The sequence below is a fragment of the Puma concolor genome, chromosome A1 (assembly GCF_028749965.1).
Source record: "Puma concolor isolate L17-30 chromosome A1, mPumCon1.1.hap2, whole genome shotgun sequence".
NCBI classification, from domain to species: Eukaryota; Metazoa; Chordata; class Mammalia; order Carnivora; family Felidae; genus Puma; species Puma concolor.
The window spans coordinates 235,036,081-235,305,984 of record NC_141667.1 but is presented as its reverse complement, the minus strand read 5'-3'; the positions used below and the strand labels follow the sequence as shown (position 1 = coordinate 235,305,984).

Genomic DNA, 269,904 nt, shown 5'->3' with positions numbered 1-269,904 from the left:
GAAGGCGAAAACGGGCCGGTGGTGGTGAAGTGGTTCGTCCGGAGTTCGTGGGGCGGTCCCAAAACTCGGGTGCAGTCGGGTGCTCCCGGGTGTCACCTGTTTGTCCGCGAGGCTGCTCTGTGGGTGTCAATTTCCTGCCCTCTCACCTCGTCTTCGATCGGAAATTCCTCAGCGCCCAGTGGAAATCTGCCGTCGTGACTTAGTGAAGCTACATCGTTAGGGAATTTACCGTATTGCGAGCAAACCACGTTTAGAGGATGTTATAGCCCCGCCAACACATTGCTCTATTCTCGTTAAATGACTTCTTGAATCCGATTTTACCTGCTTTATTGCAGATCAAAACACTAGTTCAGCTTTAAGTAGCTCCTTGAGAGCAGAGGCCCAAGTTTCTGTCCCAGTGTCTGGCATCTTACGTGCTGACTATTTTGTTGAAATAGTGAAGTGGGAAACCCATAAACAGCGTGTAGGTGGCCCGAAGTCCACGGTTAGTATTTCCATGTTGGCCATTTCCAAGTTACACCAGGAGAGTTAGAGATTCATGTTACTCTACCAAAATTATTCCATAATACCAAGATATGAATTTGTTTAGTGTAGATACGGGGAAAGAGTGACTATAAGATACTGTGGGTAGGTGCTCAACAATTATGCACGTGCCCATTTATAGAATTTACCTGCCAGGCACCGTTCTAGGCATTTTACTTCTCTCAAATCACTTAATCCTCAGTACAAGCATCTCACCCTGTTCCACGGATGAGAGAACTGAAGCATAAAGAGGTTCAGCCAAGGTCATGTACCAGTAGCAGAGTCAAACGTCTGGCTCTTGACCTTGGCTCAGGTCGTGATCTCACGGTTGGTGGGTCTGAGCCCCACAGCGGCACAGAATCTGCTTGAAATTCTCTCCCACTTTCTCTGCCTCTCCCCTGCTCATGTGCTCTGTCTCCCTCTCAAAGTAAATAAAACTAAAAAAAAAAAAAAAGAATAAAGGAATGCAGGCAGCCTGAAGCCAGAGTTGGCAGTCTTAATACTAAATATTCCTTCCACTGCTAGACTGAACTAAGGAAGCAGGAGGGTTACAAGTCTGTGAAGGTATTTGTGAAATACATAAGATTAAAGGGTTTTAGTGCCCAAATGAAGGACTTGAAATTTGGTAAGTTTGCAATTTGAACGAAGTAATCGTTAGGTAACTGGAGCTACCTGCCAGGACCCCGTTGGTATCCCCTCTTTGAAGGCTATGTGTCCGGCGTAGATGATTCGAGAAGTTTCCTAGACTGTCATGATCAGATATCTCAAGGAGGAGGTGCTTTAGTGTTCCTGGAAGCTGATGAGCTGGAAAATACACACATTGCAGACATGCCCTCAGAGAGAAGCTTTTTTGTTTGTTTTGTTCTAAATCTCTTCTCTTGAACTCGGCCTTGACCTCCAGCTGAAATGAGATGCGGCAGCTTTTAAAAAGTCATTGGGAGTCTTGGATTCAGCTCCGTGGTGGCAGATTTTGGAGACCCTTGAATAAAGATAGTAAAGCAGGTAACTGGCTCGCTTGGGTCCCCTTCCTGTATTTATGGCCTCTAGGGCTCTCAGGAACTTACACACGTTTTCAGTTGCTATTGTTTCTACCCATAATTTACAAAAACCAAAACCAAAAACCCAAACGGAAGTAATAAAACTCAAATCCAGGGGACTCTAAAACGTTTGCATTTTCCTCCACAGAGTAATTTCCCCATTAATTCCCATGGTCCCCAAATGACACAGTTTCTCACACAATGTGTACATTGGTGTTTTGCTCTGAGAAAGGACTAAAGGGAAATTCTGCCCCTCGCCTTGAAAATCCCCTCTCTCCACAGGCATGGTGGGAATCTTTGGAACAGAGAAGCCCCTGGAGACAGTCTCGGCCTGAGGTCACTGAGGCGCAACGTACCCGCTCCACAAAGTAATTATTCTGTGGGCGATTTCTTCAAAAAGTGATTAACACTCGACTCTGTCGTGATGCCACAGTTACTACAGACAATAACTTTAAGAGGCTGATCTTCCACTAATGAAATCCTGTGTTTACTCTGAGGTCACATAGGTGACTCAGAGCCTGCACGGCTTCACACATTCAGCATATGCTTCAACACCTAGTTGTTAACGGATCACGGCTAGCTTGTGTATCCCCTCCAACATTACATCGTAAGCTCTCATCAGGACAGTTCGGTGAAAATAGGGGAATTGAAGTCCATCGTGTGTGAGATCCTACGTAGTCCCTACTAAATCTAGCTGACGGCAGTTGTCTTAAGTGGCGGCAACTTTCTCATTACTGTGCCTTCTTAACCGCTAAGAGGGTCCACGCTTTCCTTAATCTATGTTTACAAGCTTGTCAAGAGGGGCACGGAAAGCAAGGTGCGCGAGGGGGCGTGGCTGAGTGTGAGCTAACTCGTCAAAGACACCTTGAAGATACCCTCGGCCCAGTGCCATGTGCCCGTTATGACAACACACGAAAGCTGGAAACCTTCTCACCGGAGCTCTACTGGTGACCCCCAGGGGGAACTGTGATTCATCTATTCCAGGCGTGTAAACATTCACACACTTAGAAAACTCCGAGGCAGGGAGATTCAGCCTTCCGTAGGAGCTCATTTCACTGTTTTGAAAGACCGAGGGAATGAATCTCTTCCTTCAACCTAAATCCATCATGGGGCTGTGTGTGCCGATTCCCCAGAAGAGCCGGAGAACATCTGGTGACCGCATCTGTGTGAAAACCCTTTCCGTCCTCCCCAACTGTTGCTAGATTCAGAATACGTTGGACTCCAGACCCATCATTCCTCTTGTCAGAAAATGATGGCACCAATTATTAAAACATGATGGCGGTTGCGAGCAAGGGAGATAAATTCATCTACAATGAATGACCTGTTGTAATAAAGTTTTGGAAAGCTTTCAGGTCTGCCGAATAAAAGAGAGGTCTATCGGGAAGATCCATCTATCTTCTGTGAAAAGTCTTGTGCCACTGAACGAAGCAGAAAATAGCCTCGAGAGACCCCACTGGAAAAACGAGACCCTTCATGAACGTGATAGGACGTGATGCTAAAGTGCCAACAGCTGGCATGGGAAACTTTGCAGAAGGTTCAATGCCTGCTGGGTAAATCCAAGCACAACAGGACCAAGTTCTTAGCATTTTACATTTTAAATAACACCCACTAATGTTTGCCGACACGTGAGATTTTCTAGCTAGGCTCTTTAAAGAAGGCAGGACTGCCGGCAACTACAATGTTAGTAACGAGATTTGTCCTCTCGCTTTGAGAAGCTCGTCAGATGTGAAGTTTGAACATGCTCACCGGGTCGGGAAGATTTCCACTGTACGTTTCATTGTTTGCCTGCCCCCCCCCCACCCCCTCCCTTAAAGTTGCTAGGTTCTGCTGCAAAGATTTTCGGGGCTGTTTTGTTGGCAGCTTAGGACGCATCCGTGACCTTACCAAAGTGGAAGTGAAAGCTCTCAGTATTTCTTCTTTCTTTCTTTCTTTCTTTTTTGCAACAGTAAATCTATTAATTTTACAGTCAGTTGAACAGCAATAGGTTAATTTGTTTAAAGTCTGCGTTCACAAAGAAAACCTGAACCGCAGTGGCTTGAATGCCTGAAACTGCAGCGTAGTGGCTGAAGGGTAGACACTCTCACAGCGCGCTCGGGACGGACGCTGGCGGTCCACTGTCACCTGCTTCTCCGCACAGGTGCTGACCCCTCGGTTGATCCGGGGCCTCCTGGCGGGGTAGCGGGAAGGCTGGGCCTTTTGTGTGCTACAGAGAACGCTTTTCCAAGGACTGGGCCCGTTGTCTCCAGCAGCCACAGGAAGCAGAAGAAAGAAGAGGTTAAGGGCCACCGTGAGGGTCAGGATGGGTTAAATTTAGTTAACATCGGAGGTTATAGCTTTTAACAAGAGCTTCAAGAAAACTTATTCGAAGATGCAATTTGTCTCTTCTTTGTCAACGGTTATTATTATTTTTTTTTTTGCCCTATTGATAGTGACAGCCTAACAAAGTTTTTATATGCTGGAGGTTTTCATCCTTTATAGAGAAGAAAGGACTGTGTTCCTAAAGAGAGGTGCAGGTGGGGGACTTTTTTATAAAGCTTCCGTGATTTTCAAATTGGGAGCCTTTAGAATAGGCTCCCTGCTTGGCTAAGTCAAAAATAATCTGTGAGGGATGTTGAAAAAAAAATCCCCATTAGAAATGGAGGAATGCTTCAGCAGTCAGATGCAGGGGCTCAAGTTTCTAGAAGCTTCTTTGTGTGTGTTTACTTTCAACCATCCCAGCCTAGTTTTCCCAGTTGTTTTTTTCAAAGTTACCAAAGAGGCCCCCTCTTAAGTTTCCACATGTGTGTTTCTTTCCATTTCGAGCATAACACCGGGCATCACTAGTTGTGTGTTATTTCTCCGTGCAAGCAAAGGAGGTACCCATAGTTTTCTGCATATGTCCTTCATGCCGTTTTCATTCTAGCACTCCATATTTTCTCTGCACGGACTGAAATCTTTCGGAAATTGATCTTTGGGAAGAGAGTCCTGTCAACTCTAGCCTTTCAATTGGAAACACACACCTTTCAATAGGTATGATTTACCTAGAACTGATGTTGAGGGTCTTGCGACACGTGAAGGCTTCAGGTATTATTTAACTGCATTTCTACGATAAGAGACTCGACTTCTTTTTAGTGAGTTTTGTACATTCATAGGGCTGAGGTTTTAGAATACTGAACCTGGGTTGCCAGAGCCACGGTTTTGCTCTGATGGTCGGAAGGGTAAGTGTAATCAAACAATCTAAGTGATGTACTGTAATATGCATTTGACAACATGTTTGCCTTAGGTACAGTGAGGACTCATTTAATTATTATTCGGGAAATACGATGTTTTGCATGAGAGAATCTTCCAGGTACCTAAGCATACCTTCCAGAAACACACAGAACTTCTACCACTTTGAATAAAAGCGTCTTATATAACGTATTACAGCGTTTTGCATCCTGAAACATGGTATGATGAGTTTCTTAAAGAACAAGGGCACCGTTATGACCATCCATTGTTACATGGTGCTGTATAATATAGTCGTGCCTATATCAAGTGCCACTGTACCAAACTGCAGTCGTTTTGAACTTGAAACTTTTGCTTGTCATAGGTTTTCTCACTCCTCTCTTGCCATAATACTGTCAGTGTCCCCTTATTGTTGGTACCCTGCTACCTAGCTTTATAGTTCTCCCCACCTTCTCACGTTCCGCTCAAAAGACAAGTTCCGTCTCACCTGGCCTGATGCAGGGGTTGTTTAAGGAGACTGCTGCTCTCCAAATGTCCTTGTTCCAAATCAGCCCTCACACTGCAGCCGGGCTAACCTTGTTTGAGTAAAGCTTCAGCATGCCCCCCCATTTCCTTCTGGCGGGTTCCCTCGTCCACTTGCTGAATTGGATTGTGAGCGTCTGCTCTAGCATTTACCACCCTCTTCGATATATCTGTAACCTACTGGAGTTGACAGGTCAGTCAGTTTGCCCGCTTTGCCCAGGCCCCTTCCTCCGCCCCTGAAAGGGGAGCCATCCAGACCCAAATTCCTGCCCTCGTTCCGTCTTCCTGTCCACACCTGGTTGCACTAGGGGAGAAGACTGACCTACAAGAATCTAGTCCGCAGACTGTGACAACTTACACATTCCAACCAGGAAATTTGCTGGGTGTCAAAGGGTACTTCTGGCAGAGACAGATACTGATTGGATATTCATCCTGCCTTTTCCCGGGTTCCAGCGGGCACATGGCTGCACGGGGTAAGGAGGGTATGTGCAGCCTCCCTGACAGCTGTGGCCACGTGACCAAGTTCTGGCCAGTGGAATCTGTGTATACCTGCTCATATGTAACTTCTTCCCCGTAGTTGCAGGGGGGGTCCTAGTTTATGCCTGCCATCCCAGCATAAACCTCTTTCACTCTGACCTGGCACATCCCATGGTCATCCTAAATAAGCAGCTGTGGTACGTGCCATTTCCAGAAAGTGTCCTCAGAAGGAGAGTGTGCTCTCCTCCCCTTCTTCCTTTCTGTCGGCTGAAAGGTGGACATGATGGCTGGAGCTTGGATGGCATCTGGAGCAGGGGAGGGCTCGTTGCAATGGAAACCACGCCTGGCAGAGCAATGAGATAGGACGAGCCTGGGCCCCGACACCCCAGCACGCCGTGCCTCTGGATTTACTGACCGTGCGAGAGACACAAGCTTTTATATTGCTCCTGACAACACATGACTGGGACAAAAAGTCTTACAAAGTTGTTTGTTTCACAAGTCAGGCTCAGGCCACGCGCATGCTGGCGTTCTGCATGCAGATGGGCTGGTCTGCAGAGAGAGGCAGGAGGGTGAAACAGACATGCAGGAAGAACCACTCAGAAAAGCAGGAGGGAGTGGGGCTCCGTGGAAAATGGGGTAGGAGCCTTCATTTCTAACTTCCCAATTCCAGTCCCCGTGGAGTCCACCGGTCTGCATTTCCCGTCTGCAGATACCTCTTAGGTGGATTTTCTTACAATAACGTTCCGTTCAGTGCAAGCAGACATGTTTGTAGCTTGACCCTCCCTACTCCACCACCACCGCCGACTTGCTGGTCCCGAACCGCATTTTGTGCTGTCCTGCCTCTGTGCCTGTTCGTGCCCTACTTTCTGCCTGGAGTACAGAGCCACGTTTCCAGCCCTAGCCCAAATGCTCCCTCTTCCATGAAGCCTTCCCTTAGCCCAACTGGGGGACCCCTGTCATCTTATGTATGTTTATTCTGTAGCATTCATTTTTCTCTGCCTCCGCATACAGTTGCTTGAATACTTGGCATTTCCTGCCCTTGACATTGTCAGCCCCTAAGAGGCAGGGACACACCCTTGCCGAGGTTGTTCTAGCGGGAGCCTAAGGCCCGCATCCCTTTAGTGTGCATTAAATATTTGCTGACTAGTTACGGGCTGTCAAATACACAACGGAGCCTTTTCAAACGGTCTCTGGAATCAGAGAAAGCAGACTCTCTTGGATAAGGTGTGTGAGCTTTGGTGCAGGACTTCGTGTCTCGTAGCGGCTTCCCTTCCCTTTTTCTCTGGCTCCGAGGTGAGAGTACTTAATGAGAGACGGCTAGGTATTTTATTATGGTTGTAGGAGGAGCCTTTCTAAACCACTATGGGAAGCACAAAAGAAGGAGGCATCTTTTGTTGAAACAAACTTCCATGCTTGCTACTGTAGTGATTTACCGTTCCTGAATTAGAAGCGGAGAAAGTCTGGGGGCGCCTGGGTGGCTTAGTAGGTTAAGCGCCTGACTCTTGATTACGGCTCAGGTCATGATCTCATGGTTTGTGGGTTCGTGCCCCGCGTCGGGCTCTGCGCTGGCACGGCAGAGCCTGCTTGGGATTCTCTCCCTCTCCCTCTTTCTCTCTGCCCTCCCCAACTTGTGCTCCGTCTCTTTCTAAATAAATAAACAAGCAAACAAACAAGCTTAAAAAAAGAAGCATAGAAAGTCTAAACAACCTGTGAAAAATATCATAAAAGGATAGTAACCACTGTCTTAAAGAGGAGTAACAACTGGGGCTTTGAGTTTCCTTGTATTAATTACTACATTAGGGGCTCTATCATTATAGCCTACACCCCATATAATCATCATCATTATTTTCAAAAGGATTATTAAATGATCACACATGTGTAACGTTGGGTTCCCCTTGCTACCTCTAAGGCAGAAAGTTCACAGCACAGTAGAAAACCCAGTCTAACGATTTCTTTAATTTTCTGTACGTAATTGATGCGTTTTATGACTGACTTGGTCAAAGGTTTTGGTAGTAACGCTCACGGTGAAAAAAACCAAACCTGACATCATAAAATGGACCCATGTGTAATTATAACTGCAACTTTATTATAGTCTAGAAGTGATGCATCATAAATATGAGGCATGCAACAGAATAATGTGGGATAATGGAGATAAAGGTATGTGTGCCTCACATTTCTGATATGTCACTTAGTGACTATAATTGATAGCCTTTGGCATTCATAGTATCCCTTTCACACTCAACCATCATGTCATGCTGGGTGCATGTCAGTTTATATTAATAATAGCGTAAGTCGTAGAAGTTGGCACTGATGTCACTTATTTAATATTTTTTACAAATTAACATGGATTCGAAGTTACTCTTCTTATAATTGGCTTCTGGCTCACTTGCTTTCTTTTTTAATTTTTTCAATTTTTTTTTAATGTTTATTAAGTTTTGAGACAGAGCATCAGCAGGGGGAGGGGCAGAGAGAGGGAGACACAGAATCTGAAGCAGGGTCCAGGCCCCGAGCCATCAGCACAGAGCCCAACGCGGGGCTCGAACTCACGGACTGGGAAATCGTGACCTGCGCCGAAGTTGGATGCCCAGCCGACTGAACCACCCAGGCACCCCGTCACTTGCTTTCTTGAATGGGGGAGAGCTGCTGAGTTACAGGTGGTGTAACAGCAGCTGCATCATAGCCCCAATCTGGGGAGGCCAGGCCCTCCTTGCTCCCTGGACACCCCGAGTGTGGCCAGAAGGCTTACACACGAGCCTCAGGCAAGAGTGATGGCCAGAAGGAACGGCTCTAACGGGCTAAGTGACACATTCATGCTGTTAATGCAACAAAGCCAGAGAAAGAAACACAGGGCAACGAAGAATTTGACGTGTGTAAGGACGTGTGAAGAGTCACACGGCCACCCATCGGTTGCCAAAAAAGCTGAGCAGCACGAGTGCAAACCCGGACCAGTGACTTAACGTTCTGCTAGTTTGGCCACCGTGTGCCTTTGCTCAAGTTATGTACCCTGTACAGTTGTGTTTCGTCGTCAGCCACATAGGGATAGCAAAAGCATTTTCCATGTGGGCTTGCTAACATTCAAAAAATACCCACGGCACGCGTGCAGACACGCTCGGTTCCTGGCACTTAGGAGTGCTTGGCAAATGTTAGCTAGTAAAGTCATACACAGAAAACATACCTATGAAAAGTGTGTTATTCGCAGAAAAGACACAGACAAGCCTTTTAGGAACAGCAGTCGGTGAGATTGTGTTGGCTGAATTTTCCCCGATCCCAAACCAATCTTTTTCTATCACCTTTTAATTTTTTTAGTTTTTTAAAATGAAAAAAAATTTTTTTACCCTCTTATTTTTTTACTCATAATGTGATATAACACTGGATGATAAAAGCAATCTTCCTTATTTTCTTTCATTTTAATCCATTCTTCTTAATACCTATAGCATTGTGTAATTTTTTTAGGCTTTCTCTGATTGAGTGAATCTTGATTACAAGTAGTCTATGGATTTGTATACCTTTTGTATTTCATACCATTTCAGGGAAACAGAGTTGATGACTTCAAAATGGAAGTGTGATCCCCCCCCCCCAAAAAAAAAGCATTCATAAAGTCTTAAATGTTGACCTTGGATGAATTTAAGGATTCAAAAATTCAGGGAGAAATACAAATCGAAACCACAATGAGCTCCCTTTTTCTTACCCCCTGGAATGGCTAGAATCAAAAAGAAAACGATATCAAGTGTTGGCAAGGATATGGAGAAACTGGTACCCTTCTAAGTTGCCGCTGGGAATGCAAAATGGTGCGACTACTTTGGAAAACAGTTTAAAAGTTCCTTTAGAAGTTAAACATAGACTTACAGCAGGATCCAAAAATTCCATTGGTTAGGTGTCTAACCAGGAAAAATTAAAACACACGTCCGCACAAAGACTTGTACGTGAGTGTTTGTAGCGTCATTATCCACGATACTCCAAATGTGGAAATAACCCGAATACCCATCAACTAAAGAATGGTTAAACAGAACGTGGCATATCCATACAATGGAATAGTATTGAGCCGTTAAAAGGAACGAAGGACTGGCCTGTGCTACAACATGGATGAACCTCAGACACGTTATGGTCAGTGAAAGAAGCCAGACAAAGAAAAACACTTACCATTTTCGTATTTATATGAATTACCCCCAAACAGCAAATATTCAGAGACCAAAAGTCGAGTAATGGTTGCCTAGGGCAGGGAGTGAGGATAGGGAATAATTATCGCTAGAAAAGGGTTTTGATTTTTTTTAGGGTGATGGAAATGGTCTAACCTTAGATTGTGGTGCCGGTTGCCTAACTCTGTACATTTGCTAAAGCTCATTGAATTGTACACTTAAAATAGGTCAGTTGGATGGTATGTAAGTATTATGGTATGTATCAGTACTATATATCAATAAAGGTATTTTAAAAAAAAAAACAAAAGAGGGGCGCCTGGGTGGCGCAGTCGGTTAAGCGTCCGACTTCAGCCAGGTCACGATCTCGCGGTCCGTGAGTTCGAGCCCCGCGTCAGGCTCTGGGCTGATGGCTCAGAGCCTGGAGCCTGTTTCCGATTCTGTGTCTCCCTCTCTCTCTGCCCCTCCCCCGTTCATGCTCTGTCTCTCTCTGTCCCAAAAATAAATAAACGTTGAAAAAAAAAAAAAAAATTAAAAAAAAAAAAAAACAAAAAAAAAAAAACAAAAGAAAATACTGATTTAATAATAAAGTAACACAAAGACTTCTAGGAAAGTCTTATGTAATAAGATTGTCATTTTACCAAATCTCTATTCTCAGTATGGCATTTACTTTGTCTCGATCAACTGTGAATACTTCCTGCAGAATTCAATATGAACGGCATTTCTATTTTCTAAAATCACTCCTGTGCAGAAGCACTGCTTATATTTGTTTCAATTTCTGTGTAGGTAGGTAGGTAGAGATGTATTTTCCCCAGTGTGTCAGTATCTCGCGGGATTGAGGGCGCTCAGATTTTATACTTGGCCTTAGTAATTAAAAAAATACAATCATAACGGTAAAGTATCGTTTCGGCCACGGCTGATAGACTATTATGTAAAATGAAGACCGAAACACAGCTAAATTTCGCGTTAGGCTGTCTATGAATCGATTTCGGTGACTGATATGTTGTAATTTCAGCCCGTGTGTAAATGGAATTTCTTTTACAAATTAACCAGTATGAACTTACCAGTATATATATAACCGGTGTAAAGCTTACCAGTCCATTACTCCAAACAGGAAAGCTTATTAGTCCATTATTCTAATAAGAATAGAGGTTTCTTATTTTTACCAATGGTCTGAAATATTCTCATGAGAGGAGGCCGGGTCAAAGCTGACCCTTCATGTCCAAAGTGCTTGAGTGTCTGAGATGTCCTGTAGAAGCTGGAGGTGGAGAATAGGCTTCTAGAGTCCAGGATTTCAATTCTGTCGTTCAACTCTTTAAGGAAAGTCTTGTCTTGCCGGTTTAAGGGTTTCAGTCACAAAATAGTGTTACTATCGAATTATTGTTATACGCCCTGAAGATACGATACTGAACAGGAGTCGGGCTCCTGCGGAAAGGACCCCAACGGGGTGGTGCATTCTGTCCTTCATTCTGTGACAGGGGACCCCTGGGTTTCCTGAGGGGGGCAGCACACACAACCATTAGGAAAGCTGCAGAGCAGAAATCTGTGCGGAGTTTGCAGCACCAAAGGCGGTGGAAAGGATTTGCCGGTCAAGCACTAACAGTGAGAAAAAGGTCCAGGGGCCAAGTGAGGACAGGACGGGCTGGAATCGAGCCCGGGAAGTGGCTTCCCAGAGCCGGGTACCTGGAGCTGGTGTACAGATGGCTGAGACCAGTGGCACGCCCTCGGAGGCAGCCTGGCGCTGTGTGGAGTTCTCGGGCTGCCTAATTTTCAGCCTCAGTGCCTTCTTGGGAGTGATGCTGTAACAGTCAGTAACCTGGCTGACCGGCCAAGGGCTGGTATCACGGCAGGGGGCCGGGCGTGGGGGGTGGGGAGAGACAGTGAGGTGCTCAGCCAGCAAGAAGTGGCTGTCATCTCCCGTCCTGCTCCTCTGGCTGTCCCAGCTGCGCTCTCCCCAGGGACCCTTGGGCTCTTGACCTGCCTCCACGACAAGGGCTGGGTCAGAGATGCTTTGCAAATTCTCCCTTAATCATCCTTTTCAAGAATGACTCCTCTCTGGTCTTACGGACGGAGGGATTCTATCTTGGTTTTGAGAAGGACAATTCTGGGTCAGAAAACTGAGCCTCAACACCCAGGAGTCCTAGCTTGAATGAAGGCTCCCACAGCTCCCACTTGGCCCCAGCCTGAGGGCTGAATGCCTTCAGGTCACGTGTCAGCAATAATGGCATAATATGTACCAAAACGCACACATATGTACTCACATCTGCAGCTTGTCAAGCGGTAGCTAAAATCAAATTGTGGTATGCTATTTATTAATAGTGCTTTAATGGTAATTTATTACTAGTATTAAACTGATTTTACGACTAAATCTTGCTTAAAGTGAATTATAATCTCAGAACTTCCTTCCCCTCTCACAAACACTGCCGGGAAGGCCATACTGCAAAGCAGTCAGCACGAGGTAATCTTTATATCACTACTTACTTTATGCTGAAAATTCCCCGTGTTCAGTGCGGAGGACTTCCAGCGAGGGTCAGGGGGCCTGGATGTGTTTCCTAACTCCGTATTTTATCTGCTGTGCTTCCTAGAGCAATTGATTGTGATCCTTTGGACCCTTGCTTCTTCATCTGTAAAATGGGCTCATGATGTCACAGACTTGCAAGGATCCAATAAGACCTATCAAGATATGTTTGAAACGAGAAAGCAATCCACAAAGGTGAGCTATTATTAATCTCCTGATCCAGGTGTTTGTTCCCAGGAAATACTTCGCTCTGAGTCTTTTCTCACTTCTGGGTGTGACAGCAAGAGGAGAGCCACTGTATAAACCAGTCCTACTCAAAGTACGGCCTGTGGACCAGCAGCCTCTGGGATGTTAGAAATGGGATTTCAGGGCCCCTTCTTAATCTACTGATTCAGAAACTGTGGGCCTGGGGACCAACAGCCTTGACTTGACGAAACAAGTTCTCCAGGTGATTTTGGCATGCGCTGAAGTTTGAGAAGCACCAATGTGGACAGTTTTTCCTTCCTTCACTCATGCATTCATTCATTTGTTCATTCAAATACTTAGGGAATATCTTGAGAAAGGATCAGTCGCCATCTTGGGAGGATAAGCCACAATCACCATCCTTAAAGAGAGAATATTTTTCTTTTCTTTTTTTTTTTTTTTAACGTTTTATTTATTTTTGAGACAGGGAGAGACAGAGCATGAACGGGGGAGGGGCGGAGAGAGAGGGAGACACAGAATCTGAAACAGGCTCCAGGCTCTGAGCTGTCAGCACAGAACCCGATGTGGGGCTCGATCTCACGGACCCGTGAGATCATGACCTGAGCCAAAGTGGCGCACCTACTTTGCAGTGCCTGCTACTGTCTGCCCCCCGGGACACGGACAAGCTCAGATGAGAGGCTCCGATTCCCGCTTTCTTAGAAGGGGGACCCCCGAGCAGTTCTCCTGGCTCGGCGTGTCCCCACCAAAGCGGAAAAGAGCCTGGGCTTCAAGCCTGGCCAGCTGTCAGCTGTCACGTTGGCCAGCGTGTTGAACTCGTCTGTCTCTGCTCGCTCCTCTGCCCGGTGGACATAAAGAAGTTTAACGCGTAGCTGCAACGTTGCATAAGTATTAGATGTCCGCCCGAGAAGGAAGCCTGAAGCAGGACGGCAACCGAGGTGGCAGTGGCTGGGGCCGGGAGAGGGGCGCAGCCACGTGTGGTGGTCCCTGATGTGGCCTCGCCACCGGGGCCACGGATCCTCTCCCTGTCGTCCCGCCGTCTTTCCCCCGTAACGTGTCTCACCTTCTCTCTGCCCTTGTACATCCCGGGAGAATTTCAGATCAGCATGGGGGAGGGGGATTGGTTAATCATGGGAACTCTTCTTTTTTTGTTTCAAGTTTATTTATTTATTTTGAGAGAGAGAGGGAGGGAGGGAGGGAGGGAGGTCACATGTACGCATGCGTGTGTACATGGAGGGGGGCAGAGGGAGAGGGAGACAGAATCCCCAGCAGGCTCTGCGCCGTCAGTGTGGGCTGATGTGGGGCTCCCATTCACAAACTGTGAGATCACGACCTGAGCCAAAACCTGAGATCACGACCTGTGAGATCACGACCTGAGGAAGCTTCACTCGCTGAGCCACCCAGGCACCTGCTTCTCATGACATCCTTAAGCCTCTGCTGACTTCCTAAAAGTAGGGCTGACACCAGAGCTCTCTGCGAAGTCCCCCCATTCCTTCCCGAAGTTCTCACCGGAGAGCCCGGGACAGTGGCCTGCTGCTGGAGACCCTCTGGAATTGTAGTTGAGCTTTTCCTCCTCCCGCTCTTTTGTTTGGAGGTGGGAGGTGGGAGGAAGCTGGCGAAAAGGAGGTGTGAAATGTGGAGGGAACAGCGCAGCAGAGGGCGGGGACGGGGCCCGGCTGATGAGACAGAATTATGTTTCCAGAAGCACCGAGCCTCATTTGAAATAGGGATTCCTCCCTGGAGGTCACAGCCCAGCCTTTGTTGTGCTTTCAGAGGGGCTATTTATACATTTTTGGTCTCCGTTTCAGAGTTGCCTCCTCTGTTGGTGACACTCCAGCTTTGCTGAAGTGGTGTTTAAAAAAGGAAGTAATTACTAACTGCACACCCAGATGTGGGGATCAGAACGAATTCGGAACAAAAGCTTTCACATGAGCTTTCTACTCCCACTGCTTCAGGGGGAAGCTGGGATCCTTTTCATTTCTAGCTAAAGCAAGGTTCTTGGAATAAATTACATAAGGACTTCTGCGCCCTGGGAATCCGTCCATGTCTTGGGGTTTGGGTCCACACTCTGACTCTTGTCTGTGATGCTTTATCCCTCATCCCTCCCACATAACTGGGGGTGGGGGGGGAGCTGAGGGGAAAGGTGTAGATGGAAATGTTTGAGCTTAAAAGCAATCTTTAGGGGCGCCTTGTGTGGCTCAGTCGGTTGAACGTCCGACTTCGGCTCAGGTCATGATCTCGTGGTCCGTGAGTTCGAGCCCCGCGTCCAGCTCTGTGCCGACAGCTCAGAGCCTGGAGCCTGCTTCGGATTCTGTGTCTCCCTCTCTCTCTGCCCCTGCCCCGCTCATGCTCTCTCTCTCTCAAAAATAAATAAAGATAAAAAAATTAATATTTAAAAGCAATCTTTCCTGCTCACACGTCTGAGTTCTCCGCCTTCCTCCCCATGCCTCGCTCAACAGTTTATTTGCCAGAAGCCTGGAGATTTCACACCAAGTTCTCAGGACATGCCCAGGTGCTTGCTGACTGCGGCTGAATGGAAGGCCCCAAACGAGACCAGCAGAAGAACCATCCAGCTGAGCCCTGGTCAGCCCTCAGAACCACGAGAAATAATGACATGCTGGTCATTTTAAGCCACTAAGTTATGCGGGTTAGATTAATATTAAGGAAGTGGAGGGCCGCCTGGGTGGCTGTCGGTTAAGCATCCGACTTCCGCTCAGGTCATGATCTCACGGTTTGTGAGTTCGAGCCCCGTGTTGAGCTCTGTGCTGACGGCTCAGAGCCTGGATCCTGCTTCAGATTGTGTGTCTCCCTTTCTCTCTGCCCCTCCCTGCTCACGCTCTGTCTCTGTCTCAATAATAAATAAACGTTAAAAAAAATTTTTTTTTAAAAAAGGAGCAAAAAACTGTATGCCTGAAAAGTGTTCATTGTCGCATGATTTTTGGAAAACTTACAAATAACGTAACGGGGCAAGAATTAATGACTGGAAAGAGCTTTCGATCTCATCTGAAGAAGGATCCTCTACGTAAGATCACTACTACTGGTGATATCTGCTCCTTTCGGGTCAGTTTCCTACGCCCCAGTTTTGCGACGCAGAGCTCTGTAGTGCATTGTGATTTAGGACGACGGTCCTCAAAACCCACTTGAACACAAGAAGCCCCTCTTAACCTGTACGTAAAGCTAGAGTCCCTCCCCCAATAATGGCAAATGATAATAATATTAATCACAATTCTTATTCTTCTAATTCTTATGTCGAGCCATCACGCTCGAAGTCCACTGTGTACGGGTGCCGGGTCCCTTCCACGACATTTCTCATCCTTATGAGGGGCCTGCCAGATGCTCTTTGGTCTCCGTTTTCCAGACGAGGAATCGGGGTTCAGACGTCACAACACCAAAAGCAATGGCTTCAGAATTCTAAGCCCACCTCCGTCCAGTTCCCAAGCCAGCCACTACCCCACACCCCACACCCCACACCCTCTCCTGGCAAAGTCAGCATCCGTGTGGAGACAGGAATTCGCCTGGAACATGGAGGAAGCAAAGTCCTTCCGGAGACGCTCAGGATGTCCCAGCTGGGGGAAGTGACTCAGTTGAGGGTTTTCCAGCGTCGGGGTGTAGGGACAACCAGCTGGCTTGGGGCGGGGAGCGCAGGACCCCTGGCCACAGATGAGAAACCGCAGCCCCCAATGTGACTTGACCTGCGCGTGGTCACAGAACGGGGTGGTGAGGGACTCAGGCCCCCAGACTCCTCTCTCTCCTCAGCAAAATCGCTCACTCACTCCCCCGGTGCGCGGAAAACTGCCTCTGATTGCTCACTTTTCTGCTAAATCTGGTGATGAAGCCCTGCATTCTTCATGACCTTGGCCCTTGAGACACACATGCTTTGGTTTCTGAAATGCAAAGGCAGGCACGGACTCCTGGAGGCTGTGCGTTTCTGCTGGTTCATCCACCCCTGAAACAAAGAGAGCCTTGTGGCTTTGTTTGAATGGGGAGGGGTGCAGTTCTAAAAGGAATATGCTTGTTTGTGAGTCCGAACATTATTCTTCTATAAGGACAGGCCTCATAGATGTACTCACCCCCCTTTTCCCCTTACATAACTGCCTCACTGCGCGGAGGCCAGCCTCAGTGCTCCCCACTGGAAGAGCCTGGGGAAGGGGCCACCATCAGGACATGCCCCAGACCTTGATCTGGTAAAGTCAGGGGGAGGGCCCTGGGGCGCGTCTTCCTCCTGGAAGGAGACCCAAGAAGGCCTGGTGAAGGGTGGGGAAGCCAAATCTCCCCACGCCCACCGTGCACTGGGTCCTGCCCAGCATCCTTCGGCCATTTTTCACATTTACGTCGGCAAAGCTCGACCCCTGCAGAGAGGACGTGCCCCAGGTGACTCGTGGGGGATGGCGGCCACAGGCTTGATTCCATCCTCGAAGGTTTCTGACTCACATGTCGCACGACTGTGGGCTTCACATTGCAGGCAGCACCCCCTCCTCCCCACCGCCCCCCCCCCCCCCCCCGGTGGATCTGTACAGAAGCCCACCACAGTCCTCATCAAGACAAACACGAGGCAGACATTCTGGAAAACTCCCCTGGTGAGTTTTAGGCGGAGAGGTTTCCGGCCAGGGGGATCCCTGAAGTAGCACCTGTGACCTGAACGACTGAAAAGCTGCGTAGCTGTCCCATCGTCCTTCTAATCTGCTCTCCCTTGGGCACTTGGAATGTTCTTTTGTTTGTGGTAAAGTCCACAGTACCCGAAACTTCCCATTTAGCCACATTAAACGCACAGTTCAGTGGTGTTAGACACGTTCACACACGTGGCCACCACGCATCTCCAGCACTGTTTTGTCTGCCCAAACTGAAACTCTGTTCCCATGAAACAAGGACTCCCCAGCCCCTTCCCTCCCCAGCCCCTGGCTGGCAACATCTTCCTTTCTGTGTCTACGAATTGACTGCTTTGGGTATCTCAGATACGTATTTGTCCCTTTGTGACGGATTTATTTCCCTTAGCGTCACGTCCCCAAGGTTCACCCAGGTGGCAGATGTCAGATTTTCTTTCCTCTTTACGACTGAGAAACACGCCACTGTGTGGATGTACCACGTTTTGCGGACCTGCTCGTCCGTCAGTGGACATTTGGGTGGTGTTAGAAAGTTCTTCCTGAAGTGCTAATCTGCTTACATTCCTGAAAGGTGGGACAACCTCCCAAATCTTTAACAAGCTGGCGAGGCTGTGCTCCCTCTCCAGAACTGTCTCACTGACCCTGCGTCCCTGGGACATCATCCCTGGGGCCCGCTGCTGAGCTCACTTCCTCCAGGTACTGGCGGGGTCTCTGTCTGGGTGGCCGTTCCCGCCCTCCTCTCCTGGGCCACTCAGCCTGCAGTCTCTGCCATAAAGTCACCGCCCCTGGGGTCCCATCCAAACCAGGAGGGCAGCTCTCCTCTCGCAGGGCACCTTCCGGTTTCCCCTTGGCGCCATTTGCACCTGTCATCACGCATCTGGATCCGTGTGAGACTGGTTTCCGCTGCTAGACTGCAAGGTAGGCTTTTGTTTACCTCTGTCTTCTGGGCGCCTTGTGGCACGCCCGGCAGGCGGTAGGTACTCAGCACGTGAGAACGGAATGAAGGAAGGACCCTGGGAGGGAGCCCTGAGGCACGCGGGCTGACGCAGACCTGACCGGTAGCTTGGATGACCTTGAGCTTTGACCTTTGGATGACCTTTGAGCTTTGAGCTTTAGCTTCCTCCCCTGCAGCAGCATGAATGTGGCAGCTGTGTTGGGAGAATCAAGGCCACAAAGCGCCCGCCAACTGCCCCCGTAGGAGGCGCCCGGCCGTGGCATTGCCCTTCTTGTGTCTTACCAGAAACCCAGTCTAAGGGCCCGGACACGTTTGCTTCTATAAGCACCCCCAAATCATCCTAGCTCGCATGAGAGAGAGGATGGCGGGAAGGCTCTGAAACTCTGGGCACCTTAGGAGGTCCAGAGGCCCCCCTTTGCGAGTCCTGAACCCCGCCTGGTCTCCATCATCGATTCCGTTGCTGGACGCTATTCCCAGCCTTGGATGCTGATGTCAGCCGGGACGGGGGTAGAGAAGTAGAGGGTGGGAGGGAGGCTGGAAACCTCCCTGGAGTTTGGTACCTCGGCATTGAACTACTGCCGCCCTGAGGAAGGCTCCCCGTGACTGGGGGAGGCAGCCAGCGGTTGGCGACACCCTTCCCTGATCCCCCCTGCCCCGCGTTGGGCAGGCTGGGCCCGAGCCCAGAACTTCCCCGGGCTCCGCGGGCTCACCGGGCGTTACTAGAGCAAACATTAGTGCAAACACACAGATGACCGCGGAGCGATTGCACGGATCGCCCACGCTGGTGTGGGGCCTTGTGAGCGCTGGCTGGGGGACAGGAACAGCCAAGTCGTTTTTCTAGATTCAGACGCCCCCCCCCCCCCCCCCCCCCCCACCCTTTCGGGTGGACAAAGGAAGGCCCATTATGTGGGACATCTCCACTGGGACTTCCTCTCCAAGCATCGGCTGGGTCAGGTTCCTTCTATGCAAATCGTTTCGAGCATTTATCCTGCTTTTCATTAACATAATATCTCCCGGGTCATCCCCCTGGCCTCCCTCTGAAACATTTCGCGGAAAAGAAAAGCTCTCGGTGGGGGGAGGGGGATCCCCGCATCTTTGTCAAGGAGGTGGGATTTTTATTCACCTCTCCTCTGGCTGCTGTACATTGCTGTCTGCACTATCCACATCTAAGAGGCTTTTTTTTTTTTTTTTTTCAATTAAAAACAAAACCCACACGAGATGAAGCTGAGATTAACTCCAACTGGATTAAGAAGCCCCGGGATCCCAAGGGAGTTCTCTGGGCTCTGTCTGTAGCACACTGGGCGCACTGCTATGCTTACTACCGGGGAGATGGGCCAGGTACTAGGTAGAACACAAAAATAAATCGCGTAGAGGACGCGCTCGTGGCAAAAGACCCTTCTTACTGAGGACCCGTGCCTTCCAGATGGGGGGGATTCTGCTTGGGAGAGGCCAGAGGCACGGTTTCCACCCCTGCCTTCTCTTCTGGGACAGCATGCTTTATCTCTATGCCAGGTAAGAACGAGGCAGACGGGGGGGGGGGGGGGGGGGGCGCGCAGGGGCGGGCACCCCCATAGCGCTATTCCACTTCCCCCAAATGCCGTGCCTTCCGTTTGTCACTTGATCTGCACGCACACACGGGCCACTCTTGCGGATTCTGTATGTGCTGCCGGGCAGTCTGTCTCCAAACCCATTCTTTCGCTGTACCAGCACAATCCCAGCCCTTAGGAGGGAGCGAGCGCTCAATCGGTGTTCGTTACCTTGAGTAAATTTCACGCACTGGGGTGGGGATTTTCCGGCTTCGAGGAGTCTTTGTTTCCCAAGCGATAAAAGCGAGGGCACAGAACCGTATACAAGCGATAAGCACACATGCTTGTGCACACGGACCATCAAAGAAAAAAAGGCTACACATGGTCACCATAGTATTAAAGAGGTTCCCTCTGAATAGCTGGAATTATAATTGGTTCTTACTTTCCCTTTTACATTCTTTCAAAACACCTATAGGAGACCGTATTACTAAGCAGGAAAAAAAAAACAACCCATTTTATTTCCTCTATAAAAGTTCTGGAAACTGGCTAATTCTTAAGTAATCATCAGGCAACATTTTCAGAGGAATTAATGAAGAGCCAGCTCAGAACAAGGCCTCGGAGAAGTAGAACGTGACACCAGTATCTGAGGTTGGGAGGGAGGGGCAGTGGGGACAGGGAAGAAATGTCACAGCGCTCTTTCTGATGTCTTCCTGGGTCTCTCACGCACAGCCCTCTGCGGTGTCCTGGGTCTGCCTCTGAGAGCACCTGGAATGACTCCCCTCTTGGGCGCGAAGGCGACCATTTAGCTTTATTACCAGTCAGGCTCCAACTAGGAAAGGGGACACATCTCCAAGTGTTGAAAACAGAGGGAAATAAATAATAAGAAACTGGTGTCCCTGGTGAGGGGGTCAATGGCAAACTGTGGAGTCACTGAGAGGTTAGCACCAGCAAAAAGTCGTCCCCACCTCCAGGCTGCAGGGACAAAGGGAGCGGTGGAGGGGCGTGGAAGGCGAGGGAGGAGAGTCCTGGCTTCTCCCCTCCCTTCTCCAGTCCTCTGCCAAGGCCTCCCAAGCCAAACCCTACTGGAAGCAGGCGAACCTGATGCTGGCGGGATTCAGCCCCAGGGACACTGAGGGGAGCAGGGGAGGGGGGAGGAAAGGGCCTGAGGGCAGAGAGGCCACAGAGTGGCACCCTATCTGTCCTTGGGCCCAAGGAACCCCACCCACCCCCACCTCCCCACCTGTTAGCAGCATGTACCTGAATCAGGCCAGGTAAGTATTTCCTGGTGTACATAACCTACCAAGCTGCAAAGACGGAAACACCGAGTCAGCGTAAAAGGACCTTCTAGATGTTTTATAAATGAGGGCACGGTGGTTGTAGGATTCCCATCACTCGTTACCCTGGCTTCTACTGAGAATGGCTCCAGGGCCAGAGGGTCAGAGGATGGGCTTTAGAAGGATGACGCTGGCTTGGAAACTAGCCCACGCCCGGACAAAATGAGGGCTTTTCTCTCCTTTGCCAAAGTCCCAAACTGAATGTCCCCCCACTTAGCAGCAGCTGGAAGCGTTGGGGGAGCAGGCCCCCCGCTCAGGAGGGGGTACGTGGGGGCAGGAAACCAAGGCAGAGAGAACATTCCCCTGAGGGCAAACAGGTTCGAGGGACAAGAGAGGAAGCCTGGGGCCTGGTCTTGCTTGGAGGTCACAGTGACCTTCCCCGTACTGTCGATGATCAGATTATTTTTCACTCCCTCTAAGGGCGAAGCATCCCTTTGTAATACCTCCCTGAGAGGTAAAAATGTAGACAGAAGATCCTATCTTGGGTGCCGAGGCAAGAAGTAAAGGAAAGAAGGAGAAAGATGCCTCCTCTCACCCCTGCTGCAAACCGTGCGGACAACAGGGTGTTTGGGGGCCTCGGCCCTGAAGTTTTTGGGTGAAGAGGAGGCCAGTGTCACTGGCAGGACTATATTCAGCAGGAGAACATAAAACCACCCACATCGCTACAAGTGAGAGCTAATTTCTAATTAACTTCTTGCTTGTATTTATTTTCATTTCTTCGTATGATGTTACTTTTGATAGATAAATATAATAAAAGCGATCATACATATGGACCGTTTTATATTCTGCTTTTTAAAATTAACGTATATTTTTAATCTTTAAGTATTCTCTTAAAACATTGTATGAATAGGTTTATAGTAGTCCATTTAATGGTTGTTCAAAAATGCAGATGTAGATTGCAAGACTTACTCTACACAGAATAAAAATACGGTCACACCTCTTCTATATTCTTTTGGGGGGTGGGGGGTTAGAGAGAGAGGGAAAGACAGAATCTCAAGCAGGTTCTATGTCAGCGTGGAGCCTAATGGGGGGCTAGAACTCATTCGCCAACCGTGAGATGCTGACCTAAGCCCAAATCAAGAGTTGGGGTCTTAACTGCCTTAACTGACAGCCACCCAGACGCCCCTCTATCTTCTTTTTTAAGTTAATTGCTAGAACACCCTAGGCCCTTTAAGGAGACAGTCTTTTGCGTCCCTCTCAAGATTCCCTGCCTGTCCACCTCCCCCCCAAGTTCTGCAAGAACACTTGATCCTTCCCCACGCCAAGAGAGGAAAGGACTCCGGATACGCAGCCAACAGAACTGGGGACCCAGTTCGCCAGCTCTGCACTTCCTCGGGCCTGCCACAAGGTGTCGCTGTTGAAGGGTAGTCCTGTACCCTCCAGCCGGCGGTAACCTTCCGCCCAGGACCTCCTGGTCCAGGCCCTTAGAGTTCATATTGCCACTCTTCAGCCACTGTTCTGCGAGTCACAGCCACCGGGAAAGACGTACGGGTCTTGGGGCACCTCCTAGACGAGCCACATGCCGCCTGAAATCAGTTCCTCTGCCAATACTCAGGCTTCTGTTCCGAACTTGGAACATGAGCCTTGAGTCTCTTCCTTCAGGATAACTTTATTCCAGGGTCTTGTTCATTTTCTTGCCACGAGATTTGAGTCGCCCCCCTCCACCCCCACCGTCTTGTTATTGATAGGTACGCCAATGTCACATTTGGGGGAGCAGTGGCTGAGTCGTTGAACCCTGGGCTTCTTAGGCAAACAGACTGGCTTCCTCCCCAGCCAACAGCTCTGCAGCTCAAGGAGCGTGTCCGCTCTTGCTAAACCATTTGGGAAGGCAAAACCTTTCGTTTCCTCCTTTCTTCCGGGAACACGGGCGCCTCCTTGCCCTATGTCTATCGGAGACTGTTGCATTGTTGTTGCAGATTTCTGCAGTTTGAAGATCTGCTTCAGGGTGATTTTCTCTACCTGCCCTGAAATGTCTTTTTCCACATTAAAATCCCATCCTCCAGATGGCCGTGACCTAACTGTTGTCCTATGGCTGGACGCTCGGTTGTGGCCATATTTTAAAAACTACGATAAATAATGCTGATTTGAGGTTTAAAGATAGAAAATGGTCATGTGTTTATCTCCACTCTCTCTCACTACCTTATTGGAATAAATAACAGCACAAAAAAAGTAAACGATGGGGGGAAATGTGTGGCACAGGTAGATACTAGGAAAACACGCCGTAGGTAGAAATGTTGAGGAATTCTGATGTGATAATAAAGACACTAAGAGCTCTGTGGTCTTCCTACGTACCCAGTGCTGCGCAATGCCTGTCCACGCATCGTGTCATTTTATACGCAAAGCAAGCCTGCGAGACGGTCAGGGTGGAGGAGTGGAGTGGGAATCTATAAACTAGAAGGAACTGGGGTGACCGGAAGGTCAAGCCACACTCAGGCTTCTGTTTCACACGGGGAAACAAAAGCGGAGCTCTCCCAAGGAACCACTGGACCGTGTCCCCAACCAGCCCAAGCTTAGTCCAGTCATGGGACAGAGGTGAGGGTGGGAGGAGGGCTTGGAGGGCAAAGGTGTCAGGACCACTCCCAGCCCCTCCCCACTCCCCCCGCCACCAAAGGAGGCAGCCTTCTGTTGAGGGAGGTGCACTTGGAGGGCACAGTCAGGAAGTTGCGGCTGCCCCACAAAGACAGAGCTCAGCTCAGAAGGACTCCAAGGGCAGAGCCTCCCCAGGTCTCCTTCCCCAGGCCTCCCCAACCATGAGGGGGTTGTGGAAGCCTCCTCATCCAGGCCAGACTCCAGCAGGACAGGGGCTGGACTCGGGAGCTGTCTGGGAAGCACCGGGCCGTGTGTTTTCCACCCGGGTTTCTTGTAGGGGAGGAGGCGGCCACTTCTACAGCCCATTCCTCCCTCCAGCAGGTGCCTGCACCTACTGCCACACTATTTTACTTGCCCAGATCAGGGGAACTCCTCTTCCTGGCCTAGCCTTTTTCTTTATTCCCATGAGCCACGGGGTGAAGATTTCAGATTCCATAGGCCAGCAAGAGGCTCTTCCTGTTTTTGTTCTTATGCTTCTTTATTTTCAATCCAAAGCAATACTACGCAGCCGTCTGCCATCACCCACCCTGGCACTGCTCTCTGCTGGAGAGAGAGCCTCCACGATGCACAGATCCTGATCAGCTGCCTTTCAGGGGCGGAGCAAAGGCTTTGCTGGCAACCAAATGATGGCCTCCAAGTGGGGGAGATGCTTTTACCCCTTTTATAACCTGTCCCAGGGCATAAGTGATCATTAGTGGGGAGATCCAGCCCTAACACCACTGCCCAGTCGGGGCACCTGTAGTGGACATACCCCTTCCGTTCTTTGGTAGCAACATCACACAGCTGTCTGATGCGGCTTTTGAGCAGGAACTTTACAATCATGGCGTGTGCAATCTGAATAATATACACATAAGGCTGGGTGTAACGTGGTTGTTAGTTACTTTGTGTAAGTTTCTTCTTTCCTGCAAAATAGAAAGTTACTATTCTGAGTGGAGGGCTTTCAGGCTTGTTAGTTATATTTTGTAAGTTTCATCTCTTACGCGAAATAGAAAGTTGCTATTTTGAGCCGAGGGATTTCAGGCTTGCAAACAGGAGCTCTGCAAGCATATTAAGAACAAAAACCGGAGCAAAATCTGCCCTGTGCCACCTGCAGCTACGCGTGATATGAGTTGTTGGGGGAGCGAGGGGTCCCGTTGGGGAAGCGGACGGGTGCTGAGGCAGGTCTGGACACTTGCGTATCATGGCACGTGATCTATGGCAGCCGACAAAAACAACAACAACAAAAAGTCATTGGTTATTTGGGAACACTCAGCACCTTGAAGGAAGGGAAGCCTCCAAGCAATCAAAATAAAGGCCGGCCTCCATACCTAACACAGTTGATTGAGGAAGCAAGAGGTAAAAAACTTGAAGCTATTATTACATCCTCTGAATATTCAGGCAGATTTTCCTTCAGTAAAGCCAGAGCTTTATTGGCACAGCATCCTGGAAAAGAGCCATTCGATAATAAGACAGAAACACATTTTGGAAATTAAAACACTGAAATGGAAACACTGTGTGGTAGAGCCACACAAGGAAATACTGCTGAGCAATAAAAAGGAAGGAACTGTCGTGGGACTACAGTAGTGGTCCAAACATCCAGCATGGATGAATTTGAAAGGTATTAGGTTGAACTGACGAAGCTACACCCAAAGAGTTCACGTGGTATGGGTTCATGTATGTGAAAGTCTGAAATAGGGGCAATTAAGCTATGGTCGTAGAAATCATCAGTGGGCTTCTGGAGAGGGTCGTGAGAGGCGCGAGGAACTTTCTGGGGGGATGGAAGTGTTTTCTATAAATCTTTATTGAATGGTTCCACCGGTTGTATGCATGCACTTGTTGCAATTGACCTGTGCCCTTAAAAAGCGTGTGTTTTGTGGTATGAATATTACACAGCAGTTTAAAAAAGATGTGAAAACCAACATGAATGGACGCCATCTCAAAAACAAAAAAAAAATCTACTGAATGGACACATTGACCTCTAATTCAACTGAAAATTGAATCTGTGAATTAGAGAAAAGTGTTAGAAATCATACTCCTAGGAAGGAATAAAAAGATGAATCCAGAGTGACCAATACGTGAATAATAGGAATTTCGCGAGGAGAGAATAGAATGAATAGGAGAAAAAGAATCCGTGAAAATATATAATACCTTTTTTACCGAGTGCAGAGAAAGGGGTCATGGAGTGCCAAGTCGGAAAAAAGTAAAAAACAAACAAAAAACCACTGAGACATTGTCTGGTGAAATTTCTCAATTCCAAGGTCAAATGGATACATTTATAAGCTTCAAGACAGAAGAAGGAGCGCCTGAGTGGCTCTGTTGGTTGGGCACCTGACTCTTGATTTCAGTCCAGGTCATTATCCCAGGGTTGTGGGATTGAGCCCCGAGTTGGGCTCCATGCTGAGCATGCAGTCTGCTTGGGGTTCTCTCTCTCTCCCTCTGCTCCTCTCCCCTACTTGCTTTCTCTCTCTCTCTCTCTCTTTCTAAAAAAAAATAATAGAAAAAGACGAAGACAAAAAACAAACAAACAGAATAATTAAGAAGAGAACCAAAGAAAAGAGAACCGAACGTCTTGCCTACAACACCACATGCTGGAAGATCATGGAATGATGTTCCCGGACCCCGAGAAGAAAGAACTGCGAGCTGGAATCCCACATCTGCCCGACTCATCCTTCACGTGTGAGGGTAAAGGGTGGCGTGGTCACAATGTCACCGTCTCTCCTCCGTTAAAACAAAACATAGACATTAAAGAACCTCTGGGAAGTAGGAGACAATGGACCAGAATAAATACTTCAGAAAAGATGGAGAGAAGAAACAGTGAGAAACAATAGAGGCTGTAGATGAATTTAAACCATTAATGGTAACAAGATTATTAAGTGTAGTCGATTTTTAAAAGTGTTCTTAAAATATGCGGCGCCTGGGTTGAGCGTCTGACTTCAGCTCGGGTCATAGTCTCGCAGTTCATGGGTTCGAGCCCCGCATCGGGCGCTGTGCTGATGGCTCGGAGCCTGGAGCCTGCTTCGGATTCTGTGTCTCTCTTTCTCTCCCCCCCTCCCCTGCTCATGCTCTGCCTCTGTCTCTCAAAAATAATAATAATGTTTAAAAAAAAAAGTATTCTTAAAATAGAAGAGGCATAATGTAGAAATTAATGTTAGCATAAACTCAGACATTTAGATGATTTTGACCACAGCTGAAATCCTGGGGAAGGGAGGAAGAGAAAAAATGTAAAAGTGTACTAAATATTGCAGCTTTTTTGAAACCGGGGGAGCTACACATATTTTTAAATTCTTAATAGTGATGAAAATGCATATTCATATATGTTTGTTAGAAATAGGACTTAAAAAAAAAACCCTCTGGGGTGCCTGGGTGGCCCAGTTGGTTAAGCATCTCACTCTTGTTTGCAGCTCAGGTCACAATCTCAAGTGTTGTGAGTTTGAGCCCCATGTCGGGCTCTGTGCTGACAGCTCGGAGCCTGCTTGTGATTCTCTCTCTCTCTCTCTCTCTCTCTCTCTCCTTGCTCTCAGCCCCTCCCCCCACTTGCATGGTCTCTGTCTCTCTCAAAATAAAAGTAAATAAACATTAAAAAAAAAAAACCTTCCAGGGGCGCCTGGGTGGCGCAGTCGGTTAAGCGTCCGACTTCAGTCAGGTCACCATTTCGTGGTCCGTGAGTTCGAGCCCCGTGTCGGGCTCTGGGCTGATGGCTGGGGGCCTGGAGCCTGTTTCCGATTCTGTGTCTCCCTCTCTCTCTGCCCCTCCCCCGTTCATGCTCTGTCTCTCTCTGTCCCAAAAATAAAATAAAAAACGTTGAAAAAAAAAAATTAAAAAAAAAAACCTTCCAAAAACTACGGGATGGAGGGAAGGCTGCATTACACATTTTTCTATATTTAAATAATTATTTACAACGAGCCTGCATTATTTCTGCAAAAATAGTTTTGATTTGTTTTCTCTTATGATTCTTTTAAAGATTTTTAATGGGTTGTTAATTATAAAAATAACACATGCCCTCAGAAATACGTGAATTTCTTTTGTCTCAGGGAAGAGGCGTAAAGGTATTTTCATTAAAAATATTGTGAAAACCGGGGCGCCTGGGTGGCGCAGTCGGTTAAGCGTCCGACTTCAGCCAGGTCACGATCTCGCGGTCCGGGAGTTCGAGCCCCGCGTCGGGCTCTGGGCTGATGGCTCAGAGCCTAGAGCCTGTTTCCGATTCTGTGTCTCCCTCTGTCTGTGCCCCTCCCCCATTCATGCTCTGTCTCTCTCTGTCCCAAAAATAAAATAAACGTTGAAAAAAAAAGAAAAAAAAATTAAAAAAAAATATTGTGAAAACCACTCTTCAGGTGTATGCATCAAGTTTTGAATGCATCTCTGATTCTTTCATCAGGAGAAATTTCTTGAAGTTTTATTAATGAGGTCAAATGGCAGAAGCAGTTTTAAAGCTCTTGGACGGTCTTTCAGAGAAGTTGTGTCAACGTGTGTTTTCTTTTTTTAAATTTTTTTTTTCAACGTTTATTTATTTTTTTTGGGACAGAGAGAGACAGAGCATGAACGGGGGAGGGGCAGAGAGAGAGGGAGACACAGAATCGGAAACAGGCTCCAGGCTCTGAGCCATCAGCCCAGAGCCTGACGCAGGGCTCGAACTCACGGACCGCGAGATCGTGACCTGGCTGAAGTCGGACGCTTAACCGACTGTGCCACCCAGGCGCCCCGTGTCAATGTGTGTTTTCATCGGCAGTGTATAATAACCATCCCATCGTGTCTTCACCAATATTTGTATTTTAATTTAAAAAATGTAGCCAACTTGTAGAAAAGTATTTGAGGGCAGCATTTCATTAATGATGAACTGAAACGTTTTGCCTATATGCTCATTTTTGGCTATTAGTTCCATTTATTTAAAACAATAAAATGTATATAGAATGGGGTGTGGGTTTTTTTGGCTATTTACTCATTTTTCTAATGGAGACTTCATATTTTTCTTGTTGATTTTTATGAGCTCTTTATATGTGAAAGATAGTAATTCCTTCTCCTACTTAATTTAAGTATTTTCCCAGTTTCCAATTTGCTTTTTCAACTGTGATTTTTGGCCTGCGTTCAAAACCTTTTTAAAAATGCTTTACTTTATGCTTAAATAAGTTTTTTCCCCCAGCTTTATTGACATAAAATGTATGTAAGTTTAAGATGTACAACGTGATGATTTGACACACACATATACTATAAATGATAAAACCCCATAAGGTTAGTGAAATCTCCATCCTCCCACATAATTACCATTATTAAATTTTATGTGGTGATAATATTTAAGATCTACTCTCTTAAATTTCAAGTATATACTACCATATTGTTCATTACAGTCCCCATTAAATAAATTCTTACCCATTTAGAGATCAGGTATGTATATTTTCTCATGTTTGTTTATATTTTACTGTGTGTTCCATGTGAAATTTAGTCTACATTGTCAGGTGAGAATGTAACTTTCTGCCTCCAAATAACTATTAACTTGCAAGACACTGAGCTGAAATCCTGGCCCAGGCAGAAATTCCTGTATGACCTCAAGCCGTGATTAAATGACATAATATATGCAAAATTCCATACAAGCAGCCTGTTGTCAAGAACCGTGAAGAGTCTGAGAATTTACCCTGATTTCCAGCTAATAAGTTACCTGCCACACATTCAAGGATGCTGATAGAAGACACAAGACTCCTGTATCAGAGACAAAGGACTTGTTACTCAGCAGCAGGAGCAGCCCATATTTGCAGCAGTCCCCTGTTCCCAAGTCCCATGGCAGTGAATGGTAGGCACAGAAGGTTGCCTGTACACACAGTGGGTTGGATTCTAGAAAAGGAACCCTGAGCTTAGGGAATCCAAAGCTTCTGTAATGTTCAGGAAGCATGCCTGCCCTTTGCTTTAAGGGATCCCTCCGTCTTCCAAGGCTCTTTGCTATATGGTCATCCTTAAAAAGATGGTCTGGAAGAAAGGACAGTTAATGCCTCTTCTGCAAGACATTCAGAGAAGTCGGAGACCCAAGGAGAATTGTCTCCCAGCACCTGCATATAGAAAATGTGCAATAAAGACAATCAGGTTGCTATCACCTACTGATACATATTGTGTTTATTGTATATACTTTGGCCTGTCTCTGGGCTCTTTATTTTCTTTTATTCTTTTATCTGTAGCACCTCAATGTAGCTAATCTTACGTTCTATGAGAAAAACCAATGTCAATTTTAAGAATCACTTTGGTATAAATGCTGAACAAATCACTTAGATAAAATTGTGAATCGCACAGCTGTTTTGGTATCTGTCAAGGCAGAAAAATTGGTTCACACGGAAGCCATCCCCCACTTCCTTCTGTCCTCCAAACACATTCAAACGATAGAACAAAACATCTAAAAAAAATTCTGAAACATCTTAAAACAGTTGACGAATAACTGGCTCAAAAACAAGAGAGACACATCTTCAAATCCGACCCAGGATAGAAACATGAAGGTATCATCATGTAAAGTCACAGGTCTACTTGGCTCAGGGTCCAGAAACAGGCAGGCCATAGGACCGCCTGGTGACAGACTAGGGGGCAGCATTCACGTTGGTGTCTGTGTAAATGGCTTCCCAGGGGGCCAGGGGGCCAAAAGGGCTCCAGAAGAGAATCTTCTAGAAAACAGTGGGAAGAGGCTTAGAACACTGCTCAGGACTGTGGATGGCATTGAACTGCGTGTCTGCTGGAGTAAACACTTGTTATTTGTGGCTGCTTACTATTTTGACCACCCTCTCCGCATTGTGATGATTCTCTACATTAAGTCTTGCCTTTCCAAAGTGGAAGCCAGAAAAATCCACATTCCGGGAATTCCTTGAAACTAGGCTCCATGCATATGGCCTGGTCTCTGCCAATCAGGTGAGTCCCCATGAGGCCTGGACACAGTATTGAGCCAGGTGTTAGAGGATGAATTGTGTGCGTCCAAAATCCATAGGTTGAAAAACTAATCTAAACTAATGTGACTTGTTTGGAGATAAGGCCTTGGGGAGAGAATTAAGGTCAAATATGGTCATAATGGCGGGGCCCTGAGTCCTTATCAGAAGAGGAAGAGACACCAGGGACAGGAGACCGGAGAAGAAGCCATGTGAGGACACGAGGAGACGGTCATCCACAACCCAAGGGGAGAGACCTCAGGAGAAACCAATCCTGCCAACACCAGCATCTTGGACATCCAGCCTCCGGAACTGTGAGACATAAATTCCTGCTGTTTAAATGCCCCCAGCCTGTGGTGGTATTTTGTATGGTCACATAAGCTGACTTACAGGCAAAGTAAGGAGGCGTCTTGTACGTTGGCCGAGGCACCTATTTCTTTTGGAGATGGCAGCGGTGAGGGGGCTAGTCCCGAGAAGCCCCCGCTGTCTTTCTCCATCTGTCTCACTGCCAGCATTGGGCCACGTGGCCAACCTTAGCGAACACAAGGGCAAAGAGAAGAAGAGATTGGTAAGAGACCAATCACGAGTCAGCCCCCATGACTGAGCAGACCCCACTGACCAAACGGGGTTCTGTGATCAAGAAGGAGGAGGAATGGCTCCTGGGGCGGGTAGCCAACAACATCTGCCATTGTCCCCTCAGCCCTGAGTCCTTTTCCTCAATGCCCTTTCCTTACAGGTGGACCGGGCTTCCTGAAAGCAGCAGAGGTCTTTACTGTCCCCTTTTGCAGTCTGCTCAAGTGGTCTGTCCAAAGTGCTTTTTAAAAAAATATGAAGCCTTGTGGAAGATTATTCAGCCATAAAAGACACCGATAGGCGGAACAACACGGGTGACCGTCAGATGATGTTGAGTGAAGGAAGCCAGACACAAAGACCATACTGCACGATTCCACCCATACGAAGATCTAGAATGAGCAAAAATACTTTAAGTTGGAAAAGGTCAGGTCAGTGGTTACCTCTGAGGACGTGGGGATCACCCGCGAAAGGATACGAGGGAGCTCTCTGCGAGAAGGGCGATATTCTATTCTGTGACAAGGTGTGGGTTACAGGGTGTGTCGCTGGTCATAGTTATCCTGCCAAGCTGTGCGCAGTCCAAGGTGCACCCTCTACAGTGAGTAGGGGTAAGAGGGTGGACGCGCGGAGATGAAAGGAGAACCACAGAATGTGGCTCGTTGGAGCTGGTTGATGGGAACATGAGGTTCGTTGCCTTTATTCCGTTCAGTTTAATTAGTTTTTCAAAATGAGAAAAAAGACCATTTTCTCCTCTCTCCTTCACTCCAGCTGGGTCTTTAGTTTGTATCTCCCAGATAACGGCCTAGTCAGCTGCCCTTGGCTGCCTTCTGGAGCCCGGTGCTCTAGCTGGGAGCACCTGGGTTGCTGGGCAGCGGCCCAGGTGCAGACTCCGCCCCCACACTCCCTGAACTCTGTGTTGCAATTTGCCATCTTTGGACTCCTTAAAGCAGAGATGGCCACTCTCCCTGTGTGCCCAGCCCCTAGCACAGAGCCCTGCTCAGAGTGGGTGCTCCCCAAATGTCTGGTGAGCGAACAGATGAATAACAACTTCGCGGAACAGTTGAGCCAAATGGATGATCCTTGCAATAGGCTGTAACCCTTCCAAAAAATAAGTGTATTGGGGCGCCTGGGTGGCTCAGTCGGTTGAGCGTCCGGCTTCAGCTCAGGTCATGAGTTCGAGCCCCGCGTCGGGCTCTGTGCCGACAGCTCGGAGCCTGGAGCCGGCTTTGGATTCTGTGTCCCCCTCTCTCTCTGCCCCTCCCCTGCTCCTGTCCTGTCTCTCTGTGTTTCAAAAATAAGTAAAAACATTAAAAAAAAAATAAGTCTATGGTAGACAGAACCTAATCTATAAACGGCCCGGACTCCAAAGATTCAATTGTCAGCCGCTTGGATCTCTTGGCGAATTTCTCCCAGACCTGCCGCAAACGATGGTGACTTAACCTCTTCCGATCACAGCGCGGAGCGCTGTCTCCGTGCAAAAGTGGAAAAAGACCTTCCGAGATCCAGCCTGGAAAACCGGTCTTTAGCGGAAAGCTGCAAAGCGTGCGAATGTGAAATAGTCCGTTTTTACTGAGAGGCGACGACCCTGCGCGAGGCAGATGGAGGAAGGGCCACCTGGAAGCACCTCCTCTTCCAGCCTGGGTGGACGTTCGCTCCCTCCGTTCCCAGCACTTCCCATCGCTGACGGTGGCTGCAGAATTTCCACCCAGAAAGGGCTCTGAGGCCTGGTCCCAAAGCCGTATTTGCTTTCGCTTAGATTACAGGTATATTTGGGATCGCTCAGAGGGGTTGCGGAAGCGCCCCCCTTCCCCGCTTGCCTTGGGCTGTCACCACACGCACATGAGTAGTCATAATTGCTAATTTAACTAGTATTTCTCCTCCCCAGTGAAATGTCTGCCTGGTGGGGGCAAGCCTTGTGTCTGTTTTTCTTGCCATTAACCCCCCCAGCACCCGGCCAGCACTCAGTAGCTATTGCTGGATGTTGAACGAGAGCATCATGCCTGAGAGTCAGGCGGCTGGGTGTGGTGTGCACGTGGGGCCTGCAGGTGTTTCTAGACTCCCAGAAGAACATCCCCGACCTCTGCTGGCTGGCCAGCACCTGGCCTCCTGGGGATGGGGTGGGTGGAAAGGAGGCTTCTCCCTCGGGATACTGAAGGAGACGGTAGGATCTCTTCCCTACTGAATGTCTCCCATGTGCCGTGTGCTGGAGGTGTGATGTACGCAATCTCGTTTTACCCTCACGAGTTCCATAAATATCCCCACTTTACAGATGGGGAAACAGAGGCTCAGGGCAGGTTCTGCATGGAGATAATAAAGTGCACTAACTCCCTCAAGATACCTAATTCCCAGTGCCTCAGGGTCAAAGCCCCCAGCGCCGTGCAGGTAACTAAATGACTCCTGCGCCCAAGCTCAGGGACTGTTACGTTGCAGCTGCTGCTGCGGGTGCTAAAAACGCCACCTGTAGGCAGCCGGCCTGTGTGAGGCAAGGAGGTCTGAGCGTGTCATCGGGCTTCCACGCGTGCCGACGGGGCTGGCGCGGCTCCCTTGCCGGCCACTCGAGGAGACCCGTGTATTTGTTTCCTGCGGCTGCTGTAACTTACCAACCCAAACCAAGTGGCTCAGAACAACACACATTGACTCGGTTACAATTCCAGAGGCCAGAATTCAGACATCAGTTTCCCTGAGCTAAAACTCAAGGCGTGGGCAGGGCTGGTTCCTTCGGGGGCTCTAGAGGAGAATCCTTTTCCTTGCCTTTTCTGGCTCCGTCTGCCCGTCCCTCCAGCCTCTGCTTCTGTCATAGCATCCCCTCCGTGACTTTGACCTTCTTGCTTCCCTCTTCCAGGATACTTGTCTCTGAGCATATTTTGAACAAGCCAGAATAAGCTCCCCTATCTCCAGAGCTTCAGGGTAGTTACATCTGCGAAGTCCCTTTTGCCAGCGAAGGTGACCTTTGCACGTTCCTGGTTTTAGGCCACGAACATCTCGGGGGACCACGATTCAGCTGACCCCTACCCCGCGTCTCCGTAAGGATCTGGTGTGAGTGGGCCAAAGGGACAGGGCCAGCATGGCAAGCAGACAATTCACTCGAAAATGTAACCTTCAACGTATTATTTGTACAAGTACGGAAGAGAAAAACCACCCCACTACCTCTTGGGCAAGTCAACAACTATTATGTTTTCTGTTCTCCTTCCTGTCTTTGGCTAAATGCAGACATCCTATCACATAATTGCTGTCAAAGGCTTAATACAATTTCTCTTCTGCCCTTTTCACTTAATACACTATGTACTTTAAAGTGTTTGTGGGGCGCCCGGGTGGCTCGCTCGGTTAAGCATCCGAACCTTGATTTCAGCTCAGGTCATGATCTTGTGGTTCGTGGGGTCCGGTTCCGCGTCGGGCTGTGTGCTGACAGCACGGAGCCTGCTTGGGATTTTCTCTCTCTTCCCCTGCCTCTCTTCCTCACTTGTGCTCTCTCTCTCTCAAAATTAATGAATTAATGAATTTAAAAAATAAAGTATTCATAACTGTAACTGATAGCTTCTTTTAGGTTATTCTTCTGTGCAAAAGAGGGTGTGGTTACTAACAGACTTCTTTAAAATACCAGGGGGCCACTGAGATGAACAGGTGTTCCTGGCTTCAGTTTGCATCACGCGTCTTTCCTCAAAGTCAACATTAGGGGCAGAGGCCCGCTCCCTGGTCCCCTAATGCCTCGCCCCCCCAGAGCAGCTTAAGATGCTTTCAATTGACCTTAGAAATGTCTCTACCCACCCCCACCTTTTTATTTATTTATTTTTTAAATGTTTATTCCTGAGAGAGAGGGAGACAGAGCATGAGCAGGGGAGGGGCACAGAGAGGGAGACACAGAATCCAAAGCAGGCTCCAGGCTCTGAGCTGTTAGTCAGCACAGAGCCCGGCACGGGGCTCAAACTTATGAACCGTGAGATCATGACCTGAGCCGAAGTCGGACGCTTAACCAACTGAGTCTCCCAGGTGCCCCTATCCCCCATTTTAAAAAATTATTTGCCACCCCCTTGGTTTCTTCTGGAGGGAAAAGACACATGGGAACCACACGGGTGGTAGGGAAGAAGAGAAGAGAAAATGCATGGATGAGAGGCCCATCGAACAGACACTGACTTGTGTAGCATTCCAAATTTATTTCCTCACTCACCCCAGCCCAGCAGCTGGGCTCTTAGAAGACTGCCGTGTTGGCTAGACATGCGGGCCTCTCTTATTCTGGAAGGATTTCTTGCTGAAACGCAGCTGTGGATGCCTCCCACAGAGAAGGGAAAGACAGCCAGCATGAAAGTTTATTCAATTCCTGCGTCCAAAGGTTATTCTGATCCTGCCATCTTTTCTTTTTAAAGCCTATAAAGGTAAGGCAGGAGCAAATTTTACTGTAATAGAAAAAAAAAAAAACCCAACCAACCCTTGGGCCTGTGGTTTCAGTAATTAGCTCAATGCGCTAATGAGAGTCTTCAGGGAGAACAGCATTAATTAATGGGTGAATTTCACTTTAATAAATGTATAGGCAATTTTCTAAATGCAGATGGCAGAGGGTGCTCTGATGGCTCTACCTAGAGCCACTCAATATGGTAAGTGTCTGAGGAAAGTGGTTAATTTGTAAAATGCTTCATGATCCTGATTAGAAGAGAAATAATGCTTATGTTTGCTTTCCAATGTATTATTCATCCCTCCCAGGCTGACAACCCAACCTTCCCCCACATCCATGGTGTTCTTTTTGTTGATCCTATTGTCCTGAATGGGAAGATGCCTCCCTCCGTCCCCGACAGCCCCCTTCCCCGTCCTGAGGGCTTTCTCTCCCAAGGCCAGCCCGCCATCTCTTTATCTCCCCTACCTCTGAGTATCAGAAAGGGCCAGAACGTGGTCCAGGCAAGATCAACATCGCTGTCTCAAGGAAGGCATCTTCCGGGAAGTGTAACGTGCCAAAGTCATCGTTTCTTTAAGAAACAGTTAGCTGGTTAGTAGCTGGTTACGGACACTGAGAAACACCGAGTCATGACAGGGAGGTAAGAGGGGTGAATTCCTCTCCTCTTGTAATTAACCTTCTGGGTTTCGTGTATCTTCCTCCTTCACTGTCAAGTGAACCTGGGCTCCGATTTACAAACAGGCTTCCAGGCCTTCAGAACCGGCTCTTGGCCGCAGGATTCCTTAGGCACTTTCTTGGGCACTCCTATTGGGGAGTCAAAAGTACAACAGAATTAAACTGCTCTGGGTCAATAAGCTTGAAAAGCCACAAGAAGTCAAAATTCATTGCAACCATTATCTTGACAGTGAAATCTCAGTTTAACAAATTCGCTATGAGCTCGGATCGAACTAATTGGAAAGTCCAGTTAAATGGAAATGCCTTGTCCTGTGACTTAGCCTTTTAAGAATCAAAACGGGAGCCTGCTCCATGGTCATTGCTACTGCTTAGGAAAAAGAGAGAGATGACAAGATCACCCGCTGTACAGGATCAAACTCGTCTCTCACGGGGCGTTTCCCACCCTCATTGGAGACTCTGTCACGATCGTAGACCCCATAAAGCTGTGTCGACATTCGGGACGTGACTCTGAGGGACAGCAGGAGCCCCGGAACAGAGCCCACCCTGCACACCTTTGCATAGCACCCCCCGAGGGCGAGGGAAACCACCACACTCCAGGATTGCTTCCCCCTTGACCCCATGAGAAGTCATAAACTAGGTGAGTTGAATGTTATGTTCTCATAAATAGATTCTGAATCCAGCACAAAAATCCAGTACGATCACAGAATCTGTATGGTCCTGAAATCACGGGTGTTTTTCAGGAACCAGAATGGAACTGGGGATTATTGAGCGTTCACGGCGCAGATGAGAAGGGTTGGGGGGGGGGGGAATGTGCTCAAAGCCAGCCGGATGGAGTAGAACAAGGCACAGCCCCAGCTCCCAACCTATGGATGGAAGCACCAGCCTATGGATGAAATCCGGGCCCTGCCTGTGTGCTCTGTTCTTGCCAACCCCTCAGTATGCCCACTTTGACCCGGCCATTAATACGCTGGCATTGTCACCCTAGGCTTGGCTGGATTCTAGTCTTGGGAGTAAACAGGCTGCTAAATTTAGACAAGTGGAGCACATTTAGCAAAGTCAAGAAACCAGCATGGCCACATGAGGATACACGACAGCCTTAGCCGGATGTGACTGATGTATCTGCTGGAGATGCCCTCCTAATTCATGGACCTTGGGAAGGCAGGAAAACAGTGATCCATGAGCCATCATACAAGCGAGCTGGAAAGAGAAATGCATGCCTGAGTCCCTTCCATGATGTTGGTTATTGAGACTTGGACAGTTTAAAAAAAATTTTTTTTTACATTTATTCATTTTTGAGAGATAGAGCACAAGTGGGGGAGGGGCAGGGAGAGAAGGAGACACAGACTCCGAAGCAGGCTCCAGGCTCCCAGCTGTCAGCACAGAGCCCGACGCGGGGCTCGAACCCACGAACCGCGAGATCATGACCTGAGCGGAAGTCGGACGCTCAACCGACTGAGCCACCCAGGCGCCCCAAGACTTGGATGGTTTTTAAAAATGTGCTTGGAAAGTTCTTGCTTCGAGTTAGAAGAGTGCGTGAAGGGCCAGAGACATATGCACCCCTCCTCACTCCGGCTGGACCCTCTTCAGAGGCTCTGACTGCGACCGGGCGTGCGCCTTCCTCTCTGCTATGAGAAAGCAAGGATCATGGACAGTTGGCCTCCATGGCGGGGGCTGAGTCACTGCTCAATGGTCTATTCTGAAGAACCCACTGGCCCACGTGAGCCCTGAGAAGGAGACCATTTACTGATCCACTCTGAGGGCAAATGTTTGAAACTACCAGGGGAATTGCCTAGACCCCGTCCGTGACCGCAGTGGAGTGCCCAACTGGTGATTTTCATCTCTTAAGCAACTCATTCATTTATTCCACAAACCTTTCACCGACCGCCTCCTTTCTGCCAGGCCCTGCGTGGACCAGAGCAGTTCTTTCCTTACGGAGCATAGGGTTTACCGGCAGAGAGCCAGTGAAATAATAATCCCCACAGTAAATCGATTAAGTCACTAATGTCCCCCTTGCCCTGGCCAGTCGATATCCCCAGTGCTTTGTTATGGTGGCTCTTGGGTCATAACGGGCTAGATCAGGCTAGCTGAGGCCGGGACCAGGAGTCCAGCTAGGCCACAGGTTCTAAATGGCAGAGAAGTCAAGCATGCAACTTCTGAAGACAGACTGTCCAGACTCCAGTCCTGTCCCTGCCACTCACCCCTTGTGTGACCTTGGATAAGCAAGTCGAGCACATCCGAACCTGTTACCTCCGTTGCGCAACTGGGCGTTTTTGCCTGCCAGGCAGGGCCACCGTGGGCCTCCGAGGGAACGATGTTCCAAGGGCCTGGAACATGTAAAATGTTAGCTGTTGGCTTGTCAAGAGTTCTTGGCCAGAAATTCATATCGTTGAGAGCAATTCTGTTTCTTTGATTGACAACAACACCAACATAAGCAGCAAAGAGTGTCTGAGAGTTCAAAAAGCGAGGCCGATCTTGGGCAGAAAGGTGACGCAGGTCAATGGGCTGCAGCGAATTGAGCTGTGGCCGGTCGTGACCCTAGGGCTGACCTAAAGGCTCTTTCTTACATTTACTGTGGCAGTGACACAGGGTCTGCGGCAGGATCTAGGGTGCGCGGGGGATCCAGGGAGAACTACTGTGAGTCCTGGAGAAAGAAGCATTTCCTAAATTTTCCCTCTCACCTTCATGCAGAACCAGCTCAGGGAAGGTCACGTTCACTCCTGCTTGCGAGCCCGGCTCTTCGGAGGAACACAGGACCCCATGTCGTTTCCTGCCTTGAGTTTCACTGGAAGCACAAGAAGCGAGGACGCCTGTCCCGAGCCGTGTCTGCAGGAGAGTTTAAGTTCATAGTTTAGGTTTTAAAACTGCAATTTGAGCCCATTAGAGAGATTGGGCTGTGCTGAGACACGCGGGGACCAGTGCATTAGCCTACTTCCTTCCTGTAAAGACCTGTAAAAGCCAGTGTGATTTCTGCAGAATGAGGTCGCTGCCGCCAGTCATCGGCTCCAGCAGCCCCCGAAGCCCTGATACCCACCAGACACGGGGGCACCGAGGGCTGGGCTGGCCGGAGTGGGAGCAACACTCCCGGCCCGGTACATTAGGTGAACCAACTGATCTGAATGTCCGCGGTAACCAGACAGGGTCGCAATCAGACCAGTTTCACGGATAAGGAAGCTGCTGCTGTTCAAGGTCAAAGGGGGAGGAAGTAGGAGAGGCAGGATTCTGCTAACTCCCATCAGGGGTGGAGAAGCCTCAGAGGGAGAAAGCCCCGAGCCTCTCAAGCGGGACAGACTGACCTGGGTCACAACCCTGCCTCTGCAGCCACGAGCCACACAGTCTTGGGCGTGTTTCTTCACTTGTGTGACCTCGGTTTCCTCCTGTGCGTACACCTCCTTCACAGGGCAGTGGGGACGATGAAAACAGACGATATACAGGGTGCTTAACCCGGCCCCTGTGTCTCAGTCTGTTGAGGGGAAAAAGAACAAAGCATCTCAGAGCCTTCTCCCTGTCCCCCGGGACCTCGGTGAGAAGCTTCAGGCTGCACCTGTACCCCTCCAGCGGCTCAGCACGGCCCCACGTGTCTGTACCTCCGCGGCCAACAGCTCAGAGGGCAGCACCCTCCAGCCCGTTTCCCGGACTCTTGCCTTTTTGGGTCCCTCGGCTTCCTCAGCTAGAGGTAACGACGTGGGCCATCCTTTGGGGGAAACTTTGAGAATAATTAGCGTGATGATTGAGAGTGCTTTGAGTTCTTGGGGGTTAAAGTTTGTCACCATGATGATCGTCCCTGGGATAGTGCATATACTTCACTCATCGCGTGTCTTCCCCAAGAACCATGTCTTTGAGACGCAGTATTTGTAATCTGACGAACTGGATGGCCCCATCCTGGTCAGCAGCCAGCCAGGTGACTTTGGAAGTAAGCCCAGGAGGGTCCCGGGCTGGCATCCCCGGGCGTCCCAAGGGCAGAATGGGGACAAGCCACCTCCTTGGGGGGCCTTCGCTCCTGAGTCAGCGAATGCCACAGCAACACAGACTTCAGAACCCAAGAGGGATCCCGCGACAAGTAGGTCTTCCTAAGCTGTCGCTGCCAGATGGCTCGGCATCCGACGGAAGCCCGCTTCTCTCCTCCTTCCAGGTCCACGGAGCACCTGCATTCCCCTCCCCGCCCCCATGTCGCTGCGGTCAGAAACCCATCCTCGACGCTCTTTGAAAGAGCACTTACTCATGGAATGCTAGTTCTGTTCTAGGTGCTGTGGAAGATAAGGAAGTTAGACATTCTCTCTGCCTCTCCTAGCGCTGATTATGGCTGTGGTCGCAGAGGGGGAAGGGCGGCAGACCATTTGAGGTGGGAGATGGGGGCCCCGGGCGAGAAGGGAGGGAGACTGTGGGGGCTGCAGTGTGGATCTGAGGGCTGCTGAGGGCCCCCTTGCCTTTCTTTTAGGGTCTCGGTGGCCCCCTGAGGCACGAGTCATGCCTATTCTTCTAGGACTCCCAATTTCGCAGTCCTGAAGCTGAAGAGGTCCACCAATGGCTATGGTTTGCGATCAGTGAATGTAAGGGGCCAAGGGCTGCTCACGTGGGGGGGGGGGGGGCTGGGGCCACACGCATGCGCACATGCACATACAGGTGCATACAGGTGCACAGGCCCCTGCAGATCCCCGCCCTGTTGTGCAGGAGCCAAGTGGTCCTGTAGGAAGGATACGGGTGAGAGAATCGAGATACCAGTGATGGGTCCTCACCTCTGCCTCTCGGCTGGCCATTGGAAGACTTCCTGTCCAAGTTCCCTTCTGGCTGATTCTGTATCCGGCGCCCCCCCCCCCCCCCAGCAGACATCACGTTATGAAGCTGATACGAGCCAAAGCTCTTGTGTAAAGGGGTTTCTGAGATGCCTCCAGCATTGCTGTGCACGCTGCACCTGTTACCCTTCGGGCCCTCCTTTTGGTCTCTTCCTGGTAGTTCTGCTGTTGCCTGAACTTCTGTGCTCTGGGTTCCTTGGAGATCTGACACGTGTGTGCGTGTGTCTCACGTCTCCCGAGAACCCGCAGGCTTCCTAGGCGGAGCTGAATGTTGGCACCCTCCTCTCAGCTGGAAGAGGGGAAAGACAGCTGAGACCGGCCAACGGGCCATTTCTGAGTGGCATCCACAGAGCAGTCCGCTCACGTTCCCCCCAACGGGAGGCACCACGGCCCGGGAGCACCATGGGCTACCCTGAAGGGCTCGTGAATCCCGCCTCTTTATTAACTGGGCTGCTGCTGGACGCAAAGTTTACCACGCAACGAGGAGCTCACGAGAGCAGGATTACGTGACTATTTCTTCCTAAAAAATCACTCACTGCGTCGTCAGGGACAATGCTTTCCCACTGATGTCTGATTGAGGGACAGCAGACCACTGCTGTGGACAATCTCTGAGTCATTTGGTCCTGAGAGAGCGACCCAGGGGCAGCCAATGGTACAGCCCGGCTAAGGGAAACGGAGCCTTTCATGATGGGGCTTTGAACAACTCAGAAACCATGGGCCGAAGCAGTGGGAGAAGAATGTCCAGGGTCAGACCAACAAGGTGGTCCTAACACCTCTGGATGGCGCTGCTCGGGGGGGGGGGGGGCAAAAGGCACATGCCCGGAGGTCCTGCCCCGCGAGGCATCCCACCCCCCCGGGGAGGGACGGGAGTCCAGTTGGTGACTGTCCAGCTCGTCCGAGGGTGTTCTCTGCACAGTCACCTGTGTGGTTGATTATCCTGTTTGGAGCTCCTTTAAATTAAGACAATCCACGCCAGCGCGGTCCTATCATTCTTGCCTCTGGTCTGTTTACTCCCAGATCTCTGTAGGGAGGAAAAGGCTGGAAACTGCCTCCTAATGGCCCAATTAGTCCTAATGCTGCATAGTGTTGACTGTTTGGTTAACACCATATTGTGTACGGAACTAATTGTGGTGAAAGCAAATGAATGGTCAGGAAACAAACAGGCTACTAGAAAATAATTACTTGGAGTGTGTCTCTTTAGTACCTGTGCAGCGGATTTCATTATAGTCAACAGCCTCTAAGCTGCTCGAAATAGTGGTATTTGTCATTTTCATAGAAACTTGATAATGACATTAATTTATCTTAATGGCCCGTTCTATTGTTATAAATAGTAAAATTAGCTTAAATTGTCTTGCTTTTGCTGGTTTTGGATGGCTGCAGAGGGCCCCGCAGCAGCCGACGAGTAGATAATTTGGTGTGCTTGACAGATTTCCAATAATTTGTTATGTGGAGCATGAGTAATGCTAGTACCATTAATGTTCATTTTCCTCTAAATTCATTACTGCCCTTTTCCCTTTTATCTTTTTTAATGTCTGGGCCATTTTTCTATATTTCAAGTGGAGCCACAGAATCTATTCATATTCAGCCAGCTATTAACATTCTGCACATAGCGAACATCCTGCAGAAAACAACTCTTTATGAAATGATGAGCCTGGTCGCTCTTTACGACAGAAAAACAGACAAAACGGGGGGCTTGTTGCTATCAGGGCCTGGGCATAATTAAGTCAAATGTAATTTTAAAGAAATTTAAATGTTTTCATTTTATGGCAAAGGTAAAACATACTCAAGGGAGACTCTAAGACGGCGTAAATGCATTCATCATAATCCCACCTCCTTTTCACGCCGCTCGTGTTTCGACCTCACGTGGCGTTTTATCAGAGGTGCGTATGCAACGGTCCCTACGGATTCGATTCTAATTAATCCCTAAAAAAATGTTACGACTCATTTCATCTCGGCAGACAGGTTGGCCATAACATCTGGAACCAACGTAAAGGCTCTTTGTCGTGAGAAGAAATCGCTAGAATCTAGTTTATTTGCTCTCGGGTCCAAATCCTTGTCTGTATGGCCCCGGGGCTGGGGGCAGACCACAAAAATCCGCTGCTTCTGCCTCTCCGCCTCTCCTGAGTAAGTCTCCCCTTCTTCCACGTGATAAGAAGTCTCCCCAATAATGAAACGGCTGATGAGAGCTTCTCATAATTTTAGCGATGTACCCGTTTGGGCTAAGAAAGGCGAAAAAGCGTGCAACGCTTCTCCCGGACAAGGGAAAGAACGTGGCAACTCAAAGCCGCTCTCTCTTCCTCATCTCGGGCAGAACTCATTCTTAGCCTGAAAGCCACAGCCCCCCCCCCCCTCACCGGCACCGTGTGGGGCACAGCGAAAACATACGCAAGTTTGGTGAGAAATCGGCTTTTTGGGGGGGTAAAAGTTTTTATTGAAATTCCATTCAGTCAACACGCAGTGTTATGTCAGTTTCAAGGGTACCATCTAGCGATTCAATGCCTCCAAACATCACCCAGTGCTCGTCAAACAAAAGTATTTCTTTTTTCCACTGATACAAACAGATTTTAAAAGCAGCCTGTTCAATAAAATCACCCAAATGTACTCCTGAGTGTCTGCCCAGGCCCTTCAAACCTTGGGGAGGGATGGAGGATAATGTACTAATAATGTGATGTATCAGAGGGGCAATTCATAAAATATTTATCCTAAAGCAGAAAATGTGTCTGTCTGCCTTGTTCATTTATGAAATAATAGTTTGGGGGAATTAGGTACCAGCTAAATCCCTTAGTCAATGTGGTTGATTTCACCCAGAGTCCATTAGACTAGGTTATGTATCTGCTAAGGAAGACGCAGCCTGTCAGTGATGCATAATGGATCATGAAAGATAAATGGAATTAGGCAATTGAATAATTAGAGTAGTGCCCACTGGAGAGGCTCTAAGTAAAGGGCTGCCCGGATTTCCATTAGAAACCTCCATTTCCATGGTTAGAAATCCATCTGGGAAAATTTGGCTGGTGATGAAAGTTAGCGCCTGGTGGGGGAACGAAGGGGAAAGAATCTACCCCGGGGGGCATGCTGGCACCCAAGAGCCAATGTTGGGTGATTCAGGAAGGACTTGAGCCCTGCACCCTCCCCCGACTAAACTGAGTCTCCCAAGCGCCAGATTTGATGGAATTGAGCATTTCCCTGGACAGGTTGAGATCTGATCTGCTCCTCTGTCCTCAAGCTCGGAGCACTCAGCGATGCCTGCGGGGAAGGCTGCGCCGTGAAGGGTGTACCCTCAGATTGTGCGGTACATAACCTGCACAACTGCTCAGGCCACCTTTCAAGGGCCACATCTCTTAACACAGCACACAGCACCTGGCGATCGGAAGCTGCTTACCAGTGTCTGATAAGTGAACAAACGAACTACTGTGAACTTCACTGAATCCAATGAGAAGCAAGAGAAGGTAAATTGCAAACGAAGTTGGCCCCCGGCTCGACCGAGGGTGCAGCTTTCTACAGATGCATTAGGAGAAGAGAATCAAGCCTCTGGGCAGGTTTTAGGAAAGCCAGGATGCATTTCTTCACTCGGCAAGTATGCACTGAGCAGCTACCTTGTGCACAAGCATCGAAGCGCCTGTTTGAACTCCACAGGATCTAGCTCTGTCCTGAACACCACTGCTAGACAGAAAAAAGGTTTCTGTGAAAGGTGTCACTGCACGGAGTGGGAAAGGCAAAGTCGCCCGAGTCTGAGCGTGGCGTAACCTTGGGCAACGCTGAACGCCTTCAAGCCCGTGTTTTGTGGAACAAAGTCTGTGCGGCTTTCGTTCGTGGACGCGTATCTTACCGATCATCACACACATCTCAAGTCCTTCGCGTTGGCCCTATTTGACAGGGGAGGGGAGCGTGACTTCAGAGTGCTCGGGAGTTTGCTCTAATCCGATGGCTGGTGGCTAGTGACACGGGCAGGGCTCAAACTCCGGTCTGCCCAGCACACGGGCCCTGGGACAGAAGGCTTGGCTCGTCCTGCACAGGAGGGAGGGCTCGACACACCAGGAACACGCTGGCCACATGCACGTGGACACAGTCTCCCGTGCACGTCCCTGCCTTGTAGAGCTACCCCGGGGGACAGACACTCCTGAGGAGATTCTGCTGGGGCAGCTGTGTGACGAGGCATAGCTCCAAGGAGCGTGTCCTGCTCCCGGCTTCCTGGGAGGGCCGGATGCCCCCCGCCTGCTATCCCAGTATTTGCTTTATAGATATGTTTGCCCAGAGCCTGCTAGGCATGATTCAGTACCTCTCGGGGTCCTGTTCGGCAGAGACACGCTTCCGCTCCACGGTTTCTCCATCTCCATTGCTCTCCGCCCCTCTCCTCCTCCTCCTCCGGGAAGCCCTCCCGTCACCACGCTCCTCTTTCCCCTTGCTGCCTCCGTGTCCTGGCACCATCAGCCACTGGTCCCTTCTCCATCTCAACGGGCTCTTCCCCCAGCTTCTGAAGAGCAACTTACACGGGTACCCCATCCACCCATCCCCCAAAATGGGCTACTGGAAGGACCATCACTCAGCCATTCTGTTCTGTTGGTCCCTCAGCTACTGCCTTAACTTGCTCATCTCCCAAGGCTGTTGCTTTCCCGAGACAAAATGTGGTGTTGTTCTGTTCCCACCCGCTCCCTTTCTGTCCCCTTCGACCCCAAGCATGCCCAGTACTCGGCAGTACGCCCGGTATGCCCGGTACCACTTTTGCTGTGGTCGCTGACGACCTCCTGGTCCACATCCAAGGTCGTCAACCCATCTGCAACATGGCGGTGACTGCCGTTGTCCCCTTTCGCCCAAAGCTCTCTTCTTCCTCAGCCTCCCCCCAACGCCCCTCGGTTCTCTTCTACGTGCCTGTCTACATCTACGGTGATTCCTCTTATCCTCCAGCTGTCGAAGACGTGGTATCCCCAGGGCTTTGTGCCGCGTGCTCGTCATGGGCAACCTTGCCCTTCAAGTATCGTCTCTCTGCTGGTGACCTCCAGGTCTGTGAACAGAGGCCGCTGCCCTCAGGCTCTCCCTTCTAGCACTTCCTTGCCTCCTTCTTTCTTTCCCCTCCTAACATTTCTTCGGCGCCTGCCATATGTCTGGTCCTGTGTTTGGCTCTGGGTACAAAGAAGGGCTGGAGGATGGTCCGCTCTAGTTTCAGACCCGAATGTTCCTTCTGCGGGCCGCCCCCTCCGCCAGGAAACATGGGATCCCCCAGGCACCTCCCCGAACCTGTGGAAGCCTCCTCACTTCCCACCTGTCGCTCGCCCACCTCCTCTCCTCCACACCAAGCCCATTCGGCCTGATTTCGGAGGCTTGTGTTCCTCCCTCTGTCGTTGCCCTGGTGCCTCCCTCCCGTATCCCACCAATCCGGGGCTCCTGCAAAGTCTCCCCACCGGGGTCTCTGCCCCAGCTTCACCCTTCATTCTGTTTTCCACACTCCGTCCCCTCAAAAAAAACTTTCTCAAATGCAAAGCGCATGATTTGTTCTTTCGAACCTTTTTTTGCAAAGCACCTGCTCCCTGCCAGACATTGTGCTCGAGACGACGCAGTGGAGAAGCAGGCGGAGTGCCTGCCCTCCCGGTGCTTTCAGTCTGGGGGGAGAGGACAGACATCGTAGTGGTGGCGGATTTCACAAGCGAGAAGTGCCCTGAGCCACGCTCTTGTCCGGGAGCCGGGAGCCAGCTGCGGCTCTGCTCCGTTCGAGCCCGAACTGCTTCCATGACGGTCCAGAGGCTTCGCCATCCGGCTCCCGCCTACATTAGCGGGGCTCATGGGCTCCCATCCGTCACTTGTGTCCTTTGCACTCCCCCCACACCGCGTGTCACCATTCCCCGAAGACACCAGGCTCTTCCGAGTTTCTGAACTCAGGTATGCCCTTTGCCGCCAGGAAATTCACTACTCCTATTTCACCTGTCGCGAAATACACCTAACGTATAGTTGACCATCGTCAAGCTTTTTAAGCGTACAGTTCAAGAGTGCTAAATACACCCCCGTTGTTGTGCAGCCAAACTCCAGAAATCTTTTCGTCCCGCGAACCTGAAACTGTGTCCGTTAGACCACACCCCCACTCCCCTCTCCCCGCAGCCCCTGGCAGCCACCATTGGGCTTTCCGTCTCTGTGAACTTGACTCCTTGAGGTACCTCGTGTCAGTGGAAATCATACGGTATTTGTCATTTGACGCCTGGCTTATTTCTCTAAGTATGATGTCCTCATGGCTTATTCACGGTGTAGGCAGTGTTGGCATTTTCCTTCATTTTAAGACTGAATAATACTGCGTTGTACGGATATACCTTAGTTTGTTTATCCGTTCGTCTGTGGACCCTTGCGCTCCGTCTGCCTCTTGGTTATTGTGCATGATGTTGCTATGAATGTGGGTGTACAAATACCTCGTCAAGAACCTGCTTTCGATCCTTTTGGGTATATACCCAGAAGTAGCATTGCCGGATCTGGTTGTATTTCTATTTTCAATTTTTTGAAGAAATTCCACACTGCTTTCCTTACGGCTGCCCCATTTTACATTTCTACCAACAGTGCGCAATGGTTCCAATCTTTCCGCTTCCTTACCAATGCTTGCTATTTTCTGTTTGTTTGGGTTTTTCTTGATAGTAGCCATCCTAACGGGTAGACGGTTGTATCTCACTGTGTTTCTGCTCATCTTTTAAGAGCTAGCTTAAACCTCTTCTCTCCTGCCAAAATTTCTCTAATTTCTCCAGAGTTAGCATCCTGTGTGCATCGTGACACCTGTTCCCCACTCAGTCACGCTTTACGAGACTCGGTATTTATTTGCGTATCTGTGTCCCCTGCAGCATTTGAGTTCCTAGACGGTGGTCCTGTTCGGTCAGTGAGGTGTCCTCAGCTCCCAGTTCACAATAGGCACTTCACAAATGTTTGGTGAATTACAAGAAAGTTCTGTCATTCATATCTAGCTTAACATCGCTGTTGATTTACTAGCTTTACTTGTTATAGACCTGTGACTTACATAAATGGTGCAGGTCTGAAGCGTGCAGCTCAGTGAAATGCAAGTTTATACTCGCGTAACGACAATCCGGGTTAAGACAGAAGGTTTCCAGGACCCTACGAATTCCTTTGGGTCTCCTACCAAACACCCACTCCCCAAAGTGACTCTGTAGAATTTTTTTAACCACCAGTTGCCCGTTCTTGCACGTCATATAAATGCAATCACACAGTAGTTATTCTTCAGAGTCTTACTTCTTTCTTTTCACCAGGTATCCGGAGATGCACCCATGTCACTGCATACGTCCGTGATTCATTCCTTTTTCTTGCTGAGTGGTATCTCGTCGTCTGAATACGTTACAGTTCACTTAACCATTTCCCCGCTGAGGGACATATGCGTTGTTTCCAGCTTTTGGTTATCGTGATTAAAGCTGTTAAGAATATTCCTGGCCGCTGCAAATAAAGAGGCTGTGTCCCGTACATGTCTTTGGAGGGATAGAAGCCTTTCATTTTTTGCTGGGTCACGTTCTACGCGCCTGTGTGGCTTGAGCAGTTAGTACCAAACGGTTTTTCACGGCGGGTGAATGAATCTGCACCCTCACTGAACAATGTGTGAGAGTTCCAGGTGCTCCCTGGCCTCACCCACACTTGATATTGTCAGTCTTCTGATTTCAGGCGTTCGGGTGGTTGAGCAGAGTTTCTTCGTGATCTTTTACCTAATTTCAAATGTTTCCTCTGCAGCAAAATTTTATTTTTACACAGATATTTAAAAATGTATGCCTCACGGTTTTTTCCTTTTATTGTCAATGTATTTACTTCCTTCTGCATTTGAGATAGGTATTTAATTTTTTTTTTTTTTTTTTTTTTTTTTAAGCAGGGCTTTTCAAACATAAAGATTTGAGCAGTTAGGGTAAAGCTCAGTCTTTGTAATGTGAGGGGAGCAGCAGGGGGGGGGTCGGGAGGGCTGACCCAAGTCTGTGCCTTGACCCTGTGACCCCGTGAACCCGTGACCCCGGGTCTGCCACTTCAGCTGCTTTCCAGCTTTGGGCAAGTTCATACAGGCTCTTGGTAACTCAGTTTCTTCATCCATGCAATTGGAATAATAATAGAACATGCCTCATGACGTTGTTAAGTAAATTCTTGCTTAGAATAACCTCTGGCACAGAGTTAATACTCGTTAAATAGTAGAGGTAATTGTCACTCAGTTTCTTCAGTGACGCTTGTTAAAAGTTATTTCCTTTCCCATTTTTTCTTGTTCCAGGTTAATCCCGGGAATAGCTCTCATGAAATTTAGGATACACCTGGAAGCTATGCTTCATTTTCTTGACTATTTTTTCTTGTTCTTTTTTTTTTAACATATATTATTTATTTATTTATTTATTTTTAAGTTAAAAAAAATTTTTTTTTAATGTTTATTTATTTTTGAGAGAGACAGAGACAGAACGCGAGTGGGTTGGGGCAGAGAGAGAGGGAGGCACAGAATCTGAAGCAGGCTCCAGGCTCCGAGCTGTCAGCACAGAGCCCGATGCGGGGCTCGAACTCACAAGCTGTGAGATCATGACCTAAGCCGGAGTCGGACGCTCAACCGACGGAGCCACTCAGGCGCCCTGCTTTATTTATTTATTTTTGAGAGAGAGAGGGAGAGTGGAGGAGGGGCAGGGAGAGAGGGAGACAGAGAATCTGAAGCAGGCTCCAGGCTCTGAGCTGTCAGCACAGAGCCCAGCGAGGGCTCGAACTCAGGAACCGTGAGATCATGACCTGAGCTGAAGTCGGACACTTAACCGACTGAGCCACCCAGGTGCCCCTATTTTTCCCTGTTCTTAAGCCAATGTCAGACATCCCTATTGATTATCATTTGATAATATATTTTATAATGATCTGCGAAGTGAGTTCTCCTGATCTGTTTTATTCTCTTCCCCCAGTGCAGTACTCTAGCCTATTTATTTATCCGTCCAGGTGGATTATTAGCATCATTTTTGTGAAAATCTTAGTTTTCGAGCTCTATCTCTAATGAACTGAAGGAGTTTTCTGAGCTTTACCATTCCAAATCTTACTAGCCTGAAATAGAGCCCCAAATCCCAAATTTCGATTCTTCCTTTATTTCTCTGATAAGAATTTTATAATTTTCTTCAACAGATCTTACACCAGGTTGCTTCCCAAGCACATTTTTTACAGCTTCTGTGAATGGAATTTCTTCATTCACTCTGTTTTCTGTTTTGTCCCTCGTGCATTAGAAAGTGATGGATTTTGTGGATTCGTGTTATGCACATCCCTTTTGGGGACCCACTGATTATCCCCAGTAATTTTCTGTTTGGGGACAGAGATGGCAAATGACAGTGGGAAGAACGTGGGCTTGGAAGCAGATGGGCCACGCTGTAGGTACATCTTATCTCGTGATCTGTGTGGGACACTTTGGGCAAGCTGCCATCTTCCCGGAGCCCCAGAGCCTTCACTGGTGATAATACCATGCGGTAATAATCCTCGGGAGGGCTTGTGCTGGAATTCTAGAAACTTCTTTCTTTCTTAACAATCGTAGGAGCTGGGGCGCCTGGTGGCTCCATTGGTTAAGCGTCTGACTCTTGGTTTTGGCTTAGGTCGTGATCTCACTGTCTGTGAGAGCCAGTCCTGAAGGGGGCTCTGTGCTGACAGAGAGGAGTCTGGGATTCCTCTGCCCCTCCCCCGCTCTCTGCCCCTCCCCCGCTCATGCCTGCACCCCGCCCATCTCCTCTCTCTCAAAACCTCCTATGAGCCACTGGGTATATACTCAAAAGAATTGAAAGCAGGGTCATGAAGAGCTCTTTGTAAGCCCGCGTGCATAGCAGCCCTATTCACAACAGCCGAGAGGTGGAAACAACCCAAGTGTCCACAGATGAACGGAGAAGCAAACTGTTGCACATCCATTCAATGGAACGTCACTCAGACTTCGAAAGGAGTGAAGTTCTGACATGTTCTATAACATGGGTGAACCCGGAGGACATCATGCTAAGTGAACTGTTGTTGGATGGGGACAGAGTTGCAGTTTGGCAAGATGGAAAGTTCTGGATAGGGATGTTGGCCACGGTTGCACAACCATGTGAGTATACTTAATGCCAGTGAAAACTCTACACTTAGAGATGGTGAAGATGGTCAAATTCATCTATTTTATCACAATTTAAAAATAATTATATTTTAGGGGCACCTGGGGGGCTCAGTCGATGAAGCGTCTGACTCTTGATATCGGCTCAGGTCATGATCTCGTGGTAGTGGGACTGAGCCCTAGGTCAGGCTCTGTGCTGAGTGTGGAAACTGCTTGGGATGCTCTCTATCCCCCTCTCTCTACCTCTCCCTCTCAAAATAAATAAATAAACATCTGGGGTGTCTGGGTGGCTCAGTTTGTTAAGTGTCTGACTTCGGCTCAGGTGAGGATCTCACCGTTTGCGGGTTCGAACCCTGCGTCGGGCTCTGTGCTGACAGCTCAGAGCCTGGAGCCTGCTTTGGATCCTGTGTTTCCCTTTCTCTCTGCCCCTCCCCTGCTTGTGCTCTGTATGTTTCTCTCTCTCAAAAATAAACATTAAAAACTTTTAAAAAATAAACATTAAAAAAATAATTACATTTTCAAAACATTCAAGATGCAGTTGGCATTCTGGAAACACCCTTAGCAGGTGGGAATTATCGGTGCAAATGAAACAGACACTATGTGCCCAAAACCACTAGGGTTCAAAGGCACTGAGAAATGTTGAATTGTACGTGTTTTATATCTCCTGGCATGCAGTAAAGGGAATCGTATTTGCTCCTTTCTTTTTTTAAAATCTTTTAAAAATGTTTATTTAGTCTTGAGAGAGAGAGAGAGACAGAATGTGAGCCGGGGAAAGGCAGAGAGAGAGAGGGAGACACAGAATCCGAAGCAGGCTCCAGGCTCCGAGCTGTCAGCACAGAGCCCCCCCGTGGGCCTGAACTCAGGAACTGTGACATCATGACCTGAGCTGAAGTGAGACGCTCAACCGACTGAGCCACCCAGGCGTCCCTGATTTGCTCCTTTCTCCAGTTAGCATGTTGGAGGAAGAATGAGTCCTTCCACAATCTCCATGGGTGGTTGTGGGGGTAGGAATTGCACAGCTGCAAATGCAGAATAATCTTGCAAATCTAGCAAAATTGACAGGGAGGGTCTGGTGAGGCTTGGTGCTAATTCTGTAATCATTATTTTATTTAATACTCGTAGCAACCCATGAGGTAAGAATTATTCCAATTTTCCCAGCAGGAAAACTGAGGCTTAGGGAGGTCAGAGAAGAGAGAAGAAGCAGGAGATTTTGCCGTTCCTGCAGATAAGCTTCTTCACTCCCTAGGGGAGCCGGGGTTGTTATTTCTGGGTGAATTTTTGTATTTTTCCAATCAAAGAGGAGAGAATGGGTTCTTGTCTCCCAGGTTCGGGTGGACAGATGCCACTGAAGAGGCCGGGTAGACTTGGCGTGGGTCACATGTTTTCTCATGAAGCAACCACGAAGGTCAGTGGAGGTGAGGCAAGATTTGAGCTCCTTAAATCAAACACACACCTTGTCTTGTTCCTGATTTTAAGGGACATGTGTCTTTTCTGCCACCATTAAAAAGCATGAGTGACAAAAGAAAAAAAAAGATCAATTGAACTTCATCACGGTGAAAATCTTGTGCTTTACTATAAAAAAAAAAAAAAAGAAGGCAACCCATAGAATAGAGGACAGATAGTTGCAAATCATACATCTGATAAGGGACTTTTTTCCAGAATATATAAAGAACTCTCGGGGCGCCTGGGTGGCGCAGTCAGTTAAGCGTCCGACTTCAGCCAGGTCACGATCTCGCGGTCCGGGAGTTCGAGCCCCGCGTCGGGCTCTGGGCTGATGGCTCGGAGCCTGGAGCCTGTTTCCGATTCTGTGTCTCCCTCTCTCTCTGCCCCTCCCCCGTTCATGCTCTGTCTCTCTCTGTCCCAAAAAAAATAAATAAACGTTGAAAAAAAAATTAAAAAAAAAAACTCTCACAACTCAACAATGAAAAGACACACAACCCGATTTAAAAACGGGCAAAGGATTTGAATACACATTTGTCTGAAAAAGGTATACAAATGGCCAATAAACACATAAAAAGGTGTTCAGCACCTGGGTATAGCTCACTCTGTTGAGTCGGTTGACTCTTTTTTTTTCCTAATTTTTAAAAATGTTTATTTATTTTTGAGAAAGAAAGAGAGACACGGAGTGTGAGTGGGGGAGGGGCAGAGAGAGGGAGACAGAATCCGAAGCAGGTTCCAGGTTCTGAGCTGTCAGCACAGAGCCCGAGGCGGGGTTAGAACTTACCAACGGTGAGATCATGACCTGAGTCAAAGTCGGACACTCAACCAGACTGAGCCACCTAGGTACCCTGAGTCGGTTGACTCTTGATTTTGACTCAGGTGATGATCGCACGGTTGGTGGGTTCAAACCCTGCACGGGGCTCGGTGTTGATATCTCGGAGCCTGCTTGGGATTCTCTCTCCTGCTCTCTCTGCCCCTCCCCTGCTTGTGCTTTCTTTCTCTCTCTCTCAAAATAAATAAATAAACTTTATATATATAAGTTTATATATATGTGTGTTATATATTGTAAGTTTATGTATATAGAGTTTATATATAAGCTATATATATAACCTTATATATATATAAAACCATATATATATATATATATATATATATATAAACATTATATGTATATATAGAGAGAAAAACAGTTTGACAGTTTGTCTAAAAGTTAAACACGGAATTGCCATATGACCCAGCAATTATACTCCCGAGTATGCATCCAGAAGAATTGAACGCACATGTTTATACAAAAATTTGTGCATGAAGGTTCATAGCATTCTTCATAACAGCCAAAGTGGAAACCATCTAATGGCCATCAACTGATGACCAGATAAAGTACAGGATATCCCTACAGTGGAATGTTATTCAGCTATAAAAAGGAATGACGTAGTGATACGTGCTAAATGTAGATGAACCTTGAAAATGTAATGTTAAGTGCAAGGATCCAGACATAAGAGACTGCACGTTGCGTGATTCCAGTTATACGAAGTGTCCAGGATAGGCACATCCTTAGAGATAGAAAGTAAATTAGTTGTCTGGGGAAGGAGAATTAGGGATTGATTGTTCATAGGTACAGGGGCTCTCTTCGGGGTGATGAAAATGTTCTGGATTTAGTGGTGATGGTCGTACAACTTTGTGAACGCACTAAATGGTACACTTTAAAAGGACGACTTCTATAGGGGCGCGTGGGTGGCGCAGTCGGTTAAGCGTCCGACTTCAGCCAGGTCACGATCTCGCAGTCCGTGAGTTCGAGCCCCACGTTGGGCTCTGGGCTGATGGCTCAGAGCCTGGAGCCTGTTTCCGATTCTGTGTCTCCCTCTCTCTCTGCCCCTCCCCCGTTCATGCTCTCTCTCTGTCCCAAAAATAAATAAACGTTGAAAAAAAAATAAAAAAAAAATAAAAGGACGACTTCTACGATTTGTGAATTTTCTCAATGTAAAGAATTAAAAAAAAACCCAACGGGACGTCTGTGCAATAGCAATAAACTTAGAAAATGTAATATAAACATATATTATTTACGATAACAGCAAAAGCATCAAATGGGTAGGTATAAATCTAACAACATCAAATTTTTTTCTTTTTAGAGAAAAAATTAAAAGCCATTGAAACACTTATTTATTACAAAAAAGGAAGACTTAAAGCATATTTTACAAGACCAAAATCAATGTAGAGAACATGAAGTTCACGGATAGAAGATACTGACATTGTAAATGTAATATTGTGAAGACATCAGTTCTCTCTGAGTAATTTCAGTGCGATTCCAATCCAAATCCCAACAGGCTTATTTAAGGAAGAAGGATTATTCAAGGAATTTAGCAAGCTGAAGCTACAATTTTATGTAAGGGTAAAGAACCAAGAATAGACAAGGAATTCTTAAAGAAGAAAAAAGCGGAGGGACTTTCATATTAAATATAAAGTCTCGTTATGCAGCTATTATTATAGGAGGGAAAATGAAATTGGGTCTCCGTCTGACATGGTGCACAAAGACAGGTTCTGACAGAAGAAAGACTAATGTGAAAAGCAAAACCTAAATATAGAAGAAAGTCATCATGATGTAGACGCAAGGAAGAACTTCTTAAGCAAGTTCCCCAAAGTACCAATTATAAATGAAAAATGCAACTACATTACAATTAAGGATTCTATTCATCAAAAGACAAGGTAAAGGGAATTGAGATAACTTACATGAAATGCACAGTGGTATCCTGGATTGGCTCCTGAAACAGCAAAAAGATATTGCTGGAAAAACTGGTGAAATCTGAAGAAAGTCTAGAGGTTAGTTAATAGTAACAGATACCAATGTTGGTTTCTTGGTTATGACAAAGGCACCTTGGGGGTGTAAGATGTCAATACTGGGGAAAACTGAGTGATGAGTAGATGGTAATTCTCCGTACTATCTTTGCAACTCGTTTGTAAATCTATATTATTCCAAATTAAATGTTTATTTTGAGAGAGAGAGAGAGACAGCCCATGCGTGTGTGTGTGTGTGTATGTGTGTGTGTGCGCACAAGTGGGAGAGGGACAGAGAGAGGGAGAGAGAGAATCCCAAGCAGGCTCCGCATTCAGTGCAGAGCCTGACACGGGGCTCGATCCCATGAACCATGAGACCATGGACTGAACTGAAATCAAGAGTGGGACACTTAACTGAATGAGCCTCCCTGGTGCCCCCAAAATAGAGAGTTTATTCATAAGCTGGGAATTGGTTATTTAGAATATATGTAATCAATTAAGAATTATTTTTAAAGAACAATAAAAAGTCGATAAGAAATAGTCATACCAGGGCACCTGGGTGGCTCAGTTCGTCGAGCGTCCGGCTTCGGCTCAGGTCATGATCTCGCAGTTTGTGAGTTTGAGCCCTGCGTCAGGCTCTGTGCCGACAGCTCGGAGCCTGGAGCCTGCTTCGGAGCCTGGTGTCTCCTTCTCTCTCTGCCCCTCTCCCACTTGTGTTCTGTCTCTCTCTGTCTATCAAAAATAAATAAATGTAAAAAAAAAATTAAAAAAAAAAGAAGAGTATTCACAGTAGCACGGTTCAGGGTAGACAAAAACTAGTAACAATGGCAATGTCCATCGTGGGAGAGTGGGTAAGTATATCGTGATGAGATTACCCAGTGGAATATTATACAGCAGTGAAAATGGAAGGCTGTTAGCAACATGCAAAAGTAAGGATGAATCTTAAAAGACACGTGAATCAAAAGAAGTCTCAGAAAAGCCAACGTAGAGTGTAATACTTTATGAAGTTCAAATCAAGCAAAACGAAGCCTCATGTTATAAAACTACAGATAAAAAAGCAAGGAGTTGATAAAGAGAAAATTTCTAAAAGTGGTTATCCCAGGGTTGAGGGTGAGGCACGGAGGTGCATTTATGGAGGGACCTTCTTGTTCTGGTGACCTTGGTGACCTTCTTGGTGACCTTGGTGGCCTTCTCGTTCTCAGGCCAGGTGGTGGGTTCATGGTGTTCATTGTATTATGATGCCTCAATCTTATAGGTATTATTTTGTTTCTATTACATATTCTAGAATCTTTAAAAACTGAAAGATAGGTTAAAAAACAAGTCACAGGCAGAGTAAGCATGTTTGCAAAATTTATGAGAGCATTTAAAAAAATTTTTTTAATGTTTATTTAGTTTTGAGAGACGGGGGCGGGGGGAAGGGGCAGAGAGAGAGGGAGACGCAGAATCCAAAGCAGGTTCCAGACCCTGAGCTGTCGGCACAGAGCCCGATGTGGGACTCGAGCCCGCAAACCGTGAGATCGTGACCCGAGCCCAAGTCCGACGCTCAACCGACTGAGCCACCCAGGCGTCCTGAGAGCATGTTCTTTTTTTAAAGCTCTAGTCTTGCTGGAGGAAAATGGAACCTTTGAAGGTTTTCAAGAGAGAGTGGGAGCATCCACATGCCTTCTCAGCTGGAATTTACGCCAAAACTGGAGCAAAGGCTGCTGGCCTCAGCTTGTCCAGAGGGCATGGGGGGTGAATTACACGTGCGATGCTGCTCAGGTCCCCAGCAGACCTCCACTAAGCGTCCACAGGGCGGGGACCCCGTCCCGCCCACGAGGCGCTTACAGCAAGTGGGGGGGCCTTGCTGCGCTGAGAAGGGATCCGAGAGGGCCCAAAATGATCTGCTGGGAACACAAGCAGAGCCTGTCATGCCCTGCGCTTACTTGCTCCAAGGGCTGCCCCTGAGCCCGGGGGTGAAGCTCCACCTGGTTCCGGGCAGGAGCCTCCCTCCTCTGGTCCCAGCCCTTCGCAGCCGCAGGTGGCCGCACGGATCTCCCGGCCACTCTCTTACTGAGGTCCTTGCCTTCTGGAACATACCTGAGCTCTTCTTCCCCGGGGCTTTTCCGCACTCTCTCTGGACCGTCTCCAGCCGTTTGCTCTCACCCACCAAGGCCCACGGACGCACGCAGTCTCCTCAAAGAAGCGTCCTGCGGACCCTGGGCTCCAGTAACCCCTGGCTGCAGGCGTCTGTGGAGCCCCGTACCCCCTCAGCTCCGGGGTGACGGCGTCAGTCTCGTTCACCCCGGGAACAGCAGCCGAGCCCCTCGAGGTTTGCCGGATTGGCCGCGTGTATCATAAGCGTCCCGTGCAGATCACAGAGGAGGAAGAGACCCTTTGGGCGTGGAGGGAGGAGATAGAAGGCGTTCGGGATCCAGGGTCATGTCCGTGACTGGCATCAGCTCCCAGTTCCTGGGCTTTGGCTGCACCACCGGGTGTCCCCAGTGGGCGGGCTGAGTCTCCCTCAGGTGCTGGGGAGCCACGGGCTCAGTTCTCCAGCTCCCTGTCTGTGACGCTGGGAGGGGGGAGCCGTCGTGGGCTCCGTGCTTCCCTGGTTCCGGCACAAGGTCACCCCGCCCAAGATGGTCTTCTGGTCTGGAAGAGACTCTGCGTCAGCCTGGGAGGGCTACCGGCCACCTCGTGCCCAAATTGCAGGGCGCCGTCAACCCCACCCCAGGGCTGGAGTTTCTCCTCTTAGCCCAGTCAGGCCTGGCCTGTTCACAGTGGCAAGTCCCCGGCTGCAAAACCCATCTGGTGCAGAGATCTCCGTGCTCAGGAAGAAAAGGGACACAGGTGCGTGGGGAGTCCGCAAACTCCGTAGCTCAGCACCTGCAAATATGAGATAAAGACCAGTTGTGGCAATGCCTTTGGGCGTGGTCTTTCTGAAATTCATCAAGGGGCACATTCATGGTCTGTGCGTTTTTACTGTACGTACGTTATGTTTACATTTTTTTTTTTTTAAATTTTTTTTTTCAACGTTTATTTATTTTTTTGGGGACAGAGAAAGACAGAGCATGAACGGGGGAGGGGCAGAGAGAGAGGGAGACACAGAATCGGAAACAGGCTCCAGGCTCTGAGCCATCAGCCCAGAGCCCGACGCGGGGCTCGAACTCCCGGACCGCGAGATCGTGACCTGGCTGAAGTCAGAGGCTTAACCGACTGCGCCACCCAGGCGCCCCACATTTTTTGAAGTTTATTTTGTGTGTGAGAGAGAGGGTGTGAGCAGGGGAGGGGCAGAGAGAGAGGGAGAGAGAGAATCCCAAGCGGGCTCCTCAGGGTCAGCACGCAGCCCGACGTGGGGCTTGAACCCAGGAACCGTGAGATCACCACCTGAGCCGAAACCAAGAGTCGGACGCTTGACTGACCGAGCCACCCAGGTGCCCGGGTCATGTTTACATTTTTTGGACGTTAGAAAAACGTCATGGGCAATTGTCAATCCCCTTTCTAACTTAAAACACGTTTAAGAAGGTGGATCTGGGGACGGTCTGGCTGAAGGTCCTAGACTTCGCTGTTGCTGAGGGCTGATGGGCTCCCGTGGTTGAGCCACCGGCTGGCACCTTCCTTGCTCACGGCCAGGAGACATTCTCCCTCCGGGGAGGGGCCCACTCCCCAGTCAATGGCAAAAGCAAAGAAGCTTGACCTTTTTCTGTCAACCCCAGGCCAAGGAACGAAGTGTGAAGAGGGTCCCAAGGCCCTTCCGTGCGTGTCTTTGTCCAGCATCGAGTCTTTCAAGCTTTGGAAAACATTCGTTGTTGGGTAAAACGAGTAAGGAGGTTCCTGCATGTGGACCGCCTGTCCATCCACGCGCATTCTCTCTGAGGGCCCTCCGGTCCTTGGGACTGTTTTGTAGCGCCCAACTGAGCTGAATCACCGTGCTTTCGCTGCTTTAAAATCGGAGGATGAGCGAGTGCCAGAGCTGCGTGGTTTCCCGGAGAACATTCTGCCGGAGAAACTATCATGGACGTGAGTCTGAATCTCAAGCAGCGTTGAGTTGGAGCCGGGTCCTACCAGCCCCCAACAGCCACCGCTGCATTCAGGGACACCACGTTGATGGCCTGAAAGTGGCCGCAATGGGAGTATTCAGACCAGGGGGCAGCGGGAGACGCTCCCCATCAGGACTTCCCCTCGGCTCCCCCACCGGACGCAGTTTAGCGGCACAGCGCTGACAAGTCGAGTTCGATGCGTGAGTCAGAAATCAGTGAGCCTTGGTGGGTTGCCACTGGCTTGCTTTTAAAGCAAGCTGTGGCTCAGGAAGCTGTCGCACGGAGGCGTCCTCACCGGGCGCTCGGAAGGCGGTGTTCTCTGGGTGTCTGTTTCAGCGAAGTAACAGAAGACACGCTGGCCCAGAACTGGAGGACAGTTTGCAGGCTGTCACGAGAGACTCTTTGCTCAGTCACGCTGGCACAGTCTGCCGGCCACCCAGAGCCCCAGGTGAGGGAGGGGAGCATTGCTATGGGGAGACAGCCAGGCAGACTCCCCAAGACGACCCGGCATCCCCAGAGTGCCTGTGGGTGTCACTCGCCAACCTCCGTCAGGGGCAAACAGCAGTGACCTTCTACCAGGAGGAAATCCCATCATGCCTTTGGCCACAAAGCTTTCCACAATCCTTGTTTGGCTCGTGGGATTCCAACACCGGACCTTGAAGCAGGTGCCGTTACCGGGCAAGGAAACAGGCTGAGTGTAGAAAATGGCTGCCACGGTGTAGAAAATGGCTGCCACAGGTCACATCGGGCTCCAGATTCCCTTTTTCCAGCTCCACACCATGCCCAGCCTGTCTGGGGCTCTGCTCATGTTCCCCCCTGAGCAGCAGCAGTGCTTACAACGTGGGACCGACCGCAGTGCAGGGAAAGGAGGGCAGGTGACCAGCCCTGTGGCAAGGAGACAGAGATGGTCATGACCGAAATGGTGGCTGTTCCTCTGAACCCCCAACAAGGCTCCCCGCCCTGCAGGAGCCGGAATCAGGCTGGAGGAGAAGCCTCTTCACTAAGGAAGGAAGCACGCTTGATTTCCTTTCCTTTTTTAAAAATCATTAACTGCGATCTATCGCTTTCCCCTATGCCTTGCCACCCCACTTCTTGTCTGTCAGCCTGCGTGGTGGGCACAGTGAGAAGGCGGGGACAGCACTGGATTGGGGTTGGGCGATGGTCCTGGCTCTGCCCAAGTCTGGAAAGTCTTCACCCGCCACTTCCAGGACTTGGACACGTCCGTGATCCACAACTCCTCACCCTCTCCTATCCTCTGCCCAGTGTCCCTCGCTGGGGAGCAGACATGTGGCTCAACGCCCTGTCGCTATTAGCCAAGTTCCATTAATAAAGGCAACTCCGGCCCAGAAAGTGCAGAGGGACCCCACCGTAGGGACTGTCAGCACAGCAATGTGCTCTGTAGAATACGGCTATTCTCTATAGCCCTATTGTATTCCATTCCAGGGACGGTCCCTACAACCGTCCCCAGAATTGTGCTTTGAGCCGATTGTCAGAAGTACCCTACAACAGCTGCCTCGGTTCTCTGCATGCTTTTCTCAATCAGACCTACCCTCCTTCTAGAAAGAAAGGGGGCAGGAGGAAAAGACTTGACCCTTGTTGATATGACCTCCAACACCAATGGCGCTCCAACACTCTTTCCTCAAACATCCGACACCAGAGACTTCGCTGCAAGCCCCGGTGCTACCCCAAGGAGCATGGAAGACTTGATGGAGAGAACTTGGTCCCTGAAAACACCTCTCGGTCCCAGTGGCACCAGTCAGCATCTCAGAGTTGGAAGGGTCCTCAGATGTCACCTCATCCAGCTTCTCTCCCAGCACAGGACCCCTCCCTATATCCCCCTGGTCTGCAGACGAAACTTTCCCGAGATCCGGTTACATGCTGAAGCGCGTGGAATTGTAAGGAACTCCCCCTCCCTCACCCTGAGTCCCACCTCCCTGTGATTCCCAGTGGCAGCACCAGTTCGTCCCCCCGGAGACGCAGAACATGTCTGCTCGCTTCCAGACAGGCAGTCTTGCAAATTTAGGAAGACAGCAGGTGTGCGCCCTGGGTTATTCGCGGGTGAACATCTCCAGTTTCCTCAATCATACATCAGATGACACGGTTTTCAGAGCGGCCTTCTGGACACAGTCCAGATCCCACAAGGACTGGACGCCATGAGCCTAGGACAAAGGACCACGGGGGCCACTCCCTCCCTTTCTGTAGACACGTCTCCAAAGGGCTTACTACAGCTGGAAACTGCACAAGGAGCAAGTGACCTGTTAATTCATACGGGATCTGTGGCTGCCTAGAATTTCCAACCTCACCCCCATCTTGACGCAGTTCATTACTTGAAGTGAAATGAAGCATTTTACCTCTTAAAAGCTTATCTGTTCCCTATCAGCGCATCAGGATCTTTTTCTTGTCCTGATATTTGGTCATCTAACTTATAAGCCACCCCCCCCCCCAGATTTGTGCCGTTTTGAGGTAAAAAGTCACGTAGTCTTCCCCCAAAGATAGAACTCTGACTTGCGACGTGACAGTCTCTTCTCCCTTGACACTGAAGCGGTGAAAATTGGTTAATATCATTTTCCAACCACGTCTTAACAGCTCTGAGCGTAACAGCATGAATTCCACATCTCAGAAATCTTTTTTTTTTTCTTTTAAATCACTTTTGCCGTGGAGACTGTGCTGGCAGACCATTTCACCCTTAGTTCAGAGGGGCCGGGGAGTTCTTGCTAAGGTGTTTGTACTGGGCCGAACGCCCACTGCGTGTGCAATGTCCGTAACTGCCTCTGACTTTTCCAGAATCTTCTACTAGGTTCTAGGTGTAATGTTTCTATGTGGCTCATCCTCTTCATAGTGTTTCGTGGGTGAGTGACACAAGGAGTGATGGGAGTGTGAACACACGCAGCGTGCAACGTCACAAGGAGACACAACTGTGCCTTCCACAGTTGAATTTCTGAGTGAGGAGAGGCGGAGAGGGGTCTTTGCCTCTTGTGCGTCTTTCTTAGCAATTGTTTACGTTCTTTTCGTTCTTATCCCTCTTAGTTTTCTTGTAACCACCAGCGCCCTGACACGTCTAATTGTGAACTTTCTCCCTAGGCCTACATCTTATGAAGATCAGATCTGTGCCCCCCACCCCTGCCCTCCACCGAAGCAGGTCGGTTTGGATTTGGTGGAAAGGAGCCAAAATCAAGCGTCCGGAGCCAAAGCGTCCCTAAAGTCCCTTCTCAGCGACAGGACCAGGCATGGAGGTAGGAACAGAGGTGGATGGAGGGAGGGTGCAGACGCCGGCATCCTGAGCCTATAGCTCCACTGCAGGTGTCTCGAATGGGGAGGGACTGCCTGGCCGGAGGAGGTACACCAGGCAAGTTACTTTACTTAATCCTACATCTACAAAATGGGAACGAGAATACTCACTTTGCAGGGTTTGGTTTGCTCTGGGTCGGTCGGCCAGACTCCACTTCTCTCTCCTTTTCCAGCTCAGTGTCCGTGGAGGACGCTCAAGTTGGCTGAACATGTTTCTTCGTTGTCAAACAAGGGGACCCATCTTGGTGCAAGGTCTCTGGCGGGGCTAACTACCACGTGCTAGATTATTTACCTGAGTCCGGCTTTCAGGGGAGTAACACGCAGACTGAGGTGCGGTTAATCATTCGCTAAATAGCTTAGTTTTTATTTCAGAGAAACACCCACTGCTCAGAGTGCATATGAGAAAGGTTTGCATCGTATGAATTATTTTCCCATTTGAAACCCAGAATCTCGCTCAAATGGCTTTCCAACCCATATTGTACTGAAGTATCCTGTTTGTTCCATTAACTATTCACAGAGTCAACTGGGGAACCGTTGTTATTAATTTCAATGGAAAGCTAAAATGCAGTTCATTTTCTATAATTGCAGGCCCACGGTCTAAAGAGCCAGCAAAAGCTTTTAATCTGAGGCATTTTTAGAGGAGTATGATCAGAATTACATTGAACATCTTTTGAAGGTACATAATTATGAAAACCTCAATAACACTGACATTCAAAGAGCCCTATACCGTAGAGGCTCAACTCACATACGGTGCACGGGCAAGCTGGGTTCCTGTTGGTTACTCATGATGGAGAAACGCCCGTGGGAAGGTCGACGATGTCTGCGCACGTTGCTTTTCTGGTGTATTCGAGCTATGTGAGCTCCTCATACCACACGGGACGGGGAGGGGACGTACCCACCCCCCTTCTATCCGTAAGACGAAGTTCCTAGCTTCAGAGAGCCCGCTCTGGGCAGGGGGCTGCAAACACGGGGGAGGAAGTGAGGGTGGGCACTCCCTCCAGCCACCAGAGGGCGTGAGAAGGCGACACAGTTAATCCTGGGATGCTGATGCTCGGCGGCTTCAGAACCCTAAACCGGTTCCTCCACTTGCTGCTGTCCCCCAGACTACTCAGGAGTCACACGTTTGGTGAAGGCTGTTGGTCACAATTCCTGTTGGTCACAATTCCATCCTGTTGGTCATCCTGTTGGTCACAATTCCATGAGGATGGGGCCCCACACCTTCTCTTGCCCCTATCGAGAAGGACAGTAACGGAAAGAAGGGGAGGGACCCCGAGCAGCCACCGTGAGCCACCTCTGCCCCCAGGCAACTCAAACACCATCACCACCACGACGATGGGTGACCCAGAGGCTGTGGGAGACCAGGTGCAGGAGAGACATCGGCTTCCATTTGAAACTGAAAATCACTGTACAAACGCACCCGCCAGCCCTCGCTGCTGAGCGAGGGGAATACAGGGCTGAAAGAGGTGCATCAGCCCTGTTTCGGGTCAGCGCGGACACTTTAAAAAAATTTTGTTTAATGTTTATTTATTTTTGAGACAGAGAGACAGGGAGCACAAGCAGAGGAGGGACAGAGAGAGAGGGAGACACAGAATGGGAAGCAGGCTCCAGGCTCCGAGCTGTCAGCCCAGAGCCCGACACGGGGCTCGAACTCGTGAACCGCGAGACTATGACCTGAGTCCAAGTGGGACTGAGCCACCCAGGCGCCCCAGCCTTAGTCTGTGAATCAGACTAAGGAACCTGGGCTTTATTCAGAGGGCCACGGGGAGCCAGAGCGGTTCTAGAGCAGGAGGGTGACATGGTCAGATGCCCGATTGAGGAGGCCCGCCCCGGGCCCTTGTTGTCATCACAGCTGGGTGGGGCAGAGGGGACAGCTTAACCACCACGATGCTGGGAGTTCGTGAAACAAACACGCACGCCCCACGGGTGCCCCTTGCTCCCCGCCCTGGCCCTAGGGGGCCACCCTTGGCAGTCTCTTTCGATGGCGGGGAGGAAAAAATTAGAATTCTATCGTTTTTTCCTAAAACAAACAAACAAAAACTTTGCAAGTAGTTAAAACACTGATGGATGCTGGCACCCTCATCCACTCCTTATGGCAAGCTCACAGGTCGTGTGGTTGGCCAGAAAAGCCAGTAAAAAGAGAGGGTGGTCCTCCAAGAAGGGTGTCGGGGGGAACCCTCACAGCTCCACTCATTTTCAGTTGCGTTGTGACTCATCGCAGTTTGTGCGGGTCTGGTTAAGTGGACGTAGGATTCTATTCTTTGAGGTTAGCTGTACTGAACCTTGACGAAACGGACGAGTGGCTTTAAAGAGATCACTGCGAAGAAACTGCAGATTGACAACATCAGTACCGAAAGCAGACGTGGACACAAAGTGACAGCGGAGACCCCTGCTTCTCTGGGGCGAACCCTCATCATCCAGCCGGCAGGGAAGGCAGCCGGGCCCTCAGGCCACCTGGCGGTCCCAGGCCACCAGCATTTATTTTTGAAAAGCCAACAAACCCGTCATTTCAAGAGAAAGATGCTTTAATGATCAGTGGGAACAGAATTCTTTTTCTTTTAATGTTTACTTACTTATTTTGAGAGAGAAAGAGCGTGCCTGTGCACCTGTATGCGGGCGAGTGGGAGAGGGGCAGAGAGAGAGAGAGAGAGCGAGTGAGCGAGAGAATCCCAAGCAGGCTCCTGGCCGTCAGTGCAGGGTTCCATCTTGCAAACTGTGAGATCGTGACCTGAGCAGAAATCAAGAGTCGGACGCCTACCCGACTGAGCCACCCAGGCACCCCCAATTCTTTTTTTTTTCCCTAGAAGAAACGTATGCTACTGACACAGCCTTTTGAAAATGGGATGTTTGCAAATGTCTTCCTGTTAGGGCGTTTTTGTTGGCGAAAGAAAGGTTAGATTTACAGTTGTAAACTTCAAAAACTCTCACACTCTACTCTTTGAGTGGAAGCAGAATTTTCTAATTATGTGAAAATCAACCCCCTCTTCTTACGGTATTTTGAAACCACGTGTCAAAGATGTAAAATTGCAGGGCGCCTGGGTGGCTCAGTCGGTTAAGCGTCCGACTTCGGCTCAAGGTCATGATCTCGTGGTTTGTGAGTTCCAGCCCCGCGTCGGGCTCTGGGCTGACAGCTCGGAGCCCGGAGCCTCCTTCCGATTCTGTGTCTCCCTCTCTCTCTGCCCCTCCCCGATCGTGCTCTGTCTCTCTGTCTCTCAAAAATAAATAAATGTTAAAAAAAATGTTTTTAAACGTCAAATGGAAAGAGCTCTTAGCATGCAAAACTGGACCGACATCAGAAAAGGTGGAAATTTGCAGTTACATTGAAGCAACACCGTGTATCATTGGTGGATGGACACAGACGTGAGTATGGGGAGAAACCAGTCTCAGAGACGTATGATAGCCAAGAACCAACATAAGTGAAATTCCAGAACCAGTTCTTCTCGATACTGTATCACCAAATACAAAAGTAGGTTTGGGGGGGGGGGGAAGAATGATGTATATCCAGTCAGACTGCATTCACTAAAAATTATTAATAAATACTTTAGCTCAGTTGGTGGACTCCGTGACTCTTGATCTCGGGGTGGTGAGTTTGAGTCCCATATGGGGCATGAGGTTATTTTAAAAAATTAAAGTGAAAAATAAATGCTTCAGTGGGAGAAAACATTTTTTATACTTTTAATAAACTAAAGCCATTTAAGTGTTTCTTTCTTGTTTTTCTTCTATTTTCCCATTCTGTCTTACAAGTGTCTGTATTAGCTGAGTCATATCTATATTAATAGACGGATGTCCGTATATTGACGGGGTGAATCATCCTAACTCTTTCCTGGGGGGGGGGGGGTGCACCCTCTTAAAAGTCTGGAGAAACCTGCTCTGATGAGCAAGCACGGTTTGTGTCCCTTGTGGTCTCCCTCCCGCAGGCCTGCCTGACCCCAGGGCACAGCAGCCCCAGAGAAGTGTTATGCAGGATACCCCCTCTTCCCAACCTCTGCCCCCCTGCTCTCCTTTGCGTGGCAGGAAGAATCTTGGGTGCCTGTCTGGGATCAGCGAGGAGTACTCTCAGCTAGGGAGGAACTTGGACATTTTTGCATGGAGAAGGTTGTCCTGGACACAGATAGCCGGGAAGAGGCGTGAAGGCGAATGGGACACGCAGGGCCACGAGGGATGAGCCGTTGGTACAACCCCTCCATTCGGCACATCACAGGAAGACGAAGGGGGGAGGAGGGGGTCGGGGGTCAGTGGGAGCAGGTGTGGGAAGGGCAGGGAGGCCACGGCTGCAAAAGGGGACCTGGATGGCACGCCTCTCTCAGCAGGTGCATCACCTGCAAAGGCTGGGGCACCGATCTGTGCCTTTCCTGGGGCAGCCACCTTGGAGGACTGAGCAACAGCAGAGCCTTGGCCTAGCCTCAGTTTCTCCAAGTACTTTTGCCCAGGCGAGGCTTCCACAAGCGAGAACATATGATACAAGAAAGAAAGAGAGAGAGAGAAACAAAGAGAGAAAGAAAGAAGGAAAGAAAGAAAGAAAGAGAGAAAGAAAGAAAGAAAGAAGGAAGGAAAGAAAGAAAGAAAGGAAGGAAGAAAGAAAGAAAGAAAGAAGGAAAGAAGGAAAGAAAGAAATAAAGAAAGAAAGAAGGAAAGAAAGAAAGAAAGAGAGAAGGAAAGAAAGAAAGAAAGGAAGAAAGAAAGAAGGAAAGAAGGAAATAAAGAGAGAAAGAGAAAGAAAGAAAGAAGGAAAGAAATAAAGAGAGAAAGAAAGAAAGAAGGAAAGAAAGAAAGGAAGAAGGAAAGAAAGAAATAAAGAAAGAGAGAAAGAAAGAAGGAAAGAAAGAAAGAGAGAAGGAAAGAGAAAGAAAGGAAGAAAGAAAGAAGGAAATAAAGAGAGAAAGAGAAAGAAAGAAAGAAAGAAAGAAAGAAAGAAGGAAAGAAAGAAAGAAAGAAGGAAAGAAGGAAAGAAAGAAAGAAAGAAGGAAAGAAGGAAAGAAAGAAAGAAAGAAGGAAAGAAAGAAAGAAAGAAGGAAAGAAAGAAAGAAAGAGAGAAGGAAAGAGAAAGAAAGGAAGAAAGAAAGAAGGAAATAAAGAGAGAAAGAGAAAGAAAGAAAGAAAGAAGGAAAGAAGGAAAGAAAGAAAGAAAGAAAGAAGGAAAGAAGGAAAGAAAGAAAGAAAGAAAGAAAGAAGGAAAGAAAGAAAGAAGGAAAGAAAGAAAGAAGGAAAGAAAGAGAGAAGGAAAGAAAGAAAGAAAGGAAGAAAGAAAGAAGGAAAGAAGGAAATAAAGAGAAAGAGAAAGAAAGAAAGAAAGAAAGAGAAGGAAAGAAAGAAGGAAAGAAAGGAAGAAAGAAAGAAGGAAAGAAGGAAATAAAGAGAGAAAGAGAAAGAAAGAAAGAAAGAAGGAAAGAAAGAAAGAAGGAAAGAAAGAAAGAAGGAAAGAAAGAAAGAAAGAAAGAAGGAAAGAAAGAAAGAAGGAAAGAAAGAAAGAAGGAAAGAAAGAAAGGAAGAAAGAACGAAGGAAAGAAGGAAATAGAGAGAAAGAGAAAGAAAGAAAGAAAGAAAGAGAGAGAGAAAGAAAGAAAGAAGGAAAGAAGGAAATAGAGAGAAAGAGAAAGAAAGAAAGAAAGAGAGAAAGAAAGAAAGAAGGAAAGAAAGAAAGGAAGGAAGAAAGAAAGAAAGAAAGAAAGAAAGAAAGAAAGAAAGAAGGAAGGAAAGAAAGAAATAAAGAAAGAAAGAGAGAAGGAAAGAAAGAAAGGAAGAAAGAAAGAAGGAAAGAAGGAAATAGAGAGAAAGAGAAAGAAAGAAAGAAAGAAAGAGAGAAAGAAAGAAAGAAAGAAGGAAGGAAAGAAAGGAAGGAAGAAAGAAAGAAGGAAAGAAAGAAATAAAGAAAGAAAGAGAGAAAGAAAGAAGGAAAGAAAGAAGGAAGGAAAGAAAGGAAGGAAGAAAGAAAGAAGGAAAGAAAGAAATAAAGAAAGAAAGAGAGAAAGAAAGAAGGAAAGAAAGAAGGAAGGAAAGAAAGGAAGGAAGAAAGAAAGAAGGAAAGAAAGAAATAAAGAAAGAAAGAGAGAAAGAAAGAAGGAAAGAAAGAAGGAAGGAAAGAAAGGAAGGAAGAAAGAAAGAAGGAAAGAAAGAAATAAAGAAAGAAAGAGAGAAAGAAAGAAGGAAAGAAAGAAGGAAAGAAAGAAAGAAAGAAAGAAAGGAAGAAAGAAAGAAGGAAAGAAAGAAAGAAAGAAAGAAAGGAAGAAATAAAGAAGGAAAGAAGGAAATGAAGAGAGAAAGAGAAAGAAAGAAAGAAAGAAAGAAAGAAAGAAGATAAAGAGAGAAGCAAAGCCCAGGTGGGGCGCTAACGTGGGCCTTCCCTGGGGGCGGGGCCTGAGGAGCCTGAGAGCTGGCCGGAGCCCTGGGGGTGGTGTAAGAGGAGCACCTGGGGGAGGGGGGGAAGTGAGTGCCCCCCCCCCAGGGGTGGGGTGGGGGGATCCGATATGAGAGAGAAGAGAGAAGGATGGAAATCAAGGAACCAGGGGCTCCGCGTGTCCCGGGGTGGGGGTGGGGGGGAGCGGAAGTACACAGTCAGACCCTTGACATTCAGCCACACACGAAAACCCAGCCAAAGCGCAACAGAAAAGAGCTGTGGGAAAGAGCTCCAAGAGACAAAGAGGGTGTGGTTCAAAGCCGTGTGGTTTTCGGGCTGGGGAAGCAAACAAGAAACAGAAGGAGCAAAGAAAGCCAGGACGAGAGCGGAGGAAATGAGAATGGGCACAAGACAGAGACAGAGAGGAAGGGCTGGGGGGTGGGGGGCAGCGGGTGGGAAGGGCTGGAGGGTGGGGGGCAGCGGGTGGGAAACCCTGGCTGGGGATTGTCTCATTAGCTGGGGGCTTTGCTTAGACTGAGCTGTGTCAGTCTCTTCCTCGTGCATCCACAGACCTCCCCGTGCGAGGCCTTGTGGGGGTGCCAGCGGCCAAGACTGGCACTGACCCTGACCGCAGTGGGGTCTACACAGGTGGGCTAAGCAGGGGGTCTGCCCATTCCTGGCGGGATCACCCTGAACCTTCCCGGAGAAAGCCATGCTTCTTAGAGCCCCGGAGGCCCGGCGCCCAGGGTACCCAGACCTGCAGGAGGGCGGCCGGGCTGGTGGCACCTTTGGAGAACGGGCATTTTTGTCAACGATACGTCATGTTTCTAAGAAGTCCTTTCTTCTGAACGATAGGAAATCCCGTCCATTAGATTACATGAAAATAATCACGCGCCGAATACGGTTCTTATCGTCAAGTAACTGGGACAGATCGTACATTCTTCCCAGGGGAGCAGGAACCGGCCGGGGAGAAGCTGATTGATTCCACTCAGGGCCCGACCCCCCGGGTCTCCGGTTCAGTCTTCCCCTTGCCGCCCGGCCACGTCAGATGTCAGATGGTGACAAGGGCAACATGACCAACGGGGAGGCAACTGTCGGACAGGAAGACAAAGGCAAAGGCAGGGTCAGAAGAGACATTTCTGCTCCCTGGTGGGTGCTCGCACCCCAAATCCCAGGGGTCACCCCCTGCTCTGGGGTCCGGCGTGGCCCCTCTGCACCTCAGTTGTGGAACCGGCTGCGGTATTCACCTTGAAAGCCTGGGAGGAGTGAGCGGACACACATGTGAAAAATGCTCGGCATAGGCTCGGCTTTCCATAAATGTTAGTTGTAATTTCACTCAACCGCAGAAACCAAAGAAACCGTTTCGGGTTGAGACGCTGTAGTTACCGGAGTTCTCTGAATCCCTTACTGAATTTCAATGTCAAGTTCTCAGCCTACGGCCTCTGTGTCCTCAAGTGCACTTGAGAAATGCTGCCGAGATATGTCATGCCGGATCCAAGAGCAGGAACTGAGACGGCCCCTCCGATGCAGTTCCCTGTGTAGAAATTAAAATGGAAGCTTGAAAGTGAATAGCTCGGATGAGAGGATGGCTGGAATAAGCCGGTATGCCATTAGGAACCAAGAATGTCCGTCTTTTTCAAAGTCAAGGGTAAGGGTAAACCAGCACACAGATTGTAAACAGTCTGCAACCTTGCAGAGTGCCTACTCGGCAGGAATGTTAACTCCTGGTCCCTCCAAAGGCCCAACAGGAGACGGTGACGTTATTCCCTTTCATCGGAGTCGGACACCGTAAACCTCTCAAGGGACAGGGCTGGCCTGTTTCCGTTGTTCGTTGAGTGAAGATGGCCTGTTGCAAAGCACCCCTCCTGGGAACGGCAGCTTACGGAGGAGGAAGGCAGTCCTTTCCCCAGCTTCCCACACAAGCCGTGTGACCAGGGCACCGATGGAGCGTGTGAGGGCAGGGTCCCGGCGGAGGCGGCGGGTGGGGACGCTGGGCTGCGGGCTCTGGTTTCTGGTGCGTAGTTTGCCGTTTGCCAGTTACGTGCAAGCGGGTAAGTCCCTTAACCTCAGTTTTTCTTCATCTGTCAAACGGGAGCCGTCTACGTATACCTAATACGTCTCCTAAGGTTGTCATGAGGCTCGAATGACAAATTGCTACTCAGCGCCACACGTGGGAAAGTCAAGTGCTGCCGTCGGAACGTAGTTAGACGATCGCCCAGTGCTGTCGACGGTGGCCATCTGTCCCCTGCACAGAGAAAAGGTAGCAAATTTGCCTGAAAGGGCACCACGGTAGATAAGCGGCAATAAACAAACCACATTCTCGTGCCTCCTGTAAGAGGCTCATACCGACGTCAGGCCACGGAGGCCTGGCTCGTGATGGCCTTTTTTTCCCACTTCCGCACTATTTTGTTGGTTTCTCGTGATTTTACCCCCCTGCGGAATCCGTTGTCTTGTCTTTTTTTCTTTTTCTCTTTCTTTTTTTGAGACAGGGTGCCAGCAGGGGAGGGGCAGAGAGAGAGAGAGAGAGAGAGAGATTGGGAGAGAGGGACTCCGAAGCGGCCTCCGGGCTGGCAGCTCAGAGCCCGACGTGGGGCTAGAACCCACAGAACCGTGAGATGGTGACCTGGGCCGAAGTTGGCCGCTTCACCGACGGAGCCACCCGGGCGCCCCGGAATCCATGGTCTTCAGAGTCACCCACGGTGTGATCCAGGGGTCCTCCCCAGCCCTCCTCTGCGACTTCTGACACTGAGCTGCAACCGGCAAGCGTCGCACCGCACCTCGGGCCGCCAGGCGCGTGGGAGGCTGAACGGCCAGACCCCCAAGGAGCTCGCGGCCACCGAGGGGCACGGCAGGGGCAGGCTGCGGTTGGGGGTGGACGGCAGCGTCAGAAAAGCAAGCGCAGCAGAGGGGCAGACGGGGCCGGGAGTGGCGGGGGAGCGAAGGACTCGGAAGAGCGGGGTGGGGGAGCCCGGCCGCCGCTGGCACCGGGGCTGGGCCGGGAAGGACTAGCAGGGCTTAGCCTGGCCGGGGCCAGGCATTCCTGGAGGGGTGGCCCAGCATGAGCGGCAGCCCGGCCTCGGGAAAGCTGGGGACCGTGCCTGGGGAAACTGAGTCACTTACACGATTAAGGCGCGCGACCCAACCTGCCGACGGGTGCACCGTGTTGGGGAAAACACGCGCCATGTTGAGAGCACACAGAAGCTTGGGTGCAGAGGAGGCTCTGAAAGCAGGGAGCTCCCTCACTCTCGATAACCCCGGGCGGGTGTAGCCGGCATCTCTGTGTCCACACGGCACTACAGCTCATGGAGCACGATGGGTCAGCCGCTTTACGTGCACAGTCTCTACAGCGTGCAGCCCCCTAGCGAGGTAAGCATCTTCTCGTTTGCTAGATGAGAAAACTGAGGATCTGAGGTGCAATGCAGTGCTTCGGGTCTCTGACGCCAATAAGTGGCAAACGCAGACCCAGCCTGTTGGGTTCTATCCACTGTGACCCAGCAGGCCTCCCTCTAAATTAGTAGCATGTGTGCCCCGGGGTGCCGGGGGCTCAGTCGATTAAGCATCCCCGACTTCAGCTCAGGCCACGATCTCGCGGCCCGTGAGTTCGAGCCCTGCGTCGGGCTCCGGGCTGACGGCTCGGAGCCTGGAGCCTGCTTCGGATCCTGTGTCTCCCTCTCTCTCTGCCCCTCCCCTGCTCGTGCTCTGTCTCTCTGTCTCACAAATAAACGTTAAAAAAAATGAAAAAATAAATTCGTATCATGTGCGCCCCAGCAGGTATCAGTGCTTTTTGTCGCAGAGCCGCGGGAAGAGAGGGGCGGAGGTCCGGCCAGCACGCCCAGGGCCCATCACGCCGGCACAGCCGTCCTAGGTGAGTGATCACCACCACATGTGACCCGACGGTCTCTAAACAACCGACACGGAGCACCGAGCTGTGTGCCTCCTGTCACACCTCCCCGGAGAGGCCCTCCCTGACCCTCTATCCTTCAGCTCGTTTCTATCTTCCGATCACCTGGGTTTTTTTCTCTTCACAGCATTTATCGCCGTCTAACAGCATATCGTTTCTTCATTTTATTGTTCATTCTTCCCCTCCTTAGAATGTAAGCTGAGGGAGAGCCAACAAGTTTGTCTTGGTAACTGATGGATCCCGAGCACGGAAAACAGTGCCTGGCCTGTAGCACATGCTAAATAAACCTTCCCTGAGCAAGAGGGAAAAAAAAATATGAGTATTTCACGCATCGTGCCGGCCTGATATTCATTTAGATATTAGAGACAACAAACGAAGAGATCTTCCCCCTCTGTCAGGCTTCTGCAGTCCAGCTGGGAGGAAAGGCAGGGACAAAATGTCACCCAAAGTAATCGCTGACAATTACATTGTCAATTAATTGTCAATTACATTGACAATGACAAATGGAGTAGTGAGGTCCCAGTCGTGGAAGCATTCAAGCAGGGGCTGGAGAGGAGACAGAAGCGATCCCCATATCAGAAAAACCTGGATAAGGGCTTTCCGACTCTAAGGTTCCATGATTTGGGGTCGTTGGGGGAAAAGGCTCTAGGGTGTGGGTACTTGCGTGATACAAGGACATGGTGTCCTTTGGGATGACTTACAGGTGAGAGGAGATGAGAACTCACTTTCCTTAAACATTCACTAACTCCTCAGGGTGAGCTTTGCTGCTGTGGGCACCCACCTCTGTGCCCGGCCCTCACCCTACATCAGCGCGGGCTGGGACCCCCGGGGGCAGGAGGATAGCCCGCACTGTCAAGGGCCAGGCAAGACCCGGAGGGTTGCACGGAAGGGAGGGTGCAAATCTGCAAAACCGCTCTGGGGTGCCCTTCCCTGGGAGGTCTGGCGGTGGGAGGGTCGCCGTCCCGGGTTGTGACTCAACCCATCCCATGATCCTCCGTTCTTGCAGAGTTGTGGGTGAGACAAGATTTTCTCTCTTTGCTTTTTTTTTTTTTTTAATGTTTATTTATTTTGAGAGAGAGAGAGAGAGAGAGAGAGAGAGAGAGAGACAGAGAGAGTGCGAGCAGGGGAGGGGCAGAGAGAGAGAGAGAGGAAGAGAGAGAATCCCAAGCAGCCTCCTGACGGTCAGCACAGAGCCCAGCGGAGGTCACTATCTCCCAGCTCGTGAACTGACTCATGACCCGAGCCGAAATCATGAACCGACCGAGCCCCCCCGGGCGCCCCCGGACGTCCTTTATTTTTGACAGCTGCCTCCACTCTCAGAACCCCGACACCGACCGGACAGCTGTCGCGTCTCTACATGGCAGCCTCAGCGATAGACATTTCTCACCTGACCTCTCGAACCGGTGATCGCTTTTTGGGCAATTCAAGGAGGGGTTGCTACTGGATTCACCCTTAAAACTGCAGACTTTTGAGGAACAAGGTGAGGCCCCGTAGAAGTTTGCAAAACAGCCCCGCCTCAAAGCATCATGTGCAGGGGAGTCACCGGAGTGCAGATGGAAATCCTGCAGCACCCCGCACGCCACCACCCTTCCCCTGGTTGGAGGCCTGCCCTCTGCCGCATGTGGGGAGGGCTTGTCTTTTACTCCCGTGATATTACATTTTACCATTTCTATCCTTGGGCGTTTCACAGCCGGTGGGCGCTGGGTTCACACGTCCAACTTTACTTCTAAAGAGCTTTTGCGTGGCCAGAGAAATCAACTGCTCGCCTAGTTGAACGGAGTGGATTTGCGCTGTGCCGTGGCAAGAGCTTTCCAGCAAGGCCCCCCGGGGCGTTGAAACCTTTTCTTCTGCAGGCCGAGAAGAGAGACTTAAGAGAACAGGCGCTCACTTCGTGACTCGTTCGCCTGGGCCTGGGTAGGAGTTCCCTCTGCTGTGCGACCTAACGCGGTCTTATCGCCAAAGACAGGTAAACGGAGGGAGGCCCGAAGGACGAAAAGGTGCAACCCGGTGTTGCAAAGAAGTGATCCGGAGCCTGTCTGTGCATCATGCACACGGTAGGTGCTGGGTGAATTCTCATGTCGATGGCTGCACGGGAGAGAGCCCCGTCGGGCCCTGGGATGTGCACCGGCGTTCTGCAGGTGCATAAGGCAACTCGGAAAGAGTACACCCCAGCATGCAGCGTGGCTACCCCACTTTCCCTTTTTAAATGTTGATGCAAGACGCTTAGTCTTTATAGAAAGTGCCACGTTCACTGCAGCTCGGAGCTTTCACATTCCCAACTGGTTCCCTCGGAATCGATGGGACTCTGCTGTCCTGAAACGCGGGGGGCGGGGCTTCGGGCGTGATGCACGAGCCAAGTACCGTTAGGAGCTGAAAGTCAGGTTTGTTGACTTCAGATTTAAACCAGCCACTTATCGCAGGCTTCAACCATTTGAGGAGTCCTAAAGCAACGGCCCGCTTTCCTGTACAAGGGACCAGAAACCCGGTTCGGAAGCAAGAGCGAACAGAATTTGCACACCGCGTTGTCTTTCCGCGAGGAAATGCGCCGGCTCGTTTGGAGCACGCGGCCCCCCCCCGCTGTTTGAAAGTCTGCTCATATCGTGCGGTATCCTGAGGGAACAACCCTTCTCGATCTTCGACATTCCCTTCTTCCCACCCCAGATGGCCTCCCTAAGCAGCACCAGAGACCCCTCATTTCCCCGACCAGCTCAAAAATAATTGGAGGATGGAATTCCCCACACCTTAAATGTGGGCCGTGCACAGTGACTTCTGTCCAACGACTGCGGTATAGACAGAAGGGCAAGCAACTTTCCTGGAGAAGAACCTGACGAACACTGCTCTTAGGCCAGGTGGGCAAGGTCAACACCAACAGCCACAAGTCACGCTGACAGTATGCAGCGTCGCTAGGCCATGAGAGAATGGCCCTTGACCTTGGCCATCTTCCTCCCGCAGACGCACAGCCCCTGTCTAATCACGAGAAAGCGAAGCAGGCACGTTCCAACGGGGGGCGTCTTACAGTGTCCCTGGCGGGTGCGCGACACCGTCCAGATCCTCAGAAGCAAGGAAAGTCTGAGAAAACGGCACAGCCGGGGGGAGCCCCAGGAGGCATAACTAGATGTCGTGTGGCGTCCTGGAAGGGATCCTGGGACAGAGAAAGGACACGAGGCCTACACGCTCCGTCTAGAGAACCCTGGGCTCTCTGGAAGGTATAGAATCTCTGATTTCTAGTGTCTAATTTTAAAGGTTGCTACAGGCAGGGGTAATCGAGCACCTACCTGGCAAGTTTTTCTTCTTCCTCGTACATATCCGTGGCCACGAAAGTATAATTTAACAAAACCTTTCAGAGGAGTAAAAAGTGTCTGCCCTGGAGGTTGGTAAGGATTTCCCACAAGGAGGTGATGCCACGAGAGCCAGGTCAGCCTGCGGAGGCACGGGCGTGGTGGTGATGGTGTACAAAGGAGGCAAGGAGTGGGGGAAGCGAGGTGAGCGGCGGGCAGGGGGCGGGGCGGGAAGGGGCTTTCCTGCCGCGCCAAGCTGCTGTGACCTTTCCCTGCAGATCCCTAACCAGGGCAGTGACCAAAATTAGGGTCTAGAACAGCTACCGGTAAGAGTTCAGACCGGAGAGAGCAGGGGGGTAGGGAAGCGCACGAGAAAACGGATGTCCGTGTTGCAGAAGTGACGTTAGGGGCCCTCAGTCCCCAGACAGCGCGGGCTGCAGACCCGGGGTGTGGGCGCACTCAGAACTGCAAGGTGGCTCTCGCAACTGTGAGGGTGGTTAGGTCAGAGCCACAACAGAAGCAAACACGGAGGCCTGCTGAGAGGCACCCTCACGAGGAGGGTAATTCTCTTGAAAGCGGGGAGGAGGAGCCAGAGAAAGCTAGAGATAGCAGCATCCAAGCGACGCCTCCCGATATGGGACACCCGACATGGGACGCCGCGGCCACGCACAGAAGGGATCGCATCACAGGGCTGCAATAGGGAGCCCTCAGAAGCAGGACCTGGGGGCGTGGGGAGCCCGCCGGAGTCACAGAGGGTAAATGGGACCACAGAGCCATCCAGAAAACCCGATTAGGGGTCAGACCGCACGGCCCTTGATCTGAACTTAATTTACCGGGAAATCGGGAGCAGTTTTCTTTGATTACATTTTTTTCTTCTTTAATGCAGGTAATGAGCAAAGCCCTCGGAAGGCCAGGAAGCAGGTCAGGCCCGCCTGGTCCGGGAAGTGCTGTGATAGAGGCGACAGGCACAGCCACGTAGTAATCTCCAATTTTCTGATAACCACGTTAAAGCAAAGTAAAAAGGGGTGCCTGGGTGGATCAGTCGGGTGAGCGTCCAACTCTGGATCTCAGCTCAGATCATGATCTCAGGGTTCCTGGGATCAAGCCCCGTGTGGGGACTCTGTGCTGATGGTGTGGAGTTGGCTCGGGATTCTCTCCCCCCCCTCTCTGCCCCTCCCCTGCTTGTGTTTGCACATGCTCATGCTCTCTCTCCAAATAAATTTCAAAAAAGCAAAAATAAACTGGTGAAATCAATTTTAGTAAGATATTTTAGGGTAAGGGGAGGGGGACTTGGAGGAAGGCAGTCGAAAGGTACAAACTTCCAGTTACGAGATAAAGAAGTCCTAAGGGGTGCTTGGGTGGCTCAGTGGGTTTAGCGGTGACGTGTGTCACTTAGGCTCAGGTCATGATCTCGAGGCTCGCGAACTCGAGCCCCACGCCGGGCTCTGTGCTGACAGCTCAGAGTCTGCTTCAGATTCCGTGTCTCCCTCTCCCTGTCTCTCTCTCAAAAATAAACAAACATTTTAAAAAAGTCCCAGGGATGTTATGTGCACCACGACAACTACAGCTAACGCTGCTGTGTGATATACAAGAAAACGGTCAAGAAAGTAGATCCTGAGAGTTCTCATCCTGAGGGGAAATTTCTGTCTTTTCTTTTTATGGTGTCGGTGAGAGAAGACGGAGGTTAGCTGAACCTCTTGCGGTGACCCCCTCACAGTGTATGTAAACCCAAACCATCATGCCGTATGCCTTCAACGTACACAGAGATGTATGTTCTTTCTCAATAAGACCGGAAAAAATGCATAGAAAAAGATGGGCAGGAAACCCACCAAAAATAAAAGTTAAAAAAAATACTATATTTTCTATCAGCCTGTATATCCAAGGTATCATCATTTTGATACATGGCCCAGTCGCTGTTCAGGGATTCAGTAGCCACACGTATTGGGCAACACAGATCTGGAGCTACCGTGTGGGCAAAATGTCCAACGATCAACAGGGATCAACGTGTTGTGCCTACAGGAGTAAGAATCAGAAGGTGGACTTGTAACTCTGAGGTTCGAAGCTCGGGGTGCGGTGACGGCAACAGGGGTGCCGTGAACACATAAAAGGATGGCATACGGAGTCACTATCTGCTGCTCCAGAAAAGAGACAATGTCACTGTCATGGAAAGGATGACTTTTATTTCCATCCTGGATGATTATCACACCATTAAACACGTTTGAGAAATCCTGAACGAATTTAAACCGAAGGCACAGAACAAATCAAAATATTTGAACTATTTATGCTTAAAATGAGAAAGTTCAAATATCTCAACAGTAACGATAAATTACGAACAAGTTTCCAGCGCCAAATATCATTCTGACCAAAAGCCGTCGCGTTTTGTAATCAAACCAAACTGGCTTCAGCCGAGGCCGAGATTTTCCGTGATAAAAATAACGTTGAAAAAAAGTGCCTTCTTCCAAAATATTCATCATACCCCCAGGTTCAAGGTAAGTATTGTATGTGTAACAAAGTAGCCACTAGGGTATTTGTTGATGGATGGTCGCTCCCCAAGAAATGATGCATTCTTACAAAATGTTTAAAAAAATAGCCAAGTAGGATATAAAATTCTATCTGGGGAGCAGGAAAAAAAAAACCCAACAGACAGACCTGTTCCATGCCGATTAGAATATCAAAGCACGTCAATACCAAATTGCTTCAAAAGCCAATCATCACATAACAGTAATATACTGTATGGGGCATTCCACTGTATCTTGGTTATATGGTGACCATACACAGTGTAGCTAAGGGGCTGAACGAATCGGTAGCAATTATTGTTGCCATTTCTTATTTATCCAAAAGAGATCGGTTTAAAAAAAATCACTAAAAAGCTACCAGGAATAACCAGGGACATGCTACAGCCACAATAAAGCCCTAGCAATGCAACTGCTAGCTTGAAAATCAAGTGGTCATGCTCATAATATACTGTAGTATTTTCGAAATACATTCTCTGATAAACAATACCATTTATTACAGAGGTCACTTGTAAATGAGCTCAGATTCTGAACTAGGTTCCTAAGTGAAACTTTTTTCAAGTATGCATAATATTAGCAAGGTAAAGATATTTCTTATCTTACTCGCTTCTTTATGGGTTCTTCCAAAGGACAACCACGTGGAGTGAAGGACGAACAAAACGGGCTGGTCGTAGTTTTCAGAAACGTTTAGGAAAAACAAGAGATAGCCTAGTGATCAAGGACTCACTGAAAGATAATAAGCATCTAAGACCTACTATTTTCGATAAAAATCCAGGACTTTTCAGGCTTTTTCTTGAAATGGTTAAGTTCACGAGAAACAATGGAGGGAAAAAATAAGGGTTTCTAAAACACTCAAGGCTCGTCTCAGAATGAAATAAAGCTAGGGTACCTTCTACACTGAGTTGTGATATATATGAATGCGTATTGAATAGCAATACGGTTTTATCTTTATCTACTTTAACTGCATCAATCACAGAAAGCATGTCCGGTCAAGACTGCTGACAAGTACAATACAAACGCTAGAAAATGAATTTCAGCAAAAAAACGCTCCAAAATTTTCCTGCATAACAAAACATTCCTTTGGAGATGAATCTTGAATGCCTTTGGACTTCTTTAAGTAAGTGCTGGTTTTACTGTCTCCAGCACGGAACTGTAATTAACCTCCCAACCTCCTGTGTCCCTGGAAAACGTGATCTTTTATTATCTAGCATTCTAATTATTGGTACATTATCTTGTAGAAAGCTCTTCAGTAGCGTCAGACTTCTGTCTTCGTCATCTATGAGTACTAAGAGATTAAAGTAGAAGTAAAATACGTCAGAAAAATCACTTTATAAACGGTAGGAAGTTTTGAAATGTTGGCACCGAAGGGAAAAAAATGGGGGAGGGGTACCATCTCCAGGGATCCGTTTGTGGCACCGTGGCTACAGCCCAGCAAATGCTACTGCCACTGGCTTCCCTGATCCCAGTCTTGGGGCGCGTGGACCCAAGGAACTACCACCGGTCCTCCGATGCAGCTGGCCCGGTCACAGTTTGGGAAGACTTCATCGGTCATGTTAGGTCACATTCTGACGACGGAGGGTCTGAATTCTAAGCACAGGAACTTGTTACAAGGGCTAGTGAACAAAGCCCAAACAAGGAAGGGGCCTGACTCGGAACCGATTTCGGAACCTACACCAGGCTGCCAGGCCAGCAGATAACTGTCAGAGTGACTTTGTTCCTCTGCTCCTTCAACATGGGAACTAGCGCAGAATGGCTCATGCCCACAGTCGACAGGCCGTTGACCGCCACGATCATATCTCCACATCTGGGCAAAGAGAAACAGAAACGGACCGTTAACTATTTTCATGGGATCAGACAACGTTAGCCTGAGATTTCTTAAGCGTGAAATTCACGGCTTCGCGTAACCATTCGCTGTCAACGGTGAGCGCATATGATCTACCTTGCAAAACACCCGGGGCCGTTTTTCAGCCTAGATTGGCCTGCCCCTGCCAATCAAGGGCACTTGTACGCCCACCGCTCCTGTAGCCGCCGAGTGGCTTTGAGGACGAGCAGAGTAATTTTCGCCTAAGCTTAAGCCAAATGTAATTCGGAGAATAAACGTGCTGCCCTGTTAAGAAATACTAACTAATGCACCCGAGGGGATTGCTTATTATTTTAACCGTCCTCTTTCCTCATTCTTAGAGTGCCTACGTCCCAGGGTTGAATCGCGTCGAGAATAAGACGGACACCTCCTTTTCTTTCGGCTGCCGTCAGCTGCGGACGCTTACTGTGCTCTGACAGGATCATCACAAATGGACGACAAATCTGAAGGCCTCTGTATCCTTTATGATTTTTCCTCTTTAGTCTGTAGCACCAACAGGCCAGCTTATTGTGAGCTACCTCAGTAGCAGGTGGAAAGTAAACTTCTGAGACCCAGGCTGGTGGGGTAACCTAGCGAAGAGGATGGTTAATTCACGTTGCCCCTACTGCTTCCGCCTAAAATACGGATGTTCCCCCATCTCTGTCGACACAAGCCTGATCAAGAGCATCCTGACCCTGACAACTTTTCGCCAGATCACGTGAATGGCACTTTCTCTCTGTGAGCGGTATACGCTCTCCATGTGTGTGGCACCCTGTCTGGTACGTCAACACTTACTTTTTAAGAACCGGCCCTCCCCTCAAAAACTAAGCACTAAGAGCTTCGTTACCCGTCTCCTCTCAGTCCGTAGGATCTCTTGACGTGACCCCTCCTTCTTCTCCCTGCACCTGAGCTTTGAAAAAGGAAAGAGGCTGCACGAGGTCGGCTGAGGACTTCCAGAGGGTTCCCAGCCAAGGCCCTGGAGACACAGTCCTGGGTGCGAACCGCAGTCGACCGTTTCTAGCTGCTTGACTGTGGGCAAGTTTCTTTCTCCTTCCAGCACTTAAGTTACCTCGTTTATCAAACGGAAATAGCAACAACAACACTGACCTCCCAGGGCTGTTAAGAAGGAAGGTTCCATAACACGATCGCAAGCACTCAGCACTGTGCCTGGCACACGGTAAGCTATCATACGTTCATTCATCAAATATTTACCGAGACCCTACTGTATATACAAGGCACTGTTGTCGCGGCCAGGAATATAACAATAGAGGCAACCAAGTCCCTCCCACCCCCCCGTCACGGAGCTTGCATAAATATAATGTTAGGTGGACATAAGTGCTGTGGAGAAAAACAGAGCAGAGTCATCTAATGACAGGACTGGACCTAAGGGGGAATGTGTGGAATGACTGTTCATTGCTAGCTGTCCTACCACAGTGTGTCTCATCAGATGACTCAGGTTTGGCTCCTGTCATTAGATTCGCATCACAGAGCTATCGGAGGCAAGACGGTAAAGTGATGCTTCAGTCTAGATCTGGTCTGGCCAACGGCTGCCGTAAAGGGCCAGTTAGTAAACAAATATTTTAGTCTTTGTGAACCACACGGTCTCTGTCCCAGTGACTCATCGCCGCCGCTGTGGCTCAGGGGCAACCACGGAGGACGCGCGAACCCGCGAACGCAGCCACGTCCCGCTAAAACTTTATTTACAACAGCCCACGGGCTGGGTTGGGAGTTGACCCCTGGTCACGATGGCGCCCATCACAGTAAAGCTGAATCACATGATCAGACATAATGAAGACTCACTTTAATCTTCCATCATAATAAGCAGGAGTTCCCAAGACAATGGTTTTAATGAAGAAAGGCTGGTTGGTGTGGTTCTCTTCATATCCACCAACGATACTAAAGCCCCAGCTTCCCAAGTAGCTTCTTCGTAAAACTATGTCATGGCAGCTGTGAAGGGCGCTGTAATAAACAGAAAGATCAGGAAAAAATTAACGTGGAGGCTTTTATACCCTGCTCTCCTCTGCTGTAACTAACTCCACAGCATGTTATGCTGTCACTGCCTGGGAAGTAAGACGGGCTGCTTTATTTCCTTCCCGATACGTTATGCCGACAACCCGTTCTCTAGCGAGTCCTAGGTGGACTGGAGTTTCTCCCACTTTTTTCGCTCTTCTTTTCCCAGGTGAAGATACCAGACCTGCCCACACACACAAGCACGCAGGCACGCACGCACAAACACACCTGGTTACGAGTGGCACCGTAGACATTTGTATAAAATGGTTCTGTGCCTATATTTGCTCACTGCACTGTCAACAACGTCCTCGGTGCTGACATCCATTTGTATCCACACAATCTGTGTCTAGAAAAAAGTGGTACAGAAGCGGTCTGGTACCCCTGATCTCGGCACTCAAACGAAAGAAGTGAGCATTGTGTGAGTTCCCCAAAAAGACAGAAAACATTCTTTTTAATCTCTGTGAAGAGTTATTTGTTGTTCTTTCCTCCTTCACTTAAAATGCATTTTAAGGGAGGCTCTGAAAAAATAGGGAACTCAAAATAGGGAAAAAAAACAACAAAAAACATCTCCCGCCACCCCCCACCTTTTTTTTTTTTTTTTTTTTTAAACCAGGGACCCTGAGATGCTCCAGACCGTCTGTCTGGAGGATAGGGCACTTCAGAGTTCTATGGATCTGGGAACAAGCAGTGAATAAAAATGTAAAAGTAGAAAAAAACTCCACCTAAGTGACACAGAAAAAAAATCTCTCTTTAAGAAACAAGTATCTTGGGGCGCCTGGGCAGCTCAGTCGGTAAAGCGTCCGACTTCAGCTCAGGTCACGATCTCCCGGTTTGAGTTTGAGTCCCGCATCGGGCTCAGAACCTGGGGCCTGCTTCGGATTCTGTGTCTCCCTCTCTCTCTCTGTCCCTCCCCCGCTCACACTCTGTCTCTCGCTCCCTCTCAGAAATAAATGAACGTTAAAAAAAAATTAAACAACAAAAAAAGTATCTTTCCTTTTTAGATAAAATTGAATATAAAGTCCTCTAAGGCAAGGCTTCCTGTTTGTAATCTATTAAAAACAGTTCTTAATAAAGCCAATTCTGCATGTGATCTATGAAATGCCAGAACTTTTAATCTGGTCTAGTTTCTTAGCTCACCAATAAGAAAGGGCTTTTAAAAAGACTTCGAAGATACAGCAGGGTCCCCATGCATTGGCCTGGTAACCTAAGGGGAACGTAGGTTACTTTCGTTATTCCGAATCTCCTGCAAAAAAATGATGACAGCAACACAAAACAAATCGTTGTTCTGTCCGGTGTGCAGATGTCCGGGGCACTCCTAGCACATTGCGGTGGGGGAGCCTCCCTTGTCAGAAGCAGAGCTGCTTAAAGGGGCCGCCCGCACCCAGAGTAGTGGCCCTTCTGCCACGTGCTTGCGAATACAGGTTTGCGCACAACAGAGACCCCCCCCCCAAGACTCTGCAGAATAGTGACCTCCTCCTGACAGATAACTCTTTTGATACAGGTGGACCCCAAAACAGACTTTATCGTGTTGCGTATTTTTCACCTGAAATTTTCATTACTCTTCGTGGTACCCCGGAAGATGCTCGGAATGCAACGGGGGAAGCGCGGACCCCAGAACTAGGCCGGGGAAGCAGGTAAGGAAAACGGAGAGGAGGACCAGGGCAGTGCGAGTGGCTCTCCGGCGCAGTGCGGGTCTCCGCCTGTCCACCCGCAGTGGTGTGGACCAGCTCGGCCACCGCACAGCAGGAGAAGACACCTGCTCACCCACTGGTGCGTGAAGGGGCCTTCCTGACTTGCTAGGTCCAGAGTGACAGGGCTGAGTATTTAGCAAGATAAACGAGCTTCCCCTCTGATGGCTGAAACCTCACAATTTAGACAGCGTGTCTTCGGCAACCATTCCAACTGACCCCTACAGGCCCCTGAGACGTGAATTCTATTGATTGTAGGCCTTTTTAGTCTTTTTCAACCAAGAGGACAAGTCGGGAAGTTAGATTACCGATGAATTCCAACCATCCTTGTGCTTTGTGGTGTTATGTGAAAGTACTTTTTTTTAAATAAATCACACAGCACTATACAAATGCTAGTTATTAAAAATTAAATCCAGGGGCGCCTGGGTGGCGCAGTCGGTTAAGCGTCCGACTTCAGCCAGGTCACGATCTCGTGGTCCGGGAGTTCGAGCCCCGCGTCGGGCTCTGGGCTGATGGCTCAGAGCCTGGAGCCTGTTTCCGATTCTGTGTCTCCCTCTCTCTCTGCCCCTCCCCCGTTCATGCTCTGTCTCTCTCTGTCCCAAAAATAAATAAACGTTGAAAAAAAAAATTAAAAAAAAACAAAAACAAAAAACAAAATTAAATCCACATGGTGCTAGATGGCTCAGAAACTGGCGTTCTTATTGTTTATTTTTATTGTAAAAAAGCAGTCATTTTCATACTTGGCTCAGAGTCCAAATATGTCATCACAGTTCAGTTTTAGGATTCTTCTATATATTACGACTCTAAAGCGATCTGGAAACAAAAACAGTAATACACATTCTCCCTATCTCAGTATCATCATCATTAAACGAGCATCATCAGGGGGCTGCAAATGCTTTCGTGACCAGACACGGACCCCCTGCAGCATGCCCTGATGGCGACAATCAGGAAGCAGTGAACTCTTCACTGAGGTGGCGAGGCACGCCTACTCTCGAACCCCAACAGTGTGGCTTAAAGACTCTCACGTCTAGCAAAAACGGAGTTCTACACCTTGCCTTTTTAGGGAGCTAAAAGGATTAAGAAAGGGATTTCAGAAAAGCTTCTGGAATAGGGAAAGGCCCCACACTTTGACCTGGTTTTTCTGGTGAAAAATGCATGTGAAGTCTAAGCATGTATCAGAACGCATGGTGGGAAATGACCGCTTTTCTAAAGCAAGAGGCTGAACATCCAAATCTCATGGCTGGTCCACTTACGAACCTTAATAGGAATGGTCAGATGGCTTTATTCATTTTTTTAAAAAATGTTTATTTACTTTGAGAGAAAGAAAGAGAAAGAGGGAGAGCATGTGCATAAGCAGGGGAGGGGCAGAGAGAGGGAGAGAGAGAATCCCAAGCAGGCTCCATGCTGTCCGTGCACAGCCTGACATGGGGCTTGATCCCATGAAGCACGAGATCATGACCTGGGCTGACATCAAGAGTCAGACACTCAGCCAACTGAGCCACCCAGGTGCCCCTATTCATTTTTATATGTATGAATGAATGTATGTATATATGTATGTATTTATGTTTGTTTATTTTTGAGAAAGAAAGAGACAGAGGACAAGGGGGAGGGGCAGAGAGAGAGGGAATACACAGAATCCCAAGCAGGCTCCAGGCTCTGAGTTGTCAGCACAGAGCCCAAGGCATGGCTCAAACTCACGAACCGTGAGATCATGACCTGAGCCGAAACCAAGAGTCAGACTCATAACCAACTGAGCCACCCAGATGCCCCTATTATTTTTATAAATAGGTACATTAAGTCTTTTTAGCCTAGTTCTTATTATTAAATTTACCTTTTAGAATATAATAACCTGAGAAAAATTACCATTTTCTGTTGTAACTTGATTTGCTATTGCAAATCAGACTAAAACCTTTTCGTTCCCTGGATTAGTGAATTTATGGTGTTACACACTGACAGTGGCTGTAAGTATGATTACTCCGTAAGGGTCAAAAGCGGTCAGTACCTTGGAAGCCCAAGCCACATGACCCATGACGGGGACCAATTGGCATCATACTCATTCTCGCTGAAGGTGCTCAGCTGCTCTTCCGTGGTCTGGGTTGCCTCCTCAACAACCTGGACCTCAAGCGCTTTCAGGACAACAGCAGAGGACGCGGCACTGGCTTTCAGCATGGCCACAGCCTCACTGTGACTTAGATTGGTCAGATCAATGCCATTGATATTCAGCAATATATCACCTGTTCAGATGAAGACACAAGAAAAATGAGACAAGCCAGTGAGTGACTATCTCCCTGTACATCTGTTATTTGTAAATTAATCAACAAAGGTTGGTTCCAATAACTCACATGAGGTAAAAGACCATTTTCTTACTTCTCTGTAATTTTTATGATCCTGAGGAAAAATCCAATTCATGGAGAGCATTCCAGAACAACTCAAAACTTTAAGATAGTGCCATAATACGTAGGAAAAGGTATGGCTCGAGGCACTGTGATTCAACTGGAAGTCCACATCATTAGACTTAGTTTTGCTAGGTACAGGCCCTGGGCACATTTATTTCTCTTCTTTGAGCTTTAGTGACTTCTATAGTTCTTTTCTATTAGAAAATTATTTGATCCTTTGCTCTTAGAAATGAATTTTTAATACATTCTATTTTACAGTTACACTGTTTTATACATAAAGATAGCCCTACAAAGTTTGTTTAGTGTGCACATATCAGAATACGTAAAGAGAAGATATCCTTGGGCCTACACAAAGAAATGAAACTTGTGATTTGAACATCTTCTCTTGCTTGAGGAATAAAAAAAAAAAGTGTCTGTTGCCTTGCCATAATATAAGAAAAAAAGGGTAATGAGGATTACATAAGAAGGTTAGGAAGGAAAAGATTAGTTTTGTAGGTACCAAGAAAGCCTATGGAGAATCCTCCTCTCCCAATTCACCATTTATTTTTCAGATTATTAAAGCAAACATTCTTACTGTAGAAAACTTAGAAAACCTGAAATAACCAGAAGGAAATAAAATTACCTCAAATTCCACAATTGGGCAAATAACATTTTTTAAAAAACAATAGCAGCCTTATTAACGTGTAATTCACATACCACTCATGTCACTCATTTTCAAGTATGCAATTTTAGGATTCTTAGCATAATCACATTGTTGTGTAACCAGCACACATTATTTTTGGACCCCTCCCCTGAGAACCCTGTATTCATGAGCAATCATTTCCCTCTCCAGTTCTGAGCAACCACTAATCTATTTTGTGTCTCTATAGATTTGCCTGTTCTGGAAATTTCCTATAAATGCAACCACACGTGGTCTTTTGTGACTGGCTTCTTTCACTTAGCATAACGTTTTCAAGGTTCATCCATACAGTAGCTTGTGTCAATACTACATTCCTTTTTATGGACAAAATAACATCCATTGCATGGACGTACCACATTCTGTTGATCCATCCATCAGCTGGTGTTCACTTGGGTGTTTCTACTTTTTGACCATTATGAAAAATCCTGCTACGAACCTTTATGTACAAATTTCCGTGGGGGACGTATGTTTTCATCTCTCCAGGAATGGAACTGCTGGGTCAGGAGGTACCCCTGTTTTTAACTTTGAGGAGCTGCTAAACTGTTTTCCAAAACATTCCCACTGGCAACGTCTGAGAGTTTCAATTTCTCCACATCTTGGCCAATATTTGTTACTGTCTTTTTTATTCTATTCATCCTACTGGGTAGGGAGTGGTTTTGATGTGCATTTTCCTAACATCAACTGACATGGAGTATCCTTTCATGGGATTTTTGGCTGTTTGTGTACCTTCTTTGGAGAAATGTCTATTCAGATCCTTTGCTCATTTAAAAACGGGGTTGTCTTTTTTATTATTGAATTGTAAGAGTTCTTTATGTCCTCCAGATAGGAGTCTGTGGTCACATACATGATTTGCAAATATATTCTTCCATCCTGTGCATTTCACCTTCACTATCTTTTTGCTTTCTTGGCGGCGTCCTTGGCAGCATAAAAAATTGTAATTTTGATGAAATCCAGTTATCTATTTTTTGGGGGGGGGATTTAAAAAAAATTTTTTTTATGTTTATTTATTTTTGAGAGACAGAGAGATAGACTGTGAGTGGGGGAGGGCCAGAGAGAGAGGGAGACACAGAATCCAAAGCAGGCTCCAGGCTCTGAACTGTCAGCACAGAGCCTGACACGGGGCTTGAATTCACGAACCACGAGGTCATGACCTGAGCCAAAGCTGGATGTTTAACCGATTGAGCCACCGGGCGCCCCCCAGTTTATCTATTTTTATTATGTTGCTTGTGTTTTGGTGTCCTATCTGAGACAACCACCGACTAATCCACTACTTAATCCAAGGTCATGAAGATTCATGCTTGTGTTTTCTTCTAAAAAGTCTTAGTTCTTACTTTTAGGTTTTGGATCCACTATAAGTTAATTTTCATGTATGGTGTGAGGTAGGGATCCAACTTCATTCTTGGAAAAATAGCTATTAAGACTCACTTTCCCAAATGAAAAAACCAAGTGTATGAAGAATGCTATTTTTACCACCACCATCCCTACCTCTATAAATTATATGGTACTGATGGAAGGTGGGGTACGGAGTGTGAAATTATAAATGAATTAATCCCTAAAACTATGCCTTTTTATTAAGAATGTCTTCCACTTCACCTCTTCTGTGAGACCCCTCCCACATGGGTACTTTACTACGTAAGCAATATTTGTTATTTTAGTGAGACAGTCCTTCAGAGGATCCAATCTGCCATCATGTGAGAAGTGTTAAATCTTTCAGAGGGTCTTTTCCAACATAAAATAATCCAACCGAGTAACTGTTGGAAAATAATGGAAACATCATCAAACTTCAGCAATTTTCCTTCACATTAGGCATTTTCTAACCTTATAATAAGAGAGGCTTTATATGGAAGGGACATTTTAAAGGATTCAGAGAAGTCATGTTTAATGGAAAATATCGTAGACATGTGTTATTTTTTAAAACACGCGTTGAATTCAGGGAGAAGATGTAATGTAACTGTTCAGACCCTCTCTCACCTCTCTTGATTCGGCCATCACGTGCAAGGCAGCCATGAGGTGGCACACTGGTCACAAAGATGGGCAGTTCACCACTCTTACTTCCTCTGCCTCCAGCTACCGTCATCCCAAGGGACTCGTGGGGTTCCTTCTTTACAGTGATGTGTTTTTCTTGGCATGTAACACACTGGGCAAGATCCTAAAACACGAGAGAAAAATTTACTGGATAATAAAATAATATATAGTTGAAGAAAAGACAGCGTAAACTAAAGGAAAAAATACTGTGGCAATTATAAAGTCTTTTTTTAAAATCACCTGCTATAGAAGTAACACACAGTTCTTCATGGTACAAACACTACAGTGAACACTGGGGATCACAAGGTCAAACTTTGGACTGCTGTATTTTCATCCGACTATTTATGGGACAGAAAACACTCAGGACTGTGACATACGGAAGTCAAAGTAAAATAAACACATCATTTGTATAATGATCTTGGCCTCCAAGATATGATCAATTCCATAAAAGTAAATAATGCGTTGGAGTTTTAAGATTCTGAAGACAAGCCAATGAATTTTATTTCCATCTCTCTCCCGTATTCTTTGAAGGAAAAGTAGAGTAGTACAAAAGTAAAGTGTGGGCTTCATTAATTGCCAGAAATAAGCCACAGACCTATCTTCTGATTCTTACTCATAGGATTATGAAAATGCTCAATCAGGAAGCAGGTGCAAATGGATGTTCAAAACCTTCATGAAAAGCTAAAAGGATATGAAATAACTGAATTTTCTGAAAAAGTTAATAGAGAGAAATAAATTCCCAGCAAACTGTGTTCTCAGGAAAAAGCAATTTTTACTGACATTTATTACTGCTACTTATGATTGAGTCACTCCTAGAAGAAAGGGAGAATTTAAAACATGACTTTTCTTTTGAATTAGAACTCAATCAAAAACAAGGTGTACGTATGCAACATTAGTATTAAAATAGCAATAGTAACCAACACCTATTGAAGATTTACTGTGGGTAAAGCTAATGGCATTACACGCATTATTGTATTTTAATCCTCACAATGATCTTGAACATGAATACTATTGTTGGCCCCATTTTACAGAGGAGGGAACAACCTTAGAGAGGTCAGGTCACTTGCCCCAAATTATACAGCTGTAAGTGGCCGCACTGGGATTTGAACTGATGCAAGCACATATATATTGATTATATGCACCCACACTACAAGGGTACTATACTATCAAGTGTAATAATGGAAACTAATGTTTCAAAAGATTCCTAACACTTATCAACTATAGGAGAAACTGTAATAATAAGATAAGTGTTAACATGACTAACAATATCAATGAGAGAACGGTATGAATTATATTTATAGAACTGTAATGTTTCTGTAGAGCTGACAGGTGTGTATTTGTTAATCAAGCCCTGGGTTCCGGGTCCATCTGTTCTTCTCTGGTCCTGGAATCCACGCTCGAAATTTCAAAAAAAATTTTTTTTTAAATCTTTATTCACTGTTGAGAGAGACAGAGCATGAGCAGGGGAGGGGCAGAGAGGGAGGCACAGAATCCGAAGCAGGCTCCAGGTTCCAAGCTGTCGGCACAGAGCCCGATGTGGGGCTCGAACCCACGAGCCGCAAGATCATGACCTGAGCCGAAGTTGGATGCTCAACCAACTGAGCCACCCAGGCGCCCCTTGAAATTTTATTAAGGGAACTACTTGAAGTAACAGCCAAGCGTTCCTAGAAAATTTTGACCTTGTGGGAAACCTGTAAATGCCTCATGGCGGTATCCTACCATATGAAATCTATGTCAACATCTTCAAAACTGGGCAAGAGCCAGTTTATTAGGAAGACAACCCAGATAAAGTCAGCCTTGAGTACATTTATGTGAGAAGTTCCGGCCGTCAGATATTTAACCAATTAAAGGTGGTTGTTTTATTCCTCTATGTGGCTGAGATGTATGCATTTTAGGCAAACTTCCCAGATTATATTGGTATGCTTCATGAAACTTCGAAGGGCTTGGCACCACATGAATGTTTATTCAAGCAGCTATGTGGACTAGTGTGCACTTTAATTTTTCACAACAATTATTCTCTGAACAGGTTGTTCTGGTGAATTTCCGTTTGTGTCCCTAGGACACCTTTATTTTTCTAAATCAGGATTTGACATCACAAATGCTGTGCATTAGTAGTAAATTGTTAAATTGATGCTTAAAAGTATATTTCATGTGGTTGTTCCCACCAATCAGGTTTGTGGAGGACCTAGAATAATAACTAATTCAGCATTACTATGAAAAACACAGCCACATAAAATTAAAGAATAAGAATTAGTAGAGTTAAGAGGGGAAAAAAATATATATATAATTTGTAAAGCAAGCATCGGCTATATGAACACTTCCTTTTCAAATTCCTATTTGAAACAGTGACTCCTTTTCATAGCCATCATTGTGAAAACAAAACTGTAGGTTTCCTGCACACATTTCATTTTCTGTTCAGAAATGAGAACAAGTCTGTGGTTATAATTTCTTATAGGTATTAACTGAACCAAAGACCAGGGACAAGTCTGTACTTCGGCTCAGAGAACCAGATAAACCTGATGGGCCAAAAATACTCGTGCCTTTAAGCGATGCTTTCTTGGGGCACCTGTGACATTCCAGAGGTACTCTCTCAAGTTGTACTTACATTAAGAAGCCACTTTAAGCTAACTCTGAGCTTCCAAGGTCACTCGCCTTAAGTAAAGTTAAACTGCTTCGCTAAATAAAAACTTACTTATGGGTCTGCTTAAAAACTATAGGAAGTTTCCTATATGCTATTTCGCACAGTTGCAAAACATCATTGTTTTAAAAATCCTGGCCTACTGGAAGTTGGGTTCAAATGAAAGATCAAACGAGGTAAATAAAACTGAGAATGCGGTAAAGTACCACTGTTTTATGCCTACAACTAAGGTGGGACAGTCTCCAAATTCTTCAGCACAGATAAATGACCTAGGAGTATTATAAATCCAGTGAAATATTAAAGAAGAAGCAAAAAGCTCAACATATGGGAATTTAAAATGATTTAGGGAAGTATTCCTATAAGCTATAACATAAAAAGAAATGTACTATGCACGTGGCTATCAGAATGTACGATTTACGTTTAATATTCACATACCCAATTCTGTTGTAGACAACCTGCCCAATGGCTAAGTATAGACTTGTCAATCATTGTCTTCATTATGCTTTTTCAATCACATAACCGACTGTTACATTTAAATGAGCAAACCAAGACGAGTCCCACTTTCAAGCAGGACCAAACAAATACAGGTTTTTCTAGAAGATCAAACACTTTTCATCAGTCACCTGGCAGAAGGACCTTCTTACTAACAAACCATCCCTACTGGCTGAGGAACTCAGAGTACAGAGTGACTCTCAAGGTAGCCAAACACACATTTCACATCCCAAACATCTGTATTCGCCGTTCCCAACAGAATAACAGCCCTCATTTAGAGCTTACCAGATGGCAACCATGATCTCTGAGGGGAGGTGAATGAAAACACACAAACACAACGCCTCACCTTATGTGAGCTGGGTCTGTTGTGGTACAGCGGCTGTGCATGATGCTGGCTGCTACTCTGAGCTCCTGCGTCTCGGACAGGATTACCAGGCTGGGATTTCCCTGGTCTAGCAATTGTTAAATCCACCCTCTCTCCACTAGCCTGGAGAAAACACACATACACAACCACCAGTCATTAATGATGCTTCTCATTTAAAAAATTGAAGGCAGTGTCATTTTCTTAAATTTTTTTTTTTTTTCAACGTTTATTTATTTTTGGGACAGAGAGAGACAGAGCATGAACAGGGGAGGGGCAGAGAGAGAGGGAGACACAGAATCGGAAACAGGCTCCAGGCTCCGAGCCATCAGCCCAGAGCCCGACGCGGGGCTCGAACTCACAGACCGTGAGATCGTGACCTGGCTGAAGTCGGACGCTTAACCGACTGCGCCACCCAGGCGCCCCAAGCAGTGTCATTTTCAATACACTCATCATCACTGTGCCGGAGCCTCGCCTGAGTGGTGACGGCAGGCACCTGCTGGTGGGGAGGAAGGGAATTCATCTCAGGAACCAGTATTTTAAGCCTTCTGCAGTTAAAACACCCACATGCAGACCTCTTGGGCAGGGCCTCCCCGACCCTGGAAATACCAAGGAAATAAGCAAGGCAAAGCAGTCAAGCTGCCCATGTTCTGATCTCCCCATGATTTCTTGGAGGGTAACCCCTTCAAGATTGGCCTTGGCATTGAGAGGGAGAGCGCAAAGGAAAGAAAAGAAAAGAAAAGTAAGAGCTGATTCAAAACTGAATCAGAAGGCAGGTGACTTTTGAAATAAATTCCAGGGTGGCTACTTTGAGAGTAATAACCAATGGAACTATGCACAGCTTTGTCTCTGCTTGCTACAGATTTGAGTCAAAAATAGGACATCAGCTCAAACAGTTCTGAAAAGAATAACAAAGGTCCTGTAAAACAAGATTAGTATTTACATACACTGTATACTGTATTATTCATAGTATTTATAGTATTTATATACATCGTATACTGTGTCACACAGATATGCCACACAGATATATATGTCACACACATACACACACACACATACATTTAAATGTTACATTCAATTACTTTAGAGGTTCATGACTATCACCTTGAATTTAGAGGTCCATTATTTATATTTATATATGTATATTTCAAACACAGATTCACATCTATTGTATTTGTTAAAGCTAATGTTATCTTTGCTTTTAAATGTACAGGCCTGAGCTATGTGATGCTGATTCTTGGTCATGACCACAAGTTCCCAAGTTCACTATTATTCCCATGGGGAAATCTGACAGCCTGCTTTCAAGGGGCTGCGGTGGAAAGCAGGGCCCTCCCCCATCATTATAGTCAGCAATGTTAACAAGTCACTCCATTTTCAGTTACTAAATTGGGAAAGTGAGTGATAACCAATTTTAAGGCCCTACTACAAATCATTTGCTTATTCAAGCATCTCAGTAAACTACATAGTTTCAGAGGAGTTCTTCAAAAGAACCGAAAGAACAACACTTCACAGGGGGCCAGAGTCTGGGGGCTTGATCTAAAGGATAAATGCCAAAGTAGAATGTTTAGAATCCTGATATTTAAGATTCTGACACTTCAGGTGTGACGAGTGAAAGCCCCTTTGTGATTTCATTTCAATGTACAGAATTGTTTTCTTTACTGTGTAACACTTGCAACCACCGAACACAATCGGTATTTCACCTTTACTGGAAAATGCAAACCCACTAACAGAAACAAATCCTTGATCTTTCTTGATTGCTTGAAAGACAAAGTTCTGGGCTTGTGATGGAAATGGACATACAGGCTTTAAACGATGGACCAACATCTAGGTTTAGGCTAGTTTTAAATAGACTGCACACCTAATACCTCAGGGTTTCAAACACAGCAAAAGAATTCTGTTAAAGTCAAGATTTTTTTTTTTTTATTTAAAAAAAAATTTTTTTTTTCAACGTTTATTTATTTTTGGGACAGAGAGAAACAGAGCATGAACGGGGGAGGGGCAGAGAAAGAGGGAGACACAGAATCGGAAACAGGCTCCAGGCTCTGAGCCATCAGCCCAGAGCCTGACGCGGGGCTCGAACTCACGGACCGCGAGATCGTGACCTGGCTGAAGTCGGACGCTTAACCGACTGCGCCACCCAGGCGCCCCTAAAGTCAAGATTTTTAAAAATGCAGGATCTCAAAATGACAATACCTATAATTCACAAATTAGTGGCATGCCTTGTGGCTAGGAATATGTATTGCGGAAGTTTAGCAAAATCTCTTAAACTTGAAAACAAAAAAAGTCAAAGTCTTTCAACGGGAATGATTAAATACGTTTTAGTATGACATGCCTACTACACAGCTATGTGATGATGAGTCTATTTTCAGGGTAAGAAGTCTACAACCTACTGTGGACATCAAGGGTGGCAAACTCAGAATTTGCAAGATGAGCACACAGGTTAAGTATCTATGTAAAATGTCCCTATTGATCCGTGGACGCATACATAAAAATGTTTGGAATGATCTTCTCTAAAATATTAATGTTGCTATCTTGGGGTCTTCGGATTGAATGTGATTTTAACTTCCTTCTTTATTTTCTGTATTTTGTCTTCATTAGTCTCCTTCTTAGACATGGAGCACATGCTATTTTCATAATCGAAAACAGTAAGATTTATCAGTTTTTCATAAAGAAACAACTTGAGCAACTTCAGTTTTCTACGGTTTGAGGAGAATTATGGCGCAAAATACGACACAACTATCTATGTGGATTATAAAACTCCAGATATCATATGTTACCAGGAAAAATTTCAAATGTATTTTCTACCCGTGCACCTATTTTTCTCACGTTTTGGTTAGAAATTTCATGAGGCCCACCTACTTAGGCATTAGGATATTTGCCTGAAATATACAGTCGACCCAGCTCCTTCCATCTTATGGACCTGACTTCTCACTTCATAAAAGCCCACGCGATTCTCCTGTTTCCTTTAACAAGCCCCATGAGTGTGTGAACCTTCTTCTTCTTCTCCCCTCTCCCTGCCAGCAGTCCCTCCTCTGCCCCCCCAGACAACTCGTGCTCACCGGTGCACCAGCTGGATGGCACCCACAGGGGAAGGTACCACTGCTGCCTCTGATTGGATGACATTTTAAGGGATCCAATTTGTTTAAACTTCAAGTCTGTGACGGAAGACCCATTCCCAAATCTCCCTCCTACTGCAGTATTTTGGTTCCTGTGCGTGTGTGTTCTTGACGTGACACTGAACCAAACATTTGTGAAAAGGAGTAAATTATATGGGATTGAAACTTGGGTGTTCTTACCCAGGAGCTTAAATTGTCATTGTTACTTGCTTCTGTGTACTGTACGCATTTCTCAGTGACTATCAACCCGCTTTAATTCCTGATGCCCGATCATATTTAATGCTTGGCTTCCTGTATCTAAGAGGGTTTTCTGGTGCTCACTTAAAAAAAATAAATAACAACAACACATTTTTGTGTCACCCTTATCGCTGCAGGGGAGACCCACATCGTCAGATGCCATGGCAGCTTGTAGAACCGGAAGATCTGCTCCTCTGGATGACTTTCTACTTTATATGTCTTAATGCTCTTATTGAAAATGTGTTTTTTCTCTAATAATAACTATCTTTATTTACTTCACAGAGATACTGTGAGAACACAAGTGATGATGTGTTTGAAATGCTTTGAATTCCTTTAAAAAAGGGCACTATAGAGATGAGTTATTCTTTTTTTTTTTTTAATGTTTATGTATTTTTGAGGCGGGGGGGGGAGGGAGGCGAGGAGGGGCTGAGAGAGAGGGGGACACAGAATCTGAAGCAGGCTCCAGGCTCCGAGCTGTCAGCACAGAGATTACCCTGAGATTACTACCTGAGCCAAAATCGGATGCTTAACTGACTGAGCCACCCCGACGCCCCTGGATTAGAGTTACTCTTAATAAAAAAAGTATTTTCCCCCCATTTGTATGGAGCCTGAAGCACAGAGGCGGAGTGAGGAGAGCGTGTAAGTCACACTTGGAATCACAGCTCCTTCCAGCTTTACTTTTCTCACCTGTTAAATGTGGACACGTTCATCTGTTGTCTGGGACTGGGGGGAGCCCAGGGAGCAAATGAGAAACCCATGTGAAACTGTAGAGCCTTCACTCTATAAAGAGCCAGGCTACATGTTCGCAGGGATACAGTTTTCTAGCAAGGACTCTATCGGTAAGGAAGTTAAACTAGTGTGCGTTTTACATTTTGAAGGATTTAGGGAGCCGTGCTTGATTTCCCCATGAAGCATCAAATATCCCCTGGATTCTCATGCTATGAAAACAAACACTGACATAAGGTAATCAGGGCCCAACAACCGGGATGACCGTCCGGCGTGTACCTGAATGATCTGGGCGGCAAGCTCGGGGGTCCCGTGCTTCAGGTCATGTCCGTTGATGGCAAGCACTCGGTCGCTGCTGCTCAGCCTTCCGTCCTGCGCGGCCAGCCCCCCCTCCAACAGGTCAAGAATAAACACGCCTGGCTCATCCGTCCTTCGTACGAGTTTAATGCCGAGCTGCTCACCAGAGTCCCGTTTGTGAAGGACCACGGGGAAGACCTCTTCCCGCGGAGAGCTACCGTCGGAGTGGCTGTGTGTTCGGTTCCCGAAGCGCCTCTCTCGCAGCACGGTGAGTTGCAGGGTGCTGCAGGGCTGGGAGAGGACGGCTCTGGCATAGTTGTGGGATACATTGCTGATGTTACAGTTGTTGACCTGGAAGAAAGAATTGGGACCAAAGCGTGACGATCTTTTCTCAACTTGTAGGAATGTTCACATACTGCTTCCCAAAGAAACTAACATTGTGAAAATGATATACAGTCACTGTTCACAAAGAAAGGCACCCCCAAGATGTTTTAAAATACAGTTCCTGGGGCGTGTGGGTGGCTCAGTCAGGTAAGCGTCCGACTCTTGATTGGCTCAGGTCACGATCTCACGGTGTGTGAGTGCCAGCCCCTCGTCGGGCTCTGTGCTGATAGCCTGGAGCCTGCTTGGGATTCTCTGTCTCCCCCTCTCTCAAAAATACATAAACATTAAAAAAATATACACAGTTCCTAAACTTAACTTACAATGACTAGCACCAAGTAGAGAAGAGTAGTTGGGAACACGGGCTTCAATGACAGTCTTGAATTAGAGTCCTTGGTCCTGTCATGTACAAGCCGAATGTCACCAGGCAAATTACAGAACTTCTGTGAGTGTGTTTCCTCTCCAGTGAGATGTGCTCACTATCTCCTTCACACTTCAGAGATCAGGAGGGCAATGTGCAGACAGCAGCAGCATAAGGCAAGTGCTAATGAAATAATACTAGCTCTAATGGGACAGAAATTGAAGTTTTACTGGATTGAATTTGCTTTTCCAAATGAAACACACGTAAGCTACAAAAACGAAACCGAGCGTTATTTTAAGGAAAGTGACACATTCCAGGGTCACAATCCTATTCCAGATCAGTGATTTCTATCTTATTTTTTTAAAAGCTTTTTATTTATTTTTGAGAGAGAAAGAGCATTAGTGTGGGAGGGCAGAGAGAGAGGGAGACACAGAACTGGAAGCAGGCTCCAGGCTCTGAGCCATCAGCACAGAGCCCGACGCGGGGCTCGAACTCACAAACCGCGAGACCATGACCTGAGCCAAAGTCGGAAGCTCAACTGACTGAACCACCCAGGCGCCCCCCTCCTCTTTTTAAAAAAATTTTTTTCCTAATGTTTATTTAGAGACAGAGAGAGACAGAGCATGAGCAGGGGAGGGGCAGAGAGGGAGGGGCAGAGAGAGAGGGAGACACGGAATCCGAAGCAGGCTCCAGGCTCCGAGCTGTCAGCACAGAGCCCGACGCAGGGCTCGAACTCACAAGCTGTGAGATCATGACCTGAGCTGGAGTTGGACGCTCAACCGACTGAGCCACCCAGGGGCCCCAGTGATTTCTATTTTAAGGAAGAGCAGGTCAATTATAGTTTCACTCTAAGTCTTTAGCTTAGCCCACAAGTGTAACATCTAATACAACAAGCATAACTCAGTACTCACAGAACATTTATTAAACTTTAATCTTGAAATGAGGATAGTGAATCATTGGACATGTAGCCTTACAGAGAAAATATACTCAGCTTCAATTATTCACCAGAATATTGTCAGAGGAAGGGGTTGGCACCATTCTTGACACTTATCACAGTCAGAATTCCTCTCTTCATCTGTCTGAAACAACCACGAGGGGGAAATCAACACCTATGAGCCTCGGTCACGTGGCAGGCTCCGGGTTAGGTGTTTGTGATCACCCAAACCCTTCAATCTTTTCCACGTGAATCTATGTCACAAAAGGCCCTCCCCCCTCCTATCCACCTAGGGTTTACAGTTTTGAGCACTAGTAACTTGAATTTTGTTGATTTGGGCCTACTGATACCTTTTAAAATGCAGGCATTAAAGATCGTACATGTCACACAGACTTGCTATTCTCCCAAGTTTGCAACATTTGTGCATTTGGTAGCCATGCAAAGCCTTGATTAAAAGGTTGAATAATAGAGGGTCAAGAACAGAACTTCAAGGCAGCTTCTAAAAAGCCAGCCTGAAGTGATTTGCTAGTCAAATGTAGTTTGTAACAATGTGGTCAACACACGACTATAATCATTTTTCTTCAAAACCAGAAGTGAATAAATTGCTGACAATTCAGATCATACTGAAAACACCTACTCTTAATAATGTTCTAAAATATATATTATTTTTAATAGTGATATTGATATCATTTATAACAGTATTTTTTCTCCAAACTGCTCAAAATTCTGCACAGCAAATGGCCCTAAAGGTATATGGTTCTCCTTTTCAAAGAAGCTATTTAAGAGAATAACGTGTGTGTATGTGTGTGTGTGTGTGTGTGTGTGTGTGTGTGTGCGTGTGCACGCGTGTGCTGGAAAACCAAAGCCACACACTGTTACTGCATATGGTTTGCGGAACTAAAAGCGTAGGCCAGCTAGCTCTTTGGTCTGGAAACAGACCATTGTATCGATTCTAAGGTATTTTCAAATTGGCTCATACTGTACTATTTATGCAGCTTGTACAAAGTGTAAGACGACCAGGTAGTAAAAAAAATACCAAGTAGCCTTCTTTCCAAGTGTTCACTTTTGAACGATCATAAATACTTCTCCATATTTGGGCAGGGGTGTGGTTTTACTCAGTGAGTATGACAAGCCAGTTAAAGGCCAATGAGAAGTCAGGGCCCACAGCAGAAGAGACTCTTTGTGAATTCACTAATCAGGTTATTTGCTCATGCTTTTCATTTCTTTTCTTTTCTTTCTTTCTTTCTTTCTTTCTTTCTTTCTTTCTTTCTTTCTTTCTCTTTCTCTCTCTCTTTCTTCTTTCTTTCTTTCCTTTCTTTCTTTTAAATATAATTTATTGTCAAATTGGCTAACATACAGCGCATACAGTGTGCTCTTGGTTTTGGGGGAAGATTCCCGTGCTTCATCACTTACATACGTGTATCAATTTGAAATCACTAAACTGGATTTAAGATTGCCATTATTAGAGTTGTTGGTACGTATGCCTCCATAAACAACAATAACGCACTGGAATGTCTACAATGTGGATTTACAGCCTTGAGTTACTTCCCAAAATTACAGCCAATAATTTCAGAGAATTAGATTGTTATTGGAGGTATACAGACTCGGTTGTGTTATTAAACGAATCTCCAGAGCAGAACGGTAAAAAGCCTTACAGATGAAATATATTAGCGAGCAAAACCTGAAAGCTATTTAACCTCAATTACATTCCAAGAAATGCAAATACGAACAAAGCATTTGTTTTTACCTTTAAAATATAGAGAAAGGATGAGAAATGTATAAAAAGGTTAATACCGGCACATTGCTGGCAGCAAAGAACAACATACAAAAATACATGTACACTTAATTATAGCTAGAAAGGCCAGAAGAGGGGAAAAAGAAAGAACACTATGTAAGCTGCAGGAAAGGGCAGTCTGGCTCTCCTGGTCTTGACCGCCAAGGTATCAGAATGCCAGGGGCGATGCACCTGGGGAATCGGCCACAAGATTTCCTCCGTGGAGCAGCGGACCAGGAGCTGGGAAGGAAGGAAGGCAGGTAAGGTGTCCACAGAGCTGTGCCAACCTCATGCCACCAGAGCACTGACATCATAAAATGACAGCAAATACAGTAAGACAGTAAGTAGCTGGCTATGGCAGGATCAGAAAATGGATTTTACATAAGCTGGATTAGTTATGCTTCCTGTATTCTCCTATTCCCTCTTAGGATTTGGTAAAAAACAAAACGCGAGAAGTTCAGTCTGTGTCAGCCAGGCGAACGGCAAAGAAGGGGGGGTGTGGGGCCCGACTGGTAAAGTGTCAATGATATATTGTAAGACGCAGCATCCAGACGGGAGTGGAAACCGAAGCCAGGAACCCCCAGGAAAGGTTAATCCTCGCTGCTCTGGGAGCCCATTTTGTCTTTTTCCCCATCTGGACGTTTCTTTTCAAGAGCTAAAAATCCTAGCCTTTCTAAGTTTTGCTTTAATAAAGCAGACAGCTATTCCTGATAGGATATTATATCTAAATCCACACTTTTATTGATTCAGCAAGCATTTCCTGGGCACTTATTTTTTATTTTATTTTTTATTTATATATATATATTTTTAATGTTTATTTATTTTTGAGAGAGAGAGAGAGAGAGAGAGAGAGAGCGCGCGCACGAGCAGGGGAGGAGCAGAGAGAGAGGGAGACACAGAATCTGAAACAGGCTCCAGGATCTGAGCTGTCGGCACAGAGCCCGACACGGGGCTCGAACTCACAAACTGTGAGATCATGACCTGAGCCGAAGCCGGATGCAAAACTGACTAAGCCACCCAGGCGCCCCTCCTGGGCCCTTATTACATGCACAGCATTATGGGTACATATCCACAGATCTGTACCATGTGTACAATCAAGGTGGCTGCAGTCACCAGAGAAAGACAGTACACTGAAATAATTTTCTGTGATTGGTTATGTGTTAAGCGGTGAAGAGAAAAGCAAGGAAATGTCAGCGCTTAAAGTAAAAAGAGGTCTGGGGTCGTGCCAGATTTCAGAGCAGACAGTGGGGAGGCCGGGGTGTTGATTCCACTAGAGTAGATGAGAAGCACTGAGGGGACAGACCGGAGAGGTGGCAGGGAAAATGGAAGTGAGGGGTGGAGACCCACAGACCACGGTGAAGGACTGAACGGTGACACTGAGGAGGCAAAAGTCCTTGAGCTTGGGTTCCCAAGAGGCACCTTTTCTCATTCATGACTACTTCTTCTCTCTCCTATATATCCATTCTTTTAGCTTCAAGTGTCATGGACACTTGTATGGGTCATATATCCAGGCCAATGTTCACAGAAACTCCAGTCCTGTGCAGTAGGATTCTGACCATCTCCACACCCTCAGTGTCAACAAACCCTCTACTACAAGAACGTCTCGTCCCAAGCCAGATCTTCTGCGGGAGTAGCTATTTCTCCTCAAAGAGAAGAGCGGAGAAGCGAGCATCGAGGCCTAGTGCGGAGTCAGGCTGTTTGTTGAGGAGAGCGCATTTGGGAGCCAACAAGAGACCGCCCTTTCTGAATTCTATCTTGAGTCCACGGTATAAATTCTAAGCAGCTAGTGTCGCACGGTCTGTCTTTTCTAGATCACAGTAATCAGCGTAGAGAAGGATAAATCAGACAAGGAAGGTAACTGATGGACGGTATAATGGACTAGGGATAAAGCCAATGGGACAAGAGAATTTCAGCAGTGAGGGTGGCCCTGAGATAGCCAAGCATGGAGTCCGAGCCAGGAAGAACCCAGCTGGCCCACAGAGGACAGGCACGGAGTCAACCGCGGGATCGAATTTAAGGTAGGGAGAAAAAAAAAAAAAAATACGTTCCACGCGTGCGGGGAAATAGGAAAAATTACAGATAAATTCCGGTCTGTTGTGCATGTAAGAGCAGTGAAACTTACCTTTGTAGATTTCAGGCTCCACAGTGTCAGTTTTCTAAGCTTGAAATTTATGAATAAGAGCGAAGCGATGCAGGTTCACAAAATAATTAAAATTGATACCTGAAGAATCTGGTCTCCAGCAAGGAGTCTCCCGTCTCTGGCGATTATCCCGTCCCGGTAGACTTCCTGGATGACAATGTTAATCAGCGGGGTTTCATTGCCACCCACAATGCTCATTCCTAACTGAATATAAGGATGAGATCGGTGAATTTCAATCGTGGTAATTTCGCCTTCCGGTAAACTAAGTGGTTGTTGTAAAGCTGCCAGGTTAAAAACGAGAAAGAGAAAAATAGATGGAAAGAAAAACGTTTTATATTTTGATTCTCTTCAGGTAAGTAAGTTATCATCTATCATAAGTGATCACCTTATGTTAATAGATGATTAATGGCGAGGCAGTATTACTGGATAAGAAAAAGAATGACAGAAAACGTCTACACGTTAAGAGGATCAAAACACTTTCTCTTGGAAAGGTGATCAGTAAATAATCAATAAATAACTGCTATGAATCAGATTACTAGGGATGACACAGTGATCTGATAAAGACATATACAGACAATGTCATCTTGTCCTGATCAGAGAAAGTTTGAACCATGAAACAACTATAAACAATGCAAGGCAGTACGTTAAAAAAAACAAAGCAAAACAAAAAAAAAAAAACAATTACATCAACCTCTAAGAACAGGAGGGTCTTGAATTGAGCGTTAGGAGATGAAAAATGTGCTATAACCATGGAAGGGAAAATTTGAATTAGTAGCAAAATTTAGAATTTTCCTAAGAGAAAATCATATTTAGACGTAAAGGCATAGGGCCAACCATCAAGATACGCCCAAGATCTTGGACTGCAGGCTTTCTATTTCCTGGTGGGCCATCAAGACGGATCAGGGGCTGCGACCCGAGGACAGCAATAGTAAGAAGCACGGCCTTGGAGGCAGATGTGTCCCTGGCCATTTTGTGGCTGTCCGACTTTGACCAATTAATCTCTCAAGACTCAGGCTCCTTCCTCACCATTAAAAGAAAAAAAAAAAAATCTTGGAATAATGGTATAGTTAATCGGTTAATCTATGTGAAGTGCTTGGCACAGAATAAGCACTTAAGTTGAGGTGTCATTCCTGTCGTTCTTGATGCTGTGGGTTTCTTAGTCAAGAAGCGACAGGCTTTGAAACACACAAACAGTAAGGAGCGTGTTAACGACGAGGGAGACCGTGGGCTACAACAGAAGAGGCGCGGGGAAGGACAAGCGTCCCCGGGGTGAGATTCATGTTCCGTTTCTCACCTGCAAACTGTCGGAATTGTACACTTAAAGCGTGAATATGTGGTATGTGAATCATGTCTCAATAAAATTACTTTTTGAAGAGGAAAAACAACACATGTCGGGAACGTAAATAGCGAGGAGTGGGAAGGAAGGAAAGGTCTGATTTGAAAAGACGTGAAAAACGGAAGGAAGTTGAATGGCACATACTGTCAGCAGCCGCGTTCTCCTCGAAGGCGGGGTTGTCCAGGCCAGGCTCCTCGGTCCACGCGGGAAGGGACGCCGGCATCCAGTTCCGCTCGGTAGGCGCCGTGCCCGACCCTGAGCAGTCCGCCTCGGGGGATAAAGTACCTGGAGGGCCTACTGTAGTGGGTCCGTTCTCACTCTCAGTCTCTGTCTGAGTTCTACCAGTCTTCCTCCTCTCTAGGGCAAGTCTCCGATGAGCAGCTCCAGGACATCTAGAAAGAGAGCAACAGGCGGTTCCCAGACGATTCGAAAGGACAAAAGCGATCCACAGCTGGCGCCACAGCAACAGAAGAGCGATGGCTTCTCTGCAAAACTTACTTCGACGTCATCCGCAAGCGGTATGTGATTCTGGTGTTAATCTCTGTGCAGACGAAGTCCTTAGCGCTCCACACAGCAAATTTAAAAGAAGGCACTGGCGCAAACCCCGGTTCCGTGTGTATCTCAAAAGAACACTTCAGTAAAGAGACTGCATTCAGATATACACGGGTACCAGAAATACGTACCCCAGTATGGTTGGCACTAAGCTGCAAATATTATTCTGCAACTCTGCTCACAGGACCCTTTCCCGCAGCTTAAATGGCCTAACCACAGGGCAGCAACAGCAATCCTCTTCCGCAATGTGCCCTGGCACCCCGACGGGGACCCTGAGAGGCACTCCGCCTCTCCACCGTCACGGCCAACGTCACACCCTCACTTACTGGCAAAGGCCCGACAACTTTTGACGGACACAGAAGGAGAGGAAAACACGTCTGGCTCTTAAACTTAGAACGACGATAGTGGCATCACAGATATCCTAAGTGGGCTGAAGAGTAGACGCCAAGCACTTGGGAAACTTGCACAGGCACCAAGAAATGAGAATGGTTGTCTTCCTTGTTTTTGCTTAGGGAAGCAAACAAAGAGGGCAGCCAGATGCTTGTTTAAACACTGAAATATGGTCTCTAGATACGGACATCAGAACGCCAGTTCTTGGGCATCTGACATCCTGACCGGACAAAGTGACTAATAATGGCCAGTCTGGAAGAGCAGGAGAAAAGAGGATGGAGAGCCAGACACATGCCCCTGGCCCCTAACACGGCTCCACGGACACCGCTGAGGCTGCATGTGGTGCACGCGGTGGCTGGTGGTCTTACGACGAGGGCGACAGACTTCGTTCAGTGACGGTATTTTTAAAAACCTAAAATTTCAACAAAACTCAAATACTGGGTTAAATTCAACTAAAACTGAAAGCTACCTCTTAACTGTAAAAGCAATACATTTCTCCTCACACATGAAAGAGAAGTCGTAGGTTTCCAAGTTCTTGAAAAGGACCTTTACAGAGTTTCTTCCTTCACCTTTCATTACGTGCTTTCTCTTCACCTGTGTTAAACTGATAAGAACAGATACTGCCCTTGACCTTAGCCAAAAGGTCGAGAAGCGATTCTCTTCACCTTTGTTAAGGAAGGGGACAACTGATTTTCCCTTCTGCGTTGTTGTGCAGCACTCCAGAAAATGATCCTGCAAGGGCCTGATGAAACGTTTGGAAAACTCTATCACTGAGAAAAAGGACTGTTGTCAAGTAAGCAAGTTTAATGAGAAATGCCTTTTAAAAATATTTCATTCAATAAAAAAAAACAAAACTGAGACCGTAAAACACACTTGAGACTAAAAATGTAGGTAAAGATTGAATTCCCCGAATATAAATCACGCATGCAATCTACATGGGTGACAGCTGCTTTTCAATGGGGGAAATGGACGAGGCACAGGAAGCGGGAAGGAAGCATAAGCAGAAGGTTGCATGGCTGGGAAAGAGCCTAGCTGACGGTTATAAAATCCTACACACCAAGTAACTCTAAAGCCTCTCTTATCTTATGCAAGAATAAATTTAAATAAGGAAAACTCTAAGTGTTCAAGAGGTAAAGACAGGTCCACCCACATCCCAATCGGTCAGTAACTGGCTAAGAGGGCTAACACTCACAGGGCTTGTGGGGGGAAAGAGGAGAGGGAGAGACCATTCAAAACCTGTGCTCCTCACTGGAGGGCTGATGGCAGGGGGCAGAGAGCTCCCGGCGTCTGGGTTGGGGTGGGAATTGACAGCACACTGTCCCCGGCAAGAACTTCAAGGCTGCAAACTTTTCAGCCTTGAAAGGGGCCCTGGTGTGGTCTGTGAGGCCTAAGAAACCAGTCAACGACTCACAGTATGAGGACTCTGACTGCAGTGACCGGTCTTGTTTTTACAACTGCACCTTCGGGTAAGAAGCCCAGAACACCACCAAAGGAGTGAAAACTAGAAACACCAAAACCTCCAGAAAGGGGCTCCCGAAAGAAGACATCCACCACAAGAGGAAACCCCCGCAAAAGGCTGGCTTTAGACAACACGCTCTGCCAGAGAGACTGGGAGCCACACTAGCCCTGTCGGTGAAGGAACTCTAACAGTTGATATGGAGGCGGCTCAAGATAAAGGCAGAGAGGGGCGCCTGGGTGGCTCAGTCGGTTAAGCGGCCGACTTCAGCTCAGGTCATGATCTCGCGGTCTGTGAGTTTGAGCCCCGCGTCGGGCTCTGTGCTGACAGCTCAGAGCCTGGAGCCTGTTTCAGATTCTGTGTCTCCCTCTCTCTGACCCTCCCCCGTTCATGCTCTGTCTCAAAAAAATAAATAAATGTTAAAAAAAAAAAGTTTTAAAGAAGATAAAGGCAGAGAAAAACGTGGCAACAGCGAAACGGAAACCGGGGCTAAGTCTCCCCGTATCTCCAAATGCTGTGTAGCCGGTGATGATTCAGATCTGGGAAAGACGACCGAGGGAGAGGATTTTCGGGTGTTCCAGGGAGAAGAAGAGCAGCGTGGGAAGTTGTGGCACAAGAGACAAGGGTACGCAGTGATGGGGGCAGCGCTAAGGACTCTGGACTGGACAAGGGAGTCTGAGGACGATTCTGATTGCAGGGACAGGGAGGGTAGGACGGAGATTTCCCGATGGGAAAGGTAAAGTTCAAGAAATAAAAAAAATAAAAAAAAAAAAAAAAAAGGAGAAGAAACCTAAATCCAAGTGCAACTCTCTGGAGGCCGCCAGGAAAACATAACAAATACGCAGCCCGTCAACTGGAAGCGAAAAACCTAGGTGGGTCCCACCAGCGGTGGGCAGACGGAGCAGCAGCAGCAGGGGCCCAGGGGCACGAGTGTCCGCTAAGTGTCCAAATCAGTCCCCATCTTGGCTTGTCCAGAGCAGCGGGAGTTAAACCTCTGCACCCAAATGGCGCTCGTAGCCAAGTGTGGTCGTAAAGGAACGTTTGATTAAGAGAATCAGTGTTTAAAGTGTTTATGTGTGATGCGTGTTTCTATTTAAGGAAGGTACTAGGGGCGCCTGGGTGGCTCAGTCGGTTAAGCGTCCCGACTTCAGCTCAGGTCACGATCTCATGGTTTCATGGTTCCTGAGTTCGAGCCCCACGTCGGGCTCTGTGCCGACAGCTCGGAGCCTGGAGCCTCCCCCACTCATGCTCTGTCTCTGTCTCTCAAAATTGAATACATGTTAAAAAAATTTTTTTAAAAAGGAAGGTATTAGAATATATAAAGGAATCCTTTAACATCATATAAATTATCTTCACCCATTCTGTGCTGATGCTCTTTGAAGCTATTTAGGGCTTTGCTAAGAGGTTTATTTTCAAGAACTATCTGTAATGTCATTTCCTGCTGAAGAACATGTTCTGTTTTTCTTGCATATAATAAGTCATCGCCATTAAGTGGCTGTCAGTTGGACATGGAGGACATCCACATTACAGGCCGTTTTTTCTAGTAACACGATGTTCCTTTTTAGCTTTGTCTGATTTATGGCCCCTTACCACCTAAACTGTTCAGAGTTTGCCTGGCAAAAGGAAATATTCCCAGTTTTTCCAGGAGACATTTCTGAAATCTTACTTAAGTTACACTGTCAATTTTGTTCCAAAGATGTTTCATCGTTTAGCCAAATATTTTTACAGAAAGAATTCAGAACTATTCTACACATTAAAATGGTTGCTCTAAATGGCATAGGTCTCCTACTTAGAAGTAGATGTTTTTTGTATAGCAAATAGACTTTAGTGACATTTCATAAAGCTCTCATTGTCAAAACCTTTAATGAAAGTGAAAAGGTTTTGATACGCTCTTTTCCTTGACACTGATGCATCCATCTGTCTGTTTCATGATTAAATGAATATTGCAAAAAGAAAAAAGCCTCAATATAATTTAAATAAGGATTGAAGTAGACACATCATGTTCTCCAATCACAATTAATTAAAAATGGATCAAAGACTATCATAAAAGTCTTAGAAGACAACAGGTGTAAATCTTTGTGACCCTGCATTAGGGAGTGATTTCCTGGCTATGACACTAAAAGCATAAGCAAATAAAGAAAACACAGAAAAACCGGACTTCATAAAGATTAAACCTGTTTGGGGGCGCCTGGGTGGCTTAGTCGGTTAAGCGTCTGACTTCAGCTCAGGTCACGATCTCACGGTCCGTGAGTTCGAGCCCCGCGTCGGGCTCTGGGCTGATGGCTCAGAGCCTGGAGCCTGCTTCCAATTCTGTGTCTCCCTCTCTCTCTGCCCCTCCCCCGTTCATGCTCTGTCTCTCTCGGTCTCAAAAATAAATAAACATTTAAAAGAAAAAAAGATTAAACCTGTTTGTCCTTCAAAGGGCACAGGAAAGTGAAGGGACACCCAACAGAACAAAAGAAAACATTTGCAAATCGTATATTTGATAATCGTCTAGTATACAGAATATGTATTTATATACAGAATATAAATATATACATATATATATACACAAACATATGTACATATGTGTGCGTGTGTATACACACTGTATATATATATATATATATATATATATATGCTTACAACTTACAAAAAGACAAACAACCCATTATAGGAATGGACCAATGATGTTGAGCATTTATTCATGTGCTTACTAGCCATTTAAATAATCTTCTTTGGAAAAATATCTGTTCAAATTCTTTGCCCATTTAAAATTGTGGATTCCTTGCCTTTTTGTTGAGTTGTAAAAATTCTTTATTCTGGATACTCTCATCAGCTATATGATTTGCAAATATGCATCCGCTTTTTATATTACACGTAAGAGAAGAATGCCGGTGAAGAGTCTGCCAAACAGGAACTTCCCTCTAAGTTAAACTGTGAACTTAACAGAGCAACCTGGCCTCAACCCACCCGTACCTCTAAAGGCTTTGAAACCATCTGATGAACTAGAAAAGCTCTCGGCATGGAAAAAAGACTTCTTTAAATGTTTTCTCTCGATTGTACTAACCTTTTACAATAATATTAAACTATAAGCTTTAAGAGGAAACAAGGGTTTGGAACTTTGCCACAAACGAGGACACAAATGCTCAATTTAACAACAACAAAAAATTGACATGTACAATTACCATCAGGTATAATGCTAAATTATTGGGGGTGAGGCGGGGAAGAGGGGTAGAGAAGGAGAGAGGTAAGGTTTTATAGTTGATATCGGTGGGCAGAATTGCACAAAGTAATTACAAAAATGTTATATACTTAATGGAGAATATTTCTTAAGAGCTTTATTTTTCCATTCAAAGATGAGCACTTTCCCATGTCTTTAGAAATTCTTCATTGTTTTACTAATATATAATCACTTAATAACTAGTAATTTTAGTAAAGAACAAATTCACCTTTCATAAATATCTACTTTTAGCGATAGAAGAAAATATCAGCTGTTCTCAAATTGAGGCAGATTTCTTTTTTTTTTTTTTTTTTTTTTTTAATTTTTTTTTTCAACATTTGTATTTATTTTTGGGACAGAGAAAGACAGAGCATGAACGGGGGAGGGGCAGAGAGAGAGGGAGACACAGAATCGGAAACAGGCTCCAGGCTCCGAGCCATCAGCCCAGAGCCTGACGCGGGGCTCGAACTCACGGAACGCGAGATCGTGACCTGGCTGAAGTCGGACGCTTAACCGACTGCGCCACCCAGGCGCCCCGAGGCAGATTTCTTAAGAGCAGAATTTTATTCCAATAGGGAAGTTAATTTTAAACTCAAAATTACCAGATTTATGCAAACTACTCTGAATGCCATATTTCTATTAATAATTAAGAGATTTCCAAATCCTGGGTGGCTCAGCTGGTTAAGTGTCTGACTCTTGGTTTCGGCTCAGGTCATGATCTCATGGTTTGTGAGCTTGAGCCCCACATCAGGCTCTGTGCTGACAGCTCAGAGCTTGCTTGGGATTCTCTCTCTCTCTCTCTCTCTCTCTCTCGCTGCCCCTCCTCCGTTCCATCTCTCTCTCTCTCTCTCTCTCTCTCTCTCAAAAATAAATTAATTAAAAAAAAACGAGAGATTTCCAAATCCTAAAAAGCTTACAAAGACATATGATAGTCATGTAGCTTTTATACAATGGATCACTGTTGCTGATGCTGAAATGCTGAGTTTTAATGAAACTTGTCAATTGCTATCAAATGAGCGAGACTGTGTGCGGAGATGCCACAGTCAGAATAATCACACTCTGTGACTCAATGTATCACTCGTTTGCCTGTCTGTGTGGGTTTTAAAACACAGCTGCAAATGTCTGAAGTGAAGCCCAGGGTGGACTGCTTCAAACAGAGTGACAGCAAAAGGGACGCTACGTGACTTCAAGGCTGGTTCCTACACGGCCATGCGGCTTCTTCTGCCTTACTCACTGGAACACTGAGTGCCACTTAAGAACTTTCAATCCTGGAGGCCAGCAGGCTGGAGAGGCCACCTGTAGGCTCGCCTCGCTGAGCCTGTGTCTCCACAGTTACCTCCGTCAGCGTCCCAGACACGTGAATGAAGATCTCCAGTTCCAGATGCTACAGTCCTGGCTTTCAGCTCTTCTCTGCTGCAGCCCGGATGTCACATAACAGGGAGAAGTCACCCTGCTGTGCTCTGTCTGAATCCCTGACCCACAGAATCCACGAGCAGAATCAAATGCTTATGTCATTATATTTGGGGCGGGTTAGTTTCTCAGCAATGGGTACTCAGAAAACAGATTAACAATTTCATTGGAAAAACATTAGCTTGAGGGTCAGTTTGGGGCAAGGGAATGCAAAGACCAGGAAAGACCTGGGGCTGTGCTTCAAAGAATTTACAACCTAGCATTAGATTCTAACTTGCTATCAGCTTGCAGAGACTACTTAACATCAACATTTTTCATTGAGAAATTAGAAGAAGGTAGGGCTGTTCAACATATATCTGTTCAAATGGGGTATAAAAATTATATTTTAGGGGCGTCTGGGTGGCTCAATAGGTTAAGCATCTGACTTCAGCACAGGTCACCATCTCATGGTTTGAGAGTTTGAGCCCTGCGTAGGGCTCTGTGCTGCTGTCACAGAGCCTGCTTCAGATTCCCTGTCTCCCCCCTCTCTCTGCCTGTCCCCTGCTTGCATTCTCTCCCTCTCTCTCTCAAAATAAACAATAAAAAAAGTATATTTTAGGGGCACCTGGGTGGCTCAGTTGGTTAAGCGTCTGACTCTTGATCTTGGCTCAGGTCATGATCTCACGGTTCATGAGATCAATTCCCACATCAGGTTCTGTGCTGACAGTTTGGAGCCTGCTTAGGATTCTCTCTCTCTCCCTCTCTCTCTGCCCCTACCTAGCTGGCTCTCTCTCTCTCTCTTTCAAAAAATAAAGTTTAAGGGGCGCCTGGGTGGCTCAGTTGGTTAAGCATCCGACGGGCTCAGGTCATGATCTCGTGGTCCGTGAGTTTGAGCCCCACATCGTGCTCTGTGCTGACAGCTCAGAGCCTGGAGCCTGTTTCAGATTCTGTGTCTCCCTCTCTCTGACCCTCTCCCGTTCATGCTCTGTCTCTCTCTGTCTCAAAAATAAACGTTAAAAAAATAAAAAAAATTTAAGAAAATAAAGTTAAAAAAATTATATTTTATACTTTATCTTTTTATTTTTGATAATCAGTAGTCACTCTTAGCTGTTTATGTCAAGCAAATCATTCACCTTTTCCAGTGTATCGTTCACTACACAGGCCTAAGATGCTTTGGAAATGATTAAATGTGTAGCTCAAATATTAACAAGCTTACTTGGAAAATGGAACTTTCAACCGGACGTAACTGCTTAGCCTTTATCAGCTCACAAACGAAAGGACAATTTGCAATTCCCATAAACTGCTTGATCCAAAATACTAATGATACTTCGACTACATACCAAATTCTTGTGGGCATTTTAGTTAAGTGAATGTTCCTAAAAATTTGTGCAATGTCTACCTCATTGCTCTCAAAATAATTAGTATCGAACTGAGACTTTGTTCAGTTCTTCTAACATCCTATCACTGATGTCCACAAGAGCCTCAAGACAAACCTATTACCCTAAAAACAGTAATCCAACTGAGAGAAATACGATAAGCCTGAAATATTCCTCAACCTCAGCCGTAAGCACACCCAACCCAGAATCCCATATTCAAAAGTTTGGCGTCGATTTGCACAGGGTCTCTGCTGTTGTGCTCCGATTCTACCCCTGCTGGGGGCGGAGGACACACAGAACCCTAAGGCCACCTGCACCTTCGAAAGTCTCTGTATCCACCCCCGCCCCCCCCACCCCACGTTTTCTTGCCTCTTCCTAGACAATACAGCTTCGATGAGAACAATTTTTCTGTAAATCTTCATGTTTCGGACATTTTAGTAACATCTAGTTCTTTCTTTTTAAAAGACTTTTAATTGTATTTATTGTTCAAATTTACGTCCCAGTTAGTCAGCACATGGTGCAACAATGATTTCAGTAGATTCCTTAGTGCCCCTTACCTGTTTAGCCCATCCCCCCTCCCACAACCCCTCCGGCAACCCTCAGTTTGTTCTCCGTATTTATGAGTCTCTTCTGTTTTGTCCCCCTGCCTGTTTTTATATTATTTTTGTTTCCCTTCCCATACATTCATCTGTTTTGTCTCTTAGAGTCCTCATATGAGTGAAGTCATATGATTTTTGTCTTTCTCTGACTAATTTCACTTAGCATAATACCCTCCAGTTCCATCCACATAGTTGCAAATGGCAAGATTTCATTCTTTTTGATTACCAACTAATACTCCATTGTATATATATACCACATCTTCTTTATACATTCATCCCTCGATGGACATCTGGGCTCTTTCCATACTTTGGCTATTGTCGATAGTGCTGCTATAAACATGGGGGTGCATGTGTCCCTTCGAAACAGCACACCTGTATCCCGTGGATAAATGCCTAGTAGTGCAATTGCTGGGTCAAAGGATAGTTCTATTGTTAGTTTTTTCAGAAACCTCCATACTGTTTTCCAGTATGTTTTCCATACTGTTTTCCCCTGGTGGCTCACCAGCTGGCATTCCCACCAACAGTGCAAAAGAGTTCCCCTTTTTCCACATCCTCACCAATATCTGCTGTTTCCTGAGTTGTTAATGTTAGCCATTCTGACAGGTGTGAGGTGGAATCTCATGGTGGTTTTGATTTGAATTTCCTGGATGATGAGTGATGTTGAGCATTTTTTCATGTGTTGACTGGCCATCTCGATGTCTTCTTTGGCAAAGTGTCTATTCATGTCTTTTGCCCATTTCTTCACTGGATTATTTGTTTTTTGGGGTTGTTGAGTTTGGTAAGTTCTCTATAGGTTTTGGATACCAACCCTTTATCTGATATGTCGTTTGCAAATATCTTCTCCCATTCCATCGGTTGCCTTTTAGTTTTGCTGACTGTTTCCTTCGCTGTGCAGAAGCTTTCTATTTTGATGGGGTCCCAATAGCATTTTGTTCTTTCTCATATATCTTAACTATTTCTAATGAGTGCCCTCATTTTACGACACCGATGTGTACGAGCAGAATGACCACATATACTCATGTCTATAGGAGGCTTTTACTACCATGTGGTGGTAGAGAAGCTGGTCTGACCTGTGGTAAAGTCAGCATGGTGTATTGGAGCGGGAAAGAAGAATATTAGAAGGTTAGGCTAACTTACCATACCATTAACTAGCTCTAAATCTTTGGGACTCGGTTTCCTGATTTATAAAGTGAGGGGATTAGATTAGATAATCTCCAGTCCTGATTTTAGGTGGGAGTATAAAGATGAGCTGTTCCATACCAGACTTGCACGATTATTTGTAAACCTCTCATGTGTGGTACTGTGAAGTTTTCCACGGCAATCACAGCTCTATACTTTCCAAGCGGCTTAACTCTGAAACCTATAAATCAGTACATTTATTTCTGTCACAGTATGTGATTCTACATACGTAAGACAAAAGAGATGTATTTTAACCCTTCCTAAGGGTATAAGTAATTTTATTTTTTTGATTTGTTTTTAATGTTTATTTATTATTTTTGAGAGGGTGGGAGAGAGAGAGAGAGAGAGAGACAGGCAGGCAGACAGCGTGAGCAGAGGAGGGGCAGAAAGAGAGGGAGACACAGAATCCAAAGCGTGGCTCTGAGCTGTCATCATAGAGCCCGACGCAGGGCTTGGACTCACGAACCGTGAGATCATGACCTGAGCCAAAATCAAGAGTTGGACGCTCAACCGACCGAGCCACCCAGGCGCCCCAGGGTATACAAATAATTTTAAAGATCAAGTCTTTTATCAAAGCCAAATTCTAAAACCCACTAAATAATCAGCAAACTACTTAACCTTTTCAAAAGCTTTATTAGAACAAAAATCCCCACTAAATGGTTTAAAGTTTCTAACCCCTAGTTCTTATTCAATCTAGTTCTTGAATACAGATCTTTAGAAGACGTGGGCAAATAAAATCTCGTACACTCATTTCCATGTTGCAACAAAATTACCATTTGTACTGTCTGCATCATATCCCGGGGAGTTGATGGAGTTGATGCACTATGATAGTTTTGACCCTTCCCTACTGTAATTAGTCTCTGATGCATTGAGCTCTGCACAGTGTTGCAGTGAGCACAGCTTCATATACAATTTTTTCCTTCTTCTGAGTTATTTTCTTAGGATAATAAGCTCCCTTCACGGTTTTTGAAACAAACTGCCAAACCGCCTCGGGAAAAGTCTGTCACTGTATCTTGCTACCCATGTGAACGTAACAGCCTCACATTATACCAGCAAAACGTTAGCAGGCGCTTCCTCCCTCTAGTTTTTGTATCCACGTCTCTGATAAACCAGCATATGAAATGCCATCCCACACCACCTACGTATTGCCTCTCTTGACTTGTCCCTGTACTTCCCGATGCCGTGGTGCTCTTCATGACGTTTCTCTTTGTTGGAGCAACCTGGGGCCAAAACCTAGACTTCCTTCTCTTTCCTTCGCGGCTTTCGCTTACCTGTTTTTAAGGTGTGCCTCCAGATCACAGCGCTGCATCACATCTTGGCACGCTGAAGAAAACGGACACAGCACTAGCAACTTGTCCAGAAGCTTGTGAACCAGAATACTAGACTTCTTACACGACTTGAAGTGCAGCCGTTTCCGGTCCAGCGGACAGAAATCCTTCTCCTGTAAGAAGTTTCGGAGGCACTTGCAGCAGAACGTGTGTCCACAGGGGGTGTCCAGTGGCTGCAGCAGAGGCTGGAGGCAGATATGGCAGACGAGGTCGTCGTCCACCTCGTTCTGGTAATTGTACAGGTGGTTCTCTCGTGTCCAGTGCTGTTGGCCGCATTCGAAACACAGAGGGTTGAAGGAGGACGAAGAGGTCTGCTCCACGGACACCAGCTCCTCACTTGTCGTTCCCATTGTGAGTCAACCAAAGCGGTCTCTGTATCTTCGTACGTTCGACTTCCGCGTCAGGTGTATCTGGCTCAAACCAGGGTTTTTCTGGACAGACAGAACAAATCAAAAAAGTAATTACTATCGATCAAGTCAGGCTAAAAAGTGTCAATGCTGGTTGACATCTTCCGTAAAGAAGTAAAGTAAAATAAAACAAAACAAAAATAATCAGATCGGGTGATAAATTAGCCATGAAAGCCCAACAAGTAAATTAATGAATTTGCCAGCTGGCGAAGAGTGACCTGCGTTGCCCAGTTCTCGGTGAAAACAGAACTTGTGATCAAAAGCAAAGATGCCACCTACGGTGACACATAAGAAAAACTCCATTTGTTTTACGGACTGAAATCCTCCAGTACTTCACTGCTCAATGGTAGTTTTTAAAGCCAATTAATCTACGCGGCATGATAATAATGCAAACCGAGGTATACCGCGCAATACATCTGCATCCGTCGTCTCAGCCAAGGTTCTTTGCTTCTGGTTTTATGCACTTGCAAGGCAATACCAAAGGCTGTCTTTGCAACGTAGTCTCAAAGATAATTCGGTGCCTGTTTAAAAAACGACCTTTGCCCTGCACTGTTTCGAAAATACGGATTTTAAAATATGTACGATTTGAATATTCTCTCTCTGTAGCACAGTTTATAGAAATATACGACCGCACGGCATACATAAACAGCATCTGTGCAAACTCCATAAAGTGCAATACTCTTTTATGCCATTAGAGGAAGAGGCCCACCGTAATTCAATTAGATAACATGTGTTATAAATTACGATTCCACCTCCTATTATTCCACACTTGGATTTCTTCTTGCTTACTCAAAGCAGCAATGTGTGTGTGTGTGTGTGTGTGTGTGTGTGTGTGTGTGTGTGTGTGTTTCTCTCCTCTCCAGCCTTAAGACTCTCATGACGGCCTCGCCCGTTTAGTGCGAGGCTAGTAAGGAATGCTCCCCTCCCCCTCCCCAGCAGCACCCGGGGGTTAAAAATCAACCCCAAAGGCAGCAGCTGTCTATATTCATCTTCTGTAAATATTTACAGCCTCCAGTATGTGCCAAACAGTGACCAAGGAGACAGGAGAGGTAGAGAGAGGACAGTTAAGAAAACTCATTATTAAAATTCAGTATACTCTAAGAAAGCATCATAAGCATGCTAAGAATGCTGTTACGTGAATACGGAGAGAGATGAATTAGGTGGCATCTAACTCAAGTTTGGCTTTAGAGCCGGAAATACTTTCCACAGGGGGAGAACGTGTGCTATGAGTCGGGACGGGGCATGTCAGCCAGCCAGAGCCGGGCAAGAGCCTCTCTGCAGTCTCAGGGGCTTCTGAGCACAAGACACGCTTGAGGAGTACACGGCAGATCACGATACCCGAGGCCCGACACACTCGGGGCGGGGGAATCACAAAGCTCGGGTCTCCCCGCCCGAAGAACGGAGAGGGTAGGACACCACGTTAATGCTCCCGACATTTGTTTCAATGACGAAATTCTCCTCCCATCACACTTAGGCACTTACTGTTTTATTTATTTGGGGTATTTACTAGAGAGACAACATTAACATTTCAACCAAGGTGACAAGAACGGCCATAAATGATGAACGGATGGGACAGGATTCAGAGGGGAGGACTGATCTGCAATCAACTGTTTGTTTTGAAAAATTACTTGATAAAGTAATGACAGCAGCAGCCTGTGACTTAACCTCGTATCAGCACCAACATGAAGAGAGCAAGTGCTTCTTGTAACTCACGAGGCTGGTTCTTTACCCGCTGGGCATCATAACTTGTTAAACGTCAGTGCAGGTCTGTGAGATTAAGGGGAGAAACATCATTTATCCCAGGCAGACAGACCGGGTATCCTACTACAGAATGTACCCAGACTCTTACTCCTGACCCAATTAGCAAGAAAATTCACATATCCTTGGCTCTTCTTTCTTTGTGATAATGTTTATTCTAATTTTTCTCTTCCTCAGGAAAATATACTGCAATTCTAGCCTCCCACATAATGACTAAGACAGCATCTCTCTTCAGACTATTATGTTTTAGCTATTTTCTGAGTCTCTAAATGACTTTTAGTTCTTTGATTATTTATCACACAATCTTTTCATGTGGAAAAATAACATGTTCCCATTTGAAACACCAAATAACAGCATTATCTCCACCCCCGAAATACCTCTGCTACCATGAAACAAATATTAAGTGAAAAATTATCATGTGTAGATCACTAACATGTGGTCAGCATAGAAATACTGACTAAAGAACTGTGAGGCTGTATAGCACAAGCAGTTAAGAGCACATACTCAAGCCGGTCCGTGAGGGTTCAAATCTTCACTCTTGTCACTTACTAGCTTTGTGACCTTCCCAAATGTCTCTGTGTCGGCTTCCTTCTCAGATGTAAAATGGGGGTAATAATAGTGCCTATTTCAAAGGGCTGATAGAATAAATAAGTGTGTGTGTGTGTGTGTGTGTGTGTGTGTCTGTGTGTGTGTGTGTGTGTGTACAACAGAGCCTGGCACATAATAGGTGCTATATAAGTATTAGCTATTATTACTATCATTAAAGAAACAAAAGTTCAGACAGATTTTATGATTTGCAAAAAGCCAAACAACTTATAATTACTTGGTAAGAGATAAGAGAGATAAATCTAGTTCTTTCTCGCTTCAAAATAACCCAAAAGTAAATTAAGTAATTATAAGAAAGAAGAGAGGCATTTCATGAAAGCCTTAGTGTATGAATTTTGTTAAGGACAAAGGCAGCCTGATCCTGTCTTTCCAACCCCTAATCCCACCCCTCTACTCCCAAGCCGGGCAGATGACTTCATTCCTTCTTTGTGTGCAAATCCACTCCAACACCTTATGTACCACTTCTCACACTAACCTACGAGGTCCTTAAGAGCTGGACCTCCCACGGAGGGGCTCAGTAAATGCTCAAAGACCACACAAGTGACAATTTGCTTGAGCACTCTTGCTACATCTAGGTGGCCAGAAGCACATCTATGTTTACAGGAGGATATGTCTGTGTTTACATATAATTTTGATTTCAGATATTCTGTGAGCACAATCTGAAATATTAAAATATGTTACATAAATAATAGTCTTAAATACCTTTCATAATACAAAGATAAAATGTAGTATAATGTGTATCTTTACAAAACTACGTCATCTGTTTAGCTAATATTCCAGGAAGAGTAAAGAGACAGAGGCTATTAAATCGGCTGGGAATATTACAACGCATTTTAAATAATATCTTGAAAAGCAGGCAGTACAATGGAAAGGGAGTGAGAAGGCAGTATTTTCTACCTGACTCCAGTTACAAGTAACAGGCTTGCTCTTCCTGCTGAGACAAGTATATCCTGGTGCATCACAGATACTCTCAGAAGAGCTATGCTTTTTCTTAGTCAATTTGCAAACTCCAAAACTGTGTATTATTCAGATTTCCCTTGAGGTTATTTTTAACTCAGACTGAAGGAATCCTCGGGGTCCCTAACCTAGGAGATCCAGCCCAGGGAAAAAGACAATGAGCTAAGGATTACCAGCACAGTATGGTTGGATGGGAAACTCCTATGGCTCCTTTGACTCATCAACGCCGAGAGGCTCAGACTCTCCTTACGTGTCCTTCCTTCGGGCAAACTCCTACTTAGACGCTACTTGCTCTGTCGAATCCCTTCAGCCTCCTTCCTGGTCTCGGGGACATCTCCCTCCCCTTACGACCTTGCTGCTCTTTACATATACCTTCATTTCAGCAATTACAACATTTGCCTTCTTATCTGTCTTCTCAGCTCTCTGAGGGTAAAGATAGTATCTTCTTTATCTCTTGTATTCCCCGTTCTTGGCACATATTATGCACTAAAAAAAAATTTGTTCTCAGGCTCATGCTTGAGCCTGAAATGTTCAAGAGTCCTAAAATGTATAATATCTCTATATAAGTATATAGGAGAAAACCTTGCACGTTTTTTATTCACGGCACTGCAAAGCAGTCAACATGCTGGACCCTGCTCTATGACTACAGAGAATGAGACATTACTTCCTTTAGCCTTTAAAAGTCTGAGAATTTTAAAAAGTTATTTTCTTACCTGATGCTATCAACACAAGAAACTTTTCTTTTTTAAAATTTTTTAAATGTTTATTTATTTTTGAGAGAGAAAGAGCAGGGGAGGGGCAGAGAGAGACGGAGACATAGAAGCCGAAGCAGGCTGGCAGCACAGAGCCCGATGCGGGGCTCGAACTCATGAACTGTGAGATCGTGACCTGAGCCGAAGCTGGACGCTCAGCAGACTGAGCCACCCAGGCGCCCCTGAAACTTTTCTTACTGTGTATGTTACGGACTAGTTTTGACAACCGCCTTCGTACAAGGCAGTGGATGTCAAACTTTTACACCTAAGAAACCCTTTACCCACTCTGGACGAGTCTGGCGGTTTCTTAAAGAACTAACGTGAGGCTACTGTTCAGCTTATTCCAGAGCAATGAAAACTTATATTCACTCGTTAGCCTGTGCATCTTTATTTGCAATGGCCCCCAACTAGAAACAACCCAGGCATCCTTCACCGGGTGGGTGGGTAAACAACCATGGTACATCTGTCCTACAGAACAGTTCTCAGCAATAAAAAAGAATGAATTATGATTGCTACACACAACCTGGAATTATCTCCAAAGAATGATGCGGAGTGAAAAAAGCCAGACCCAAAAGGCTGCGGACATTATTCCACTTAGATAATATTCTTGAAATGACAACGCAATTGACTAAAATCTTGAAATACTCATTTGTTAATAAAACAACAAACCTGTTACATGCCAAGATTCTTATGAAAAATAACATTTCTTTTTCCAAAACAAAAAATACAGTGAGAAGAGAGGCAGTTGTTTTTCATCTCTGCAAACCTGGAGTCTCAAATCTGTTTCTGTTTTCAATCTGTTGTGAGATCACATGCATCCTCTGGAAACTCCATTAGACACTCATCAGAGAATGATGGTGGAAAAGGCAGATAATGTTTTCGCATGATTGGGGAAACAGTTTTGACCTCGTGGGCTCAATGGAAGAGAGTAAGGGATCCTGGGTCACACTGTGAGAACGAGTACAGAGCACTGACGGGTTCTAACAGTCTTCTTTCACAAGAAGTACCCGTCAATAACCAACACGACTTTCAACAAAGACACAAACTCAAAAAGGTAAATTGTTGAGATGAGCCTACACTGGGGGCGTCTGTCTTTCCCGGAATAAAGTTCCTTTCCCAGAGCCTTTTCCTACTGCAAGAAGCGTGTCTTATTTAGCTGCACAGAAATGCTTAGCATACTCTATGACAGCCTTACATAAATCCTGTTCTTAAATTAATCAAAACTTATTTCCTATTCCGTGTCACCAGGAAAACGACCAAAGAGCAGTTTCCAACAATTCCACATATATGATTCTCTCATTTTTCTATATAAAGCTGTAATTCAGCACACTTAGCTATTCGTCTACCTCTTCTTGTGGTATTTGAAAAACCATGTTAAAATTCTTAAGATGCAAAATATAAATTAAAAAATAAAACATAAAATTCTCAAGGTGCCACTTGTAGTTACGTGTACCCTATTTAATAATCCAGAAAATTAATAAGGTAAGCAGAAAATGCTAGAAGCTATGAAACTTAGGCTCTAAGCTCTACGCCAGCTGGGTAACTAGGTCACTACGTAATTAATTCTTTCATTCACCAAATGTTTATCCAATGTCTACTATTTGTTAGTATATCATATATATTCCGAAGCCTTGGCTTCCTGCGTATAAACTGTCAGCTTTTCCTAAATACTAACTGATCTCTCTCTCTCACACACACACACACGGAGTTAAATGTAGACCTAAAATTCTTGTGATTCTTTTTTTATATATAACCAAATACTTAGTGATAGGTCATATTTACCTTTTAGTCCACACATTTGTTATTGCTTCTGTCAATTTCAGTATCTTACCCTATGAAATGGAGGTTAAATTGTGGCTAGCAGAGAATTAACAAGTGTCAAATGTCCTTCTACCTTTAGTCTTCTAATTTTGAACCGTTAAGCTATACTGACAAACTTTCAAATGCAAAAAAAAAGATAAAGGCCAAAACCAAACTGCATTACCTTCCCATTTCCTACAGGCTCAGATAGTGATACTAAAGCTGTATTTTATTTTATTTTTAATGTTTATTTATTTTTGAGAGAGAGCGAGCGAGAGCGAGCAGGGGAGGGGCAGAGAGAGAGGGAGACACAGACTCCGAAGCAGGCTCCAGGCTCCGAGCCGTCCGCACAGAGCCCGACGTGGGGCTTGAACCCACGAACCGCGAGATCCTGACCTGAGCCAAAGTTGGAGGTTTAACTGACTGAGCCACCCAGACGCCCCCGAAAGCTGTATTTTAGAAAGCCCTACTAAATTATGTTACCTTAGAGTAGTTTAAAAACAGAATTGATATAAAACTATTTCGAAAAAGAAACATACCATATGGAATGCTAAACGTGTCTGGACGGCTAAGTATCCAGACAAACCTCTGCCAGTAACCAAAGACCTCTGTGGAAAGAACTTTATTCCAGGGAAGATAGACTCCTGCAACACGTGGGCTCTTCCCACCTGCACTCCTCACCGCCAGCTGAGTTGGGGCAATGTCTAACATCTTGGCGTCACAAATTCCCAAGTGTTGCACATACCTGAACGGTGCAGGGCAGGTGGTGAGAGGGAGCTACCGTTTTTACCGGTTCGGTTTTACCTCGGACTTGACCTGCTGGGTATCATTTAGATGCTTCTTTCTATTACATTCAAAGGCAAGTGTTCTGATTTTATTAAATTAAATCATCTGTGTTCTTCTAAAGGATGAAAACTTTCAAACATTTAACTTCCTGCACAGTAAAATACAGAAAACACTTGTTTTCAAGCGACTGATAAATTCTTAACTTGAAGGTCTTTTCAAAAATGCCTAGTTTCAGTGACTGTGGATCGCAACTTCTCCACTAACTCTCAATTACCCAAGGGAGTGAAAAGCATCAGAAGAGTCCCTGGAGTTAGAGTTTGCAGAGTTTGAGGTCTGGGTTCAAAATCTGGCCCTCTCACTCACTCAGTACCAACGTGACGTCGTGATGTGCACAGCACTTAAACGTCTATAAATCTCAGGCTCCTAGTGTGTAAAACAGCAATGGAATTTTGCTTACAACATAGGATTACTGTGAAGCTAAAAATGTTACAACAGCCAGAAAGAGAAAGCAAGTATGACAGGGAAGGCACAGCGCTGGGAGAAGGGTGGCTTTCTAGGTGGAGCCATCAGCCAAAAAGCTCACTGTGAAGGTGGCACTTCAGTTAAAACCAAAAGGAAGTAACTAGAAGGCCACGCAGGTATCTGGTATAAAGGCGCCTGTTCCAGACGAATGCAATAGATAGTAAGCATAAAGGCCTGGAGGGGAGAACGTGCCTGGCGTGTTCAGTGAACAGTAAAGAGGCCAGCGTGGAAGACACAAACAAGGCAGACAGAAGAAAACGGGTCAGAATGGTAACTGGGGCTAACTAAATCTTGCGGGCTTATGGTACAACTTTGGCTTTTACTCTAAGTACCTCAACAGGATCGCTGTGGCTGCTATGCTGAGAAGAGGCCAAAGGTAGAAGCAATTAGGAGCCTACTGAAACCGTCTAAGCAAGAGATGACTGTTGTAAGAACCAGGCAGACATGACTGAGATCATGAGAAGCGACTCCGTTCTGGACATATTCTGAAGACAGACCGATATGATTTGCCAAAGAATAAGATGAGTGTGTGGGCTGATGCGGGGGGGGGGGGGGTGTTAGAGGTCAAAGGCGGGGGGGGTAGAGGTCAAAAATGATTCCAAGGTGTCTGGTCTGAACTGGAAAAAGAGAATGAACGTCACTGAGATGCAAGTCTGTAAGAGGGTAGCTTTAATGGCTATACCCAAGTTTGAACATCTTAAGTTTGATATGGCTATCAGATCTCCAAGTAGAGACTCTGAGTAGGCAGTTAACTACACCGCCCGCCTCAAGAGGGAGGATTGGGCCGGTGATACAAATTTAGGAAGCATCAGTGTATGGAAAGCCATCAGATAGGAAAAGATCCCCAAAGGAGAGTGGATGAGTGGTAAGTAGCAAAGAAGCCAGCAGACTGAGTCCTAGGACATTCCAGTACTATGAAGTCTGGGAGATAAGGGGGGGGACCAAACTGAAGGGGAGTGGCTGTTAGGGTAGGAAGGAAATCAGGAAAGCATGGTGTGGAGAAACGAAATAAACCAAGTGCTTCAAGGAGGAGGGAAGAATCGACTGTGTTAAATCCTGCCGGCAAGTAAAATAAGATTAGGACTGAGTAAGCCTTGGATTTAGCCACATGGAATTCACCAGTGACCTTGATACAGAGTTTTGGTGGAATGAGGGCAAAAGCTTCCTGGAAAGAGTTCAAGAGAAAATTGGAAGACAGCAATTAGAGCACAGACAGTTCTTTTCAGAAACTGTGCCAAATGGAAAAGGGGGAAAATCCTGAATCCTGGGATGAACTGGAAGACTATCCGAGGTGACAGCACGTCCTGCTCCTTAACCAAACCTCCATATGTACCAGGTTATTACTGTATCTACACACAGCCTTAACTCCTTGCTCCTTGCAACAGACCTCCTCCTTCCCGATCTGCAGATGAACTTCCCTCTACCTGGGCTCAATATCCCACACCTTTGTCAACCTTTGTCAGTTTTCTCCTCTCTCTCCCACCTCTAAGTCTCTCCCCTCCCCATAAAGGCAGTTCACGTCTCCACAGTTTTAAACGTGAAAATGGGAGATCTGTCGACTATTACCGCTTCCCCCACCTTCAATTCACCCCCAATATTTCTGGAATGTGAGCCCGTGAGTGCAATCTCCAATTTTTTACACAAAGAGCTTCCCATCTCCACCAGCCCAAGACTGCTTTTGCGGTCTGAAGTGTCTAACTGCCAGACCTCCTGATCACTTCTCAGGGCCAGCTTCCGCTTTACCTCTCTGTAATTTACTAATTCCTCTCCTTGAAACTCCTTGCTCCCTGGGCTTAAATTATACCAGCCTGTTCTGGTTCTCTCTCATCCAACGTACCACTCTTTCGTGACAGCCTTGCAGCTATTTCCTTTAGGCAAATGCTAAGAAAGTGAGGTTGCCAGGCCCAGTGAAAAAGTTTCTGATTTATGTCACTAAACTGCCCTCCCAGAGAGCCAACAAAATTCTGGCTCCTACCAGCAACGTATAAGCATGCTAACTTCTCTCAAACTGTTCTAATCCTGGTTAATTTTATTCTTTTTAATATTTATACATCTGACCATTGAAAATACAAGTGTAACATCTCATTTTTCCTTTAATTTGCATCTCTTTGGCTGTAGCTAACTTCATATGATTATTAGCCTTGATTGTCTTGTGAGGGGCTCTATATCCTTGGCCCCATTTTTTTCTATTGAATTTTAGTCTTTTTCCTGATAGGAACTCCATATATTAAGATAAAAGCTCTTTATCAGATCGTAATTTCTTTTCCCAGGCATCCCGTGGGCCTGTGTGCCCACCGACATAAAGAAGTTGCCCATTTTCATGCAAATGAATACATTTTTCCCTTTAAACATCCTTCCACTCCTCTTACCCCTCCTCCATAATAAGATGAGATAAAGATATGCCTCTATTTTCTTTATTTGTATAGTTTTTAATAAAATGGTTACCATTTCTTCCGAATACACTCTGAGAACAGACCTACCTTTATTTTTCTCCCAAGTTATTAAATAATTGTCTCAGTTCCTGTATAGCTGACTCACACTTATGTTCAAAACCCATGTCATTATTTCCCTCTAAATGATCCTATTACCACACTTCCCAATGGCACTTCTAGACGCCCAGTACCCTTTAACTAGAACCAGAGAGTCCTGTTTCTCTCCCTCTCTGCCTCATTTTCCACCCCCAGTCACCAAGTTCCCACCACTTCCCCCTCCAGAACATGTTACTTGTGCGTTCTCTACCCTCCATCCCCACCACTCCTCCCAGAGTAGGCCACATGGCTCGTCGCACCTGTCGTTTTTCTAATCCCTCAACAGGGATCACAGTCCCGTTCCTCCTCAACCATCCACCCTTTACAGCACCAGCAGCCCCACAATGGTGATCTTATTTTCTTAACACCCTTCTGTAGGCTCCAACTGCTAACCACAAAGCGAAAGCCAAATTCTTCAGCCTGCTACTTAAACCTTCTACATCTGCCTCCTTTAGTTTCATTTCCTGACATTCCACCCTCTGGCTACGCCAAACTACTTAAACAACTTCCTGACCTCAGCAAGTCTTCTCTCCACTTGGAATGCCCTCTCCTGCCTTGTTGATCTGCAGAACCCCTGTCCACTTAATGGCCAATTCAAGTGAACCCTCCGCTACAAAGCTCTTTTCTCATCCACCCAAACAAAATCACTCATCCTGTCCCTTACGCCGCCATTTTATTACGACTTCATTCGCTCCTCACTGCTGTGGTAAAAGCAACCACTTGCCAGCATGTGTCTGCCCTACAGGACATCCCGTAAAGGTCAAGTAGCGTGTCCTGCATCACTCATAACTCCAGCATCTTGTAATGCACCTGCCTGCACGCGGTTAAGAACAATCTCAGGACTGAGAGAGAGAATGCTTTCACCTGCCTCACCAAATCTGGATTCCACCTCTAGAGTTTTTATTCCTACTGCCTCTGCTCTAAATCAGGTCCCTGTTCCTACTGTAATCATACCTCCTGTGTCTCATTTCACTTCCCCATCACAAAAGGTGATTTCATAACAAACAACGATGATCCTATCATTTCTCTCCAGGAAAAAACAAATCTCTTTATAGAAGAAAGGCCTAGTGCCTTAACAGGGTATGTCTGACTCTTATTGCCACCCCTAAGCCTCCAAACTCTGTGTTCTAGCCAGAAGCTTCTTCAAACCACTCACTGAACACATAGGTCATACCACTATGCGTCCAGGGACTGCTAGTTTGTCTCTCTTCTCTGACAGCATCTTCCAGCGTCTCTTCTTCCTCTCTCTCCCTGACCTCCACCTCGTCTCACCTACTCCGTCCCTCTGCACCCCCACCATCACACTCCCCTTATTCGTCCCACCAATTTCCTAAGCCTCTGCCCTGTTACGTTACAGGCTTCCTTATCTTCTTAAATGGAAAATACTAGCCATTAATGTTTACCCAATGATTCATTAATATACATACCCATGATTCTTCCACAAAGAGCTCTCCGACTGTCTCAACTGCCACTTCCCTTAAATGTTTGTCACCTGTTACTTCTCTCTCACACACATACCCACACTCGTAGTTTGTGGCTACTAACCTGCTCTCGGTTGGGCATTCACATACCCCCACTTATTAGGAACCATATGTGAAAAGCAGCCAGGCCCGGTGAGGCTTGGAAAAAAACCACCACAAGGTACGTGGCTTCAGTGAAGCCACCTGGACACAAATGGTTATGGTTCCAGTGAAATAAATCACTCTATCCAAATGTGGAAGTGGGTCGTTCATAAACCAAAATGCCAACATTTTAAGGTATCATTGAAACGTAAGTGCCAAACAGATCAGGCATAAGGGATCAGGTTTTTACTTGTTTGGTAAGCCTCTCACTCTGGATTTTATATATACACATATATACTTTTATATATATTATCTGGATTACATACTCTGGATTTTATACATACACACATATACATTTATATATATTATCTGGATTACATACTCTGGATTTTATACATTCACATATATACCTTTATATATAGTATCTGGATTACGTACTCTGGATTTTATACATTCACACATATACCTTTATATATATTATCTGGATTACGTACTCTGGATTTTATACATTCACACATATACCTTTATATATAGTATCTGGATTACATACTCTAGATTTTATACATTCACATATATACCTTTATATATATTATCTGGATTACATACATACGTACATCCCTTTGGTGGTGTTTGCCATGACAGCATTACCATGTGTCTCCTCAAATTACTCCTGTAACATTTTACACTTTACAGATATACAGGTTTAGTTGTACTTGTAAATTTTACCTAGGAGATTTAGCATTTTCAGATACAATCTGGGGCGAGGAATTACAGGGAGATGAAAAAAATCAAATCATACTGCAGAATAGGGTTACTTCTGGGAATTTTCTTTAAATCTATTCTTAAATATGAGATGTAGATTCCTGCTCAGTTTCTCAAAGACTGACAGTTTTTGAACTCATCCTTAAATATTGGGCTTTTTTGCCCTCTAGCTAAACATTATGAAAAGCTTTTAAAAAGTGGTAATAATTACCATTAGATATTTCAGTGGTTTTATTAATACTGAAAGACATTTTAGACGGAGACAATCTAAGAAACAAGAGATTTCACAATTCTTTTTTTTATTATTTAAAAAAAAATTTTTTTTTAACGTTTATTTATTTTTGAGAGAGACAGAACGTGAGTGGGGGAGGGAAGGAGCCACAGAATCCGAAGCAGGCTCCAGGCTCTGAGCTGTCAGCACAGAGCTCGACGCGGGGCTTGAACCTATGAGCTGTGAGATCATGACCTGAGCTGAAGTCGGATGCTTAACCAACTGAGCCACCCAGGTGCCCCGAGATTTCACAATTCTTAATGGTTCCTATATCCTAGCCCTAAATAACACCCCACGAAAAATCTAATAGTTCTGTTGAAAACAAAAACGTAAAATTTAGAATTACACACACACATACACATGCTACAATTTGACAGTCATTTTCTACTCCAACATTTTATTTTGTTGCTTCTGTCTTCAAATTTATTGTAATTTTTTACTTTAAAAATACCTGTTGCTTAGTAGTCTAATATGGGAATCTACCCTGTTTCTAGAAGCTATTTGATTTAATCTGAGTTAATCTATAAACTATTCTATCCACACATACATAAATCCTAACACTTTCAGAAAAGAAACCCAGAAAGTTGGATGGATGTTAGGTATAAGCTAATGCAAAATAAATTAAGCAGAACAATATTTTTACACAATTACGGAGCCGAGCCTTCTATCTTTTCCCTTGATGTACTACATATATTCAGAGTTCATCGTAACACCTTAGAAATGTTTCTTCACTTTTAAGAATGCCTATAGTGTTTTGACCAGTAGGAAACCCAGTTTAGGAAATATGAAAAATGACCGTATTTCCTAAGGCTTTTAGTTAAGAAATAGAGAAATTTAAAGATTATACCTCCCTTTACAAATTTTTAAAGGAATTCACATAACAAGCAATTATAAAGTAGTTAATAAGCACCTTATATTTATAGCATTTCTTGTTATTGAGTACATCACCATATGGTATAAACAGCTCAGTACCATATGCTTATTACTTCTTCTGGATGCTGTGTCCTTCTAGCTATATTTTTGCAGTAGTTGGAGAAGTACAATAATACACCTGAAAAGCATTGTGTTGTGTTGTACATATTATGTATACGGGGGAGTGAAATATTAATCATATAACAACTTGTAGTCTTAGTACAATTACATTAAGGGTATGTATATTGGTTTTAAAGTAGATGAAATGCTATGAACTACTCAAGCGTAAACAGCAAATATTGGGTGTAGTGTGCTAATTCATCATTGAAAAGGGCAGTAGAGGAGCGCCTGGGTGGCGCAGTCGGTTGAGCGTCCAACTTCAGCCAGGTCACGATCTCGCGGTCCGTGAGTTCGAGCCCCGCGTCGGGCTCTGGGCTGATGGCTCAGAGCCTGGAGCCTGTTTCCGATTCTGTGTCTCCCTCTCTCTCTGCCCCTCCCCCGTTCATGCTCTGTCTCTCTCTGTCCCAAAAAATAAATAAACGTTGAAAAAAAAAATTAAAAAAAAAAAAGAAAAGGGCAGTAGAGGAGTCAGTCTTCACACCATAGAATTCACAAATGCCCCAGACTCCTAATATCAAATTTCAAAGTTAAAGGAGAAATGAAAAAGATATAAAAATGATATTTCTGAGTATATTAACTTCTGATGAGAAAAGGAGTTAATATAAATTAATTATTGATTTTAAAAGTATTCTCCCTCAAACACTATCATCTTCTAACTACCGAATCTGCTCAGGCAATTGTGTTTTTTTTTGGGGGGGTAGGGGGGAGAGACTAAATACATTTATCATTTAAAAATATCTACTTAAGGGGCGCCTGGGTGGCGCAGTCGGTTAAGCGTCCAACTTCAGCCAGGTCACGATCTCGTGGTCCGTGAGTTCGAGCCCCGCGTCGGGCTCTGGGCTGATGGCTCAGAGCCTGGAGCCTGTTTCCGATTCTGTGTCTCCCTCTCTCTCTGCCCCTCGCCCGTTCATGCTCTGTCTCTCTCTGTCCCAAAAATAAATAAACGTTGAAAAAAAAAATTTAAAAATATCTACTTAAAAATTTTTAAGCCACACATTACACTAATTTACATCAGTTAATTATAAATCATTGTTAAACTGGTCAAATAAAAAAAAGTAGCTACATTAGACTTAATATATTTATCCTTTAATTTAAAACATAACATCCAGAACATTAAAAGCAGTGATGGGGACCACAAGTGACTACTTTCTAAAGTTTTCTAAAACGGCCATGTATAACTTATAAAAATCAAGTTCATTTGTTTAAGAAGGCATATTCTTCAAATTAATAGAATAGTGTGCAAAATTGATAAATGAAGGGAAAGAAAGAAAATAAGAGTACCTACATAGGAATGAGGCATGTGAGGACAGGTATCCTTAGCTTCTTAGCAAATTTGCAGGTTTCCTACAATTCAATGGTGGGAACGTGACATGGGCGCAGCATAGAGATCTTCAGGATCTCTTAGCGTTATTATTCCCTTCCATATGCTAACTATAAATGTCGAGATTAAACTTTCTTGAAAGTGGAAGATTTCAGTACCATATCCCCATGAGGCCTTAAAAGGGAGCTAGTTAGACCAAGAGGATTCCAGAGTTGGGGCGACTGGGAGGCTGTCAGTTAAGCATCTGACTCTTGATTTCAGGTCGGGTCAGGATCCCAGGGGTGTGGGATTGAGCCCCATGTTAGCTTTGTGCTGAGTGTGGAGCCTGCTTGGGATTCATTCATTCTCTCTCTCTCTCTCCCCCTCTCCCTCTCACACGTGCTTTCTCTCTCACTCTCTCTCAGAAAATATATATACATTAAAAAAAAAAAAAAAGAAAAAAGAGGATTCCAGAGGAAAGGGGTTAAAACAGCAACTTCCTGTTACAGGAAATCCCTATGTCCATAAACGCACTCACTCGGAGACTACCACCCCAAAGAAGCCAGACATGTGAATTTCAACAGGGCCTATCCCTCCATGTCTCCCAGGATAAATAACTGAAGCCTCAGAATTCCACCAAACACCAGTGAAAATTAATAAAGCAAAAGCTCACTAAGTAGAGTGAGAAGGCCAAAAGTAGGAGCCACACCACTCACTGGTCAATTACAGGAAGAACCATCAATTACAGACTACAACAGAAGAATCCTTAACAGGAAAGACTCATCAACTACAGGCCCCAACAGGAAAAGATGGACACCGCATCTCCTACAAGGAATCAGCTACTCCAGCAAGTCAGCCAATGAGAAACCATCATCACCCTGAACTCTAGCTTTTCTCCAAGGGACTTTTGTTCAAAACAACCCCTCCCAACTTCCTCCTCCTTCTCCATACAATAACATTCCTCTCCTTTGTGGGACTTGCCTATTGTTTTGCCAAAGCTTGTATGTCCTGAATTAAAATTCTCTGCTATTTCTGAATAAACCCATTTTTGCTGTTTTATTTTTAAGGTTAACACATATGAGAGTACAAAAAAGAGCTCATTCAGTTGTATCTCAGCTTTTTACATGAAAGGGACTCATTAGCCTGTGGAATTCTATCTGTAAAGAAGTCCCTAAGACCAAAGGGTCTTATTTTGACCCTCTCCATCCCAATGAAGAGCCTACCAAACAGTTGTTAATCAACTCAAAACAAGTAAGCACCATTATTCTATGCCCCTATAATCCTATACTTCACCAACTAACTTTTCAGCCTCTTTACATCTCAGATATAACTGCAACCATCTGCTATTTTTGGACCATTCTAATCCATTTAGCACCTATCCCAATCTGCTCACCACCAGAGATCCAATGACTCATAATTAATCTAATCCCTCCCCATTCGTCCATTTCAAATACAGGTTTCCGCCACTATCTGGACGTGGAGCATTCCAACGAAGTCTTCTGTAAGTAGAAATGGCATAAAGCAAAGAAGCGATCACCATCAATTTATGTGGAAAAAATGCGGGCCATTCCTGTACCCCCAAATAACTTCTCTTAGGCTTTTCTGATACCTTAGGGCACATCTTGCCGACAGATGCACAAATTAAACCGAGACAAAGCACAGAGGCTCACACAGTTCAGAGCTGTGGTGGCTTCATGGCAAGATGTTGAGTGCAGCTCTCTGGGAAGGGGTGTAGGGCCACTCTGGCTAATCCAGATGTGCGCTGTCCCTGGTAATTGCTCATGCAAAACAAACACTGAGTGCTATTTTCACCTTTCTTTCTTTCTTCCTTCCTTTCTTTCTTTTTTTATAAAAGTAAAAATCCTCTTTGGATTTCTTTTGGTCAGTGAAAACAAGCACTCTTGTAAGTCCTTTGTCGAAGCAAAATGGCGGAACATGAACTTTTGAAGAGGGGGGAAACCTGTAATTTTGCCTGCGAAACTGTTATTAATAAAATATACACATATATAAAATTATTCATGAGAGCATCAGTGAAGCATGAGAGAGCCAGTTTTCCAAACGTAAAGGTGTTATTCCATGTCTATTTTATTCCATGTTAAATAATTCTACCCATACACAGAACACAAGGAAGTTTATGGCTTTTGAGAAATGCATTCATCTTTTCAAAATGTTACCTCAGGATATTGCTTCTGAATGGATCTAGAATTTTATGGCCACAGATATTATTCTGTAGCCTTTAATTTAATTTTTAATTACATTATTTACATTAATCTTTAATGTATTAAATTATATCTAACAAATATTTACTGAGTGCCTGCTATGTGCTGGGCTGTGTACGAGGCAAATAAAACTGAGTACCTAATCCACAATTCTATTGATTGAACACATTTAAGTCTCCATTTTCAACCTATATATTTCACAATAGTTTTTAAGAGAACAAATGTGATCAAAACTGGAAATAACAACAAACGAAAAATTCAGTTGTATTTGTGGCTCTTGGCAGATAAAATGTTTTCAATGCACATTCTCTTCATTTTAATCCATTTCATTAGAATGTGAAAAGCAGAGGCACACATTAAATGCCCATAAAAGGAAAACTCTTGGCTTAATGAACAGTCTTAAAGGTAAAAAATCCATTACATAAATATATTTTCAATTAAGTAGGATTTATATAATTGTTTGTACTTATAGATTGTGAGGACGCCTTTTAATCTACATAGGTACCGAAGAATCTAGTCCACAGAGGTTACAGATTATTTAGCTAGATCAACTGTATATCTAAAAACAAATTCTAATAGAAAAGATGGTGAAAAGGAAAGGACCCGCTGGAGGGATGTTAAGCTTACAGGCAGCTCCAGAACCTTAGATCAATGGTATTTCATAAACTGTATTTTCTTAGTCTTTTCTCTCCTCATCTCTGTCCTTCCCTTCCTCTATTTCGATATCGCATTCTCTACCCTTACCTGTCTTTTCTTTTTCCAACAAAATCTAAGGAAAATAAATCGACAAAGTGATTTGTATCCAATTTACGAAAATTAATATATTACTTTGTTCTGAGGACATCTGCACGTAACAGAAGACAAAATGAAACATTAAAGGAACACATCTTTAATTAATTTCAGGTACTTCCAAAGAAATGGATCTGAGTGGAGCTGACTTAACAAGGAGACTTTCCCAGCATACCCCCAGTATCATTATACACTGGCTAGATGCCTCTTTGCAAAGTTTAACCGGCTGGCAGGAGAGTCTCTCACAGAGGGATTCAGACCTTCCTCCCTTAAATAGGTATTTTTCCCTCAAAAGTAGTCAGGCTTCTGTCAGCCTTCAGGCAAACTTTAGATGATGGCTACAGGGAAATGATGTGAATGGGTCTGCGTGTCAGGGGAGAGGACTATGGCAGTGGGTTTGGTACAGGCGAGGGGCTATGGCAATAATGTAGGAAGGCAAAACAGAAAGTGACTGCAATGGTCAAGATGAATGGTAATGAGAACTTGAACTAATGTAATGAGTAGCAATGGTCAAAAGAGGGGTGGATTTGGGCAACACTTTAGGATGTCCAAAAAAAAAAGGCGAGAAGCCGGAGGGTAAGGAGTCAGCGTATCAACACCAGCACAGACATATCAAAGAAAACAAAAGCTATACGTGACCTTTCCTTGTATTTCCCATCAAAATACAACTACACTCCCTGTAATTCAAGATTAGCTTCTCAGTCATAAATATAAGAATTTCCTGATATTGCCCAAAGCCCAAATTTAATGACCTATTTAATATTTTACTCTGTTAATTACCTTCTGTTGAGGAAGAAAATGTCTTTCAAGATTTACCAAAAATGCCCATCATCAGGAGGAGGTGGAGTCTCAGGCTGTCACCTTCTGCTAGGAACAACAAAGGCACCGGGCTAGACAATCAGCAAGCTTGTTCCAGCTCAAACATTTCAGCACAGCCCTGGGTAGGGATTGGGGGGTGGGGGGTGGGGCAGTGGGACAGGGTAGTGTGGAAGAAGGAAGTTTCACCACTGTTGAAAACTAAAACACAAAACAACCATGGTAAACACCGAGGGCCCACCCTGCCTGAAATTCAAGGCCCAATATGCTACAGAAAAGCACAGTTTAGCCAGAAAAAGATTGAGAGGTAGTCAACTAAAATGAGAACAAGTGAAGAGAACTAGAACACGGGGAGAGGACAAAATAATTAGGATTTTTTGTGGTTAAACAACAGGGACAGGACTGATCATGAAGAGACAAATAGTGTAAATTAAACAGGGATTAACTCATGAGAGCAATTTTGACATATAAAAAAGCAATGACGGACGAGATCATCGTAATAGCTGATATTCATTAAGTGTTTACTTTGTGTCAGACGTGGTATTAACCGAGATGGGGAATGAACAGATTTAATCCTCAGGAGTTTGATATCATCATTAGCAGCAGCAACCTCATTTTTCAGATGAAGAAGCTGAAAATAAGAAATATTAAGTAACTTGCCCAAGATGCCAAAGTGAGTAATTGAATATGATTCAAAGCAGGCAGTCTGTTCCAGAGCTTTAATTTTTAAAGGATATACACTTAAAATAAATACGTGGAGGTTGCACAAACCAAAATATGTACATACTCATCTACATAGATACAGATATATACACACACACGTATGTGCATATAAATAAATGGATGATAGACTCACAGGGAAATTATTTATCTTCTGTTGTTAGTTAGCATTATGGAGACTAATGGCCAGAAGACAATACATACTGTTACTTGTATAAGGGCCAAAATGCTAGATGGGCCTCATTTTTTATTTTCACAAGAATGTCTCAGAATTTTTAAAAAAATTCGTTTTTATTTTTACTGTGATAAGATGGGGTCTTCAAAAGTCAACATTCCTTTTGACATCCACACAATTCAAGTGACTTTTCGCTTCAGCATTCCGATATCAAAATCAACTTGAATGAACGTAAAACTCAATTAGCATCTCAATTTTTGAGCTGTCCATCCATATCGAACAGCCTCTTGGAAAACATTCACTTATATTTACCATGGGGCATAAAATTTTTACAAAGTTCTGAATGTAACCTTCGTATATAAAAGGATATATAAAGAAATGTTTTAACCATGCTTACAGCTTTCTTCCTGGGCCTTTAAGGTATAAAAGGAAACTTCGTGTTCTCGCCGCTGCAACGATGCTGTCATCCAAGGCCATCTAGTCCTACCTCATAAATAAATGTCTCAAGATCTGGAACCCACCTGCTTTCTTATCAGTGGCTCTGAGTTGTAGAAGTAATTTTGGATATAAATGCCTCCATCCCTGCTAGCATCCTGAATGTGATCTGAACTTCTGATTCCTGATAAGACAGGTTCACTTATGTCACAGGCACTATAATTATGTTCTAACTACGTAAAGGTGTATTAGTAACACTTACTAACCAAGCATTCATTAGAAAAGAAAGTAAGTGATAGACAATAGAATGGAAATACACAAAGTTATCTGATAGAAACAGAACAGCGCTCATGCTTTACAACTCTTCTAGAACTCTCCAGCAAACTATTTTACTGGAAAGGAAGACCTTCAAAAGATTACTGGGAAAAAAGTGAGTACGTAACAACTCTCCCCCAAATTAAATTTTTACATTTTAGATCTCAAAGTCAAGAGACGTATCTAAAAATTTAAACTTCTGCGTCTTGGTTAACAATGGTAGCAGCAAATGTCACCCACAGAGTATTACAGCAACCCCAACAATCTTGGCGGCTGTTTCCATGGAAACAGTCGACATGAAGAAAACCTAACAGTGGAACACTGGTATTTAAAAAAAGAAAACACTTGCTTTTGTTTCCCCCTATCAGTTAACTAACATGGCATACAACAGGTACCTAAATTAGGCACTAGAAAGTTCATGATTCATTCAACAAACATTTGTTGGTCATAGGCTGCGTGCCAGGCACTGTGGTAGGGGAGAGGGTTACTGTGGAGATCTAAATAGTCCTTGCCCTCCCAGATCTTAGTCCAGTACAAAGATTACTTAATTAGCCAATGGCACAAGTATATATCAAACAATAAGAATACATGCTATATTGTTAGAAGCGCCTAACAAGGAAGTTCAAAGTCAAGCTTCCCTGGGAATGTGATGCTTTAGGTGATACTCGAGGAAGGTAAACTAAAGACAGCTCAGTAGAAAGCACAAGGAAAAGGTGGGAAGTCTGCAGGGGTAAGAGTAATTCACCAAGGGCTAGGGACAATGTTAAGGATTTGGATGTTTATAAACAAAAAGATATGGAAGGGTTCTAAGAAGGACAACAATAAGATGAGATCTGTATTTCAAAAACTTATTCTGGATATATTGTGAAGCCCAGTTAAAAAGCCCAGTTAAAAAGCCATAAGAGTAATAATCTAAGAGAAGAAAAGAGAACTTGAACCATAGGACACCAGTAGTGTAGAAAGAGCACGATTATCAGGCAGATAAGGAGCGAACAGACTCCCACATTATATTATACCTACAAGATTCAGCTACAGAGAGAGAGAGAGAGAGAGAGAGAGAGAGAGAGAGAGAAAGAAAGAAAGAAAGAAAGAAAGAAAGAAAGAAAGAAAGAAAGAAAGAAAAAGCAAGTAAGCCAGCCACAAAAGGAAAGCTTTCTGGGTGGGGGGCAGTGGGGGGGTAGGTGTTGTCCTTCACAGCATGATAAACACATACCTGGTTGTTTCAAAGACACCATAACAGGATGAAGATCAAACCCAAGGTCATTTCTGTCAAAATTGGGTCCTCCCCTGGAGAACGGGCTCTAGTACCTACCATACAGGCACATAAGCCAGAAACTCAGAAGTCACCTTTGACAGTGCCGTCTCCCTCACCTCCCACACCTAATCTAGTATAAAGTTTGACTGATTTTACTCTGTAGACTTCTGCTTCGACTTCACTCTCCAACTTTCATTTCTTACCACAGTTCTCATCAATTTCACTTCTCTACTCCACAGATTTCCTATCAGTTCCTTTAAAGTGTCATGCCCCTATTTAACTTAGGACCTTTGCAAATATCACCTGCCCAGAATATTCTTTCCCACTATCCTCTCCTAGCTCCTTCTTGTCTTTTAAAATGTGATGTCTAAAAAAAAAAAAAAAAAAAAAATGTTCCGTATGGCACCCACGACTAGGACTAGGACAGGTCCCCTGTTACCTGGTCACGTAACATTTCCTTCTTAGTACTTATCACAGTAATTACTTAACTGTATGATTATTTAATGCCTCCCCCACCAGACTGGAAGTTCTGTGACTACTGGGCCTGTGTTCTGTTCAGCATCATAGCCTTAGCGCCAAACACACCGCCTAGCACCAGGGGATGATCAATATTTTTTAAAACCGATCATTAATTCAACATTACTGATAAGGTATCCGGCATATATAGAGGAGAGAAAGAATGGAGGCTAAAAATGTCTGCTACTTGAACTTATTCTCCAGCACCACTCTGAGCGTTAAAGCCTTATCACACTGGTCGTTTTGTATGGGCCTACTGATTCAATATCTTTAGGGAGGAATCCAGCCAGAGATATCCTTAGTATCATTCCCAGGTCACAAATGTCCATTCGGAGACCATCAAATGCAGGGTTTATTTTCATCTAAGAATATTACCTTATGGCCTTACTTCCTCCTCAAACAACCTGGAAGTCTTAAAGTCCAAGGACTGAAGTATTCCCTCATAACCCTCTTTCTTACTATTACTACATGCTGGACACTATACTAATTGCTTTACAAACGTCATTTCATTTACTCTTTTCAACAAACCCTCTGAAACGGAGGAAGCAGTTACCACCACCATTTTATTGATGAGAAAAAGGAAGATCAGAGGGGTTAAAGCAAGTAGGCTGTAAGTGACCCTGATGGGATTCAAACCCTGGTCCAACCAGGTTCAAAGCCCATGTTCAGTGGTACCTGAAGTTAGGGAACTTTTCACCACTCCCTCCCTCTTCCCCATCGTTAAAGTTAAAAACAAAAAGGCATTATATAAGCAACACGCAATAAAAATCCTAGAGAAACCACAAGATTTATGATAATCTATCTGAAGACATTGCCACTCAGTCCCACTCTTTGTTTAAAAAAAAATTTTTTTTAAATTAAAAAAAAAAGGAGGAGAACTGTGACAATAACCCCAAAGAAAGACAATTGTATTAATGAGCTAAAATGTACTTCTCTGTACCGACTCCTCGAATAAGGCTACAATTTAGCATAATTAACTATCTATCTATCTATCTATCTATCTATAGATATCTATCTATATCTATCTATCTAGGTAGATAGATATAGATATATATGTAAATATCACTAAAACAAAGAGAAACAAAGTTTATATAACAAATGCATGAAACAAGTCGTAAAAAGTTCCATCAATCAATATTATCCTAACAATTTATTATGAAAATTTTCTAAGTTAGGTGTATGTATATTCATAATGTTTCTGAGAAATGCATACATTCATGTAACACAAACCCCTATTAAGATATAGGGATGGGGCGCCTGGGTGGCTCAGTCGGTTAAGCGTCCAACTTCGGCTCAGGTTATGATCTCATGGCTCCTGAGTTCAAGCCCTGCGTGGGGCTCTGCGCTGACAGCTCAGAGCCTGGAGCCTGCTTCGGATTCTGTGTCTCCATCTCTCTCTGTTCTCCCCCACTTGCACTGTGTCTCTTTCTTCTCTCAAAAATACAGATTAAAAAAATATTAAAAAAAAAAAGATATAGGGGCACCTGGGTGGCTTAGTCAGTGAAGTGTCCGACTCTTGATTTCAGTGCAGGTCATGATTCCAAGGTGGTGGGATCGAGTCCCATGCAGGGCTCCGTGCTAGGTGTGGAGCCTGCTTAAGATTCTCTCTTTCTCTCCCCCTCTGTCCCTTCCCTACTTGTTCTCTTTCTCTCTCTCTCAAAAAAAAAAAAAAAGATACAGAACATAATTACCACCCCAGAAAGTTCCCTCATGTCCCTTTCCCAACCACTGCCCTAATTTTTTTTTCCACAACAGATTAGTTTTGCTTCTTCTAGAACAGGATATGAATGGGAACACAGAGCATGTACTCTCTTGCGTAAGGCTACTTTTGCTCAGCATCCGTGTTGCGGTGCATGTTAGGTAGCAGTCTGTTTCTTTTCATTGCTCAGCAATATGCCACCGTATCGTGCAGCTTATGGGTGGACAACTGGGCTGTTTACGGTTTTGGGTGACAATGAATAAAAGCATCTATTAATATTCTTGTACAAACCTTTCTATGAACATACGTTTGGGTAAATACCTAAGAGTGGAAGGTGTGGTCCACAGGATAGGTGTATGCTTAGTTTAATTTAAAAACACATACGCACACACAAAAACTGCCAGATCTTCCCCAAAGTGGTTGTACCATTTTAGGTTCCCACCAAGAACACGGGAGTTCTGGCTGCTCCATATCTTTGCCAACGTTTGATATTGTCAATTTTTTTTAATGTTAGCCACTGTGTTATCTGCCATTAGTTAATACTTTACTTTTGAGTTGCAACTATTTCTAAGATTATTATAGCACAAAAATAACTAAGAGGTACATAAAATGTAGGGCAATATTAAGAAAAGTTACACTATAATTTTATAGATAACTTTCGTATCAACTCTTTCTACTTTCCAGAAATTACATGATTGAAAGCATACTTTCTTCTTTAAAAAAATCATTTATGTTTTTATTTTAACTTCAGGATAGTTAACAGTGTTATATTAGTTTCTGGTGTATAATATAATGATTCAACAATTCTACACATTACTCAGTGGTCATTGTGATTGTGTCCTCTTAATCCCCTTCACCTGTTTCACCCATTCCCCCACCTACCTCCCCTCTGTAACCATCAGTTTGTTCTCTGTATTTAGGAGTCTGCTTTTTGGTTTGTCTCTTTTCTCTGTTTTATTTCTTAAATCCCACATAGAAGTGAAATCATACGGTGTTTGTTTCTGACTGACTGACTTATTTCACTTAGCACTATACCCTCTAGATCCATCCATGTTGTTGCAAATGGCAAGATTTTGTTCTTTTTAATGACTGAGTAATATTCCATTGTATGTATCCACCATATCTTTATCCATTTATCTATCGGTGGACACTTGGGTTGCTTCCATAATTTGGCTATTGTAAATAATGCTGCGATAAACATAGGGGTGCATATATCTTTTCAAATTAGTGTTTTCCTATTCTTTGGGTAAATACCCAGCAGAAAATATACTTTCATGTAGTGTCTTAGGAAACAATCATGTTGTCAAATATTAGCACTTTTACTTAGGAAACTGGTGTCAAAATATTAACTTTCCTTTCTGTTCATCTCCTATGACTTGATAACATCAACAGTTTATGGCTCACTTAACAATCCATAATTTAGGATTAATACTATGAACGGAAACACATTTGTTAAACAGAATATTGCCAAAGTCTCCCTTTAAGACATAATTCCTGGGGCACCTGAGTGGCTCAGTCAGTTGAGCGTCCAACTCTGGCTCAGGTCATGATCTTGCGGTTCCTGGGTTTGAGCTCCACGCTGGGCTCTATGCTGACACCTCGGGCCTGGAACCTGCTTCAGATTCTGTGCCTCCCTCCCTCTCTGTCCCTCCCCCACTCGCGCTCTGTCTCTCTCTCTGTCTCTCTCAAAAATAAACATATAAAAAAGTTTTTAATATAATTCCTATTTTCTATTACTGAAAGAATTTCTTCGCCTGTCCCAACATATTTTCATTTTGGAACTGTGGTTAATATCTTTCAATTAAGTTCTAGGGGGACAAGAAGAGCATCTGATGCCCCCCCTTAAAAAATGAAAACAAAAACGCAACTGTGCCATTGGTACAACTGCATATTCTGAATTAGCTTGTAAAGCAGCATGACTGTCCTAGAAACAAGAGCAAATCACCACTTGGATATGTTATGACCACTTCCCATAGCATATGCCCACGTAAGCGATGCCATTACAGAACTTAGCACTTAGTATTCCTCCACCAAAAGACTGATGTCCTGATGCAATTTTAATACACACATCTTCTTGGTATCGCCCTGCCGAACACAGATTTGCTTCTGTTTTCTGAAATATTTTCCTTACTAAAAACATATATATTGATAAAAAGAAAAAAAAGCCCACAGCACACAGTTAACATGCTGTTGGCATGCGATGCAACGGTGCAGACAAGGAGAGCAAGCGTGGCCGCGGAGCGTCAGGCAGAGCAGAGTCAGTTGCACACGCCGTGCAAATGCCCTTCAGCGAACAAGTGCTCTACCTGGCCACTCTAACTAAACTGAATGTGTTCTGCAAAATGAAGTGCTTTTCTCAACTCTGGTCGCTCTCTCTCCTCTTTATTTCAACAGGTTTCATCCCCATGACTGCAAAAGATACACATGGTAACAGTGCTGAAAATGCAGGATAAATATCTCCCTAACTTGCAATGAAAGCTTTGCTATACGGGCTGAGGCACTTTCAAGGAAATAAGAAACAAGAGGGTAAGGAGGAATTAGGGCATGTCCTTGGGGACTATGAAAAATGTCATCAACTTCACTCATCATACATTTCACTGGAGATTAGGAAGACTGTCCAACAATTATAAATGGGCACGAGAGCAAGCACATATATATTTGGTAGAGGAATTACACCTATTTTTTTTACTCTTGTCCACTTTCCAGATTTTCTATGAATGTCTATTATCAAATGTTCTATTTTTTAATTATTTTAATATAAAGGTGGAAAAAACTCTAATATTCCACAAATAAAGTTTTTTAAAAATAGAAAAAAGAAAAAGAAAACCTAAGGCTCAAAGGGCCACTATGGAGAAGATTTAAGTGGGGTGCCTGGTGGGTGGCTCAGTTAGTTAGGTGTCCAACTCTTGGTTTCGGTTCAGGTCATCATCATGAGTTTGAGCCTCGTGTGAGCCTCGTGTCCGGCTCACAGCCTGGAGCCTGCTTGGGACTCACTCTCCCCCTCTCTCTCTGCCCCTCCTCTGCTTGTGTGTGGGTGCATGCACTCTCTCTCTCTCAAAATAAATAAACTTAAAAAAAAAAAGAACAATGTTTAAGCTATAAGAAGTTCATCTTTTTTGCAGTAACCCATTTTCTTATGCTTGTACCTAAACTGCATTTATTTGTTTGTTTGTTTGTTTGTTTATGAGACAGAGAGTGCATGTGCACATGGGGGAGGGAAAGAGAGAGAGGGAGAGAGAGAGTTCCAAGCAGGCTCCACACTGCCAGCCAGGAGCCTGACGAGGGGCTCAAACTCATGAACTGTGAGATGATGATCTGAGCTGAAACCAAGAGCCCAACACTTAAGTAATTGAACCATGAAGGAGTCCCCTAAATTGCCATTTTTTAAATAAAATTTTAATGGGGGGGGGCAATTCCTTGTCCAAAAACATCATACAAAATAAATACACAACCCATGCAGGGAAACATCTCACTAGGTACCTATTATTACAAGAAAGATTTGATAAAACAGTAAAATCAGAATCCTTACTGATAGCCCATTACAAACATCAAGGTAAATATACTTTCTAGTAGCCACTCTCTGCAAAGAAGCAATTACTAGCTCCCAAGAAACAAAAGTCCAAGACCAGATGGCATCACTGGTAAATTCTACCAAACATTTGAAGAAAAATTAATGCCAATCTCATCAAACGCTTCCAAAAAACAGAAGAGGATAGAACACTTCCAAACTCATTTGATGAAGCAAGTATTACCCTGCTACCAAAACCAGACAATGTCACTGCAAGACAATTATAGGACAATAACCCCAATAAACATAGATGCAAAAATCCTCAATAAAATATTAGCAAACCAAATTAAACAACACATTAAAAGAATCACACGTCATAATCAAATGGGATTTATTCCAGGAATGCAAGGACGGTTGAACTCCACTAATCAATCAGTGTGACAGACCATATCAACAAAATGAAGGTAAAAATCACACAATCATCTCAATAGATACAGAAAAAGCATTTGACAAAATTCAGCATTCACTTATGATAAAAACTCTCAATAAAGGGGGCACAGAGAGAATGTACTTCAACATAATAAAAGCCATACATGACAAGTCCACAGCTAACATCATACTCAACAGTAAAGAGCTGAAAGATTTTCCTCTAAAATCAGAAACAAGACAAGGATGCCCATTCTTGCCACTTTTATTCAATGCAGTATTGGAAGTCCTGGCCAGAGCAATTAGGCAAGAAAAAAAAAAAACAGGCATCCAAACTGCAAATGAAGAAGTTAAACTGTCATTATATACAGATGACATGATATTTTATATATAAGATTTTAAAGACTCCACCAGAAAACTGTCAGAACAAGCAAAATCAATCAAGTTGCAGGATACAAAATCAATATACAAAAATCTGTTCTGTTCCTATATACTAATAATGAATTATCAAGGAGACATCAAGAAAACAATCCCATTTAAATCAGAAAAAAAAAAAAAAACTTCGGAATATATCTAACCAAGAAGATAAGACCTGTATATAACTAAAACTGTAAGAAAATGATGAAAAAAACTGAACACACAAATAAATGAAAAAATATTCAATGCTGGTGGATTAGTAGAATATTGTCAAAATTGACACAGGGCTCAATCTCACAACCCTGGGATCATGAACCTGAGCCAAAATCAAGAGCCAGAGACATTCAACCAACTGAGCCACCCAGGTGCCCCTCTAATATCATATTCTAATTGAACTCAAGGAAAAGACCATCTTTCCCCTTCCCCTTTGTAGAATAAAATGGATGTACTCAACACTTGTCAAAATGAAAGGTATTCTAAGAGTGCCCACTACAAACATTAATATAGTATCGGTACAATGTACAGAATTGATGAACACTGTAAAATGCACCAAGACATTTCTGACTGGCAAACAGATTTGTTAAACAATTATTAATTCAGCATAATTTATACTACAATACAGTAAAATCTTGGATTGCAATAACTTGTTCGGTAAGTGTTCCACAAGACGAGCGAACTTTTTTTAAAAATTTTTTTTTAATGTTTGTTTATTTTTGAGAGAGAGAGGGACACAGAGTGTGAGTGGGGAAGGGGCAGAAAGAGAGAGAGACACAGAATCCGAAGCAGGCTCCAGGCTCCGAGCTGTCAGCACAGAGCTCAATGAAGGGCTCAAACCCACAAACTGCGAGATCATGACCTGAGCCGAAGTCAGACACTTACCGGACTGAGCCACCCAGGCGCCCCGACGAGCAAACATTTCTAATCAATTTTAACTTGATAAACGAGCGACGTCTTGCAATACGAGTAGTACATGACACCCAATGTCACGTGATCACAACTGCACCAATGGTTCTTCTCTTTCTTGCTGCGGGATTGTGGGGGATCACCTCCCGTGCTTGGAGGCTCGGTCTCAGGCCGTGGTGCTTGGCAGAAATCAGTGATTTTTCGGAACATCGGAAGGTGCCCACAACTGGCACTAGAGTATTTTTTGTCACTTCAAAGCACCTGTGGACGGCCCTCTGCTTTTCCAGACAAGAGAAAGCTTAGGGATGCTTTGCTTCACTCTAGGTCAGGCTGCCTGCAGATGTAGACCCTTTCCTCTGCTGCCTTATTGCCAGTTACATTAAATACAGTACATAACAAGAGCTTATGAATACTGTACTATACTCAACATCCATGCGAGCATACACAACGGCCCCATGCAGAAAAAGATTTGAGTGAGCCAACAGATAGCAGTGATTCCGGTAGTGATAGTCAAAGTCGTCCTACCCAAAACCCTCCCTCCTCTCTCTCTTGTCTCCCTCATACTAGCCATGAAGGTTTTCAAAGGTAAGTGCAGGTTAATTTATTTTTCTTTATATTTTGTATTCTTTATTATTTTATATCATATCAGTATTGTAATCATTTTTACATGAATATATATGGGTTGTGGAATTAATCATCTAAGTTTCCATGATTTCTTATGGGGAAATTCGCTTTGATATACAAGTGCTTTGGATTACAAGCAGGTTTCTGGAACAAATTATGCTCACAAACCAAGGTTTTACTGTATTCCCTAATAACCAAGCTTTTCAGCAAAATTTAAAGTGAACTAAATAGATATTTTTTCCATGGTTGCATATCTATATTTGTTAGGTCAAAGGAACTTAGTAAATGTTCCATTTTCCCTTAAGTTATCATCAAGATGACTAAATGTTTATTATGTTCAGCTATCCCTTTAAAAAAGAGTAAACAACAGGGTCATGATTTATAGTTTTAAAAAAGGCCAAATTGGGCACCTGGGTGGCTCAGTTGATTAAGCACCTAGGTCTTGATCTCAAGATCATGAGTTCAAGCCCTGGTTTGGGCTCCATGCAAAACAAAATAAAAAAGGCCAAATAACCCCTTATATATATATCCATCCATCCATCCATCCATCCATCCATCCATCCATCCAACTGAGAAAAATCCCTGCATGGTAATAACTGTTCTTCAAGAGATAAAGACTTTTTTAAGGTAATACAATTCAGGTGAGATCACCAAACACATTAAAAACAGAATTTCAAAAAGCAGAGCTTTTTTTTTTTGAGCTAATTTAAATCAAGGTACAGAGCAGTATGTGTCTAAAAATATCTGTCCATATAGATACATGCATGAGTTTATATGCACAAAATATGTCTGGAGGGATATACAAAAAAGTAACAGTAGTCAACTCTGAAGGAATTAAGTGGCTGGGGCACAGGAGTAGGAGTGAGGCTTGTTTTTCAAGAAGTACCTATTTGTTCAGACTTTTTTTTTTTAAGGTTATTTATTTATTTATTTATTTATTTCTAAGGAATCTCTACAACCAATGTAGAGCTCGAACTCCCAACCCCCAGATCAAGACTCACATGCTCTTTCCACTGAGCCAGCCGGGTGCTCCCATGCAGACTGACTTTTATGTGTGTGGTTGTCTACGAAGGCAGAAGCATGTACAGAAGGAAATAAAGTAGAAGCAGAACGTAGCCCAGCTTGATTCTTACATACATGATGAAATTAAAAGGCAAAGTAAGCAAACACAACATCGTCAACAAAAATGATTTTTATGCGGCACTAAAAATGAAGTATTGTGCCCAAGATGCTTTTTCTTCACTGCCTCATCTCCGTGTTTCAAAAATAAATAAGTAAAACACAAACCTAAATATTAAGTATTGTATTTATCTGCAAAGTGAGTTCATACCATAAAAATGGGAGACACGCAGTTACCACGTAATAAAAATAGAAAGATTTTTATTGCAAGACACATAGACATATAATTATTCTGTTCAAACTCATTGAAAAGTCCAGTGTTGTAACACGTGTCTAAGAATCAATTCAACATCCAACTGTAACAACACCCACAAAGATAGACACATTTGTGTTTTCTTGTATTTACTTCCACTATTGCTGCTTAAGGGAAATCTGCCGTGGCCTTCTTTGTTTCTAAAAATGCACCGCAACGTCAACTGATGAGTCATGAGTCACATTCCAAATTCTTATGTACCAGAGAAAGCAGGGCACAAAAGTCTTACACATCAATTGTAAAGATACTTGGTCACTATGTTATAAATCAAAAGTTCTTTATAAGGTAACCCAGATGATGGTTTTCTGAAGAGACAGAAGAAGCTTTATGATAAAACTGCAAATTCCGTAAGGACTGATAAAAATCATTTGCCCTTGTTCCCTCCTAATAACTGGTCGGGTTTGTTTTTGTGAATTCAGAACATACAAAGAGTAAGCGCTGGGAGATACTGACAGGTACAAACCCTACAAACGCTCAGCTTCGTGAAGACCCACGTGATCTGAGAAATGGTTTTCCAGATGCCTTGCTTCTGACCTCTAAATTCCTTCCTACTTTTGCTATTTGGCAATTTCACTGGGTGCAAATGTCCAGGGAAGGAAAAGGCCAAGGGCAAGAAGCAGGGATGCCACCGTTCGGTCTGTTTCTCTTTGCGAGTATTCGTGAAGTTTTCCTGGTGGAGAAGACAAACTGATGGCGGGGAGGAGATGTGACAACCAGCTGCGGATCTTAGTCACCTGCGTACCAGGCCGCTGAGAGCAGGCCACACCATCTCGTTTTCTCCTTGGCGTTTGTCATGATTCGTTTCCTTAAGCTGCTTACCTGTTTATTGTTTCTCTCTCCTCCTGCCCCCACAGCACGTAAACTCCTTAAGAACAGGGACCCCACTCGTCTTGTTCACTGCTATAGGGTCACCATCCGGAACACTGCTCGGCACCCAATAGGCATTCGATAAATATCCAGGGAGGGCAGGGGAAATACACAATCGTTACTTAACTATCTCAGGACCGGCACAATCACAAAAACGCTGAAACTATTTTTTCACTCGAGACTATCCTTCGCCTATAATGAATGAATAATAGTAATAATTACTAACTATTGCCTTGCCACAAAACTCTCTATACTTAAGTTTTACTACTTAGATATCATAGTTGTATCAAAATATGGCAACAGTAATAAAGCTATAATCTGACCAGTCTTCTCAGAGCAAGAACTTTTACAATCCACTTTCATATCCCAAATATCTAGAATGGTACACAAGTAACAGAATAGATATTCAAATGTTTGAATAAAGGATTTTAAAAGAATTGTAACTGGTGGCATTACTAGCCATTTTCTATTTTCTTTGCATAGTGTAGGAATTCCTAAATTTTCCATATTTGGCATTTCTGTAATTATAAAAAAAAAAATACAGTGTTAGAAGAAAAAAGGAAACCACATATACCCTTATTCCCCCATGTCCTAATGTATGCAACAAGGCAAATCAAATAGATGTCCTGTTTGCTTCCTAGGAGTTATCAGATTTAAAAATGTTCTTTAAAACAGACATATCACCATTTTAAACATGAATTAGAATTTTTTTAATTAAAGAAATTTTTTAACATTTACTCATTTTAAAGAGAGAGAGAGAGAGACAGAGCATGAGTGTGGGAGGGCAGAGAGAGAGGGAGACACAGAATCCGAAGCAGGCTCCAGGCTCTGAGCTGTCAGCACAAAGCCAGATGCGGGGCTCGAACCCACAAACCGTGAGATCATGACCTGAGCCAAAGTGGGGCGCTCAACCGACTGAGCCACCCAGGCACCCCAGAATTTTTTAAATTTTTAAAGTTTTAATTTTTTTTTTGAAGCTCATTTATTTATTTTGAGAGAGAGAGAGAGAAAGAGAGAGAGAGAGAATGAGAATCCCAAGCAGGTTCCACACTGCCAGCACAGAGCCTGATGTGGGGCTCAAACTCACAAACCATGAAGTTGGACGCTTAACCTACTGAGCCACCCAGGCTCCCCTAGAAATCTTATTTTTAAAAACAATAAGCTTTATCTTCCAGAAAGATATCCTTTCATAAACCCTAGTGTACTTTAAGAGCAGTTTCTTTTTTATTAACAGAACAATTTTCTTTTCAAAAGGTTCAAGTAACCAGAAGAGTAATTTTTTATGGAGACACAAAGAGTGGTGTACTATGAATAAACATTTTAAGAACTACTTAATAATCTACTTTGCTTTCTCTAGCACCAAGTTTGATTTATTGCCTCTGGCAAACCCAAACTATAAATAAAGAAAATTCAGTCACATGGTCACCCTTAGAAAGACTAAAATCAGACTGAACAACTTCAGAGCACATCAACTCTTTACAATAAAAAAAAAGTTACCACAATATACTTTAGTTGAAAGTTAACTTTGATGTTTAATAGATTTTATCATCCTTCTGTATCGTGCAAAATAGAGTCACTGAATTTTTTTTAGTCCTTTCTGAAAAAAGCTACCAGAGGATTAAAAAAACATCCAGACTCACAGCATAAATCCTGAAAACTTTCTTAATGTTACATACCTCTCAAAGGTGGAAAACGTTATTCAAATGTGTTGACAAATGTACTCAATATCTGGAAAAACAAAAGGTCAGAGACCTAGAAAAATTCTTTTTAATTTTTAACTCTGAAATTAGTCTATTGAAGTCTCAGTGTATCTCATCTATAATGAAAGCACAAAGCCTAAAATTAGAAAAATTAATGAGGGTAATAAATATTTCATATGAGATCTAATTGTTATGGATACTTTGGAAATCTTATTAAACGGCTCTGACAGAATGGCCTGACGAGGCAGGCTCAGCACCTACTGACCACAAGCATTGCACATTTGTAATAAAGAGACAGAGGATGCAATCACCTGCATTCTGATACTTGGTTTCTTCCCAGTCATTTTACTTTTTACTACAGCTAGTCCTAGACTACTGATCGTTTCCATATTGGTATCTCAATATGACACTACCATTTGAGAACCGTCTCCTGGCCTAATTACTCACATCAATCCCCCCCCCCCCAAATTAAAACTATTCCATATATTTCAGACCTTTTCCTCTTGTTTCCATACGCAAAGTCTCAGAAGTATGTTCAAAATAGTTTGTTTGGACCCTTATCTTATACCATATCCAAAAATTGATTCAGGTGGATTAAAGGCCTAAAATTATAAAGCCCCTCGAAGAAAACAGGAGGAAAGCTTCAGGACAGTGGATTCGGCACAGATTTCTTGAATACAACACCAAAATTATAGGCAACAAAAGCAAAAACGGACAAATGGGACACAGAATCACATTTGTCACATCAAAGGACACAATAACGAAGTGAAAAAGCAACCTAAAACAGGGGAAATATCTGCAAATAGCGTAGCTGATAAGTGGCTAACACCCAGAATTATAAACAACTACTACAAATCAACAAAAATCAAACAGTCCAATGAAAAAATGGGCCAAGGACTTGAACAGACATTTCTCCAAAGATGAGCTACAAATGGCCAACAACATAATGAGCAGATGCTCAACGTCACTAATTATCGCTAATTACCAGAGAAATGCAAATCAAAACCACAATGAGTTGTCACTTCATGCCTGGTAGGATGGCTATAATCAAAAAAACAAAACAAAACAAAACAGAATAACAAGTGTTGGTGAGGATGTGGAGAAACTGGAACCCTTACATACTATGGGGGAGACGGTAAAATGGCACAGCCTCTATGGAAAACAGTATAGGAGTTCTAAAGAAATTAAAAATAGAATGACCTTATGATCCAGCCATCCCGCTTCTGGTATTTAAAGAATCAGATTCCTAAAGAATTGAGGGCAGGGTGTCAAAAAGATATTTGCACACCCATGTTCAATGCAGCGCTATTCACGACAGCCAAGAGATAGAAGCCAGCCAAATATCCATGAACAGAGGAAGGCACAATGTTATTAATACTGTACCATCTTAAAAAGAAGGAAATTCTGTCACATGCCGTAACACAGACGAACCTTCAGATCCTTACACTAAGTGAAATAAACCAGTCGCAGAAAGACAAATACTGTAGGATTCCACCTCTATGCGGTATCTAAAGAATCCAAATCCACAGAAACCAGGGGGCTCAGGGAAGGAGGAAACAGGGGCTGTTGTCTAGTGGGTATAGTTTTAGTTTTGCAAGATGGAAAAGTTCTAGACCTCTGTTGGTACAACAGTATGAATATACTTAACACTGCTGTAGTACTGTGCACTTGAAAATGGTTAAGGGGGCAAATCTTATGTTCCGTTATTTTTTGCCGCAAGAAAAACTGAAGCAGTATAAAACACTCTTGTTAAATTATTATTTTGATAAGATTCCTTTTACTCTAGCCCCTGAAAATTTAGGGTCTGCATCGAGATATGCTACTTACAAGAGTAAAATATAACCAGATTCCAAATACTTAATAGGAAAAGAAGTCAAATATCTTACTTTTATGTTGACCACATGTTAATACATTTTTTAAAATATTGTTTTAAATAAAATATAACATCAAACAACAAAAAATATTTTGTTATTCTTTTTTTTTTTAATGTTTATTTATTTTTGAGAGACAGAGAGAGACAGTGTGAACGGGGGAGGGGGAGGGGCAGACAGAGAGACACACACAGAATCTGAAGAGGCTCCAGGCTCCGAGCCAAGCCGTCAGCACAGAGCCCGACGCGGGGCTTGAATTCACAAGCCGTGAGATCACGACCTGAGCCGAAGCCGGACGCTTAACTGACTGAGCCACCCGGGTGCCCCAAAATATTTTGTTATTCTGCAAGAAGAATAACTCGAGGGGGATGTCAGTGGAGCTCTGTTTTAAAGGTTTCAGACTAGAGCGTATTTAAGCTGATATGGAAAAGCCGGCAGGGGGAAAGGGATTAAACACAGAAGGGAGTTAACCAAAGACAGCCTCTCCTGAGGACTTTGAAGGATGGGATCAAGAACACGCGTGGAAAAGCTAGCCTCCCACAGATCTGAGACTTCCGCACATCAGCTGGGAAGGGGAAGGACAGAAACCTGAGAGATCAAACCAGATCGTTTATGAGGTGGCCACACTACTTGCAGACTGTAGAAGTGGGGCTTGGACAAAAAGGTTGGTCAATGATGAAGGTCTGGAACAACCCATGAGGGATGAAGAACAGAGTCCTTACTTAGGGCCAACAAGGCCTACGTGATCCGGCCTTGCCTCCCTCCCTGGCCTCATCCCAGGCCTCTCTCTCCTAGCTCTCTCATCCATCTTCTCATCCTCCTTCAAAGGGCTGTCTGTCCACCTCTGACTGCTTCTTTTGAGGAGGGTTTACCTGTGTAACACCTACTCAGCTAGGTATCTGTTCAGAGACGAATTCCTCGGGGACCGTTTCCGGAACATCGAGCTCCCCAGAGCCTGGTTCCCCTCATTTTATCCCCAGACGACACCTTACGGCAGGGCTACCCGACAGAAACAGGGTGTGAGCCACACGGGTCATTTTAAATGTTCTTGTAGCCACATTAAAAAAAAAAAGAAAGAAAGAAAAAAAGAACAAGTGAATGAATTATTTTTAATATTCTAGTTAACCCAATATACCCAGAATATTATCACCTTATCTCAACATGTAAGCAATATAAAAACTAGAGAGATTTCACCTTAAGCGGAGGCTAAATCTTCAGAATCTGGTGCGTGCTTCACACAGCAAATCTCCATTTAGACTGGCCACACGTGCTAGTGACCACAGTATTGGACAACATAGCCCTACACTCCTCCTCCAAAGCGCTTAGCGTACTTTGTTACCGCAGCGAGTGCCATCACTTGATGAATGTGCATCTCCTCTGGAAGGTAAGCGACGACGAGGGAACATTCTTAGCTCAGTGTCAGAGAACTCAGTCGGTGCCAAATAAACACAACTGACTGGGGGGGGGGGGGTGGGGAGGAGGGGTTGTCCGAGAGCCGGTCACCTGCATGGAGAGCCTGGCCTTTCATTGGTGTTACCAGAGCAACTCAGGGAGAGAAGGCAGAGTTAATGGAACTGGGACATGATCTGGCAGGCACAGCACACAAACAAGTTCAAGAGAGGCAAAGGCGGCATTGGAAGCATATTCCAGGTGCTTAACAAGGGACTCCGAACTGGACAGGGAAGACCTCCAGGCCAATAGATGTTAATACAACGGGGTACGGGAGGTGGGGCGGAACGAAGGGGCTGGCAAGCGGTCTCTGCGAAGAGGAAGGACACTGTAGTATACAGTGTGGGTGTGAGACAGCTGGAAGGAGAGAAGAGAAGCTGTGGTCAGAGAACAGGATATATACACTTAAGATTTCTAACGTGGCAAGTTTGGAATAATGTTAAAGTACAGAAGTGAAGGTCACTGGCGCGGAGCGAAGGTACTAGAAGTCAAAGGTATCAGACACCCTGCTTGGGATGATTAATAACTTGACTGAATGTCTTTTAAGATTTTAAGTTGTACAAGGGCAGAGATGATCTTCTGTGGCCCATACAGCCCAGTGCTGATCACATCAAGTATGCTTATCTGAATACAGTCGAAAGTCAAAGTTCAAACGTTAAAATCATGTGAAAGAAAAGTGGCAACGGTCACACAGCGAAGATAAATGTGAAGGACTCCAATTTATTTGCTCAATAATTATGTAGTTTGACTGAACAGTGTTAAGAACTCTGATGATCCACTAACTTTTTAGATTGGTAGCCAAACTCCCAATTTGGAGGTACAAGAGGGGGGCGGAAAGGATATAAATTATTTCCCAGACTTACTTTTGTCTATAAAACAAAGTAATAGCCAACTGAGCCTTTAGAAGCTTTATTGTAGCCACTTTATTGTAGTGACTTTATTTTACGTGAGATATAGGTCCTCATAACTTGGATATACACATTTTTTACAATGGTTCCTATTATACACTTGCCCTATTAGGGCAATCTGTTATTTTAAAAGAACTCTAATAGGAAAAATTAAAACCTCATTTGTTTTACATATGGAAGTTGGTATGCTTTTTAAGTGGACACGTGATTGTTTATTGTATTTTACACATATTAAACAAATATATATACTACATATACACTTGTATATATATTGCATATCATTTGTACTTGCCTAGTGCCTATCTTCAGCATTTTTTTTTTTCTATTTCTTATTTCTCCTACCCCAATTTTGAAAAAAAAATTTTTTTCCCATACATAACTTCTCCACTGAGGGATTCTGTTTGTCAGAAATAATAGTCCTAAATCTTGAGGCTGGAAAGATAAAGGTGTAAGCTATGCTTAAACCCTCTCTGCCCACAAGACTCATCTTTCCAGCTTTTCTAATTAAGACTTCCGGAGTTCTGCTAACAACCAAGAGAGGACAAAGTTATGACACAGCTATTTCGGCTCAACTCTGAACCAAGCAATAACCCTGCAAAAGTCTGTCCCTCCCTCCCACACTTCACAACTAATCAAAGTAAAATGTGAAAAAGGAAGGACTCATGTCAATAATTACAGCAGTAGGTACTAAAATCGCTGAATCAGAAGAGCCATACATTCTGTTAAGAGTTGCCCCATCTTCCCGTGGGTACATGAACCGCTTCAAGCTTCCTTGCTGGCTCAACTCCCTCTTTTGTTTTCCTTCTGACCAATGATTGTTCCAAAGGTTCAGAGAAATCTGTGAGCCAAGGCATTTCAAAGCCAACGGATCCATTTCATTCATTCATGAATACATTACTGTTTATGATTCTGAGCGCTTAGGAACTGCTCAATAAGCAAAACAGACGGGATCCTTGCTCATCTGAAGCATACTTTCTAAAGAACAGAACCTACAACGCCTGCCTCTTTAAAAGCATACTAACTCGGTGACAATTATTGTGATGTATATCATGAGCACTTGCTTTTTAAAAAATTTCCCTCAATAAATTTTTGTTAGACTAATACACAAAACAGTCATTTCTTTGAATTCCGACCAGTGAAAAAACTTACATAATCACAGATTTTTCTGCTGTTTTGCACTTTCTGAGGAAAAGAGGCATAGGAGAGGAAAACTAAAAGGGATTTTCTTTGTCAATTTCCCAGGCCCTGTAACAGGGTCATTTTAGGCCTAGCAAAATCTTCTACAACAATAATTCAACATTCAATATATACATATGTGTACATATACATGCATATGTAAAATACATGTGTGTGTATATATGTATATTTTGCAAGTCAAATTATACACGCACACACACACACACATTTTTTTTCAATCAACACTGCTTCCTGAGTGGAACCTATGAAACGAGTCCTTTGATTCTTCTAGAAACCTTGTTGGATTTTGATATAGGAAGGTGGGCTGTGAATGAACTTTAGCCCCATAAACAAAGAAAAGTTAAAAGACACTGCATAATTAAAAAGATTTTAATTTGGGGGGGGGGGCGATTAGAAAAGAAAGAGGAGGGAGAGAAGGACACAGAGCCAACCAGAGTATAAGAGCCCGGAGTTCCCCTGTGACTGTGGCCAAAATGCATTTTAAGAATAGAGATGCCTGGGGCACCTGGGTGGCTCAGTGGGTTAAGCGTCTGACTTGACCTCTGGTCAAGATCTCGAGTTTAGTGAGTTTGAACCTCGTACTGGGCTCCGTGCTGACAGCTCAGAGCCTGGAGCCCGCTTCGGATTGTGTCTGCCTCTCCCCAATTCGCTTGCTAGCGCTCTCTCTCTCTCTCTCTCTCTCTCTCACATACACACAAACTGAATAAACATTAAAATAATTAAAAAAAAAAAAAAAGGATAGAGATGCCTAATACACAGTATCCACACTCCTGGCACCGCCGTGTTATAAATGCCTCCCTTTTCCCCAAATCTTCCAAAAAGCTAACCACGCCCACAAAGGATTTGTGTCAACTCTTTTTCTTTTCCATTCTTTCCTAGCTCCTGTCCAGCACATCTATCCAACATCTTCATCACAGACATCTCAACCGTTCATTAGCACCTCACTGGACTGGCCGAAAACTAGCTACCTTCTCTTCCCCATTTCTCCCAGCAGTTGCTTTTAACTGCTCCTTCTCATATCTCCCAACATTCCACAAGCTCATTCATGTCGTCATCGCTAAAGGAACAACTAATATTTATTGAGTACTTGTAACATGCTAGGTAGTCTGCCAAGGGCATTACGTGCGTAATTTCATTGGATCCTCAAACCCTACTAGACAGGTACTGTGATCATTTCCTCAATGTTAGGAAACCAAAGCTCAGGATGGGAATTCTACAGGGTAAGCAATGGACTTCAACTCCTGCGCCGACTCCACGGCCAGCTTAACCAGTACACTCCAATGACTCAAGTCAAAAGACTTAGGAATCCTCTCATTAATCACATCTAGTCACTTACCTAATCCAACCAAATAAACCTCCTCAACACCATGATAGCTCTTCCTCCGCTCCACTGCCTTCAGAGTAACAGCTAGCTAGCACCTACCAAATCCTCACTACGTGCCAAGCACTATTCTAAGTAATATACATGGTTTTTTCCCCTTTTATCCCCCAAACCCTATGAAATGAAAAACCTAAAAAAGAAAGGGGTTACGGAGTGAGTGACAGAACCAGATTCAAACCCAGGCAATGCGAACTGAGAAGCCCTGAGCCCTTAACCCCTAGAGTGTAATGCTTCCCTCTTTGTCTCCCATCTGGACCCCCACCATCCTCCAGACTGCTGCAGAGATCTTTCTGGAATACAAATGTTATCGACACGTTCTCCTACTTAAAATTAGCAGCTTTGTATCACTGAGAGGATCAAGTCCAACTTTCTTAATTTGGCATATAGAACCCTTTATGTCTCTGTTCAAGTCAGTTCAACAAGTGCTTGAGTGCCTACTGTAATCAAGGCAAAGTGCTGAGTCGTCTGAAAGGAATAATATACCAACCCCTGACTACTACCCCAGTCCCAAACGTTGCGTTCCTCAGCCAGAGACTCCCTGTGGATCTCATAAAGCAACACCCTACATGTTAGTCTCTTTGCCTGGAATGTACCAGGCAAAATTCCTCAGCAACGTGAAGCAGAAGTGCCTAGATGAGGCCTTCCCTAGCAAACCTCAGTCAGAAATGCTCCCTCTTGTAAGTCCCCACAGCACTGTGTTCAAAATATAGTGGAACAGGTATGGATCGCCTTCCAAATAAGACCGTGATCACCTTCAGGGAAAGAACTGACCTACCTTAATACACAAGGGGGCCAAATTAAAAGTAGTGTTATTGTACCTCAGTTCTGATTTGGCCTACATTTTACCCCTCTGGGAAAACCCACATGTGGGACTTCAAGCTCAAGAGGCAAAACTTGTCTTCCAAGGCTCAACAAAGCTTTGACTGGCCAAAACAGATACTAGATCAAAGTCCATTTTCTAAAGGACTGTGAAGGTGGGAAGCAAATCTGTCAAAAGAAAATAAATTGATCTACTGAGATCCAACTTCATCAGCGCTGCGTCACAGTAGGTGCAAGAAAAAAAAAAAAAATCAAAACCTGTCCTGGGACGAAGGCCAATTGACAAATAAGTCCTACCGCTTGCGAGAACGTGAAATTCTTAAAGTGAAGGCAGTCCCCATAAACCGGAGTTCACAACTGTCTTCTCCTGCCACTGCTTTACGCTCAACTTCTGGTTTCCGTGATTTAAAGAGAAACATCTATACAGTTAAGCCCACGCCTGAGTGTACTTACTGTAACTCCTGGCAGATACGAACGTCTTGATTCCTAATGTTAATTGCAAACTGAAACATCACAAGAAACATTGCGTTCGTCAAAAGTCCTTCGTCTGAAACATATGGCATAAAGCTTTGAAAGCGAGTGATGTCTTTCCTGAACGGTGCTTTGTGTGCAACTGCTTCCAAATCGAGATCCACATTTTGAAACTACCCCCTCGGAGACGTGTGATCTCCCACCCGCTCCAGCCTCAAGGGAAAGGTGAGAATTCGTAGGCAACAGGCTGGGACGGTGGGTATCTCTCCCTATTCCTTTCCCGGAGAACAAGATCCAACGCAAGGCAGTTAGTGCCACTCTCATTTACAGCGCGCGCACACGCACGCACACACACACACACACACACACACACACACACACACAGGAAATAAGAAACTCATGCCCACCTCTCCCCTCCTGAAAACAGCAAACGACGCGAGGATCAGCAACACTGCGGCCGGAACCACCAAACGCCAACAGCCGGGGGCCTCCCGCCTCTCCCAGGCGCCTGGCCGGCGGCGGGCGCCCGGCGCAGGACAACCCGTCCCTTCCTCCCCGGACGAGCGCGGCCAGCCCCACAGCGGGTCCGGGTCCACGTCTCCCGCAGCCCGGGCGAGCCAGGAGCAGAGCCGCGGAGGTCGGCCGCCTCGCCCGGCGCGGCGCTGCCCCGCACCCCGCCGCCGCCCGCACCTGAGGCGGCTGCCCGGGACCCGCGACAGGGCGCGGGGCCAGGCGGGCAGGGCAAAGTTACTCACTGGGAAAGCGCGGCCGCCCGGGGCGCGCGCCGGCTCCTGACGCCGCAGCCCAGCGCCAGCTCCGCTCTCCGCGGCCCGCCGAGGGAGCCGGGAGCCAGTCGGCCTCCGCTACGCGGGGAACCGCCGCCGCCACGGCCGCCACCGCGGATTTCCTGGCAAGAAGCAAACTCTGGCCAAGACTTCACTTCTCAACCGCCCCTGCTGCCTTCCCGGGGGCGAGCGCCGGGGCCGAGCGGCCCAACCCGACACGCGCCTGGGCCAATGGGCGGCAGCGTAGGGCGGGGAGGAGGCGGGCCAGAGAGAAACTCCGCTTATCCCAGAGCTCGGGGGGCGGGCCAGGCCGGGGCCGTCACTCCCGGGTTAGAGTGAGCCCACTCCGCCCTCGCCGCTGGCCCTCCCCCCACCCGGTCTCGGCTGTCCCCGCCGCTCGCCTGATTCCCCCGCTGAAGACACGCTCAAGAAGTACCTCTGCGCTCACCGCGGACCGCCGCGAGGAGAGTGGAACAGCTGGGGGGAGGCAGTGAGCATCTAGGGGAATCGGGTTGGGGGCAGGAGAACAGGTGGCGCAGGAAAGCAGAAATATAGGTGTGTCGGGGGTGAGAGGACTCTGGGGTAAGGTGGTAGGGACAGGGGGGCTGACCGGGCCGAGAAAGGCGAGGGGAGTAGGAGATCGAAGAAGGGAGAAGGGTTTTTGGCGAAGAAGAACACCCGCGGAGAAGAGAGAGAGGAGAGGTACAAAGGAAAAAGGAGGGCGGGGAGCGAGTCTGGGTGGTGAAAGGTTGCCGAGGCGGAGGCAGGAGAGCACCTGGGAACAAAGGTAAGAGGGAGGTTCTGCAGGTGAAGGAGGTTTATGAAGCTAAAAGGGTAAAAGGAAAAGGAAGTGCAAACCAAAGGAGGGCGTACGTATTCCAAGTGTAGGAAAGAACCTAAGAGAGAAAGGGCGGGGCAGGGGGGAGAAGAGCAGTTTTCCTTCCAAACTCTCCTCTACGAACGCTTGTCCTTTGACCCATTTGAGGTGTGCAGCCGCAAGGTCCCGGATGACGCAAACTCAGACTTAAACCCATCCTATTCTGTTGTAAAATTCATCAAGGTGTATCGATCAACTATAGTTTAAACCTGTCATCCCACGAACACCACCCCTCTACCCCCTCCTGGCTTGGGGTCCCGCCAGGGAGTAACACGGGTGGAGCAGCAAATCTTAAAGGCCCGATTCCGCCCTAAGAAGGAACGTGATTTGGGGGCCGACAGGTAAGGCCCCGCCCCCTTCGCCATCACCTGGGGTAAGGTGCCGAGGGCTGAACCCAAGCGCCCACGGGCGGTTCTCGGCCTCGAGAGGGGACAGGAGCCCGACCCCACCTCTCCCCGCTGGCTCAGCGGACAGACTAAGCTCCGGGAACTCCAGGTGAGCAACTCGGACCTCGCCACCGCCCTCCTCGCGCCGGGGGCGGGGCCTGTGGGCGGGGCCTCTGGGCGGAACGTACACGCCCCGCCCAGCGGCTGGGCAGTGCCGCGCCGCTGCGGCTCCTCCTCCCTCCTTCCGTCTTCGGCTCCTTCCGTCGGTCGTTCCTTCCTTCCTGCTCCGCCTGCACGTTTCGCGATATGGGTTAGAGCCTCCGATCCAGCAGCACCACCTGAGGATCCCGGAAGCCGCCCCCGCGATGGAAGAAGACCAGGAGTTGGAGAGGTAACGGCCGTGGAGGCGGGTGGGCGGGGGGGGGGGGGAGGCGGGCGGGAGGAGCGGGCCGCGCCCTGCGCCCCGAGCGGGTGGCGGAGGGGCCGGTGGTCGGCCGGGGCCTCCGCCTCCACGGCCCGGCCAGACAGCGAGCGCCTGGCTGGGAGGACAGGGGAGGGGAGAGAAGTGGGCGCCTGAGCGGGGAGAGGGGGCCCCGACTGGGAAGAGAGGGGAAGACACATGGATGTTTTGGAGTAGAAACGCTCAGTACCACTAGATGTCCTGGAGGGAGCACAAGTTGTGAGGCCGGACTTAAGTCCCCACATTGCCCCACCCCCAGTTAAAACATCGAGAGTAAATAAAGCTAACGTTAGATCGCGCACCAGGCCACTGTTCTCCGAGTGCTGCTATTGGTGCGTTCAGTCAGGCCTAAGCCCCTGTAACTGCGGTCCAAATTACTCTGTGCGCTCAGTTCTCTTCCTCCCTCCTGCTTGATTTACATATCCCGGAACTTCCATTCTAGTTAATCTCCTGAAAATGGAAACCATAGTGGGGCCTGCACGATGGTAATCTACAGTCTGTTCTTAAAAAGATCTATGTTTTTCTACGCCTTTAAACATTTCTACGCCTTTTCATTCCCTAGCAGAGCCCACCCTGTTGTAATCTTATCCCTTTCTTATGACTGTGTCAAAAGAAGATTTTAACAAACATTTGTGTGTTAAGGGGACTCCCCTGTGGCCATGTGGACGGTCCGATGGGGTGGGGAAAAAACCGGAGGCAATAATTACATACTTACTGATAGACTATGTGGAGGCAGGAAAATAAGGGGCTAATCCTAACAGTTCTGTGTAATTGGAGTGCATTAGAGTATAATGTGTTGCCAGTGTGATACAGTAAATGCAAAAAAAAAAAAAAAAAGCTAGTTGCAAAACCATATTCAGTATGATCTCATTTTTATAAAAAATATGTGTGTAGAAAAATATCTGGATTGAAGACCTCAATGGCTGAAGGCGAGAGGAAGACAGCCCTGGAAATGGTCCAGGCAGCTGGAACAGATAGACACTGTGTGACATTTGTATTGCACGAGGAGGACCATACCCTAGGAAATTCTCTTCGTTACATGATCATGAAGAACCCGGAAGTGGAATTTTGTGGTTACACTACAACCCATCCTTCAGAGAGCAAAATTAATTTACGCATTCAGACTCGAGGTACTCTTCCAGCTGTGGAGCCATTTCAGAGAGGCTTGAATGAGCTCATGAATGTCTGCCAGCATGTGCTTGACAAGTTTGAGGCCAGCATAAAGGAATATAAGGATCAAAAAGCAAGCAGAAAGGAGTCCACATTCTAGTCCCTTACGCACTATACAGGGAGGACTGTCCTCTAAGATATTGTCTTCGTGATCTGGCAAAAAACCCAGAAATAGAAGTTTGTGATCACGACCCGATGTGTTCTTCAGCAAGGCGTGCTTCTAGCTCTTACCCATTACAGCTGTTGGAATCCCCGCAAGAACCTTTGTATTCATCTAATAAATTCCCTCTTTCATTTAAACTAATTTGAGTGGTTTCTGTTGCTTCGTCTGGAAGACTGGCTCTTTCAGGGTTGTTTGTTTTTCTTTTAATTGAGTCAGCAGTGAAAGTAAGCTATGAGAAAATTACAGGCCTTGAAAGGACTTTGATCAAGGGAATTCAAAAGAATACGCAGGGGCGCCTGGGTGGCGCAGTCGGTTAAGCGTCCGACTTCAGCCAGGTCACGATCTCGCGGTCCGTGAGTTCGAGCCTTGCGTCGGGCTCTGGGCTGATGGCTCGGAGCCTGGGGCCTGTTTCTGATTCTGTGTCTCCCTCTCTCTCTGCCCCTCCCCCGTTCATGCTCTGTCTCTCTCTCTGTCCCAAAAATAAATAAAAAAAGAAAAAAAAAAAAGAATATGCAGTATGCATTCATGGCTGTGATTGGGGGAGAAGGAGAGGTGCGATGGAGCCTGACCCCAGCTAGACTGTGATTGGTTTCAAAAAAAAAAAGGTGGAAATGGGAGGAGGGTTTAGCTTCTTGTTGGATACTTTTTAGTAACTCATGGGAGAATTGCATTCTTTGCTATGACTTAGGTCGGGCAAGGGGCAAGGGTGGGGAATAATTTGAAAGAATTGTGAGAATTATGGTTTCACAGGAAGGTTAGGTAGGATCTAGCACCATCTTTGTGGCAGCATTTATAGGATAGATACCAGTTTACTGCTTTTATTTCAGGACACTAATAAAATATTTTGTCAGAAATGATCTAAGTAGGTCAAGAGAGTTTATATTACAAAAGGAGGAAACTGGAGTAACCAGATAACATTTTCAGTCCTTAGGTGGGTATCTAGGTATAGCCCAGGGTTACATTAAGGATGGGGAGAAGGAAATTCCATGTTGGGAAAATGATTTTTTTTTTTTAACTTAAAATATTAGCGAACCGCTTCTAAGCTGTCCTGTTAATCTCATCAACCTCGTCTCATACCTGTCCTACCCCACCTTGACTCTTCATTCACCCTAAATCTCTGTCAGCCTTTGAACCTGAGCACCCCACCCCCAGCACTCTTTGCTTTGGGGCCTTTGTTTTTGCTGTTCCGTCTTCCTGGAACACTTTTACCCTGCCGTACTCTAGGAGAGAACTTAACATGTCCGACTCCGTACCCTAGTTTGGGTAGTTGTGTGTGCTTTCATTATACTCTTGGGTTTCCCGGTCTCGGATTTACTAGGCTGTTGTTAGCACTTCTGTCTGCCCACCGTACTGGCTTGCAGCACAATGCCTGATAGACAACTAGACATTTCTAATTTCTAATCTTGGTAAGGAAGTCAGGGAAGCTCCTCCAGAGATTACAGGAAGAGGAGGGGCTAGCTGCAAAAACGAGAGAATGCATTCTGGTGGAATAGCTGTGCATAGGTCCTGAAGCAGAAAGCTGGTGGTCTGAGGAATTAAAAGTATTGAAAGATTTGCTTCTCTGTAGCATGGTAAGCAAGGAGGAGAAAGAAGGGCCTATGCTGTGGATTTGGTAGGAAGGAGAGCTGGGGTGGTAAGGGGTTTGGATTTTAAGTACAATGGGAATGACAGCTGAATACTTTGATGACTGTAGAGGAGTGAGTTGTAGAGAGGCCAGAGTAGAAGCAGAGAAGCTGTAAGAGTGTCATTGGCCTGGAAGGGCAGCAAGCTAGCAATGGACAAGAGAGGGTTGATTTGAAATACACTGTAGAACTGAACCTCAGGAATCGGATGTGGAAGGTGAGATAACATGACCTCCATCTAAGTTTGGGGCCAAATTATTGAAATGGGAAGCTTAAGGGGAGACATAGGTTGGAAAGTGGAAAAGGTAACTGGAATCAAAAATTCCATTGTGAACGTGGTAGACGGTAGATATGTGAGTTGGAGGCCCTGAAAGATATTTAAGCTAGAGACTTTGTGAGTTCTTCAGATCATGCCACCAGGGTTGTGGGATCGAGCCCTGCGTTGGACTCTGTGCTGAGCTTGGAGCCTGCTTAGGATTCTCCCTCTCTCTCTCTTTCCCTCCCCCTCCCTCCCTCCCTCCCTCTCTCCCTCTCTGACTCACTCAAATTTTAAAAAAGTGAGTTGTTGCCATAAAAATGATGTATGTATGTATTTCTATGGAGAAACTGGAGTCTGATAAAAGAAGTGGGCCCAAGACCAAGCTCTGGGCAAGCTCAGTACTAAAGATTGGGTATAAAAGTAGCAGCCAGTGAGGTATAGACAGTAGAGTCGTGGAAGCCAGTGCCCTCAAAGAGGGAAAAAATGGCATTGAATGAGTCACGTGAGGACAGAAAAGTGCTGATTGACATTAACAGGTTGTTGGGCACTAGGCGTATTCGTTTAGTGCCTAACAGGGCTAAACAGTAGCACTCACTGTATAGGAAAAGGACTTAGTTTGGGTTTTCCAATCAAGCAAGTACACCGTAGGGCACTGACGAGCTGAATGTTGCTGGGAGCAGGGATGAGGGAAGGTCAAAGTCCTAGGGCCATCTCCTAGAGTGATCCAGAAGAGATTCTGGACAGCCAATGTCACTGCAAGGAAATTAGCCCTTGAAGATACAGGGAACGTCTAAAAGGATAGGTGAGAATCAAAAACGTTTGCCTTTGAGTATTCCTATGGGGATGGGAAACAGGGTTATTTAACTGAAGTGTAATACCTCTGAACCAAGACCTCCAGGAGATGAAAGCAAGGCTTAATTAGTGGACATAGAGGTGCAGGATGATGATCATAGACTGAAGTAATTGATAGCAGTACATGTGGGAAATGCACTCACGTGACTACCTCCATATCACGTGGCTTCGTTGCTCCGAAGATTTATCATCACTGATCTTGCGACTTGCGGTCTTGAATCTGCTTAGAGTGGCCGTAAATGCCCAGGTTGATGCAGAACAGCTTTAGAAAGGCAGATGGGTGGAAGGAAAAGACTGAGGGCAGGACTGGAGGGGTAACCAAGAGTCGGGTATGAGTGGGAACAATCTGCATAAAGTCTGTGGCATCTGACAGAAGATTGAATTGGTCCTTAAAAGGGTAAGGGAGATAAACAGGAGTCAAATATATTTATATATAAACTGTGAAAAAATAACTTGATCCGTACCTCTGATTTGCTAATAGCTTTTCACTGAAACGAATATTAATGATTTAAAATCAGAAATCTCGTTCAGCTGTAAAGCACTGTGCCTTTTAAAGAGCCAATCATTAAATAAAGTGATTACATACCAAAGGCTTTTAATAAATAATAATTTGAGTACTTACACAGCACTTTCTATTTTCAAAGCACTTTACAAACTAATTATTTATAAATTGCATATAGCTGTAACATCTAAGTGCTCTAATTAGTTGGTATAACACACAGGTGCCTACAAAGTCTCTGTAGGGATAAAAAAAGAAAAAAGAAAAAAAGTATACATAAAAAGCGGACCATTTAGTGCCATTCTGACCAAAGAGTGTCTTGCATTTCTAGAAATATGAGACCATATCAGGTTCTATGGCCCACCATTCCCCACCCTTCTTTTTGTTTCCTTGAAACATTAAAATTATAGATAGTCGCCAGATCACTAGACAAGAATCTTTTTGTTGGCATAATCTTTTGTAACATCCCTTAGACTGGACTCCTAGGAAGTATACCCAAATCGATGAGTGTGTGCTTTCAAATACTTATAAAGACCCCAAATCCAGCCTTTTGTGCTTAGATTCGTGGGGGTTCTTTGTTGTTCTCTATTTGGAACTTTATAAATTATCCAGGCACAGTTATTGTGTGATTTGCAATTTTTTAATGAATTCTTTCCATATCTAAATTATTGGGGTCCGTATTGTACAGCAAATACGGACCCAGTAGGGGCACAGCCCTAAGAAATGGTGGAGTCTGTCCTAAAAAGCCTTATGTGGTTTGGAGAGGGCAGACAGAGTTATACACGTGAAAAAGGAAACCGAGTGCGTTTACGATGAAGTGCTTTAACGTGCGGTGCAGAGTATTATGTGCTGAACACAGACCGGAATGGGAGAGAGATGCTCCTGAAACAAGGATTGTTCCAGGAGCATCCACTCTGCCAGCCACCATCCCAGGGACTGCAGATGGCAAACAAGACGACCATAGCCTGCCTTCCAGCACCTCATGGGGTATTGAAGGTGGCAGACCTGAAAAATAAATCGAGTGTTCCAGGATAAATCGTTTTCTCTTTCTCAGTATAAAGGGGCCATTAAAGATTCCTAAGCTTGGGAACACCCCCAGAGTTGTGTTGTGTTGTGTTGTGTTGTGTTGTGTTGTTTTGTTTCGTCCCATGCCTGTGCAGAATGGATGAGCGGAAGGAAACCTTGTAAGACAGTGCGTTAGGCGGCATTTATGTAATGTAAGGAGAGCTTAAGTGTAGGAATGGAGATAGGAGGATAGGAAAACTGCTCAGAAAGAAGGAAAATACTTGGAGACAGATTCTGTATAGCAGTAAAGGTAAAATAAAGATTGCAAATGGCCCCATATCCGTGTCTTCTACCCCTTTGTTTTTCTACCACTCCCTCACAACCAAAACCAGTATGGCAGGATTTATCATCTCCACTCCTCCCCAACTTGTCCTTGCTTACAGAAGTCAGTGTGCACCTCGCCCTTACCTCGTTTCCTCACTCGTGTCAGAATTCACATCTTTAACAAGGCTGAGAATCCAGGGTGACAGGTGACAAGATTGGGAGAGGAGGTCAGGGCACTGAGCGGACTGGCTCTTGCTGCTGCTGGCCCTCAACAAGTTGCTCTCCTCAAAGGGAACCTTCCTGTCTTCCTTCTTTCCTTCCTTCCTTCCTTCCTTCCTTCCTTCCTTTCTTTCTTTCTCATTCATTCATTCATTCCATAACTATTATTGAGCACATACTATATGCATGCACAGTTTAGGTAGTAGGGATATAGCAGGGAACAAACTGACCCACAAGCAGTTTGTTTTTTAACAGCAGATACATAAAATAAATAACGTGATGTGACTTAAGGTAGTGGTATAAATGGAAAGTAAAAGAACGATAGGGATGGGAAGGGTGAGAGAGAGTAGCTAGTGAAGGCCTTTCAGAGAAGGTGACGTTTGAGCAGAGAAATAAAAGAGACCAAGGGTAAATGAGACTGTACCCAGAATTTTCTAAAAACTGAGATGATTCAGCAGTGAAAAAGCTAAATTATGAACCTCTTTAAAGGAATAAACTCCGCATTGTGTGTTTGTGTGTGTGTGTGTGTGTGTGTGTGTGTGTGTGTAGTTTTTATCCGTGTCTAAAATTATATCACTTATATGTGCATGTGCTTATATAGTAAAGAATAATTACAGTAAAGAATATTCAGTTACTGGGACAGTAGGATATTGTAAAAGTTTTAGATTGGCTAATACATATGCATTTAGATATGTATGTGTATTAGGGGAATTTATTTTAATGGGCCCTTTTTCCTTTTTCTGTGTGTGTGTGTGTGTGTGTGTGTGTGTGTGTGTGTGTGTGTGTGTGTTTGTGTGTGTGTATGTGTGTGTAAGTATATCTTAGGAGGAGAAACTGATGTGCTCGGGATCCTGAATATCTTTTAGCAGATGAATTAAGAGGTTGCATTGTTGGAATCATACTGCCTGGGTCTTGGCCTTGGCCCAAAGACTCTTTAACTATGTGGCCTTGGACAAGTTACTTGACCTCTTTCTGTCTGAGTTTCCTCATCTGTAACATTGAGATAACAATAACACTTGCCATATAGAAATAGAACTATTAATTTAGATAATCTATCGAAAGTGCTTAGGCCATATCTGGCCCATAGAGTATGCTGTCAATCAGCGTTAGTTATTAATGTTATTATAATACCAGTAATGTGTCAAACAAGCCGATTCCACTCATTTCTTCCAGGTGACAACTTAAAAGCAAAAAATTGCTGTTATTTTTGTTTTCTCTAGCCCAGGGCAGCACTATAATACAAATTTGCGGAGCCCCGTATGGAAGGTTATCAGTCTGCTAAAGCCATTGCTTTCAAGAAAGATATTTAAAAAAAAATTTTTTTTTTCAACGTTTATTTATTTTTGGGACAGAGAGAGACAGAGCATGAACGGGGGAGGGGCAGAGAGAGAGGGAGACACAGAATCGGAAACAGGCTCCAGGCTCTGAGCCATCAGCCCAGAGCCCGACGCGGGGCTCGAACCCACGGACCGCGAGATCGTGACCTGGCTGAAGTCGGACGCCCAACCGACTGCGCCACCCAGGCGCCCCAAGAAAGATATTTTAAAAAGCATTCCTATTTATAGAATATAGATAAAAAGTGAAGAGAAATTGTGTTTCTCCTCTTTTCACAAAGAAATTAAGATGGAGCATCCATAATCTTTTCTAAGCTTCAAGACAGAGGTTAATAAGCCAGAAGGGAAGCACATTCTGTAGCAGATCTGGTTTGGTACAAGGTATCTGAACAAGAAACCAGGCTAAGCATAAAATTGCATGAAATAGGATATATTGATATTGTATCCAATAATACAAACCCTCAGTAGGTTTCCTATTTGTTATGTAAGGCATTTAACGTATGTCAAAGAGAAAAGCTACCTGGGTGCTTTTCTCAGTTTGCCATGCGGACTTGAGTCCAACCTCAAAAATGGTGTAGATGATGCCTCAACCAATTCTATTAAAAGAGCTCCACAAGAAAATCAAACCTCTTAGAGCATCTAGCAGATGGAGACTGCACCGTTGGCTTAAACAACATCTTGGGGTTTGGGTTGGGTTTTTCTGTTTGTTTTTGTATTTGATCCTCTTTCAAGAGTGAAAGAGGCTTTCTTTCTAGAGGCCTCCTTCCAAAATAGTACTGTGTGGAAGGGTAAGAACCCTGAAGTGGGAGGCCTGGTTTAAATCTTGGCTCTACCATTTTCTAACTTGTGAATGCAGGAAAGTGTCTTAAGATTCCTGACCCCCCGTTTCCTCATCTGTAAAACTGACTAATGCTAATACCAACTTTACAGGGTTGTTGTGAAGAATGAGTGAAATACGGCACTCAGCACGGTTCCTAGCATACTTAAATACTCAAATACTAGCGATTACTATTACTGTTCTATTGGTTATTGTTTAAGCCAATTAGTGGTGATTCGAATAGTGGCCTTCCTCCTATTGGTTATGTCTCGTTATCCGTGACAGACCTCACTGGCCTTCTCACTTCTTTCCTTATCCGCCTTGCTTCTTTCTGTGTCAGAGCCTTGGCACTTGCCCCCTATTTCCCTGCACTGTCTTCCCTTAAGTCTTCCCATGGCCTATCCCTTTTCAAGGTAATTTCCTTAGAGAATCATCCTTGACCAATATATTACTTACCCGATGCTGCGTAACAAATTGTTCTAAAACTTCGTGCTGAGAACTAAAACCATGTCTCAGTGTCCGTGGGTCAGGGATCTGGCTGGAGCTTAACTGGACGAACCCGACTCACAGGCTGCAGTCGCCTGGAGGCCGGAATGGGGGGTGACTCACCTCCAAGCTCACTCACCTGAGGCTGCCTCCTGCCATGGCCTCTTCCCCCAGAGCGGGGGGGGGGGGGGGGGGGGGGCCCAGGAAGTAGCACGTGAACCCAAGATGGAAGCCGCAGTCTTTTTATACCCTAATCTTGGAAGTGACATTCGTCATTTCTGCCCCATTCTCTTTGTTAGAAGTGAGTCTGTTAAGTCCAGCCCACGCTGAAGGTGGGATTATACAAGAGTGTGAAAATCAGGAGGTGGAGAGCCTTAGGACAATCCTTAGCCACCACTGCCTTCTCTAGAACAGCAAGAGCACCTACAGACCAACCTCTGTCGTTTAATACCCACTGACCTTGCTTCATCTCTGCGTGGTCCTCCTCACCAGCTCACATCGTACTGTGTATTTACCTGTTTGTTGTCTAACTCCACTTGCATACAGGCTCCCTGAGGGCAACGGCTTTGTCCCTCTTTGCCTTTGGGTCCCCAGCACTTGAAACCATGGCAGGCCCGTGTACGCATTCGTTAATATTCGGTCAACGAATGGCCCCGAATGATTGAATGTCAGCACCCATATGACTGGCACAACAGAGAGGAAAGGGAAAACTGCAGAGAAAAACTGAGGGTTTGTAATGACGTTATTTTGTACACTCGTCCGCTGACACACACTCAGAGAAGCCACCACAGTAACAAGCCTCAAGAAAAAAAATTCTTGGGCTGCTTGGCTGGCTCAGTTGGTAGAGCATGCGACTCTTGATCTCAGGGTCTTGAGTTCAAGCCCCACGTTGGGCGGAGAGATTACTTGAAATAAAAAAAGAAAAATTCCTGAGTGAGGCAAGAAAGCACGCCTGTCCTGTGGCTTCAATGGGAGGAAGAGCTGAGGTGACTGGCATCTTAGCCTAAGTAATAAATAAGGGTGGTTGTGCGTTATAATCTATTTCATTAATGTCTTCTCTCCATCCCCAAGAGCTTTGATCCTACCATCCCTTAACCACCTTTAGCTCATGCTTCAGTTGTCTTTTGTCCTATTGGTCTGAAAGAAAAGGCAGCATATATCCCACTTGAAGGGGATCAAAGGACATTTTTATTTTGTAGCAGCAGCAGTATGGAAGGGCGACACCAATTATCCTTGGGATCTTGTGTCCACAGAATTCTAATGGGGTCAGAGTCGTAGGATTTTTGTTTTGGATACTGTGAGATGGAATGCACAGGATTTGAGTCTAAGGGATCCTGTTCTGTCAATACTATATCCTTTTCCTGATCGGTTTGTCTAATGAATCTATGCCTTTATTACAAATAGGATTGCTTTGGCAAGATACAAAATATGTGCATTTTTTTCTACCATTTTAAGTCCTGCTATGTTCTAGATACTAAGGATGCAAAGGTGCATCTCATTTGGTTCCTGACCTATCTATTACTGAACTCTTGAAAGAAAGGTATCGTTTCTTCTAATTCTTAACACCTTGTTTAAAATTGTGGCCCCTTCTCCAACACTCTTACCCTCGGCATTCTCTTTGTATTGGCACTTAACGTCTTATAAAACATATAGAATTTACCTATTGATTGCATTTATTCTATATTGTCTATTCCTCCCCCACATTCCCCAAGTACCACCACTATAACATAAGCTCCTGAAGCACAGGTTTGGTCCGACTGCTCACTGGTGTATCTATAGACCCTGGCCCGTAGTAGATGCTCAAAAACTGTTTGTCAAATGCATAAATAGAAGATTGACTCTGTATTTTTCTTCAATGAGTATTCTAAGAGCTTAATTTTAGTTTGAAAGGTTAAAATATCCTATAACCTTTGGGATTGTCAGGGAGAAGATGCAGATCTGGGAGTTCATTTAGGCAAAAGACGCTCATGATCGTTTCGGGCAAAGATAGAGTTCCAAAGGGGTAGCCTGCACAGTGAGAACCAAGCCGATCCTACCAGGTGGTAGGTGGGTCCACAGAGCTCACCTAAAAAAAACCCCAAACAACTGATTGTGTTATACATGGCTAAGAAGGTAGGGCTTTGGTTCTGGAAGGCCACATTTGCAAGTGAGTGGCTCTCACATTAGTGCGAACTGACCCTCAAGGCAGCCACTATCGGTTTCGTGAACACCTGCCCTACCTTTCATACCTACGGCATGGTTTCAGATTTGGGGAGTTCACCAATGAACACTATTTCAAAAAATAAAATCTAGGGTGAATTAATGCAGGGTTGCTTATGTTTTGTTTTGCCATTGCAAATGGACTTTGCCTTTGCTTTGATGGAAATTTGTCAGGAATCCCGGTCTTTATAGGCCTGATAGAGCATGAAGGCTTCCAGTGTGTGTTTTCCAACACCAGCATGCAATGAACTCAGTTCAGTTCTGACACACTCTACCCGAAACAGGGTCTGATCTCACTGGTTTGGGACTTACTCCCACAGACTGTGCGCCCCGCCTCATCTCAGATCGCCAATCATGAGTCCAGACTATTGCCTGTGCTTCTGACCTATGGGCTGTCATCCCAATAAACCCCTACTTGGGTTCAATTACTTTGCTAGCGCAGCTCACAGAACTCAGAGAAACATTTACTTAGGTTTACCAGTTTGTTATAAAGGATACAGATGAACAGCTAGAGGAAGAGGTACATAGTATAAGGTATGTGGGTCGGGCGTGGGGTTTCCATGCCTTCTCTCTCCTCGCATCTCCACATGTTCACCAATCCAGAAGCTCTTTGAACCCTGTCCTTTTGGGTATTCACAGAGACTCCATTCGTCAGCCTTTGGTGACTGAGCTTAATCTCCAGCTCCTCTCCCTGCCCCAGAAGGCTGGGGGTGGGCTAGCCAACCCCCATCTTTAGAAAGCCTAGGAGCTCAACATGACAAAAGATACCTTTATTGCCCTCAACATTTAGGAAATTCCAAGGGTTTTAGAAGCTCTGTGCTAGGAACAGATAAAGACCAAATATTTATTTCTTACAAATCAGAAAATCACAAGGCCAAAAACAAAGAATAAATGGGACATTCTAAAATTGGACGTCTGGTGTGCCTTTTTTTTTTTTTTTTTTTTTTAAATCACATTAGCTCCACAATAAGATGAGCAGACTCTGGCAGCTTTTCCTTGGATCCTCATGAACATTTGGTCCACAGCTCTTAATTTCTACGCCACCATTCCTGCTAATTTATATGGGATCTCAGAATCCATTTTAATTGGAGCTTAGATTGCAAGTTAAGGATCACACATCGTTGAGATTCTGCAACTAAAATTATTATCCTGGTTGGCTTGCTTACTCTGTTCTGCATACTTATGCATAAATGCTGGGGCTTGGAATACTTAGCGGGATTTTTATTAAAAAATGATTAGTCTAGGGGCGCCTGGGTGGCGCAGTCGGTTAAGCGTCCGACTTCAGCCAGGTCACGATCTCGCGGTCCGTGAGTTCGAGCCCCGCGTCGGGCTCTGGGCTGATGGCTCGGAGCCTGGAGCCTGTTTCCGATTCTGTGTCTCCCTCTCTCTCTGCCCCTCCCCCGTTCATGCTCTGTCTCTCTCTGTCCCAAAAATAAATAAACGTTGAAAAAAAAAATTAAAAAAAAAAATGATTAGTCTAAAATATAAAATGTAAGCATCAATTACCATTTCATTCCCTGAAAACGAAGAATAAAGAGTGTCACCATCATGTTCTTTGTGTGTCAGAGTAAATGCAGTGGAGTCATACTCTGCATCAGATCTTATCATCGAAGCCTTCCGGACTTGGTTCTACAAATCGCTACCTGTGGTTGGTTGGTTGGCTTCTTTATTGACACGGTGAAGATCGTTCTTTGTTCTTAAGTGGATGGAGGAAATCGGAGATTCTGGGGCCTTCTGATTAGACGCTGTGCTGAAAATGTCAGTCTTGAAGTGCCACAGGCATTCACCGCTGCTGCCCAGACTTGCAGCTTGCGAGCCAAGGGTTCCCTTTTTGTTTTCGTGTTCTAATAAATTGGTCCCCACCTGAGAGCAGTGTGCTTCAGAACAAGCCAGGACACGAGGAAGCCAACTGGGCTTCTCCCTAGCCAGAAGCAGATGGCCAAACAGACACGTAACTGTGACCGTAAAGTAAGAAGACCGATTTGCCTAGCCACATGGGAAAACCAGTTTACTCCTCCTTCAAGGTAGAGAGTTTTTCCCATTTATAGAACAGGAAACCGAGGCCTGGAGAAGTAACCAGCCCAAGGGTATGTGGGTAGTAAGTGGGTATGACCCAGGACAGCCTGACTCCTTAGGCTCAGCTTCTTATGTCCATAATGTTGCCTGTGTTAACCTCCCTCAGGTACATATGAAGATAACAAAGCTTTGTGAGGACATATGCTCCAGAGAGTTCGATTTGAGAGACAAAACTGTCTTGTTTTGTCTTGTTTATTTCCCAGTCCAGGCTGCAACATGATGGAAATGAGGCTGATCTGAACCATGAAAAGAGTCAAAGAGTTAGTCTCAGGTTAAGAATCCAGATACAGGTTTACTGAAACTTGGTTTGTGAAAGTACTGTTTCCCATATTATTAAACTTCATTGGCATTATCTTTACGTTCTAGTCGTTTAATCCCTGTTGTACCAAAGCAGCACTTCCTCATCCTGAAAATGTAGAAAACATCTTCACAGACGCAGTAAAATAAGGGTGTGTGTTAATTGACGGGGCTCTGGATGTGGAGTCAGAAAGGTCTGGGGGAGACTCAGGTGTACCCTTTACTGGTTGACATTGGATGAGTCAGACTTCTTAATTAAGCCTTAGTTGCCTAACAGAAAGGGAACAATAACTTCAAGGGTTCTTCTGAGGGTCCACGAGATAATGTATCATGCTGTTAATTGCTATACACCTTATAGATACTATTATATAATACTTTTGTGTTTTAGTTAACACATAACTATCAATACTTTATAACCACTTTTTAAATTTTTTTTCAATTTTTACTTATTTTATTTCAGGAGTAGATTTCTTCAAATAATGTCTTACATTTGTTCACTGCTTTATAGTTACAAAGTAACTATATATATATGATTGTATTTGATCCCCGTAAGAACTCTGAAAGAACAGAAGTATCTTTATTTTACAGATAAGGTAACCAAGATCACAAGACCACGGAGCTAGTAAGTGGCAGGACTGGGGCACATCCTTTTCTTTACAGTACTCTAGTGGCTTTGTCATTTTCCTAAGGAGACTTGAACATGTCCTTGATTCAGGTCTAGAAAGTAAGAACTGCATAATCCCTCTCTGAAAAGCGCCAAGAGATGGCATAGGGAATGTTTACAGAACAATCAATTCATAACTCTACTCGATCTGGATTTTTCAGGTAGGAAACTCTGCTCTGAAGCTTGAATTATCCTGAACGTGTGTTCTTATGTTGCACACGTTCACTGGGATGTTAACCTGTCCGCCCATATTGCCTGGAGCAGACCTAGTTCAAGAATGAACGCAATGAACTCTTTGAAAAGCTGAAGAACCCAGACCAGACCACTGGCTTTCTTTTTGTACATACAAGATAGGGGGCTTTCGTAGAGTTTGTTTCTGATCGTGTGTTTCATGGGTCATTGGCCCTTTGAAGTAGTTCTCTTCAGACTGGTTCTCCGCCCGTCTCCCTGTTAGCCCTTTAAAATCTCACTCGGTTTCACCGAAGGACTTGGTTAGCTCTGCCAAGCAGGCTGATTATTTTAATATCAAGTACAGTGCACACAAAATTTCCTCTGGCTGTAGAAAGATAGAATTTCCTTGGGGTGCCCAGGTGGCTCAGATGGTTAAGCATCTGACTCTTGATCTCAGCTCAGGTCATGATCTCGCAGTTCATGTGTTCGAGCCCTGCCTCAGGCTCCGTGCTGACGGTTCGGAGCCTGCTTGGGATTCATTCTCTCTCCCCCTCCCCGCCCCCCCCCCCCCCACGCTGTGTATGTGTCTCTCTCTCTCTCTCAAAATAAATAAATAATTTCCTTTATTATTTGGACCAATAAATAACATCATCAAAACAGAATAATACACAGGATTAAAAACATGAACATTCTGGAAGCTTTTCTTCACAGAATATAAATTAAAGAAGGAGATACTGAGATTGAAAAATGTTTCGCCAAATTCAAATCCCTAGGTGAACTACATTGCCCCTCCCAAGAAAGATCAATACAAAGAAAGCCCTTTTATACTTTCTCATACTTTTTCATTCCTTACAATGCATCTGTGAGCTAGGGCTTAATCTCATTTTACGGAGAGAAACACACTCAGGGAAGGTATACGATTTGCCCAAGAACACCCAGTTGGCTAGTGGAGTGGGCTCCCACTGCACCCCACCGGTTGCCAACCTAAAATATGGGTTTGCATATTAAAAGGTTTTGATCTATCAAAACCTTTGAAGTGAATAATTTAGGCAATTTTATGTAGGTTTTCGGTTTTATATGATTGAGCAATCATAGTAAATTACTTGAAGAGACATTTGCCAGGCTGGGGGAGTTCTAGTTTTACCACTCCTGAATTCAGCCAGGACCAAGTTTCCCATCAGCCATTGCTGGGTGGGGTTTGCTTCTTGTGTGTGTTTTACAACACGACTATAGACACACAGTAGCACCGGGATTGTGTTAGTGCCGCTCTTTGCGGAACTGTTCTCTAAAGGCAATGACCCTGGGCCAAAATATCGTAATTGTAGTCGGTCCCCAGGTAATCCCTACCAGGATGATGGAAAAATGCCATCTTAGGTTGGGAGGGAGGGTGAGAAATACTGAGAATTTTGTTAAATTTTCCAATAAAAGAAAAAAGACAACTTTAGTTTTGAGGCAAGTTGTTAACCTCCCTAAGCCATAATTTCCTTGGCTTTAAATAATAAAATTAGACTCTTAACATTTGGGAAACTTTTACTTTATGTTCTCATAACATATTATTATATTTAAAGGTTCCTTAGGGGCGCCTGGATGGCTTAGTGGGTTAAGCGTCCAACTCTTGGTTTCGGCTCAGGTCATGATCTCACAGCCTCGTGGGTTCGAGCCCCCACATTGGGCTCTGCCTGGGCAGTGCAGATCCCGCTTGGGATTCTTTGTCTCCCTCTCGCTCTCTCTCTGCCCCTCCCCCGCTCGTGCTGTCGGTCTCTCCATCTCGGTTTCTTTCCTTCCATATTATAGTAAAAAGTAAATTTCTGGGGGGGTAATCAGCACGTTAATATCTCTCAGAATTGCCCCCCTCCATCTCCGTTGGATACCTATTCCATTTTTAACACAGTCCTAACCTCTTCATTAGCCCCGCTTCATCCGGTTAAACCACAGCCGTTTCTCCATCCTGAAGGGTGGATTGTATTCCAGTCACAGACACAGTGACTCTCGTAGGTGCAGCTACGTAAAGGCACAGCAGCCGTAAAGGGACAGGCCAAGTCCGCTTTTCAGTTTTTTGACACTTAGCAAAATGCATCGTGAAACACTTCCTCCAGACCATGCTTTCCTGTATCCCTTTGCATTGCACCAGGACCCGGCAGCTCCTGGCAGCCACAAGGGAAGCCTCTCTGGGGGCTTTAGAAGGACATGTAAGACCTTGTTGTTTGCACAGTTGCGCCGTGTGGACCGACTTGTTTGGGTGAGCCATCGAGGTTGAGTACCTTGAACCTCTTACAAAGGTTTACCTCAGAGGGACGCCACTCCCAAGGGTAGGTTCGCGTGTGTGCCCACCTGCTTAATTAGTTCCTTTCACGGCTACCTTAGTACGGAATTTTTTCCCCCAATGCACTCGTATGCAGAGTAACCAAGGATTTTTTCAATTGGAGCATGGGCTGGAAGATGGCCTTGTTCTACTTCGATTCATTGTCACATAAATTGGCACCTGAAAGACAGCCTGAAACTTGAAACACCGGAGGGTTTATAGAGTCCGGGACGTACTGCTTGGTTTCAGTGAATTATTTTTATGTGAGATTCTTGTACTTAATTACTGATGTAGAAAATATTGTCTGTGTGTAGACGTACACAGGAACTCTGTGCCAGTTTTGTAGGGGAAACTGCTACATCTCTCAAAGCACTCTTTGATACCCAGTGCGAAAGCCAAGGGAACATGGGGCGGTCAAGATGAGGCCCAGGGCTGGCAGTCCACGCGGCCTGAGGAAAGCACGCCTCGCCCGGGGGATGCCCCCTCTTCAACGCGCCCTCCGTCTTCTCGGGCCTCTCTAGGCCTGACTCTGCCTTGCGCTGAGTGCCCCGGGGTGGTCACTGAGCCTGTGTCGATGGCTGTGAAGCATAGGCTTTGTCTTCCTCTCACCTCCTGGTGCATCGCTGGACTTCTAAGAATTAGACGTCTCAGTATGTCTTCTTCCCGTTCAGTTCCTAAAAAGCGCCTGATTCCCTGGATGACAGGTCAGTTTTTTATCGTGAGATGGCTGCTCCAGGAGAAGAGTTTCTAAGGTGGGTTTTCCAAGGAAAGCACCTTTTTAAAGAGCATGGAACGACTAGGAAGTCCTACACATTCTGGAACTTTCTGTCTTCATGTTTTTCCGTTCCTTGGCTCTTGGCCCCTAAGTATGCTTCCTAATCCTAGAAGGGGGCAGTTTACTGCGGCCTTGACACCCCTGAGGGAAGTAGCTTCCGCGGGCTGACCAGGCTTTCTGCTGACTAGGCCGTCCTCGGGGCTGAGATCCAGGGGCTCAGAAGCCTTGTGCAGGACAGTCTGGAGAGAACTGCAGGTCGCTTGTGTGCAGCGGAGCTCCCTGGATTCAGACAGTGATTTACAGACCACGCTCTTGGTGAGGTGGCTTTTCTGGAATGCGGTGTATTATCAAGGGTCGGCGTGCCCAACGCCAGCCCTCCCTGAAGAAAGCTGTGCAGACAGACTTTAGAGGCTTTATGCTGTAATTTTTTTCCTTTGTACACTGTTGTGATTTTTTTTTCTTTTTTGCATTTTGAATGGCTGTTTGATGAGAGTGAGTTTTATTTTATATTTCGGCTTCTGTAGCGTGCTGCCAGGTTTTCCTTTCCTTTACCAAATTTAAGCAGCTGCCATATTAGCTTTTCTTGGCTCTCTCATTGGCTCCCTTCTATAGCCGTCTTTCTAGACGTTAAGCACTTTTTTTTCCTTGCAGTTTTCCTCTCGTCAGTTTTGTTCTTCAATGCGTCCGTTCTCTTAAGGAGATAACAGAATGCTTTCATTGATTGAGATTGCTCACAAATAACTTTGACTTTAGATTCGCTGTCTGGGTTTATTTCTCGCTAGTAATATTTCAGGAGAGCATGCATGTATCTTTGAACTTAACCTTTGCCGCATCAAAGAGATACGCTGCCTGTTCCTGGAATGGTAGAATTCATGGGCTTTTCTCTTTAGAGTTTATTCCTTTCTAAGTTCATCCTCGTACAGAGCGTACGAGAAGGTTGACACCGACTCGTTCATCATTTTAGTATTTTACTGGGAAATATTTTACCAGGGGTGTCCCCACCCCCACCCCCCACAAAGCTTTTTTTAGTAAGAGATGCTTTTCTTCGTAGTATATAAAATTTACCAGGGCTTATGTAATCAGACCTCACAGTATAAACTGAAAATGGACCCCTGTATTTTCTGCAGGTGGCTCCTACATCAGGATTGAAGAATAAATATGGTAAAAGATACTTAACTACTTTGAAAATGAGGTCATTTCATTTTGAAGCCATTCCTGTGATGAGGAGTCTTATGAACTGAGCCATAAGGCTTCCCTCTAAGAGTCAGCCCACATATTCCCTATTAACTGAAGCGGTCATCTCTCTATAATAATTACCCACCCTCAGAAGTCAACTATAATGGGAGCTGTGGAGATTTGAGAATATCAAAGTCCAGGTGAAGGGTCCGGCGTGTTACCTTCACCACAACAGTTCTTGTCAGAAGTACAAGTCAATACAGTAAAATGTTGCTGTCTTCCCTTAAATGCTTCTCTCTCACTAGACTGAGCTTCTTGAGGGTTGGGAACACACCTTCTAGTACAGCGATGTAAGGGTTAACCAAGATCCTGGGCCCCAGAGTTCACCCCCCAGCCCCATCCTTTACTGGCTCTTGTGGCTCTTTTCCTTATTTTCTCCTTACCTCTCGATCAGTAAACCAGTAGTTACACAGTGGGGTTGTGAGGCTTAGGCGTAAGATACATGGCATGTAGCCACTGTTGCCATTAGCTTTCATCACAGCCCCAGAGGTGCATATTACATGCTAAATTATATCAACGTGCAAAGGAGACTTGCCTTGAACCTGGGCAGGAAGACAGCCCCATAGATCACAGACACACACAGGCCCCGCCATCACTAGGTGTGTGAATCGCACTCAGTGCAATTCGTAACCCGAGAAACACCCCCCCTCGTGTTCTGAGCTGTATCCTCGAATGAAAGGAAACCGTTGAATACGTGGAAATCCGTGCGTCGCACCGCTGTTGACTCTGAAGCAGAACCTGCTTTCGCCTACAGGAGGGATTGGAGCTACGGAAGTGGTTGGACAGAAAAGACGTGTGAACCTGTCGAACCTTCTCACCACAAAAGCAGCAGATTATACCGTAAGAAAATACTGTTCCCTCGTCGTGCTGAGCTTCCATTTTCCCGCTTGTCTGAGGGTTTCAGTGCATGGGTCTGCAGGTTCTCGTGACTCCACATAGTACGAGGCTCGGGGTAGATGTGGGGGCTGAATAACATCAGGAATTTAAGTCATAATACTTGGCACATATGTAAATGTGCAGGTGGATACAGAGCATACGAGAAGGTTGACACCGACTCGTTCATCATTTTAGTATTTTACCGGGAAATTTTACAACATCCCAAACTTAGGTTTTCAGTTTTTGACATTTAAGGTAATTAACCTTTTGGCAAATATATTAAAATTTTACCCACATTAGGGGCGCCTGGGTGGCGCAGTCGGTTAAGCGTCCGACTTCAGCCAGGTCATGATCTCGCGGTCCGTGAGTTCGAGCCCCACGTCGGGCTCTGGGCTGATGGCTCAGAGCCGGGAGCCTGTTTCCGATTCTGTGTCTCCCTCTCTCTCTGCCCCTCCCCCGTTCATGCTCTGTCTCTCTCTGTCCCAAAAATAAATAAACGTTGAAAAAAAAATTAAAAAAAAAAATTTTACCCACATTAAATGCAGCTATATATTTTTTAATACTTTAGATTACTAGAACATAATAGAATCTATATTCACAGAACACAATTTATGTAAAAATTTGGATTTTACCAGTAGAGTGATTTTGCCAAAATCAAGGTGAAAAAATACATTTTAGACTATAAATACATAATATATGAATGATGTGTGTCTTTATTTCTGTACCCAGCCAAATATTACCAACTCGTAAACAGAATTATCAAGGTGTGCTGGTATTTTGCCTTCAGTCATTTAAAAAAATAGCTTTACGCATTTTTAAAATTGTTTTATTATAATGAAGGTGTATTTATCACAGGAGGAATGAACGTATGTTATTGAACGGTATTTAGTTTATCTTATAACCTGTAAATATTTAGGAGCGTCGTCTGTGGGACTTTATCTGTCCCTCGGTGGGCCTCAGAGAAAGGAGTGGTAACACCCATTGCTATGGAGCAAGCGGGCAGATCAGGGAAGTCTTGCAGAGAAGGTAACATGCGATCTGAATGGTGACAAGGATGTGTCCGGAGTGCAGAACAGTTTGGGCGGGGAGCGTGGCCCGAGCAAAGCCGTACCGTGCCCGTAATGGCAGATAGAGTGCTGCAGTTGGGCTGGCTGTGTGGGGCACGGGACGTCTGGTGAGGCCTCGCAGGGACGGTCCAGTCCCCCCCCCCCCCGCCCCCCACCGCGACATCCCAGGGTCGCAGTGTTAGCCTGCTCAGACTCCAACCCTGAGGACTTTTATTTCAAAGCGCAGTCGGCGTCTCCACTAAGCGATGGAGTTTAGAGAGCGGTAACAGACAAATGAAATGGGCTTCACCCGTTCTCCTAAGGACACAAAAGAAGGTATCAGAAGCCAAACAAAGGTCATTCATCTCTGGTAGCACACAAAGGGCAAAGTGTTTTCTAGAAGTGACCGCTGGCTGAGACTTTCAGGCAGCCCCAGAGGGGGGAAAGACCTCCATCCTGGTGGGAAAAATTCCAGCCGTGCCGCATTCGGACAGCTGCCTCTGCACCCCCAGTCCTTGGCTGCGGTTTCCCACTCGGACCTGAAACACGACGCCACCCAGGCTGTGGCGCTTGGGCGCTGCTCTTCACGCCCGGCCACCGCGGGACGCGGCCCAAGGAGCCGCGTGGCTCGCTGCGGCCCAAGGTGGCCGCCAGTTCCTTTCATCACGTTTCTTTGCTCCGTGACACATGGTCTCGCTGCTTTGTCTTCATTCACTGTCCTTGTCCCGCTGCTTCTGCCTCCCCCGTCACCTCTTCCTGCTACCGATGCAGCGTTTTTACTGGTAAATCCTTGCATTGTTGTCCTGTCCCACTCACACCCAGAACCCATTCTTTCCCCAGAACTGAGTACCCACCATGTGCCAGACAGACATGGGGGAAACTGGGACGACAAAAGACAAGTTCCCTGACCTCTAGGAGTTTAGTCAAGCAAAAAGCACCTCTCCTATGTCTTGTGCTTCTTATCGGAACACTTGGAACCAAATAAACTACTTTATCCTCATGGCAACCTTGTGGGGTTACGATCATCAAAGTAAAAAGCAATCCACATCTTTGATTTTTCCCAGCGTTGCTTGACCTACCACTTTCTTATTTTTTGGTCCATGTTGGCATGAAATCACCAAGTTTCATTAATCCTGCATTCAAATTCATGCTCCCCCATTGACCTTTGGTATTTTATCGGCATAAGGGTTTTTGGTGGTTTTTTTTTTTTAATGTCTGTTTATTTTTGAGCGACAGAGAGACAGAACGTGAGCAGGGAAAGGGCAGAGAGAGAGGGAGACACAGAATCCGAAGCAGGCTCCAGGCTCCGAGCTGTCAGCACAGAGCCGGACGCGGGGCTCGAACTCAACAAACCATGAGATCGTGACCTGAGCCCAAGTCGGACGCTTAACCAGCTGAGCCACCCAGGCGCCCCAGACATAAGTTGTTTTTAAAAATTAAGCAGCTTTTCTCAGAACTCTCCCTGTTATATTGTAAATAAAGATATATTGAGGTTCCTTCCCCACATTCCCCTAAGTAATTTTTATTTCTGATGTACACATACAGATATTTATTTGATATACAGTCCCTCATATAAGCCTCTACAGGGAAGGGCCTTGATCACTGTATAAATCATCTCACAGAGCATGTACTTGATAGAGGTTGGCCACATTTAACATAATCTACAGAATTAACTTCCTCAGCCTCCCATCTTTTGTCTACAAACAATTGTTTTCATTTTCCCAGATGATCTCAACGTTCCTATTGAGTTTTATCTTCAAAAACCTTCTCCGCAGTTTGAATTTTCTTACCTTTCTTGACAGCTGATAGGGGAACCCGCCCAATGTGGTTTTCTGAGATTAAATGAGTTTGGCCTGAATTCTTCCTCTATATCTATAATCAAATCACTGAATAATACAGAGCCCCCAGTTTTTCCTCTGGCTTCTGCCAATCCACATGGTCACTCAACTAACTGCTAATTGCTGCTGACTGATCATGAGCCTGTAGACAGCTGTTTGCAGATGTCCAGCAGTGATCTCAATCATCTGTCTCTGGTTTTGTTTTTTTGTTTTTTTTTAACAGAATGTTCTATGGTCTGACATCAAATCCTTACTGAAGATTAAGTAAATTGTTCCGTTTCTTACCACTCGAAACTTACCACTCCGTGGGAAGACCTTGAGATTGCTATAGTCAAGTTTCTTTTAAATTTTACCCAGTACCCTGAGCATGAACTGGGGGCCTTCAGCAGTGATAATTAGCTGGGCCTGTCAGGTGTTTGTTAGTCACCGGCGGCCAATGGCACTTCACTCGTTTGTGCCAGTTTCCTAAATCCGTGTGTTTATCGTACAGTCACGCCTGTTTAAACACAAGACCTTCGGGGTAGTCCTCCACGACGTAACTGCCTTTTTTGAACTGCCTTTCCCATCCATCATGCAACAGCTACTATACGGTTAGTTGATCAAAGGCACCTTTCTCGTTGTTAATCGTTTTTATTGGACTGTAATTGTGCATACAGAAAAGTGCACAAATCATAAGTTTACAGCTTGGTAAACAGTCATAAAGTGAGTGCACCTAGATCACGAAACATTAGCAGCACCAAAGAAGCCACCTTATACTCTCCCAGGCCTTGTGGAGCTAAAGAAGCCACCCTCGTGAGTTAATCACGTCCTGGTCCCATCACACCGGGAATCAGGGTATCAGAGTATGAATTTGGGGGGACACACACATGTTCAAAAAATTTTTTTTAATGTTTTCTTTATTTTTGAGAGACAGAAAGAGACAAAGTATGAACGGGGAGGGGCAGAGAGGAAGGAGACACAGAATCCAAAGCAGGCTCCAGGCTCTGAGCTGTCAGCACAGAGCCGGACGTCGGGCTCGAGCTCACGAACCGTGAGATCATGACCTGAGCCGAAGTCAGACGTTGAACTGAGCCATCCAGGTGCCCCAGTGTCCCTCAATTTCTATTGTTTCATTTCAGTTGCCTTGGTTTTCTTGCCACCCTTTCTATAAGGGTAGACTTAACTCTTAGATTGATTTATGTGAGGAAAAAGAAACATAGACCCAGATAACTCAAAACTAATTTGTTGACTTTGGGCTTTAAGATGATTTTGCACCAGATTTGCATTCCCGCTTGGGTTTTACTTAAGCTGCTCTTATCATCAGTTTACATTCCTTAAGCATGTACCAGCTGGCTCATGGAATGAACAGGCAGGCCCGAGGAAGCTAAGCTGGGATGGAAAACCTGGTGTAGAGGATACCCACGTGGATTGTTGAAAATTGATTTTAGTTTGTTCCCGTGCCCAGAAAGCTGTCTGCTTAATGAGCTGGCTTTCTTGGACTTCTTGCTCACATCGAATTTTATATTCTAATAGAATGAATTTGTCTTACAAAGAAAACTTGGCGATGTTAAGAATCTAAGTATAAAAAGTACCCAGAACTAAATGTGTGTCTGAATAAGTTATTTACTTGCTCGGGTTCTCTGTGTACTTAGTTCTGCCGTATTCTCCTGCTGTTTGCTTGTCCCGTATTTTAATGCAGCTTTCACCTACGTGTCATCATCTCATTAAATAACTATCTTGTTTCCTGAGGTTGATGTTTCATCATCATCTCTGATGATTTAAGCCTCTGTGATCACGTTCAACAGAAGCTGGCTCAACTGTTTCCTTACCCCAGAATTCGTCAGCAAGAGTCTCAGGAAAAACCAAAGGCTACAGTCAGTATTGAGGCAAACTACCCGACTTCCTAGTCTTTCCCCTTTGAGTTTGAAGATGATGTTGTTATTTCAGGGCAACAGATGTGACTGCTAGGGACTGTTCTTTTCCTATTTGGAAGGAAAGCCCAGGCAGGAGAATTTGGGGGTGGGAGGTAGCACATGCTCGACATTCCTAGGGCAAAATAGTGCACGGTCCTTCCTTCCTCCGCCTCTGCGGTTCTCCAAGTAAGTGCCCAGACTCCCTACCCACCTCCCCCAGGATCACTAGCAGGGGCCGTCTCGGGCACGTTAGGCAGCGTGACACTTCCCCCACCTGTAAACTAGTTGCTGTAACTATGTCGTCGTGTTCAGATGGGACAGCACCTGGCCAAAGGCGAAGCTCCACGCCAACGCCAACGTCAGCTGTTGTTAAACCAATTACAGCAAGCTGGCCACACCCCAACCCTGGCAGTGGGGTCCCGCCTCCCACGCTGGCTGGGGACTGAGTGTGGCCCACGGGGAATTCCTTCTGCCCCAGCAGCCTTTCTCATGCTTACAGCTGCTTTTCTCTTTGACCGTGGTTGTAAATCAGATCTCCGAGAAATCGGGGCAGATAAAGTTCATGACGGTGCCGGAAATGGTTTTACATGAAGTCAAAACCATAGAAAAATCAGGGTCCGCCTCTCAAAGGTGCCTAGAATGTGGCCTCGGGATCTCTGCACGGTTCTGGACTGAGTATTGTTTCCCGAACACGTACAGCATCTCAACCATGTTCTGACCCAGATAGGCTTTTGTGGGTTGGTCCAAGAGAGCCAGGCAAACATTTTAACCTGGGTTTTTGGGAAAATGCATTCTCGTTCATTTGCAGCTGATACACGGTTTGTTCATAATTGGGGAACGGCCCAAACAGGCCTTTTCCCTGAAGATTTTTAACTTTGTGTTGTCAGGAGGAGAGGGCACACATGGATAGATCTAAGTATGATGGATTAGCTGTTTTTAATTTAGAAACTACCACACTTGGGGCGCCTGGGTGGCTGAGTCCGCCAGGCCTCCGACTTCCACTCAGGTCATGATCTGGAAACTTGAGAGTTCGAGCGCCTCTCTGCTGTCCGCGTGCAGCTGCTTGGGATTCTCTGTCTTCCTCTCTCTCTGCTCCTGCTTTCACTCGCGCTCTCTCTCAAAAATAAATATACATAAAATATACATGTATTTTTATATATTATGTATATAAAGCGTATACATAATCTGTAATACAAAAATGTATTTCAAAAAATAAATATTTTTTAAATATTTTTTTTAAAAAACATACAGTACCGCACTTACCGATGGGAAGGGGGAGGAGGTGTATTTGGAATATTTTTACCTTTTCAGTTTTTTTTTTTAATTATTTTTTTTTTCAACGTTTATTTTTGGGACAGAGAGAGACAGAGCATGAACGGGGGAGGGGCAGAGAGAGAGGGAGACACAGAATCGGAAACAGGCTCCAGGCTCTGAGCCATCAGCCCAGAGCCCGACGCGGGGCTCGAACTCCCGGACCGCGAGATCGTGACCTGGCTGAAGTCGGACGCTTAACCGACTGCGCCACCCAGGCGCCCCTACCTTTTCAGTTTTTAACTTACATATATTAAGGTGAAAAAGGGTCTTTGGAGCTAGATAGGATACATTTTTCATGCAATACTGGATGAGACAAAGCCCTCAGATCACATCAATAGGATGTATTATTATTATTATTATTATTATTATAAAGAGATGGAAGAAATACTGTGTAGGGGTCAAGGGCAGGCAACCCCAAGATGGGCCACTTTGGCATAAAGATGATCTCAAGTTAAAAGTAATCGGGGCGCCTGGGTGGCGCAGTCGGTTAGGCGTCCGACTTCCGCCAGGTCACGATCTCGCGGTCCGTGAGTTCGAGCCCCGCGTCGGGCTCTGGGCTGATGGCTCGGAGCCTGGAGCCTGTTTCCGATTCTGTGTCTCCCTCTCTCTCTGCCCCTCCCCCGTTCATGCTCTGTCTCTCTCTGTCCCAAAAATAAAAAAATATAAAACGTTGAAAAGTAATCGAAACCCAGCAGACACAGAAAAAGCTCTCGGACTCCCCTCAACTGCCTAACTCTGGACAAACTGGAAAGGAGAGCCTGTACCAGGAAGAGAGCTATCAACAGAGACCCCTTTACCTAAAAAACTGATCTGCATCATAGGGCAAGCTTGGTTTTCCAAATCCCTCCTGTTACCTTCCTGCTAATAGCCTTCCTCCCCTTGGTATCCTCAGGCCCTACCCCTCCCATATGAACTTCATGTTGCCTCACTGTCTTTGAAATTTTATGTCTGTGTGGATTCCCCTTATGTACGCTATTAAATTCAATATTTTTCCTATTAATGTGTCTCATGTCAATTTGATTCTAAGTCCAGCTAGAAGGACCATAGGGCAGAGGAGGGTCTTCCCCCCGACAGATGCTACGTGGTAACCAGATGCACTTACCTATTCATGACGCCATGAGGCTCAACTGTGAAGGCTTAGTCCTGACCGAGCGAGTGAGTCTGGGGGGTGAGAGGGCGCACAAGGTGGTCAGTGTTTCGTTCTTCACGGACCCGGTCAAGTGGGCTCTCGGGGGTCGAGCAGAAAGTGTCGAGCTGCTGAGTTAACTGAAAAGGCATTTTTTAAAAGACATCCCTATTGGTGAGAGTTTATTAAAAATGTAAATTATACAAAACTAGGTAGATGTGGTTTTTGAAGGTCAAGAGGGTGGCAAAATAGTTTCCCGGCACACTAAGAGAAATATGGTGACAAATACCAGGATAAACAGAATTTCTTTTTTTTTTTTAAGGGTTGAAATGGATTTTTTTAGTGGGTGGAGAAGGTTGAGGCAAGAGGGCTGCTGTACTTTAAGTTTTTAAATAATACTTGTTTTTTTTAAGCCGTGTGCCTGCTTCGGTAAAATAAACATCATAAAATATTCACAGACTATTAACACCGTTTGAGGGTTATGTAAAGTAGTACTACAACAGTATAGTTAAGTGTTTTTATAGAGAATCAGTGCATAATGACCAGTTTCCAAATTTTGTGATTAGGTGCGTAGTTCTGTCTTTGAACTATATCTGTGTCCAACTTTATCCCTCTCTTTTCTCTCACTTTACCGCTTACATATTGTAAATAATATTAAAGTCAGGGATGATCATCTCACTATTTTACTGCCCATAGCACCTTATACAGTGTCTTAAGAGTAATGTCTCAGCATGAATAGACACTTTTCCAAAGAAGACTCCAGATGGCCAACAGACACAGGGAAAGATGCTGAACATCATTCATCATCAGGGAAACACAAATCAAAACCACAATGAAATACCACCTCATACTGATCTCAGTGGCTAAAATGAACAACTCCAGAAACTACAGACGCTGGCGAGGATGTGGAGAAACGGGAACCCTCTTGTACTGTTGGTGGGAATGCAAACCGGTGCAGCCGCCCTGGAAAAGAGTGTGGAGATTCCTCAAAACACTAACAATAGAATTACCCTACAACCCAGCAATAGCACTGCTAGGAATTTATCCAAGGGATACAGGTGTGCTGATTCTTAGGGGCACATGCACCCCAATGTTGATAGCAGCACTATCAATAATAGTCAAATTATGGAAAGAGCCCATGTGCCCATCAAGCTGATGAGTCGATAAAGAAGATTTGTACATATATATACAACGGAATACTACTCGGCAATGAGAAAGAATGAAATCCTGCCATTTGCAGCAACGTGGATGGAACTGGAGGGTACTACGCTAAGTGAAATAAGTCAGAGAAAGATGGATACCGTATGTTTTCACTCATATGTGGAACTTGAGAAACTTAACAGAAGACCATGGGGGAAGGGAAGGAAAAAAATTATTTACAGAGAGGGAGGTGAACCATAAGAGACTCTTAAATACAGAGAACAAACTGAGGGTTGATGGGGGTGGAGGGGCGTGGAGAATGGATGATGGGCATTGAGGAGGGCACTTGTTAGGATGAGCACTGGGCATTGTATGTAAGTGATGTATCACAGGAGTCTACTCCTGAAGCCAAGAGCACACTGTATACACTGTGTGTGAGCCAACTTGACAGTAAGTTATATATATATATATATATATATATATATATATATATATATATAACATTTATATATATAATTATAACATATATTTATATATATAATTATAACATATATTTATATATATAATTTAAAGATATATATAAGTTAGAAATAAACAGAGTAATGTCTCAGAATATGATTGATAAGTATGTTTTCTGGGTTGTTTTTTTTTTTCAAAATCTTGCTAAAAAGTGCACAAATAATACAGACTCACTCTAGAAAAAATAGAAAATACAGAAAGCAAACAAAAAAAATTAAAATCACCCAGAAACTCCTCTTACCATCTTGATAACACCCGTCCAAATGTTTTCCTGGGTAATATATACATGCAAAGAAATCTGAAATAAAAATTATCCAATATACGCTGTACCCATTTTCTTAGGATAAAGTAGAGTTTTTAGGTCAGCAGGTATGTCTTCTTTTGAAGGCTGTTTGTCATGTTGCCAAACTGTCCTAAAGAAGTGTTCTATCAGTTTCAGTCCCCATTACTAACTTACTAACTAACTTACTAACTACTTACTAACATTACTCTTACTAACTAATGGGTAGAAATATATTTATCAGAGTTGGGTTCATTAGTATTTCTTAGAATAAGAGTGCATTTGAACATTTTAAATACAGATACAGCTTGTCATTTTGTCTTTAATTTTCAGTATGTTTCCCCTTCATATACAAAGTTTCTTTTTTTAATTTTTACCTGCTCAAAACTGTCAGCCATGTTTTTTTTTTTTTTTTTTTTTAATCTAAAAAAACTTCTCCCCCATTTTGGCATTCTATGTTTCAAAAGCTGTTCTTTCCACAAGATCATATGTGTGGAATAAACTGATTTTTAAGAATTCAGTCGTGTGACTACCTCTCAACTCTATTTTTCTCCCCATCAGGAAAGCAATTGAAGAATTGCTTAAAGAGGCAAAACGTGGCAAAACGAGAGCAGAAACGATGGGACCTATGGGTTGGTAAGTTCTTGAGTGATCTTCCTTAAAACAGAACAGTAGTAAAGAGAAAGTCTCGGCTGGAGATGTGGATACGTAAATCTGTAGCCGGTGAAAGGAATGTAAAACTGTGGCTGTAGAGGAAATCCCCCAGAGGCGAGCAGGAGAGTGGGACCCCTGTTGAGGGCCAGCTCTGGGGACTCTGCGACCCTGAGGAAGAGGGCTGGGGGTATGGAGGGAGAGCATCTGTGAAGGGTCCGTCATCCCTTTAGATCACAAATCCCTAGTGGATATGTAGATCTACTGCCCAAAGGCGCCATGTGAGAGTAATGTTGTATCAGTGTTCATTGTTTAAGGATCTCTGTTTTGTTTTGTTTTTTGTTTCTTTTTATTTATTTTGAGAGAGAGAGCAGGGGAAGAGCAGAGAGAGAGGGAGACAGAATCCCAAGTGGGCTCTGTAGGGCTCAATCCCGTCAGCTGAACCGTGAGATCATGGCCTGGGCTGAAATCAAGAGTGTGACGCTTAACCGACTGAGCCACCCAGGCGCCCCAAGAATCTCTGTTTTAATTATAGCCCTTGGCAAATTGAAATTTATTTTTAAAATTCTACTCGTAAGTATTTCGACTATGTGACAGTTCAGCTGGGTAGAACTTAAGTTGCCTTTGCAGTTTCTATACAAAATAGAGCTTTAAAACTTAAAGTTTAGAAACAAAAGAGGAATTTACCCTTAAGAATTTAATCCTAAGCATTTTTAAGCTTCACTTTAGCAATAACATAGGCATTCATGTGTTAAATATGCTGAGTTTAGATCTTTTATCTAGAATTTAAAATCCGCAACAATGGAGGATTGTGGGTGATTAAGAAAAGAGTCGAATCTAAAAATGAGAAAAACTAGGCTTCAGAACACACCTCATTCTGTAGATTTGACTCTTAGAACCATGCACATGATTTACATAAAATGTAAAACAAAGTTAAGTAAATAAAGGGAAAAGTCAATCCTTAAAAATCAAGCAAAATAAAACAAATAGATCTAAAAAGCCATTTAGTGAATGACTTAGCCGCACATAAAGGAACTACTGTGCATGATCTGAAACGTGACTACATTTTGAAAAGAACTACCGGGAAATCTTAAATTGTTTTCCATCCTCATGTTGTCAAAAATATGATGTTGTTATTCGGAAAATATTATGTAACAGGATAAAGCAAATATTTACCTGCTCTAAATACCAAGGTGTCCGGCGTCAAAGGGGTGCAAATGTAAAATCAAAGTAAAAACCTGTAATCCTAAATTCGAATTGGAAATATCAGTACAAAGCCATGCTTTAGAGAGATACCTGACTGCAGATCTGAAGCAGTGTCTGGGCTTCACCAAACTGCAAGTTAGAGGTCACAGTCACCAAGACTGCCCTCACTTCTTACACCACCTGCAAATTCAGGGAGTTCCCAACGTACCCTCAGCTTCCTTAAGTCACCGATGAATCCCTACAATTCACAGAAAACTGTGAGACTCACAGTTACGGCTTACTACAGGGAAAGAACACAGATTCGGATCAGCCAAAGTAAGGGGCACAAAGGGTATTGTCTGAGAGGGTTCCAGACATGAAGCTTCTGTTGTCCTCTCCCCATAGAGTCAGCATTAAGGTGTGACAATATACGTGGCATATCGTCATCAGGGAAGCTCACCCAGGCCTCGGTATGCAGAGTTTTTATTGGGATTTCATTACTTAGGCATGATTGATTGCTCATGTGGTTGGCCTCAGTGTCGAGGTTAACCAAGACCCTGTGACCCAAAGCTCCCGCCCAAAATCACATGGTTGGGGGTTTTGGCAGGGCCAGCTTGCGCTCTAAGACCATCAGGCATGGCCTGCCCCATCCTAAGATCCACTCTAGACAAAGACATTTCTGTCCGGCGTGTGACATTACCTCCTAGAATTGAGATCCCCTCCCAGAAGTCCGCCCTCTCTGTGGGCAAGGTTACACCGTTACTACATAGACAGGGAATGTATAAGACGATCCGGAGAATCTTGTCACACGAGAAAGCAAAGAAACATTCGAAGACTACTGTAGTGATGGCCGAAAGACTCAGGAAACAACTTGAAATCCCTCCCGCCAGATGGGGTAATTTGATCACCAAGAAGAATAAAGCTATAAAGACCGAAATACCTCAACTATGTTCAGATCCACAAGGTCATAATGATAATCACAACAAGAAACTTAGCGGTCCCGTTTGGAGAATGCTGTGGAACCAAATCATTGTCCATAAAATTGGCAAAGAGAGAGGAAGAATAAGACATTTATCCTGTTCCCTGTACACATTGTGCTGTGGGGTTACCAAATCACTGATGAAAGAAAACTCCCCTGTAGAACTGCAACTATTAAATGTAAAAGGACATCGTGGGGTGCCTGGGTGGTTCAGTCGGGTCGGTTTAGCGACTGACTCTTGATTTCGGCGCGGGTCATGATCCCACAGTTGGTGAGTTCGAGCCCCACATCGGGCTCCACACTGTGACAGTGCTTGGGATTCTTTCTTCTTTCCCTCCCTCTCTGCCCCTCCTGTACATTCTCTCTCTCTCTCTCAAAACAAATAAATAAACTTAAAAATTTTTTTAACATAAAAGAATGCTAGAATAAGATCACCATTTGAATTCTTAGCAACTCAATAAGAAAACAATCAATCCAATTTAAAAATAGGCAAAAGATCTGAACAAACACATCATTGAAAATGGTACAGGGTTGGCCAATCAGCATATAAAGAGATGCTCACTGCTTCAGCGGTGTCTCTCCCTCTTTCTTTGCCCCTCCCCACGCACACTCTGTGTCTCTCTCCTTCAAAAATAAAACAAACATTAGGGGCGCCTGGGTGGCGCAGTCGGTTAAGCGTCCGACTTCAGCCAGGTCACGATCTCGCGGTCCGTGAGTTCGAGCCCCGCGTCGGGCTCTGGGCTGATGGCTCAGAGCCTGGAGCCTGTTTCCGATTCTGTGTCTCCCTCTCTCTCTGCCCCTCCCCCGTTCATGCTCTGTCTCTCTCTGTCCCAAAAATAAATAAACGTTGAAAAAAAATTTTTTTTTAAATAAATAAATAAACATTAAAAAAAAAGAGATGCTCAAATCATTAGTTATGAGGAAAATGCAAATGAAAACATCAGTTAGTTACCACCACTAGGGATGCACTGAAGTATCCAAAATAAAAATTAAAAAAGGCTGACAGTCCCAAATAAAGACGAGGACATGGCACAACTAAAATGCTCACACACTGTTGGCAGAAATGTAAGATCATACAGCCATTGTGAAACATAGTTGGCAGTTTCTTATAAATACTCATCACAGAGACTTCTTCTAACCAGTTATCAGAGAATTGAAAACTTAGGCACCCACACAAATGCGCACAGTAATGTTTATGGCGCTTTTATTCATGATGGCTCAAAACTGGAAACAACCGAGGGACCCTTGGGTGGCTCAGTCGGTTAAGCGTCCACCTTGGGCTCAGGTCATGATCTCGTGGATCGTGAGTTCGAGCCCCGCATCCGGCTCTGTGCTGACAGCTCGGAGCCTGGAGCCTGCTTCGGATTCTGTGTCTCCCTCTCTCTCTGCCCCTCCCCTGCTCGCGCTCTGTCTCTCTCTGTCTTTCAAAAATGAGTGAACATTTAAAAATAAGTAAAGGAGTAAATGAAAACTGGAAACAACTGAAATGTCTACTGACTAATGAACGGATAAACAAATCGTGGTTCTAGCCGTACATTCAGCACTCCTTGATAATAAAGAGGATGAGAAATACACACAGCATGGCTGAATCCCAGGAGCCTGCCAAGTGAAAGAAGCCAGACAAAAAACCATACACAGTGTAAGGTTCCATTTATGTGGCCTTCTAGAAAACCCAGAATGATAGGGACCGAAAACATATCACTGGTTGCCAGGACATGGGGACAGAAGGAAGGGGTTAACTGCAGAACTTGGTGGGTGACAGAAACGCGCTACGTCTTGATCGACCTCGTACATTTGTCAAAACTCTTAACGCTGTTTACTTAAAAGGATAAATTTTATTCTGTGTGCATTCTGTCTCGTAAACCCAATTTTAAAAGAAAAAGAATGGCATCATTGGCAATCCCTAAGGATGCACTGGACCTAGGCAAAGGTCACTGGCCGCTACACTGACCAGATGCAGACTTGCTGGGAACCATTCTGGGACAGGTCAGGCGGACCCACACCTGAACTCACGGACCCGTCTTCATGCTGAGAAAAGATGCGGAAAACCAGGCCACTACTTAGGAGACATCCTTGTCGGAGAGACTGAACCCCAATCTGATCCCATCTCCAGTCAGAACTACTGGCTTGCACAAAATACAGAGGCCAGAGGAACACATTAACTGACACTATAGGAATAAAATCACAAAAGTCCAATGTGGGGAATTCTATGGGACAAACAGCCCAATTCCCTTTAACAAAAGACTTGCAGAGAAAAGGAGGGGAATCCTATGAACTAATAGACTTGAGACACGCCAAGTAAAATGTATACCTTGTTTGGATCCTTATCCAAACTAACTATAAAAAGACATTTATGGGGCACCTGGGTGGCTCAATCAGTTGAGCATCTGACTTCGGTTCAGGTCATGATCTCACGGTTCGTGGGTTCGAGCCCCGCGTCGGGCTCTGTGCCGACAGCTCAGAGCCCGGAGCCTGCTTGGGATTCGGTGTCTCCCTCTCTCTCTGCCCCTCCCCTGCTTGTGTTCTCTCTCTCTCTCTCTCTCTCTCTCTCTCTCTCTCTTTCTCTCTCTCTCTCAAAAATAAACAAACATTTAAAAATTTTTTAAAAAAAGACATTTTTGAAACAGTTGGGGTAGTTGATGACATTAAGTAATTAATATTGATTTTTTTAGGTGTGATAATGGTTTTGCTGTTACTTCATTTTTCAGAAGATATTATCTTTTAGAAATTGATTGTGATGTATTTATGGTTGAAATGATACAAAATGAAGTAATCCAGTGTGAGTCAATCTGTATGTCACATATGGAATCATCTTAGATTCAGTAAAATACCCACTTCCTAGAAGGATAGTTACTCAAATTGGTGAGATAAAGTGGACAGAAATATTCTGCATGGTTCCTGGCATGGAGCAGTCAGTCAGCGTTATTAGATCTGCTCTTATCTTCTTTCCAGCCCCCTGTCCTTTACAGAGATAAGGTGCCTCTTCTAAAGTGAATCAAATTAGTACAAGTTTTGTTAGGGGCAGGCCACTTTGGTGTTTGGTATAAGGCAGGACTGTGATCAGGTTGACTGTAGCCGCTGGTCCAATCTCATACCTTCAGTGAGAGAATCAGTACGGAGCTAAATCATGAATTCAGATGGCCCGACAAGTGAGTATGAAAGTATCAGTCAGGGCTCTTGCTGTGTTCGCAATGTTCAAGGGCATAAGTTCTTTCTAGGCAGCTCTCCAAATAGAAGTCGTTTATCCTGACAACCTTTCTGCCACTTACTGACTCGGTAGAACTTTCGGATAGTGAGAGAACTGGTTTATCAGTGTCAGCTCCATTTTCCCTGGAGAGAGTTACCCCACGCGCGGGTCATCTTGACGTTTGTGGGAGGAAGGATGTGCCCATTGGGTGTCACATCAGTTAGGCTGGCAGTTCCCCCAGAGTTGTCAAGGACCCAGGTTCCTTCCAGTTTTCGAAATCTTCCAACCACAGAGTGTGATTCTTTTCCACATGGTCTAGTATTGGCCCACTCCATTTCACTTAGCAGAAAGGAAGGAAGAAGCCACGCCCCCCCCCCCCCCCCCCCCGTCCCTTTAAGGACACTCCCCAGAAGTTGTGTCCACCATTTCCACCATTTCTACATGTACTCCACTGGCCAGAATTTTGTTCCATGCCTTCACCGACTACAAGGTCAGGAATTCGGTCTTTGTTTTGCTCCAGGTAGTCAGGTGCCAGATAAATATCTGGGGTTCGTTTACTCTAGAAAAAAGGAAGAATGGATAGTCGGGGACAGTTGACACCCTCTTCCCATGAAGGAAGCAGAAGCATGTTGAAAAGGGAGTAAAGGGTGGGAGGCTGGGGCGCCTGGGTGGCTCCGTCGATTAAGCGTCTGACTTCAGCTCAGGTCATGATCTCATGGTTTGTGGGTTCGAGCCCCGCGTTGGGCTCTGTGCTGACAGCTCGGAGCCTGGAGTCTGCTTCTGATTCTGTGTCTCTCTGTCCCTCCTCCACTCATACCTTCTCTCTCTCTTTCAAAAATAAATAAAGAAATCTTAAAAAAAAAAAAAAAAAGATGGCAGGCAAAGCGAAACATTCAGACTTGTAAGAGATGGGTCCTGGGAGAATAGGGCTTGAAACTTGTTAAGTTCCCATTAGTCTACAGGACAAGAATTCTTGCTGACATTGCTGACATTTTTTTCAGTTGTCTTAATAACGGTGATCCTGAGCCGTTTTAGTTTTAGGGTCCTTTTATACTCTTAGGAACTATTGAGGACCCCAAAAAATTTTCTTGGTGGATTGTATCTATCAATGTTGACTGTATTTGAAGTTTAAATTGAGCAATTTAAAAGGATCTATTTATTCATTTAAAAAATGATAATAAGCCCATTACATGTTAAAAGGAAATAATATGCCTTTTATAAAAATAACTACATTTGTGGAAAAAAAATACTGAGTTAGAGTGATATTGTTTAATATTTTTGCAAACCTCCCTCATGTCTGACTTATAAAAGACGCTTGGAAGTTCATGTCTGCTTCTACAACCTGTTGTTTTGCTTGAAGTATTTGAAGAAAATCCAACCTCACACAAATATATGCCCAGAAAAGCAAGAAGTATTTCAATAGCCTTTCCAGAAAATTATGGTATTATTTAATTCTCCGTCAAAATTTTGCAAGTAATCTCAGCGAGTAGTAGATTCTTAACCTTCTTTTTAATAATGCAGACTTTTCATATTCCGTCATAATAAAATCGCTTGGTCTCCCTTGCACTTTAACTGGATCTTCTCCCCATACATGATTCTGTAACATCCTTCATTAGCCATCTCAAAAATGTTGGCTCATGAGTCATCTTCTAATGACAACACATTATATAATACTTAAAAAATACATTTCTAAATATCACCACTAATCTCATCAGAGAGTCTTTTAAATGTTGGGAACCTGTCAAGTTCCCAGTTTTCCAAAAATCTAATTTTCTTTCACTTGAAAACTCCAGTTTTATCATTGGCAATGAATTCTGCAAGCTATTTTCCTTGAATTGACAGGCTCACTCACCTCTGAATAACCAGCTAGTTCACACGCAACTCAAACATTCACGTAGGTTCTTTTCCTGAAGGCAGCTTCTGGTCCAGCACAGCCTGGCAGCTATGGGCTATGCAAAGAGGTCTGACTGAAGGACAGCCACGACTTGCTTCTACTCCTGGTGCTGGCACAGCGAACATCTTCCCCATCAGGCTCATCCTGGGAACACCTGGTTTTCCCTCTGTTTAAAGTGTGTGTGTGTGTGTGTGTGTGTGTGTGTGTGTGTAAATAAACACTTTTAACCACTAATGCAGTGGTTCCCAAACTCATCTGCACATTTGAAATCATCTGGAAAACTTCCCAAATTACTAATGTCTGTGTCCCGCCACCAAAAATTACGAGTTTGCGGACGGCCTGAGCCAAAGGGTTTCAAAAAGATACCCAGGTGATTCTAAAGTGCACACAAATTTGAAAAGCACTCTGCCAGTCCCTATTTATTAAAAAGAACGGAACCATCCTGCAGGTAGAATTCACACCTCTCCCACGGGCAGACGGCATCAGAGCACTTGGATAGCCAGCCCAGCCACGGGAGCCCCAAGTTCCATCTCTGACAAGCAGACCTTCTTGGACAGATCTTAAAGGAGTAGACAATCTGTTGCTTACTAGTGGGCCATGGTTTGTTTTTCTAAGCATCTAGAAGGCCTTTATATTTGCTTAATATATTTTATTTTAATTTTTTTTAATTTTATTTTAGTTAGTTAATATATAGTGCAGTATTGGCCACAGAAGTTGAATTCAGTGATTCACCACTTACACACAACACCCAGTGCTCATCACAGCAAGTGCCCTTCTTAAGACTCATCACCCATCTAGCACACCTCCCACCCCACTCCCTCCATCAACCCTCAGTTTGCTCTCTATCGTTAAGAGTCTCTTGTGGTTTGTTTCCCTTTCTTTCCCCCATCCTTCCCATATGTTCATCTGTTTCCTTTCTTTTTTTTTTTTAATGTTTATTTATTTTGAGAGAGTGTGTGTGTGTGCGAGCAGGGGAGGTGCAGAGAGAGGGAGAGAGAGAATCCCACACAGGCTCCATGCTGTCAGCACAGAGCCCAATATGGGGCTCGAACCCACAAACAGTGGGATCATGACCTGAGCTGAAACGAAAAGTTGGACGCTTAACAACCAAGCCACCCAGGTGCCCCTCATCTGTTTGGTTTCTTAAATTCCACATATGAGTGAAATCATATATTTGTCTTTCTCTGACTGACTTACTTCACTTAGCATAATACATTCTAACTCCAGCCACATCATTACAAATGGCCAGACTTCATTTTTTTGGTGGCTGAATATAGTGTGTGTGTGTGTGTGTGTGTCTGGGTGTGGGTGTGTGGGTGTGTACCCATAGTTTGACTATTGTTGATGGTGCTGCTGTAAACAGTGGGGTACATGTACCCCCTTTGAAGCTGTATTTTTGTGTCCTTTGGGTAAGTACCTAATAATGCAATTGCTGGATCACAGAGTGGTTCTGTTTTTAGTTGTTTTTGTTTGTTTGTTTGTTTCGTTTTTTGTTTTTGGAACCTCCATACTCTTCTCCAGATTGGCTGCATCAGTTTTCATTCCCACCAACAGTGCAAGACGGTTCCCCTGTCGCCACATCCTCGCCAACACCTGTTCTTCCTTGAGTTAATTGTAGCTATTCTGACAGGCGTAAGGTGGTTTCTCGTCATGGTTTTGATTTGTACTTCCCTGACTGTGAGTGATGTTGAGCATATTTTCATGTGTCTCTTAGCCATCTGGATGTCTTCTTTGGAACATTGTCTATTCATATCTTCTATCCATTTCTTAACTGGGTTGTTTGTTTTTGGGGGTGTCGAGTCTAATAAGTTCTTTATAGGTTTTAGATACGAACGCTTTATCAGATACGCCATTTGCAAATATCTTCTCCCATGACGCAGGCTGCCTTTTAGTTTTGTTGTTTCCTTTGCTGTGCAGAAGCTTTTTATCTTGACGAGGCCCCAGTAGTTCATGTTTGCTTTCGTTTCCCTTGCCTTCAGCTAATAAGAAGTTACTCCAGCCAAGGTCAAAGAGGTTGCTGCCCAGTGTTCTTCTCTAGGATTTTGATAAGTTCCTGTCTCACATTTAGGTCGTTCATCCATTTTGAATTTGTTTTTGTGTAGGGTGGAAGAAAGTGGTCCAGTTTCATTCTTTTGCGTGTTGTTGTCTCGTTTTCCCAACACCATTTGTGGAAGAGACTTTTTTTCACGGAATGTTCTTTCCTGCTTTGTCAAAGATAAATTGACCACGTAGTTGTGGGTCCGTTCCTGTGTTTTCTATTCTGTTCCATTAATGTGTGTGTCTGTTTTTGTGCCAGTACCATATTGTCTTGATGATTACAGCTGTGTAATATAGCTTGAAATACGGACTTGTGATGCCTCTAGTTTTGTTTTTCTTGTTCAGGATTGCTTGGGCTGTTCGGGGTCTTTTGTGGTTCCACACAGACTTTCGGATTGTTTGTTCTAGCTCTGCGAAGAACACTGGTGGAATAGGGATTGCATTAAATATGTAGATTGCTTTGGGTGGTATCCACATTTTAACAATATTTGTTCTTCCTATCCATGAGCATGGAATGTTTTTCCATTTCTTTGTGTTCTCTTCAGTTTCTTTTGTAAGTCTTCTATAGTTTTCAGAGTATAGGTCTTTTTCCTCTTTAGTTAGATTTATTCCTATTGTTTTTGGTGTAACTGCAGGTGGGACTGATTCCTTGATTTCTTTTTCTGCCGCTTCATTATTGGTGTATAGAAATGCAGCAGATTTCTGCACGTTGATTTCATATCCTGTGACTGCACTGAGTTCACATATCAGTTCTAGCATTTTTTTTAATCACGTTGATTAAAATTAAGGAATTGAAACGAGTCTTTCGGGTTTTCTCCATAGGGTCTCGTGTCATCTGCACATAGTGAACGTTCTTCTTTGTTCTTCTTCTTTGCCGATTTGTATACCCTTTATGTCTTTTGCTGAGGCTAAGACTTCCAGTACTATGTTAGATAGTAATGGTGAGAAGGGGCCGTATTTGCCTTAAAATTTAAAATAGAACTAGGTCGCCATTTTTTTCCCCTCTTGGACATTCCATGAAACGATCTTAGCGAGGTCGTTGAGCCATTGCCAGAAAGAGACTGCTGAACTAAAGAAAATGCAGTGGAAATGCCATTTTTTATTTTGTAAAGAAAGAGGCCATTTGGTGCTCTGTACTTCTGTGCACGTATTTCAGCAAAAGAATCTCTTCAGAAGCTGTTCTTTTTTTTTTTAATTTTTTTTTTCAACGTTTATTTATTTTTGGGACAGAGAGAGACAGAGCATGAACGGGGGAGGAGCAGAGAGAGAGGGAGACACAGAATCGGAAACAGGCTCCAGGCTCTGAGCCATCAGCCCAGAGCCTGATGCGGGGCTCGAACTCACGGACCGCGAGATCGTGACCTGGCTGAAGTCGGACGTTTAACCGACTGCGCCACCCAGGCGCCCCTGGAAGCTGTTCTTAACAGAGGCCTCAAGGTGGCTGAAATATCGGCCCATATGACTTCCTTTTAGTCAACGTAAAGGAATTTATAGGCACACATTTCAGCAATTTGCACAGCTTCACGGTCTACAAAGCTGTTTTTATTCTGGTCACATTCACATCAGCTGATCTGTAGCCCAATGTCATTTCTGCGGCGAGGGCTCGCAGGACTTCAGCCTTAGCCTGGGAAAGGCTTATATTCCAGTATAAAAGGTTACAGGGATTGAGTGGGACAGAAAATGATTCTTCGGTTTTCTTCACCTGGTTGTTTTAAGGCGAGTGGCACTTTTGGGTGCCTTTCTGTTTTGGCCTGGAGTCGGTCCGGTGATAAGGTGAAAATTCCTGTACGTCGTTCTTCTGTTGTTATGTAGTCAGCTTTATACCGGAAAGCAGATCATTTCTCGAGTCTTTTTGCAGGCTTTTTTTTTTTTTTTTAATTCACTTGCCTGAGCCCCAACCGGTAGGTATAGTAAGAGGCCGGGCTCAGGCAGCAGTAAAGAAGACTCCCTCCTGGCTTTAAAGGTGTCAGTCCACTGGTGGACACGGACAAGTGAGCAGGTGAGCACAGCTCAGCGGGGAGGGAAGGAAGGGCTCGCATTTCAGAGTGACTCACGGATGAGGCTCTTGGCAGTAGTTCAGGGCCACGAGATCCAAAGCCTCTACTCTATGGCTAAGACCATGGGGCCCAGAGAGGTTTCCTGAGGCCCCAGCTAGCCACTTGCAGACGCCTGGGTTCCCACTTGCTTTCTCGTCCCTGGCTGAACACTCGTGTCCTACACTAGCTCTCTTCCGTGGATTGTTGTCCGGCAGGATGCCAATGTGTCATACTTCCTGCGCCTTCCTGCCCCAGCTTCCCGCATTCCTTCCACATCCAGTTACGAGTGAATCGAGTGAATTGTGAGATCGTGTGAATCGGAGAGCCCCGCGTGCGTTCCCGCTGGGTGAGATCGCTGTGGACATGATGTGTGCGGCTCGGGGAGCAGGAAGCCAAGGACAGCAGGCTTGTCACGTATCCCGGGACACCACCTTTCCCATTCCGGCTTCTGAGGTTTATCGTCACACGCCTCTGTTTCCTCCCGGTGGTCTCCCAACAAGCATAAATACGTGGACAGATAGCCTGGCCTTTATCTTTGCCGCAGGACCTACCCTGTGCCTTCTCAGACTTTGAAAAATAAATTACCAGCGGGGCGCCTGCGTGGCTCAGTCGGTTGGGCAGCCAACGCCGGCTCAGGTCATGATCTCATGGTTCGTGGGTTCAAGCCCTGCATCGGGCTCTGTGCTGACGGCTCAGAGCCTGGAGCCTGCTTCGGATTCTGTGTCTCCGTCTCTCTCTGCCCCTCCCCCGCTCGTGCTCTGTGCTGTCTCCTCTTTCTCTCTCAAAAATAAATAAGTGTTAACAACAAAAAACAAAAGACCAAAAAAACAGCAATCGGGGTGCCTGGCTGGCTCAGTCGGTTGAGCATCCGACTTCGGCTCAGGTCATGATCTCACGGTTCGTGGGTTCAAGCCCTGCATCGGGCTCTGTGCTGACGGCTCGGAGCCTGGAGCCTGTTTCAGATTCTGTGTCTCCCTCTCTCTCTGCCCCTCCCCCGTTCATGCTCTCTCTCTGTCTCAAAAATAAATAAACATGAAAAAGAATTAAATAAAAATTAATTAATAGCATAACTATATATGTACATACACGTCACCTATCTCACATTACTTTTAGATACAGCACTGGGGACAGAGTAGCTGAAAACCTACCTTGGGCCTCAGGACTGTTGTCCGCACCACAGAGTAATTAAGAATTAGCAGTTGAGCGATGGGGATTATGACGCTCTAAAAGGATTTCTCGGGTGGCCACATGCTGAGGCATTTGATTGCCACATCGCAAACTGTAGGCCCCCTGGGTGGTTGTGGTGGCTGTGGCAGCTTTAAACAAGAAAATGAGTTGCAATCAACCACAGCGTCAAGATTAAAAATATTTCCCTTGTTTCCTGGAGCGTTGGGAGTCCAGTTCTTTCTAAGGGTCCTTTTTCACTTACATCCGTCATGGCGCCGAGGAACGTGCCCAGCGGCAGGTGGAGCGCCACTTGCTGGCGCGGGAGTCAGTGTGGCCACAGAACACAGGAGTGAGTTGGGGAGCGTCACACGGGAACTTGGCCTCCGTTTCCCTCACCAGAAAAGTAAGAATCATAATTTCGCAATGCCTGCTCTGCGCCCCCGGTGGCAAAATCGAGTGCGTTTAGGGCGCTGTCTGCCCTTGTCGCCGCCCTGTCCGTGTCAGCGGCTCCCCATCTGACCCCACGTCCAGATTCGCTTCTTGGTGCCCGGGCCAGACAAAGCAGCCTCGGCGGCAAGCGGGCTGATGGGCTTAGCGCCTACGGTTTCCTCGCCTGACTGCCCTGCTGATTCACCACCCGGTGACACCCCGCATGTGTCTGTCTCTCCGCTCCTTCTTCTCTGGGACAATCCTGGAGGGTGGACCTTGGCGTCAGACCCCCCGGCTCCCATCCCACTAGCTCGGGATCTCTGACGAGTTGCTTTTCGTCCTCTCTTGTCCACCCATAAAGTGTTTGATGACTGGAGAAACGGAACGAGGTCGTGTCAGTCATGTGATGGATGGCACGGGGCAGTCACTTCACGCAAGTTGGTGTCAGCATGGTTCGCCTCGTTGGCCGGTGATCGCATGTCACTATCTGACGGGTCGTATTCGTGGGACCGTTTTATTTTTAAAAAATACTTACTTTGAGAGAGAAGACGCGCGCGTGCGCAGGGGAGAGGCAGAGAGAGAATCCCAAGCAGGCTCAGTGCTGTCAGCGCAGAGCCCCACGTGGGGTTCCATCTCACCAACCGCGAGATCATGACCTGAGCCATGACCCGAGCGCAGATCAAGAGTCGGATGCTTAAGGCTTAACTGACTGAGCCACCCAGGCGCCCCCGTGGAGCTACTTTCGAATCCAAAAGTGTCAGGTCTGACCCCGTAGCACGTTAGACGTTACAACTGCCCACCTTCAGCAGGAGAGAGACAAAAAGTATTAAAAAATCAGTATTTAAAAAAGTATTAAGATCAGCAAAAGAATTACGTATCTCTCCCCCGTTCTGTTCTCTTGGTTTGTTTTATAGTCTACTGTTTTTCGTAAGTCGAGCATGATAACTACCAGGAGGATGTGCCTTACTTCGCAAATCAGGTTACATAGTGTGCGCACTCAGAAGGAGAGGGAGAGGTGAAAAGCTTCTAATCCCGGCCTCAATCAGTCTCGAGTCTGTCTCACAGCAGATTCTCTAGAAATCCGCCTTCCCCCCGGCTTGCGGCAGCCTTCGTCACAGCTTCTGCGCGGACGGCTTTGCAAGCGAAGCAAAGCCCGTCACTTTCCGAGTTCGCCAGAGGGAGGATGCTGGATCTTAAGCCTGAAGTGCTGTCGTGGGTTCTCTCCAGTGGACTTGTAACCGGTCCCGTTATATTTAGAGTTTTATATCCATTTATATCGCTAGCGCCTGAAATCGGCTCTTCCCACACGAGCTAGGATAGCTTTCTAAAACCCAAAATGAAAGCAGCCAGCCAGGGTGAGACCACTGACGTTGTACGGATCACAGCTGCAGACAGGGAAGCAGCTGCCCCATCCCGTGGCCTCTCCGGTCCCCAACCCCAGCAGCGTGTCTTGGGACATAGCCAGGGACGTAGGCGGTGCAGAAACATCGAGCAGCCGCGCCCCAGGCGCAGGCCTTATATACCCCAGTGCGGATGTGAAAAACCCTGGAATGGTTGGCACCTAACGCCAGCTCATCGTGTCATCTCAAATACACGAAAAAGCGGCACCAAGAGAGAGCTGAGACGCCAGATGGAGAGATGGGTGAAATGAATTTTCAAATGGGATGAATGAGAAAAGAGTCGTTTTCTAAAGGGTTAACATACAGACCATGAGCAGAGAATTTCAAAGGAAAAAGTTATGTCTTATTACACCATGATCCTGGCTAATAGCTTTTCAAGACTTTGAGAAAAATAACTCTACACACGCACTTAAATTTTTTTAAAGGAAAAACGTTATGCCTTACTGCACCATGATCCTGGCTGATAGCTTTTCAAAACTTTGAGAGAAAAATAACTGCGAGCAGAGAATTTCAAAACTGGGACAGACTTCAGAAGCCACCTACATACCCCGGCCCTCCGTGTTCTATCTGAAAAGCATCTGCAGAGCTCACATAATTTAGGAAATGCAAATTATAAGCTCAGAGGGATACCCCGTAGCCCACTGACCGCCCCCCACCCCCCCACACCAGTGGGGGACTGAGATGTCCTGGAAAGGGAAACTTCCAGGTGTAGAAATACCAAAACTTTCCAGTTCTACCCAATTTTGCGAAAATTTCTATAAAATGTCATTAAGCTTTTCTTGCTGGCTCAGGTGGTTGGGTTTTTTTTTTTTTTTCCTTCTTTTAATTTTTTGTTTTTTCATTGAGAAACATCAGGTAGCCCACTCTGTTCTTGATTAACTTATTATCCCCGGTGATTTGAGGCTTCAGGAGGTTCTCCTAAGTCACCATCAAGGAGAATTCCCTGCTAAATTAACGGATGTGAGTGTGGCATGCACCCTTTTTCACAGAGAGAACATGAAGAGTAATAATGTCGGTCCACATTCCCTGTTTAAAACCCTTGAATCCTGAGAAGTTTCTAAATTTAGATGTTTTCCCATTTTAGCAAGGCACTTGAGCACATCCAGTGTGCATGACGAACACCCCCAGGGGTGCTCGTTCAACACGTTATCCCGTCTGCCCCCAAACCTCTGAATGCTTCTACTATAAATGGGATCAAGACTAGACATAAATAGCCCAGTGTGCAGTTAGGCCAGGTTTTCGGCTTCATAGAAAGAACTTGATTTTCAGAGGTTTTAACACTTGGGAATTGTGGATGAGAAATTATAGACCCATAGGTAACATGCACTGAAGATTTACCGTGTGCCAGGCAGGTACTGTGCTAAGTGCTTTATGCATTGTCTCAGTAAGTCCTCCCAATAGGTGGATATTTCTGTCACTCCCCTTTGCAAATGGGGAAAACGGATGCACAGAGGAGTTAAGTAACTTGCCCACGGTCACGGTCACATGGCTAGTTAGCAGAGCTAGGATCTAAAGCAGCGCTGACATTTACCAAGCGCTTGTTACACATTAGGTACTCTTCTAAGCATGTTCTCACTCACGGGATCTGCAGTCATTAACCACACTTAACAGGCAAGAGGCCGTAGGGAGATCACATGACACGCCCAAGGTTCAGTTGGATAGATGGTATGATTTCAGAGCCTGTGTGCTCAGCGGGTACCATGTTGTACGCACGCGTAGCAATAAAGCACCGGGCCGTGAGGTTCAGCAAAACGAGTTACGACACTGGAGGCTGGGGCAGCTCTCTCGCCATAGATTTCCTCAAATGTCAGCAACACTGTTGCAGTCCTTACACCCTGATATCCTCACTGCACATGTTACAACGTCTTCTTGTGGAATCACTTACTATGCGAGCTGTGAATGGGGCGCCTGGGTAGCTCAGTCGGTTGAGCGTCCCACCTCTGCTCAGGTCATGATCTCAGCGTTTGTGGGTTCGAGCCCCACATCGGACTCTGTGCTGACAGCTCGGAGCCTGGAGCCTGCTTCGGATTCTATGTCTCCCTCTCTCTCTGCCCCTCCTCCACTCTGTCTCTCTCTGTCAAAAGTAAATAAACATTAAAGATAAAAAAAAGCTGTGAAGGCCAGTTTTCTTGTGGACTTGACCCTAGAAAGCCCTGTCATTCTCTGAACAGCCCTTCTGGGCGCTGTGTTGAGTCAGTGGGTCCCACAAGCAGCTGGAAGCTAGGAACTGTCCCCTGCGGCTCGGCCCCCCTGCTCTCTCCGTGGGAACCTGCGTGTCCGTAGCAGAAGAGCTGTGCTCATCTCAGGCAAGCCCGTGGGGGTGGAGATGGCCTTACGTGGAAGACAGCGAAACCAAGCAGAATTCACCAGGCGCTACCAAAGGTTTTGTTTTGATATCCTGGGTCATTGTCCCATCTGGCAGTGCTGGCCTTTCCCCCTTGGTCTAATCCCGAGAAGAGCTGACCGGTTTTATCGGCACTGGCCTGGCACGCTCCACTGAACGTAGCCCAGAATTTTCCAGAGCCAGCCGTCCGTAGCCCCCCACATGCAAGAGACCCATGCGGTCCACTTAGACGAGTGACCCCGCTCCTGCCGGAAGCACTGGGCACTCTCAGCTTGTCGCTTGCCACCCGCCACGTTGAGGGGCCGCTTTCTCCCGCAGTCTGGCTGCGTCGTGCGCTTTGGTGACACCAGCGTGTCCTACTCTTCCACATCTTTCCCGACTTTGCAGGGGTTCAGGTTTCTGCTCCGGAACGGTGCCTGCAGTTAGACCCTCTGGTGCCACGGAGGTCCAAGCAGGGTGGCCTCTCGTCGATGCCCCCTTATTGCTCAGGGCTGTGGCTCCAGGACAGGGCAGGTGGCTGCACCTCGGGACCCTTGAGGTAGCGTCATGCTGGCTGGTGTGCTCTTTCTGGAAGCTCCGTGAAGCCCCCGCGGGGCCACCGGGAGCCACGTGGTGTTCAACCCCCCCCCCCCCCCCCCCCCCCCGTGCTTCGGAGCTGGTTTTCCTTTCCCCGTTGTCACTGCCTTTCTTCTTTGCCCCTCAGCTCATGTCCTGTGGCTTCTAAACTCCGGCGCTACCCAGAGAAACAAACCAACCCCCCCCCCCCCCCCCCCACATCGCTGCCGCCTCCAAGGGTTCCCACCGCCCCTGCCGCGCTCCTCTCTGCCTGCATTTCCTTTTCCCCCTGTTCTAGTTCTTTCCCTCGACACTTCCGGCCTGAGCATTAGCCCCGCCTGGCACGTCGAGGGCCAACACCACCTTTGATGCTTCTCAGGTATTGTCTCCGTCCGCGTTGGGCCCAAGAGCTGTTCATTTGCCGCAGGAGACGTTTCCTTTTCTTTTTTCCCCCCACCTGTCATTTCACTTCCGGATTCGATGCCGTTCTGGTTGCTTGAGGTGGTCTGACCTCCCTGTAAGTGGCAATAGGTTGATGTCTGCTTCTCTTTTCACTGATGGGGGGGGGGGGGGTGCTGAGCTACAGGGTCACTCCAGTGGGGTGCCCGTAGATTGAGTTTGAAGTCATCGTGTGGGCTTCTCTTTGAATCGGTTTGCTGCAAACATGGGAGATGATAGAATCCTGCATTCGTTTTTGTTTAGTACTAGCCGCTCTGAGAAACGTGATTGGGGGGGGGGGGGGGGAATCAGCATCCTAAAATAGCCCGTCACGTGGCAGACAGCTCAAGGCCAAGAGCAATATGCAGGCTCTCACCTGCGGGGGGGGGGGGGGGGGGGGGGGGGGAGTTCTCCAAAATGAGAGATTTGGTACACGTGAAAAGGAAAAATACTGCAGTGTATACGTAAGCCTGTCAACTAGTAATTTAATTAGCTACATCTTGTCTCTTGGGTGAACTTGAATCACAAGCTACTTCAATGTACCCGGAGCAGAAATTGACCCAGAGGGTGGGCCTGTGTGAAGTGCTCCCCACGAGAGCACAGAGTAGCGTCCTAATGTGGCAAGTGGGAGAGATGTTTGCTTTTAAAGGTAAAAAGCGATTCGTGCATTTGTATGGATTCTTTGCGCAATTTTAATTTCCAGAACAGAGCATTTGGCTCCAGTACTCAAGACACGGCAAGGCATACTTTTCTGTTGCCCAAGAGGGACTTCTTTTTACTCTTTGGTAATGAAAAACGAGCCCTGATAAATGCAGCTCGCGATGCAGGTTAGAGTCAAATCAGGCGTTGATCATTCAAGGGGAAAAGACTGAGTGGTTCCGTTCTTTCTCCGTGTGGCCCCTGGGTCGCAGGGGGAAAGTGAGTCCCAGGGAGAAGAGGGGGCCGAAGCGTTCCGATGGGGTCCGGCCGGCCGTCTCCGAATTCCAAGCGTCTTGCCTCTTCCCCCTGGTGCTCCGAGTTTACACTAGGTGGCATGCAAGGAAAGCCGAACAAATTCAGAAACTCGCTTGCGTGTTCGCAGAACCCTTCGGCCCGAGCTGCGACCGGCGATCGGCGGGCGCGGCGTCGGCGCGGGCTGCGTGGACTGACGCTGTTGTGTTGTTCCCTCCCCAGGATGAAGTGCCCCCTCGCCGGCGCGAATAAGAGATTTCTGATTAACACGATTAAGAACACGCTGCCCTCCCACAAAGAGCAGGACCCTGAGCCGAAAGAGGCCACGAAGGCACCTGCGAAAAGCCAGAGCCGGAGGGCGGAGCACCGCAAGGGGCACCGAGGCCACCCTTACAAGCCCAGCTCCCAGGGCCGGGGCGCGCGCGGCGGCCCCTCGCCACCGCCAAAGCGGAGCAGCCCGGAGAGGGGCCCGGCGAGGGGCCCGGCGAGGTACGAGAAGCGGTCCGACAAGCGGTGAGGCCGGGACCGCGCGGCCGCTGCCTCCGGGACTGGGGCTTGTGCGCACGCGGGGTTGGGGCACGGGCCTCGGGCTGGAGTGGTTTTCAGCGCCGGTCCTTTGCGGCGGCGACACGGCTGTCCGCGCCCGGGGACTCGTCTGCAGGCGGCGCGGCAGGTTTCGGCCACTCCGGCAGCGCCCCGCGCACGCGTGTGGTTTCTGTTCTCTCTCGTTCGCCAGTTGGTTTCGAAATAAATCTGAAACGGAAACAAAGTTCCCCGAGATGGTTACGACTAGTTCCAGGGTTGTTTGTTGGTTTGTTTCATGTGTTCCAATCGTGGCCATTTCTCAAGTTTTTTCCAAAAAAAACAAAAATCACTTGTAAATCCTAGACGTTATCTTGCTGGAGGCTGAATTTCAGAGGCAGCGGTCAGCCGGCCAGTGACCGTGCTTAGGCCGAGGTGTGGCCCTTGGAAGGGCTGGAAATGTACCAGGAAGAAACGCAGCGAGAGACGCCTTGCCGGTTTCCTTTTCCTGCGAGCGAGCCCTCGGGGAGGGTGCCCACAGGGCTTTGGGTTTGGTGTTCCGTACCAACAGCCAGAGCCGGGAAACGGGGCTCTGTCGCTGCCTTGTGCGTTCTCAGACTCATTCCCCAGGTGAACCACCTTTCCATAGTCAGTTTTGGGGGCAACGTGTGCGTTCTAAGCGGTGCTTTCAAAAGAACCCTCAAAGGTTAAAGTTAAATTATTCAGTGCTGTGTCTTCTTGAGCTAAAGACCTACGTTACCACCCTCAGTAGAGTTGTTTCCGAAATCTTAATGTTAAATAAAAGTGTGTTTACAACGCCTTTTTCTGGTTTCGGTGTTGTTTTCTTGCTTTTTGTTTTGTTCCGTATCAGGGTGTCTCCCAAATGAACGTACAATTACAGACTTTGCAGACCCGCGTCCTTCCTTTCATACTCAGGAAAGTGCCACGAAGTCCCGTCTTCCCCAGCCCACAGAAGGAAGAAGAATCTGTCTGTCTGGTCCCCGCCCGGTTTTCCGTAGCGTCTGACCTTCTGCCTGGCTGCTCTCAGATAATCACCCGCCACAGCCTGTGCCCTGCTTCCTGGCAGCCAAGAAAAGCCCTTTCTCAGGGTCAGAAAGGAGCACATCCGAAAAGTTAGCTTTGGGGTGTTTATAGAGAAACTAGACTAGACCGAGTGCTGCTTCCCCAGCGAGCCACCGGCCACATCCCGAGTCTGGTCCGAGCTAAAAGCGCAGGAGGGACAAACCCAAGGCCTCGCTTGACCCTCCCGCCTCCCACCAGAGACCCCAGGGCCTCATCCTATGAGTTTGCGGCGACACAGCGACACACGTTGCCCTCAGGACTTTATCCAAATCGACTTCTGCATTCGCTTACATTATTTGTGCTAAATTTGCAATGTTTTCTATTTAATTGCCAGAAATAGCATAGCGTTGTGAGCTTTTGACAAATGTTGTTATAATTGAGTAAAATAAACTTGTATTGTTTCAACTGTCTACGTTCTCCGTATTTAGAGCAAACTGCCGGGTTCTTACTCTTTAGAAGAAGATGGTTATAACGAGCACATTCTAACACTTACAGGAAGCCTCGTTAGCCTAACCATACTGAACCTTTCTTATTAAATTGTGTTCCAGGATGAGTGTTCTACAGAATCACCTTCCCTTTAAAAGGAATTGTTCCTGGGGCGCCTGGGTGGCTCAGTCGGTTGAGCGTCCGACTTCAGCTCAGGTCACGATCTCACGGTCCGTGAGTTCGAGCCCCGCGTCGGGTTCTGGGCTGATGGCTCGGAGCCTGGAGCCTGCTTCCGATTCTGTGTCTCCCTCTCTCTCTGCCCCTCCCCCGTTCATGCTCTGTCTCTCTCTGTCTCAAAAATAAATAAACGTAAAAAAAAAAAAGAAAAAATTTTTTCAAATAAAAATAAAAGGAATTGTTCCCAGGGGCACCAGGGTGGTTCAGTTGGTTGAACTTCAGAGTCCTGGTTTCAGCTCAGGTCGTGATCTCACCATGCGTGAGAGCAAGCACCCCTCGGAGTCCACACTGACAGTACAGAGCCTGCTTAGGATTCTCTCTCTCTCCCTCTCTCTGCCTCTCCCCCATCCACGTGCTCCTCTCTCGCAAAATAAATAAACATTTAAAAAAAAAAGGAATTGTTCCACCTCCGAAAATGTTCTTAGAATCTTTAAAACTTAAGAGCAGCCATGGTTTCCTGTATAGAAATGTCAAGAGCAAATTGATCTGTTCCTGTTCCATATCTGGACCGTGGATGTTGACAGAAGCAATTGGTCCTGAGATGTCACACGCACCAGCCACCTCCTACTTCTCCGCTTACCACCGCCCCCCCACCCCCACCCCGGAGAGCTTCCTCCGCCCCGGATACTGTCTGCTCTCCAGTATAATTGTATGTGGAGCTCACAAAGCCCAGCAGAGGAGTTCTAGGAGTTGAGTCTGGGCCTGCCTCTGCAGCTGGCTGGCTGCGGGGAGGGCCCTACCTGGTCACTTCCTTCATCGTCCCCATCTGTACACTAAGATGTTTGGACTGAGTCCCCAATTAAGTTGAGACATAAGGACCAAGTGTTAGCCCTAAGTTTTCATGCCTCCACTAGGAAGCCGCAAGACTTGAGCACAAGTGCGACTTCGCAGAGTTCATTTTCTGTTTTAGTTGCTTTAGGAAACGCGGTCTCGGAGACATGTGAACCAAAAGTGCCGGTCTCGGCCGTGACCACTGACCTGCTAGTGTCAGTCCTCCCAAATGGCCCTCGCGTCATGGGAGAGGGAGCCAGAGCGGGTGGTTTTTCTCAGAGCAGGCTGAGAATGCTAAAGGACATTTCCTCAGGTCGGATTCTGGAAGGATCGGTGGGGTCTGGAAGGTGGCTGTGGAGTTTTGAATTTTCCCGTTTGTTTCAGGAGGGGCGGGGCGGGGGTACAGAGCTGCCTCAAATCTCCTGGGAGAATTTATCATTCCTTCGCTGATGATCGATGTGACTTAGCGTGTCACTCACATTTTTATATCGTAGTGACATAATCTCCGCCACTCCAGAGGTCCTGCCGTTGTCTTCGGATCCTAAAGAGTAGCTGGCCCATAGTCAGTGCTTGTTTAATAGGCCCATGAAGTGAATCCCTGATGAAGGGAAGCCTCACACTCTCTCAAGGAATGTTAAACTTGTAAATATTGTCACCAGGAGGAACTGATCGGCTAGACTAAACCATGTGCACAGTAACACTGTGTATCACCCGTGGGCCAAACTTGTCAGGCTTTTTCCCCCAGCTTTGCTGAGATACAGTTAACATACAACATTGTGTCAGTGTAGAATGTAAAATGTGGTGATTTGACAGAAGTCAACATTGTGAAATGATTACAAGAAGGTTACTTAGCATGTACATTACCTCACGGTTATCCATTTGTGTGTGTGTGTGTGTGTGTGTGTGTGTGTAGCGAGAACGTTTAAGATAAGCTTCTACCTGTGTCCAAGGAAGGTGCTCTGCCCCATTCTGTAACTAAGGAAACAGGACAGGGTAAACAGTTTGCCCCGGTCACTGTCACGGATCTGGGGCCGAGAGGCTGTCTGAAGCCAGGACTGTCTGAATCTACAAACCTACATTCTTTTCCTGTACGTTATGCCAAACCCTATCTGAACTCAGCTCTCTCCAAACACTGGACTGGGATGTCTGGGTGTGTAATGGGCCAAGGAGTCCCAACTTGAGAGCCTGAAGAGCTTAAATAAGTCACGCATTTGGTTAAAATGGACTCCTGGCGGCCTGAATGCCCAAGCCCCACCCAAGGAACACGTGTCCTGGGCCAGTGTTTACTGCAGGCCGGCCGAGCCGTCTAATCCACGAGGAAAACTTAGTTCTCTGGTTAAATGGTTATATGGCAGCTGACGGGAATATCGAAGGGGAATTACACTCCCACGTGAAGCAAAGATTTTAGGTTATTTCATAGCCAGCCCCTCCTTTTTTCCATTCACAAGAATAGCAAGACTTGGGAGTAAAGAAATCTTCAGCTTCAAGGCCTCTTTGGTACCTTACATAACACCCATCACCCAGGGAGCGTGTGCTCCCCACCTCCCCCACCTCGGAAAGGCGCGTCAGCAGGTCTTGGAATAAAGCCCCGCCCTCATCGGAGAAGGCTAGTTTGCCGAACGCTCTGTTTTGAAAAGGCTGCTAAGAGGCATGCGCTCACGCACACGGGGACACGGAAAGAAGCGAATTGTTTAATTATTATTAATATTTAATTATTTAATACTTATTTTATAAGGTAAATTATTTAATCTACATTGAAACCGCCAACACGACACAGTAAGCAGAATTTAGGGGAATTTTATAACTCGTTTCTATTTGGGTCTATCAATCTCAGTAGAAGGCCCTGGGCATTATCATGAAAAGGCCAATAATAAACAGATTTGGGTGCATCGTCAATAGTTTATTACTTGAGCTATTTGTCCCATCCGTCTAGCCCTGTAGCTCTCACCTTTGGTTCTCCTAACACGAAAATTCCCTGTGTGCAACATGAACCCTATAAATATACCTTATGAAATACCCAAGAAACATCTTTCTCCACCAGCCAGATGGATAGCTTGCCCTCAGCGCTTGTCCGCTATCCTTCGTAAATGGTTTTTTTCTCATTCGCTCCCCAGGCGTGTGGTTCCTCCCAAATGAACTAGTATATACCGCCCAGTTACAAGCCTCTATTTACTCCCAAGTTACAGGCCTGTCAGTCGGGGAGGATAGTCTTTCAAAGGTCAGTGTGGATTTTCAAACAAAAAACTGCAAGCCTGGTTTTTAATCCTATATCCTACGCGGAGAGCAAGCCGTCCATTTGCTCGCTCACTCACTCCGTCGGTAAGAGAGCGAAGCAAATGGGACCAGCACACGCTGGGCCCAGATTGGAGCAATTTAACTCCCGGCCTCAAAGTCTTCTATAAGCCATGGTCGTATCCACCACATTTAAAGGTAGAGGGCATTCCTGAAGCTCACTGTTTGCTTCTCCAAATTTGTCTGGCCCTGCCCGCAGGCATTCCAATTTTCTACGTTTGGGAAGCGGTCCGTGGTGATTCATTAGCACAAAAACAGCACAAATGCTTTCAGTTTCAATGTTTTTTTAAAGTCAAACTTTTCACTGTGACAAGTTCTAAAAATACGTAGGTGGCTAGTGAACCTCAAAACTATGTATGTGAATCTCAAACATAAGCACAGAAGACAATACATCATATATGGCCAGATCATGTAAAACTAAAAACACACTAAAAATATGCTTTAAAAAAGTTATCAATAGATGAAATGTTCACAGAAAATACAAACATCCAGGGGCGCCTGGGCAGCTCCGTCGGGTAAGCATCTGACTATTGATGTCAGCTCACGTCTAGTCTGATGGTCCGTGAGATCGAGCCCCACGCTGGGCTCTGCGCTGACAGCACGGAGCCTGCTTTGGATTCTCTCTCTCTCCCTCTCTCTCTTCCCCTCCTCTGCTGTCTCTCTCTCTCTCTAAAATAAATAAATGAGCATTTTTTCAGAAGAAAATACAAACATCCAGTAAGCACATGAAAAATGTTCAACTCACCAATAAATTAAAAAATGCAAACTAAAAGGATTTTTTTCTTTTTCAAAATAGCTGGGCTTTTTTTTTAATTTTTTTTTCAACGTTTTTTATTTATTTTTGGGACAGAGAGACACAGAGCATGAACGGGGGAGGGGCAGAGAGAGAGGGAGACACAGAATCGGAAACAGGCTCCAGGCTCTGAGCCATCAGCCCAGAGCCCGACGCGGGGCTCGAACTCACGGAGCGCGAGATCGTGACCTGGCTGAAGTCGGACGCTTAACCGACTGCGCCACCCAGGCGCCCCTAGCTGGGCTTTTTAAAAAGTAATTCTGCTAACCAGAGTATGTTGATACAAATACTCTCGAAAAACAATTAGCAAGAGGGTAAAATGACTCCGTATTTCCAGGACTCACTGAAATGGTCTTCGTTGACAAAGAAATGCTGCTTCTAAAAGCTACATAGTGAGATTTCCATCCAATTGAGTATGTATCTTTATCTAGGTATTTGCTGAAACTATCCTCAATTAGTTGTCTTTTTGTTCTTGCCTTTGTTTTCATAACACTGTTATAGAACCATATTGACAAACATAGCAATAATATCAATGTAAAAAATGTAGATAACAAAGCTCTTTCCTTACATGTTAATTACATTCATTTTCCCATGTTGCCTTGTAGTCAGTCCCGTCCATTCCTTATAAGGTTGGGATGTTCTTTTGCAGGATAGGGTACCTGCTGTGAATTAGTGACCAATGAATTACTCTTTCTCTCATAAAAGGTCTGGAAACCAAAAGGTCTGGAAACCACTAGGAAGATGTGGCAAACCTCGAAGTTAAAATGAATGATTCACTCTCAGAAACGGGTGTTCCCCATCCCTAAATCTCTGAGTTCCACAGCTCTGTTTTAGTACCCAAGGGAGAATCAGTATGACCAGGGGTCATAATAGTGGTTCCGCTGAATCGGAAGTTAAGACGGCCCTATGCGAGGTCTGCCTCTTCTTAGCTGGAACCGCTGAACTGGGAATTTGATCATGACTATGAAAAGGAAACTGACATCATATCTTGGGAACTGGAGGAAGCTGAAGAGAAATCCTGGTACACCTCTGTGCACGATCATGTTTAGGCATAAAAGTTGGTGGAAGGTGACTGAAGCTTTAAACAGCCATGGCCAGATAGGCCAGACACACGCCTAGTCCGTATGACACACGCCTCTGTGTGAGTGAGAACATGGCATCGCTAACGTCTGTGACTTTGTGTATTGGCGAGCTGAGTGCAAGCTGGATCTTAGCGCCATTCACACCCTCCACTGGGAGCCGCTGTGTGGGTGACATCACCCACCAGATGAAGAATCAAAGATTATTCCTTGCGTTTTCTGTCTCTTTCTTCTTCCTTTCCCTCTTACGATTGAATATAATGTCTTGGTTCTCGGTGTGATTTATCCTTGAGTCTACAGCAGTGAGTGAACACTGAGACAGGGCAGGAAGTAAAGCGAAATGGGCTGGAGATCCTGGAGCCCTCTGGCTCTACGACCTCACTTCCAGAAGCAGTGACTGGGGGTGACACTGCTGGTTCTCCCACCAGTGAAGAAGAGAGTTTGTTTGTAGGACAGTTACACCGGGAGAGACTGGGACACTTTGGGAACGGTGAATGTATGCACAACCCAGGGGAGGACCGAAAGGACTTTCTCTGCCCATCACTTCTCCCCAGTCTTCGCTTTGTGACAGATTCTACCCCAGCCACAGGGGTGGGCATATGAGCAATGCTGGGCCGATCAGACAAACTACTTCAACTCTGAAGCCAGAAAGGATTCATCCATGTGTGGCTGGAGTGTTGCAGGAGTTCCTATGACCAGCAGAGAGAGCTTGTTATGAGGCCAGAAAGTGGCGGGGGGGGGGGGGGGATGGTGAATAAAAGAAGAGGGGCGGGACAGCAGGAGTAAGAGCACTGGCAGTCTAAGGCACTTGCTTCTGAATCTTACCTAAGCCTTCAAGACCTGCTTGAACTTGACCCCCATATTAACACTTTTGAAACTGGGGTGTTGCTTCACATGCCCAAATGTTTGACCTTGGGATGACATCCAGTTCATAACGGGCAGTTCACGTCATAGGGTCACTTGGGATTATAGGAGCAGTGTTTTGTCTCTACCCAGACCCAGCTGCAATCTGGAAGCCTTTTCTCAATAGGAGGGTAGCTATTTGCCCAGGGCAGTGTGGCTCTTCTCCCAAACACTGTGACCTGGACTGTAATTCTCCCATTTGAGTTTGCCCCAGGCTTCACAGAGCATCTCCATTTGCTACAGACACACTGAATATCATTGGATTTGCTAGATCGTAAGGCCTGAGGATAATCCACACTGCAGCCTGAAACAGCTAGGAAGCCTTCTCTTGCTGTTGGTACCACTCAGACTTGCTAGCTTTACAGATTTCTCAATGAGTGGGTAGGGAAACACACTCAAATATGGTGGAGTAGGGCACTACGTAATTTCTTGTTCCAAGGCTAGGCACCTCTACATGAAAGGGGTGCTATTGAAAATTACATCAAGGTAGCAGGCGTAAACTTGGATTGTTCCAGGCAAATAAGTCACTCTAGATATATCTTGCCTCCATGACTCAAAGAAGCCCACAAAGCATTTTTTTAATGTTTTATTTATTTTTAAGACAGAGAGACAGAGCATGAGCAGGGGAGGTGCAGAGAGAGAGGGAGACACAGAATCCAAAGCCGGCTCCAGGCTCCGAGCTGTCAGCACAGAGCCCGACGCGGGGCTCGAACTCGCGAACTGTGAGGTCACGACCCGAGCCCTAAACTAAATGGTGCTCTGAATCCACCAAAGTTTAAAGACAAGACTCAAAAGGGTCAAATTGTTTCCAAGCAAATTAATAGCATTCCAGGACAAAGTTCAAGAATGATTATAGGAATACAAAGATAAATAGCACCACCAGGCAAAATTCACAATGTCTGGCACCAAAGAAAAAATCAACAGACATCCAAAGAAGCGGAAAAATACAAGTCGTTATGAGGAGAAAAATGAACCAACAGGAAATGACCTAGAGATGTCAGAGGTGATAGAATAGTAGCTAAGGACAGTAAATGTGATTCCATGTGTTCATGAAGCTGTCGGAAAGACTGAACATGTGAGAAAAATGATTGAAAAGGGACAGAGCATCATTCAGCTCTAAGATAAATTCAAGTGGCCAAATACACTTGTATTTAAAATTCTCAAAGATGCTGGGGCACCTGGGTGGCTCAGTTGGTTGAGCGTCCGACTTCGGCTCAGGTCATGATCTCACAGTTTGTGGGCTCGAGTGCCGCGTCGGCTGGGCTCTGTGCTGACAGCTTGGAGCCTGGAGCCTGCTTCCGATCCTGTGTCTCCCTCTCTCTCTCTGCCCCTCCCCTGCTCACACTCTGTCTCTGTCTCTCTCTCAAAAATAAATAAACATTAAAAAAAATGTTAATCCTCAAAGATGGTGATGGATAGAGAAAAATATATGAAGACATACTATCCACAAAATTTCTAAATATAATGAAAATTATAAACACATGGACATAAGACATCCAATGAACTCGAAGCATTAAAAAAAAAAGGGAAGAAAACCATCCCAAAGCACATCAAAATCAAACTGCTTTAAACCAATGATGAAGACGTAATGTCAAAAGCAGCCCCTCCCGCAAAAGACAGAGTACATTCAGGGAAGCACATATAAAGTTCAAAGCATATCTCATCCAGAAACAAAGCCAGAAGGCAGCGAAATATCTTTGAAATATAGAAAAAAAAAAACAAAAAACAAAAAACAAAAAAAACAATCGTCAACCTAGAATTCTTTACCCAGCTAAAATATCTTTCAAAAATGAAAGATCCTTGCCAATACCCTCATCCTCTTGTCCTCAGGGAACCACCAGCTATGACCTTCTTTGCACACTGGGTCGTCCAGAGAGAGAGTTTCGCAAGCATGGAGTCAGAGGCCCCTGCCACAGCTGTCATCTCCATGAGTCCCTTTTGAGCCCATGTAAGAGAAAAGAACTGAGCAGCGTCAGGATGAGGCACTGTGGTTTCGATTCTTTTACACACTTTTGGCACTTTTTTGTTACAATAGTTATACACGGTTTATATTTTAGGAGAGTGCACAAAAAGAAAAGAAAGGCATAAATTATGTTCTCCCCTTACTCTTACTTAATGGTGAAAGTCTGAATGCTCTCCTCAGTAAGATCAAGGATGCCTCTTTCACTCCGACTATGCAACAGTATCCTGGAGGGCCTAGCCAAGTGCAATAACTCAAGAAAAAATAAATAGCATTCGGATTGGAATGGAAGAATGAAAACTTTCTTGATTTTTCAACTGACATGCTTTTCTACATAGAAAACCCTAGAGTGTCTATAAAGAGCTACCAGAACCATTAAGCAAGTTTAGCAAGGAGGCAGGATATAAAATGAGTATACAAAAATTAATTATATTCCTAATACTCGCAACAATCAAAAGTAAAATTTTTAAAAATCTAAAAACCATCAAAAAAGAAATAAAAGGAGAGGGATAAATCTGACAAAAGATGTGTAAGATCTGTACACTGAAATATTCAAAACATAGCTGAGAGAAATTAAAGATCTAAATAAGTGGAGATATGTTCATGAATTGGAAGATTCAATATTTTTTAGATATATACTCCCAAAATGTGTTATATAAATCCAATGCAATTCCAATTAAAAAAAACAAAAAAACTAAGGGCGCCTGGGTGGCTCAGTCGGTTAAGTGTCCAACTCTCAGTTTCAGCTCAGGTCATGGCCTTACAGTTCATGAGTTCGAGCCCCACATCGGGTTCTACACTGACAGCACGGAGCCTGCTTGGAATTCTCTCCATCTCTCTCTCTCTCTCTCTCTCTCTCTCTCTCTCTGCCCCTCCCCAGCTCATGCTGTCTCTGTCTCTCTCTAAATAAATAAATAAATAAATAAATAAATAAATAAATAAAAACTTCTAAAAATTATTTTAAAAAGCTAGCAGGATTTCCCCAGTGAAAATTATTTAATAAATAACTAAAGTCTCTAGAAGTGGTCGAAGGGCCCAACAGCAAGTAAAGAAACATTTTTTTAATCCACAAAAATTTGTTAAGACCAGTGAGAGCTTATAGTTTCTGAATCAAGACCACTCCCTTCCTCCTCCCTCCCAGCTCAGAAAGATAGAAACTCTACTCCAGACTGGTGCAGACAAGAACACAGGGCTTACTTTGCCCCCAGCTCCCAGCCAATAAGCTATTTTCCCAGGAGGAATAGAACGGCAGCATTTATCAGCCTGTCCCAGCTACCTGTTGCTGAGACTAAGTTCTGAGCTAGTTGCCTGAGAGGTTGGGCTCCCTTCTCCTGCCCAGTCCGCTCCCACTGGTGGCACAGAGGCTCCACCTTGGGCATGTCACCACTGAGAATTCTGGGTTCCTGACTGCCCTTGCCCTGGTTCACAAGGCTGTGGTTCCATGCCAGGAAAGGCAAGCCAAGAAGATTTGAGGCCACTGTCCCCCCTCTACCTCATGCTCAGCTCCTAAAGTGGGAGTGTCATTCAGAGAGAAGTATACCAATGTCCCCACCCTAGCTCCAGAGTCCTGACTCAGAGATTTTGCCTAGAGGAAGAAGGAGGCCATAAAATAGATAGCTTCTAATCTCTTCCCAAAGAAACTGATTTCGGGGTGCCTGCGTGGTTCAGTTGGTTAAGCCCTCAACTCTTGATCTCAGCTCGGGTCTTCATCTCGGCGCCGTGAGTTCAAGTCTTACATTCAGTTCTGCGCTGGGTGTGAAGCCAGCTTTTTAAAAAGAAAGAAAGAAAGAAACTGACTTCATTTGCAGCGAAATATGGAGAAGTTCAAGGCTTAAGGTGCACTCAAAAATGGTGGATGTTGTGTTGAAAGGAAATTGGAAATACACTGTTAGATTTTTTGCACATACGGGCTAAACTGAAGACTGCTGGTTTGCAGGAAAGAACCCCAGGGACAAGACAGCTGGGAGGAGCCCTTTTATTTTATCAAACACTGATTTCAGGAAGTATTCCTTCAAAGAAGCTGGAATTTGGTTGGTTTTGTCTGTGGAACAATTTATGTCCCAGAACATTGTTGAAAACAATAGAATAATTATCCAACAATTTGTGGAACTTACCAGCTGAGTATGGTCAGGGGGAGAGACTCCCTGGCAAACCACTCTCATCCTAGGCTGCACACCAACATCGGAAGTTGAACACGGTGTGTGTGTGTGTGTGTGTGTGTGTGTGTGTGTGTGTGTGTTGGTGAATAGACATCACTAAAGTAAAAGCTAGTCACTAAACAAATAAGCAAGCAAAATAACAATAACCAGCACTGAGTGGCAAGGGTGGGGGTGACCGGAACCCAGAATTGCTATTATAAATTATCTAAGATGTCCCCTTTCCAACAAAAAAAAAGTATGAGCCATACAGAGAAACAGGAGAATATGACTCATACACTGGGATAGATGCAGGCAACAGAAACTGCCCTTGAGAGTGACCAGATATTGGATTTAACAGACAAAGACTTCAAAGTAGCTATTATAAATATGTTCAAAGAACTCAAGGAAACCGTGGTTTACAAAATAAAGGAATTTTTATAAAGGAATGGTGACAATGTCACATCAAAGAGTTTCGATAAAGAAATAAATTACTTTCTGGGGCGCCTGGGTGGCGCAGTCGGTTAAGCGTCCGACTTCAGCCAGGTCACGATCTCGCGGTCCATGAGTTCGAGCCCCGCGTCGGGCTCTGGGCTGATGGCTCAGAGCCTGGAACCTGTTTCTGATTCTGTGTCTCCCTCTCTCTCTGCCCCTCCCCCGTTCATGCTCTGTCTCTCTCTGTCCCAAAAAAATAAATAAACGTTAAAAAAAAAAAAATTAAAAAAAAAAGAAATAAATTACTTTCAAGGACTCAGATAAAAATTCTGGAGTTGAAAAGTATAATAACTGAAGTGAAAAATATGCTAGAGGATCTCAACTTCTTGCAGAAGGAAATATTAACAAACTCGAAGATAGGTTAATAGAGATTATGCAATCCAAAGCACAGAGAGAAAAAAGAATGAAGAAAAATGAGTAGAGCCTCAGAGAAAGGTAGGATAGCATGCAGCAGACCAACATGTAATACCAAACATGTAATAGAAACACCATCCTGAGAAACTTAACAGAAACCCATGGGGGAGGGGAAGGAAAAAAAAAAGAGGTTAGAGTGGGAGAGAACCAAAGCATAAGAGACTCTTAAAAACTGAGAACAAACTGAGGGTTGATGGGGGGTGGGAGGGAGGGGCGGGTGGGTGATGGGTATTGAGGAGGGCACCTTTTGGGATGAGCACTGGGTGTTGTATGGAAACCAATTTGACAATAAATTTCATATATTAAAAAAAAAAAAAAAAAAGAAACACCAGAAGAAGAGAAGAGAGAGAAAGGAAAAGAAAAAAAAATATTTAAAGAAGTAATGGTTGAAAACTTCCTAATTTATTGACAAACAATAACCTACACATCCTGGAAGCTCAACAAATTCCAAGTAGGATAAACACAAAGAGATCCATAAACAGCAAAAATACAGAAAGCTTAGGGGCGCCTGGGTGGCGCAGTCGGTTAAGCGTCCGACTTCAGCCAGGTCACGATCTCGCGGTCCGGGAGTTCGAGCCCCGCGTCAGGCTCTGGGCTGATGGCTCAGAGCCTGGAGCCTGTTTCCGATTCTGTGTCTCCCTCTCTCTCTGCCCCTCCCCCGTTCATGCTCTGTCTCTCTCTGTCCCAAAAATAAATAAACGTTGAAAAAAAAAATACAGAAAGCTTAAATACAAGAGAGAATCTTGAAAGTAGCAACAGAAAAACAACTCGTCACTTATAAGAAACCCCAATAAGATTAATTTACTCCTCTTCAAAAGCAATGGAAGCCAGACAGCAGTGGGCTAACATATTCAAAGTGCAAGGAAAAAATAACTGTTCATCAAGAATCCTATATGTAGCAAAGCCATCTTTCAAAAATGAAGGCAAAATAAAGACATTACCAGGTAAACAAAAAGTGAGAGAATTTGTTGCTCACAGACTCAACTGACAAGAAATATGAAAGGGAAGTTTTTCAGGCTGAGAGTAAGTGACCCCAGATGGCAATTGGGGGTCATGAACAAACCAAGGGCACTGGTAAAAGCAATTTATGTAATTATGAAAGGCAGTAAAAGCGCCTATTTCTTCTCCTGTCTCCTCTTAACTTATTTGAAAAACAATTGTATAAAACAATGTGTATATAGGGGCGCCTGGGTGGCTCAGCCGGTTAAGTGTCTGACTTCAGCACAGGTCATGATCTCGTGGTCCGTGAATTCGAGCCCCTCGTCGGCTCGTGGTCCGTGAATTCGAGCCCCTCGTCGGGCTCTGTGCTGACAGCTCAGAGCCTGGAGCCTGCTTCAGACATGTGTCTCCCTCTGTCTCTGCTCCTCCCCTGCTCATGCTCTGTCTCTCTCTGTGTCAAAAATAAATAAGCATTAAAAAAAAAAAAAAAAAAAACAATGTATATGTAATGTATTGTTGGGACCATAACATATAGAAATGTAGTAATTTTGGGGCGCCTGGGTGGCGCAGTCGGTTAAGCGTCCGACTTCAGCCAGGTCACGATCTCGAGGTCCGTGAGTTCGAGCCCCGCGTCGGGCTCTGGGCTGATGGCTCGGAGCCTGGAGCCTGTTTCCGATTCTGTGTCTCCCTCTCTCTCTGCCCCTCCCCCGTTCATGCTCTGTCTCTCTCTGTCCCAACAATAAATAAACGTTGAAAAAAAAAATTAAAAAAAAAAAAAAGAAATATAGTAATTTTGCCAACAACAGCACGGAGAAGATAGGTGGAGGCAAAGCTGTATTGTACTAAAAAATGCCTCCAGATGATAACTTGAATCCATAAGAACACATGAGAAGAACCAGAAATAATACATAAGAATGTTAATATAACAAAAGCATAAATATATACTTGTTTTCCTTTCTTCTCTCAGCTCTTTAAAAGTCATAAATATATAAAGTAATAACAACAGGTCTGTAACGCTCATGGATGTAATATTTATACAAAAATACCACAAAAGGGGGGAAAGAGACAGACCTGATTCTCACTGGAATTAAGTTAGTAAAACTCTCAATTGGTTCTGTTCAATTAAGGTGTATATGGTAAGCCCTAAAGCAACTACAAAGGAAAATCTTGAAAAATACAGTGAACAAAAATCACTAAAGAAATTAAAAACAGATTCAGGGGGCGCCTGGGTGGCGCAGTCGGTTAAGCGTCCGACTTCAGCCAGGTCACGATCTCGCGGTCTGTGAGTTCGAGCCCCGCGTCAGGCTCTGGGCTGATGGCTCGGAGCCTGGAGCCTGCTTCCGATTCTGTGCCTCCCTCTCTCTCTGCCCCTCCCCCGTTCATGCTCTGTCTCTCTCTGTCCCAAAAATAAATAAACGTTGAAAAAAAAAATTTAAAAATAAAAACAGATTCAGTGGAGAACGAGTCTTTTCAACAACTAGGTCTGATGTGAAACAATTAGATGTCAGCACATTAAGAAATCTAAAATCAAAAATATCGATCCTACCCAATGTTAGTGAGGATGTGGCATAATTGTAGCTCCCACACGTTGATCGCAGGGCTGTAAAATTGTACAACTGCTCTGCAAAACAGTTTGATGTGTTCTTAAGAAGTTAAACATGCAGTATGGAAACCAATTTGACAATAAATTAAAAAAAAAAAAAAAAGCAGTTAAACATACACTAACCGTACGATCCAGTCATCCCATCCCTGGGTATTCTACCCATGAGAAATGAAGTCATATGTTCATACCAAGACCTATTCATGAATATTCCTAGCAGCTCTGTTTGCTGTAAGCAAAAAGCGGAAACAGCCCAAATGTGTATCAATAACAGATGACAATGAACAGATGACCAAATTATGCTATGTCTATACAATGAAGTACTACTCAGCAATTAAGTCAATATTGATTCATGTAAAAGCATGAATCACATGGATGCGTGAATGTGGACGAATCAAAATATTATGCTAAGTCAAAGAAGTCAGATCAAAAATGGGCACATAGTTCCTGCTTCCATTTATATAAAATTATAGAAAATGTAAATACCTACAGTATTACTTTGATTGTTACGCAAAATTTTCTAACGAGCAGTAAAAGTCATATTGAAGAAAAATCTGGGCATCTCCGTCCTTAGAATACTTTATTAGAAAAATTTGCGTACAGGAAACATCAAAGGGCGTAGCTTGGTATCTATCACCTCACATTAGTTTTTTCCCCAATAACACTTTTAAATAGCTATATTGAGGTACAGTTGACATACAACAAACTTTCCATACTTCAAAGGGAATAAACTATCGATACTTGCAACAATCTAGAACGTTATCCATAGTCTTTGAAGACACGTCTCCGTTAATGCTTTGGACGCGATGGTTATTACCATGGATGGATGGTGTTGGGGACAGAACAGTAAATGAAACAGATATAATCCGTGTTCTCATAAAGTGTACATTCTAGCAAAGAGAAACAGTCTGTAAATAAATCGACAAAAATAAAGCAATGTCAGATAATTATGTTTTTTTTAATGCAATAAATCCAAGTAGAAGTTAAAGCATCGGGATGTGTAAGGGTTATATTTAGAAAGAGTGATCAGGGAAAACCTTTGTGGCATGTTTGTTAAGATGTGATTGTGCAGAAGGAGCCAGCAAGTGAAGATCTGGAAGAAAAGAGTTCCAGGCAGGGGTAACAGCAAGGGAAAATACCCTGAGGTGTTTGTATTATACTCCTAGAGTACAGAAACCATTGAAGGTTTTAAACAGGAGAGTTGTTTGCAGATTAAAAGTCTACTCTCTTTTGTCAAGTGGGAAATGGAGGGGAAACGGAGACCAGGAAGGAGGTTATCAAAGGTTAGAGGTATAGTGATTCTGGCATTGTGATAACAGTGGATATGGACAGAATGTGATTTAGAAGAACTAAATTTTCTGATAGAAGATATGAGATGGAAAAAAAAAAAAAAAGGAGAATCAAGAATGATTTCTAGGATTTTGACCTGAGCAGTTAGGTGAGCGGTGGTGCCATTTGCTGAGATCCGGGAAGACTAGAACAGAAAAGAGTTTGGGGTTGACAATAGCTAGGTTTCAGAAATGTTAAGTTTGAGATTTATGTTAAGATCCGTTTCCCCAAGGTCAGGTTTTCCTGCATCTATCTTTTCACTGGTTACTTCTACAAACACATTAATCTCTGCTCTGTCTTGAAAGTCTGGGGAGAGTCCCTGCTGTTTGGCTAAAGTGCATACAAGAGTTTTTTTGTTTGGTTGGTTGATCTTTTTTAAAGTCATAAATGGGAACTACGGTTTCATGTATGGAGCCCATTGAGTTACAATGCCCTGAAAGTGTGGGATTCTATTTTACAGAATGCAGTTTATGCTTCCAGTCAGAGACCATCACATGATGCTGTATCCCCCAGAGCCTGCATGCACAGATCTGGGAGTCAAGGGTTGGAGTGAGACTGGATCCTCTCACTATAGCCTCCTCACAGAATGTTTGCTCCCTGGCAACTTTGAGCTGTGCTGGTTTGCAGATCCTAGTTCCCAAGGCAGGGGGGGGGGGCAAGAGGAGGCGGGGACTTGCTTCCACTAGCAAACGCAACAATGGTTCCACTGAATTGGAAGATGAAAATGCCACTAGAGAATTGTGGGATTATTTTGCCATCGAACCCAAGAGCATAAAAGGAGAATGGAAAAGGTGTGAGCATGCCGGTTGGAGTGACCGGTTCCGATCACCGATCAGAAAGTGTAGGCACGTGTGGGGTTCCAACCCCACGGACTCTGTAGCACCTTTTAGTACTTACATGCCCAATGGTTATGGTTAAGAAGGTTAATGGAACACCACAGCCGCCATAGAGACAGCATGGTTGAGAACCCAAACCTTCCCGACACGAGGATTTGGGGGATTAGGCCAGGTAAAGAACGTGGAACTGGTGAGGTTCTAGCTGAAAGCAAGAGCAATATAGAACAAAGAAGGAAACCATAGACACCAACTACAGCTTCGTGACTGATTACAGAGAAGAAGGTCCAGCAATTTTGTGCATTTTCTTGTTACATGCACATGTTAATTTACAGGTACTCACCTATCTGTTCTCTCTCCTTCTTCCCATTTTCATTTATATACGAGTTCTTGGAGGTTACGTAGTCTTTAGGTAACACAATATTTAGTGGGACCGCAAATGAATTGGGGCAAAAGTCAATACAGCCAGAGGTGGATACCACGACATTGGGCCTGTACATCTTCTTATTCGGGGTGAGGGTAAAAACGTCTTCCCTTGTAAGAGAACAGCCGTGCCTTGACAGGTAGAAATAGCAAATTGGGTTTGTTGTCATGAGAAAGTTTAAGTATGTGTAGTTTAGCGCGTAGCAAAGCTGGTGAGTCAGAGGTGGGCGGTGCCAGTTATCAATCCATTGCCTCTCAGCTCCAAATTCACCTTTCAATAATGTTCCCCAATAACAGAGTGGATTCTTTGAAGCATCGCTTCTTTGCAGGGAGCACAATATTAACCTTTGTCCGTGGGACAGATAGTGCAGGACTCAGGGGATGTTAAGAGTTCCAACCGTTATGCGGAGAGTTGACGAGGTGGTTGCAATGACATCTGGGGCTGTTCCTCCCCAGCCGCGTGCTCACAAGGTCCCCTGGTGCTTTGAAGACCCCGCCTAGACTGGGGCGTACCCTCCCTCGGCCCTCTCCACATGGACACTATGCGCTCCAGGCTTTGTGTCTGCAATGATGCCCTGACTCCCTCTGCTAGCCTACTAGCTGGGGACAGCTGATCTGTGCCCCCAAAGCTACCCCATGTAAACGCCACACACTCCAAGCCTTGTGCACCTGGTGGCACCCTGAGTCCCTCTGTGTGCCCACCCACCAGCCCCAGCTCACCTTCACCCAGGAGGCTTGCTTTCTGTTGCCCAGTGACTTTGGCTCTGCCGAGGCAACTCAGTGGGCCACAGCCACACCTTCTCCAACAAAGTCTGAACGCCAGCCCTAGAAAGGGGGGCACCTTTGCTTATTTGACCTTCCTTGGATATTTTCCCTCAGCCCTAGACTACCCTCTACAATTCTCTTTACATGTTATAGTTACTTTCCTATCTTACCCTAATAATGTCTTAAATTTTAACTTCCCTGTTTACATGTGTAATTTCTGTCTCCTGATCTGACTCAGATGGATATGTATATACTGTTGGATGTGATTATTTGGTTAAGGAATTTTACATGTTTGCTCATTAGGGAAATTTGTCTGTAATTTTTAATTTTTTGGTAACGTCTTAGGTTTTGGTATTGGCATAATGCCAGGTTCATAGAAATGTTGGAAAGTGTTTCTTCCTCCACAATTTTCTGAAGACTTTTGTACAAAAGTGGATTTTTTTTCTATACATTTTTATTGAATTCACCAGTAAGACCATCTAGGCTTGAAATTTTCTTCATGGAAGGTGTGTGTGTGTATGTATGTGTGTGTATATATATATATATATATATATATATATATTTCAATTTCTATTTTTATTAAGTTTATTTATTTTGAGAGAGAGAGAAAAAACACAAGGGGGGGAGGAACAGAGAGAGAGGGAGAGTGAGAGAGAATCCCAAGCAGACTCTGCACTATCAATGCAAAGCCTGAGGTGGGGCTCGAACTCACAAAGCATGAGATCATGACCTGAGCTGAAATCAAGATGCCTACCCGACTGAACCACCCAGCTGCCCCTATACATTTCAATTTCTTGATACAGAACTAGTCTGATTTTCTGTTTCTTCTCATACCAATTTTGTAAATTGTACTCTTCAAGGAATTTGACTATTTCACCCAAGTTGTTGGATCTATAGGAATAATTGTTCATAATGTTCTCCTTGTTCATTTAAAAAAAAATGTTTATTATTTATTTTTGAGAGAGAAAGAGACAGAGCATGAGTGGGGGAGGAGCAGAGAGAGAGGGAGACACAGAATCCTAAGCAGGCTCCAGGCTCCGAGATGTCAGCACAGAGCCTGACTCAGGGCTCCAACCCATGAACTGTGAGATCATGACCTGAGCCAAAATCGAGAGTCAGATGCCTAACCGACAGAGCCACTCAGGTGCCTCAATACATTTCAATTTCTTAATAGATACAGAACTATTCTGATTTGCTGTTTCTTCTCATATCAATTTCGTAACTTGTATTCTCCAAGGAATTTGACTATTTCATCCAAGTTGTTAGATATATAGGAATAATTGCTCATAATGTTCTCTTATTATCCTTTTTTTTTTTTTTTAATTTTTTTTTCAACATTTATTTTTGGGACAGAGAGAGACAGAGCATGAACGGGGGAGGGGCAGAGAGAGAGGGAGACACAGAACCGGAAACAGGCTCCAGGCTCTGAGCCATCAGCCCAGAGCCTGACGCGGGGCTCGAACTCCCGGACCGCGAGATCGTGACCCGGTTGAAGTCGGACGCTTAACCGACTGCGCCACCCAGGCGCCCCTCTTATTATCCTTTTAATGTCTGTCGGATCTATATCAATAATCCACTTTTATATTAGTGATATGTGTTCTTTTTCTTTATTTCTTCATCTGTCCAATTGGAAGTTTATCGGTTCTATTAATCTTTTCACAAAACAAGCTTTCAGTTTCATTGGTTTTCTCTGTTGATCTCTTCATTTTAATTTCATTGATTTCTGCTCCAATTTTCATTATTTCCTCCCTTCTGCTTACTGTGGAATTAATTTACTCTTCTTTCTCTTGTCTCCTAAGGTGGAGGCTTATGTTAGTGACTTTCGATCTTTGTCCTTCCCCCTCTTTTTTTCTTTAACCTTTTTATGCATTTGTCCTAGAATTTGCAAAATACACTTAGAGCTAATCTAAATCCACTGTTAAGTAACATTGTGCCACTTCAAGGGTAGTGCAAGTATCTTATATCACAGTGTTCTCAATTTCTCCTTCCCCTTCCCTTATAACCTTGCTAGCCTTTATTTCCCATATCCATAAGCTATAATCACTGAATAATTGCAGCTCTTACTATTTTTAAAATACTGTTTCATGTTAGATCAATTAAGAGTAAGAAAAATAAAATATTTTCTTTTACCTCCTTTATTTCTTCTCTAATATTCTTCTTTTCTTTATCTAGACCCACGTTTCTCACCTACCTTATTTTCCTTCTCTCTGAAGAACTTTGAACATCTTGGAAGGCAGGTCTATGGGTGACAAATTCCCTCAACTTTTGTTTGTCTGAGATGGTTTTCATCCTCCTCTTCTGAAGGAGACTTTCACTGGATATAGAATTCTAGGTTGGTGGAGTTTTTTGTGTGTTTTTTTTCTCTTTGCATTTCAGTTTTGAAAGTTCCTATTGACATTTCTTCAAGCTCACTGATTCTTTCTTTGGCTGTGTCCAGTCTATTGATGAGCCCTTCAAAGGCATTCTTCATTTCTGTTTGGTGTGTGTGTGTGTGCGTGTGTGTGCGCGCGCGCACACACACACGCACGCACGTGTGTTTTCTAGCATTTCTTTTTGATTCTTTCTTAGTGTTTCTTTTTTATTCTTTCTTAGTGTTTCCTTCTCTCTGCTTATATTACCCACCCGTTCTTGCATACTGTTCGCTTTTTCCATTGGCACCCTAAGCATATTAATCATAGTTGTTTAAATTTCCAGTCTGATCATTCCAAAATGTCTACTATAGCTGAGTCTTGTTCTGATGCTTGCTCTGTCTCCCCAAACCATGCTTTTTATCTCTTAATAAGCCTTGTAATTTTTTGTTGAAAGCCAGATGTGATGTACTGGGTAAAAGGAACTAACGCTTTTAGCGTGAGGTTTAACGTGTACCTGTCCAGGGGAGAGATTGTGTTTCATGTTTGCTGTACTTATAGCTGTCTGGGGCTAAAAGTTCCTCTGGTGTCTTTTTTGTCTCCTCTGTTGTCTTTGGATTTCCCGAAAGACTCCTTAAAAAAGGTCTGAGGTGTGCAATTCTTTCTGTTGCATTCCTGTTATTGTACAGGAACGCTATTGATGTGGTGGTAAGCCATTCTAGAAGGGAAGGGAGGTTTTATAGTTGTATGATTAAGCTTCAGTCTTTCAGTGATCCCATAGCCCTGGCCTGTGACATTCACAAGTGCTCCTCAGTTCTGTTTTTTGTTTGTTTGGTTGGTTGGTTGGTTGGTTTTCAAAAGTTACACTGGAAGGCTAGAGAGTCTATAGTCGGGTATTTCCCTTTCCCCAGGTTGGTTGGGCTCTCGCAAAACTTTGGTTGGCTAGGATCTAGTAAAATAGCTTCCCTTGAGGCAGGCCTTCTGAAGAAGACAGAATGCTCTGGGTATTTTTCAGAAAGGCTACTTTTCCTCTCCTTATGCCATAGAACAAAGAGATTTTCCCCCAGTCTTCACTGTGAGAACCTGGTGGTAAACACTCAACCACGTAAGCACTCCCTCAAGACTGGACCCCTTGAGTTTTAAATCTCAGGTTTGTCCACACACAGCCTTCAGACATTTTTCAAACACACTTTAAATTTTCCTTCTCTGCTACTGGTTCTAACAGAGGCTTCTGCTCCTGCCCTTTGGCTGCGCTAAGCTGTGATCCTCTGCATCTTCTGTCTTCTCTCCAAATTTCGGGCCATGGTTTGCTCTGCAATCTCAGCTCTTTAAGTTCCAAGTAATTTCTAATTTCCCTTCTGGTTTCCTCTTTGATTCTGGATTACTTTCAAGTGTATTGTTTAATTTCCACATATTTGGGCCTTTTAATCAATTTCTAATTAGTCATAACATGGTTATAGAACATACTATATTACTTTCTGTTATTTCGGCAATAAGTACTTTCTATTATTTCGGTAAATCTAGTAAGCTCTGTGGACATTTTGTTTAGTCATAAGAGACATATTTGTGATGCAAGTCTATTATTCAGTATTTTAAGTGGATCAAGTGGTAATCAGTGTTTGGCAAGAGCTAAGTAACACATTTCAACAAGCATTCAACAAAAACACAGTACATACTTATTCTTGTCAGGAATGACATAGACCATTCTACTCTGGTAGTCTTGTTAGATGGTTTGCAGAGAACTCAGTTGCTATAGCCAGAGAAAACTGCAGTGTTTTGTTAACTCTGTGCCCCAAACTGGTGTTTTCAGATCTTTATGGCAGAGCAATGTTATAGCAAGTTCTTTTTGTACTTCAGTTAAAAGTATTTTAAATACTGTTTTAGACTTTTTTATGTAGCCTTCTTTAAAAGCCAGTCTATGGTTTATCTTGGTAAATGTACCATTCAGAGTTTGGGGGGATGTAATACTCTATAAATAGTACTAGAGATACATTAGTAGTTAAAACAGTAAATAGTGTTGATCAGATTATGTGTCTTTACTGACTTTTTGCCTAATTGCCTTATCAATTTCTCATAGAAGAGTATTTAAGTCCTCTACTATGATTTTGGAATTGTCTATATCTTCCTTTAATCCTGTATGCTTTTGTTTCGTATATTTTTAATCTCTTTCCCAGAATTATCCATTAGCATCATTTTTCCTGAGACTGAAGAAATTCCTTTGGCAGTTATTGTCAAAGGATCTGGTGGATCTGGTCCAATGAATTCGCTTAGTTCTCCTATATGTGAAAATATCTTTACTTCAACTCTATTCTTGAAGAACATTTTCTTTTGTTTTTAAGTTTATTTACTTCTTTAGAGAGAGGGGGACAGCATGAACAGGAGAGGGGCAGAGAGAGAGGGAGAGAGAATCCCAAGCAGGCTCCACTCTGTCAGTGCAGAGCCCAACGTGGGGCTCGAACTCGCAAACCGTGAGATCACGACCTGAGCCGAAACCAAGAGTCAGACACTTAACCGACTGAGCGGCCCAAGTGCTTCAGAGCATTTTCAATAGATACGTGTTTTGGGGTTGACAATCTTTTTTCCATTGTTTTTTTAAAGCTGTAGTGAGATATCACTGGTATACAATAAATTACACATATTTTAAGATAAAACTTGATATGTTTTGGTATATGTTTACACCTGTGAAACTTACTCCACAATCAAGATAATGAACACATCCATTACAACCCAGAGTGTCTTCAGGCCCCTTTCATTTGTTTTTATTTTTAATTTTTAAGTAGCCTTCACGCCCAACATGGAGTCCAATGCAGGGCTCAAACTCCTGATCCTGAGATCAAGACCTGAGCTGAGATCAAGAGTCAGACGCTGAACCACTGAGCCACCCAGCTGCCCCCCTCATGCCCCTTTTAATCCATCATTCTACACTTCCCAACACCTTCTATCCACAGGCAACCACTCATGTCCTTTCTATAACTATAGATTAATTTTTCATAACTCTAACTGTAAATTGCATTTCTAGAATTTTAAATGAATGGAGTCATATAATGTGTCTTTTTCTGGTCTGGATTTTTTCACTCAGCATAATTGTTTTGAGATTCATCCACGTTGTGGTATGTGACAGCAAAATTAATAGTTCATTAATTTTATTTCTTTTTTAAAAATATTTTTTTAATGTTTTATTTATTTTTGAGACAGAGAGAGACAGAGCGTGAGCAGGGGAGGGGCAGAGAGAGCGAGAGCAAGACACAGAATCCGAAGCAGGCTCCAGGCTCTGAGCTGTCAGCACAGGGCCCTACGTGGGGTTCGAACTCACAGACTGCGAGATCATGACCTGAGCCAAAGTCGGACGCTCAACCGACTGAGCCACCCAGGCACCCCATCATTAATTTTATTTCTAAGTTGTATCCAATCCTATGCATATGCCATAAATGGTCTATAGTCACCTGTTAATGGCTATGTGGACTATTTCCAGATTTGGGCTATAACAAATAAAACTGCGATGAGATACATGTCTTTGTAAGTCTATATGCTTACATTTCCCTTAGATAAATACGTCTCTAACATATTGTAGATGTATGTTTACATTTTTAAGAAATAGCCAAGGACTTCCTGTGTTTTCGCAGATCATTACAAGGATTTCTACCTTATCTTTTACTGAGAATTCATTTTTTAAAATGTTTATTTGTGAATTTTGAGAGAGAGTGAAGGGGAGGGGCAGAAAATGATGAGAGAGAATATCAAGGAGGCCCCACAGGCTGGAGATAATCTTTGTCTCAGCTAGTAAGGCCCAACACAAAAGTAAAGTCTAAAACAAGAAAGGGGGGGCGCCTGGGTGGCTCAGTTGGTTGAGCGTCTGGCTTCGGCTCAGGTCATGATCTCACCATCCGTGAGTTCGAGCCCCGCGTCGGGCTCTGGGCTGACAGCTCAGAGCCTGGAGCCTGCTTCGGATTCTGTGTCTCCCTCTCTCTCTCTGACCCTCCCCCTCTCTCTCTGTCTCAAAAATAAACAAATGGTAAAAAAAAAAAAAAATTATTTTTTAAATAAAACAAGAAAGGTAAGTTACAACATCGACGTAATCAGGGGCTACGCGAGCATTTGTTGAGCATCTGCTATGGAAAGGCATGATATCAGGTATAGAGGTAGGAGTGAATAGAGGGAAACATGAATGAGAAAGACAAGGTTCCAGTTCTCGGTGCCCTACATTTGAGGACATAAGTTGAGAAATTACGCACAGAAGGCAAAATAAGCTAAGTGCCAGGAAGGAGGGAGGGATCATGGGGAGCAGGAAGAGTTCCATGAACAGAATCAAAAGCAATAAACGTAAGGTTGACCAGTGTATCCTTTCAAACACAGAAGTCCCTAAAACGTGGGGGCCATGGTGATGGCGTTACTACCAGAAGAACGTCAAGATGATTCCCTCAGTTGTATCAACCTGAAGCTGCTTCTTGACAGCCCAACATGGAAGCAACGTCAGAAACGTCTCGGCAGGAGGGGGTGGGGGCGGGGAGAAGGAGAAGGAAGCTGGTGGGCGACTGGCAAGATTGGAGGAAAAATGGCCGCAACGGTTTCCCAGGGGCCACCTTAGCCCGGGCTGGAGCTGTGTTTCGCAGAATTCCCTTCCTGTATGGTTCTAGGTTAGGGTTGGCCACAGGGAGCACTTGTGACTGAAAAGGCGAACGTAAAACAGCATCTGTTAAACTCAAGATTATTGCAATTATTGCACAGGCACTGCGGTAGCTCATGCACACGGTTTCTGCGCCAGCCCCCTCCCGGGCCCTCCAGCTCCCACCAGCTCTGCTCAGCAATGCCGAGCATCAGGCCAGGCACAGGTGCCCCTCAAACAGAAGAATGCCGACTTCTGTTGGTCACCCACGCCAGACGGGGAGGAGGTGGTGAGAGACAGATGTCGGTTCCAGCTTATCCTTGCGGGCTCTGATTTATCCTTGCAGGTTCTGGTTTGTCTCGCTCTGTCTGGGTTTTCTTCCTCACTTCCAGCCCTGCTGCCTTGCAGAAACTTCATGCCCTCCACCAGACGAGGGAGGCAAGAGCTTTTCACCTACATTTTCACTTGCTCTCACAGCTGTGAAAAGCCGAATGCCTACAAGAGTCCCTTATTCTGTACCACTTGTCATGTTCTGCTTCCCCATTTGAACCCTGAGCAATGACCTACTGCCTGGAGCCTGCTGCGATGACCCTGTCTGATTAAAAGCGAAAAGAGGCACCTGGGGGGCTCAGTCGGTTAAGCGTCCGACTTCGGCTCAGGTCATGATCTCGCGGTCTGTGGGTTCGAGCCCCGTGTTGGGCTCTGTGCTGACAGCTCGGAGCCTGGAGCCTGCTTCGGATTCTGTGTCTCGCTCTCTCTCTCTGCCCCTCCCCCCCCCGTCTCTCTCTCTCTCTCTCTCTCTCTCTCTCTCTCTCTCTCTCTCAAAAATAAACAAACATTAAAAAAAGCGAGAAGATGCCTTTTTCATTACTTTGGGAAAGAAAAATCCAAGAGAATCCTTACTCTACAAATTTACAGAGTTATCAGCAAGTATATGGTTCTTTCTTATTGGGATTTTCCCCCGCAAAATAACTCTTAAGGTTCTCAAACTGTGGAATCTAACCTCTTGATAAACATAGCTACTGGTTTTCTTTTAATATTTTGCAACAATTCGAGACTTTTCATAAAACAAGTCAACCCACAAGGCAAGTATAGCATGGGTTTTAATCTCAAAATATTTTTATTCAGCTAAATCTCTGCTTTCTCTGCCCCCTCTTCAGAAAGCCACTTGAGAAATCCCATTTGACAAGGGATATTATTACAGTTTGTAATGGCCAACATCGGGGCAAGACTTTTTTTTTTCTCTTTTGTAAAATCAATTTGAGTTATTTACAATGAACTTAAAAACCATGAACTTTAATGAAAAAGCTTGACAGATTTGATGTATGATAGACTAACGTTTCAAAAAAAAAAAAAAAAAACAGAGAAAGATTTTTTTCTTTTTGGCCATGGAATAAAAACATGGGTCCGGCCACTCAGAGTCACTTCTAAGAGAGTAGAGAAATAGAGTTGCCCAGTGATTATAAAATTTCTCCAGAAAACTAGTGAACAAAGGGGATGTAAATGTTTTTCCATCAATGGAATAATGTAGCAGGAGGGGGTTGAGCTTCTCGCAACAAATAGAATCGTTGTTTTGTGTTTGTCTGCAAGCTAGTTGCTGATGACATCACTTATTTTATTCCGTCAGAGTAGCTCCTAATAATTATTTTTCAGGAGAACCACAAAATAGATAAGATGTGGGACTCTTCCTTGCAGAAGAGTCTGGATTCCGGCCATTGATGGCCCAACGCACAGGACGTTTGTCAACACACTTCTTCGTGCCTTCCTCTGTGTCTGCAGCTCTCCGCTCCTTGCTTTGTTAATGCTTCGCAGAACTTGTAAGCAGTTTCTCAAACATAATCTTCAACCGGGTGTTTACTTTGACCACTGACTGTTGATTTAGAAGGAGCTCCTTTTTCAAAGGAAATCCATCCACTTTTCCTGTGTCTAAAGGCAAGAGAGAATAATTGTGTCATGGCACCCGGCCCTGTGTATTTAGAACTTTGAAACGATCACAAAATTACTTTTCCCCTTTCATTTATTTTCCTCTTAAATCCTGTTTTACAGTAATCATTCAAATGACTTCACTACATGGTCAGCTAAATAATAGCTTTAGGAGGCTGGCTATTTTAAATAGGGCAGACTAAATAGCCACTTCTCAGTGCAAACCTTTTAAAAAGTATTTGTTTAATGAACGAGAAATGTCTGAAATATGAATGAAAATGTGTCAAAAATACAATCGCATTTTCTAAGCCCCTTTGATGCAAGAAAACGTAGATTTTATTCCTTGCTTGTAACTTTTTTCAAGGCTGTATTTTCAACTGCCTCTTTGCAATGAAGAGGAAAAGAAGAGGGCAAGCTGAGAAAGGAAAACATCTTTTAAAATTATTAATGACATCCACCTAATGACTTACTAATTAACATTGTCATTGACTTTGCAATATAAATGCCCAATTTTGTTTTAGTTGGGAGAAACTCTAGGCCCTGTGTTCTGTCCATTTCATAAGTTCTTTGGCTCTCTTAAGTTTATTCTTTTGTGATGACTTCCTTCGTTGGCTGAGTTTAATATTTGCACAGAAAGAATAAAACTTAGCTTAGTCTAAATTAGGTTGGAGTCTGCCTTTAACTCAGTAGTTCCTGTTCAACACAACCCTTCCCCAAACAACGACAACAATATCAAACAAGTGGGAGACTGGGTGAGAAGGTCCTCCATAGTTGGGCTTGGGAAGAGGCATGCTTGGGGAACCCTTCAAATGCTGAATTGACCCACAAGTGCCATGGTGTCTAAGAGGCTAGAAGAGCTGGGTGTACTCGGTTATATTCAGGAGGAATTAATATAATTGACTAACTCTTGGATTAAAAAATACTTATACTAGTCTGTTTGGAAATATCGGGACGTAGGAAGAATGGCGAAATTAGAAAATCACCACTTGGCAGTTAAGTGTGTCAGTTAAGAATCATCGAGGGGCGCCTGGGTGGCGCAGTCGGTTGAGCGTCCGACTTCAGCCAGGTCACGATCTCGCGGTCCGTGAGTTTGAGCCCCGCGTGAGGCTCTGGGCTGATGGCTCAGAGCCTGGAGCCTGTTTCCAATTCTGTGTCTCCCTCTCTCTCTGCCCCTCCCCCGTTCATGCTCTGTCTCTCTCTGCCCCAAAAATAAATAAACGTTGAAAAAAAAATTTTTAAAAAAAAGAATCATCGATGGGTGCTGAAATCCGTGGGCAAAAGTCACATGAGAAAAAAGACACAAACAGTTCCTGACTTCTAACGGCTCACGATTTTTTTTTACTTTAATGGTGCAGAAGTGATACGCATTCAGTAAAAACCATACTTGGAAGTTTGAATTTGGATGCTTGCCCAGGCTAGCGATATGCAAACGATTCTCTCTGTCATGCTGGGGAGAAGCAGCAACTCAAAGCCCCCAGCAAGCCGTGGGATCCCGAGGATCAATAACCCACATGCTGACAACCACCCTGTACCCAGACAGTCGTTCTGTTTTTCACTTTCAGTGCCGTGTTCAATCAATTACCTGAGATAGTCAATACTTTGCTATAAAATAGGCTTTGTTCTTGATGATTTTGTGCAACTGGAGGCCACTCTAAGTGCACTGAGCATGTTTAAGGTGGGCTAGGCTAAGCTAGGACGTTCAGTATGTCAGGTGTATTCCATGCATTTGCCACTCAAATACTCTCAACTTGCAATGGGTTTATCAGGACAAGGCCCATTGTGAGTCGAGGAAGATGTGTATTTGCACCTTTCCAGATATCTCCCCATCAGATTCCTAATTACAAAAGGGAACATGGTTAAATTTCCAGTAGATTTTATTCACCACCTGAAGGTTCAAGTTAACATCACCAATCCGAGAACAAAGCAGTACAGCGTGCCTCCAAGGACCCGCACTGAGGACGCAGCATTTCTGCAAAAGTCGTATCACGGGTGTGCAGCCTGAATTCAACCATGAAGAAACATCAGGAAAATCCAAATGGGGGAACATTTGACAAAATAGCTGGCCTGTACCCTTCAAAAGTGTCATGAAAGACAAAAACCAGCTGGGATGGTTCCCGATTAGAGACGATGAAATAGACATGCCACCTAAATGCAATTCCTAATGGACCCTATCCTCTCCATTTCACAGAGGGGACGCAAACTCAGAGAATTTCAGAGTCTGGTCTACAACATCAGTTTATGCTGCTACAGTGACCCAGTCCACGCCATTCAAGCAGATGAGCACAGATCAAAAGGGACAGAACAAAAGTTATTTGTCAGAGGCAATGTCATGTAGCGAAAAACCTGTGAATTTCATAGAACGAAAGGCAGCGACTACTGATCAAGAGATTCTCCAAAATACAGGCTGAGCAGGGAAGTAACAAGAAAAGATGTACACAGGTGGGAAGACCAGGGGAGTTTTCCAAAGAGCTGCCCCATTACCCCTTCCACCAGCCCCATGGATGCTGACAGTCAATCCGGGGTAGAGTGAGGCTGCCCCACTAAAGGAGGGTCAACGAACATCTCGTAAATACAACACAGTTTTTATGTGCTATGTTTTGTTTTCTTATCTCATCAAACTCTTTTAACGGGCAATATAAAGGAAATGAATGCGGCTTGAAAACTCTGATTTTGGGGACGCAAAATTACTGCTGAGTTTTATGGTTACTGAGAACAGGAGGTTTGTGTAATTTTTTTTCCCATTTCCAGATACCCCCAGATGCTTCTGGATGATGCAAGGTAGCTGATAGGTCTTCGAAAAATTATTTACAATATGAAAGATTCCTAAAATGTATGTCTTTTTAAAATTTAGTTTCCTGCATATTAGGTGCTGTTACATTCACGCCTTACAGAAGAACACTTTTGAAAATCTTCCTGAATTTTTGGAGTTAAGATACCTAACTCCCAGAAAGGCTTTGACATAGAACAGGCTGGGTCCCAGACATGCCAGGCCAACCATCTTCTATGTGCTGCTGCCTTCCCACAGGGGCAGTGTGCTCACAGAGAGAGAGCCTACGCTTTGAAGCTGGACAAACCTAGTTGTGAATTCCGGCGTTAGTACTTCCTGGGATAACTTGGACAAATGATCTTGCTGAGCTAGTTTTCTCATCTAGAAAGTAGGGCTTATGTCTCAGAGCTACCTCAAGGATCAAATAACGCAGATAAAATATTCAGCATAGAGCCTGATACAAAGGCCATATTAGTTCCTTCCTTCCTCCTATTCTCTTATCATCCATGACTGGAACAATTTATATGTCAAATTAGCATGCAATAAACTTCACGTTGGGTGGTAGACTCGTGAATGATTGCTACATTACTAAAATTTGATGGTTAATTAATTTGTTAAAGCAGGCCAGGAGTGGATAATAATGAGTTTGTCTCGAACTCTGGATTATGATTAGTACAGGTGCGTGTACCTGAGGTCCAACATAGAATCACACATGCTTATGTGTTCAATGAGTACTCCTTCATCCTCAGAATTGAGCATTTATGTTAAAAAGTTAAAAAGAAAAAAGCCTGGATGGCTCAGTCGGTTGAGCGTCCGACTTCGGCTCAGGTCAGGATCTCACAGCTCGTGAGTTCGAGCCCCGCGTCGGGCTCTGGTGCTGACAGCTCGGAGCCTGGGGCCTCCTGCGGATTCTGTGTCTCCCCCTCTCTCTGCCCCTAACCCACTCGGCATTCTGTCTCTGTCTCTCTCAAAAACAAATAAACGTTTAAAAAAATTTAAAAAAAAAAAAAAAACTTTTTGAAATTTTACAAGGCCGAGAAAACTCCAGGAATTTACATGGAAAAAGCGGACATGGATTAAGCCACTATAAAACCTTAGAAGAAGTGAATGAGTGCGTGGAGATCATTAACCTGGTGTAAAAATTGAATTTCACCTATTTTCGTAGGGCACAACCATGAAGCTAGTAAACTAAGAGGATGGGAGTTATATCCATTCATTCGTTCATTCATTCAACAGAAATTACTGGGTAGCTACTGTGTGACCAGCCTGATCTCCAGAGGATGGAGACTAGATCACAGACTTGGGCACGACGGAGGTAAGCTTGATGAGAGTAGCATCAGTGGACACGTGAAAATGGTTGGAGCAGCTTAAAGAGAAAATATGAGCTGAGAAAGTCAGGACGGTGCATTATAGAAAACTCGAGAACCGCCACAAAAGAAAGCCGAAATATTGGGTTATAGTTGGAAGAAGCATGGGGCCCAATAATTGCTGTTTAAGGTGGGTGATATCACAACATATTTGTAGGCTAAAGGGAATTGCCCAGTTGGGAAGGAGAAGTTGACGATGCACAAGTGAAAGAGGGCAGCTTACGAGCCAAGACCTTACGAGGCGAGAGGGAGGGGAATTCTGGTACGAGTGGCGAAGCAAAGGCTCATGGTGTGCCCGTCAAAGCTGCTGGGAGGTTGGAAGGAAAATGGAGGAAAGAGCCTGGCAAGGTCAAAAAAGGAGTGTGGGAAGAAAAAGTTTCCATTCAAGAGACAGAGTGAAAGCAGTGTCCGCAGGAGAAAGCCAGGCTTCAGTGACAGAAAGAAGATGACTTCATCAATTATGAGTGAATTTAGTGCGGCATGGTTGAACTTTAACAACATTGAAAGAAAAGAGAAAATATAAGAGCATATCTGGTAAACTTGAAGTGAGCATTGTTCTGTAAATTCTTTTGTTTAATTTGTGTATGTGGCTGTGGGTGTATCCTAGATACAGACATGAAATGTATTCCTTATTGCAGGTTGGGGTGAGAAAGCTTGAAAGCCATGACATTGGGTGACTGTAGGACCCTATGGAGATAAGACTCTTGATGGTGATGAATGACCTGACTGGTTTGGAAATAAGAAGGGACGTGAGGCATGATGGGATTAACGCCATTGATCTGTAAGGGAGACTGAGTCCTAAAGCCCCAGGCTCTGGTGGCTTGGTCAGGGCTTGTCCCTCACCTGGGCCCAAGCTCATGGGACAGCTTTAGCATCTGATTAAGCAGCACCAGCAAGATGCGATTATGAAGGTTCCTGGCATCTAATTGGTTACGCAGGGCGGAAGATGTCTCGTCCGCCGCTGAGGCAGTTGTGTTGGGAGCCTGAGGCACACCCATGCCCTGGAGGGTTTGTTTAGGTCCAAGAAACCATCAGGGAGAAAAGCTGATCTCAAGAACTACAAGCGAAACAGTCTGTGGCCTTGGCTCAAGAAATGCATGGCTCGTGATTCATTAAAGAAAGAAATATCCAGGAATAGCAGCAACACAGATGCACAGATTCATTTTTCCAATCTATTAAATTCCAGGTCGAGCTTATGCTGATCTTGTATGGACAGGTTGGGTATTTTAGCTCCACTAGGCAGAACTCACTGGAGGGAGATCGTGACCCTGAATTCAGTCTCCAGGACGTTATGGAATTTCCTCCTCTCTTTTAAGGAGAGGTAATATGCCATTAGTAATGCTGAAAGGTTTCCCACAGGAAATATTCTAAAAGACAGAAAGTCTAATGAAAAGACTGGCTTCTGCCCATTCTACCAGAAGCATTCATCACCATAAGTAATACCTCCCATTTAGGGACTCCTCTGTGTGCCGTGATGTACGTATGTACGGGGTGTTCACATGTATCACTTCCTGAGGATTTCATGATGCACTCGGACGCAGACTTCGCAGATGACTGAGGTTAGGCTCGGTTAGGTTCTTCCATCATTTAGTCCGTCGGTATGACTGTCCCGTGTCACGTCACGTGCGTGGTGAGGTTTCAGCAGCGAGCGGAGAGAAGTTCCCACCAGCTTCTCAGGACCCGCACTCTCGAGTGTGAGGACATGTCACACACAGGCTCCCCGGCAAGAACACGCTCGGGTTGGATCCGAGCCCGGGGCTCTGGCTCTGTTTCCAGGCCTCCTCCCTCCCTGCCTCTGCATCTATTTGGGGAGAAACGGGCAACAGATCTTACGCTTCCTCTTTGACTTACACGGGGCTTTTGCCTCTTACGGAGATAGAAAAGAAAAATAGGGGTTGCCCTTTCCCACAAGCCCCTGACATGGAGATTGCAGGTTACAATCTTCATTTTGCCAAGTTTACGAGTCATCTGTTCCATGGCAGGAAAATAGGAGAGTGGGATTCGGAGGCTTTCTTGCTCTACTGTTTTCACCAATTAAATTTGGCCACGTTGTGATATTTATGTGCACTGAGAGCATCTAACCGTCCCTCTGGTTCTCTACGGGCTCAGTCCCGGACGCTTACGAAACCTCATCCGTGGGTTTCCGACGGACAGTCGCGCACGTAGACATCCAAGTCTTGGCAGAGGCCACTGCAAAGATGCGGGACGGCAGATATTTAGGAAATATTCCAAAAGACAGAAAGTCTAATGAAAAGACTGGCTTCCGCCAGATGAAGATGAAGACAAGAGGACCCGACTCGCGGTCACGCTTTGCGAGGACAGCCCGACGCAAAAATGTTTCACGTGACAGCGTGAGCTAGTGACTGTTCAAACACGTGTTCCGGAGCCACGATGCCTACCAAGCTGGAGAAGAGCAACCCACAGTTTTGCCTCGAAGCCCGGCAGGGACGGGGAAGATTGCGAGGCGCGCGCTGATTCGGGTCCATCTGAGCCATTTTCCTCATTTGTGCCCCATTAGTACACACTCCCCCAAAGGAGCTAAGGTTCACTACGGCTTTTCATTGGCCGGGGAAGGAGTATGGAGAGAGAACTGGTGGAGGGTAGCCTAACGGGGAATTGTTCCAACCGTATCTCTGTTCAGTGTGCCAAAGACAATCTTGAGGCAGGTGCTCGAATTCACAGGCTCTTTAGAGAGAATTTAGCAGCCCCAGGAATATATTGGTTAAGAAGAAGAAAGGAGGGACGGCGGGGGTGGGGGGCAGGCGGTGCGGGTGGACACACACAGCATCAGCTGCTTGGAGGGAAAAAGCTAACCGTAGAAACTTCTCTGCCGAGAGAGGTGCAGCTGTCACAGCAATAAGGTAAATGAGTCTCAGACTAAAATGGATTTTGCAGTAGAACTGCGTCCTCCGATAAATAGGGGAGATTGAACTCCAGCTCCGTCCCGCTATTCCTTGGTGATGCCCCATTTGGGCGCTGACTGGGTGGTCTTAAGCCCACTGCCACCCTGCCTACACCGGCCACACCAATCAAGGCCCCGCAGCTGAGACCCTGGCTGACCTGCCTCAGGAGCCTTTTCTAAACTCCGATTCACTCATTTGTGTGGGATGCTTTTCTCGCTACTTTATTTATGGGATTACATAAATGAGCCATTAAAAATGTAAATCTTCAGAACAGTGGAATAATACAGATTTAAACAATACGCTCGGGGTGGTACAGTACAGACAGGGCCCTGCGCCCTCGCTGTCGCCCCATCGTGACTATGGCAACAATAGGGGGTGCAGGGAAGGACAGAGGGGAGGGAAATAAAACATCCCCGCATTGTGGCAGTCATTGGCACCAGAGAAAGATTAGGGCGTTTCTTTTCTTCAAGGAGTATCGGAACAATAATGAAGATGTGCCATTGTAACCGACAAAGCAGCTGGGGCATCCCTCACACAGAGCGGGCAGGACAATCAGGCACACCACGGCTCTGAGAGGTTGATCCCACCTCGTGGCCAAGTATTTAACCCTTTGGTGGCTTCTGGCAGAAGCAAAGGAGGAAAAGAAGAGGGAATCCTCACCCTTGTCCTGTTATGATCATCTTAGGGTTAATTTGTGTGTGTGTGTTATTGAACGTTTTCAACTCTGCTCCCGCATGTGAATTCCGCGGGACCCTCCCACTCCGGGGAGTCGGTCAGGCCAGAGCAACGGCTGCTATCGTTCTGCCCCGAGCAGGGCACCGAGCAAGGGGAGCGGTGGGGGCCGGTTACCTGGTGGCCCGGGGGGAGGGGCAGGAGAGGAGGCAGCGCTGGGACAGAGGAGCGTCACGGGCTCAGGGTCGTCTCTCCGTGCAGAGCTCGTAACAGCCCGGACCTGGGAGAGGAGGCGCGCCGGGCACCGGGTGTAGACCGCGGGAAGAAGACCCAGCAAGGGTGCGGGACGGAGCCACCAGGGGTGGCAGAAATCTGCTTCCAAAGTAAACGCAGGTGCCCCCCACGTCCACAGCAGGCCTACCCACGGTGGCCAAAAGGTGGAAGCAACCCAGGCGTCCACGGATGAAGGAATAAACAGGACGCGGTCTACGCATACGACCGAGTAGGATTCAGCCTTCCAAAGGGAAGAAATTCTGACACGGGCGACAACGTGGATGAACCTTGAGGACGTGACCAAGTGAAACAGGCAGTCCCAGAAGGACAGATACTTTACGATTCCTCTTCTGTGAGGCACCGAGAGTACTCAAGTTCACAGAGATGGAAAGTAGAACTTGGGAAGCTTGGCGGGGATGGGGGCGGGGGAGGAGGGCCTCCCCAAAGCCACACTAAAGGTCAGTGTCTTGACTTGGATCCGATTAAGTGGAACGGGTGCCTTAGGGTTGCCCACTTGTGCTTGACGAGGGAAGCCTTCATGAACATGAGATCTAACGCGGACCCTGACCTGTAGGATCACGGATGCAGGGCTGCTCTGTGCTGGGGCTCTCCCCACTCAGCCTTCCCTCAGCAAGGGCTCCCCCAAACTGCGGCGGGCCCTGGGGCCGCCCGCAAAGTTGAAAATCAGCTGCACCTGGTCCACGGAGATCAGACAGGTCAGAGCTCTGGGCCCTGGCCTCCTACAAAGACTTTGTCTTGTCGCCTCTCTGACTATATCGCTTATCCCCTACGTTCACCCTTTGCATCTACCTTTCTCATTTGCTTCTTCCCCCATCACGGTTTTGGAAACCTCCAGATACTGTCCCAAAGAAGCGGCTTCACTCTTTGCAAGGTACAATCACTTGCTTCCCAAAGCCAACCCAGGTCGGAGAGAAAAGGCCCAATGCGTGGCTCCTTTGGGGAGCGGTGGGGAGCGAAGGTGCAAACCAAATGACCCCTCCCATCCCAACCCACTGGGGGCTTCTGATCACAGAATTCTTAGAATCTCAAACTTAGTAAAGACAGTTTATGACAAGCCTCCAGAGAACAGGTTCTCAAACTTTGTTACATATTGGAATCGTCTAGAGGACATTAAAAAATATTGAGTCCTGGGGCGCTTGTGTGGCTCAGTCTGTTAAGCGTCCGACTTCGGCTCAGGTCATGGTCTCATGGTTTGAGATGGAGCCCCCCACACCGGGCTCTGTGCTGACAGCTCAGAGCCTGGAGCCCGCTTCGGATTCTGTGTCTCCCTCTCTATCTGCTCCTTCCCCACTCATGCTCTCTCTCTCTCAAAAATAAATAACCATTAAAAAATATATATATCGAGTCCTGGATCCAGCCTCCGGAGATTCTGATTTGATTGGCCTGAGTGCAGCTGGGGTATCAGGAGTTTATCAAAGCTTCCACAGTGATTTTAATGGCCTGCCAAGACTGAGAACCACTGGTCTAGAGATAATGCAGATGAGTAAGAACTGTCGAAATTTATAAAGTGCTTTGACCTCAGATGTCATAGCCACAGGTCTATCACAATGTAGGACAGTTGGGAACAGGGTTGCAGAGGGGCACAGAAATTATGCAGAGTGGGGAAAATCTTATTTTCTTCTCATTCAAATAGGAAATGATGGATATTGTCTTCCTATTACAGCGGTCATTGTAGGCAGCACCAGAGAGACCTGGGTGAGTATCTGTTATGTCTGGAGACAATCTCAGTGGGAACAGAGGTGGCCACGTAGTTGCCGGAAGGATTCCGGAGAGTTTGAGGCAGTGGTGTTGCTGGATTCATTCACCTGTTCATTTAGCAATGGACTCATTTGCTGAGTGACCGCTGTCTTATTGGCACTTTGCTCAGTCCTGAAGGCAGAGCAGAGAGCAGTCCTCCCTCACGGAGCTTACACTCCAGCGAGGGACACAGAGACGATACAAGCAATGAGCCAAGTCATTGTTTAAATAATAATTTCGGTTGTGCTAATGTGTCCCAGGGCTGTATCTGCACCTCCTTGTTCGGTCCTCGCTCCCACCATCTGGACTCATCCTGAGCAGAGACTAAGACTTATTACAGGATGTTGAATTCATGGGGTCAACTTCTTGTTGTTAACCGCAGTGAATTTACACATGGAGAACTGGGCTCAAATCGGTTGAGCTCTTATTGGCTTCCCCGATTCTCAGGTTGGGAGAGAAGGCTTTTGGGGATAGGATAGTAAAAGTGTGTGAAATGATATCTTCTGTCACAGCCCTGCAGAGTAGGACTGATCTAGCTGGGCTGACCGAAGAAAACTTGAACTAACAAAAGCCATCAGGAAACAACACAACAACTTGGCAATAATACTGCTTATGCCACACCCACGAGTACCAAGGAGGCTCTGCATAGGTGTGTGTGTGTGTGTGTGTGTGTGTGTGTGTGTGTGTGTGAGACACGGGAAGGCAAGACACGTGAGGAGCACAGACAGAGCGAAGCATTAATTGGACAAGAAAGGCTAAATTCGGCTCCCCACCATTTGCAGCCCTGCCCTTGACTTTGGCACTGTTCCATCCCATTGCTGTTCCCGAGGCTTCCCCACAGCTGCAGAAATGTGGTCCTGCCCAAAGCTGTTGCCCAGGGTCCCATCAAAAGATGCTCTTACACGCACAGAATATATATTATCCATATACATAGTATAATACTATATATATGTATATATGCACACTATATATAGGTACATGTGCCATACACACACACACACACACACACACTCTTAAACTCACATCACCCGGCTGGAACAAGTTCACAGGGAACATGACACATTTTCAAACTGCAGATAGCAAAGGAGAGGCTGTGGTTAGGAGTGACCCTCGTTCATCCTCTATCAGCGAAAGGAGTGCAGGGAAACCAGCTGCCGGAATTCCACAGACTTTTCCTATTTAGCGTTGGAGTGCAATTTTTTCCTTATTGGACTTATAGTGGCAGGTTGGGAGTCTTCTGAGGGCAGATACTGCGATTAACTTTTTTTTTTTTTACTCTAATAACAAAATAACTCGCTTACAAGAGGCATTTGAGAGACACCAGTTAAAGAAATGATTTACTTAGGAAACTCTGGGGAAAAGCTAAGGAGTATTCCAACTCTCTGAATTCTTTATTTCCAAAACACCTCCTATTCACCTAGACTTCCATGCTTTTGTTCATTTGATTTCATTTATATCTAAAATACTTGTCTCCATTGTTGCTGTCCTCTCTTCCTCGGCGATGATCCGAATTCCAAGCTGCAATTGCCCTCTGGTCGTAGGTGAGTGTTGTTCTTCCTGTCTCCACGAACAGATACTCTCTCTACCCTTGAACACACTGCTGTCACTGGGGCCTCACTGCTGGGAGGGGTCTTCCGGTTCAGCTGTCTCCTCACTGAAGCGTATGCTTCGTGAGACTCTAGGCTACTTTTACCTTTGGCCTCCGTGCCTAGCACTGGGCTACGATTAGTCCATCAAGTTTCTGCACACACGAAGGGGTGAATGCAGAAATATCTATTCAGTGTGTGCAGTCAAAAACAAAGTTCAGAATCGCATTGGTTCTTAGGTAAATCATTTACTGGCGAGTTGACTCTTTAGAAGTATTGCCCCTCCCCTCTTGGCTTCAAGTGAATTTTGGACACACGAATGGATACAATGACTAGGACAATAAAAATGGCTAGCACATGAGGATGCTCACCACGTGCCCGGCCCGTCTCTAGGCACTTTCAGTAGAGAATATGTTCTACTCCAGCCTTTATACCTGACTTACTATAGTCTGGGTGTATTGTGTGTGTGTGCTTACACACGCGCACACCTACACGCCCCTTCTGACGCGTGCAATCTTGATTATTTACCGTCGCCTAAATCTATTAACACACAATTTCCTACAGAAGTAAAAACCATCATGTTTAGGAAGAGGCATTTTCCTGCCTGAACCTATATAGCTTGTGCTGGCAAGTGAATTTTCTGTGAAACTGGTGACTTTGAAAGAGCTGGAATGGGGCGCCTGGGTGGCGCAGTTGGTTAAGCGTCCGACTTCAGCCAGGTCACGATCTCGCGGTCCGTGAGTTCGAGCCCCGCGTCGGGCTCTGGGCTGATGGCTCGGAGCCTGGAGCCTGTTTCCGATTCTGTGTCTCCCTCTCTCTCTGCCCCTCCCCCGTTCATGCTCCGTCTCTCTCTGTCCCAAAAATAAATAAAAACGTTGAAAAAAAATTTAAAAAAAAAAATAAATAAATAAATAAATAAATAAATAAAAAAAAAGAAAGAGCTGGAAAACGAAACCGTGCAGCTTGAAGAAAGGCGGTTTCCACTGCCATCAGACCTACTAATGCTTTCCAGTCTTTCTTTCTACACATTGGGGCAAGGAGGGGAAGACAGAATAAATACCTCGTCCAAACTCCATGACTGGAGACAAATATTTTAATTTTCTAAACATTTTTACAAGTCGAGAGAAATGGAAACTTTGCAGACTGTGAAAGGCATCCTTTCAGGTTCCTTTTATTTTCAGGTTAGGGGAGTGCTGTTTGAGTGGTGCTGAATTCACAGGGTCAACCTCTTGTCGGCTGAACGGTTTACAAATTGAGGATTCCGCTCCGATAGGTTGATTTCTTGTTGCTTGTCCAGTTTTTAAGCCGGGAAGAGAAGCCTTCTGGTGATGTGATATGAAAACATGGTATGTTCTGCCGGATTTAGTTAATCTGCTGCTGCTGCTGCTGCTGCTGCTGGTGAATCAAAGGAAGAAGGAGGAGGACGGAGAGAAGAGCTACCGACGTAGCTGTTACTCACACATCTGCGTTGCACTGAATTTACTGGCTAACGCAGTGACAACAGCGATTATTTTTCTCAACACCAGTGATGCGTGGGACTGTTCAGGGTTCTGCGAAGGGACTGCCCATTGGCGTTTTGTGCCAGACCAGGCATTTTCACCTGAGGAGTGCCTTGTGGTTTTATTCATTTTTCTGGACCCTGAGCCCTTGGCAAGCAAAACAAGAATTCGGAGCCGTCTTTTTTTAAATGACTTCAGCAGGAGGGTTCGGCCCAGGATCTCTCCGCCCCCTTCCCACTGAGAAACTCAGACCGCCGTTTTTTAGCTGTTTACCCAAAAACGAATAAACAAAACCTCGCGATGACACTGTCTCTTCTTTCGTTATCGCTCGCTTTTTCGAGGCTATCAGCATTTTTCACGTTGGCATTGGTTCCCCTTCTATAGTTTGCCTTCTTTAAAAAGAGGGGGGAACTAAAGCCCACTAACTAGTTTAAAAGAGATGAGACTAACAAAGCAGGCTTTTTCCTCCTCATGAACTGTGTATATAATTACTTGAATCATGTTGATTTCACCCATATGCTGGGGAAGGGGGAAAAAAAAACCCCCAGCAAAAATAACCACTGTGAATTCAAACTACAAGTGAATGGAACCAGCCTCATTCATAAATGTCATATGAAGCTTTGGTTAAAAAGGCAAGTCTGTCATTCCAGGGACAGCAGCTGTTGTTATGTTGAACAAAATGGATACAAATGGGTATTATTTTAAAGTGAAATGCTTAATTTCAGGCCTAACAAGCACACTGTCCTCTGTGTAGCCCTGTGTCACAAGAGCCATGATCTCCAGTAGAGGGCTTGATTGCACAGGAAATCAAGCTCACGGGCTGCGGCCGACCGGACCAGCAGACACACTGGCGATGTTTGAGTTACTATGGCAATCACAAAATAGGAAGGCCTTTTCTTCTTTTCCCCATCTCTGCATGCAGCCGCAGCCTGCCCCTGAATAGGCCACATCTGCAAAAAGTTTTAACACGGTACTCAGATAAAGAAAAGGATCCCCAAAATGGGCACTGACCCGTCTCAAAAAATGTTGCAAATTTTACATACAAGAATTGGGGAGCCGGGCCACTCTGCACAGGTTATGTCATAATGCAAACACAAAGGGATTAAAGCGTGTGAAGGCTTTGGCTGTCAGATATTGAGAGGAGGGAACAGCAGAAGTAAATGACAGCTTAAATGCAGATGTAAGGAGAAAAGTCAAAGATGGGTGACAGAAAGTTACTGGTCAATGAATAAGGGAGAAATTTCAAACACAAAAAAACAGACAAAAGGGTAAAAATACAATAAAATCTATCTATAGAGATTTACTGAGAAAACCCCCCAAAGCATATTTAGCCAATCTTGGAACCATGAAACCCTGTGAAACCAACACATGGCCCTTTAGACGGGGTCTTTGTAGACTTTTCGAATCCCACCACTCTCTCCACACAACTTTCCGACGGGCGAGGAGGCTTTCACACAATGGCGGAGCCCCCCTGGGAACTGGTATTTCAGACACAGCTTGGAAAAAATGGATGTTTTCTGAGTTTAATACATATGTGTGTGTGTGTGTGTGTGTGTGTGTGTGTGTGTGTGTGTGTAGAGAGAGAGAGAGACAGGTTTAGATGATCTTTGGAAGCGAGCCTCTCTTGGAATGCTGGCTCACCCAGGGTCCAAGGGTGTTGTTGAAAAGTCCTTTCCCACCACTTCCCTACATATTTCTTTAAAATGTAACACTTAGATTTTGAGTCCCCTCGTGTCTGCCAGTTCAAAGGTGATGGGCAGTTTTCTGAAATGCAGCTTCCTGCCCATGCCCTTGGCGTGAAGGAATCATCTTTAGGCTTCAGAAGAACATGGCTCATCTCCCCTCATGGCTTATTAACCCCACCACCCCCTCCCCTGGCCAAAGGGCGAGCGATGATGCATCCCCTCTCGAAAAATCCAAGTGTGAAGACGAGGCAAAAATACTGAAATTAATCTTCACTTCTTTTAGCTTAGAGAGCCATTCATGGTGTGAAAACAGTTGGAAAAGACTTGGGTGGGTAGCTGACTGAAAAGTCGCCATTGGCAAGAGTTGAAACTCAGAGGGAAGAATGCTTTTAAATAGCATGAACTCACCACACAAAGTCCACGGTGCTGAAAGGCGTCCAGAGTCCAGTAAAACTGACACTACATTTCACATTCATTGACTCTTGTCCTTCTGGGGGAGTTTTCTTATGAAGAGAAAGAGGCAGCGGGAAGACAATGGTGCTACCTTATCAAAGTTCATTCATGCAGCTATTTCAAATACTTTTAACTGCTTGTCAATAGGCCTTGCAAGCCTCTGAGATTCTAAACGTTCTGTCACATTTGTGTACTAACCACTTAAAGTTCTGCTAAAGCTTTGTGACCTGGGCTGCCTCCCTTTTATGTGGGTCAAAATGCAAGGCGAAGCCATTGTGTTCCACGGCCTTCATTAAATTCATTGATTTGACCTGTATTTTAAAGACCAAAAGTCAAATGGAATGGGAAGTTAACGTTCCCATACAAAATCTTCTCCTGGGCACTCTTCGGCTTCCTTGAACTCTCTGGTGCGTAGGCAAAGGACATTTTAGGGTTGTTTGAAGTCTGGCTTGTAGCGAGACAAGCGTTTTGGAGAAACGTTTGGGCTTGTTTTTAATTTTGCGCGAGGGCGAAACCAACGCCAGCGTTGAAGGAAGCGATTGCCTTGACCTCGATTTTCTTCCCAAGAGGGGGTTTTATCCATCTTCCACAGCAGCCTTGCAGGCTGCAGCCGGGGAGCTGTCTCTTGCGAGTGTTTCTATGGCAAAGTGGTGCTCATTTAAAGGGCTGGGGAGGCAACGGAAAAAGAAGAATTGTCAGGAAAAAGCCGGACAAGTGTCCTCAAGCTACATCCACCCTAGTTGCTGCTTCTCTCTCTCACTCGTGGCCTTGTTACTCTCCTACATTTTCCAACTGAAAACAGTAGAAGTGGGGCGCCTGGGTGGCTCCGTCGGTCAAGCGTCCGACTTCAGCTCGGGTCACGATCTTGCGGTCCGTGAGTTCGAGCCCCGCGTCGGGCTCTGTGCTGACGGCTCGGAGCCTGGAGCCTGCTTCCGATTCTGTGTCTCCCTCTCTCTCTGCCCCTCCCCCATTCATGCTCTGTCTCTCTCTGTCCCCAAAATAAATAAACATTTAAAAAAAAATTTTTTTTTAAATAAAAAAAATAAAAAAGAAAAGAGTAGAAGACCATCCATCCATTTCTTTATAGGAAGGCGGCCCGACGCAACTCACCTGTTGCCAACACTTATGAAATACCACAATTCTGATGATATTTCCCCCCAGTGAATTCTGTCAACACAATTGGGCCAGGACGTGAGATGTGGTTGAGGAGGCGCGGAGCTCACGGAAATGAAATGCCCCCAGGAAGACGGAGCTGAGCGAGTACTTTGGGGCTCTGTGTCGAACCGAGAAGGACGCAAAAGGCCCAGTGAGTGGACACAGGGGGAGAAATCTCAACACTTCCAGCACGGAGTTCTCGAGAGTCAGAGGAAACTATCTCGGTGCCCAGAAAGCTCGCTCCTAATTGTTGCCAGGTCCTATGACAGTATAATAACACAGCACCGTTGTTGAAGCAGATCCTGTTATCCTCAACTTCTAAATGTGGAAGTTGAGCCTCAGAGGTCAGGTAGCTTTCTACGGTCACGCAGCAAATAGCCGAAGAGAAGCAGACCTGTGGAATGACAAAGCCCACACTCTGAGGGAAACTCGGGGTAAGCCCCTTCCAATCACCCGTCTTGTGAATCTGGGAATGTGACTGAGAATGTGGCACAAAAGGACACGTTAAATTAAGTATCGGTGAGCCCTCATTAGGGGTTATTGTTGTCGGATAAGAGATATTTTCCTGAGGCTAGCTTTTAAAATAGAATAAAAATGCATCTCTTGGGAAAGATGTCAATAGTGGAAGTCATGAAGGTAGGCCAAGAAAGCGAACTGTTAATCCTATGTTCACCCTTGCAGAAATCGTACCCAGGCATCACGCTGTCCCCACAGTATGTTCCCTACCACTGGACACAGGGTACTAAGATGAGCCAGGAGGGGCGTGATCAGGGCCACCACCCTGTGCCCCGACTCTGCCTATTCAGCTCTGCTTACCTGAGGACTGTGGTCTTTTCATCCCCTCTTAGGACAAAACCGGTATTGATATTTAGCATCTCTGGAAAGTTCCTGCCTGTCTTTACATTTTTTTCCACAGATCCTAGTTTTTCCTGGAACGATTTTGAGTTTTTCAGAGACGGGGGCAACTGGAACTTTGGGTCCTAATTTATGGCCTTCCGTGGGAGGCATACGACCTTGTATTCAAAAGGCAGTTTCTGGGGCGCCTGGGTGGCTCAGTCGGTTAAGTGTCCGACTTCGGCTCAGGTCATGATCTCGCGGTTCGTGAGTTCAGGCCCCGCGTCAGGCTCTGTGCTGATGGCTTGGAGCCTGGAGCCTGTTTCGGATTCTGTGTCTCCCTCTCTCTCTGACCCTCCCCCGTTCATGCTCTGTCTCTCTCTCTCTCAAAAATAAATAAACGTTTAAAAAAAAAAACAACAAAAGGCAGTTTCTTCTCTTCCCGCAGCTGAATTAAAACACGGAGGGAATCTTTGGATCTGTTAGCATCCTTCTTTATTAATCATTAATTCAAAAAACTCAGGCCTAAGACTCTCTCCTCCTCAGTTCCAGAGGGGCCGGGCCACTGCCCTTGTCTGCCCAAAAGCAACACCACCCCAGGGGCCTGGAGGACAGATCATGGAACCAAGGAAGATAGTTCTTGAGCCTTAAAATCTAATGGGCTTTGCCCTGCTAGGTTTTGGACTTAGTTGGGACTCATGACCTATTTCTTCTTGCTGATTTTTCCCATTTAGAACAGAAATGTCTCTCTTATGCCTGTCCCCCATTGTATTTTGGAAGCACGTAATTTATTGTCTGGTTCCACGGGTTCACGGAGAAAGAGGAATTTTACCCCAGGATGAATTGTGTCTGGATTCTCACCCACAGAATGAGATTCAGATGAGATTTGTGGACTTAGAGCTGTTAATGCTAGAATGGGCTGACTTTTTGGGTTATCAGGATGGGGTGGATGTGTGTTGCATGTGAGAAAGACATGAGTTTTGAGGGGCTGGAGAGTGGAGTGTTATGGGCTGCATTGGGCCCCCCCCCCAAAAAAAATTCATAAGTCGACGTCTTAACCCCCAGTACCTCAGGATGTGCATGTATTGGGGATATAAGATCTTTTAAGAGATGATTTTGTTAAAATGAGACCATTAGGGTGGGCCCTAACCCGACATTGTGGGTGTCACTTTAAGAAGGGGAAATTGGGGGGCGCCTGGGTGGCGCAGTCGGTTAAGCGTCCGACTTCAGCCAGGTCACGATCTCGCGGTCTGTGAGTTCGAGCCCCGCGTCAGGCTCTGGGCTGATGGCTCAGAGCCTGGAGCCTGTTTCCAATTCTGTGTCTCCCTCTCTCTCTGCCCCTCCCCCGTTCATGCTCTGTCTCTCTCTCTGTCCCAAAAATAAATAAAAAACGTTGAAAAAAAAAATTAAAAAAAAAAAAAAAAAAGAAGGGGAAATTGGGACACAGACACACAGAAAGCCATGCGAAGACACAGAGAGAAGACTGCCATCTACAAGTCAGGACAAGGCCTCAGAAGACAGCAACTCTGCCAAAACCTTGATCGCAAGCTTCCAGAACTGTGAGGGAATAGATTTCTGTTGTTTAAAGCACCCCCCACCCCGTGGTACTTTGTTATGGCCGCCTGAGCAAGCTAATACACTATGTTTCCAACGTTGCAAGCCAACATTAATTTTGGTTTTGTTATTTTTATTGTCTTTGGCTGCCATAAAACACTGCAGACTCACACTAGGGACTAAAAACCCCCCAGAACTTCCTATATGATGTGTCTGTGCTGTAGAATAAAGAATTCGGCCTTTGTCCTTGGTGTCTAGGAGACAGCCTCTAAATCTTAGAATTTCTTGAGTAGACAGAAGTGTCTTCTTGTTCATGGTGGGCCCCCCCCCCGGGCCCCCCCCCCGGCCCCCCCCCCCCCCCACCACCACACCTGAGCTGGTGCTAATGAGGCGACTCAGGACGGGACTGTTCGTGCCAGAAAGACCAATCACACGATTAGAAGGTTGGGAACTTGAATCACCAGGACTTGCTGTGGGAGGAGGCTGGAGACTGAATGTGATCTTGTGGCCAATGCCTCCATCAATCATGCCAATAAGGAGATCTCATTGAAAACTTCGAACATTATGAAATCTCTGCACACTGAGGCCTGGGTGAGTTTCGTGGAAGGAGAAATCCATGTGCCAGGAAGAGTGATGGATGGTGATTCCACAGGGAGAAGCATGGAAACTCTGTGTTCAGGACCCTCTAAAGACCTCACCCTAAGTGTCCCTTCCTTTGACTGGTCCTGATTTGTATCCCTTACGATGAAACTGTAATTGTAAGCATAGTACTTTCCTAAGTTCTGAGCGTTATTCTAGTGAATTATCAAACCTGATGGGATGGTGGGAACCCCCAGACTGGTAGCCAGTTGGTCAGAAGTGTGGGTGGCCTGGGGACCTCCGAACTGGCAGCCGGTATCTGAAATGAAGTTGGTCTTGTTGAGGAACCCTTGAGTCTGCACTAACTCTGGGTGGTCAGGGTCAGAATTACACTGCAGGACTACAGCCTGAAACGCAGGAGATCCCCAACCAGTATTTATGCAGTTAATTTTTACAAAAATATTGCTTATTTATTTTACTCTGATCATAAAATCATACATATCTTTGGTAGAAACAAATTTTAATATAGGAAAGTATTTCATGGAAAATAAAAATTAGCTACAACGCCAGAAGACTGAGAGAGCCACTGTTAAAATTCACTCTGTTTTGGGGGCGCCTGGGTGGCTCAGTTCGTTAAGCGTCCCACTTCAGCCCAGGTCATGATCTCGAGGTTTGTTCGTTCAACCCCGCGTCGGGCTCTGTGCCCTGGAACCTTCTTTGGATTCTGTGTCTCCTTCTCTGCCCCTCCCTGCTTGTGCTCTGTCTCTCTCAAAAATAAATAAGCATTGGGGCGCCTGGGTGGCGCAGTCGGTTAAGCGTCCGACTTCAGCCAGGTCACAATCTCGCGGTCCGTGAGTTCGAGCCCCGCGTCGGGCTCTGGGCTGATGGCTCGGAGCCTGGAGCCTGTTTCCGATTCTGTGTCTCCCTCTCTCTCTGCCCCTTCCCCGTTCATGCTCTGTCTCTCTCTGTCCCAAAAATAAATAAATGTTGAAAAAAAATTTTTTTTAAATAAATAAATAAATAAGCATTAAAACAAAATTAAAAGTCACTCTGTTTGAGCCCTGTCACCTATCTATCTACCTAACAAATTGGAATCGTACCATAACTTGGACTTGTAATGGGCGACGTTTCACTCGGCATTTTATTATAATGTTTTCCCATCTTGTTAGAAATTCAAGAGAAACATCTTTCAGGGGCGCCTGGGTGGCTCAGTCAGTTAAGCATCCAACTCTTGATTTCAGCTCAGGTCATGGTCTCATGGGTAGGTTCGTGGGATTGAGCCCTACATCTGTCAGCACAGAGCCTGCTTGAGGTTCTCTCTTGCCCCCGCTCTCTGCCCCTCCCCCGCTCGTGCTTTCTCTCTCAAAATAAATAACTAAACATTAAAAAAAGAAACAGCTGGGGCGCCTGGGTGGCGCAGTCGGTTAAGCGTCCGACTTCAGCCAGGTCACGATCTCGCGGTCCGTGAGTTCGAGCCCCGCGTCGGGCTCTGGGCTGATGGCTCGGAGCCTGGGGCCTGTTTCCGATTCTGTGTCTCCCTCTCTCTCCGCCCCTCCCCCGTTCATGCTCTGTCTCTCTCTGTCCCAAAAATAAATAAAAAAAACGTTGAAAAAAAAATTAAAAAAAAAAAAAAGAAACAGCTTTCACATAATTTTCCACCCCATGTATGTGCCATTATATCTATAATAACTCCCCTTTGGAACATTCAAATGTATTCATTGAGCACCGACTGTGTATTAGATATCGGCAATATAGCAGTAAACATGACAGGTCAAGTCTTTGTCCTCAAAGAGTTACCATTCCAATGGAAGAAATTTATTTTTTAAATTAATTTATTTAAAAGGCTGGAGCCAGATGGCGTAGGCCCAGTGGGCAAAGGATGCTAGTTAGTATCATCAGTACTATTTTTAATATTGATATTATTCCTAATGAACGGAGAGATAGAGGAAGGTTTTGAGCAATGGAGGGATGAGGTCTCATTTATATTTTATACGCATGACTCTGGTTACTTTGTGGAGAATAAACAGACGGTAGGGAGGCAAATGTGGAAGAGAGGGGCCACTTTAAAGAAGCGGTTGCAATCATCCCAGCATACATTTAGGTTATTTTGGATGTTTGGTCAGGTCATGAATGTAACCCGTATTTCCGAGCCCCAAATGAGATAGCATTAAAGATAGTCATTTACCAAACTCCACTGATAGCCTACCCTAAATCCATTTTTCCCTTTCCCTAATAGATCTCTGTTTTTATTCAACGATCCTGCCCTTCCCTACATTAAGTGGAAGTAAATCCCACCCTCAGCAAGCCAATGGGTAGGGCGGTACTTTGAGATCTGGTTCTGGCCAACAGAATACGGGGAAAACATCAGCTGGGGCTTCTGGAAAACCTTTTCTTACTCCTAGGAAAAAGAGCGTCGTCTTTTTTTCGCCTGAGACATAACGACATTCGGAAAAGGAAGGCACATCCCTCTCTCAGCAGTCCCACACCAGATGAGATAGCACAGAAGGGAGGTAGAACCAGGAGAATGGTGGAGAAACCAAGCTGAAGCCCTTTAGCACCACACTGAAGACATCTGAAATAACAGAAGTCCTCCAAATGTATCTCCTCTCCCCAACCTAAATGGGACCAGGCAAATATTTTTCTCGTTTGTACCATTCACGAGGGTCTTCATTTGCATGGAATCCTTTATTTGTATCTGTCTCTGCCCAGCACAAGGTACTGAAGTCTGTAGCTGTCCTTCACATGGCAATCCATTCCTCCCAACTGCCGATTAGTGTACAGGTAGAACCACAGAATAGCTTTACTAAGGATAGGATAATAGTGACTCCTAGCATGTTCTTTGCCTGTTGGCCAAAGGCAGTGAGACTGCTTTCCAAATATCCTCTGTCCTATTCCTTTTATTGACTTGTCATACAGTAGTTACAAGTCCACATTTTTTATAAAGGTTAGGTATTTAGCTCCATAGTATTAGTTAGCTTATCAACAGCCCTTTTGGATGTTCATATAATCTCAAATCATTCTAAGAAGAGGCAGATATTATTAATCTGGTCAGGCAAAGGAAGAGCCACTTGCTTATTTTCCTAGAGAGTATCCATGAGACACCATATGCAAGTTCTAGCTCTGTGATCCATCCCTCACTTTATTTATGTAGGTTTACTGGGTAAGTCACTGGGAGCCTTCAGATGGTTAGGAACAAATGAACCAGTTTCCAAGGGGAGAAAGGGAGAGGAAAAAGCTGGAGTCAGGGTCTGGGTCAGAGGGAGTCCTTAATGTCAGAGACAGCTAGGATAGGCTTTCTGTTATTTGAGGCCAGAAGTACCCTAAAACTAACAGTATAACCTCATCCTGGAGGCTCCATAGCCCCTGTCAGCTGGTCCTCGGCCATGAACCTCTCGTTAGTCTGGGAGGGATGCTGGGCTGGCTCAGTCGGTGGAACATGCAACTCTTGCTCTCAGAGTTGTACATTTTGAGCCCTACATTGGATATAGAGATTACTTCAAAAAAAATCTTAAAGTCTTCTGGGAGACTCCGGGGGTGATTTACATGTGCTTGGGGCCACTTTTTTCCGTTTTTGTCTTCCCGAAGGGTGTCTGTTTACTCACAAGTCCTTTAAGAGAGGGTCTTCAACACAACCATCACTGATGATGTCCCCTGTGACAAGCTGACCCCTGCCAGCGGCACTGTGCTCTCAGTGTGTCCACTGCGTGAGGTGGCAGTGGTCCCCTCCGGCCTTCACTGTGAATGACTCCAGGGGACACATCTCATACAGAAAGGGAGAGTATATCTTCCTCCATCTTCCCTGTCATCAGCCTCTGGCCCAGACGTCAAAGCACTCAATCTCCCAAGAGTTACTATCCCTCCCCACCACAACAACTTGTATAAAATATATGGGGGGAGAGGTTAGGACACCAGCCACGGCTAGATGTTCAGCAGAATGCCAGACCCTAAACCACAACTTAGGATTATTTGGAACAGCCCCCTACATAGGCTTAAATTTTGTTTGCATCTCTGATTACCTGTTTTGCTGGAGATTGAATCCTGGAAATGAAATTGATACTACTTTTGGTAAATACTGACAAGTTTCACCATATCTCCCAATATTTAGATAGACAAATATTTCAATCTTGTTTCAGTCTGGATCCTCTGAGATGCCAGTACGAAGACTGGCAAGAATGTACAAGAATATCGTTAATGGAAGTGAGAGAAATTGAGGAGTTAGTCAGGGAAGGCTGGGAGGGCTATCGGACCATGAGGCAAATCTGATCTTGAGTGAAGAGAGGAGGGAAGGGTAGGATGGAAGCATCCTGGACTGCCCTGGAGCCTAAGGAAGGTTTGAAAAAGCTGTCATAGAGTCCTATAGTCAAAGTCAACCGTCACTCTTAAAAGAAAACATAGGGGTAAATCTTCATGGCCTTGGATTTAGGAATGGATCCTTAGATATGACACAAAAGCCCATGCAAAAAAAAGAAAAAATAAATAAACTGAACTTCATCAAAATTTAAAGGTTTTGTACATTAGGGTGCGTGGGTGACTCAGCCAGTTAAGCATCCAACTTTGGCTCAGTTCATGATCTCACAGTTTGTGGGTTCAAGCCCTGAGTTTGGCTCTGTGCTGACAGCTCAAAGCCTGGAGCCTGCTTCAGATTCTGTGTCTATTCTCCCTCTCTCTCTGCCCCCCTCCCTTGCACTCTGTCTCTCTCTCTCTCTCAAAAGTAAATAAACATTAAATAATAATAAATAAACAAAAGGTTTTGTACATGAAAAGACACTATCAAGAAAATGAAAAGACAATCTACATAATGGGAGAAATATTTACAAGTTAGATATCTGAGAAGGGACTTGTTTCCAGAACATATAAAGAACTCTTACAATTCAACAATAAAAAGACAACTTCAATTTGTCATTGAAATATAGGCAAAGGATCTGAATATACTTCTTCAGAAAAGATACATGAATGGCCAACCAGCACACGAAAAGATGCTCAACATTGTTAGTAACTAGGGAAATACACATTAAAACCACAGCAAGGTATCACTTCACACCCACTAGGATCGCTACAATTAATAAACAACGATAATGGAAAATAACAAGGGTTGATGAGGACATGGAGAAATGAGAACCCCTGTACATTGCTGGTGAGAATGTAAAATGGTTCAGCTGCTATGGAAAACAGTTTGCTGGTTTCTTAAAAAGTTACATATACAATTACCATACGACCTAGCAATTCCGTTCTTAGGTATATACCTCAAAGAATTGAAAACATATACTCAAACAAATACAGGTACACACAAATTCAAAGTAGCACTATTCACACTAGTCCAAAAACGGAAACAGCCTAAATGTCCGACAGATAATGGATAAATAAATTGTGGCATATACATACAATGGAATGTGTTTCAGCCATGAAAATTCATGAAGTACAACAGGGTTGAACCTTGAAAACCTGCCTAGTGAAAGAAGTCAGACACAAAAGGTTACCTATTGTATGATTCCATTTATATGAAACAGCCAGAAAACGAATCCATAGAGATATCAAGTGGATTGATCGGTGGTTTCCAGGGGCTAAGGGACGGAGGAACTGTTTAAGGGACCCAGGGTTTCCTTTTAGGGTGATGAAAACATTTTGGAATTACAAGTGATGGTTGCACAACACTGTAAATGTACCAAATTGTCACTGAATTGTTCACTTTAAAGTGATTAATTTTGTTAATCAATCCAAACCCCCCCCACCAACCATCACATTGGGAGAGTAAGTTTCAAGTCATGAATTGGGAGGGGACACAAATACTCTCTATAGCATCTCATCATCTGCTCATGTTGTCCTTTATATCTCTGAGTAAAGAGTTGTGGAGTTAATTATTTTCCATATTAATCCTACACATTTCTTGTTAAGATTATACTTAGAGTGTGCGTGTGTGTGTGTGTGTGTGCACGTTGGGGAGAAGTTTGTTTTCAACACAAATGGATTTTATCCCCATTATATGCTCTAATTTATTATTTTTGGTATAAGAATACCATCTGTTAAAACCATTCTAATACTCTTATTACTTTTTATTGAAATACGATGGACACATAACACCGTGTAACTTTAAGGCATCCAACCTGTTGATTTAACACATTTATGTATTGCGATATGATTCCCACTGTAGTATTAGCTGACACGTCTCTACTGCCACGTAATGATCATTTCTTTTTTGTGGTAGGAATGTTTAAGATCTAGTCTGTTAGCAACTTGGAAATACATTGACAGTAATGTCAACTATAATCACCATGCTGTGCCTTGGATATCAGGAACTCACTCATTTTTTTTTTAATTCTAGTATAATTAACCTATGATGTTAAATTAGCCTCGGGGGTATAATACAGCGATCCAACAATTCTTCATATTACTTAGTGCTCCTCTGGGTAAGTGTGTTTTAATCCCCTTCACCTATTTCATCCGTCCCCCTCCCACTTCGGTTTTTATATACAACATATCACGCCACCTAGGTGGCATGATTTTATTCATTTTGATAGTTTTCCAGTTCATGCATTTTCTAAGTGGAAATTACATCACCTACGTATATGAGAATTTTCCTTCTTCCTTCCAATAGTTGTACTTTGGTTTCCAGGGTTGCCATGAACAGACACGTAGGCACAATGACACAACTCCAAGAGCACCATGCACGTAGACTTGTATGAATAATGCTCCTTGGAATTGCACAGTGTAGTGTGTTGGCAGGTGCCAATTTCCCAGTGTTGGCCAGAGATTTCAGAACAGTGTTAAATAACAATACACTTTTGCTTGTTGTTTCTGATTTTGATGGGAATGTCTCTAGTGTTTCACCAGTAGGGATACTGTTGATGGGAGTTTGAGAGAGCATGGAATCATTGTTTAACATTAATCTAGGACTTCTCCATATGTCATGGCCTATAAGATCTTCCACAACTCAACTCAGCCATTCACATCATTAGCTCTCTCTTCAGCTTTGGGCCATGTCCATAGTCAAGGTCTACCACCAGTGTCTCCATCCCAGGCCGTGATTAAGTGTAGAACAGGTCATGGTCAAGGACAGAGCCTTATGGTTTCTCACTGGAAACTTCCTTCTATGTGGAGTTTGTTTTTGCCTACCCGACATTCCTTCTATCCTCTATTATTGGCTAACAGTATCTTTTTTGTGGAGAACCACCCTCCCTCATTCCCTATGGAATGTGAATCACAAATTGCCCCTGTGCCCCTTCTAGTTTAAGCTTGGCAACTGAGACTTTCTTTCTGGGGAATGTGGATCGTGAGCAGGCATACAGAATGGAAAATGGTTAAAGCAGAGCCATCTCCTGGAAAGAGTGCTGAAGATAATTGTCCTTTAGTTTCTGCTCCAAAGTCCCTGGCATCCGATTTTCCAATTCTTTCTTTAATTCGCTAGCCATCCAGTAAATTCTTCTTTTGCTGGGTTAGCCATAGTAAATTTCTCTAGCTTATAGGCAAAGAATCTGAACGAATACAATGTACATCCACAAGTAATGATGAATGAATGGATCCATTAATTAATGCTCTTTGGGCACAGTGGTCATGCAGCTGCGAATCTGCCTAGCAGTGCAATTGTTATCCAGTCATCTTGCCTTTAAGAACATCGTGAGCATCTTTGCTGAAACGTGCATACTTCTGGTTAAGAAACAAAAAGAGGTCTGATCACCACATCCACGAGACACTGAAGAGTCACTGAAAAGCCCAAATATTTGTTTACATCTCTCTTGTTTTCAACATGGTCACATGCAGGGTGATTCTTGGGTTCCTTCTAAAGCATAAGCACATTTGGGGAAGACTGACTACTTTTTTAATAAAAAGTGATTATTTCAGGGCCCAAATCCCTATTGTCTCCTGTCTTTCTCCTAGTCTGTCGCTAGTCCGTAAAAAAGCAGAAAGTCCTGCATATAATACAACAGAAGGCTCTACAATCTGGTATGGACTCAGTATTCTTGGTCCTGAGACTCTACCGGAGTGTTAGAGCCCTCATGTTTTATGCTGAGAACTTCAGAGACTTCTGGCTATGAGGCAGAATAAAACAAGTTGAGGGATAAAGGGCAGAAGCCAGCAATGATCTGAAGAGGAAGGAAGTACAGTTAATAAATATCATGATGCTCGGTAAATATTTACGGAAGGAAGAGAGAAAAAGAAAGAGGGAGGAAGGAGAGAAAGATGGATATATGGCAGATAGGCAGACACACAGAAGTGAATGAAGAAAACTGATATATATTGAGATTCGAGCACTGAAACTAGTGCTTGGTGCTACATAATTCTGCTCCTTTTTTTCCTGTCTTCAAAACAATACACCCATACGATCATACAACCTGATTTTCATACATGAGAAAATGAAGGCCTGGACCAAAGAGTTAAGACATACGTTGAGGATGGGCGTCAGTGGGTACTGCTATGCTTAGGCCTTCAACTTCCGTATGAATCAGAGGAGTAATAAATAGCCCCCATTACAGACCCCTAGGAGAGGCCTGTCTTAGTCCATTCAGGCTGCTATAACAAAAACACCATAGACCAGGTGGTCTAGGTCTGAGATCAGTGTACCAGCAAGGTAGGAATCGGGTAAAAGCTCTCTTCCTGGTTGCAGACCACCAGTGTCTCATTATATCCTCACATGGCAGAGAGCAGAGAGAGGAAGCAAACTCTCTAGTGACTTTCATTCGTGGAGGCTCCACCCTTATGACCCCATCTAAGCCTAATTACCCCCCAAAGGCCCCACCTCCTGAAACTTTCCTACCGGGGGCTCTAGCTTCAACATATGAATTTGGGGAGGAGGACATAAACATTCAGTCCACACTAAGGCCCCAGTTTAACGGGTTATTTTCATTTGTTAAATAGTATAGGAAACATTCATAATGATGAGCAACAGGGGGAAAAGTCTTGTTTTAGGGGGACTGACAGATATTAACACAGATTGGAATGCTAAAAAAACATTTGCGCAATTAAAAGCATATCTCTTATTCTGTTTTCTAGATGAGATTATTCCCTCGTGAGATCCTTCATGATTTATGTTCATTGTAGAGCAGAGTGATGGAGGCCCATCAACATTCCCAGTGTCTCAGGGAGACTAGACACCAATTCCATCCTGTAGGTCTAGGACTTTAACCACACCTGCTGCTCACCTTGGCAAAGACATACAAGTGCCCTCTGGTCCCTAAATACCTTCTCCATGACACTGAAATGCACCCACCTCCTGGGATAACTGGGGTATCCTTCCTAGCTGATAAAACAAGCGAACAAACCTTGGTTTTTCTCCTTTATCTCTATCAAATATTGTCACCAGGTAATCCTCAGTGGATTTAATGCCCTGAAATACGAAATCCTTGTAGGAAGTAATCCAGGACAAACGGCTCCAATCACACTGTGTCCTATTCAGTCTTCATCCAGCTAAGTGTGGGAATCTCTGCACATTTGGATCTTGCTGGATTTTTTCTCTACTATAACTGGAGAAACGTAAGAACAAAGAGACTGGAGGAGGATGCCATCGCAACACCCCACTTGTGTCAAGAAAACACTGCTGCCGTGTCAAGAGTCTCCTTACAGCCAACACTCAGGAGGTAGGGGCACAGGCAGCTCTCATCTGGACATGGGACCCTTGTATGGGAAAAGCCTGGATGCTCAGAGAAGCATGAAAAGAATACAGTTCCTCTTCTTTTTTAATTCTTTATACTTTTTAATATATATTAAGGTGAAAGAAAGAAAGAAAGAAAGAAAGAAAGAAAGAAAGAAAGAAGAAAGAAAGAAAGAAAGAAAGAAAGAAAGAAAGAAAGAAAAGGAGGGATGGAGGGAGGGAGAGAGGAAGGAAGAAAAGAAAGAAAGGGAGGAAGGAAGAAGGGAGGGAGGGAAGGAAAGAAGGAAGGAAGGAAGGAAGGAAGGAAGGAAGGAAGGAAGGAAAGAAAGAAAACACTGTTGCCATAGTCATTGGGTTCTCCTTCAGACTCCCTTCTGCTTCTCAGGCACTAATGATCCTGTAAATAAAATTAGGGCTCAGGCAATGAAGTTCCCTAGAAGAAAGCGCTGGAAGAGAGAAGTAGGCTGGAGTTCACTTGCTTTTCTCTCTCTAGGCCAATCAGATGGGAATCCCAGTGAACTACCTAGTTCTAGCCAGTCTCCTAACAGCCATAAAGAGACAGGTCTTAGAAGAAGCTAGGGTCAGTCCTTGCAAGCGCCACCACCTCCATTGTTTCGACTAGATCAGGACACGCCTCATCCATCACTCATACAGTCTTCTTGAGGGATTCTACTGGTAACAGCACATCCCCTGCTTCCTGAAGAGCCATGTGAGATCCCCATGCTCCAAAGGACATGACGAAAGGCCTTGAATTTCCTAGTAGAATAAATGGTGACCCCAGAAAAACTTGATTGCACTTTAGTGACCTGGTTCTCCTCTTTGATGGCCACAAAGCCTGTCACCCCACTCCATCAATCTCCCATCTCGCACACTGGTGCCCTTACTGCTCCTCTGGAAGAGAGTCAGGTTGCCCACCTAAGTGGAGTCGATTTCCACAAGAACGAGGGTGGTTCGTACTAAAGCCCTTGGGCCATTCCCCACCTTTCCTGCTGCAAACTCTTGGCTTTTGGGGACCTGATGTGCTTCCTTGGAGACCCAGCCCATCTTCTGGTACACAACCAAATGCTGAACAAGCGTGCTCTGCTGGACCCCGCAACTATGGCTGAGAGAGACCCAAGTTCAGCATTTGGGACCCAGCTGCTCCCTACCTCGTAAGGCCAGTAGATGGTAGTATCTGCCAGATGTGGGGGTCTAATTGCTAACTCCGCAGCCTTACATTTTTCTACAGGCTTGTAGAAATGTTTCCTCCTTTTCCTCTTCCTCCTTGTTGTCCTCCTCCAGAATTGGCTTTATTAAAAAAAAAATTTTTTTTAACATTTATTTATTTTTGAGAGACAGAGCGTGAGGAGGGGAGGGGCAGAGAGAGAGAGGGAGGCACAGAATCCGAAGCAGGCTCCAGACTCTGAGCCGTCAGCACAGAGCCTGACGCGGGGCTCGAACTCACACACTGCGAGATCATGACCTGAGCCGAAGTCGGCCACTTAACCGACTGAGCCACGCAGGCAACCCTCCAGAACTGGCTTTATTAACAGAAAGAATTAAAGATAGTTTCCTGTTCTCTCATGTGGTCCGAGCCCCCCGAAAGCCTTTCACTGTAAATGACCCTGCTATTATTTGCTGCATCCAGGCCAACTTGGCCAGACTCACTACCTTAAGCATCTTCCTCGCTGACTTCAGCTGCTCCTTAACCCCAACACGCATGCCCACATTTGGATGCAATTCCAGGACTATAACGTGAAAGTCTCTGCTTCTCTCTGCACTGCCAAAGGCCTTTTTGGAGTTGCTGGTCGTTGGCGACTTTGAAACCACAGATGAGTTGGAACTTTGTGAGGGTTACTGACGCAGAGATGCGTTTTAGCCACAATTCAAATCCTCCTCTCTGGGAACTGCCCTTGCACCTCTGGAAAAAGAGGCGCGCAGTTTGATGCTTTGTAGCTTCCACAAGAGCCGGGGACCTCTGCTGAGTAGCTGGCCCTTTGCTCCCTTGTTCCAAAGGCCTCTGCCAGAGCTGCCGGCTGGGCCTCTCAGCAAACAACATCAGCAAGAGCAGCCCCTCTCTTCTGATTTGAAGAAAAACCCCACTTTCTTTAGAAATCTGGTATGTGAAGAAATCTGATATGTGAAGAAATCTGATATGTGAAGATGTTTCCAAAGTTCTATGGAGTCCCCTTTCAAAATTTCCAACGTCTTCTTTGGGATGTTTCTACAATCCGCCACTCGAGAAACGTAAACCACACTTGTTCATACATGCTGGACTTTGTGTCTGATGCAACTAGGAATGAAAAGTGGGGTCTGTCAGGGATCCTGAAAGTAATACCAACGTTCCTTCCCACTTCCAGGTGGTGTTCCAGCCGCATCACCGGCAGCCTGGCTAGGAAGTGTCTTGATCCCGCTTAAGACACCATCTAGTGGCTCACTAGGTGAACGCGGGGGCCAATCCAAGGTGGAGGGGCGGGGGAGCTCCAGAAAGGTACCTCAAATTTCCCCGGGAGAAGAGAGACCCAGAGGAGACGGTAAAGTGCCACCAATGGTCCCTTCTTACTCCTGGACTGAGATCTGGATGAATCCCTACCTCACAAGGATGCCTTCATTGACCAGCCTTGATGCCCAACCCAACTGGGACCCTTTGGTCCTCTGGGGCAGTGACTAAGTCCTCTTTCCACCCTCCCACTTCTCATTTTGCAGGCCACCAAGGAAAAGAATGCAGCTTCGGCATCTCTTTCTCAGACTCTAGTTGGCTCCATCCCCTGTGCTCAGGTTCCCATCCCAGCTGCTCCACCACCCGCCATTGCTTCTTGAAGGAAAACTCTGCTGCAGATTCCAGCGGAGGTAGCGGTTCCCGGTGATGAACACGCTGCTGTGCGTCATACCATTTACTCTTCACAACAGCCCCGTGCGAAAGTATTACTATCACTCCCCTTGTATACGCAGCCGATGCTCGGACAGGTTAAATAATTTTCCCAAGGTCACCCAACTACTTAATGATGGTGAGATACAAATCCTCAACAGCTGTCGACAAAGTCTGTATGCTTAACAACATGGCCGCCACCTTGGCCAACCCCTCAGCCAGCGCTAACTTCGTCATCTTTGTCAGCATCCTTTGCCAACACCACCACCCGGCCACCTTTACGACCCGTGCTGACAAGTCTTTCAAGCGGAAGACCTTCCCCACACCAAGGGTCCTCAACCTCAGCATCATTTGACATTTGGGGCAGATAATTCTTTGCTGTGGGAGCACATCGTGGCCACTGAGGGACGTTTGGCAGTATCCCTAGCCTCTACCCACCAGATCACTAGCATACCCTCCCCCACTGTGACAAACAAAGAATATCTCCAGACATGGCCAAGTGCTCCTGGAGGGCTCCCCATCCTGGAGGCAGGCAAAATCACTCCCGGTTGAGAATCACTGCCTTAGCGTTCTCATTCTGTCAGCTTTCTCCTTGCCTCTAAGTACAGTCCCCGAGAAATTAAGGAGCCAGCCTGATGCAGGGCTCAGACTCACGAACCATGAGATCGGGACCTGAGCCGAAGCCACCCAGGCTCCCTTCTTTTATCTAGCCTTTAGAATCAGGTGTCTAATGTAAAGCCTGTCTTCACCATGGCACTTTGAAATGCTACTCTCTTTGGGACAAGCGCCTGCCCAGGCTCCCTCCCACCAACAGTGTCCTTACTCGGAGGTACAGCCCCTACTTGCAGAACTCAGATGGCCCCAGGGGAGTTAGCTCAATCATTGGCCAGGCTCCCTTTCAAGAGTGTGCACCTGAATTCCCACCCTCCCCCCATCCCACGACCTCCCCCCTCCCTCCCCCCACTCCTCCCATGGAAATTCCTCCAACTCTTAGAGGACAGACACAGATTCCCCAGGCTCACCGGGTTGCAGCCTCACCTGGCCCTGCTGACCTAGAATGCTGGGTTACTTGTGGAACACATCCTCAGGAGGCTGTGAAGAGCAATTTGGGGTATTTTTCTCTGTTTTTTCTTTTCTCCATTGACATTCAGTAGAGAGTAATTCCTGGTACCAATGCCCACAGTCTAAAGGGAAGCTGGTTCCCAGCCTCTATAGTCTGCCTGGACCCTTCCTCTGCCCCATTCTTGAGGGGTGGGAAAGAGTGAAGAGAAACATTTTCTTTTCTAAGTTTTTTTTTAAAGTTTATTTATTTTTGAGAGAGAGAGAGAGAGTGGGGGAGGGGCAGAGAGGGACGGGGACAGGGGATCTGAAGTGGGGTCTCTGCTGACAGTAGCCAGCCTGATGCCGGGCTCAAACTCACGAACCATGAGATCGGGACCTGCGCCAAAGCCACCCAGGCGCCCCTCTTTTATCCAGCCTTTAAAATCAATTGAGCCTTTAGTTTCAATTAGTTATCATGCTCATTGTGTGCTAAGTAAAGGGTGCCTTGCAAATATTAACTCATTAACTTCGGCAGCCACTTTGACCCCACCCCTTCCCTAGAGGATGAGGTGAGTGCTTGCCCCAAATGAGCCAGTCAAGAGTCCCTTCCTTTGAATCTGGAATTAGAATCAAGAGAGTCGTGTTCTTCCCGGGCGCCTGGGCTTGTAGCAATTTGGTGGCCACTTGAGGCCATTTTCCACCCTGTGCATCAAAACAACAGAGGAAGACAGTGTGCAGAGGCCTCAAGTTCAAGTTCCCACTCCCAGCACATCCCCAAGGGCAGGATGCCTCCTAGCCTATAAGATCCCTGGCCTACTCCCAGGTCTTCACAAGGAACTCATGATTTGCATAAGAGGGTTTAAGTTGGTTTATGTGTACAAGACAACGAGATGATGTTTGTCACTGAAAGCCAATCTACAGACATTCTTTCTTGTGCAGAGAGCCTTTGGGTGGCACTCGTGGAGAATAAATGGTTCACACTGCCACAGTAAAGTGACCCTTAGATTTCCTACACGGAAGATAAAGATTAGACATAAATCAGGATGCATTTCACTAGGGCGGAGGCCTGGGACGCTCTCTCGCTCTCTTAGGCGGAAGCAGATCGAAGCTAGAAGTGAAAAAGTCTGGGGTGAAGCTGGCAAGCAAACCAGGCTTACCCTCTGCAGGAGCCCAGGACTGGGGTGTCGCTCCAGTCCTGGGGGTGGGGGGTAGGGTGGAGGTGAAAGAGCATGTGACCAGGGAGGTCAGAAAAAGGCGAGAATCAGAGGGAAGGTGGTGAACCTGAAAGCCACAGAGCGTGTGGCCGGTGCCCAGGGATGAGCGCCCAGGGCAGACAAAGAGTCCGAAATGCAGGGTCCATGAAACAAGCGCCCACACTGGCCCCCAGGCACTCGGCTTCACTTCATGCCTGCAACGTCCTCGGAGACGTGACCTGTCTGTGTATTTAGGTATCCTTTCCCTGCTTGCTTTCGGGTCAGAAAATCAGATCAGGGCACGGGTAAGCCTGCATTGGTTCATTTGACCTAAGGGCTGGTAGCAGTCGTTTGAAGAAAATTCCTGTGATTGGAGTGGAGTTCTGATAAGGACTGCATCAAGGAGGGGCCGGAACTGGAGGGTGGCTTCTGAGGGCATGGCTCCGTGAAACAGATCCTCAGTTCCTTCCCCCTTCCCTACTGTCCGGCCCAAAACATGCGCTTACTCTTTGACACGCGATGTTTCATGCATTGAGTCGAGCAATATTTATTGGATGTCTCCTATGTACCAGGTATCTATAGGCACCAAAATAAGACGGGGAGGGCACCCATTACTCTGATATCAACCCATTTTTCATGGATCCAGGAGGTATTTTTACTTAAAGACCTGAAGAGAATGT

The 269,904-nt window shown here is 45.4% G+C and overlaps 3 protein-coding genes and 2 pseudogenes across 6 annotated transcripts; 3 read left to right on the top strand and 2 right to left on the bottom strand.

Moving 5' to 3' along the window:
* Positions 1–78,127: 78,127 nt before the first annotated feature.
* On the bottom strand, positions 78,128–159,469 carry LNX2 (ligand of numb-protein X 2). 4 transcript variants are annotated; one of them, XM_086714658.1, is made up of 10 exons: positions 159,370–159,469; positions 115,328–115,815; positions 104,058–104,305; positions 102,659–102,858; positions 96,970–97,338; positions 92,597–92,737; positions 89,067–89,244; positions 86,023–86,254; positions 82,123–82,281; positions 78,128–80,286 (listed from the first exon to the last, which is right to left on the bottom strand). In XM_086714658.1, the coding sequence occupies exons 2-10, from the start codon at positions 115,732–115,734 to the stop codon at positions 80,151–80,153; spliced, it is 2,070 nt and encodes a 689-aa protein (XP_086570784.1). In that variant the 5' UTR covers positions 115,735–115,815; positions 159,370–159,469; the 3' UTR covers positions 78,128–80,150. The 4 variants fall into 4 exon arrangements, with proteins under 4 accessions (XP_086570784.1, XP_086570770.1, XP_086570776.1 ...); XM_086714644.1 differs by lacking the exon at positions 159,370–159,469 and adding an exon at positions 158,095–158,403; XM_086714650.1 differs by lacking the exon at positions 159,370–159,469 and adding an exon at positions 157,747–158,088.
* Positions 105,298–105,511, bottom strand: LOC112861919 (U2 spliceosomal RNA; annotated as a pseudogene).
* On the top strand, positions 106,728–107,344 carry LOC147584871 (RAD51-associated protein 1 pseudogene; annotated as a pseudogene).
* Positions 159,470–159,645: 176 nt separating the features above from the next.
* On the top strand, positions 159,646–161,321 carry LOC147584870 (DNA-directed RNA polymerases I and III subunit RPAC2). The gene is made up of 2 exons (XM_086714673.1): positions 159,646–159,778; positions 160,742–161,321. Exons 1-2 carry the CDS (start codon positions 159,753–159,755, stop codon positions 161,115–161,117), a joined length of 402 nt encoding a protein of 133 aa, XP_086570799.1. The 5' UTR covers positions 159,646–159,752; the 3' UTR covers positions 161,118–161,321.
* Positions 159,646–208,943, top strand: LOC112860892 (protein POLR1D). Its single transcript, XM_025924106.2, has 3 exons — positions 159,646–159,778; positions 188,910–188,984; positions 207,824–208,943. The coding sequence occupies exons 1-3, from the start codon at positions 159,753–159,755 to the stop codon at positions 208,116–208,118; spliced, it is 396 nt and encodes a 131-aa protein (XP_025779891.2). The 5' UTR covers positions 159,646–159,752; the 3' UTR covers positions 208,119–208,943.
* Positions 208,944–269,904: the final 60,961 nt, after the last annotated feature.

Excerpts from the sequence above, each read along its gene's own strand:
- LNX2 (XM_086714658.1), bottom strand. The coding sequence starts at position 115,734 with ATGGGAACGACAAGTGAGGAGCTGGTGTCCGTGGAGCAGACCTCTTCG. Across the intron at positions 89,245-92,596 it reads ACAGACCCAGCTCACATAAG|GATCTTGCCCAGTGTGTTAC; the intron begins GTGAGGCGTTGT and ends CTCGTGTTTTAG. Across the intron at positions 80,287-82,122 it reads TATTATGATGGAAGATTAAA|ATGTGGAGATATGATCGTGG; the intron begins GTGAGTCTTCAT and ends CTCTTTGCCCAG.
- LOC112860892 (XM_025924106.2), top strand. The coding sequence starts at position 159,753 with ATGGAAGAAGACCAGGAGTTGGAGAG. Across the intron at positions 159,779-188,909 it reads GAAGACCAGGAGTTGGAGAG|GAAAGCAATTGAAGAATTGC; the intron begins GTAACGGCCGTG and ends TCTCCCCATCAG. Across the intron at positions 188,985-207,823 it reads ACGATGGGACCTATGGGTTG|GATGAAGTGCCCCCTCGCCG; the intron begins GTAAGTTCTTGA and ends TTCCCTCCCCAG.
- LOC147584870 (XM_086714673.1), top strand. The coding sequence starts at position 159,753 with ATGGAAGAAGACCAGGAGTTGGAGAG. Across the intron at positions 159,779-160,741 it reads GAAGACCAGGAGTTGGAGAG|AAAAATATCTGGATTGAAGA; the intron begins GTAACGGCCGTG and ends ATATGTGTGTAG.